General features: G+C 35.8%; 1 protein-coding gene and 2 long non-coding RNA genes across 4 annotated transcripts; 2 read left to right on the plus strand and 1 right to left on the minus strand.

The window, feature by feature from the left end:
- Window positions 1-76,982: 76,982 nt before the first annotated feature.
- Window positions 76,983-158,018, minus strand: SLC16A7 (solute carrier family 16 member 7). The gene is made up of 5 exons (XM_053977552.1): window positions 157,873-158,018; window positions 110,832-111,074; window positions 89,034-89,177; window positions 86,650-87,462; window positions 76,983-84,347 (listed from the first exon to the last, which is right to left on the minus strand). Exons 2-5 carry the CDS (start codon window positions 111,043-111,045, stop codon window positions 84,076-84,078), a joined length of 1,443 nt encoding a protein of 480 aa, XP_053833527.1. The 5' UTR covers window positions 111,046-111,074; window positions 157,873-158,018; the 3' UTR covers window positions 76,983-84,075.
- On the plus strand, window positions 157,438-166,615 carry LOC128807289 (uncharacterized). Of its 2 annotated transcripts, none has more exons than XR_008437100.1 (4): window positions 157,438-157,858; window positions 158,585-158,715; window positions 162,330-162,547; window positions 165,353-166,615. It is a non-coding gene; the product is annotated as an uncharacterized LOC128807289 (long non-coding RNA). The 2 variants fall into 2 exon arrangements; XR_008437101.1 differs by having other exon boundaries at window positions 157,439-157,858; window positions 158,585-158,698.
- Window positions 166,616-175,404: 8,789 nt separating this feature from the next.
- LOC128807290 (uncharacterized) lies at window positions 175,405-180,454 on the plus strand. Its single transcript, XR_008437102.1, has 3 exons — window positions 175,405-175,523; window positions 178,231-178,310; window positions 180,206-180,454. It is a non-coding gene; the product is annotated as an uncharacterized LOC128807290 (long non-coding RNA).
- The last annotated feature ends 107,904 nt before the right edge of the window (window positions 180,455-288,358 follow it).

Consider the following 288,358-nt stretch of genomic DNA (forward strand, 5'->3'; position numbering starts at 1 on the left):
GTTTCAGATACTGAAAATTTTATTTTACTTTATATACAAAATACATACAGAGAGGCACCCAAAACTACTCATCCTAGCGTTTGAACAAGTAGGTATGGAAATACACAGCACATCAGGAACAGGGAAGGAACAGAAAGAACAGCTGCACAAGCAAATGGGAACAGAATTTGATAGGCAATTGAATAAAGATGCTGAATTGCTAGCTTCACTCTCTATATTTTCAGATGTGGAACATTTTATTTGCAATGATTCCTTAAATTATTTATAGGATTAAATTAGCAACAGTTCTAAAACACATAAGAACATTTAATAACACTACAATAACTTCTAAAGTGACTATTACTGCAAAAACATGCCAAATTGCTGAATAATAGAATTTTCATACATTAAACACATGAAATATCGTGTTTAAAATATTAGCTTACATGGTTTTTGAATTGAAATAGCTGCCAGCTTCAATAATAAATGTCAAATTTGGACAAATACAAATTACATTGTAGATATAAATGCCAAGTAGATTTTACTAGGGAAATTTTAAGGGGCAAAAGCATAACAGAACATCTCTTTTGTCTAAGAAAAAGTGGTTTTCTCCAGTGACTAGATGCCATATCACCATTCACCAACATTATTCACTACCATACTCTGGGCCTGGCCATTCAGCCAGTTCTTAACCCTGCAAAGAATGGCCTTGTCCAAGTTGTGGGCTGCCAGGTTTTCTAAGAGTATGATGAAGGAGGCAGTGTCAAAGGCTTTGATGAAGTCGAAATAGGCAATATCCATAGCCTTTCCCTTGTCCACTAGGCTGGTCACCCGGTCATAAAAGGTGATCAAGCTGGTCAGTCAGGACCCAATGGCAGCAGCCAAGCCAGCTGGGTGTGATCCCGTGGTTGTCAACTGCACCACTCAGCTCAGTGTCATCTGCAAAGTTGCTGAGGGTGCACTCGATGCCCTTGTCTATGTCATTAACGAACATATTAAATAATACTGGTCCAGTATGGATCCCTGAGGGACACTTGTCACTGATGTCCATCGAGACTCTAAGACGTTGACCACTAGCCTCTGGATGCCACCATCTGATCACTTTCTTGTCTGTCTAAGAGTCCACCTGTTAATCCATCCCTCTCCAATCTAGGGAGTGGGATTTTGTAGGGGACCATATCAAAGGCTTAACAGAAGTCCAGATAAATGGAACTTTAACTTTCCCTTGTCCACTGAGGTAGTGACTCCATTCTAGAAAGTTGGTCAGACAGAATTTTACCTTGGTAAAGCTGTACTGGTTCTCCTGAACCACCTTCCTGCCCTCCATGTGCCTTAGCACAGTTCCTATGAGGAACTGTTCCATGATCTTCCTGGGGACAGAGGACTCCAATATTATGGAGAATTGTTTGGCTACCACATCAGCCTATTCCCTCAGGATTTGAGGATGCATCTCATGAAATCCCACAGACTTATGAACATTCAGATTCCTCAGGTGGTTATGAATCTGATCTTTACTTACAATGGGAAGCTCTTTGTTCCTCCAATCCCTATCCCGCTTGGCACCTATTTGAGAGGCATGTGAAGAGAGTCTGACATTGAAAACTGAGGCAAAAAATTTGTTGAGCACATCAGCCTTCTCCTCATCTGTTGTTGCCAGTTTTGCAGCATTGTTCATGAGGTAGTTACACGTTCTTTGTCTTTCCTTTTCTTGTTAACATACCATTATTATTTTTTGCGTCCCTTGCAAGGTTCAATTCCATCTTTGTTATGTTCTTCCTCATCCCGTCCCTACACAACTGTACTTCACCTCTACACTTGTCCCAGATCGCCATCCTAGGTTCAACTGTCTATATGTTTGCTTCTTCCCCTTTAGTTTGATCAGTGGATCCCTACTCAGACATGCCAGTGTCTTGCCTTCCTTACCTGATTTCTTGCTCCTGGGAATTTCTAGCTTTTGTTCTCTGTGGAAAAATAGGTACATAAAAAGCTTTTTATATATTTAGGATGTGTATTTGATTCTTAACTATTTACAATTCTTGAATAATATACATCCATATAAAAGATCAGAGTTGGTTTACTTGTTATTAAGTTTCTAGTAGTGACTTACCAGTCTTTTTATACAACATCTGATTCAGGCATCATTAAGACACGTATGAAAGCTTAATTAGTTTAATGGGACTTGGATGATCTCCCAGATGATAAGTAGCAGTGCTAACTTTTTTAAATCTTCTGGTACATTTCTCCAAGTAGAAGAGATGCCTGAATAAATTTCTGCCAGCAAAAGTGACAATTTCACTGTTCATTTCCTTGCTCTTGTCTGAAACCTTCCCTCCCTTGTGTTACATGGATTTGAGGATACCTTGCTGAGCCAATTCTATTTATCAGCCTAGTAAACTGCTGATAAGCTACAGTTGGTCTACAGTTTTGTAAGCATTTTTGCTGAGCTACTGAAATGAAGTTACTCACAAAAGCTTCAACAAAACATCAAGGTGAGCTGAGCAAGGACTGTAGAGACAGTACTGAGGGAAAGAAAAATGAGATGGAGAAGAACTCCCTCTTTTTGAATTTGCAATCTCCCAAGCTAATTCACTCCAGCTAGTGAAAGTATTTCTGTTGACATAAGTTCCTGTTACTTATGCAAGATATGGATGATGGTCTTCTCTCCATCCTGTCAGTGTAAATGGATTCAGAGACATGACCCCATTCTCTGAATTAGACTCTTGAAGAAAACATTGTAGTCCAGAAATGTTTAAATATGGCATGAAATTTTCAGCAAGATGAAATAATGGCAAATTAGTGAAGAGTTCATTTGATATAAACTAACTTTCCCAGTTCAGGATAATGACACAGAAGTCAGTGGGTATTACTACAAGAAGACATCACACCCAGCTTCCTGCAACCGTCAGTAAGTAACCAATGTATAAGGATAATCTCAGGTAAAAGTCTTTGCGATTTGTTAATTCAACACTCATACAATCGAAAATCTGCCTAAGCCTCCCAGATGATCTGAGAGTGTATAAACCTAACATGAACCACAGATTAACCATGATTAAAACATTTCTCTCAAAGTCATTGACTATGGCTCTCTGTCTCAGTACTCAGTGATTTAGCAAAGAGAAAGTACAATCTTGGAGAAGCTAAGAGTGAACAAAGAGGGAAAGATACTCACTGTTTGCATTAGGGTGGTGTACCATTACACTTTGGTGTAATGTAACTTTGAACATACATCATTTTCTAGTTCTACATTACCTTATGGACATCTCCATCTGCTTATCACTACCTCTGTCCATTTGACTCCTAGGCAGAATTTAGTATCACTCTTATATGCCAGCTTTGTTGCTGCCAAGACAGCTTCAGTGTTCTGTCTTAGGAAAAATCTTGTATTTAAACCCATTAACTTAACCTATCTCAATTTCACTGAATTTTGACATGAGCAGCTCTGATGAAAATTTCAGATAAGAGTAGTTCATAGTGAGGACATCTGGCAGTGTGGTAATAAGTAGCTGGAAAAATAACCCTTCCAAAAAAATACCATTGAAAAGTAAGAAAGAATCAGTAACTTAATTTTCTTTTCAAATTTTATTGTTGAAAGGGACCTCAGTAATTTATCTTGCCCACATTTTGCCCAAGAGTCACAGATCTTTCACATTTGTCTTCAATTCTTTCACAATTTGCTCTTCTAGAGTTCATTTGATGGAATTTCCTGAAAATATCCACAGTATTCTCCAGTTTGATAATATCTTACTGTTAGGAATAAGGTGGGATGAAGATGAGCTGGGGGAGGATCCCCAAATTTGTAACACCTAGTAAGCAAAAGTTCAACGCTTAAGGAAGAAAAAGAATTAATTACAACTCTAGTTTTGCATCTTCTCCTTTCCCATTTTGTGAAGATACTGAAGGCACTGGAAAGGAAGGGTTTTATTTCACTTACATTTCTAGTCATCCAATTACCATCACTAAAACTTTGAGATGAAACAGTTACACAGTGTGTTAGGCTGCATAGGAGAAGTTTCTGCCCTATTCAAAGGCAAAAATCAGCTTTTGAATTTTTTGTTTTCTATTTATGTATTCTGTAGAACTCCAATAAATCCTCCTTTTGTTCACTCAGAAATGAACATGACTGTGGCTGTGAGAGAGGGGTATTCTTCCATAGTATTCTGAGAGGAATTGATCTGTGTTCTCATAAGAGGAAGAATAGCACAACCACAATCTAAAAGAAAAAAAAAAAAAAAAAAAAAAAAAAAACCAAACACATCAGAGCATGTCTAATCAAATCAAAATTCCATTCTTTGAAAGATGTTATTGATTTTTAGAATTTTCAATTGAATTATAAGGAAGAGATTACCACGTTTTATTTGACAGAGGATCCAAGCATTCATCCTGTGTATTGAGCTACTCTGGTGTCACTTTTCCTGAGGTGAAGAATTTCTCATATCAGACCCTTCTGATCCAAGATCAGATACCTGAATTTGCATTTCCTCTCTCCTCAACCAGTGCATTAATCAAGAGATTGAAAAGATTGTGAATTTATTTCTCATCAGAGGTCATTACTGAACACCATATATAACACTTTTATATACTTTTTTTATTCTCTCCAAACTGAAGGCAGGTTTTTTTCCTGTTAAAAATATGCAAGAAATCTTTTATTTTGAATACTTTCCAAAAGATATTTTATTTGCTTTGATGAGAAAAAAAAATTTGAAGGGTTTTAAAGGGTAAGAAATCATCACAAAATAAGATTTCATTCTCTGCAGAATTGCTTTAAGAATATAAGCTTAAAAAATTACATTTAATAATTTTAGCTTGGATTTACATGGTGAATTTTTAAAATCAAATCATTTTGCACAAAACCAGAAATAACACCAAGTGTATGCAAGGAACAACAGCATGCAGTCATATTTTTTCAGTAAAACTCAATCAAGTGCTGCTGAGAAGGTGTGTTCTGCCCATGTTCCAAAGATAAAACAGAATTCTTGAGAAGAACTAGTGCATTTTGCAGGAAGAGGAAGGAAATTATTCACTGGGTGTTAAATATTTCAAGCTGGTTGAAGCTGGTGCTAGTAACACCAAAGTTGTGGGTTTGATCCCTATATGGGATTCCTTTAAGAGTTGGTCTCGATGATCCTTGTTAATGGATAATGATCCTTCTAACTCAGAATATTCTGTGATTCCCTGACAAAGCACTACAGTCATTAGCAAAAGCACTGTGTACTTCTCCAAACTCAGCTTGCATATGTTGAGTAGAGACTGACTTTTTGTCCCACTACTTCTCAGACAGTTTGATCCTAGCTAAACACACTTCATCCCCTCACAGCTCTTAGCACACCAAAATCACCAAACTGAGACTCCCAAAGCCTGTTATGCTTTTCGTGCATAAAAAGATGGTTTTCTAATCCTATGCTACACTAGAGAAGCTTTCTAATATTACTGCTCCACTTGTTCAGCTGAACAAGATGGAAGAAAAGGCTGCATTTGAGAAAAGATACCAATAAGAATAGGAAGAAGAGAGGCAAGGGGGAAACGATAAGGCAGCACATGGAAAATAGGAGCAACCAGATAGGAAAGATGCACACAGAGGGAATGGGAAGAAAAAGACCTTGTGATCTGGGGAATCACAATGAAGAGCTGTCATGGTTTGACACTGGCCCAATGCCAGGCACCCACCCAAAGGAGGGAATAGAAAAAAAAAGTTAACAAGGGCTTCATGAGTGAGATAAGAATTGGGATAAATATTTCAAGGGCAAAACAGGCTCAACTTTAGTTGCAAAGTGAAATTTATTACTAGCAGAATCAGAGGAGGATAATGAGAAGTAAAATAAGCCCTTAAAACACCTTTTCCTCCCCAGCCCCTCTCTCCTTCCCACTAACAGCGCAGGGAGACAGGACATGGAAGTTTTGGTCAGATCATCACTGACATTTTCTTCTGCTGCTCTAGGAGAGGACTCCTTCCCCTGTGAGGCTGTGGGGTCCCTCCCACAGGAGGCAGTTCTTCGTTAACTTCCCCAGCACGGGTCCAATCTCATAAGCAGCAGACAAACTGCACCTGCTGCAAACCTGAGTCCCTCCCACAGGTACCCAGTCCTCCCAAAACTGCTGCATGGGTGTCTCTTTCCACGGGGTGCAGTCCTCCAAGAACAGGCTGCTCCAGCATGGGAGCAAGGGCCCCCTCTCTCCACTGGGTGTTCCACTGGATCACAGCCTCCTCCAGGCATCCAGGCACTCCTGCATGGGCACCTCCCCCACAGGCTGCAGGTGGATCTCTGCATCCCCTGTGGATCCCCATGGGCTGCAGGGGCACAGCTGCTTCACCATGGTCTCGCCACAGCCTGCAGAGGAATCTCAGCTCCAGCACCTGGAGCACCTCCTCTCCCTCCTTCTCCACGTGGTGTGTCCATGTTGTTTCCCTCACACATTCTCATCCCCTCCTCTTCTCTGACTAGAAGCAAAACCCATGACTTTGTTTTGATTTTGTTCTATAATATGTCAACACAGAGGCATTATCAGCCTCTCTTATTGGCCCAGTTTTGGCAGCAGCATGTCCATTTTCAGAACCATCAGCCATTGGCTCTGCCAAACATGGTGGGAAGCTTCCATCAGCTTCTCACAGGAGACATCTTTGTAAAGAGGGAGCCTCTTTAAACAAGCCTCTTTTTGACAAGTGACAGGAATAGAGGCAATGAGCCTCACTTGGACCACAGAGGCATACACTGAACTTCAGGAAACACTTTTTTACTGAGGGTGACTGATCCCTGGAACAGATTGTCCAGAATGGTTCTGGGCAACCAGCTCTAGCTGTCCCTGCTTAAGCAAAGTGTTGAATCAGCTGGCCCCCCAGAAGGTGTCTTCCAACTTCAGCCTTTCTTTGATCCTGATTCTATAATTTCAGAGGATATCTTTGGCTTCAAGCTCAAGGTTGAACAATGAACCAGTGAAAGCATCTCAAAGTTGACATGTGTTAGACTAAATACTGAATTACTTTTGGACTTAAATAATCAATCTTGACTTTTGTATTATCCTGATAGAGGATAATACTACTATTAGGAGTGTAATTTTCAAATTTCTAATATTTAGTTTTAAAAGCAAAAAAAAAGTTATGCTTCAAACAATATATGACTGGAGTATTTAACTTACAAATAAAAATTTCTCTAATTACAAAATTCCTATATTACAGTTTGCAGTGCAATTTTAAGAGAGCTCCTTTATGATACCCTCTATTTGCATAATTTATGGAATGGCTCCTTTTTAAATAGAGTTCATAGCTTATAAAAGGTTCAGAAAAAGGACTGAAAATGAAAGAGAATTAAATCTCATGAACTGTGAGTAGTGAACTCATTGAGTCCAGTAGTATGTGAGTACTGCTATTATTAAAATACTATTCTTTTAATAATATTATCTTTTCTGAAGGTGCTTTATCCTATAGCTGAGCAAAACTTGCATTTCAGGATTAATAGAATAGGTTACTGTCCTCCTCCAAGACAGTACATGAAAATTACATTTGTGAAGTAGTTTTATTACTTGTAGTTATTAACATTTGAAATGTATAGAAAGCTGGGGAGATGAAATGAGAGTCCCAGGCAGTTGAATGTCCACCCATAATCATACTCTCTATAAGATTTCTAGTGTCTCTAAAAATGCCCTAAAGGCATACCAAGCCTATAATATAATCTGTAATAAGCATTTTGGTCATTCCTGATAATGGGAAACCTTACAAACCTCTTCTTGACTTACTCTGGTTGTCTACCAAAGGCATTCATGGATATATTTATTAATGAATTTGTGACAACCATTTCTGTGAGGAGGGCTCCTTCATTCACACTTGCAAACTGATTCTTCAGAGTAACTCAGCAGTGTCATGACCAGGTTGATCTCAGATAGGTCACAAGTTTTCCCTGTCAGGTGATCAAAGGACAGTACTTGATGGAGCTGAGGGGGAAGGAAGGTCATGTTTCCGTATGTAAGAGAAGATAAAGTTGCACCATAGTGTTGGGAAGGATGAAAGCTTGACAAGAAAGTCTCAGAGATATGTATGTTTGGCAGAAAGATTTTTGAATGCAGAATCTGAAAAAGGAATAGAATTGAAAGCAAATTTTGATATAGAAGAAAAGAGTTGCTGAGCCAGTCTTACTGGATAACTAAGAAGGCAAAGGGTATGTTAGTTAGAAGGGGGTTTTATGACTTAGAGCAAAGGATAAACCCACCTCAAACAAGATGTTTTTACCAAGCAGAAAGATACCACAGGCAAATAAGACTGCTGATGTTGCAAGTAGAAAAAAGGTCACAGAATTTTCCACTGCAAGAAAACTGAAGAAAACTTCTAGCTTACATTTGTATGTTACAGTTGTAACATACTAACTTTGTGATTGGAGAATAGTAACATGAATATGGTAATTATAGTAGTTATGATAGGCCATAGGTAAAAGTTAAAGTATAGATTGATTCTTCTGTATTAAGATGCTCAGCAAAGAAAAGTATATAGAGTATTGTGACCAAAATTAAAGGGTCTTCAGGCTTGTCTGCAGCTGGAGCTGGCAGCTGTACGCACAGGCTCTGTCGCCCATGACCCTGGACTGCTGTAACATCTTGGATACAATAAACTACACTTTGAAGAGCCGCCTGGAGTCTCACATCCCTCATTATGGCTCTGACACCATATCTTAGAATCCTGTTTGAACATCACTTTTTAAAGGTGAGAGGTAGTATGTATACAGTGCAGGAAGAGTATAAATGGACTTGGAATGGGCAAAAAAAAGATACCTACATATGACTCGATCTTTTTTTTTTTTTTTGCATTTAGAAAAAATTGGCAATTAAATGATACCCAGAGAGAAAGTTATCAGATTACATTAAATTGTAAGAATATTTATAAATTGTGTATATACTAAATGTGTTTGTGTTCACCCACATATACACCTCCAGAAGACAGTCTAGCAGTGAAAAAAAAATCTGTCATGTTCAAAGAGATTGAAATAGATGAGCCAAGATGTCTTTTCTAGTCATTTTAGCTGGTGATTAGAAATAAAAAAATAAATAGAAAGTGCATAGACTGTGAGTTCATGCAAAATCCAGGCTCAGAACTCATTAACATGCTTTCCATACTTTTTTTGAGCATACAGTAAGTTACATTTTCAGAAATAATTTACATAGATTGCAACAAAAAATGGCACAGGAAAAAAATGTTGTCAGCATCAAGTAAGAGAAACCTGTCCAAAACAAAAACAAAGTGATTGCAAGAGAGGAAGAATTCTCTTTTCCCTGAAGATTTCTTATAGTTGCCATGAGAAATTAAATGTGTAATTGAAACTGAGAGGAGGGAGGATGACTCTACATGAAGATGAATTATTTAAGTGTGACAAGAAAATATATAAATGAATTTCTTGTTTAATTTAGAAATAAGATCAGTATTGGAAGACTTAATAGTTTTTTCCAATTTAAATGTTTAAGATTTATAGATTTTCAAGCTTATAATCTTGACAAGTGCCATATATGCATACACGTCTTATTATTTTTAAACTATTTTTATTATTATCTGCACCCAAACTGAGTATTTAATATTTTGCAGAGATTGCAAGGATGAGCAAAGGCTGATAACAGAAGATTTTTTCCCATGCTGCATGAGGATAACATTGATAAACAGTTCCCTGTATGTGACAATGACAGTCGCCAAACATCTTCCTCTCTAAGATATTTTAGTGTGTTCAGGTTCAGGTTTCACAACAAACTGATGATCTCAGCAAATTGCAGCCCTTTCTGTATAAGTGAACCTTTTACCTGCCCAAAGAGGAATGCAGTAATAGAGAATAATTTAATAGCTTTTGCTAATTATATTGTTCTTGATCTGCATATTATATCACAATTGAAAAATTAAAATAAAAATCCTCAGAGTTTGGGGATTTCCTTTTTTTTTTCCTTCTTTTTTTCCCCTCTTATTAAGTCTGATCATGAGTAACTGATAGTCTGAGCAAGTTCTTTGACCTCTCATGAGCTCCAACTTACAGGTGGAAATTGCACATCTCACCTTTTGTTTAGAAAATTAGAGAAGCCTAGAGTAAAAAATTGAATTGAAAGACAAATTAAAAAATTAAACTCTTTAGTTACTAAACAGAAAATCAAAGCATCTCTTTTTCTTTTTTTTTCTGTCTTGATTTTTACCCAAAACAACATTATCCATATTTTTTTTTCTATAAGGCTTGTTTCAAAGATTAGTAACTTATTACTTCAGTTCTAAAGAGACCCAACCATATAATTTCTTTGCTTTAAATATAAAGGCAACATTGGCAAATCATGAATGCATTTTATCAAGTCTTGCTAAATTTCCATTAGTGCTCACAGCTATAGATTTCACTCAACTTGTAATGAAAAATCATGACCCTTTGAAATAAAAACATGTTATTGCTTAAATATGTAGTTAATATGATACAAAATTCCTTTAATCAATCAGCCAAAGGTGAGAGTGTTATTGAGGAGTGATCTGAAGGTATATTATACTGAGCTTTTGCAAGTAACAGTGTAGAACACATCCAAATGGTCTAAATAAAAAATTCAAACAGAAAAATACTGAGTTTATCCTTCTGTCACTTCTAACTATAAACACTTATGTAATATTTAGTTCTGATCTTGAACAGCAGCACAGTTGCTTATTGTGATTCTCAGGTAGATATATTTTAATTTTCTTTTGTTTCACAAAATACAAGTTCTTATCATTAAACTTCAATAACCCTGGATTTAGAAGGAAAAATGCCATCATTAGTGTGTGGAAGTGAAAAATCCAGATGATTAGTATCAACTATTTAAAAGTATCATTCAATGCTAGTGAACTGCATGTAGTACAAAGTAAATACTTATTAACTGACATATCATGATTATAATTAATTAACTGCCATGATTACTTATCTGCACGTAGATTTGGGGGTTTTATCTTTTGAAAATGGATTAAAGAGATGCTGTTCAATGAACTTCCAGTTTTGGACTTATGAGGCTATAGCAACTACAAATTGATGATTCAGAGTTGTTTCAAGGGCTGGGGAAACATGGGAGTCTATCTAAGTGCATAAATCTGAATATTTGCCAGTAAACAAATAAATTTTTATATCTCCAAGGATTTGAATGCAATCCTAGCTACAAAATTAAGATGTATTTTGCATAATGCAGGGTACTGCAGAGAGTTCTTTTGTGGAGATGTTCAAAAGTAATCTGTCAAATTGAAAGTAATTGTAAAAATCCGTTTGTTGTAATTGATTTCTAAAATGTGGTACCTACAAAAGGCAGTGTTTCTATAATGAACAATTAATCTTATAAGAACATGTTTTTAATAATCTAATAAAATTCAGATTATTTGAATGTTTTGAATAAAAATGCACAAAAATTTTGTATCACCAATAGACAAGAGAAATTAAAATAAAACTTATTTTAATTCTTTATTTGTGAGTTATTTGGGGTAGTTTTATATCAACATTTCATTGTGTTTTCATGTCTTACTTTTGCTTCTGGCATTGTGACCTCTCACTTTCTAGACTTTGAGCTCTAAGAAATCAAGGAGGCTGCTTGTGGAAATATTACTATTTGTTTCATACAGGGCTAGGTCTTAGAAATATGAGAAGCTCAGCTTTCAAGTAAAAAAAAATGTTCCTTAACTATTGACTGTAAAGAAAAGCTTTTGAAATGTTGGCAGAGCAAAACAAAGTTTCAAACTTCAAGAAGAAAACAAAAGAACAAAATGTGTTCCTTCTCAGATAAACTTAATTAGACCTTCATTATAATATAATTAAACAATTTATCTCCCTTCATCATAGTTGATTATATCTTTATTATAATCTTCCTCATCTGGAAAGGAGGAGAGCCTGCCAATGATTATGGAACATTTAAAACTGAAAAGGGTAGATTTAGATGAGCTATTAGGAAGATGTTCTTCACTATGGCATACTGGAACAGGTTGCCCAGAGAAGATGTCCATCTTCCATTCCTGGAAGTGCTCAAGGCCGGGTAGGGTGGGGCTTTAAGCAACCTGGTCAAGTGGAAGGTCTCCCTGTCCTAGTCCCTGCTATACCAGATTATGTCAGAAATTGTATTTTTCTGTTTTACTGAATACTAATCACTTGTACTAACCTATGTGTCTCTTGGTTACAGAAGATGAATAGAGAGGTCTCCCTCAGTAGGCTGATTTTGTAGTCAGTGAGAAGAAAAAATATCTCCAAAATACAGACCATTTGATCCAAGATACTCACAGAACATGAGTTCAATTGCTCTCAGGAATTCTGTATACCAACCTGCCTTTTACTGGCTGTGAAGGGAGTGAAAAGAAACTCTTCTGTTCACTGGTGGTAAGATGGTCCAGTCCCATTTAAATATAGGTATTTACTTATATTACGGTGTACCTAACATTTATAGATAGATCAAATATGAACACATACAAAATTACCAGTTGAGACAGGTTGCTGTAATTTTGAATTGAGCTTACTGAACCTGACCACTCCCTGGTTTTGAGCACTAGGCCCCTCTCTTTGCTTTATCTTTATAGTTATTTAGATGAAACTCCAATTGAGTCTTAAATATTTGAATTTATTTGGTCTTAATGATTTTAAAGGAGTATTTAGTAGATGTTCTGCAGGCACAGTAAACTTTTCAGTGTTATGTCCCATCAAAGAAAGACATTAGTATTTTCTTTCCTCAATACATAAAGGGAAACATAAGGGAATGACCTGCACTTTAACTTAGTACATAGCGACAGACAATCAGATTTCCAACAGATTTCTCCTGTCCAGCACAACCTCAAAGCAAACAAGCAAATGATCTATATATTATTCCAATTTAGTTAATGATGTGACTTTTCTACATAAGTATAAATGTATAAATAGAAGAAAGGTCTGTGAAACATATTAACTATTCTGTTCATTCCACCCATTAGCATCAGTACCTTAGCTGGAAGATCACATTTCAGGTTGTGCTTAGAGGGATATTTTCCATTTGGAGACAATCTACAGAAGAGTAACAGAGGTGATGATTAGAAATCGCTGGAAAAATTCTAGTTGCTTAGTCTAGGCAGAAAAAGACTAAGTGAGATATGATACGAGTCTTCTAATGTGTAAAGGGGAGCTGAAAGAGAATGGGAATAAAATGTTTTGTTTTTTTTTTTCCTGGGGACAGACTAAGAAGTAATGGACTTGGAGTTCATAAAAAATGATTGTGGGAGGCATTTAAAAAGAATGGCACCTTTGAAGACAGATCTGCAATTGAGTAGGTTGACTGGGAAGGTATGGACTCTCCATCACTGAAGATATTTTAGAACAGGTTAGATGAATATGTGTCTTGGGTAGGTTAGTTATGGTTGATTCTGCCTTGGATGTGCAGACTCAGCTACATGACCTTTCAAGCACTGATCTATGACTCCATAGAAACAATACTAACCTCCTTTGTAACACACTTTCATACCTACTGTTAAAGTGCTAAATGTTATCTTCAGATCCAGAGGTGAGATAGATTAAAATATAGTGAAAAAAAATTACTATATTTTTTACTTGAACATATTTTAAGCCATTAAATTTACTAGAAGAATTAACTGACAGATAGGTGAACATATATAGAGGGTACAACTGTATAATTAACTTCTCTAAAAAACAAGACTACTCTGAGTTACTTCTGAGGTTTGGGTGTCTCTGATGCCAATTTATAAATGAGATGGAAAGTTCAGGAATAAAATTTTCTTTCACTATTCTTAACTCTTCTTATAGTCACAAAGCTTCTTTTTGAGCTTCTTTCTTGATACCTTAGTAACATTGCCTCCATTTGCAGAAAATGTGTGTTTATGGGAGCTCAGCCTTCAATCTGACTGTTCTACAGGATCTTTTGTCTTGTCATTCCTAAAATGAAAACCACTTTATGCATGTTTTTTAAGTCAACTCTTAATGTAACTGTGAATACAACGAAACCAAAAACTACATAAAAATCATAGTTTTTATATTCCCTATAACAGTAGCCGATTATTTGTGAGTTAATGGGTCTTATGAGTAAAAACTGAGAATTATGCAACATAAAATTTATTTTCTATGTTTTGTTTGAGTATATCTGTGGGGTCATTTAGGGGGAGGGATTAGTGTTTATTTTTTATTATTTTTATTTACAAGATACTTACTAATTTAGGGGTCAGGTTTCAATAGATTTGTATTGAATGGTAGTCTGTGGTTTTGACTTTTAGAAGACTTCTTCTGCAGTAAAGAATCCTTTGGTGAAATTAGATCAGATTTTGATCAATGCTTTTTGCATTATTTATGTTTACTTTTGAAACATTTTTGCCATGATAATGAAGTCTCAGTGGTACGCAACTTTTCAAAGGGATGCTAATATTAGCTCTTTGTTTCTTAACAAAGATTGCCTATTTGGTGCAAATTATGGAGTCTGAGGCTTGAAAAGTGTGTTTAACTTGCACTAAATAAATCACCCTAGGGTGCTCTGAAGGTAGAAAATATAATTAATATCACAACTGTTATTGTTGGGGGAAGAATAAAGTAAACTGTGTACTCTTGAGGATATCCACTATTTAATCTGAGGTGTGAGTTTTCTTAGCATAATGGACTGAGTTTCTCAAGAGAATATTAAATATACTAGAAACAAGGAAAGAGTTAAACCTCTTTCCATGTTCTCCAGATAGACTATCCTTGCAGTAATATCAATGAAGAATTTATTCTGTAGAATTTAGCACCATAGGCTGGATTACCAAAAAGTTGTTGAAATTATAGCCACTGGTATTTCTGAGCATCTCAGACAGGCAGCCAGAAGAGATCAATGTGTCAGACACCAAAAGAGCTGAAAAGTAGGGTTTAGCCAGCTCAGTAATTTAGGTGTGGCTGGGGTGAAGCGTCTAGTTATGCAGTGTTGCTGCTTCATAAGTGTATTTCAGCAGTGGGTCTTTCTCAAAAAGTACAGTAAGAATATTTAACTCTAATCAGAATACCTCCAATGACATTGTTTTGATATCTGAGAGTGCTTGAAACAATATATTTTGACCAGTATTTCTGTCTTTCTGTGACTGATTCAGTAGCTGTTCTGAAGCAATACAACACAAATATATCCCATTCCACCTTTGTGCTCCTACCTGAAGTTAAACATTTTGCTCTAAATATTTACATTAAAGCTCTCACCAAGTTAGTAAGAGAAAGATGTCTGGATACACTGCATTTGTGGCAATGTTAGTTCCATCCTTGGAGATAGGCCCCCAGTTTAAAAAGAAGGACACAGTCCAGATGGATTTAATCCACTGTGCTGCATAATTGGTCCTTACAGGAGCAGCTTTCTTGAAAATGCAAATTTTTGCTTTGCTAGCATACTAGGACTCTCATCATAAGCATAGTGGATTTCGATGCACATGTACTTATTCACAATGCTCAAGGCCTTTCTTACTAATAAGTATCACATTTAGAGAGCATGGATATAAGTATTTGGAAACAGAGGTTTACTTCCCTGGGGACATATTACTGTCAAAATGCAAATGCCCACCAACTCTAAGTTCTGTGCAGCTTAATATCAACTGAACATTAGGAGTAAGAATCCTTTTGGCCTTTTAGGGGTAGCATTTTTTAAGATTTGGAAAGAAAACACATTACATAAATCATTCAGAATCCAGGTCTAAATATTTTCCTTAGAAGAATGACTAAATCCATAGATAAATACCAAGCAAATAAAAATAGTTATTAACCGACATTTGCAAATTCATCTCTCTGAAATATACTAAGGATAATGTTTATGTTTTTTTTATCTTAAAACCTCTGTTTTACCCAATGCTGTTTTTCATAGTTTGTTTGTAGTTTATTTTATCATTATAAGAATCCTACAGTGATTCTTCTTTTAGCTTCAGAGAATGGTTGCTTAAAATGAGCAATCAATTATCAAGTAGAGTTTTGCTCAGAAAGCTATTGACTACAAAGTTCACAGATGTCTGTGAGATGCCTTTTCAATTATTTGAAACTCTTATAAGCCAAATGCACATTAGATATCACTGATGAACCTTAGAAATACAAGATTCTCTCCTCATCTAGGTGAATTAAGGAAAGTAAAATAAAAATTGCTTAGAAAATAAGTAGGTTTTCCACATAATGTTTCATTTTTTCCTGGAAACATATCTTTTCAGCTTCACAGATGATTTGTCTCTTTCATTCTGACATATAAATAGATATTTCACAATCAACTATAAATGTAAGCTTTCTTTCCAAATCTCTAATGGAATTTTTATCTCCTGTACAGCTTTCTCTTCAGAGGAATTAACATCATTGCCATGAAATACATAGCTTTAATAAATGTAAGCCACTTCTTAGCATATAGTTCAATAGCATGCAACTTGTAAGTCAGTAGTCACAGTTCTTTCTCCTAGCACAGACATATTTTAGAATCTCTGAGAAACTTTGGTGAGACAATAAATGCATCACTGAAATAAATGTGCTGAAAATCAAAAATATGTGAAGAGTGAGTACCTCACTCACTCAAGAAAGGTGCCTTTCTTCTGTGTGTAGATTGTCATTTCAGTGAAATGCAATAAAGAGCTATTCTTAAAACAGAATAAGTTATTAATAAATAAGAATATCACTTAGAATTTGAACAAAGGTACACACAAAGTTTGTCTGACCTTTACCTAATATTAGACCCAAGAAGGTCAAAATTACAATTCGGTTTTAGCAAAGATGAACTTCATCTCATTGACATCTGTAGATCTATTTGATGTTTTGCAAATGGCTACACTTTAATTATCATACTATGTCCATTTTACTATAAATATCCATCTTATTATATAATTTAAGCTCTTCTAGATTGTAAGAAAACCTGAAGATGTAAAAAAACCTGAAGATGGACTAAATTTGATTTTCACAAATCGTAAACTGTGTATGAGTGAGGCAGACTTTAATGAACATGATATGCCCATTATTGATATTTTCCTGTGGAGTGGCATATCAGAAAATTCAAGATGGTATTTGGCAGAATAAGCAGCAGTATATTCTAAGAGAGGTAGCCTTTATTTTTGTGGTACATAGAACACAGTAGTGAGCATATCATCCAGCTTTAGTAGAAATACAGATAATTAAATTAACTGGATAAAAATAATGTAGTGTAAGAAGACTGAACAGAATATGCAATCTTCAGGTTTCTTTCAGAGGAGACAACTCTGACTTCTGTGTGTTTGTGAAACAGAGGTGAAATTTCCTCAAATCCCCATTGTGGCGTGGATTTTCGCTCTCCCTGGCTGCACACAGCTCTTGGGAGCCCAGCTGTGGCGTAGCTTCCACGTGCTGCTGGGGTTTTCTGCCGCGGGTTCCCGGACACGGCTCCGTGTCTCGGGCGCGTGGGCTGGCCAGCCTCTGTTACTGTGCGCAAGGGATCCGGTAAAGAGGAAGGAATTTGTCCATTTACTCCGTGCTTGGCAGGAACGGTTTATTGGTCACGTGGCGCGGTTCGATGGAAAGACGCAACCACTCCCGGCACTCGCATGGGAGAAAATGGTGCCTGGGTGCCGGCGGGGTAGGATTTTATGGAGGGGTGGGGCGAGAGGATCCACAGCCTGCCGGCCAATAGGGGCGGCTGCTGTGGTGGTGACGCCAGCAACAGCGACCAACCAGAGAACCCCGCAGGGGCGGGCACCGAGCCTCGGGCTGAGCGGGATCGTGTGGCTTGGGGTGGCAGGCACGGGGTTTCCCAGGGCCGGATGGGGGGGTGGTTACAGGAGCGGCAGAGGGGGAAGATCCGGCAGCAGGCAGCATGGGGCCAGAAACCGCAGGGGGGGAAAACGACATGGGGGAAGCGCGGGGGTACACAGGACTCGGCTAGCTAATACAAATAAGAACCCCTAAAACCCAATCCCAGGATGCAACACCCCCCAAAAAACAATTACTACAGCTTAACTAATTTTGCCAGCTGCCTTTGAGGAAAGTGAGATATGTTAATAATTCCTAACAGGAATTGGTAGATTTTCTTGACAGTTTCATTTTTTTAAATTGAAGGTTGAGTGGCTGAGCACTTGTCCACCACCAAGCCATGTTTTTTAAAGAATTGTGTTGTGGTGTGGCTTTTGCTTTAAATTTGTGTTTGCCCACTATTCTCCTCCTTAATCTCCTCCCCTCCCGAGCTGCCAATCTCTCCAAGCCCTTCCCTAACTTCCTGCCTTCCAAGCTGTCAATCCTCCCTATCCCTACCCCTTTTACCAGACTGTTTCTTGTCTATCTTGTAGTATTCGATACCCCATTTGTTACTTTGTATTATCCCCCTCCCCTGCTCTCCCTGGTAGGTTTATAGAATGTTAGTCCTACCCTAGATTCCTTGCCTGCCATACCCTCATTTGTTGGTTGCCCTATACTACTCCCCCTATAAGATCCTCTGCAGACCCCCTAAGTTTTGTCTTGGGGTCCCAGGTCTTGGACCTAATAAATCCACACAGTTCTACCCCAAGTCATGTGTCATCGTTATCTGTTCCTGCACCGGACCAAGCGATAGAACTGGAATTTTTATGTTTATCAGTCTTTTCTTCAATGTCTTGAGTTTGCATTTGCACTTTAATTAAGCCCACATGTTCAGCAAAATAAAAGAATATTTGTTGTATGCTAATAATACAGGTTTGAAATAGATCCTTTGAGTTTCATTTAGATTCACTGATTGAGAGTCAGAAAGAGTAACATGTTTTTGTTAGTGTTTGACTTGGGGAGTGATTACAGTGGAAGTATCACTGTTCAGCCTTTTAATTCTTTCACTTTCACCACTGGCATCTTGTATGTGTGCACATACAAGAGTTATGTCAGTGCAGAGCTAGAGTCTATTTGTAGGAATCCTTTAACCCAGGAACATAACATTATCATCACAGCTCTTCAACTCACTTTTCCCCATGGCTCTCTGAAATGGATTTCTGAACACAGGCAGTTTGGGATAGCTGAAATTTGGGATGCACCCAGAAAAAAACAGAAGAGAGGAAATGATCTAGAAGTAGAGCAGAAGAGTGATTTTCCACATTAACTCTTGTATATACATGCTTGATGTCCAGTTATCTTTCATGACAATTTGTATCCAGTGAAAGAACCTCAATGCATCTCAGAGTTACCATTTATATGTAGTTTCCATATCTACATCCTTATTTTAGATGAATGGTTTAAATTTAATTAGCAACAGGTTTTCTTTCCTCCTTTCCTCATTCTCTTCATCTTACCATCTCAATGGTAAGTATTTTGAAGTAGTGTCACACTTTCAAGACCCATCAGTAGAGCAATTAGCACAATCAGGATCTATTTTCCTCTGACAGCTCTGCACATTAATCACAATAGCATTTCTAAAATTGATTCAATTTCACAAGTAATTAAATAGGAAAAGCAGGCAGGACTAGTCCAATAGATCTTAGGTATACTAACTGCCTAGTTTTATCAAAAAATACCTTAGTTAGCATAGTATTTCACAATTACTATGAATGTGTCTCGTGTCACCCACTGGTAACTGCATGTAGTTTCTAGCATTGCAACCATAGATAAACTATGCCTCACGTGGAACCTATAGTCAAAGGATTAGCATCTTTTTAACTACAAAGTCCTCTTCAAAGAGGTTTATGTCACAGCGCTGGTTTTGTCAATTTCTATGCTGCAGGAAAAAAAGAAAATAAAATTTCTTTTTCTTTCCTATGAATATAAAACAATACATGAAGTACAGAACAGTCAACATTCTTTAGCCAAATGCTTATATTTCATAGTTTTACCCAATATTTTATAAGAAATAGTGCAAAAATTAGGTATTTTGCTTTCTGGGTAAATATGTAACCATCTTTCACTCAGTTACTGATCACCTGGGGAACAGAAGGTTCAAACCAGCCCTTCTGTGCATACTCATGTGTAACTAATAGCATAACTTCATGTCCATGCACCTGCAGGTAGCTTCATAAGCAGAAAATACCTTCCAATTCCATGGAAAATGTATGAACAAAAAGAGAGTCTGTATATTTATTCAAAGCTATTGTAGCTCTGCAAAGCTGTCACGAGTATCAAGCGAAGTTATACATACAGGTAAAAGGTTCCCTTCAAGTTTAACTTTATTGACTGCTAAAAGGCAAGTGGAAAACAACACAATGGTGGACTAATTTCCCTGTGATTGTATTTTTCATGTGTGATAGTGGCAAGATGGTAACTTTGTCTCTGGGAAAAAACTGCCCAGGTCTTGCATCAGATCATGTAGTGGGGAAATGTGGAATGAAGTCCTTATTTTCTTATCTCTTGTAATAAGCACACATGACTAAGATAGATCTGTGGAAAATATTTTTAGTTAGAATATAATTAAAGGGCAAGTCAGTCTTCCTACCATAATGTTTTAGTAGGACTACTCTCATGTGTTGTGTGATTTTTGTCCCATGTAAGTCACCAGTGTACTTCCAAGAAAGAGTGTTAAAGCATGATTTACAAATGGAAGGTTCAAAGCAGTGTAAACAAGACAATGAGGGTGACTGCCTTTAAAATCTTGGAAACTGAAAATTGGTTAAGAAAAGATGGATAGATGCCCACAGAAAGCCAAAAAGGATATGGTAAAACAGTACTTGTTAGCATACTGGATAAGGGGCTAAATCATATTAGAAACAACAAAACCAAGCATTAGCAAGTGTCACTGAGACCAAAATGTTTGTCACTGGAACAAAGTCATATCTCCCAAACTCTTCCCTAGTGGACTCCCAGTGTGCTGGCAGCAGGACCGGGACCTGGGGCTTTAAGTCTTTGGACCTCATAGTTTTTACAGGTAAGCCACTCCAAGAGTGGTAACACGAGAAGTGCTGGGTCCTCAGCCCTGAATCAGCCCTCAGGAGTCTCCCAAAGCCACAGACTACTGAAGAAAAAAATATGAATTTTTCTGAGCTGCAGCAACTGCACTTATGCAACACTTTATTTCTAGTTTTTTTCTAATAAGTTATCCATTTTGACTGAAGTTCAATGAAACTGGTGCTTGCATTCAGGAAATAGGAATCCTCACAAGAAAGACACCTAGTTTTTAAGACAATCTGCTATCCAAGTAAGAGTTGTCAAGAGTTTTGGCACTTGCTACCAAAGGCAGGCACTTGGTAGCTTTGAAGAAATTTTTAGAGAAGGAATGTAATAACTATGGAAGAAAGCAGGAAAAAAGTATTAGGAAATCCAGTAAGTAGTAAGAAAAACAGGTTTTGTGGCATCAGTTAGGGCTCAATCTTGGTAAATTGAATGAGAAAATAAAAGTAGATTTCCATGGAAATCACAGGCTACATTTGATAGTAGAATAATCCTTCTGATTTTAAATGTCTTTCATCTTCTTGGAGGATATTTTTCAAGGTGTCTTGATGTTAATCCTTCATTTAAATCTTAATAAGTGTGCCATTCCTAAAGGAGGTCCTGTGTAATGATTTCTGAAAATCGAAACCATTATCTATGTTTCAGAAAGGCTAAAAGTAAAAATAGTGGAAAAGATTGTAACCTGTGTGTTACATCCTTGAACTTCGACAGATGCAGCCATACCTATGTGTGCACTTACAGGCATGACAGAGGCATGCATCTGCAGACATGTTTTGAGGTTCAAGGCTCAGTAGAATTGAAAAGAAGTCATCCATCTCTGTCATGTAAAGAAATAATCATGAGGGGATGGCAGCAGGTACAGCAACAGAAAGCGAACATCTGCTAAGCAGTCTTCCTAACTTTTAATATATAGCATATAGTCAATGATTACATGTTAATGTAGAGGTAATATTTTGGCCTAGCTGAATATAGTTCATATCTTGCACATTTTATTAACACCCATAATATGGCATAGATCCTTCTGTCTGATTTCTGTCATGCACACCAATGATTTGATACATTCTTATTCATTAAATACATTAATTGCTGTGGGGAAAAACAGGCACAATATTTCAGATTAGTTTTAAATGCTCATTTGCCATTTCTTAATCAAAGACTATATTTAATCTTTGCAGTATATAGAAGAAGGGATAAAAAAATTCTTAAAAATTGCTCCTTCTTAAAGAAATTTCCCTTAAGATAAACATACAGCATAAAGGCATTACTGCAGATTTAAGATTATATTTATAAATGTATGCCAATATTTTTCTTGTCTCTGTTGTATTTTACATTTTTCACTATAATTCAAAAACTACCCTTGATCTTCATTTCTTGGTATAACCTGGTTAATTTCAATTCTGCTGCTGACTTCTCAGAACGTGAAAAAAAATGTTGTTATATATGTGATTAATTTCCTTATACTGTCTCTTCTATCTGTCTTTCTCTTCCAGGTAATGGGAAATAACATGCTTGGCTTGTTATTCAAAACAAATTTTGGACTCTACAATATTTTGAACAATTAGTAGTAGACAATGAAGAAGAGAACATAACTCAAGATCAGCCAAGGTATTTATAAGAGTGATCAACACACTGTACCTGTTTTAATTTGAATGTCTATGACTGTGGACAAGAAAAGGGATTACTTTTGTGTAAGCAGGAGGCAGAGAAGAGCAAAAAGAAAGCATGTTTATCACCTTGAAATAGAGGCAGAAGAGAGAAACTTTTAAAAGGGGAAGTTGTAATACTTGATAATGTGGGTTTAAAAAACCAGCAGTGAATGTGATTTTTTTTGAAAATGTACTAGGTTCTCTCCTCTCTTGCTTCAAAGGCAATGTTAATCCTAAAAGGTCAAAAGAATATGAATATGAAATACCATTGTGAAGGAAAATCTTTAAAATGCATGGGCCAGATCATGCTGTTTTCTCAGTAATACATGCACCTTCTCACTGGGTGAAACAAGTGTCTCAGTGGGGGGCAGATTCCTGCTGCTCATGTTGAACAGTACAAAGAATGGGCCTAACTGTGAACTATGAAATAAGAAGCTTCTCAGAAAGAGAAGTGGTATTGCATGAGGTAAATAAAACATGATGACACTTGTCTAGACAGCCACTGGTGCTGACTTAATTTTGAATGCCAATCTTGAAATGCGCTGTTGCATTATCCAAACAACATCTCACCATGCTTACCTTCCCAAGTGTTGCTTTTAGCAGCTGTGTGCCACATACAGTAACAGTGGTTTTCAGCTGTGGTATTTTAGTAGCATGAAGGCAGTGTTCTTTGTTCATTCTGACATCATATTCCCCTGGGGAATCCTGAAGTTCATTAGTAGTGTAAGAATGATCTCTTTATGAAGGGTTTTTTCATGTGTAGTCAGATTAGTGATTTTTTATCAGAAAATGCAGTTACAGGAAGCCAATGCAACATTCCTAGAAGTATATTTCTAAATGAAAAATGTTCCTGGAACCATGTAAAATTGGTTCTCTGACAATTGGTTTAGGAGGGATGGAATTAAACTGTTACAGAGGAGGAAAACAAAATATTTGTAAAAACTGTGAAGAAGGTCATATCACAAACACCATTGCTCCAACAATAATTTATAAGTTTGGATGACTACAGGTGGAAAAAGGATTTACACCACTAATATCCTGAACCAGTGATCCAGACTGACTTTTGAGTAAAAGGAAGCATCATACCTTTATCTTCCCCCTGCTTTTGTCAGATAAGGTAGGGGGAAATAACCATCTCACAAAGCAACATGTCTCCACTACAATATACCACCAACTTTCTGAGGCTTGGCTTGATTTCTACTTTCTTAAAACACCTTCTTATGTGTGGACTGGATAAGTAAACCACTACTTTACAGATATATTGCATGAGAAGCCTGAGATTCATAATGCAGCATTTCAACCAGAAATTAGATTTCTAAAACAAGGGTTTGTCTGGTTTGTTTCTTTCTTCTTCCTGTTTTAGTTCTTTGCTGTTGTCATGGTTTAACCCCATCCAGCAACAAAGTACCACTCAGCCACTTGCTTACTTAGTCCCAGAGGGATGGGTGAGAGAATAAGAAAAGTAAAAGGAAAAATAAATCATGGGGTTGAGATGGTTAATAGGTAAAACAAAAAACTTTGCACAAACAAAACAAAAGAAAGAATTCATTCAGTTTGCATGGGCATCAGGTGTTCAGCCACTTTCAGGAAATCCAGGCTGTATCACGCATAATGGTGACTTGGGAAGACAAATGCCATCTCTAAACATACACCACTTCCTTTTTCTTCTACATCTTGATATGCTGAACATGACATATGGTCTGAGACATCACTTACATCACTTGGGTCAACTTCTTGTGCACCGCCAACCTCCTTACTGGTGGAGTGGCATGAGAGGCAGAAAAGGCCTTGACTCAGGCCAAGCTCTGCTCAGCAGTAACAAAAACATTTCTGTACTAATACTATTTTCATCACAACCCCAAAATATATCCCCATACAAGCTTGTACGGAGAAAATTAAATCTATCCCAGCCCAAACCAGCCCATTCTTAACCCCTTATTCTACATAATTTACATCGTGCTTAGGCTCCATTCTGTCCAATTCTTCCTCATTAACCATCACCCCATCTTCACATCCTTTGATATGCAGATATACTTCCTTTAATCTATGCACCACCCTTGCAGAATGTCCAAAAATTCTCATTGAGTCCAAAATGTCCAAAAATTCCCATTGAGTTGCTAATTTACCCTATGACTTTGGGCTCCATTGCTGGTCACAGCTATTCTCACAATCAACCATCAGCGCCTAAACTATTGAATAAGGAAAGCTAATTGGCCATGTAATTTGGTAGACATATTGGGTGTCTGCTAGGCCTACATGAGATTTAAATGTGACTTCCTGGAAGTCTCATCTTTTTAGCATCTCTTTCTTCATTCAATGAGTACTATATTCATAGACAGACTTAACCTCCTGGGAATCAATAATTTAAATCATAAAGCAAAAATAACTTCTCTCAACCAGTGAATAACAGCTTTGTATGTTGGAGAAGAAAAGTATGGGATATAATCTTTTTACAAAAATAATTATTTGAACAGTGATAGAAAGCAAACATATTCCTAAAACTGTTGCTCACAGAAAAGTTAAACAAAAACATTTTCTGAAAAATATTCACTCAAATCCCTCTACATTGAGGTTCTTAATTTTTCCAGGATCTATGAAAAATGGCATTTAAGTCATGCCTGAATGCAACTGTAAAACCTCCAGCAATATACAGCTGAAGTGGGAAGATGTATAAATACTCACAAGCAGCTTCCATATCAAAAACGAATCATGATTCTCATTGAAGCAAGTTGAGGTCTTTAAAAGAATCTTAATCAGCACTCTTCAGACAGATCATCTCACTGGAGACAATGAACAACAAGTCCTCTACTGTTTAGACTCCCTGAACAGATAATTTTGAAAGGAATTATTTGAAGATTAAATTAAACATACATTACATTCGGATTTTTTCCTTAAGAAATGTTGTTGTTTTATTTTGTAAGTCAATAATGTTACGTGATACTTAGGTACTGACTCTAAGTTGTTGGAAAAAAAACACGCCAGCCAGAATTATTAAACAAAGTTTTCCCTAGAAATTAAGAGTAGCTGACCCCTTAACTGATGTAAACCCATCTGTGAAGGTTTCTCTGATATGCTCAATATCATCAGCTGCCCTAAGGGAGCTACAAAAAAAAAGCAGTAACCCATGTCCTTGGTCAAGCTATTGAACATAAAAGTACTAGTAAGGACTGCTTATGTTTTTTTAAACTTTCGAATATAAACATTTCCTATTAGATTACAGCTGAACTTTTAATGTCGTGCACATCTTGTGCATCCCCTTACATTCTCTTCCTTGGAGCCAGAGCTACAAAAGTTTGTAACCTTTCTTTAAAATCTTAATTTCTTATTTGAGTCAATTGAAATTTTCGTCTATTTATAGCAGTTAAGTATGTATATATTTTAATAGAGTTGGTCTTGAATTTAAATGCATAGGTGAACTTCCAATCCTTTTGGGTTTGTGCCTGAAAGTGCCTAGTGAGGGACAACTGGTTTACTGAAAAAATAGCACAGGCTTGACCATAAAAAAACTCCAGTACTAGTAGCAACTATTCTGTACATATTTGTCCTACTCTGGGTTAAAAAAGGGTTCTTCCTACTACCCTTGTATGCATTTTCCTTTGTTATTTTCAGCTGTGGCTGTTTTTGGTAAGACAGGCTCAATATCCATACCAGGTCCACTGGCAGAGGAAAACAATGAACTCCAAAATAAATTAGCCCGTAGAATGTTTGTGCTTGTATATAAAGAAAGCAAATAATCACAAAACATTCTTCATTAGAAGAGTTGGTGACATTCACTCTTCATTCCAGGATTTCTAATGGAGAAAAAATTAGAGCGATTTTTAAAAAGTGAAAGATTTTTGACTTCTAACAGTACATCTAATATATAAACAAAGGTTCTGTGACAAGTAGTGTTTTGTCTTCAATTGAAATAGTTTCTTAAATTAAAAAAAAATTTTAAAAAATCCTTAGCAGCAGAAATAAAAAACAAAAAAACAAAACCAGAACAAAAAACCCCACAACAAACCACCCCTCAAAAATCTGTAAAACTCATTCTCTAACGAAATGTAAAACAGTATTGGAAGAGAGTAAACAAATCAGAAAAAAACCAGTGCTTATCTGCTGATGCTTTTTATTCCATTTGGAAAAATAAGAGTATTTTTTCTGGAACTAAGATATTAACACAGGCATGTATGCAGTGTCCTTATGGAATATTAATAGGCAAGAATAGAATTTAGAGAATAATGTAAATTTCTTTCTAATATTTTAAGCATGGATGACCATTTCAAGATAAAAAATCTCAACCTAGACAAAAGCACATCTGCTCTGAAACATTCTCTCTTGAGAATGCATTTCCTGTTAGCAATTTTAAAAGGTCTGAGCTAAATTTACTTTGAATTCAAATGACCTATAAAAATCTTGAAAAGGACCTTCCAGCATACATTTTGAATGTTTTTATTTTGCTTGCACTACTTTCAATTCTAACTGGAAGTTATATAGAAGCATGAGGGTGCTTTAGGAAATATTTTCTCTATTATTTCCTGACATAGTTATAAGCACACATGTTTTAATTTACTCAGAAGAGCACATTATCTATTGGTGACAGACCCACAGTCCTTGACCAGCCCATTTTTTCAAGTATGGCTATTGGATTTTTTTAATGCTTATCTGCTTTCATACAACAGTGAGTACATACAAATAATATTTTGGATTGACTTGAACATTGCTGCAGTAGTGACCTTTACAGTATTTTCTGTAACTAGATCTGCAGCTCAATGTTTTGTGATCAAGCATATGAAACATGACAAAGGATATGTTCAGGTCACAGCATGAGGAGCTGTTGTGTTCCTCTCTATATGCCTGAATAAAACACCTGGTATTTTACTGGTCTAAACTGGATCTGGTATTGGACAAGGACTAATCTTAATTGTACTAAAGGTCTTTGAGGTGTGACCCAGTAACTGTCAGAATTAAAACAGAAAAATACTCACCTAAAACTAAAGAGCCATTTCTGCAGATTAAAATGCAAACACAAGCTTTCTCCTTTGTGAAATTGTGTGGAGGCAATTCTATTATTATATCTAATTATGATGGGCTGGCCTTGGTTTCAGAACTGGTGCCCACTAAGACATTCTATCACTCCCCTCCTCAGCAGGACAGGAAATGGGCAGAATTAGATGAAAAAATTTCATGGGTCAAGACAAAGACAGTTTAATAAAGCAATGCCAAAAGCTGTATATGGAAGCAAAGGAAAGCAAAGGTTTTGTTCTCTACTTAGCAGCAGCAGGTGATGTACAGCCACTTACCAGGAAGCGGGCTTTCAGTGCATGTAGTGGCTGCTCTGGATGACAAGTGTTACACCCCCAACCCAGCCCCTTGTTTCCCCCCATGTCTGTGACACACATTTTCTCTTTGTTTTTATAGCTGAAAACGGATCATATAGTGTGGAATATTCTTTTGGTCATTTTGGGTCAATTATCCTGACTGTGTTGTTTCCCAAGATCTTGCCCATCTCCAGTCTACTGGAGAGGGGGGAACAGTGGAGAGGCAGGGCTGCTGCTGTACCAGCACTGCTCAGCCAAAGCACTGGCTGTTATTAGCAGCACCTTGCTAGCCACCGATGCAAAGCACAGCACTGTCAGGGCTGCCATGGGGAAAAGTAACTCCATTCACAGCCACAATGTGGCTATTCAACAAGCTATTTCCGCATCTAGGCCTTCTTTGTAATGCTGTAATGCATTATTTCTAACTGAACAAGAGGAGAAATACTAGGAGAAGTAATCTCACCTTACTAACAAAAAAAAAGGTTGAGGAATTTTGCAGCTATTCGCATTACATGAAACACTACCTTAGTTTTGGTGACCTGATTTTAAATTTGCTGATTATCAAGCTGATTATTTTTTCTGACTTTAGCCCTGGATGCTTGGTGAAGTCAGCAATATGTATGTGTTGCTAAATGTTCTAAATCAAGGAAGACTCAATATAAAAAAATCCATTTATTTCAGCACCAATACAAAAAAAAGCCCTTTCAAAAATAAAACCTTGTAGAATTATGTTGAAATATTTTATTTAGATAACATAAATATTTAATTTCCTTCCTGGCTTTTCTGTAACTTTAAAAACTTAATATTTGCAAACAAATAAATTTGGTAATAGAGACATTTATTAGATGCATGAGTGACAAGGACTTCAAAATTAATATCATGGTTCTCTTCTCTTAAATAAAATTCCAACAAAGAGAAAACCTTTAAAACATTCAGAATATGGCATTTTTCAGTCATCTCTTCTAAAAAGTCCTATTTCCCTATAATTTAAAAAAGTTGTCAAATAGTAAAAAGTTCATTCTTTTTATTTTATTTTTCATAATTATTTATTCTACCATAAGAAGCCAAGCATTTATACTGGAAAAAGATAGATGTGGCATTACCATATAGAAACATATTATTTCTCCCAATTATTTCTGTTAAGTAGCAACACATGGAAAATATGCTTTCTTTTCCTGCAATTAGTCATTTCCAGATGCTTTTATTTGCTAGGAGTTGTATTCAGAACTCCAGACAATGTCCCAGTCCTTAGTCCCAGTAGGGTATAAATCTTTAAGTAAAAATATAAATAATACATAATAATATTAAAAACTATTTTCTCTCCCCCAGTCAAATATCAGAATGTTTCTTTGTTCTATTAAGATGTTCAAATTATTTTATTCTAACATTAAAAAGGTGGTCCCAGGAGTAATTTCTAACTTCCTGATGTTAAGTGCACCTTAGCTATATTTTGACCACATATTGTGGAGGAAACACTGGCATGCACAAGTACGGGTTTCTTTGGGAGCTGCAAGTGAGCAGTACAACTAAGAATGGCTTTCCACACACTCACTGATAAATAGTGCAGCCTCTGGAGCCCTACAAAAGTATTGTATTTTGTAGGCTTTTAACAAGGGAATATTTTTGGGAAGTGAGAGGGTTGAATCTTTACACAGAAAAGGGGCGAATGGACCCATACTTTCACTTTCAGGGTACTTTATCCACTGGAGAATTGTGAAATGGTATTTGGTGGCATTACTAAAATCATATATACCAAACAAGACATTTAAGACAAGTCCTTTTGCCGTTTAAATGCATAAAGATAAAACTAGGGTGGAAAGGAAACCTAAACCTGCAAAGGGATAGTATTCCTCTTTGATGTGGATTTTGTTGGTGGGGTTTGCTATAGCCTGCAAAAGAACGTAAGCAAGGGAGGGCAGAGTGACTGCTGATTTTGTCTTTTCCACCAGCAAAGATAAATACCCAACCCGAAATGCAGCAGCTTGTGATAAGCCACTGCCTGCTCAGTCTCTGTGGCACCACTGTAGCTGTCAGACTTATTTAAATTTCTCCATACCAACCCTTCTTTTAGCTTCAGTATTGCTACTGTTTACAAAACAATATATATGAGGCAGATGTGGTTTCAGGTTTTTAAATGACAACAATCTTAATCCTATTTTGCACTGAGGACATATAAATGGAGTTGCTGAGGGCTGTTTTATCCCCTGCTTGTCATGACAGCAGAGGAGCAATTCAGCATCTGCAGAAGCAAAATCACATATAGCTCAATGACTGTTAGTTTGACCTAGAAAATAGCAGACCATACATTTATTTAACATTTAGTTCTACTAAGCAAGATCTCAGTGTATGGTTACTGATATTCACCCATTCATCTGCAAAAGCTCATGCTTGAGAAAGGAGACTTATTAGCTTTAGTAATAACGCACAAAGTCAATTCATGGCCAGAGCTGAGCTGATGCTCTAATTCTACTCTCCTCCAGCTGAAACAATACTGAGACTTCAGCTTAAACTGACTGGCACTTGTCAACAAGAGGAGATCAATTTGCCTGTTACTATGATGTCTAATTAAAACACTGTGTGTGCTGAAGACTTGTCTCAGGTTGTTAAACAATTGAAGGAGTCGTTGGCATTAACACCATTTTACTGGAAAATCCTGCTTCAGTTGAAACACATTAAAATGTTTTTCACAAAAAAAGCCCCTATCAAAACTAAAGCTGGAAATCCTATTAACTTCTGTACCACTATGTTTTCTAAATTTAAATACACCTGTTAATATAACTCTTTACTGTCTGCAAAACACATTATAGCTTTCCTAATACAGTTAATTCATTTCATTTGATATATCTAATCTGAATGTGATCTTATTCCCCTGATAAGTTTTTAGCACAGGTTTTCAGATTCCTAATAATTTTAGTTTCCTATATAAGGAGCAATACAGCACTTGTGATTTCCCATGTGATAGTACCAGATGTACTCCAAACATATGGGTTTTTAAAATTTTCCCTAGATGTGGGAATACAACAGATTCCAATTGTTTGAACTAGTAGCCTGAGCTAGATAAACCTCTGGTAATTTGTCTTAACCTAAGGGCAAGGCCAAAGTTCAAAAGCAGCTTCAAAGACATTGAAAAAAGGCCATCCACAAACCTCCATAACAAAATCTTTCATCATAAGAAGTAACATATTTTATTTAGATTCTCAATCCCATACTGAAATTACCAGGTCATCACAATAGTTGGATCTGCCTATTACATTAATATGTATTGAATTCTCCAAAAACATCACTTTATTTGGCCAATTATTTTTAAAGCTACTTAGAATATAGAAAGTAATGAAAATAAATATGCTACAGACATGTTGTGGTGACAATTAACAGGTCCCTGTCCCACAGACCCATACCATTCAATATGATATACAGCTCAGAATAATAGAAGACAAAAATTGTCATTGCAAAACCTCAATGATTTTTGAGTGGTCTTGAGAACCCAGAGAGATCCCAGCTGACTGGAAGCTGGCAAATGTCCTGATTTTCAAGAAGTACAAGGAGGACCACATGAATTACAGGCCTGTTAGTCTCACTTCAGGCCCTGGTGAAGAGGATTGGAGAAGCTTATTCTGGGAGGTATTGAATAACATCTGAAAGACAATGCAGTCATTGGTCACAGCCAGCAGGGCTTTGTGAGAGGAAAGTCCTGGTTATCAATCAATCAATCAATCAATCAATCCTTTTATGACAAGGTAGCCCATCTACCTTATCAGAGGAAGCCTTGGATTTCAGTAAAGATTTTGATACCATCACTTACAGCAGCCTTCTGGACAAAAGTCCAACACACAGATGGATAAACACTTCATGTGATGTGTGAGCAACTGATTCATGGGTCAGGTACAAAAGGCTGTAGTGAATAGGGTGACATCAGACTGGTGGTGTGTCACTAGTGGGGCTCCACAGGGCTCTTCAACATCTTCATAGGTGACTTGGATGCAGGACTGGAAGGGATACTAAGAAAATACAAAACTGGGAGGAGCTGTTGACTGCCTTGAAGGCACGGAGGCCCTGCACAGAGACCCCAACAAATTGCTTGGACTGTTCAGTCTGGAAAAGAGGAGACTGAGGGGACACCTCATTGTGGTCTTCAACATCCTTACTAGGGGGAGAGGAGAGGCAAGACACTGGTCTCTGCTCTGGGGTGACCAGTGACAGGACAAGAGCCTGAAGTTGTATCAACAGAGGTCCAAGTGGAATATTAGAAAAAGGTTCTTTACCCAGAGGGTTTCTGGGCACTGGAACAGGCTCCCCAGAGAAGTGGCCACAGCACCAAAGCTGACACATTTCAAGAAATGTTTGGACAATGATCTTGGACACACGGTGTCATTCTTGGGGTGTCCTTTGCAGGGATCCTTGTGGGTCCCTTCCAACTCAGCATGTTCTGTGATTCTGTTTTCCTTTTACCTGAAACATATCTCCTCTGCTTTTACCTGAATTCTGAAAATGCTTGATGAGAATGCAATATGTCCCAAACAGCATCTCAGATACCTAAATGTAGTTCTCAGCATGGGTAGCAGATAAAATCATAAATATTGTGAAACTGTCTTTTAATCAATTTTCAGAACGTTACCAATACAACTTCTATGTTATGCTCCTTTATTGTTACTGCAAAATAAAATAAAAATAATGAATGCAAACAAAGTCTGTTCAAACAATCTTCAATAAAAGAATAAATGTCCTTTCATAAGTTTTATTGGAAAAAATGATGTATAACTAAACATTGAGCTCCATAGTTATTTTTCAAATGTCTCAGCTTCTAAATAATGTAACTCATCCACCTAATTCCATTAGAGAACTCATTTTGTTGCTGCTGTATGAACCATGAAACAGCATTTCCAAGGAGTCTTCATAGGTACTTTGGCATTGACAATTTTTTTTTCCTTTCTATTCAAGATAAGAGAATGAAGTAAATACTTGGTTTGGCAGCAGACAGTAGGTATCTCAGCAGCAAATAAATAAAATCCATTAGCAAGTGAGCATCTTGACAGAAAGGATTTTGCTGGACCTCTTTTATAATTAAATATGCAGATGTTTTCATTATAAGTTTCCAATTTAGTAAGTTAGATCACCTTTTATGACTATCTTATGTAGTGACAAATCTGAAGGGAAAATTTAATTTTTTTTAAAGTAGAAGTAATGGTACTTTCTATTGCCATATAACTAATTACATGAAATACAGCTGAAAATATGTTTATTAATTATGAAATATTTGCAGAAATGTTTTAGTAGGAAACAATACTAAGTAAAAGGTTATCCTCCCTAATTTTGTAGTTGATTACTATTGTTGAATATTTTTTGAAAGAAATGTTTCTTGATGGCAAGTTGTAGGGCCCTTGGCAATGCCTAAAATCAGAATAGGACATACCAGGTCAAGGCATGCCAGAGAAAGTTAGGCCATTTGGACTCAATTCTACAAAATGCTTTTAAAATATTATCTTTTTTTTAATTTAATTTACTGACATGTATTTTACTCAGTTACATTTGTGATTTAATTAACCTGTTTTTGTGCCATTTTCCAAATTGACACTAGTGAAAAATAAATAAAATAGAATAAATATGTGTACTGTCTCAGTAAATTGGTTCATGTAAACTAGTCGCCTTACTACAGGTAGCATTACACAGTTGAAATCAGTATTTCTTTTTTGGTGGCATACATATTCTTTTACCTCTATTTGTTATCATTTGATGAAATGAATACCTTATGCTAAAATTTAGCTTTACTCAGAATATGCTAATTTACAGGAGCAGCAGCATACAAGTTATAAGCTACAGATGTAAGTGTTATAGTACTTCAGAAAGGTTTAGAAATCTAAGTCTTAATTGAAGAATTTAATAAAGGACAATTCATAAATTCCTGGTTACATTATTTTAAGACCTATAAATCCTGTTCCTGGGACAGTCAGGTGATTCATACATAAATTATAATCGAAATATTTAGACTGTGGCGGTATGTCTAAGAGCCCCAGAAGTGGCAGGCATCTCTTTACTACACCCCAAAATTAGAGGAAGAGCAGCCACATAAACTGAATAATTCTGACTTGAAGATGGATTTGAAAGATTCACCATTTGTGCACCATGATGACTTCTCCACAGTTGTGGTGTCCCCTGAGAATTTTCCTGGAGCTGCCACCTTCATTGCCTGCCAAATCTGGTTCTATTTTATTAGCTTGACACATTGCATGATGACAGTCTCAAGCCTTGGGTGTCTGGATTCCATCTTTCAACATATTGCTTCAGGCCTGCTGTTCCTAACTTCTCGTCAGGTGCTGTCATTTTCCAGTAGTCAGCTGTGGAGAAGTACTCTTTGTGCTTACTTAGCACTCTATAGTTTCTGCTTACATTAAATATCTCCACCAGTTACACAATGATCTGCCCTTCTGGAAGAGTTTTGTATAAAGATGAACTGGATAAATAAAAGAACACTCTGGAATGAAGCCAAGAGATTACATTAGGTACTTCTCCCCAATAAATTTTATCAATTAGTTTATATGTGTGAGTTCTTACCAGAATATCTGGTTCACATCTTGACTAATTTTCTGTCACTAAACATGGATATTGCATTACAGTAGTATGCAGTGCAGCTTACTTAATTCCCTTATGAGAAAATGAATGACTTCAAGTTAAAAAATTGAGTGTATAAGCACTGAAAATCAAAAAAAAAAAAAAAATTGTCTCATTATATGTTCTGAAATAATTTCTTTTTGATGTGCTCATGGAATTTTAGTAATTTGTAATTTACTGGTATATGCAGACAAGAAGTGTTTGTAAGTATTGTAAATTCTGAGTAATGTGATTTCACTCCTATGAGATCTTCCATTTTTATAGAGTAATAATTTTGTTTTACAGCTATGCATTAGTTTTGGAAACCTCTTAGCTGCCATCTCCCTTAGTATGAGTTTTCAAAAGTTATAATTTCAGCTTTGAACTGAGAGATGATATCATGGCTAATATTTTTGCACTTGTCTAATTACTATTTATGTCTTGATGTTTTAGTGCTAAATGAACAGATGTATATAAAAGTACAAATTGATTAAAGAAGTGAGCAGAGATCTGCCTGTAGTGGCTATTAAATCAAATGTCCAGATGCATCCACCAGGTGAGATTTACCAAGAGATAAAATTCAATGCCTATCCTGCTCTGGAAGGGAAATATTTGGTGAGGTGATCCCTTCTTATAAAGATTTTCTTTATTCCTTATCCTGTTCAGTCAAGAAAATATGGATCATTTTTCACCTATCTGCTACCAGCCACAGGGGGAAGCTGCACAGCAGACTTGCTGGGGGTTTTGTCTGACTTCCTACTTCATTTTTCGCTTATCAGTTCTTCAACGTTCTCTCTAACAGGGTATAAAAGTCCAAGAAAATTTAAAAATATGTTTTTTATGCACGTGCTTAAATGACTTGGTTTATCTACCTTGGGCATTTTAAAGGATTAGTGAGACTGTGCATAAATAGCAACAACTAATCTGAAAACCCTTCACTGATGGGAGTGAAGGCCCAGAAGAAGGAGAAGGCCAAGAAGAAGGAGAAAACCGGTTCTTATTCTCCTGTGGACTTCAATTCTGAAGTAGCTCAGCTGTGCCCACATTCCCAGTGCTCTGACCTGCATGTCCTCTGGTGCGGCTTTGCATTTTTCTCCCCAGTCCGGGGCAGCTCGGGAGCCCAACTAAAGGTGCTGCTTCTCGGCTGGACTGGGGTGGCTGCGTGGTCCGGGTGCTCTGGCTTAGTGCACCAGCATGGGCTGGCCGCGCTCTGTAACCGCGCTGGGATGAGACGAAGACGTGAAGGAATGACCACCCTTTCTCACGGTTGGTGTAAGAGTCCGTCTGAAGCCCCTCATTTTCCATTCTGCCTTCCGATTGCCACGAGAAAGAATCCCTTCCCCCACTTCAGTTCCGGCTTAGAACGGGACACAGCACAGGTGGAACCACTGAACCGTCATGCTGGCTGTTCCGAACAAGGCCTGGCAAGAACTTGGCAAGGAGTTGGCAAGGACTTGGCAAAGACCTGACATGGACCCAGCACGGGACAGCCTGATGCGTGGCCTGCTTCTAATCTCCGTTCTTAAGCCAAATGAACTTTTGGGGTGACTCCTGTGGTCCTTCATTGAAGACCCCTCATCTGCCTCATTACCACTGTGACAAACAAAGAATGAGAACCCTCCTCCCAAGGACTGAGACCCCTGCTATAGGGAGGAGGGGAAATTGGTGGTCTGACCACAAATGACATGACCTGTTTCCTTTCAGTGATTCAAATGGACTTATTCTTCATTGTATTCGTCTTGCTTTGGTGGTTTCTGTGGACTCACCTGTTCCCTCGGGGCGATTACAATGGACTTTCATTGTTACACTTGTTCCCCCCTCTTTCCTCTGTGGACTATAATTGGACCCCCGAGTCGACCAGAACTTCGAAGACTTCCCCGACACGACAGACGGATCCCCATCGTCCGGACCACTGAGGATCTCGCCTGTGTTGGTAGCTATTCCCATACCCCTCTTCTCTCTCTCTCTATCCTTTATCTCCTTCCGATCCCCACCATCGCATTTGCTGTTTTGGCCCCTAATAAAGGTGCATTTGTTGTGATTAACTGATAGTCCCTTGTTGTTTGCCTTAGTTGCACTTTTGGGATCGGTGAAAAGAACCATCACGACACCCCGCAATAAGCGGATCGTGACAGTTGGCTGGAGAAGGCTTTATTGTTGCATGGTGGTTGTGGTGGAGGGCAGCGTCTCTTCCCGGCGCCCGCGTGGACAAGATGGCAACGAGACTGAGGGCGCATGGGATTTTATAGGGGGCAGGCAGACAAGGGTGGAAGCCCTCCTGTCCAATGGGGACAGAAAACGTGGCAGTGATGTGGACCACGGCGACCAACGAGAACGCAACAGGGGTGGATACACGGTTCCAGGACGAATGGGCATGCGAGGATGGGGTAACTGACACAGAAGTTTCAGGAATGAACAGGGGGTGGTTACAAGACTGATGTGGGGAAGCTCCAATGGCAGACAACCTGGAGCGAACTATCGCAGGGAGAACATGGGGGTACACAGATCCAACTAACTAACATTATAAAACCCCTAATCTGAATGCAATCCAGGATGCAACACTCTGGATTTTCCATAAGACTTCTGTGGCCCTAAAACATAATTATCAGCCACTTAGAATACTGAAGTTTGAAATTCCTGAAATGATGGGAGGATTGTGTTGCCATCCACGTGAATGCTGTTATAGTCACGGTATCACACCAGGCCTCAGCCATGGCATTACGGGGAGTGAAAGTTCTCAAAGGTCCTTTTGAATAATCCTAGAGGATGAGGAATGGCTAACTAGCTCCACCTTTCTCTATTTACACCATGCACAGCCTGTGGTCCCAGAAGCATGCTATGCCACAGATTGCATCTGGGCTTTGTCTCAAAGGGAAGCAGAAAATTAATTGCCAAAGAGAATTAAACTATATTTTGTGGCAAACACATTCGGCAATATATGAATTTGAAGGATGGGCATCCAAGGGTTTGAGAGCAAAACAATTGGCTAAATTATTTGGCAGAATGCATTTTTGATTATCTGATTCTCATTTAAAAATACATTGCTAATCATTTCTGAAAAGTCTTACTCTGTATTTTTCATTGCAGAAGGTTATTTTTAGCTGCTATCCACAAATTTTGTTGAAATCACAATTGGAGTGCTGATCCAGCTTTGAGGATTCAGCTTAAGGTGTCTATTGTTGTACTGAATGCAAACCCCATAATTCCTGCCTACCAATATTTTGTTTCCAGGTACACATTTTCCTTCTGCACTGAAATGAATAACGAGACCTTGCTCATCTGCCTTTTATTCATGCTTTATATCTATATATGTATGTATTATGAAGAAAGAATACCAGTGGAGCAATGAGAATTAGTGCACAATGCTTTTTGTCTGTAGGTTGCTGAGTCCTCAATAAACAGTGATAGGCAGCAAGACTGATTTAAATCAACATGCTCTCTACTGGGTTTTCTTTGGGTGCTGAAAATGAAATACACAGAATCAGTTAGACTGTTTCTTCTATCCCTTGATGTCCTTCTAACTACAAGTCTTTTTTAATAAAGAAAACCAAACCAAACCAAACTAATCCAACAAAAATCTCCAACAAAAACAAACCAAACAAGAAAAAAAAACAAACAAATAAACAAACAAAAACTACCCCCAAAAATCAAACAGAATAGCAGCACTACAAATAACATCTCCTAGTTCTGAAGGGCATTTCTCAAACAAATGAGGGTGGAATGCACTTCACACACATCAGAAAAGAGAACATCTAGCCTCTAATTGAGACATTAATGTCTCATTTAGGGATAAGCAAGGTAATTCCTAAATCAGATGTCTACCATTTTTAGCAGTCAGGGTTCAGATACTTCTGCCTTCAAAGTTTGTTTGTTTTGTATCTGAATACCTACAATTTAATAGCAAAGAGTAAATGGAAACATAACACTATTTAGAGTATGAATTATAATTTTCTGATGTCTAAAATAGAGGGTACTGAAATAAATAGGTCAAAAAAGAGACTATCAAGTTGCAATATTTATAAATAAATACATAGTTTTTAATAACATACATATAAATACATATAATAAATACATATTTCTATTTTATATAATTAAACTATTTTAATAAAATAATAATTTATTTTTATATACTTTTATAATATTTGAACAGGTATTTATAATTTTTATAGATATACTGTAATACCTGAGACCTAGATAAAGCTGATGTAGTTGTAAAACAGTTAAGTGAACACTTTGTGTTAGAAAAATAGTCGGGTATGCCAAAAGTACTTAAAAATTCTATTAATTATTTCACATTTTAAGGAGAAAAATTATTTCAATGCTATAGTATACTACAGAATATATTTTGTTATTCTTTAATGATTCATATTTTCCTTAATATATTGAACAAATTTTCAAAAATGCATCTTTTTATGTTACACATCTTTTTATGTTACACATCTTTTTATGTTACACATCTTTTTATCTTACACATTGAAGGTGTAACAAACACTTTCCTTTATAGAATAGAGTTCTTCACTGGCAGGATTACATAGAATGCCATGGTTTTACATTTCTCACAATTGCTCAGAACTTCAGAATGTCTGGCTCACTTTCTCATGCTATAGAAAGTTCTTAAGCCTAATCAGGAGTAGAGAATGAAACCATCCTTTCCAATCCTCAGTCAAAGCCATTCACCAATCATTTTGATTTTTTGGCTTGGAAATTAATCCCTAATACTCTTAAATAAACCACAAGTTGCTGGTTTTGTATTTGGTTTCGGTTTTTAATTTCTCTTACACAGAACCATCAAAGGTAACAGTGATTTCATAGGATCACATGCCTTATCAACAGAATTGCTATACTGAAGTTATTCTTACATGGGTCAGCTCCATGTACCCACACATTAACTTCCTAAAGCATTTAAGGTAGTACATTTATGGCTGAAAAGACTGGGAATCTAGTTTTCCTCTTTTATAGAGCTTCATGTGCTGCTGTCCTCTTTCTCAATTCCCACACTTAGAAGAGAGAAAAGACTGAATGCAATCATACAATAGCAGAGCTTGCATAAGGTAGTTGGGTTCACTTCATATTTAAGACAGGAACCATTTGTGAAGCCTGGTTCTTCTTAACAACCTTCCAAAGTCAAGATTTTTTTTTTTTTTTTTTGAGCTAGAATTGCCTGTAATTATGCAGCAAGCAGTTCCATAAGAAAACAAAACAAAACAAAACAAGACCACCACAAAAACAAGGAAACAAGAACCTCTTCATCTTTTGTTCTATTTATGAACAAAGTTGATGTACATGGTGGTAGGAGATTTACATGTATACACTGGACAGAATAAAACACCCAGAGTGGCTGAATTTGTTAGAGAAAATAGTTACCATTTTGAGCAGCAAAACAAAAGCTCTACAATACACAAAATAAAATCTGAAATGTAAAAAAATAAAGCAATCATGTAAAGCAATTTTTATTGTCTTGGAAGAGCCTTTAAAATGTTGAATGAAAGGAGAAAAACTATTAGTATTTTGTGAGGAAAAATACAAAATTATAAAATTCTAATATAATGATGCCTAAATCAATTAGCATTTTTTATTAGCAATACTTACACTTATATGCATATTTTGATTTATGTAAATTTACAAGAAAGACATCTAACAATTCTTTTCAGTAGACATTGCCCAATGGACTGTATTATCTGTGATCTTGCTAGCAGTTTATGCTTTATTATTTTTGTCCCAATGCTTAGTAATTCTCTTGAACTGGAGGCCATTACCTTCAAAACTGTCATAAAAGCAAGCCAATTTGTTCCTGCTATATCAGGAAACAGAAGAAGTTATCTAAAGAACTTAAGTTCAACAGCTACAGGCTGACTCATGTGTTCCTTTCTATTCATCCTAAAGTGTCTCCACACAAAGAATTCAGTTTCTGTTTCCAGGCCATCCGTTCATCTCATGCTGCTCTTGTGGGAGAATGTGAAAATGAAGCAGTGGGAGAATTGCTTGGGAAATTTTGCTGTGTGAGGAAACTCATCACTATGAAACTGATGGGGCAATGCCACTGTCTTTTAGCTGCTTTCTTCACCAGCCAAGGAACAGGCAGGAACTCTGCCAACCAGGTGAAGAGGAGCAGAATGCAAGCTGCACATTGAGGAAGGAGAATAGGAAGGTGGCATAGTAACACACATCTCTACTGAAACTGGTGAATGAATTTGTATCCCTTGGATTTTCAGTCCGAAAGTGTTAGCTAACCTTTCAGTTTTTTAGCTGCAAGGAGTGGGAGTTCAGGGTGAGGGTTTTTTTGATTGGTTGGTAGGGGTTATTTTTGGTTCATTTGTAGAGGTTTTTTTCACCATTTTGACATATTATCTTTCACCTTTGATCCCCACTAGCAGCTACAACAGTACAAGCAAAAATTGATTTATTAATGGAAGGAGCAAAAAAGGAGTGGCAAAAAGATTGCTGCTTAAATAACATTTTGCCAACAGAGAAATCATAATTCTGGATCACAGTGGAGTTTATTAAATAAAGTGGAAAAGAGAATTTTGTACTTGAAAGAATTAAGTGTTTTCTAGTAGTTTTTCCGATTAAATGATGTATTTCTATTAGGTTAAATAAACAGATCTTTAAAAAAAAAAAGGAGGGGGAAAACAGCTCATAGGCTTGTCTAGAAGATGCAGAACACCTCCTTAAGGAAAAAAAAAAACACCTTTAAGCAGTAGACTGCATCCTTAAATGCCTCTGCTCACCCCCAAATATTTAGGGGAAAAACAGAAGCCATTTTACTACCTCAAATATTTGTTTAGAGAGCATTATAACCACCAACCCATGTTCCAGGTGATGGAGGGAATGAGTAAGGTTCCATCTTGGTATATGGACAAAGAGGGAAGTAAATGTTTGGATTTGATTCTAATGAGGGTTCATTTGCTTCATTTTGTCTCATACTAATTACTATACCTTTGTTTCCTGTTCCTAGTTGTGGAAATAAAAAAGACAAAATGCTAGAGATTAATTCTTACCTTCCCTTGTCTTGTGTTATGGGTGGTTTGCAAGCTAAAACCAAGGTTCTCCATGCTTTTGAAACACCTTCAGTGAGGCAAGCGGGATATTCTGGCAGTTTGAAGTCTTTCCAGTTTATGACTTCAGAGAATCTCAGGGGTAATATTTTTCATCTCAGCAGTATTGCCCCAAAGCTAGCAAAATAGGAACATTTGGAGGATAAGAATTTTGCAATCATACTTGCAAAAGTGAAAAAAATCCTAGAAGAGAATAGGGCAGTGAAGAACAAACCTGCATCCTGGGGTTCCCAGGCAAGCTTGTGAGCCTTGTATTGACTTTTGCCCTTTCTATTGTCACTGAATTGAGGGACCACAGGGGTAAAATCCCTCTTATTATGGACTTTTTACCACTGTCATTAAAACTGATAAGATTTGACAGAAAATTTCAATAGACTGAGGGCAAGGCTGACATCTGTTAAAAAAGTCTTGTCAAACTTACTTGGAAAAGGACCAGAAGCTCTGCTCTTGTCAATTTTCTTTTCTTTCTCTTCCAGGAAAAAAAACAAAACAAAACAAAACAAAACAAAACAAAACAAAACAAAAAAAAAAACCAAACCAAACCAAACCAAACCAAACAAACAAACAAAACCCCCCCAAAAAAACCAACAAAAAAACAAAAAAACCCACCAAAACCAAACCAAACCAAACCCAAAAAAAACCCCTATGTCTGCCCCCACCAAAACCCCAAAACCACAACCAAACCCATAGAATTGTTCTCTAGCATACATACAAAATACTTGCAGTTTTTCATATCTGAAATCTTATTCCATAATTATGTTATCTAGTGTTACATGTGTGAAAAGACTTCCTATTTGATATGGTCCTGAAACCTAATATACCTTCTCAGAACTCAAGTATTAAATTCATAAGGCAGATCAGGAAAAAGAATAAGACGCATTTAAGAATCTTCATGGCATTAAAGAATGATGGGAAAGCCTCCACCAGAATTATTTTAATATTACAAAGTGGAGTGCTACCTGTTTGCTTAAGTCTGCCTTGTAAAAAATTAGTCTTCTCCTGAAATCACTGTAGTTTAAGATCCATTTTTCCCATGCTCACATGAGTAGGATTTTTGCCATCTGCAGGAACAAGAACGAAGTTGAATGTTAGCATGATCTAGATACCTCAGCAATGCCCATGTGCAAGATTTTGATATGCAAATATAGCTTCCTTCGGAGAAAATAGATCGTTAATTTTTAATATATATTTAAATCCCATAAATCAAAGATTACCTTCATGCAGTATTTATGGGTAAAAACACTCAACTGATGAATACACCATAACCTGAAGTTACAAAGTCAAGACTAGATTTCTGGAAGACCTCTTTTAAGTCAAAGATAACTTATAGGACTTATTAAAGGACAAAGTGCACTCTTTTCCAGTTCTGTCATACAAAGTGTCAGGCTAGGTGGTCTAATTGTTGATTCCAGGGTAAAATCTATGAATGTGTTAATGTTATTGTGATTTGTGACTAATTTAGGCATGTGCTTAAGTGGTTTTCTGTACCAGGTTGTAAGTTTAAAATTATTTTTGTTGCAAGTAGAAAATTCCAGAGAGAAGGGAACACTATCTTGTGAATAATAATTTAAAAAAAAAAATCCTTACCAACAATACATTTGGTTTTAATTGTAGGTACTAAACCTTTGTAGGTAGTAAATATCGCTTTTAGAACTTATTCTAAAGACTTTTAATTATGGAATCAGTAGTGAGATTCAAATATTTTTACTCAGATTACATAAAAATAAGCCTACAAACCTAGACATTCTGCAGAGAAGATAATTATACAACTGGAAATATGTCAGCAACTATATAGTGAATAAAATAAAGGACCTGAAAGTGAAAATATCTTTCCTTTATTTGAATTTTATAGGTTTAAAAAAAAAGTCATTAATCATTTTCTCTTGCCAGTGGGAACTGAGCTTCCTCCCCTGTAATTTATACCAAATTGTCCTCTGACATTTCATTTTGCTGTTTTAAATTGTTTCAACTTTGAATAAAACATTTTTTATGCTTTGTGTATTGTAAATTAATTGCTTCTGTCAGATTAATAGCTCTTCTTGGGAATATAGGAAATTATGGTACACTTGACAGTGGATTTTCAGTGCTCCCATGAAAACTGAAGGAAACTGATGCAAAATAAAAACCAAAAACAATACAAACCCTACTTCTCCCTGAACAAATGAAGTAATAAGCAAAGCTTATTTCATCTCAGAAAGCGCCTGCAAGCATTGTCTTATCAGATATTGGAGAGTAGAGTACATTCACCCTTCAAGGAAAGGCATTTTAAAATTCATTTCAGTCATTGCTTGTAATTGAGTTTAACAGCTGAAAATCCTTCAGTTGACCTCCTGTCTATCTTTGTTTCTTCTTCTAATACAGTTACTCACAGAACAAAATGTCAACCCAAACAATGTGGAATGACAACAGTAAATATATATATACACATAAACATATGTACCTGTATTTGTTGTATATGTACAAAATTTGTATATTGTATTATTTTCATATGCATATATAGGTACAATAATGTTTATACTGTTAAATGAAAATAAAAACAATTATATTTTTATATATTTAAATATATCAATCCTACCCCTACACTAAAAATATTAAAACTGTCAAAGCCATCCGGTTTTGGAATGTTAAAACTGATGCAGGCAAATGATTGTAATTGCTTAAATTGTTTGGGTTTTTTCCACACACAAAGAAAATTTCAGTGCCACATGGTACAAAAAGTTCACATATGGAAACTAATTAAAATCCTGTCAAAGCAAGCCTATCATCTGGACTGAAGTGAGTGAGCAAAAAAATGGAACAACTCTGCTATAAAATTTGGCACAGTAAATTGCTTTTATTTGAAAATACCTTGAAAGAATTTAGAAGCTGAAATATTCTCTTGAAAATACTATTTTAAAGCTGGTATTATTCTTACTTCCTAATATTCTTTCAGCACCTTGAAGTTTCTAGCTATAAAATACTACAGCCTGAATAGAATAGTATCCTAACATCACAGCTCAATCTGGTTCTGACAAAAACTTGTATTACCCTGTTCTACAGAAGAAAGATATGCAAGGAAGTAGGATATGGACAGCATGAACCAGATGAAATTGCCAGCAGCAATTCTGGATTTGCTGCCCTTTAAGGGAGGGCCTCCCAGAGGGTCAATCCCACTGCCCCATCAAACCTTTGGGAAAAGTACCAGGAACTATCAAATTGCCTAAATGGTTGGCAGCTCTACCTTTCTATGGTTTTCTTAATTTATTTTGGTACATTCCTTAATAGTATTGCTTTTGTACATAGCAAATAATTTCATTTCAGCTTTGTCCCTGTCCTATCAGTATTTCTTCTTGAGATATGACCTGTGTATTTGACTAAGTTAATAGCTAAACTATACACTTCTGAGGGAGGCACTTACACCTACACCACCTTTCAAATATAAAAGGTGAGGAAAAATCAGCTTTTAATAATTTTTTACAAATATATATTCTCAAACAAGGTGCAAATTACATTTTTGCTTATCCTTTTGCCTAATTTCTTTCCCAGGTAGAAGAACAGCCTAACTCTTACTTATAAGGAAAGACCAAATCTCTCTTAGAGAGACTGTGTCTACTGATGTTTTAATCATCTCTGATTACCTCACATCTGTCGAACTGGACAAAAAAAACCTCACCGAGGTTTTCTCTCTGTTCTACTCCAGTATTTCATCCAGCTTCGCTTCTCATACAACAACCCTCTCTCTAAATATATCTCCACCATAAAAGAATTTAATAACCTGAAGATTTTCTTTCACCAGTATGCCTCTCAGGGCCCTGAGCAGACTCACCTGGACCCCAATGGGGACAAATGACGGAGGAATGACATCAATCATAACAACCAATGGTAACATAACAGAGGTGGGTACAGTGTTCTGGGACAAATAGAAGGGAACTCTATTTAACCTCAGGCTGGGGCATACCAGAAATGTTGGAGGCTTCAGCTCAGTTATAAACTGGTTACAGACCTACTGATCCTGACCTACAGTCTGCTTTCCTAGCTCTGCCTTGTCACAACTTACCTGTTAGTAAATTGCTTGATCTCATCCTGACCTTGTCCTGACTCGACCTCAGTGGCATTGAATTACTAGAGCTTTATTTCGATTTATTATGACACATATATTTATTCGTAGACTGAAAATTATGCCTTGCATTTTTAATCATCATTCTTAGTGCCCAAATGTTCCCAATATGCTCTGTCTCCAGATTCCAAAACTGTATTAGTATTATAATTGTTTTATATGAGTAGGCCTGGAATACCCTAATTTCTGCATGGCTTTCTATTGACATCAACAATGCTCTTTTCACTTAATCTTTTATTGTTTCAATAGTGATGGTCCCCAGCACTTCATAGACAAACAAAGCTTGGAGCTGCTAATCTAAGAAATGCTTATGAGATATAGCTTTGGATAATGCAGAAAATCTGTTATAATAAATACTTTGAATCGAAGCAGCTGCAGTATTATAATTTTGAATTTCATTAAATTTCAAAGATACCTTCTAGAACTAAGCCAGAAAGAGGCAGAAAAGACGCAAAGGAAAACATACTCAAAATAAAAAAATAAAACAATAAAATGTGTAATAAAACAGTACTCAAGTGCCTAGAGACTGATTTTCTGATTAATATTATGATTTTTTTACTAGCTTACACTACTTTTTTTTAAATTAGAACATTAATATTCCTTTCCTCAATAATTTTCTATTTACCATCATACTGCATTATCAACTATGTGTTTCAGTTAAAAGGACAACACTTTTGATGGTGTATTCTTAGATAATTTGAAAATTGTTTTGTCACAATTTGAGAAAATAACAGACATATCAGGGTACAATAAAAAATCTTTAGGTACATTTATTTTACTTGCAAGATGGAGAAGTAGAAGACAAACCTGTGAGAAGAACCAAGTAAAAGAACACAGTGCCTCCTGTGATCATGTAGGAGAGAATGATGTAGTAGTGCTAACTTCAATTAAGTCAAGGTCCAATTTATTCTTAGGTAACTTTTGCAGGTTTCTGTTTCTTTCATGTCAATAATGAGCACAGAATGGAAAGTTTTGGTTACTAATCTTTTTTAATTGTGGATTCTATGTGGGTAACTTCTGCATCATGATTTGTTTGCTGACTGAGTAGCAGAGTTTGGAATTTGGCTTTAGCTCTTGTAGAATAGTTGCACATACACTGTTTATGTATAAGTACTTTGGACATGGTTTAGGATAGAAGAAAATATATTTTCTTAAATAGTATTGACTTATGAATGGTGGCTGGAAATTAAATCAATAAGTGCAAGTTTAGATTATTTCATATGTGAAGTCTGAATGGTGGGTATGTGTTTGCAAACTGGTTTCTTTGTTCCCATTTAGTTACTATTAAAAATATGGTAATATTTCATTTTTCTTTTTTGGTTGCAGGACTTCTGGACTCCCCATTAATGTTTTTAGCACTTTTTGTGCTTATAGTAGAAAGTTTACACAACAGCATGAAGGATATAGTCATTCCCCACTGCCAATGGATTTTTAATGTAATGCTTCAAAAGTTGTTTCTTGTTGGTAATATATAAAGCCTGACTATACCTAGGAACTCTGGTCTAGAACAAATATGATTAATTGATCTGTACAGCCTACACTGAGTTTGAATAGTCTACTAAGAAAACTGTGCATCGTCCTACCTTGTAAGATTTCTTGGATCCAGACTTTGTTCAGCAGTCTCATTGAAGCAGGACCAAAATAAATCATTGAAGAGTCTCTAAGCCAACAGATATCATTAGACTTGGAGTTACAAGCTTAGACAGATGTCCTGAGACTGCAGTATGCATTCATCTGTAGTCAGTGAGAATGAAGAAGAAAAATTTTACTTGTCCCTCTACAGTGAATACAATTGAATCCAAAAAGCCATGGCACTTGTCCGCCTCTTTTGATGAGCTCTGACATTGCTTTATGCGGGAGCCTCAACTATATTTGCATATTTACAAGTGGCATACAGACATTAATCCAGGAAGACCATTTAGAAAACTACATCTCACAGACAGCAGTCATTCAGTACCACCCTCATATTCAGAAAGTGGAAGAGGAAGGAGAGAAAGAAGATTTTATCCTTTCATTACTTTGTGGCTACAGAATATCAGCTGAAAGGTTTCAACAGCTGTCAGAGTTTTTCCTCCCTGAAAAATCTTACAAGAAATAAAAGCTCAAGTAACATTGGATTTCCAGTTCTACCAGTAATGGAAGCACTGGAAGACTTGCCAAGTCAGTATTTTCATGGCATTTTTATTTGGTTGCAGAACAAAGAAACGCAGAGTATAGATACACATATGAGATTAAATGTAGATTTTGTCCTTCAGATTACAATTTCAATGCCTTTGAATTTCACCCAATCAGTATTCCTGATTTTTAGAGCCTTTCATTATAACATTCTTGTGACAGTTTCCTGACACCTCTTGCTGTCTTCCATATTCAATCAAGATTCAGAGAGAGTGCTTATAATTTATATTTTAATTTGATTCTTTTGAAAAGTAACTCTGATTCTGTCTCTCAGAAGGCACATTAAGCAAAAAACAAACAAACAAACAATAATTGGAACAACTAGTGAATTTGAATTTCTGTCATTTTTATTTTGTTCTATTTGATTTTTTGCCCTCATTTACAGAGTCAGAAATACATCCATAAAATTTCACTCTCTACTCCTCATCAAAGTTATTCCATTCATATGTTAAAAAAGCTTCAGAAAGCTTTCATATCTTTATAGCACACTGGATAAATTAACTAACACATTACAGTGAATATATTTATAATGAACTCGTCTTGTTGCTATGAGTATATATATTATATGAGTATATATATTATGTCCAATAATTATGTTCTGCTCTTACTGGATTGGTTACAAAATCACAGAATCACAAAGATGGAAGAGACATTCAAGATTATCAAAACCAACCCATGCGCTAACACCTCAGCTAAACCATGGCACCAAGTGCCACATCCAATCTGTTTTTAAACACATCCAGGGATGGTGACTCCACCACCTCCCCAGGCAAACAATTCCAGTACTTTATCACCCTTTGCGTGAAAAACTTTTTCCTAATATCCAACCCATATTTCCCTTGATGCAGCTTGCAACTGTGACCTCTTGTTCTGTCAGTTGCCACCTGGAGAAAGAGACCAACCCCCACCTGACCACAGCCACCTTTCAGGGAGTTGTAGAGAGTGATAAGGTCACCCCTGAGTCTCCTTTTCTCCAGGCTAAACAACCCCAGCTCCCTCAGCCATTCCTCACAGGGTTTGTGTTCCCAGCCCCTCACCAGCCTCGTTGCCTCCTCTGGATGCGCTCAAGCGTCTCAACGTCCTTCCTAAACTGAGGGGACAGAACTGGACACAGCACTCAAGGTGTGGCCTCACCAGTGCCAGGTAGAGGGGAAGAATGACCTCCCTGCTCCTGCTGGCCACACTATTCCTGATGCAGGCCAGGATGCCATTGCCTTCTTGGCCACCAGGGCACACTGCTGGCTCATGTTCAGCCAGCTGTTGACCAGCATCCCTGGGTCCCTTTCTGCCTGGGCACTGTCCAGCCACACCGTCCCCAGCCTATAACATTGCAACCCACCCTTTTTTGTGAATGGGCGTCACACTGGCCAGCCTCCAGTCATCTGGAACTCCACCAGTGAGCCAAGACTGTTGGTAAATGATGGGAGAGTTAAAAGTAATTTAACTTTGATTTCCATTGCATTCATGCCAGTAAAGAGCATTTCTTTAATGTCTGTGGAAAATAAATATTAAAAACCTTGGAATTTGTCTAAATGATTAATTTATAATACCAAGGAATGTTCTTAAGAGATTTTGCATTGCTCACCGTACAGTTTTTAATATTAAGAACTGAGGTTGATCCTGGACATAACTTGATGCTATAGTGGGCAAGGAGACTGAGCTGGAAAGAAGTCATCGTATTGCATATTGTGGCCATACTTTTCAGCTTTCATTGCACAGTAACAATTTTTAATCATGCTGAATATTTAGAGCAAACAGACAACAGTTGCATAGATTTTTGGACTAATATAAACATATTACAGTACAGGAATGACATGAAACCCATTTCTAGTATTGAACACTGAATTTCTTTACTGTTGTATTTTAGGGTTTTTTTTTCCCTTCTAGTAAACTTTTTTTCAAATAAAATAAAATAAATTATGTTAGGTTATTGGAACTTCTTTCTGAAATGTCCTAGGCAGGTTATGTTTTATTTTGATAGTGTTAAACTAGAATTATCTTCTGTGATCTCATGTGAGAGAACATAGATTGTGTTGATTGAAACAGATATAGGCCTTATTTCTTATGTTTATTTTATTGCTACTTAATTGAAGGATGGAACATATGACACAGAAAGCATTAAATCAAATTTCTGATACAACCTTTTAGAATTGACACTCCAAGTTTACAAAAGAACTACCTTTAAGAAGGAAGGAACTGGATTAGGAATGAAATGGTTTCAATGGTTTTTAGACTGACTCATCAGTATGAATTCTTACTGTTGTTGCAAATCATTCTGTTCCAGAGACTTTAGGTCAATGGTTTGTCATTTCCCCATAAGCGCAGTAGAAGCATACTTTTACGTCTCATACAGTTTACCAGAATGCAATTCATCTTTTACTTCAAATTGCCTTGCTGGTTCTATTTATAGCATTAACAATTCCCAAGCAGACCACATAGGACTGTAGAAATTAAACATAGCTCTGAAAATACTCAGGTTTGTTTGTTTTTTAATTTCATTTATTTTCTCCCTGTATCTGAGAGATTAGACATTTGAATATATCATGGCACTGCAATAAAAGAGGAACAATTTCTGAAGAGAAGTTTTTAGCAGAGCTGATGATCAGCTGAGGCAGCTGTCAGTTCTTGGAACGGGGAGTAGAGAGAAGTACTGAGCAACTGCTGAGATGAATAGCAAGCAAAAAATGTTCACACATGTTAGAGTCAAGAAGAAAAGAGAAATATACTTTAAAAATTACAGTAGAAGAAAAAAAAAACCTACTGATTTACCCAATTTCATTCATGACATTCTAATTTCCTAGAAGGATAATTCCTGATTCTTATATTGCTACTCAGGATTACAGTGGTGTCCATATACCATTTGGTAGGAAGATATTTCTAAACACTGCTGTACTGAACTGGAAGGGTCACGACCTTTCAGTGACAATGTTGGCAGACCTGACTCACTGCAATTTCACACACATATTTACATATTCACACATATTTAGTAATTTATACAAGAATTCCCATACACTGCTATAACAGATTTCATATGCCAATCCATTCCTCTCATGAGAAAATTCATATTCTAGCTGAGTTTTTGACCTGATACATAACTTGAAAATAGATTAGGTATGGAGATCTGGTCAGAAACCTCATCAAGCAGTCACATTATTTGTCTAAACAATGCCATCTGACATTCAAAATAAACTGGTTTATCCTGGATTTTCTTCCCTTAATTTCCTTTTATTTTGCGTTAATTGTTTGCATGCATATACACACCCCACATGCACTTTTATGCATATCTAATGGGTTTTTTTTTGTTTCCAAGAACTTTGGTTTGAAGAAACCCTTGAATGACAGTTTGTGCTATTTTCATCACATTCCTTCTGAAATGTCTGTCAGGCTTCATTTTGATGACATCACCTCTTTTGTCCTGTGCACTTCAGGGAAAAATTTAAAACAAACCTGAAAAAATTTTGTCACCAAAGTCTAAGAATGAAGTAAGTAGTATGTAGCAAGACATCCAGTGTGGAAGTGGGAAATCAGACCTCCCTGATCAGGATCTTTACAAGTATAATGCTATCTTAGTTTTAATCCAGCCTTTTGTCTTGAAGCCTCAATACCTTTTTTAACTATCTGATGCTACTGAATTGACTTAATGACAGTTTTGTAATTTGCTTACTATTGTGAGTTTGCTCTCAACATGATTAGTAAGCAGTTACATGCAGTATTTTCTATTTTTTTTTTATTTTAAGAAAAAAACAGAATGTGCGTTACAGAACAATCAGATTTCTTGACTCTTTCATTAGTGAGAAAAGCTGTGCCTCAGATGTTGTATCACAGGGGCTTGAATTTATACTTAACCACTTCTGTATCATAGCATCACACCTGCTATTTTTGAGAAAACAGAAAGGAAAAAATAAAATAATTAAAAAGAATACAGTTCTATTCCTTCACTCTCCTGTAAAGAAAAATAAGAGCAAAAGATAAAAAAAAAATAGAGGAAAAATTCCTAAGCAAAATCCTGTAGTGTAAGTTGTGGTATGGTAGTTTAAGGAGCTGATGAGTGAAAGTTAGCTAGTTTTTCTTCAATTTAATCAAAATATACATAGTATGTTCTGATACAAATGCTTTGAGCTATTCTTGCAGCCTGACATATCCCAGCTTCCCCTGTACACCTCTTTGTCAGTGTAGCTCTTTCTTTTGCTTTGTGGCTTGCTCATATTTGGGGGAAAATAGGGAGTTTTCTCTACAATATGAAGATATTGTTCTTCCAGTCTTAAGTAGCCAATGATGTGATCTATTTTTTCTCTCTTACCTGAGGACTCTAAGCAAGTACAACCCTAGAATGTGTTAAGAGATTAAATTGTACTCTAGGTGACTGGTGAAATACCCTCATTTTAGTTATGACATATAATTATGGGTTGATTCTATCAAGGAAAGAGAATGTAAATAGATGTATATGCATTTGTGCACCTTACATGTATCTCAAGGAATTCTTTTTTAGATTACTGAGAAAAAGCAAAGCTTTACTGATGCTGCTAAATCAAAATTTGAAACAAAACATGAAACTTTGTTTTTTTCTCTTCTGACTCATAGAACCCTAGAACTGATAAATTCCAGTTGGGGAATATATTAGCATATGTAGTACCTGCCAAAATTGTTTCTGAGACTTCATAATAAACCAGTCTTTTAAAATAAATTCTTCGTGTTTCATATTGAATGGTTTTACAAAAAGAAAGGAAGATACACAAAAAGAAAGGAAAGTGGCACAATAATTTAAAAATGGTTGGGTTTTTTTAACCCTGAACATTTTTATCATCAGCCTGTCTCATCATCTCTCAAATTAAGCAGCAAGATTAACTACTTAATATCACAAATATATCTAAGAAAAAGACATAGTACACAAAATTTTCAAGAGGAATTCTTTTGTCTCAATGCTACTAAATATTCAGTTTTATAGGTATAGGAATAAAGCTGAAACAAAATATGTAGCAATGAAAAAGTAAATTCATTAATTTGAGACAAATTTGGTGTTTGATTTTAAAATGCAGAAGGAATTATGATATAGAGTTTTCATTGAAACTAATAACATTGCTCTCTTCCCAGAGATTTCCTTATCTCTTCAAAGTTTAATAAACAGAATTGATGAAACAGCTTCAGACAAGTTCATCTTCTTTTAAAATTTCTAGATAACAAAAAATCATTGAAATGTTGAAGTTTCCCGATGCTTGGTGGCTGAAATATTGGTATATTTTATATTAGTGAGATCAGAAGTTCATTTGTAAATTATGAGGTTGCTGTAAAAATATCTCTAGCACACATATTTTGGAGTTTTCCACATACCTTTCTGAACTATTTTCATAAGTTATAAAATTCCAGTCAATCCATATTTAAGAGTTTGTATATTTGAATTTTTTTTTAAATTTTACAAAAATCTCCTTTAATAATCTCCTCTAAAAGTTTGTATGTACAATTTTTTAGAACTATAGACTGCAATTAAGACCAGAAAATCTTATATTAAAAAAAGAAATTTTGTAACTTTGTAGATCTTGTTTTGCAGTATTCCCACGTTTATGCCTGTTCAATACTATTTTTTAGCACACATAGGCAGAATAAGATGTAACAGCCATGCATTATTTAAAAGCCATTCCTTGACAAGTGATGACAATTGAGCATGACAATTTTGGAGATTCTTATTTGTTAAGATTTCATCATAATCACTTCTGAGACTTTTTCCAAAATTCCTGTTGAATAATAGTTTGAAGCAGCTCAGCATTAGTACTTTATTCTGTTAAACTGAAAAATTCCTCCCCAAACCATCTGGGCTGGCAGGTGTTCATCACCAGATCTAGGTTGCTATGAGACAAGATTTGCTTATACTAATTAGTCACGTAGCATGAAACTCCAATTTTGCTCATTTGAAACAACTTATGTCTGCAAGGGCATATTACCAGTACCTGTAAAGCTCAAGGTGTAAGACCCAAGTTAATAATGTCAGAAAAAGAGAAGACAGGGACTATTCATACATTTAAAACCTTCCAGGTTTGCCCCTAGCTCTCTGACCCATGGAGAGTAGCTGATTATGAATGATGTGTTAGTGTTTGCCTCTGTGACACAGATGAAGTCACAAGGCCAGCTCAGTCATTCTGTTTAACTAACAGAAATTAGGGGTGTATCTCTGAGTTGGAGCCATTGCCATGTTGAATTTTTCGCCTGAGAACCTTCCTAGTACTTTTAAGCCTGGGAGAGGAGAAGACAGAAAATACTGTGCAGTTCAAATACGCAAGTTCTGATTTTTTTTATTATTTGTATTATAATGAAGCCCAGAAGATTAAGGTAAGGTTAATATAGAATTCAGTAGCCAACATTATAAATAGCCAATAGAGTTCCTACAAAGTTTTAATATTAGAGCTAAAATAACCAAAGGATAAAATTGAGACAATCCAAAATCAGCATAATTTGAGATAAAGTCAGGCAATATACTCTCCAGCCCTGGCAGCATTCAAAGTAAAAGACTATTCCAATTTTGAATCCAAAACTTCCCCATACACTTGCTCACAAATACTCCATATAACCATCTAGCCACTTAGTGACTGTAAACCACATCAAAATTCAAAGATAGATTGGAGGAGGTATGCAAACACTGATTATCTTTCCACCCAGCTGAAGACCCTGAAAAGGGATTGAGTTCATTCTAAAGAACATTTGTCCAGGATTTCAGAGTCATGGTAATTTCATTCAAGTCTGTGAGCACCAGAGGAGGCAGCATAATGAATAATGTAATTCAATGGTTTCACAAGCAACTTCTTATGCCTGTGTCCCAGGGCACATACACCTATTTTTCTTTAATACAGTAAGTGTAAAGGTTTCTAAGAGACTAGAATATAGGCCTGTATATAGAGACTCTCTAACAGACTACATCCTCAGGCCACTGGTATATATAGCTCGACACAGTCTTCCTTATCAGACTTTGTTGCCCCGTAAATCTTACAGGGCTTGCAGAAGTGCCTCTGAGAGGGAAAAGGCAGATTGTCACAGTCTTACCCATAACTGGACAATACTGTAAGTGAGGAATTGAGTCCCCATTGAGTCCATTGAGTCCCCATTACCCTTACCTAATACCAATTTGTCTGGGTATTTTCAAATACTCAAAACAAAGTTATTTTTCTCTTCAATGTTTGTATGCCTGTACTCACACCCTGCTAAGAGATTCCTAATGAGCAGCCTTTATTCAACTGCCAAGGCATCAGAGATGGCCTTAGACATGTTCTTTGCCTACCCTTTTTCATTGTCTTGTTGTAGCTGCTCTATGATAAACCTGCAAGAGCACTGAATCCCTCTTTAAGGATGCTGCTGGATGCTAGAGGACTGAGCCTCATGTTGCTGAAATTAAGTCAGATTCAATAGTAGCATCTATATCTCCTGAGGTCATATAGTCTAGGTATCTACTTAGTTCAAATATCATAACAAAATATTTGTTTTGAAGTTAAAGTTGTTTTTTCTCTTTCATTCATGTCCTGTTGATTGTTGGTGTACTCAACACGATTTGTTTGGACTGACTCCAGGTGTTGTAGAAGAAGGTGACTCCAGGGACTTGTAGCTTCCCCAGTGATTAATACTTGATTATATCTGTTCTAGAAAAAGCATCCATCTGGTTTAATTAGTATATAGGGGCTCAGATTATATTTTCCTTTCTCTTGATGGCACACAGCCACCTTGGCAATAAAGCAATTTAAAAAAATTACTGTGTTTAATGGGACAGACCAGCTTATGATGGGCACAAAAATCTATTAGACTTTTAATTCATAATGCTAGTAAGCAACAGACAGCTTTCCACAGGACTAGGGATTTTTAGTGTGTAGTTATGCAGTTTTTATCTTTTTTTCCCTGATTTGACTCTAGGCTGGTATTCATTCAAGATCCTACTGGGGACCATCTCCAACTCTGTCTAAATTGGCAAGTCATAAGTATAACAGAAATGGATCCTCAAGAATGAATGACATGATGCTAAAGACTTGAAATCCATATGTGTTTTGGAGGTTGAGATAGGGCTGTTAGAAATGGTACATTTTATTTCACAAAATTCTAATACTTAACTGAGGGTGTAATTTTGAATGTCAGTGCATTCATCAATTTTCATTGTCTCAAATACTAAAAGGCTCAAAACTCCAGTTAACAATGATCAGTGAAACTATTGGAATTCTTGCAGAGCCTCTCTATTTCAGATTGAAAAGAAATGGTCCCTTCTGTCTCCCAACCTTTAAAGTTTACAGGAAAAAAAATGTTGAAAAGAATTTTAAAAATAATTCCTACAGCAAAAACTGTTGTGGCAAGAGAAGAAGCCATGTAAAAGTGTCCCACTCCATTGTTGAATGAAATAATTTGCCTGGAATCATTAAATTCTTATTCATTCATGCGGCAAGCAAACTGAGAAACATACTGATTCAAGGGAAATTTGATTATTTCATAGGCATCCTTCTTCAGCCAAGTAAGGAGAACCAAAATCTGGTGCTGTCTTGATGTGGGAGACAGAAAAAAAACCAGGTATTTAATTTTCTGGTAGCACAAAATTATAAATTGAGAAGGAAAAAAATATAAAAATATAAACCAAATTTATCCTGACATTTTATGTTGAACCAAGTACTCAATGTTTTTCTTTGTAAGGTTAGTGAAATGTAAAAAGCTCTATGGATATTGTGAGAATTATGTAAATTATTAGCTTCTTATTTTAACTTTCCTGCAGTTGTGAGATTGATAGCTATCCCACTGCCATTGCAACATATGCTTTTTGTTCTTTATTTTTGTTCACAGGAAAAAAAAATTATCTGCAATTTGTACAGAGCATCATACAAACACTGGTTTTGTCCCTTTACACCTGCCTCGGGTGGTCTGAAATGCATGATTTATAACAAGACAAGGAAGTTAGTTTTCCAAGCCACTGAACAATCAATTAAAATGAGTAAGGAGGAGGAATATGAGTATCCTTTGCACACAAAGGTCTTTTGCTGGAGAGCATTTGTCATCAAACAAAGAGTTCACCATGTAGTTGGATAATAAGACAATTTGAAAGACTGGACATGGCTCAACATGAACTCCGTATAACTGCACTCATGCTGACACAAGGTAATGAGCTTCCTGACTAATCCAGCCAAAGAGCTGATGCAAAGAGAAATAGCACAAACAGCTCTTTTCTCAAGAAGCGCAAAACTAGGAAGAAAAGAAGAAAAGAAGCCACAGAAACAGAATAGCACTAGTTCTGACCTGTGCAATATCCTTCCAATATTATGAAGGCTGTTGAATACTTTATCACACTGCTTTCTGTCTTCATATTATCATCTCGTCTTCTGAAGTGCAGGTCACTTAATTCCCAAATAGTAATTTTAAAAACAATATTTGTAACTTTTAAACAAAGTTTTCAAGTTAGAGTGACCACCCTTACAATTTGTTTTCAGAGATATGAGTACCCATCACTGTAGGCACAAAAGGGCAAGGAAATACTGCCTTTTCTATTGTCCTCTTAGATGTCTTCAGGCAAACATCTTTTCTATCTGTTAAATCAAAGTTAGATGCAGCCATGAAGCTGAGATGCTCTGTATGCCCAGAAATAACTTGTCCAGACAGCTGTCAGAAAAGGAACTGAAAAGAAGAACTTTCTTTTCATTCTTTAGTAATGAATACTTAACCTGGGGCTTATCTTTACTATTACTAACATAGACAAAGACAGCATGTCTATGAAAATGCACATACATAACCACCCAAGGCAGGAAGAAAGAGCAGGTGCTGAAATAGTTACAACCACAGGAAGAATGAAGAAGATGATGTGGTGGGTGTCATAAAGCTTCCACTGGGCATAGAACACTGGTTTTGCATAACTAAAAGACTAAATGAGAAGAGGAGACTGGAAAAAAAAGTTCTGACCTAAATGAAGGAAAGAGAGAGAGAAAGAGAAAAAGAGAGAAAAAGAGAAAACAAAAAACTCTCAAAAATATCTAGAACATGAACCTGAAAAATATGCTAACAAAAAACATACCTAGGAATTTTGGATAATTTTATCAGAGAAAAAGAATTTAATGGTAAATTAATAGAGAAGGTCATAAAAATAAATTGCTTTTTATTTATAACCCTAATAGTACCTGGATACAATATGCTAAGCTCCCTCAGCCACCAATTTATTGTGGCAATATTTTTATTTAGCATTATGTTTATTTATGATGATTTATTTTATTTTTATGAAATGTTAAGGATGGGTACTCTTCTAATAACTGTCTCTTAAATATTAGTCAGGTTTGGAATTGTAAGCACTCAAAATTTAAGAAAAGAGGACAGTTGTTTTCAGATGTTTAAATGTATGAGATCAACTCAGAGGTTTTTCCCCCCTTGGTTTTAAATGGAAAAAATTGCCCTTATTTTGTCTAGAACTTTAACCTTAATTTTGCTATGAAATTCCAGAAGCTTTTGAGGAGGCAAGTAAAAAACATGAAAATATTAATACATTTTAATTACATGATATTAATACATTATAATTACATTTTAATTTCTGCCATGTGTTAAAAATGTGAGGGAATCCACAAACAAACAAAAAAACCAAAACCACAAACAACAAGATGATAAATACAACAGAGCTTTTTTTCTTCTTACTAACACAATTTGCAGGACAGCTGTCTCAGTAGTTGTATTAGTTCTGTCCCTGGGTAAGATTTTAAAGGAGAAACCAACTCCAGTACAGTATATTTCATGAACAGGACTTGTCATTCATAGCTCCAGAAAACACTCTTTTGTGTAGCAGATGTTCTCTAGATGCAAAGTCTCCAGAGAGATTAATTAGCAATTGAATTCATTAATGAATGAATTCCAGCTTTCATCTGCCTTTGTTCATGGACAGATATCAGTATTGCAACTTCCTATGGAAATTTACAAGGAAACTTTGGGACCCTGTCATCTGTTCTATTTTTGTTTCCCCTTTATATTTTCACCTGGAACTGCTAAGAAAAAAAATGACCATAACCACAGACACTCAGATATATAATTGGCTAATCTGGATGGAATGTTATTTTTTATATTCAGATTCAGCAAGCCTCTTACAAAGCTTAGCAAAATCATATATGAATTTATTACCTTGTAGTACAGAAACTTTTTAAATAAATAGAAAAAATAACAACATTTATTCTGCAAACATGTATCTCTTTTTTACAGAGAAACATTATCAAAATGTAAAAAACAAACATTACTCAAATGTAAATATGATGTATGCTTTCACAAATCATTTTCAGGAACAATGTGAGACATAAATATAACAATCAAATGTTAAATCTCTATGGACTTATAAAATATTTGATCTACATGGAAGAGAACTCCATAGCAAAATGGGTTCATTTCACCCCACTCTTAAATATGGTGTATTAAATTTAAAAAAACCCCACTAAATCTGTGGGAGAAAAATCTCTTAAAAAACATAATCATAGGGGTTTTTTTTTATTTTGTTAATATTTACCTGTTGGTTATACAATTGCATATAAATGTAATTTGATCAAAATCAAAATGTTTTCTGCAGTTGTGAAAGCCAGATTAATGTTTACAGAGGAAATTTTCTAATTTCCCAGCAAAGCTTCACAACAGATACTAGACTTTCATTGTATGTATTCAAGTATTTCCAATTGCTCCTAGAGAGGCACCTTCTTTCATTTTGAAAGTCATCAGAAGTGTCATCCCAAAGGCAGATGAAGATTGAGCAGGTTTCTTGATAGCAGCATGCAGAGCACATTGCTTTGCATTAAAAAAAATCACGAATGCTCCCTATTAGACCAAATACAATTTTCTTCTTCAACTCCTAGGAGGTTTTGAAGATGATTCCATTCCTGTAAATTTCAGAGACCTGTCAAAATATAATTTTCAATAAAATAACTTTGTTTATTCAAGTTCAGTACAGTGACTTTCAGGAACCTTTATCTTTGGCATAATCTGTATTTCTTAAAATTCTACAACAATTAATTAAGGCGCATTTAATCACATTTAACCACAAAATTGCTGGTTCTTAATGAAATGAGGTTGCTGGAAAAGTTGTACTATTTTACTATTATGACTTCTAATGTCAGTGGTTTTAAAATGGAATTAAAATTAAATTTCAACGAGTTTGACAATGCACATTGGCACACTGTAAGCATTGCTGCAGATAACCACAGAAGTCTGTTTTAGGAACCGGCATGTGATTAATCTTTGGGACATGCAGTAAAAGGCTAATATTCACAAATATTTTCTCCGACTCTTTTGATATGGCTGTGGGAAATGATTAAGTTAAAAACACTTATCTCTCTCATTTTCCATTGATAACAAAGACAGCATGTAAACAAAGGCTTTCAGAGATTGAGATGTATCGACTAATATTGTCATTAGTCCCTCACATTCCACACGCCTTGACTTGAAGAATATATTTCTGATTATAAATACGCAGTCTCTTAGAGTAAAAATAAGTAAAGAGAGTTTACTCAACAGATTAACTCAATAGAGTTAGAGAACCGTTGAATCACTGAGCAGTTGGCAAATTGACTCAAAAAAGTTTGACTTTCACAACTCTCTGTGACAATGGGAATTTCTATGGGATTTTTCCCATCACATATTTGTGACAATATTATTACACGCAATTCTGTGCTGAGAAGCATGTTCATCTAACTCTAATTCATTCTAATTGTGAAATGTCCTATTAGGTAACATGACAAAAGATGGCCCCCCACACAAGAGAAACTTAACAGTTTGTGATGTTCAATTAAACTAATGGAGAAATGCAGGCTAAATTTCATATAAACATTTAGCAATAAAGACAAAACTTTTTTATGTTATTCATAGTAATTTTTGATATACAAACACTAGTAAGGTAATATTGACCACAATTTTCTGCATTACAGAAAACCATACTTACTAAGATAAAAAATCCAGAATTTGTTTTGTATTGCTTTCAGCTTTAAAGAGCAACTTTCAAGAAGGTGAATTGGAATTCTTGCATCCAATACCAGGTCATTTTCTTAAAACAAACAAACAAACAAACAAACAAACAAAAAGAAAACAGAAAGGGTGATCCTCTGGTTATATAATTTTGTCTGCTGGACATGTACACAATATTAATCATTATAGAAAAGGAAAAAAAAAATAATTAGGTGACTTACAAAGGTCCAAAATTACCACTGAATTTAAACTCTATCCAGCAGCTGCTTACCTGACAAGGTTTTTTGCAGATGCTTTTTGATATGAGAGTTCCTCTGATTTCTGCACACCTGGTTCTGGTACATGCACCTGGACATGTGAAATTGACTTTTGCCTAAGCATCAGTGAATTCTAAAGACTATAGGAATAATCTAAAGGTCACTTGAGTTGTACACTGACACCTTTTCCTCATGTCTAATCATTCATGAATGGAAGACACGGGTTCTTGATGGTATGCAGTCTACACATCATAGTAATTAGACTCTCACAGTATTGAGTATATATTTATTTCTCTGCCTTGAAGGGAAATGGAAAGTTCTAAAATTATATTTCTGTAATTTCTGTATTTCTTACAGAAAAAGGTTTAGTAGGCTGGATAGCCTCCTCCTTAGGAAATAGTATGAAAAAATGCAATTTAATTGTTAGACTACTGACTGTCTTCAGTGTTACTAAGCACAAGTCCTCAAGCCCTTCTTCACTTTGCTTTATACTGCTATTGAATGAACCAGCAATAACAACAGCAACAACAACAGCAATAACAACAGCAACAACAATAAAATACTGGTAGACCAAAATCTAAGAGTCCCTTTGGCAGAGAAGGTTTAATATAAAATGATATAATTTTTTTCTCACCTATTGCCTGCAGAACAAGGATCCAGCATCTCAGCAATTACACAGGAGAGAGATAAAACACTCTTAGTCACTAGATAGTCTTTCTGCTGGACGTTAAGGAGCTTTCTTAGCATGCAGAACTTTGAATCCTAGTTTCCCCTGGAATGCTGAACCAGAGTATCTCATTAACAACCATTTAGATAATATGAAAAATACAAGCAAACCCCAAACTTCTTTTACCATTTCCATAAAAAAAAAAACAAACAAAAAACCCAAAAATCAAAAAAAAGAAAACACCAACACTAAGTAAACCCCCAAACCCAAAACCCCAAAAAACCACCACAACAACAACAACAACAAAAAACCAAACAATCAAAAATGAAAAAAAACCCCAACAGATACATTCCAAGTAGCAATACTCTGAATTTCAGGCACTGGTTTCTAAGCAGTAGTTTTAATACTTGAGGTACAGTACAGAGTAGTGCTCATTAGTCTGATGAGTAGCTCAGAGTCTGATCATAACTTTGGAAAGGAAGAAGAATTTAAAGGCACAGTAACTGCCTGTTTAACTTGAAAGTACCTAAACATTTAATTGGATCTTGTATAATAATATATTTGCGGGACAATTTTCTAACATGCAACCATCTCTACTTACATGTAAGGGACAAACACAGCAGAACAAAAAAATTGGTACTGCCTTAACTGATAGGTTGCTCAAGTTACTATACTATTTTAAGAAAATTATTTTTCTTTTCCATTTCATTCAGCACCAAGTGGAGATTATTTTATGCTTTGACTCTGAGAAAAAGTGTTATTTAATGACTGCCAGTACTAATTCCTGGATCATGCATATTTTCCTTGATAGTCTCCAGACTGAATGCCTTCACCTTTCCATTCATCCACACATTAGTTATAAGATCTGACAGGATCACAATACACAGTCATACAGCTGCAGGGCACATACATTAATATATAACACCTATGAAAGGAATTTATTTTTCATTGTAACACTAAATTTTACAAATGCAAGTCAGAGGTCCTACTCATGTGATAGAACTTGTTAATATTCTCTCAAACTGGAAAAATAATCCTGAGGCCAGGGCAAGAGTTCCTGCCTCTGGCTGGGGCATTGGCATCCTGGCATTTTTGTGCTATTTCTTTGTCAACAAATGGGTCATTCAGCACCCCGTGAGGTTAACATAAGCAGGGGTTGCAAAAGTTCTTGAAGAATGGTGGCACGAAACCTCCATTTTTCTTCCACTCCTCCAAACTGAGGGAGATACAATTACAGGTGAATCTGTAAAGGTTTAGGACTCCCTTTTTTCACAGATTTGAGATCTCCTTATCATTCCACAAATCAATTTGGCTAAGAAGTACAAATATATCTGTGCCTTACCCTTTACACACAGTCTTAGATTAGTTAAAAGAAGAAATACAGTTTGTAAATGTAATATTCTTTTCCTGTCTTCAAAGTAATTTTTTCAATCCCATCAAACACAACTAGTGAGACTGCGTTTCTGAAAGTAAATAAAGATTTTATATTTTAGAGTGCATGCAGAACCCTGCTGGGACAGAAAAGAGTGCTCCTAGAAATACTAACATTATTTTTTGCCTCTATTTTACATTAGCCCATTCCTTGAAGTGTCAGATAAGAACAGATATTTACAGATTTTTAACTAGAACTCTTTTTTTAAAATAAACTTTTCAATTCTGGCATATACATACTTTACCTGTATGCTATGATGTATTCTTAAAGTGTTTTATGTTCTTACTAACACTTAAAAGCAAAAGCATTCAGATTCCATTAAATATGTATATGTCATTACATTGATCACAAGTTTCAGGGTCTCATTAGAGTCAACAATAATAATTAAGAAGTGAAAAAGAACAGTTAAAAATTCCATAAAAGTAAAAAGAAAAATAATCTTGAAATATAATTATAGATTTAAGATTGAGCAAATAGGTGAGAGAAGATGAGGCATAAAGCAACAGCCATTTTTGTGTAACTCTAGTTCACTAAAATTAAAGCAATAATCTGATCTCTTATTAATTAATTTGCTGACAAAAACCACTTTATACTAAAAGTATTTTTGTGTAGGAGATGTTGCTTAGGATTTTTTTGAGAACAACATCCAAGATAATGTTCCATTATTCATACTAATCATAAACAAAGGTCATCTCTAAATGGGTTATTTAGAAATACTTGTTTCTTTTTAAATAAACAGTATAGTTCATTTTGTAATAATTATTATTTTGTAATAATTACACATTTAATTCTTTCTGATTATTACAAAGGGAAAGCAAATTATACTTTGTAAGCACATATTCCCTTAAGACATAGAACGATTCATTTATTACTTATATTTTTTGTTTTGTATTGTATAAATTATGAGGGGTGATGCAAAGACCAGTGATTGGAAACACTTTTCAACTGTTAATGTAGAGATTCGAGTACAGTACATGGATGGCAGTTACCCTTGTTCTATTTTCTCCAACCCTTCAACCCTTGCCCACACTGCAGTCATTTATATGTGCCAGTGACAAGTGAGAAAGAATTAGGAACAAGTGAAAACAAAAGGTTTTTTATTCCTTTTGAATTTGTAAAAGTGGCTGAAGTGAATTCTGTGATTTGTCTTTTATGATGCCCCATTCAAAAAGAAAAGAAGAAAACACAAACAATGAATAACCACAATATCTCCATACCCTACAAAGCATCACTTACTGCTGAGAAGATAATTTCAGTGGGACAGAGGATCTAGAAAGAATTTTGTAGAGGAAGATGCATAAGAATAAACTGGGAAGAAAATTAGTGACTAGAAAAAAACCTTGCAACTAAAAGATTAAAGATCTTGAGTCCAATTTGAAGACGTATATGAGTCAATTTCTGTACTGTTTTAGATTTATTTGATTATTCTCTATACTTAGTTCAGCAGAATCTGATTCTTAACAATGACCAGGAGGAAACAACAATTACCATTACTTCTCTTTCACGTCTGAGATACTGTAGAAAAAATCAGCACATACTTGTGGAGTTTTAAAAATGAAGTTCAAAAATACAGAAAAAAAGAAGTGACAGGAAAGCATACCAACATGACTTGGAGAGGAGGAAGAATATTTGCTGGAAAAGATTGAAAAATTCACACAGATTCTGGTCATTTCTTTAGCGACAGAGACTAGATAGGGTGGCAAGCCATTTTGGTTTTCTTTCTGTTCCTCATCAAGGCTGACCCAATCCCACACTTAGTAATTAGTAATCTCTTTTATCAGAAAACAAAAGTGCATCTTTGAAGTGAGACTCCAGGAGCCAATTAGGCAGATTAGTTTCAAAGCACGCAGGATGCAGCAGTTCTCATTTATTGACTCTTGGATAGCTGTGCTAATGGTTTTTCTCTAAATCATCAATGTATTAGTTCACTTGCAGATACTCTAAGTTTTTAAAAATGTTAGGAACTTGATTAGCTACCCCAGACTAACTGGAATATGTGGGCTGACTATCGAGCTGTATCATCTGTTGCTCAGTTTAAAAAAAAGAGGACAAAGTCAGTGAAGTGGAGTGTCAGCTCAAAGTCCAGGTCTAAATGTTCCTAACTGTGATTGCTTTAATTGGCTTTATCAACAGAAATTTTCTCTGTAAACAACATATTGTTTATCTAAGATAGAGCCAGCAACACCGTTAGTAAAGGTACATATTTTTCTCTTACTGCGTGGAAGTGATGAATGAATTCTAGCTTGATTTTATTTTTTTCAAAGCTTTTCAATTCTGTATTTTAAATTTCCATATCATGTTATTTGTAAAAAGATAAGAAATCTACAGCCACCCCTTTCCCTGTTAGTTATGGACAATAGTAAGCTTGCTAACAAATAGTAGAATTTCAGTTTAATATTTCAAAAGGAATAAGTAAGTATATCAACATATCACACCTTATCAGATCATATCATGTATCAAATATCATATTTTCCTCTTGCCCTGTTGAATATTAGTATTGAATCCAGTTAAGGTCAAGCAAAAACTAAGAACTGAAACATGATGATCTTCAATAAATGCAGAGCAATATGAAAGTTACTACATAATTTCCATTGTTGCTAACATTATAGGGAAAAATATTACTAGACCCAATTTCTGGTATCACATTTGTGCTGGTGATCAATGTACTATGAAATCCATTAGGCAGATCCTGAAAGGAGAAAAAAACGTTTGTTCTTTGCAAAACATCATCAGGGTCAGGGTTCTGTGAAATATAAATTTATGAACAGCAGTCTGACCAAGCCCTACCCCAGGGGTAAACTGGGTTTGTAATACTGAATTCTACTGCTTGATAAATAAATAGGTCTTAACAGATTTTTTATTTTGATAACTTTGTTGATTTTTTTTTATTAATGACTCACAAAACCAATTTTTTTAATTTTTAATGAAATCTGAACACTCTGAAGAAAAACTATATTTTGCAGAAAGAAAATTAGTTAGGGTGAAGGAAAGGGAGAGGGAGAAGGACAGGGACACGGAGAGGGATAGGGACAGGGATAGATATTCCACAGTCACAATGTGCAGGAGGAGACAGACATCTTGAAAAGTAAATTACGTAGAGCTCTGAGGACAGCAGAAATCCTCTTCTAGAATTTATGACAACAAAGAGAAAGTGGTTTGACATGTTAAATGGCTGACGTATCAAATACTAGCAGTATACTAGTAGAGAGATATTTCCAAATAGTGTAAATCTAGTTCAGTTACAGAATACATCCATAAATATCCATTAGGTTTATTGTTAATAGAGTTACAATATCAGCTCTATCATGTAGCCACTGCATTTCTAGTGAAAATGTTCAGTTTAGTTACAGAGCTCACAGGGATTAGGAGGTCCATTTATTTTCCTGAAATGCTTTCCACTATGACTTCTTCAAACTTCATAAAACCTGTGCTGTAAACTTTCCTGTCTTTCTTGCTAGCTGGATGTAATTATTATGTAGAAGAAAAAAAAAAAAAATAAATAGATTGTGCTTCTGCTGTGCAGAATTGTAGTAATAGTGCTGATTTACATCAGGCAAATATCTGAGTTCTCAAATGCCATTACTTAATCAAGCTATGAATACAGTTTTACTTGGGTCTATTTTTACTTAAAACATGTGTTGATCTTTTCTGTATATATTCAATCACTTTCACAGTTTAGCATGTGACACATCAAATCCTCTCATTTTTTCTCAAATTATTTATGACAAATTGACAGCCCTTAGCACCAGGCTTGTAGTGCTTTATATGATGTATGACTTAAACAGTGAGTTCCTCAAATGGTCAAATATCAGTTGATATAGCTCTTTTATACAGCAGTCAAATCTCATTTAATTCTTGGAGGGTAATCTTAACAATTTCTTGCATTATGTCAGCATTTTTTTTCTTCTCATAGTGTTGCATACAAATACCTATGTTGAGTACAAATATCGTTCAAATATAAGCCAAGAAACTTCATGGAAACTGTTTTGCCTCTGAAGTGGAAAGAAACTCTTACTAAATGAGAGTCATGACTATGACATTTTCCATAATGCTGTAAAAAAAACCAGAATGATTACTTCCTTTGCATAGGTATTTACTGCAATACAATGGGCAGCACACCAGAAGACCAGGTTAACAGAGAGTGTCAGAAAGTTATAGATCGCCATAAAATTGAAAATTCTCAGATCCTTACATAAAGAGTTGCTTCAGCACATTAGCCTGGTCTTTGATGAGCCTTTTTTTTTTTTTTTCTTTTTTAATGCATACAATTTTCTGTACTTTAGTACACCTCTTGAAACTACTTTAAAAGATGTAGAGAGTCCCAGCTGGACTTCTTACAAGAAGACTTGCATCACTCTTTAAAGATTTAAAACTAAATTTCTATTCTCCTGAACCCAATTCTAAGCTGCAGTTTTGAAGTTTGAGAAGGCCAAAGATGCCTTTCATTTCTTTTGTAAAAGTATGGATTTCATGAACAGAGCAGCAAGTATGCTTTTTTGACTTTACACAACTTTGATTGCCAGAACATTTCAGGGCATTTCTTTAATCTTCTGAGAAGATTCTCTTGATGACTCAGATTATAAAGATAGACCTCACTTACTGATCCGTGCAAGCAGATGAAGTTTCTGACACTTTCATATATAATCTTCCTAACAGAAGAACTTAAGTAGATGAAATATAAAATAGACAGTTAATTATGAATATAGAAAAACTGCCTGAATTAAATGAGGATTGTTCCCTATGAGCAGAAAAGCTTTAGAAGTTGAAGTATGAAACTTTTTTAATGATTAATATTTTAAATTGAAGGGAATCAAATGGAAATTCAGCTGAAAGTTACCTGGAGAGCTCCATAGAAAGCATATATTTAGTATAGCAGATTCTTATGGAACTTTGTGCATATATGCTACGGAAAATGAAAGTTAAGAGATAAAAGCTGTATTCAGAATGGAGATTTTAAGGTATCTGATTGGGAAGAGAATTTTTTTGTGTTAGTGATGAGTGAACTTGACAGACTTTTTACAACCCTATTTTATTTAAATGTAAAGAGATCGGGAAAATAGCTCTGTAAAGTATTTGCTTACTGAAGTAAATTAATTATTTTTGTGTTTGTATTTATTATATATATATAAATATTCCTGGGGATTAATTTAAAAATTGCAATTCTTGGCAGTCACAATCAGTTTCCAGAACTGCTACCTGCATAACAGCTGATAGATTTCAATGGTAAGATTTACCCAAAGATTTACCCAAAGATTTTAATCTCAAAGCTACTCCTGACATCTCCAGCTGAGAGCCACCAACTCATTTAAATCAAGTTGCAATCAAGAAAAAAAACCTGTTGAACAACTCTGAAACTTCCAGAGCTCCATGGAGACTCTCGGTTTTCATATATATTCAGAAATTCAGTAAATCCAGTGCTTTGGATGAACATCACAATATGCATGTTCATTCTTGCTCTGTATTACAAGCTTAACTGTAGAAGGCCATAAACTGTCTTTTTAAAGGTCTATTTGTTTCAACCCTTCTATAATGTAATTGAAATTATATTGTAAATAAAAAGTGACATTGAGAATTGCACCACAGCAGGCATAAACTCTGCATTTAACCTGTAAGTCTCTGTCATGTATTGCAACTGAAGGCAGGAGGCTAATTGTGATCTCCATTAGTTCATAAAATGTTTCAGAAACACTATTGTTAACTAAATCAGAGATTGTAACACTTTACACTTCATAAATCAGACATTAACTAAGAAACAGAGCTGACTGTGTCCTCTGTGGATTGCACTCGTTTCCTTTCTCCCTTCTTCCTTTTATTTGTGCTTTTGAAATCAAGGCTTTGGAGAACAACAGACTTGCTAATCCTGAGAGGATACTGTCATTTTCAATGTAGTGTTCCAACAGGCAACTCATTTATGATTGTCTCATAGGCACACATGGGTTGGAAAAGCTGAAGCAACCACAGCATGTGGCTCTAGAAGACCTCCCCATTCTCTCTGCTCACCTAACAGTCTTACTAACAAAGCTAATTTGGAGTGCTGCTCATCAGTACATACTCCTCTCACACACACCCTGTTCTGAGCTGCTTTCAGGAAGATGCAAGTAGCAAAAATACTGTGGTTTAGAGAGCTATTTGCTTGTTGATGTGGATCAGACAGGCTTAAGGATAGCAGAACGGAGATGGTGGGGCTTATACTTAAACAGAGATAATCTGTTTCTCTATTTTAGGTAATCTGTTTCTCTCTCTCTCTCTCTCTCTCTCTCTCTCTCTCCAAGTGGCTATTGTGACATAAATATTTCACTGAGTGACTACAATGTAATACGTAACAATCTGTCATGCAGTAGCAAAGCCATATTGCAGTAAGAAAACTACTCAGCAGTAATCATATATATTTTCAGTTAGAGACCATTTTGAGAGACACAACAGTGCATTTAGAAAGTCCTTGTGAAAGAAAAATGTGAGAGAATAGCTAGCCAGGTAAAGACCAGCTCCTAGACTGCACTTACCTGCTTTTAGCTTAGATATTACTTGCATATTCATGGGAAAGCAGAGATTTTCGGCTTTTATGCATTTCGTCTTGCGACTAGGAACTATGAAAGAGTAATATAGTAATAAACCCCACTTAAAAAAAAAAAAAGCTAATGAGTAGAGAAATATTTTAAAATTATCTGATTTTTTTCTGAACCATGAAGTTCTTTTCAGGCCAGAGGTGTTAGAAAGTGAGTAGCTGTGTTGTATATTTTCTTCAGGGATACTAGCAGTTTCATGCTGAGAACTTATTGCCTGCAATTCTATAACAGGAGAAGTGGTTCTTCAGCTGCTAAAAGGTCACATGGAAAACAGTATGTGTTCTGAGAACATAAAAATATTAGTGATTACTGATATTATCCCTTGAATTCATGGGTTTCACCTTTCTTTACTGAGGTCTCTAGCCACGACTTCTTGTATACTTAGAAAGGTAGGAAAATAGGCCTAGAAAGTTGCTTGTACTTCCTGTAATAATTCATAGTAAAGACATAAAACAAATTAAATTTATCTTGCATTTTAATTTATTTTTATTTATATTGTAATTCTATTCAAAAAGGCCAATTTTCTAAAGGTATAAGCTATCTTGTAAAGTATGTATAAAAACCCCCATTTTTTCAGGAGTGGAAGAGAGAGCTATGGAGGTGTTGTTCTGTAATTTTGTTACAGTTGAAACTTGTTTTTTGTTCCTTCCACCCAGCCTAAGGTACCTCCAGCATGAGATTGCTAAGAATTTTCCCAGTCACTTGGTCAGTTGGTCAAAAAATTTTTGTCCAAGAATGTATTTCTCCATAAAGTGACCAAATATTTCTTAGCAGAGAAACCCTCCTAGGACACCCTTATGTGCAAGAATCTATTCACAAAGACCTTTGATTGATTCATATGAGTTTTTTCATGCTTCTGGTAAAATATATCAGAAAGAGAACTCCCTAAATTAAAAACCCTACCTTTTCCCTGTCTGTTATGTTCATCCACACTTAAGTTTTCAAATGCAAAAGAAAGAACTGCACAAACTATTTAGCTTAAAAGGTTTGTGATCATCCCTTGGCAGGGTTTGGGGCAGAGTGAGGAAGAGTCTGGACTGTATTTAAAACAGATGCTTCTTAATGTAACCCAGTGAGACAAGCCCCTGACCTGAGCACCTTGCAGCACTGAAGCAAGGCATTGCTTAGCGGTGTATTGTAGATGCTTAGCTGTATTCCGGAGGATGTGCAAAAAGTATGAGGCCAGCAATTTCCACTTTAGGCTCTACAGTCAGATCTCTTGTCAGCACTCTGGGGAAGGTGAGAGAAAGGTTGTGCTGGAAGCCTCACAGTGACTGTTGCTTCAATAAACAGAAAACACATTGCTGAGTCTGAGGACACAAGTGTGGGAATAAGTTATTTACAGATACTCAAACAGGGGTTGTAAATGACTTCAGGGTGATTCATGCTTGTTGTTGATGCCCTACAGCAACTGAAGTACTTAAAACAGTTCTCTGGTTGTAAACTCCTGTTAGTGTCATTCTCAAGGACAATGAAGTATGTCACACTTTCAATACCTAGGACTACATACTTCTGCTAAGAGCCCGCTTACAATCCTTTGCCAGATGCACTGAACTTCCAGGTTGCTGCTGCTGCTGCTGTTACAAAGACAGAACTTAAAAATGAGATTTTAGTATGTTTCCCTTGATTAATTTTAGGACAAAAATCTTGCTTTAGTAAACTTGAGTGAGATGCTGTTGAGCAGGACGGGAACAGAGAACTCCAGATAGAAGGCAAAGAAAATGAACTCCAATTTATTTCAAATGCACTGCTCTATATATAGAGAACATCATGAGGATTAATTTTATTGGTCTTAGAGTAAAAACATCTCACACCATTGGTTGCAGTGAATGATGCACAGTAGTGGAACATATCTATAAACAATGTGAATAACAAGATAGATTAGAGAATTATTTACATTCTTTCCCAACTGATTCCCAGGTTCTCGCCTGGTTAGAAAACCTTTCTCTTTCTCTCTGACTGAGCTGAGAATATCCACAGAGTGGAACCCAGAATTAAGACCATTTAATGACACTGTTGCTTGTGGGAATAACATTGCCAGAAAGATTAACTCCCCTAGAAAATAATTGCTACTTTGAGGAAATTTCTCATTTTCAGTAACCTTTTGTATCCATATGAAACTTTTATGCCTCTGGGTTTGTGGATGGGAAGAAAAATACCTAGTTCTGTGAAGCAGTCATTTTCAATTAGCAGTGTGGCCTGGCAGCCAGGAGGGCCAAATGTATCCTGGAGTGCATCAGGCACAGCATCCCCATCTGAGCAAGTTCTGCTTTGCTTTGCACTGCTGTGGCCTCACCTTGAATATGGTGTGCAGTTGTGGGCGCTAAGGATGTAAAGCTATTGGATAGTGCCCAAAGAAGGGCAACAAAAATGGTGAAGTATCTGGGCAGGAAGCCTTGAGTAGAGGCTGAAGTCACTTGGTCTGTTCAGCCTAGAGAACAGGAGTCTGAAGGGAGAGCTCATTGCCATCCGCAACTTCCTCATGAGGGGAAGAAGAGATTCAGGCACTGACCTCTGCTCTGTGGTGACCAGTGACAGGACGTAGGGACATGACCTGAAGTTGTCAGGGGATGTTTAGGTTGGGTATTAAAAAAAGATTCTTTACCCAAATGGTGGCTGGGCACTGGAACAGGCTCCTCAGGGGAAGTGGTCACAGCACCAGCCTGAGAGAGTTCAAAAATCATTTGGACAACACTCTCAGGCACATGGTGTGGGATGTCTTTTCCAGGGCTGGAACTCAATGAGTTGAACTTGATGATCCTTGTGGGTCCCCTTGTGAAATTGTACCTCAAACAAATACAATAAATCCAATGTCAAAGTAAACACACAAAAAACCCCAAATCTATGGATTTTATTAAGTCCCAATAACAAGGCCTTTTATTATTTGCAGTGGATATCAGCTGAGTAAAAAGAAATAGATTATCAATGCCAATCTACTTTTTTTTCAGTCTTTTAAAAACTGTGGGTATTGTGACTTTTCAAACCAATGTATTTGCTGTGAGACACTTGGGCAACCATGAATCCACAGAGGATTTTTGCAAAAGCAATTTTTTTGTGTACTAGTAATTATTTTTACTGGTGTTCCTTCACTTTGCATAAAATATTTGATGTTGGAAGACATATAGTCCAGATAATAAAGTGTCACTGTGCAAACTGAAATGAAAGATGGCTCACTTCTGCGGCAGTAAAAAGTATGAGCAGGAGAGAAACTCAGTCCTGAATCCCCAGCAGCTTTAGAAGAGGGAATCATGGGGTCGTTCATGTCAGGCAGAACTGAATCTGTCTTTCAATATGTCTGATGAATAATGTGATCATTGCTAAACACTGTTGTTTCATAAATGGAATCCAATTTTCCTTTTATTTCCATTTAGAAGGTTGAAAATGGAATTGAAAAGCTTTGTTTTGTAATTAAGGCAAATAAGCACTTTTTCTGTGAGGGAAAAAAAAACCCTCTTCATTTAATCCTCAACCATTTTCCCCCAGTTATTCAATTCAGTGATTGAACTGAAAAATTATGATGCCTAAATGCTATTCATTTATCACTCAGGCCAAATTGGAATTGCAGTTATTAATCAAAATATATTATGATGTTTGGCAAAATGAATCACTGTTTCTCTAAAATAAACTCTTTGTAAGTGAAAAATGATACATGTATGATATATCAAAAAGTGTTGCCATTTCTTTCGGTACCTAGCCACAGCTTTAAGGTTCTACAAGACCATTTCTGAAAATATTTTGTGGAAAATACAAACACAAACAAGTTAGTGATATCTGAACTAGATTATGATTATAAGACTATAAGATAAATGTTTTCTTTTAGTATTCTGTTAAAACATTTCAAAAGAAAGCTTTGCAAGTTTTATTATGTTTTCATAATATATTTTCCTAAATATTTCATATAAATTTTGTGTGGAGAATTTAGTGCCATATACAAGTTTAATTAAATGCTTGAGTAGTTTGTAGATCTTCATGAACATTCATGAGGATGATAAAACAGAAACAGATTGTGCTGATGAACTTCTGCTTGTCTTAAATTAAGAAACAAACAAAGAAAGCATTAGCAAATTTTCCATTCCAATTTCATAAACATTAAAGTGTTAAAATAGACTGTGCACATTTCCAGCTTATGAAAAATGATATGAAAGGGAAGTAGGAACAGCCATAAGAATTGACTTGAACTCTGTATATAGTTGATATACAAGGCATGAAAATTATTCTGCTGTCACAGTTTTTATACATATATAAACATATATTGCTTGATTAACTATGTTTACACAATTTCTAGGGGTAAAAAAAATTATAATTAAATTCTGAAAAAAATAAACACATAAAAGAAAGAAAATTCATAGGTGTTTTTAACGAAACAAAATAAATCCTTGCATAGATATTACTGTTAAAAGCACTCAAATTAAAACTGATAATTTCCAGGCAATAAATTCTAATTTTATCTTAAATTGAAACAATATTTGCAGGATTTTAGGATTATATCTGCAAATGCTAAGCAGTATCTCCTCTAGACATGCATTTTGATTAATTTTTTCTTTATGGCGATGTCACAATTTCCAAGAAATTTCTCAGAGGTCCTTTGTATCATATAAGGTCCAAACAGTTGAAAAAGAATAAGTTTTTTTAGTGGTTTGTTGGGTTTTTTTTGTTTGGTTGTTCATTTGTTTGGTTTTTTTTGGGGGGGGGGTTGTTTGTTTTTTTTGTTTTTCTTACTGCTGCTGTTGTTGGGAGATTTTACAACTGAGATAGTTTGTATATGGGTGTTCACTCCTTCTGTCACACCCCCAAAAGCTCTCCGCCTCTCCCTGAGCAGCAGGGTGAGTGTGTACACACCTGGCCTCAGCAGATGAGCCTGTAGGCTGTGGCCTCCCCCACCATGAAGCCAGCCAGAGATGATTTCCAGCACAGCTGCTGAGTTTGGCTTCCCTTGTGGATTCATTCTTCTCCCTCATCCTTGTTTACTTCTCCTTAGACCTGAGATATTTGGACAAAAGTATCACCTTTATCTTATCTCAAGTTCCCATCAGAGTCCAAATTCCTGTCTGGAGGCATATTCCGGGTGCAGTGGCCTTCAGTGGTCAAGTGGTCAGTAGTCACCAACGTGGACAAAGGTGCTTGATTATCTTAACAATGTTGAAACCATTAATCATTGTTTCAGTCTCTCACATTTGTATGATCAGTACCAGTGACAAAGTTAGGAGGAGAACATATGAAAGAAGAGAAGTAACAATTACCTTCCAGGCCCATTTACTCTAAATTTTGGCTAAATCCCAGAAAAGAAAATGATCTAAGATGAATATTAGTTTTGCCAAATTACTTTAAATTCTCATATATTAATGTGAAATATTGATTTGAGGTAATTTTCAGATAATACATTAAATCTGTGATTATAAAATTTTAAACTGAATTCAAGCCAGTACAGTCCCAGATGTTTTAAGATCCATTTGCGCTAATTGATAAAAAGTGGGTAAAATGTCCCAAAAATATAAATCTGACTCAGTGTTTCTGGATTTTGTCCAGGTGTATCATCTTTATTTTATATCTTGTGAAAAAAAAAAAGTGAAAGTTTGGATTAGGTCAGGAGTTCCTTTGTACAGAAAAACCAGCAAGACTGAGTTCTCATACTAGTCAAAAAAAAAAAGAGCAGAATCATATTCTCACATATAAGTTTTGAGGTGAGAACATAATTATGTTATACAATAGGATGCTGTAAGAAGTTTCCATGACAAAAACAGGTATTCAGTGAATGGATATATTTTAACCAAGACAGACTTACAGTTTGATGTCACCAGGCATGGGTAATTAGAAGTCACCTAATGAAATGGAACTACTTATTCAACCAGTGAATCACAATCACCAATTATGTGTCTCTTGTTAATGCACTATATATATCACCTAATTTTCTTTGACTTATGATTCAGACTTTATATTTAAAAAACAATGCTGGTACCTCTAATCTCTATCTGTAATGTAAGAAGATGAAGCAAGAACTTAATGTGCTATGGCAAATGCAGATGCTTGCCAGCTTCCAGTCACCTGGGTCCTCTTCAAGCCTGTTGAAAAACAATTAATAGAGGTCTTTCAATGGCATCAGCCAGCACTTTGAGTATTCTCAGATAAATCCCATCAGGTCCCACAGACTTTTAGGGAACCAGCTGGCACAGCAGATCCCGCACAAGTTCAGGGTTGACTGCACGTTATAGATTAGGAACTTCAATGAATGAAAATATTTTTAAAGTCCTGATCAGAAGAATAAAACTGTGGAAGCTATTAATGTTGAGTTGCAATGGCAAATGCAATCTATTTACTTGACTTGGAAGAATCAGCAGAGTTAAAAGGGCTCATTACTAGAATAAAATAACATTTGTTGGAAAACAGTAACAGCTGATATTAGAGACGACCTACAGACTGAGGTCTACATTTATCTTGCCACTACACTATCAAAATACAAAACTTCAGTAATAGAAATGATTTTTCTGAAATCAGTATCTATTTCTCAGCAATGTATTTTAGTCATGCATTTAGACTTAGTGAGGCAACATATTCTTAGGCATGAAAGTGATATCAACTGTGTCTCTGAGCAGGGTTAAATATTGTATCTTCTTAATTGTTTCAAAGGGATAATTTTACTACTAGATATTTTAAACTTCTTTTTTTTAAATTTTTTTTGTTTGGTCAATGTCTGAAAATAGATTTTTATGATTATTAAAACAGTTAGATATGCAACTATGACAAGGGTCCATAATCTAAACAAAATCTAAACATATTTCGGTAGCTGAATCAAAATTTCTGTAACATGAAGATTATATGTATAATTCTTTGAAAATAGATTTTACCATTATTAGAAATATAACAACCATTTACTTTGATACAGTTATTTATTTCTTATTCAATAGTTCATCTTTTATATCTTTGTTTTCTAGTAGCCTACTGTGCATCTGTCTAAATGGTGTGTAGATAGTATGCAAAGGTGCATCTGAATACTGTCTCTAACACCCCCCATAATATCTTAATTTTAATTATTCAATCACATTCTGTAAATAACAATTTAACTGAGGCAAGCAATCATAGACTGAAATAAATTAAAAAAAACCATAGGAACAGATAACATTCAGAGGATATAAAGTGAAACTTATCTACATACACTGTTTCAAGACGTGGATAAATTCCTCTTCTGTAGGAAAATGAGTATTGGTGACTAAGGAATAATGTTCCATGTACATGGAATATAGGAACACATCCAAGTCCAAGTAATGGGGAAAAGAATCCCTGGTTTCCAGATGGTATTTGAGTTTTGTATGAGAGTAAGTCCTAATTATGGTGAAATTAGGAATAGTAAGGGGTTGGTACAATGTTCTGCTACTAGTAGTAGCTTTTCTCCACAGGAAATCTTGAAGTTCTGTTTCTGTATGCAACAAGAAGTGATTTTGAGATCTTTGCTACAACTGAATAGTAAGTGAATCTAAATATCTATGAATATTTGCACACTCTGAAGGTGTAAATAATATACTATTAAGGAGCCTAAGAAAATAGAATTTACATCCTTTCAGAAAAACTTTACATGGAAATTTTATTTTAATTTTTCTGTTTTTCTCCCAATTGCTTATTATATACAATTTTCATTGTAATTTCCCATAAATATATATGGATAAACTTGACATGTTACACAGTAGTACAAGCCTGGAATAGAAGTTAATGAACAAAAATGCATTTAAATACAATTTAATGCAATGCATAAGCATTTTACAGGGTTAATATACATTATGAACAATGAATTTTGTCAGGTCAAAAAAAGGATTTGGCATCTAAAAAGAGAAAGTTATCATTCACTCATATCTCTTTGGAACATAAATAGCACCTCTAGCTAATAAATGATTGTCAAAACAAAATCTAGCCAATATATTCAAGTAAAAACCATACAGTATTGCAAAATACAGAAAGGAAGAAACAACTTTATTAGTCAACAAAAATGGTTACTGCATGTTTAATTATTGCATAGCAATACCAGGTTCTGTTGATAAGCTGCAGATGCGGTGAACTTTCCAAGGAGGCTATAAGTGGAAAATGCAGCTGTATAACTCTTTGAGGAAGGGAATTTATGTAAATGACTTATGTACCACTCTGAAAAATCTCCCAGTAATTTTAAGATATAACTTTTATGAAGAGTGAGAGCCAAATGTAGACTTTTCATGGGCCTACTTGCAGACAAATTAAAACCAGCAAAACTTGTAAAAGGTATGATACATTGTCAGCATTTTTAGTGACTAATGTTTTGGAGAATTTCACATATTAATCTAACAGGAATATTGTTTGCAGGGGTTTGAGTATTCTCACTTTCCATACTTGTCCACCATGTCCACCAATACTTTGTATGAGCTGGTCATACAGATCACATTAGAAAAAAACTCAGTACATTGGTTGCAGTCTGTTCAGAGACCATTTAGTTAATATTTCCATAGCAACGACACCCCACCAACAAGTTCACCTACAATGTAGGTTTTGCCATCTACCTCAATGAACATTCTCAGTGATCTCAGGCTGTTTTGAACTGAGTCATGGTTAGAAACCAGTGTTATGTAATACTGCAGCTTTTTGAATTAATTTCTACCATAAATAAATCTAGCAGAAACTGAAAAATAACATATGGTCTTACAGAAAAGCTTCAAATTTTCCTGTCATTTGTGGAAGCTTTTATTTGCTTACAATTAAGTTTCATTTATCAGGCACAATATGCAACTTACTCTAAAACATTATATATATTTTATATATACATAAATATATATAATATATATAAATTAGAGTTTTATATATAGGGGAATACATATATACACACATAACACATCTGCATATATATTCCCTTATATATGTCCATATATACATTCACAGACGACATAAACCATTTTCTCTGGAAATAAGAAAAATGAAGGTTATAAACTGCTCAAGGAAGGCTTGAAAGGAAATAGATAATTTCCTTTGGGGTTGACAGACTTGTTTGGATATTTATTCAAATATATCTTCTGTATTTTATAATCTACATTCGGAGTGTATGGTGGGATTTTTTTTTAATTTATTTACATAGACTATTAAAATAATACATATTGTGTGTTAATTTAGGGACTGATTCATTAGGAATATTATGCAGGCATAGAAAATTTGCCAGCTGTAACAAATCCTGTGTTTGCTGTGTTATATCTGATAGTCCTGAGATTTGGAATGGAGAAAATAAGGCTGAAACTTCCACTGAAGCCACATCACCTCCAATGTCTGGTAAAGCTCTTTGATTGGTATTTTTATGTTGGCTTTAGTGGACTATATACTAGGTCCTAGAAGGCAAGAATGGTTTGAAAAAATATCTTTGAAGGAACAATCATCTCTGCTTTTGTAAAGAGCATATGAAGAATAATCATCATTCCTTGACCCCAATCTAATATTTTGTGACTACTTCCTTCAACTGCCCCATAAAAGGAAAAGCAAGCTAAAATTTGCGATTGTTTCTAACCCAAAAACACTTTTTTTTTTTTTCAGGGATGCAAAATGTTCTGTAATAATTTTATAAACTGGTTAGATATATTAACTTTGTTAATTTCCCTAACTCAGAAATTGTAAGAAAACAAAAAAGAATAGTGGGCCAGCATCTCACAGAATGATCATTAGACTTTGGATAGCTAAATGACACACTGAGTTTTCAAACCAGATCAGTGATGCAAAAACTTCACAGGTATGGGTTAAGATTAAAGATATGTGAACTGATACAAAGATGTGGTCACAGATATACACTGTTTTCAAAACAGAAATGTAAGCAGCTTTAAATATTTGGGAGACTTTCTAATAGTCTGGACTTTTATTACCATTTTGCAATTTATTACCATTTTGCATTTTGCTAACTCTATTCTTCCAGGGTTGTGCAAGTCTCCAAACTTCAACTGAGAGGTAGATGATGAGAAAAATTTGAACAGCAAAACTACAACATGCAAATTATGTTGAAATTACACAGCAATGCTTATGCAAATTCTGATCAAAAATGTGATAGTACATGCAAGCACTTTCATTATATATATATTTGCACAAATATCAGAAGTGCACCCACCCCCAAAAAAATCCAAACAGCCTTGTTAAAACTGGTAAGCCATCTCTGAAAATAATTATTTTAAAATTCTCTTTATATTCCTCTCTGTGAGTAGAAAAATAGTCATCTATAGAGAAGCTAACAAAAATTGCCTGATTCAATTATGTTATAGGCAAAATTGTCAGTGTCATTTATAGCACGTTCATCTATGAAAGCGGTAACTGGCTTTGTTTAGTAAAATCTTGATAGCAGTCCAAAATCTGGCTGTATGTGGTATCTTTAACTTATGTATCCCAGTAACATCTCTCCACTAATATTCACAACCAGACATGAAAGAAGGAAGTGAAAAATGTTGCATTTGGCAAGATGGAAATGTGTCATTTCAGGAAAAACAACAAGAAATAATTAAAGATAAGTCACTACATACCCAGTCCAAATTTTTTGTTAAAATGAAGTATGGGCTGGTGGAGGTGGGGAATGTTTAAAAAGAATGAGAATTCTCTGGGAGGAACAATCATGTTCACATTGCCAAATGTTTTCTAAGCACAGTGGATGCTGATATGCAACACGACTATTAAAATTCATGTGAATTTTGAATAAATGTCAGTGAAATTGCTGCCATTCATTTCAGCAGTAAGTAAAGCTATATCTCCTCTCAATAAGGACAGCATCAGTTAAAAAAAATCTTTTTGAAGTAAGATTTTCCCTAGCTCTGTCAAAACAGTTCACAAAACAAACTCCTGAAATAAAAGCACTGTAGCCTTTAATATAAAAAGATGCTTTTCTGAACTTCATGGAAATACAGAATTAACAAAAATTGCAACCACGCTTCAATGGGGAGAGAAGGGAGGGGTGAAATTTTTATACATTCCTGAAATAGTACTGAGAATTATTAGTGAGGAGTCTTTCTCTTGAGTTGGAAAGAGCAATACAGGAGAATTCTCCAGCTAATAGAATATATGACATAAAAAAACCCAAAAGAGTGAGAAATATCTGGATGTGCACTTTAAAACAACTTGAAATTAAACCCTGATATGAAATTGGGGAAAATACTATTGATGCTATCCACCTTCCTACTAGTTTTAAAATGTTTGCATTATTTTTTCTAGAAGAGAAAAAGGGCAATCAGGCTTAGCAATACTGTAGCAGAGAAATTAAAAGAATGAAGTATACATGAGCATAAATGAGAACAAGACCAATTAAGGATTTCCTTGCACTGACTGAGACTACAGATTCTTAAGAGTGCATAAGAGATGCATGTGCTAGAAATTTTGAGTACATTTCTTCATCACTGATCAGGGGAATGTCTTAGTCCTGACCCTTCACTGGTTCAAACTGAGGGTGAGGTAATTAAGAGAAACCGGAGCAACTCAGAGAAATTATGTATATACCCAGGTCTAATCTCAAAAGCAGAAATGTAGTGATGAAATGATTTACAGTACAAATTAGAGGTCAGTGCAAGAAGGAGTGATATTCAGGAGTTTGAAGCCAAGTTATACTCATTTTGCTACTTTGATGTTCAGAATAAAGTTGATTCAAGGCAATTTATTATTATCATTACTTTTAGAAATAAGAGCTACCTATACTAGGCAATTGCCCCTTTAGGACCTGTAATTTGGAAGACACAGGTTTTTAATTCAAGGCAGTTTTTGCATAGATACAGTTCCAATTTTCTCCACTCATCTCTGGGTTTTAACTTCTTTAATATTCAGTAGTATCAAGAGTATGCTGATGAGTTTTATTTTGTTGCTATTATTTAGAGAAAGAGTAATGAAAGAAGTGTAAGGAAATGTTTAACTTGGCTCTTCCTACTTTATATTACTCTAGTTGCCTGCCACATCATTTTGCCTTATGGGATTAAAAACTGCATATTGGTGAGTGGTGGTAAAGCAGCTCTTGCACTCCTATTGCCTTTTAACATAATGGACCAGAGATGAAAGAGTAGCATCTCTGTAGAGTGTTTATAGAAATTTTTATTTCCTCTGAGATAGTGAGATAATTTTTGCTACTAGTGGTCAGGTGTGTCTATGGCTCGAGGAACTTTATTTTTCCCTTATTTCCTATGCCATTTTGTTTTGTATTCTGAGATCCTGCATAGAACAGGCAAGTTGCCTGCATATTTCCTGAGAGACTTCTTTTTATCACCATTTTATAACAATAAGCACCTACAATTTTACCTCAGACATTTTGGTTCAGTTCCTGTATTAATCTCTTTTCAAATAATCTCTGCATTTCTATCAGTGGCTATCAAGAGCAGAATGATATTCCTGATGACCACTCTTCAGCTAAAATTTCAGTTCATCTTTCATAATCCAGTATTTATAACTGATAATCCTCACTGTATGAAAGCTTAGTGTCTATAAAACTCATGACTTTCTGGCTATGGGCACACAAGGCCTTCACGGTTCCTGGAATTCACTCAGTATGTTTGTACAGCCAAAAAGAGAGCAATGCTTCATGTCATGGGGTGCTGGCAAGGCTAAGGTTCAGAGGGAGGTGCAATGTACTTACTTCCTCTCTGAAGCTGGGGCTTGGGAGAGGAACTATAATTTTTCTGGGACTGAGTCATTCCCCTTTACACAATACACGGCTCAAGTCTGAACATGCAACACATATTTTCTCCCAAAACTCTGAAATGCATATATTTTGTTTCTGATGCTCCTAAAAATTGACAGGATTTGTTGGAGAAGTTTGGTTTTCCTGAATATAACTAGGTAAAAAGCAGGTATTAAATTCTGTACCATGCTGAGAGTAGATTCATGTTTCTCCCTGAAACAGTGATGAGAAAATTTAAAAAATCAGCATTACTGTGGAACTTTATAAAATGAAAAACCAGTAAAACAAAAGCAAACACTATCAACATTTTTAGAAGAAAAATTAAAATAATATTGAACATATCAATATTAAGAAATAACTTTCTTAAAAGCCCTCCCATACCTACTAGATTTTGCTACTGAGTTTTTAATTTTTTTATTGGCACTTCAAAGTGTGTTTATCACAGTTAGCTCTATGTCCAATATATTTCCAACTTTTTGAAATTTAGAAGAGGACTAATGAATAATTTTCTTTTCCTGGAATTGAGTGTAGGTGTTTCCTGCATAAACAGTGCATAAATGTTTTATGAATCAGACCCTTAATTTTCACAAATTTTGAGGCATTTATAAGCATCCCTCCAAAATGAATAGCACCTTTCCTTACCTAGAAATAGAACAGAAATAATTTCACATGTTATCTTCAGAAGCTTGCACTTTTAACTTTCAAATGCAGTACTAAATTATTTGTGTAAAGTAAAATTGTAGGTTTATGCCTTGTTTTGTCTAAAGGAAGAGGAACAATTGTATACATTTTAATTTATATGATGGTGTGCGTGAAATTGTAGACACAAGACTAAACATCCTGCATAAAACTGATGTGTCAATACAAAGCTTCCAGACTGGCATTGTCAAGGTGCCTTGCAGCATTTTTGCTCAAAGCAGCACTACAAAAAAAGAAGTAGCTTTTCACTAAATTCATGGGAAAGGGAAGTGGGAACTGGGAAGCTACCCATCTGCAAAGATCTGAAGTTAGATCTTAAATCTCCTCTCAAAAAACCATCAAACAACTAACGACTTGTCAATAAAGCCAAGCATCTACTTTGAAGTCATTGTCATGAAACTCATTAAGGCCACAAAAGCCAAGGGTTAGTATCCTTTTAACATCAGCTGATTATGAATCTAGTCCCTTTAGGAAAATGGCTTCACAGTCTGATCCAGATCCTTCAGGTACACAGGAATACATAGTCAAACAAACTGATTGCCACTCTTGTTAGAAATGTAAATCTTGGGTTTAAACCTTTTATGTACAGTCAGATTTCAGCTAGTTTGAATTAGCAAAGTGTGACCAGACTTGGAATTCAAATATATCTATGTTGAAATACTATGTAATCAGCTGTCCCTGGAGGAAACTACTTCTGGAATATATTATAAATCAGCTTTTTATTGCATTTTAGAGGTGCATTCACCAATTATTTGTCTCCTACACTTAACTTTTATATCCATAATTGCTTATGTAGCCATATTTTTTATCTAGCGGGTGTACAAAAGAGAAGAATGCTTCAGTATGCTACTGTTAGGCATTATGTCTCTTTTGAAACACATCTTTGACTTTATGTTCTCTTTAATATTAATGGTAAGTAGAATTTGGGCAGATTATTTCAACAGACTTTAACCACATCATAAAGATGAATGCAAGTATCTTCCCAAATAAGCGTAGGAGATACTTTTGCACTAGATACACTTAAATAAAACTGTCATTGGAAGGCTTTATAGCCTGGTTTATTTGACTCTTGATTGTCCAGAGTCAAAATTTAATGGACTCATTTGCACTGAGTCACTACCTCTCTAATTGTAATTTTGTATCACTGAAACAAATAAAATGTAGATAGTAATTTAGCTTTGAGTCTTGCCATAGGGCAAAAATCTGTTCCCATCCAATATTGTGACTGATCATTATTACCACAAAACTTGGCCTGTGTCTTGAAGACATATTCCTAATAGAGGTCAGAAATGTTGCCTTCTGAGCTATATTTCAGATTAAATATTGGTTTCTCTTTCTGATGGATCTTCAAGAGCTTTATCAGCTCTGCTGGAAGCATCTTCATTCTCATTGTTTGTTAATGGTTCTGCTTCCTTTGGGTCAGCGTTCTTCTGTGCTTTCTGTTTCTCATCTTCTAACTTCTTTTCTTTTTCCAAAAGCCTGTAGTTGATGGCATTCCCAATGAACAACCAGATACTGGCCACAGTCACAATCACTCCGCAGACAAAATACATGTACTGATATTCACCAGTAACATCTACTAACCAACCTGAAATACAAAGATAAGAGGAGAGAAAAAGAGTATTTAGACTAGGATACCAAATAAAATCCACATCTTTCCCTTGGTGAAAAATATCTGTATATTTTCTGGTTTTGAAGTTGGAGCAGAAATGCATTTTCAACATGCTAAAGTTGTCTAACATAGACAGTGGAACTCTTAAAAAAACCCTGTTTTAATCAAGATAGCAATTGCCATTGAAGACACTGACAATAATAAAATATTGAAGTAAGTAAAGCTTAATGACTAATGACAGTTTTTCAGCTCTTTTATTCTTTCATTATTATTCTTTCATTACCTTATTATTTTATTTACCTCTTAATTGTGTTTTCCTATTGTTTGGAGTGACAGTCTGACACTCACTGAGGCTGCATAAAGACAAGAAGATGAAGAGGTATGTGCCTTTTTAGACAGCTGTCTCTGTGCATCAGCTGCCTGCTTTTCACATTTACGTTCCTCTGACTGGTGAAAGAGATAGAAATGCTTCTCCCTGCAGCCATCACACTCAACTGCTGAGTTTTAAACTCTGAGCCCTGTACCTAAAACTTACATTCAGACCTCTGAGATTAAATTTCATGACAAGGAGAGAAAAATATAAAAGTTCTTCCAATTTATGAGATATTCCTTCTAAATTTTCCCCATTCCCAAATTAACATTTGTATGTATCCAAGTATTTAGCTCTGCATTTTCCTACACTATAATTGAAACCCACAGACTAAGCCGCACACTTCAATTTAGTATGCATTTAGATGTTTTTACTGGGCTGAAAACATAAAGCCAGCCTATTCACCTGATACACATTTACAAGCCATTGTAATTATCTGAAATTATTCCAGACTTTTTTTTTTCCCACAAACCTAGTAGTAGGACAAACTCAAATAGCACTGCAAGTGTACAATTCACTTATTAGTGTAAATAGTGCAATTTGCTGATTTTTATCAATGAGCAGTCTCATAAAAATATATTTAAAAACAAAATTCTGAATTAGCAATGCTTCAGCACACTATTTTAAAACATATGAACTAGTCAAAACTGGAACTTAGCTTTTCCATGTGTTCACCCCCTTTGTTGCCTCTGTTTAACAAGTTAAATCAATTATTCATAGTGTTATAGCACAAAAAAATGTTTTCCAAAACTCCTGAAAAGCTAATATACTGAAAAACAAAACAAAACAAAACAAAAAAACTGTGGAAGCTACTGCTCCATAAATACTGGATTTAATATCTTTTGAGTTGATACTGATTTCAGAATCTGACTGAAAAGACTGGACTCCTGTGGTTACAGGTTCAGACCCCCCACTAGGTGGCATAGAAAGAGTCTGTGTGAGGATATATTTTGCTCTACCTTTGCCAAAGTGGATTTGTACATTAAATGATGAGAAAAATACGGAATGCCTTTAGAAGTATTAAAAATTTACTTGTACAAATATTATTTTACTGAAGTGAGTGGAAATGTTTTGGCATATTCAGAATTGCACACAACAATGCTATTTTCATAGAAATACTGACAGTAATCTGAAGTATTTTGGTATATATAAATGCTTTTTGGTACACATAATCTTGCTGACTTCTGAGGCAGTGCTAATGTGGGTACAGTATATGTTCATTAGGCTGGCAATCTCACTATCTTTATATTCTTATATTGTTGGGCTTATACTGCAACACACACACCAAGATACACACCAATGCTTCTCAATAAAAATTCTCAATGAAAAAGAGCATCTATTTTTTTAATCTCTTATATCATCAGAAATCTCAATAATATAAAGCTTACTATCAGCATTACTGAATACTGAGAAAAAGGATAGCAAACAGAAGATACTTTCTGAAAAAACTTTCTGAAAAAACTGTTCATTTTTGCTGCTAGAAGCAAGTGCTATGAATATATAAGTGACACATCCAGGCTTCCTTTAAGCTCACCGTACACTTGAAAAGAGAAGTTGGCGACGCTAACATCTTTCAGTCAGTTCACCCTCCGCATTGCCTTGCCCACATCTATTGGCTACAGAAACAGGCTAAAGGACTGGCTGTGAGCAGAGCTGGGGTGTGAAATCATGCCAGGGCACAATGCCCCACAGCACCCTGATGGAATTCCACTATGTGTGCACCCTGCCTAAAATGCTGCCTTTAGACTGGACAAAAGTAACTGATGCAGTTATTTTTTACTATCAGGCTGTAATGGCACATTTCTAGTCACAGTGCAAACATGAAGAACAATGTTTATATTAATTCAATGTTACATTGCAAGATTATGCTGTAATGTCTGAAAAAAAAGGAAAGAAATAGATTCTTACCTCCTAGAGGAGGGCCTATGAGCACAGGGCAACATTCCACAATGGTGACAAGTCCCACCGCACTGGAAAATCTTGCAGCTCCAACAAGGTCCATCAATGTCTCAAAAAGAACGCTGCTAACCATTCCAAATGCAAACCCAAAAAATACAGCATATATCACCAAGCCAGTGTAATTTTTTGCCAGAGGGCACAAGATATGGCAGACGCCATTGTACAAGACAGCAAAACTAAAAAAATACTGAATCTTTGGCCGGATAAACCTGGAGTTTGCTACAAGTCCCATGGAAGGCCTAGCAAACATGTCTACAAAGGCTAAGATAGAGAGCAAAAAAGCAGCAGAATATTCATCAATTCCTTTGTGCTTGGCATAAGGAGCCAAGAATACTATCGGAGCAAAGAAACCAATAAACATAATGACATTTCCTGACAAATATATCAGAAACCCTCTGTGTTTGAAGAGGGACAGATCTAGATATTTATTCATAGTTTGCCAACAAGACTTCTTGTTGTTTTTGTGCAAGGCAGAATCTCCTGTGCCTTTTTCAACATCTTTTTTCACAGGAGGGACTTTCTTTGGTCCAACAGGTCTCATAAGTGACCCAGCAACACAGCAGTTCAAAAGAAGTCCTCCCAGAATAAGAAAGCTTCCTTTCCAGCCAAAAGCATTAAAGAGGAATTGATTGAGAGGTGCCAATGTGCTCAGAAACACTGGACTTCCAGCCATTGCCAATCCATTAGCAATGGGACGCTTCTTATAGAAATACTTGCCAATCATGGTCAAGGCAGGCTGTAAGTTGAATGCTAAACCCAGACCTAAACAACACATAAAACACAGTATTATTGCAGGTCATGCAGTGAAAAATACATCCCAGCTCTTTCAAGTTATTTTTAAAATGACCAGTATCCAATCCAGTGATTCTCAATATTGAAACCTACTAGCATCAGAGAATGAAATACAGCCTCACTGATGTCTGTAAGTGTTCATACCAAGAGTGTGTCATGGTGGCATTTGGTCATTGTCCCCTGTAGTGCTGCATTGAAAGCCAAAACTCCTTTTTGTGTTTCAGCAATGATAGAGACAGAGGAATAACATACAGAAGAATGATGGTATCTGTGCCTTGACTCACCATTTTTATATTTGCTAAACTATAATACAATTCTCTCCTAGCTTATTTAACAAAAGTTATTAAATGTCACCTCATCTAGAATGAATGTAGGGTTTATTTAAATGCATAAATCTCCTAATTTCTTGTTTCCAACCCTAATTAAGATCCAACTTGTCTGTAAAACTGGAGCATAAAACACCAAATTATTTTCCAGCACATTCAGCTCTCCCTCCTTCCCCAGGTCACTACTAAGAAGTTGTAAAGGACACACACGAGAGCAGACCACCCACTCAGATCAGTCAAGTGTGTAAGTGTATAAACTGAACCCAAAGTTGAACCTCTAGGCCTTCTCTCGGTATTAAGACATCTAAGCCATAAACTCTAATATGCATCTGCTTGATGGTACAAGAGAGAAACTCTCTTCATTGATAGGCCCATTCCCAGACTCTGGTGTTTCTCTTTCAGTAGGCATCAAGTTTAGGACATCAAAAATAAGACTTTTAAGGATTAATCACTGAATAAAAATGGACTCCTTTTGTCCCAACATAAAGGAAGATAAGCCTGAATATACAGGTATTATCGCATTCATTTATTATCTGCCAGTATTTCACCTCTCCTTCCTTATTCTGAGAAGGGAGTTTAAAAAAAACCCACAACTTTTAATAAGGAGATTCTTTAATTTACTGGCATTACAATAACTTTAAGTCATTGCTTTAGGTGATATCTAGGCCTGTGATAGATGATTATGAATACTTTTATTTGATGATTGACCCTGGGGGATTTTAAACAGGAAACTACTGAACTGAAAGTTGTTATACTTTTCTGTGAGAGTATGTGTATGTAAAAAAACCTACAGCTGGTACAAGCTTTCACAATTCTACTAGAATCTGGCTAGCCTCTGCTACAGTGTTTGCAGTGCAACATCATTGAAAGCTAAAACTACGAAGGTGAAATTGTACACAAATGACTGTAATAAGTGCTGTCATGAGCCAATCAACTTTTATACCATAATTATAGTGCAATGTGGAAAAGTACATACATACAGCATTTATTGAATAAATTAATCTGTTGCTTCTGAATTGTCCTAAGAAATACTTTATCATCATACCAGTTAATTTAAAGGATTAGATAGTTCAGGTAGATTAAATTAACTGATCTTATTACCTTCTTGGATTGCATCTGTACACAGAGAATTCTTGATCAGTGAGGCTCATTTGTTGAACAATATTAGAAATAGTTTGATATAACATAATATAGCCTTTTAAACAGGACTCTTACCTCCAACCACACCGATACATATATACAGCTCAAGGACACTATTGCAGAAAGAGGATGCAATCATTCCAAAAGAACACAGGATACCCCCTGCTATCATCACAGGCCGGCTGCCATACTTATTCACCAAAATGCTGCTTATGGGACCTGTTGGTAGAAAGAAAATGCAATTTCACATAAGAGGTAACTCTGTATTTACAACATATTGGAATGCTTTCCTCTTCCATCCCAGAAAATGTTAAACTGTTTCTATATCAATCTGTCTTACAAACACTCTCTGAGTTTGCAGACACAAGACTGGATGTGGATATATTGCCTCCATGACAATATAAATACTGATTAGTTATGGAGATGAATAAAAAGATTAAAGACATAAGACAAGCAAGAGGGATTGCTACAGTTCACGAACAATCAATACCAAGATGGGTCAATGAAAATTTTGAAAGTGCAAGGACTGAAGAATTTCAAGTATGAGATAGGTATCAAAACTCCACAGAGCAGGAGGAACCTCCAGGCAAGCAGACTAAAATTACTTAATACTGCAGCATGTCCTGCACCCCTACTTAGAACCACACATAGGCTTAAAAATGTTGTCAAATCAGAACATAAATCTCTGGCCCCTGAAGCTTTCTTTCCCTTACGCCTTCAACAGGGGAGGGTTAATGCACAGTAAGATAACTATAGACTGTCTGGGAAAATCTAAAATGTGGTTTAGCATAAAAAAATCCTGTAAAATCTAAAAATATTGCTCTAAGTCCATTTTTCAGTTTCAACTGCAATTCAGTTTATGGTATAATTACATCCATACTAACCAAACAGCTAGTGTGCAATTTAGCATGACATACATTATATGTTTTTGAACAACCATGGCTAAAATAGATGGTGTGCTACATATCAAGATAAAGAGGTTGTCAAAGCTCTTTAGGTAAACCTGCATAGCATCTGATTGCACTATATTTGGTCCAAACCATTACAAATAGTCTTACTTTTGCAATAACGGAAGTTATCCAGTACAAACATTTAAAAAAATAAAGCAAAGAACCCAAAAACCCCAACATCATAGAAAGCAATGCATTTCAAACTTAAGACAGAGCAGGTACTCAGAACAAAGTGGAATGTCTTGATTTGCATCTGAGTTCACTGCAAGTTATTCACTATACTGGTAACAGTTTTAAGTCTCTGTTTTATGAATATCTAAAGGAATAAATGCCAGAAACGCCATGCAGTGAAAAGCCAAATCCAATGAAATTTAAAAGTGTGCTTTCATAGGCAAAGTTATATTTTAGACTCCAATCTTTGAATTATCTTAAATGTATTAGAGTATTATTATTGATAGGCTGAAAATGGTAATTACTATTTGTATATACACAACTGAAGTCTTAAAAATATGCCAAATGATCAATTTTTACCCTACTTCGTTATGGAAATAAGCTTCTACAATAGAGTTGCCCTGTGCCTGCCTGTCTTTTCTAATAGCTCATTAATACAGAGATCAAAATTGAAATTAACTTGACTGGAAAGCAAAGATTTGAGTGATGTTTGGATCTTAGTTTGTGTATTCATTAAATAGCTTGAGTCCCAAGGAGTCTTAAGCATAAGTGTATATTGAAGCCAATAGACTTCAATGTATACATCCACAGCATGGAATGGACACCCAAACAGAGAACAGCCCAGGGATTTATTAAAAGACTTTAGAACACTTATGAAGCACTAAAACATTTAACTGACAGCTTATATGATGACATAACTAACATTTCTTTATTTCCATTTGAGGGGAATCACTAAGCAGAACTGTGACAAGCAAGGCTTTCCCCTTTGAGACCATATGAAGAAAGCAGTGAAACATAGAAGAACACTTTTTTTTTATTTATAGAGCTGTGTTTGGAAAATTAGTAGTTGCCTCGTGACTGAGTTAGAAAACAAGCCCTTTTGAAATATGTAAACAGTAGAAATAATTTCTCTGAGTAAAAAAAAAAAAAAAGACCCTTTTAACTGGAAATCTCTTTTTAACTCAAAGCAAAAAGTTTCATCCCAGTATCAAATAATAGCTATAAGTTTGAAAATAAATAAATCTAAGGGAAGTAAAAAAATCTAGTTGTTGTTCTCGCTAAACACAGCAACAATATTCACTTAAGACATATCAAAACAATTATTTTTAATTTTTTTTAATAATTTCCCAGTTCTTCCTGTGATGAGATGGAAGTATTTACAAAATTGAAAATGAAAAATTTGTTTAGTATTTGCTAAAAGACAGTTCCTTACTAGGAAAACTGCATCTCTGAAGATTTTCACTGCAGCAGTTAGGGTGGGACTTTAAGTTACAGCTTTCCAGATCAAAGCCCATAATGTTAGCTTCACCTAAAAGACCTAATAGCTGAGCTCAAATATAGATGTATTAATTTAGATAGGTTGTCTGAGCCTGACTCTATACTTTCAAATGACATAAATTTCGAGTGTATCATGAATTTAAAAATCCTTTAAATATAATACTCCCTTTGAGCTGTTTTCTTTAAGTTAATGATGTGTACTTAGCACCACAGCTCCACTTAATTTGAGGTTTTCTTTATGTATATTCCAATATTTTAATTTAAAATTTGTGTATGTGGGAAATATTAATTGTTGTACAAGCCACAAAGTTAGTTTAAGCTCTCTAAACTATCGAGGACACTCTTCCAATGTGATAAGTAGGTTAAACATTTTATTCTGACATCTGTGCATACACTTTGTTATGGAATCTCATAAAATAATGCATTTTCATACTTTAATATAGATGTTCCTACATAAATTCCAGCTGTTTGCCTGCCATCATATGTTTTATAACCTTGTACAAATTTCATGTCACATCTAACATCTTCTACAATTATTTAAGCAATGCTCACATGCCAGCATAGGTCTATATTCCTTGTGTATTGTTTCTTTTCAGACAAAGGAAGATGAAGCTGTTTAAATACTATTACAGTGACAAAACCTTGCTATACATTAATATATGTTAATGCACTAAAGGACTGCTGAATCTCTGAATCTACTTTCCCACAGCCTGAAGTAACTGCATAACAGATGTTAAGTCAGGAGACCCACAAGAATATTTGCTCTGGTCTCTCCCTTAACACCCACAAACCATCAGCCACAAAATATTATAGACTCCCTAAACCAAATTTAAGACCATTATTGTAATATACTAACACTCTCACAGCTGTATTTTTGTTTTATATCTTTGCGTTTCAGTCAAAGGACCAGGCTGTGAGACAGCAACTGTAACCAGTGCCACTGAAAAACAGTTTCAGGAAGGGCTGTGCTTTATAAGACAAGAAAAAATAGCCACTTTTCACATTGTTTGTCATTTTGCCAAAGGAAAAGTGGCAAAAGTCTTCTCAGTTGTGTGAGCAGAGATAGGATAATGCATTTTGGAGCCGTTTGTGATGTTTCATACAAAGTCTATAACACTGTGACACCTATGTTCTGTTTCACTGGCTCAAAAGAACACTTGCACTTGTGCACAGAGAAGTTGTGGATGCTAAGAGTACATTTATATTAGATGTCATGAAGAAAATCTTCCCTGTGACGCTGGTGAGGTGCTGGTAAGGGTTGCCTAGAGAAACTGTGGTTGTCCCACCCCCATAAGTGTTCTAGGTCAGGTTGGATGTGGCTCTGAAAAATCTGGTCTACTGGCAGGTGTTCTGTCCATGGCAGGGGGGTTGGAACTAAATCATACCAACAGTCATAAGATTGGCCTGGGTTGGAAGGGACTTTAAGGTCATCTAGTTTCAAACCCTTTAAGGTCATTTGCAAAAAGTCTGTCTCCATCCTTCTTGGGGGCTCTGTTCAGGTAGTGGAAGGCCACAGCCCTCTCTTTTCCCAGCTGAACAATCCCAATTCTTTCAATCTTTCCTCACAGGAGAGATGCTCCATCCCTCTAAACATCTTGGTGGTCTCTGGACTTGACCTAACAAGTCAATGTTGTTCCTGTGCTGGTGGTCTCACAGAGGGATGCACCACTGCAGCTTGCAGAATATAAGGGCAGTATAGAGCAGAGCAGAGAGGAACCCCCCCCGGCCCTGCTGCCCACGCTGCTTTGGATGCAGCCCAGGACACGTTTGGCTCTCTGTGCTGTGAGTGCCCATGGCTGGGTCATGTCCAGCCTCTCCTCCCCCAGCACCCCTGAGTCCTTCTCAGCAGGGCTGCCCTCAATCTGTTCATCCCCAGCCTGTGCTGATACCAGGGTTTGCCCCAGCCCAGGTGCAGCACCTCGCACTTGGTCTTGTCAAACCCCATGAGATTCCCATGGGCCCACAGCTCAGGCCTGTCCAGGTCCCTCTGGATGGCATCCTGTGCTTCAGGTGTGTCAACTGCACCGCTCAGCTCAGTGTCATCTGCAAACGTGCTGAGGAAGCACTTGATCCCTTCATCCCTGTCATTAAGTAAAATATTAAATATTATAATTTATTATAATAATAAATAAAGTGCTAGTGCAGACCCCTGAGAGACAACATGTGTCACAGATGTCCATCAGGACTCTGAGACATTGAACACTACCCTCTGGATGTGGCTGTCCGACCAATTTGGACTCTTTTCCAGCTAAGAGTCCACTCATCAAATCCATCTCTCCAATTTAGAGACAAGGATGTGGGGGATTAGGTCAAAGGATTTACAGAAATCCAGAAAGATGACATCTGTAAACCTTCCCCTGACCACTGATAAGAGTTACTCCATCATAGAAGGTTGGTCAGGCAGGGCCTGCCATTCGTGCAGCTGTGCTGGCTGTCCCAAATCACCTCCCTGTTCTCCAAGTGCCTTAGCATAGCTTCTAGGAGGAGCTCTTCCATTGGTCCTAGCTTGATTTCTCACTGTTGTAATACAGTGAAATAATTAGAGATCACCCTGTAATTTCTCTTGCATACTGTCAGTGCATTCATGCTTTTTATTTTGCTACCTCCATATATTTTAGTATGGAACTAGAGATAAACTTTCCTGATAAAAAGGTAATTTTTTAAACATATACTGACAATGTCATTACAGTGTTCATTGTGCCATCAACCCAAAGCAACATGAAATGACTCAGTCTGAATAATATGATATTTATTTAAATGAAGTGAATTTCTGAAAGAAGTTGAAAATAAATGTAGTAATATTTCAAATTGCACTAATGCTACATTGTAGATTGCGTCCTGTCAAGTGGTTTAAACACATTTTCAGCCATCTGCTCTGCAGAGTCAATGCAGATGTCTTTCCAGTCAAGGTTTATCATTTATTTCTGTTTCCTACAAGGCTGGAAAAGTCCAAGGAGCTCCAAAATTTAATATTAGTATAAACTATTTGCTAAGATCAGTCCAACTTTTTCTAAAAAAAAATATGGTATATGAAATATTAAATAATAATAAATATGAAATATTAAATAATATTTTATGAACTATTATAATATTTAATATGAAATATCAAATAATATAAGTTTTCTTTCTACTAAAGAAAACTCATTCAATCACAAAGGCTTTAAGCAAGTTCATAGTAATGCTAATGGAATTCTATTTCTGGTATTCAGAGGAAAAGCAACTCAAAATGCTTAAAACTTGTTCATTAACTTGGAAAATACATTCAAAATATGCTGTTTTTCTCAAGTAGGACTAAGACAAAATATTATGCATTCTGTGACAGTTTAATCTCTCATTCAAAAGCCTTTGGCTAAATTCTTTTAGTACTCTTGGACAGGCTTTAGAAAGAAAAAATAAAAATATTTAAAAGTCGTGCAACTATTTTCCCAGTATTTTTTATATTTGTATTCTTTATCATGTTTCTGGGAATGGTAACCTGCATTTCTGACATATCCCATGTGTTTGTGTAACAGCAGTCAAGTAAATTAGCTCAAGAATCCTTGGAAAGTTTTCTCTGTAGTTCCTCTGTACATTTGGTAGCATTTTTTTTCCATTTCATATAACATTTACAACTGGCTGCACTGATTCCATAAACCTAGATAACACAGTAACCTTGCCAGAAAGCAATGAGAAAAAATGCTCTTGCAATAAATACCACCAAACAGAAATGTGTAACATCAAGTTAGGGTTGTTAGACTATGAGTTAGGGGAGCTCAGCACCTAAAAGCTCAACCTGCCAGGGAGGACGCAGTCAGATGCTCAACCATCCATCACAGTTTGCTCTCCACTTCCCCTGCTCTTAACTACATTTCCTCAGTGTCATTACTCTGAATGCTCACATTCTTACTGGTGTCCTGAAGGAGCCTTATATTCTATCAAACTTTTATCTTTCAATCTCTAATGAACATTAATTTGACCTTCATCTATTCTTTGGAGGTTTATAAGGAATGCAGTAATTCTGTGTGTGGTAACATGCAGGAGCCTATTGATGGAAGAGTGCTCAGCTCTGGCTTCTTCCTCATGGTTCCTCCTCCCAGAAAGGTTACACCTGCAAGTTTTGAAGTGAAGTGCTGAATTCAGAAAAACATATGTCTGTTTGCAAATATAAGCTGCCTTTTCCTGAAATGTTCAGGAGAAACAAAACAAGTGATCAGTGGTGCTGGAACTTGCTCTAAATGTATTGCTTTTATGGAGGAATCACTTGATCTGCTTTGGTATTTGTGCTTTTCTAGTGATACATCAGAGACATGAATCAAGGGCTTTACATATTTTGATTAAAGCTCTTGTTTGGCTTGCATGTTTTTTCTTGTTTGTTAGGGCACAAATGTGTATGGAGGTATGGACCATGTAATTTAGAAAATGTCTTCAAGTTAGCAAATTGCTCTATATCTATGAATTTTAAAAAGCTGGAATAATGCCCAGTTTTTAATCAAGGAGTAGCCATGCTGATTATTATTTACATGGATACGTATCAATGCTTTATATTAATTATGTTTTGCATGCTCCGCTGCAGAATTTTTTTCATGAAAGGCTAAAACACTTGATCACAATGCAGAAGACTTTAAGATAAATTATTTCTTTTGAAAAGACATTTCTTTTGAAACAAGCAATTTGAAACTTCATAATATTTAATAGGAAATTAGTGCAATTCTATGAGGTACTGAACACTCAGCAGATTTCAGAAACGTATATGATCACTGGCTAAAAAAGCTCTGGCCCAAAATTAACTGCCCAAATTTCACATTGACATCTTTATTATGAAAAGAAATAAGATGCATAAAAATATTTCAACATTTTCTAAAAGTTTCCTTATATTTGGTTTGCTGTTATGTTCAGTATCACTGAGTAGAGTGAAGCCCATGCATAGATATTTTCAAAAACTAGTTTTTAAACTTAAAAAAAGCTAAAAAATAATAAAGAAGAAAGGCGGGAACAAACTAATGATGAGATTGAACACAAGCACCTATAAGAGTTGTATTTAAACAGAGCCCCTGTAACACCTGTAACACCTGTAAAGCACATATTTTTCCAACAACAGTCTGCATGCCTCTGTAAAGGGAAATAGCATCGGTGCATGATATGTGCATTGCAATGAATCTTCTCAGAAAAATGCTAATTTCTTCAGGGAAAACCAAAGCAACCAGCTTGTAACTTGAGCATGCAGTGTATCAACATGAACATTAGAAAATTCACTCACAAATAATGAGGTACTGGGTAAAAGTAATGAAAGTTTTCTGCAGAAGAAAAGACAATGAATTTTAAAGCTAAGTATTTAACAGCAATTAAGTCTTCAGGATGTCACAGGCTTGCATGAATCTAAATTTAAAACAGCTTTTCTGATTCAAAAAATATGTTGGGAATTTCACATAAATAGTATTACTGTTAAATGCACAATGAACCTGTGTCATTAAAAGCTATTTGTTCTTTAAATGAAAAACCAAACAAGGACTTATTCACTATTCCTCCCTGGAAATACAGTAAAAATAATAATACTAATATAAAAATATCAGTAAATGTATAGTATATGTAATGTATGTAAATAGTATACACTATACAATGTAATAATAAAATTAAATTTCCATTTCTTTCAGGGATTCATTCGGAATTTCATGAGAGACAACTCAAACGTTCTCATGACAATGTGTAGTGGGTTTTTTTAAAAAGGCATCATCTTTGGAGTGTTATCCTTCTGTCTCTGTAGTTGGCTGAAATGTCAGGCTAAGTTCTATTTAGTAATACCTGTGTTTGAGCACATAAACTTAAAGTACCTGAATATTTAAAATAAATCCCAATAGGTCTACTTTGAGGGAACAAAGGGAAATTAGTACTACTTAGAAACTAGAGGTTTATTTATGGCTAACCAGTATTTCTATCTAATAGTTTTTCAGTCTCAAAAACAAACTTACTAAAAAACTGCTATTCACAGACATAGAGACTACATACTCACAGAAACACAAAACAAAAAATAACCTAATGCTTTCTCTCATCTGATTGATGAATTCAATGATAAAAATGAGTTGTTTTTTCCAGGGATTCTAGAAGGTACTTTTCCTATTTATAAGTATTTTTCACCTGAAACATTCTGAACTCACTCTTTCACTTTCAAAGAACTCAAAAATTTCTAATTGAAGACTCAGTGTTTAGTACTTTGTGCCTTTCCAAAGCAGGTTATAATTTTTAGCTATCAAACTTGTTTTTATAGCTTGCTAACTGTGAACCAGATTGCCAAACAAGTTCTGTGTATTCTGCTGTTACAAAAGGGGGGGGGGGTGATTTTCTGCAGATACAAAACTAAAAAAAAAAAAAAAAGACAGAGGTTACACTATACCACTGTAAAAATTAGAGTTATCGCAACTTGAAAATAAGAGATATGTAGGTAATCTAAGAGGTAACTGTTGGGAACTAAAAATGAGCCAAACCCTCCCACCCCCGAAAAAGAAAAAAATTACCAAACTGAAGAGTTCATGCAAATATTTATTTTATTTCTTCATAGACATTTTTCCTAGACCATATTATTGGATAGTTACAAAGGTTTTCCTTTTTTATTTTCTTTCTTCCATCCTCTTTGAGGAATGGCTGCCTTTTCTAAAAACCTGTGTGTATGCACATGTGAACACAATAATTGTAAATACTCATTACTCTCCACTTTCTATTTATTATTCCCTATCATCATTCATTAATTTTATAACCCTTTAAAAATCCCTGGTTACTTTTCCTAGAAGGAGAATAATACTTTGTCAATTCTGCCTAGCAGAATTTTAGAGAGCAAAAATTATAACAAATACAATAGCCCAGGCTATTGAGTAGTTCTTAGGAATGTATTCTCTCCAACTCAAACCAATAAATTTTTTAGATAATGCATTTACACGGAAAAATCCAGCCAACTTCAGTTAAGATTAATATTGTCATTTAGATTTCTCTGTCTTCTACAAATTGCCCATCATATTAAAGTTTATACAATATCCCATTTCCATCCTGAACCCCATCCTACATTTTATTTGTTTTCTTCCAGAATAATATTATAACTAACTCAAGTTAGAAATTATTCCTTATATACTGTTGCAGGCAATAATATGTAATTTCAGAGAAAGCACAAGACACTAGCTTCCTCTCAGTTGCTCCTTCATCATATTCTTTTCTGCTCTCAGTTTTGCACTGTATAATTAAACTTCAAATTGAAAATACTGCATCTATTACCTATGATGTTTCTGTGGACCTCTTACTGTGAATTATGGATCATGAGTGGATCATTAAATCGCATCTACATACTTAGAATAAATGTGATGAGAAGTATAAATCTGGATGTACATATTTATAACTTGGAAGTGTCCAGAGAAGTCATTGTATTTAGGTCTTTGTCAAGAACATTGTAAGATTATTTCCAAATGCACTTAACACATTAGTATCATCAGGCTTAAACTCTATTTTATAGAAAAAAAAACCCCAAAGCATTATTTTATCATTTTAATTACAATTTTTTTTTTACTAATATCCAGTAAAATGCATATGGTGTCTTTCAGTGCTAACATTTAGAAGCCTAAGTGTATCAATTTCCCAAACTCTTTTACAAACCTTAAATTAGATAATTTCTAAATAATTTGATACTAAAATAAAATATTCTATTTAGTAATACTATAAATATTTAATAATATGTAGTTCCCAATGTGCTGAGGGAATGGAAAGAGGGAGGGAAAGGGGAAAAGGGAAGAGTGTGGGGAAGAGAAAGGACAAAAGAAACAGAAGAAGCATCTTTAAAACAGATGTGTTTTAAAGATACCATATAAAATGGGAGCTAAGCATTCTCATTAGTTTTTGACACCTATTGAGAGTGTAAGTGCAGACAGCAGTAGTGTATTAATGGGATCATACTAGACACAGAATTTGCATTTTCCCCACTATTTTTCAAAACATTCAGTTGCCAATTAAAGCTGAGACTCTTTGTGGAGCTTCATTTGCATTGTTTTTTTCCCTATTTTCAGACAAGTGAAAAAATAGCACATGCTTATATTGAGAAAAATCTGTTAAATTATAGAATGATATGTGAAGTAAAAAAACACTGACTATTTGTCACCCTGGTCAAAAAGACTAAAAGCAATATAAATTGTTAAATGCCATGTTAAACATAAATAAAAAATCAAATTAGAATAATGAACAACCAAAAGTTATCAAAATAACTCTTGATCAAAAACAGTAACAAAGTTTATGTGATGTTTTTCATTTTTTCCATGCATTTTCATTTCAACTGTGCTCAGATTAGTAGCCTTTATTAAACACTAAAAGAAGTGGAAATTTTGAGGACAACTCAGTCAACATATACAAAATTCTGAAAGTGTCCCAACTCAACCATTCTATGAGCCTATGATTCCCAATTTGCTTAAATTTAAGGCAACCCATATTTAACTGCTTTCTAAAAATAATATTCAGTAAAATATTTACTGAATAATCAATAATTTAAGAGTGGTTTCTAATATCTTCTCTCGTCATTTTATTTTCCTTGTATCTCTCTTGTCTTTTACGGACAAATGCTTGTCTCAGAATAAATCTAGCCAATGAAATTGACAGAGAAATCAGATCCATTTTTTAAATCTTTACATCTGAGTAGATGTCGGTTTATCTTTGCATATTCCCATACCCACTTCACATATGTTTTCTCATCAGACCTGAATTTGCCATTGAGCTGTCAATTTTAGATTTCCATCTGCTTTAGAAAAAGCTTTACTTGATGCAGTTTCAAATTTTTAATTGTTCTCTGTATAGAGTCACATGCCATTTATTTTATGGACTCAATCAAAATTAGCATAAATGATGACCAAGTTAGGAGCGAAAGAGTCGTGAAAAATTAATAGAAAAAGCCTGGAACTTGGACAGTGGAAAAGAAATATATTATGAGGGAGTTGGACAAAGGCCGTTATGGCATTTGCATTTTGGCTGGACTAGAGAGGAAACAACATTCATAACATTCTCTAGACAGTCTACATAGTCCTTTCCTTTGTAGCAGCAGAGGATGCACCTCCATAGACAAGATTTTCTGAGAAAGTGTGCGGGTAGGAAAGTCTAGATTGGGTCTGCTTACATGAACAAGGACTATTTGAGCTCTACTTCAAAAAGCAACATGAAGGGGCTTGGTGATCTGGTCTCATCTTGCTCTTGAAGATAGTATTTGTGTGGCTTTTGAACAAGGTGGGTTTTTTTTTACCTGCTGTGAAGAAATAAAACAACCTGCCACAGGCAGAAATCCTATTCTCCATCTAGTAACATCTAGTGAAACAGCTTCCTTCTAATGACTGCGATGCATCATAAATTCAAAATAAATTAGTACCCATTAAAACACATTTCATTATTCGTATTACAGATACTGCCTAAGCATCATGCATTTCTGGAGCCACCTTTCCACTAAAGAATTATATTGACATTCTTCAGCAAGAACACATTAAAATAATCCAATGAAATATATCTACTTCTGCAAAGATATACCATGTGTGCCAGTGAGGAGAATATTACTGAGGTTTACTGAGCAAAGTAATATTTTCTTCCTACAGGAGGAACTATGTGTCTTTTAGTAAGTTTTAATACATCTTACTGGAAAGCATTTGGTCAGAACTTTGACTGATCTAGGAAATGTGTGTATGTGAACACCTTGTCAGGTAATTTTTTTATAACATCAGGTGAAATAATCTGGAAGAAATTCCATAATACAAATTTGTTCTTGTCTTAACCCCATTTGCCACTTCAGTTCTGGTTCTCTGAGCATAGGGTCAAGTGCTTTGCACTCAGCTTACTGTTTACATTTGAGTAAGTAAATATTAAGAGCTTCTAAATCACAATGGCAAATGTAACCTTGCACACTCTTTCCACAGGTATAAACTATGGTGCTGTGTAAAAGACAAGAGAATCACTCCCACATATATTATGTGGTGTGCTAGTTGATTTTTAAGGAACAATTATAACAAAAAATTAAAACAAGCATTGCATGAACCAACTTTATGCTTTAACTTCAATTTTATTCCCAAGCTGAAATAAAAATTTCAAACCTCAAAATTTTCAGTTAAATTAAAACTCTTCAAAAAACTCACTCTGAAATATCTCTAGTTTGTTCTGCCATATAAATAAACAAATTAAAAATATAACTGTGTAGCAATACCAGGAACTAATTCTTCCTCTTAGCTCAAAATAATTACAAACATTTTTTCCAGGGTTATTAGGTATTATATTGCATATCATTACCAAACAGTCTTAGGAAACTCGCAACTCTACAGTTTTTTATTTTAGTATATGCCCAAAGTGGTGTTTATTACTGCATATGCAGTCACCACACACACACTGAACCTCTCTCTGAGATGAACTGCCACATCTCATTCTGTGAGGTGTAGTGCTCTGAGTGATTGTTCATGTAAGGGGCATGAGCCCCTTAGAATCATCTCCAGTGCTGACTACGTTCTTTTCCCATGTGAGAATCATACAATTTCAGGTCACTACCTGGAAGTGTTTTGTTACAGGATCTGTTGCTTCAATGAATAATTCTTACAGTCACAGTGCCTGATTCTTGACTTCTCAGAGAACTTTGCAGCACTGGAGCTCTATGGAATGCAATAGATTAAAACTGAAGTTAGGAGATTCATAATTAAGGTCAAATTGTACTGTGTCCTTAGATTTTTGTTTTCTGTTTATGAAGCAGAGATAAGGTTACTAACAAATAAGCCAGGAGTTTTATCCAATGATTACTTCAATAAAGTGAATACCACCAGCTTTGCTCAAATCCTGTAAATCTTCAAAGCCAGTATTCTACGTTTTATTTATATTTTATTTGGGCAAAAATATATGAATCATTTATGGATCATGTCATTTTAAGGTGAATATAAATAAAAATGAGATTTTAATGAATGCTTCTGAAATCACGTAAGTCACTGAAGATACACTGTCAAGAAATCTTGATGTTGCAAATACACCTAAGGATGAACATATTTGCATAAATATATAAACATGTTTATATGTTTACTTTAGGTAGGTGAAAAAAAATTAATTTAACTTTGAACTTTATGAGATCACTAAGGTATTTAAAATGAAGCATTTCTTGCAGGAAAAGCACCAATGCCCATACATGGAATGGAGTCTCAGGCAGTTATTTTAAATGTCTCTGATCAATGAAGATGTTCCTTCTCTCCAGCTTTGAACCCTTACTTTCCTTAATCAAATGTTTCATGGTAACCGTTCTGGAATCTTGGTTTCTTATGGATTGTATAGTTCCTCTAAAGACAGTCTTTAAGTTAAATATTGAGAAGTAAAACCTCCTGCACTTTATTTACTTGCTGCTCTGAAATGACAACTATTCTGAGGAGGCAAGTAATAGCAGACTCATACACTTTATTACGTACACTTAAAGCTTAGCAATGCCACAATATGAAGAGATTAATATTGCAAGTTGGGTTCATGACAATAATTCAAATAATTTAGACCAGCACTGCTCTAGAAGCTTTTCTGAGTGAAATTTTACTTCCAAGGACATAAGATTACTACACCTTTTAGGGAAGGCCAAATAGGACATCTGCTGCCTTCTCTTGTGCCAGTCCAATCTTGAAAGCTGGTGCAGAGTTCTTGGGAAATCCTGCAAATCTGGAAGCAATATATGTGGGACAGAGAAGCTCATCCTTTTAAAAGAACTGAAAATTTCAGTCAGGTGAATTCTGTTCCAGGAAGAGCAAATGATTCCTCCATAGGAGAGCAGTATGAGTAAGGTTTGCAGCATGAAAAAGTTGGTGCTGCCAGCTGATACTGATAAGACAAGTGTTTGGGGATCTTGTTACAAAGAGACTGAACTGTATTTAACTTTTAAATCATTCACAGAACATAAGAAAATATAACAGATCCACAGATTTCTATCAGCTTATAATCAGCTACAGAAGAATGTAAACCTAGCCAGTTATTAGACATTATTATTAGTGCTTTTTTCTTATCTGGTTATGGAAGAAAGGGAATTACAGGTATGAGGAAAGTCATTGCAAAGTAAGAGAAGATTTACAAACTCAAAGGTACTGTTAAAATTATCAGGTATTTTTAATAGCATTAAAACTAATGCAACTGAGCCAGTGTCACTGGAACTTAGGAGAATTATAACCCATTCAATATACAAGATGATTAAAGAAGAAAGTCAAACCTTAACCACAACAAGCTTAAAACCCCTAACAATGGGTGTGTATCTCTAATAATAATGTTCTTAGATTTCAAGATCTCTAGGTAGCAAAATATAATATATTATATAAAATATAATGCAAAATATAATGTAGGGCAATAATCATGTAGAGTGGCATCAACTCAGATTTGTGCAAAATTTGAACTTTACCTCTAGATTCTTTTAGCACTCAAAAGCCAAAGAAGTCTTTATATTTGATGTGTTTCAGATATTTAGCTTCAGAAGGAATGAATTAGAAATTCCCACCTTTATTGACTGACAACAGAAGATGTTTAGACAACTGGTCAGATGTAGGTGCCTATGCTGAGGAAGAGTAAACACATGAACCTGCTCATATTATCTCCAGCTACTATTGCTAAAAAGCTGTAGGAATACCATTACTTTCTTCAAAGTTTTCTATAAGTTAAACCTCTTAATGGTACATGTTTCAAAGCATTACACATAGAAAACCAAATGGGCACACATTCCCATCATCAGTGAGAAACTGTTAAAAGACATGTTTGAACTATATGAGGAAATCAACATCTTTTTTCACAATAGAGTTACTGTTTTAATCCATTCTTTCATTTGGATGTCATGTCAATATCTACTGATATTCCCCAAACAAAAATCAGGTAGAACTGCAATGCAAATACTTAATAGTTTCTTGACAATGAAAAAATACCTGCCAAAATTTGTGGAAAAGAAAGCTAAGATTTTCTTTGGCTTGTATGCACCAACAAAACTTGTATTACCTACTAAAGCTGCATTTGTTTGTATTCTTGGATGTACAGAATCTCAATAGAATTTCACTATTAGATGAAAAGTTTCTGATTCCTAAAAATCTTCATATGGTTTATACATTTAAACACATGTACCATGTGGTCTTTGCAAAACCCTTCAAAATTAGTAAATCAATTTAAAGAGTATCTAATATAATAATAAAAAACATTCTAAGCCATCACTTTTTTATTTCTGCTGTTCCTCTGGCATCACCATAAACTTGTCACTAAGTCTCTGGCACACTCACCTCTGCTAATGACTGCAGAACTACATATCTTTATGAATCACAGTACGTCTCAGCTGTTGCCATTTGATACTGGCTTAGAATATCTTCTAAACATATCAGTACAACTCTGTTTTCCTTGAACATACTCTCCAAAATAAACAAGGGAATAGTTCTTAGACATTCCAAAACAATGGACCAGTAGAATTCTATAATAAGTTCTTTTTAAAGTGCTGGGTTTATTCTTTCATTTGAACTGCTGGGTGACTACAATGGTATACACAGACTTTTCCTTCCCCACAGTTCTTCTCTGGTATCTGCATAAATGTCTCATGATTCCCAGTTGCTCTAGACCATTGTTTCCTTAACTTTGAATTACCCAACAGTCATCACGAACACAGCCATTGTATGCTGCACTGAAAAACCATATGGGAACTAATCCAACATTTGCAGTACTCACAAAATAAGCACTCTTTCCCCAAAGTTTTACAAGCTCAATGAACACATCAAAGACCTCAGTTTGTCCCTTGATACCTTTCTTAAACAAACCCAAAGTTTAAGCCCCTTAGAAAATTATGCATGTTATTTATTATTGTTAGACTTTGACCTATTAATTGCAACTAGTGGAAATCAAAAAAGCATAATTTTTGCAGATAAAAAAGCTGTCAATATTGATTTACTTATTGAAATCCCTGTCTATAAAAGCAATTAAGATCAAGACAAATACAAAGTCTTACAAAGGGAAAGAGTTATTAATTAATGTTCATTATGTAATCCACATTGCCTACTTGTATGTAAATGAGACCCGTTTTAGTAAAAGGCTCAAGTTAATTAAATTTAAGTTACCACAAATATTTCTATAGAATCATGGAATTATTAAGTTTGGAAAAGACCTCTAAGACCATCAAGCATAATCATTAACCCAGCAATGCTCACCTCTAAAGCATGGCCCAGGCGATCGTATGTATGAAACCATGACCAAAACCCTATGGCTGGAACATCAAAAGAGGTTCATAGAAACACAGTGGGAACTCTCTATCATGCAATGTCTTTCTGACAATTACTCGAAATTAACACAAGCATACAATAAATGACAAAATACTCCCTATTTCTCTCAGTGGAAGCATGTCCTTAGCTTTGAGTCTGGCTTCTTAAGTGTATCCAGATCTTAGCAAAACCCTTTTTTTCATGAAATCTTGACAAAATTCGATCCCCAAAAGGCACTGAATATTTAGCAACTAGATCTTATCTGTTCAACAAAATGTAACAAGTTGCAAAGCAAAAAACCATCTTGTTCCTGTACCTAAGGCAACAAACCTGTTTGAAAAGAAAATGTATAAAACCATTACGGTTTTGGGTTTTTTCACCTTTCTTCCCTTGACCATTTTAGAGTGTTTTCTAAACCTTTAGGAAGGCATCTCTGTTTAAAACATGCATTGCTTCTGCAGAACACTATCCTACAACATCCAGTTTTACTAAAACTCAAAGCCTTCCAAAGAATACAAGACTTGGCTGTATTACCCTTCACAGGCTTTAGCATTCAGGTCTTGTTTTTTAAGAACTGAACTAATGTATATTTATAATATTTTGTTACTCTTATCTCCATTTGCTAGTAAGAGTCAAAATGCTCTGCTCTTGTGAAACCTCATTATGGCTCCTTTTCCTTTATCTGTGAGTCTCAAATTAATTTGACATAAATGTTTTTCATATATCTCAGGCTAAATGTGATATATTCCCTTATGCCCATGAGGAACTCAGAAAGTTAGTAAGTTCTGCTTTCAAGGGCACTCTAAATGAGGTTATTAAAATGCAACACTTTGCATATTCTGATGGGGAAAAACACTTGCCCCTGACAACAAAGGAGATAGGTCAATTCAAGAAAGCTTCTCAATCTCCATATAGATGGCCACTGAATTCCTTGTGCCAGTATTTGTAAAACCAAAATTAAAAAATGTTATCAGGGAGGAAGAAAAGTGTAGGAACTCAGGTCCTGCCCAAAAGTAAAAATCCATAACCATCTGTTGTTTGTGTTACATGGATTTCACAACTGTCATCTCCACTGTGCATGCCATTTCATCTTCACAGCAATATCACCAAAACACCCACTGAGATAAAATCACAAATATTTTGAACATACCATATGATACGTTATTTTCCAAATTAATATTAGACAAAGTCAAAATGAGGACTTGTCTGTGGGTTAATTTTGTGCTGTCACATGAAAAATCCTTCAAGGGTTTGCTACTGTTTGGAAACACGTAACTTCAGACTTGAATAACTTACGCAATACTGAAGAGAAAGGAAGATATTAAGTGCTACATTTTTTAAGAATAAGTGTGTTTTGAAAAATTATAATGGCCACTCCATACACTTATATAGCATCTTTCTTCAAAAGCAGTCTAAAGATGCATTTTCAACTATTTACTCAGAAACATTATCCAGAATTTAAATGAAACTTTTATGTCTTCTGAACTTCAGACCAGCAAGACTGCCCCACATTTCACAGCTGGGTATGGCTTGAAGGATTTATCAGCTCTCAAGCCAATCTTCATAACCCAATGTTACACCCAAAAAGTTCTTTTAGAGAAAAAAACAAAAAAAAACAAAAGAAAGAAAAAACGCAAACTGAAACTGTACTTGGAAAAATGACAGAAAAACAGTTAAGGACCAGCGAGTGAACAAACTGCTTTTTCCCTGAGGAAATCTAAAACTCAAGGTCAGCTCTGTCTAAAATCACCAGACCTGTCACATGGCTTTCATAGCTGCCACTATGGCTCCTATCAAACCCACACTGAAACCAATGAAAACATTTTTACTGGAAACAGATTGAGCTCTGATAAGAAGTTCCTTAATCACCTTTGGCTGATAACATTGCACAAAGTGAAAGGTAAAGTTCTGAAAAAGAAGAATGAACTAAAAGAACTTGAGGTGAAAAGTATTTGACCTTTTTCTTTAATTCCTTAATTTCTCTGCATGTTGGAGCAGAAATATGACTCTGTAAGTCTATGGATACATACATATTTAATACACATAAGAATACATACATGCACATGCATTTTATATACATATCTGTTCATACACATACAGGAACGCAGATTGTGCTGTCAGGATAACTCAACTAATTCCGTTTTATACCAGCTTCTGTCCTCCAGTAACAAAAGTCTGGTGGTCCCAATCTCAGTCCCTTGGGTGTAGGAATCCATCACAAACCCATCACTCTTAATTTAATGCAATTGACAGTCTCTGTTCACGAGAGGCAGAAGAAGGAGTTACCATGGAGACTGAAGGACTGCTCTTCTCCAGAGGATGCTTTTATCAAGCATGGCCTAAACAGTAGAGGCTGTGCAATACTTGTAATCCTAATCACATCACTGGATCTTGCTTTTTGGCATGCCTTTTTAGTAAACTCTAACAAACACCAAAAGGTTGGGGGGTGGGGGAAGAAGGAAGAGAGAACTTAAGAAAACAAACAAACCAACCCCCTAAAACATAACAGAAAACAGTATGAAACTGCATATTGTGCCAGATTGAGAGAGAATACTAGTTTCATATTGATTTGATTTATCAGACTTGTCACCTCTGCCTGGTGCTTTTCTAACAGGGTGAATGCTGTGCTTGACCTATTTGCTGGAATTAACCAGGACTGCAAGAGACCATATGGATTGCCAGATGGTCCGCTATAATTTAATGCCATTTATTCTAAGTATGAAGTAAGTGATAAATATAATTAACATTCTTTTAGCTCCTTACTGGAGCTTTTTTCTGAGGCATTGAAAGGTAAGTTAATACCTTGTTGCTGAAACACAGATGCCAGCTAATTACTGCAAGAGGCTGCAGCCTCCAAAGCAAAAAGTGTCTGCACAGAGTCTAACTTATTCACTGTCCCCACTGAGATGATTAATAAGTTGAATGCTAAGCTGTAATGAGGATGACAGATCTTAGATGTTTTCGATTTACCTTCATTAGTAGCATGATGAACAGTGTTCATCGCAGGTGCACGTATCACACTTCATAGTAAACAAACACACCTTGTACTTGTGGCCTGAACATGTATTTCACGTTACAGCACATCAAATGTGAAGGAAGAATCAAACCACCTTCAGACAGTAAAAACAATGAAGTGATTTCCTTCAGAAATGTTTTTCCGGATTGCTATTTCATATTCTGCCAGTGATTGTCTAAATGGCCTAGTTTTTCGGAAGTGGTCCTAGAGAAGCTTTGGCTTCAAAGAGTGTTTATATCAGGCAGGGTCGTCATTCTCAGCATTTTAAAACCACGAGCCTGTAATAAGATATCCAAACAATGCTGCTTACTGTTCCTGTGCTGATAATCTTTGTAGAAAATGGGGTAGGTATTAGCAGAATGAATAGCAAACAATTTTGTAGTTTTTAATGTCAATATACAAGTGCAGTTAGTAACTGGTAATCAGAACAGTCACAGAAGTATTAGAGAAAAGGCAGAAATACGGAATCTTTTGTATTTAATAGGAAAAGTTGTGCACATTGAACCTCACAGATAAAAATGACCACAGCGAAATGCCCTGAGATTTACATGTGCACTGTTAATAAAACCTGGGTGAACTTTGACCTGACAGAAATGTCATAAATGAAATGCTATGCAGACAACACAACATAGCAACACCTGCACTACAGAGCAAACACAGTTACAGAGGCTTCCACAGTTACACAGGTACACTCCACAGTACAAGTGCTGATGCACCCTTAAGAAAGTGCTACTTTAGGGAAGAAATTGAATGTGATGAAACATACCCTCTTTCACTCCACTCTTGATTACTTCAAGTTATTTCTTCACCTGGTGAATTTTGGTGAATTCACTTGACTATTGTTGCCAGTCCTATAAAATCCTTTACATTTCTCCACCAGCATGTGAGTAACTTACAATTTTCTATTAGTATATGAATAAAAATAGTATCAAAAAATCTGAATAGCCTACTTCCATTGATATTGATACCATTTGTCAAGACATCTTCATAAGGTCTCTGTGATTGACAGAATTTGAAAAAAGATCCATTTTTCCATCCCATCAACTGAGGTGCAAAAGCTAATACTATATGATTGTACTCAGATGGGGAAAAAGAGGTAGTTGGAGAAAGCAATCCAGATAGCCTGATCCTCTTTGTAGGCATGCTCCTTACTTCCCTGACTGCTACGTAAGGTAGGGCCATTCATGTGTCAGAGCTTAGGGGACTGTAATAAGAGATAAAAAACCTACCATGCTGGAAATGAGACTTCATTCACACTTCAATAGATCATTTGTTGGATCTGACAAAACTGTACCTTACTATTACATAGATACTACTTCTGAAAAATACTGGAGTGACACTCTTCAGTGATTAAAGAGTTTCAGTATCAGTATGCTATCAGCACAATGTCTTCAGTCTCTATACATTCACACATATGTACATATACATAAACAGACATTTGTAAATGTATGCATTTAATTGCTCCATCAGTGCAAATAGTCAGTTGCTCCAGGTGGTGACCTCTTAACATTAAAAGAAAGGGTAATACCAGATATGTTGCCTGAATTCACACCTTTGAACTGTCTAAGTGTTTTGCCTAAGCAGCAGCTAGCTCTCACTAACAGTTAAAGGAGAAAAAAATTCTGAAGAAATGAAGAAACCATGCAGAATTTAACAAGTTAGTCTTTGGGGTTGATAGACACAAAGCCTGTCAAAGCAGATTTGACACTTAGCTCTTAAACATAGCTTTATACTTTAAAATCCTTTTACAACTGTCTTGTTTTTATTTGCTTGCTTACAAGAAAAAAGGTATCAGAGAATTTATGTTCACTCTTCAGTCTCAAGAATAAGATTGTCTGCATCTTAGCTGTCATACAGATGGCATGTTTGAAACATCACTTTTAGGACAAATAAGGACCAGATATAAACCCCCTGTCTACAGAGGAATACCTGTGTCTCATGAATGAACCCTCACTGCTGTAATAATTTTCTGTGATTAAGCTTCATCATTCGATGTACTGAGAAATCTCACCAAGGCAATGGAAACTGACCAAATTTACCCCTAGACCCAGCAGAAATTATTTGGGCATTGATTTGTTAGGAAATTATACTCTCAAAAAATTGTGAATTTAGGGAAAGATTGCAAAATCTTTTTTTATCGAAATCACCTAAATGTTAGGTAGAGGAACAAAGAAAAGGCCCTAAGGGGAATAAATGCTTTAAGACCATATGAAAAAAAACAACCAAGCAAAGCTATTTACTGATTTCAGGAATGTCTTACCTCCTGCATACATGACAGCCAACATTATCGATGATATCCAAGCTATCTCACTATATGATGTGTGGAAGATCTCTTGTATTTCTTTGAAGAACACTGTGATGGCTTTGGGGAAGGCATAGGAAAATCCAATGGAGATAAAAGCCCCGAAGACCACAACCCATCCCCAGCCTCCATCAGGAGGTGGGTAATCTGGTGCTCCTGTTGCAGGTGGCATTTTTGGTCTCTGTCTCTTCTCCAACTAGACTGAAACACAAGGAAAGAAACAGATTGTCAATTTTCTTGTTCCTTTCTTCCATATCAAACTCCATTATTCAATAGTCATCTGCAAGGAACATAAAAAACACTTGGAGGAAAGATCAATCTCCAGCCTTCATGGGACCACAGAACTGTGGTTTTTAGAAGCAAAAGCTGTTCTGCAAAAACACTTGTGGCAAGAATGTTTCCAATAGCCTAGTAAATATGTGGCAAATGTTAAAAATCACTCATCTCAGTCACTGAAGTTGCATTTGCAATTAGTTACTTACTGCAAAGTGACTAGTTTATGTGGATTAAATTATGCAGCTCTACCATCTACAATATGGAGAAGAAACAATGAGAAAAAGTTACACCTAAATTATACCTAAACACTATAAAGAAGTGTTAATGAGATTTATTGGTACTGCAGCAAAATTATCATCAACAACAGAGAGGAACAAATTGCGAACATCTGAAAAGCAGAGATCTAAGCAGGGATTTAAAATTCCCTGTGTATCCATAAAATAAATACACAATATCAAAATTCCATATTTTACTCTTAGATTTTGATATTTTGATGCTGATATTACTTGCAGGAACAAGGTGGAACTTGATGGTACTAATTTTGCTGTTTCCACATATTAGAAGACAACAGGAAGCTTTCCATAGCTCTTCTATAATTTAGAATTGATCATAAGAGCTGCCACCACAACAATACCTTACAGAGGTTCTAAGAGGTATAGCCAACACATCGGGCAGCTCAAATCCACACAAAACTTCTAAGGACTGAGATAAATTCCATATTGCTAGTATCTTCCTGATATCTAAAACCTTACTTTTTTTACATTCTGCATTACCTTTTTTAGAAATTATGTAGCAGTGAAAATCCATTTTGTATTTCTGAGATTTTTTCCACTAACAAATCTCTTTATTATTAAACACTGAACTGGAGTCCACTGTGGTTTTTTCTGTGAAATCCAGCCTACACATACAGTATGAACTGCAAATTCTTCTTTCCTCCCTGTTTCTTTCTTGGGTATTTAGGCAACTTATAACTCTTGATTGGTCTCCTGCCATACTAGTTTTGAAAACTGTGGATGATAACAGTGAGTAGGTTGCTGTTATGCTTATTACCAGCAAGCCTCTACACGATTTCTTCTGTGCCACTTACAGCACATTCCAATTTCTCACAGTAAACTGCATTAGCAGTGGGAGTGAGATGATTACCTTAACAAAAACTAAAAAAAACCAACTGTGTCAGCTTATACTTACCTCTTGGGATAGTGCCTGGAGTACTTTTAGGGTAAATGCCATGTAGCAGTGCATGCAATATATGGCACAAAACAAGCAAAATATTGTTTTTAAGATTACCTATTACTAGGCTAGCCCTGTGACTGAAACCCAGCATACTTTTGATTGTCCAGTTCACTGAACTGACTGTAGACATCAGCTGCCATCTCATGTAGCTGCCACACCTCTGGGGGAAGCTAAATCAATGACTAAAACATCTGGCTTTTAGGTAAAATTTTAAAAGCCCAGGTAGTTTGGCTTCTCTACCATATAGCTGAGATTTCCTACTGGCAGCAATAGGTATCTATTGCTCTGTACACAGAGCATATATATCTTTTTCTATGCATGTCCAGAAAGAACCTCTGGTATGTACTTTGTTTCTGCTTATCCCAGTCTCAGTTTAATGTTAGTTCACTGAGAAAACTCAGAGAGAAAAACCTGGGCCTGCCACTAGAACAAGTTGGACAAACAGAAACAATTCTGGTTGCTGAGACTTAACTTTCTCAACACTGTTAAGTACTACTTTCTTTTTGCTAATAAAGATCCATTAGAAGGAAAAGTATCTCAGTAAGCCCACTATAACTTAGAGCACAAAAAAAAAAAAAATATCAACTGCAGGTTCAAGAGCATAAAATCTCAAATTTGCCATAAAAAGCAGAATTGTATTTCTGTGAGTTAAGTGGAAGTAAAGAATGAGAGTTTGCTGTCTATCCCAGAAAAGCTGTTGTTCTGCTCATCTGAGAAAACTTTTGGTTGTTTCATGAAAAAAGGTTAACTATTGTTTTCTTACACTTCAAAGGCTTGAACATATTTGTTTTCATATTTAATATTCACATGACAACACTTCTATCGCTATTATAAATTTTTGTAATGGCAAAAAACATCAACACATTGCTCTTCATAAAAATGGAAGGGGCTTATCAATTTAGTGAGGAAGCACTCCTTTTCCTAAAAATAATATAAAAGCACTTTGAAAAATCACAGCCACCACATTGGTTAAAAAAATGCTGAAGGTTCCTGAATGTCACTAATAGTTTGGAGAGATCCCACTATATCCACCCTTTTAGGGTAGAAGAACAGGCTCTGAGGGTTTAGTGCTTTCCTCCCTTTAAAAGCTTCACAGTAAATTACAGGAGCATTAAGGAGTCAAGCAAAGGGGCATTGGCTGCTCCTGTGCCTTAGCCTAGAGGCAAATTGGTGCAAAGGCCACTGCATGGTCCTGTCTGCCAACCTGCAGTGGGCATAATGTAATGCTGTCACAAAGAAGAGCCTGGATCACAGTATCTCACACCTCCAGTTTACTCCATGAAGTAGAGCTAAGAATAGCTTCCCTGATATTCCTGTATGATCATCATGGCCAATATTAGCTCCAGTCAATAAAAGGTGAAGAGGAAAAAAATAACAAATATATGCTTGTGAAAATAAGTGCTCATTTTCTCACAAACATTAAATCCAACATCTCAAATATTCCATACATGCTCAGGACCTAAAGCAGTATTCTCCTGTAAAATCTGCACTTAATGTCCTGCCGCAATCCCTGAAACTGAATCCCTCCTAAAGAAATCTAACCCATTAATATACCCAGCTCTAACCTAAGCCTAACTGGTAAGATTTGAGTAATATAGGTAGTATTATGACAAGTGCAAAATCCATCAGCAACCAAAAACCCCCAGGATTTTACATTAGTAGACACAAATGTTGATAAAGGAAGAAGCAAAAGATGAAGGAATGAAGCAGTAATAATCAAAATGTCTTTTCAGAACTCTTATAGGTTATGGGCTGTGAAAAATAAAAAGAAATATGGTAGAAATCATAAAAACAAGTATGTGTGATGATGTTCACATGAAGGACACAGTACCAGAACAAAATAAGAAAAAAAGAAACAGCACTTGAGTAAATAAAGAGCACCACCAGTGTTTTTAGTCAGTCATATGAATTCCATCATGTGCTTAAGGCTAGCAAGAAAGCACTGCCCGTACCTATGCCTTTATAGGCAAGCAGTGGGCGAGGAACACTGCCTGAAGCAGGAGGGGAATAGTGACTGGAGTGGGTCCTGAGTGAAGCCATCAATCTCACTTCTCACTGTCAAACACACAGAGATTCCTCAGCCTTTACATACCCTGAGTCAGATGTGCACAAGGATTTTCTCCTAAATTCTTTCTACTTCCCCTATATAAATCCCATTTATGTAAGCAGTGAACAAGAACACAGTTTACTGTAATAGGAGCTCCATGTATCTGCTACCAAATAATAGGAAAGAAACAAGAGGAGGACACTTTTATAACATCTAATATGCAACATTTTTATTGCAGTTTTCATCACATTTGAACTTAACTAGGCATATGAGAACTAGTGAATAAAAGAGAGAAAGAAAAAAAAGGAAGGGGGAGGAAGAGAAAAAGGATAGATGTGAAAGGAAAGAAAAAAGGGAGAAAGAAAAAAGGAGAACAAGTAGCAAGCAAGCAAAAAGTCAAACTAAGAGCAAATGCTACAAACAAATAATGTATGTTGATACCATGCATTGTAGACTTCAGTCAGTTATAATCAACCTGTTCAAAGTGCTCATATGCCCACCAATGCTTCATTAATACTCTGCAGTTGCCAGCTGCCAGAAAGCTATCAATACAACAGCTTGTCAAAGACCCTTCTGAGAAGGGTTTATATTGTTCTCTTGTTTACTAGGACTCTGATTTTACTGGGAGTTTTAGTTTTGTCTTTCTGCAAAGTTAGAGTAACTGTTTGTTTTCCTGCTTGCATTTTGTCTGCCCTGTCCTCAATGTGCCCCATCACCACTTGACTCAGCAGTCACATGTCCCAGAGTATAAGAACTGGCATGTGAAAAATCTGTCCCCAGCTGCTGTTAGGATAGTAGAAATACTTCGCACTTGTGTACTGCCCTCCAGTTCCAGACAGTAAGCCAAGAATTGTGAAAAACTTTGCAAACTTGAGCAAAATCAGTCTTATAACATCCCTGAGAGGTGACTGAGAAATACAATCCACTTTTAGACATGGGAAACAAATGTGATAACAGACTGAGTGACCTAAGTCTCTTGTCCTAAGATCAGTGTCAGAGCTGGCATACAGACCAATGTCCAAATAAAACATGAGTTATGATTGAGATTTTTAAATATGTGTGTATTTTAGAATCTCATTAAGTAGCCAATGCAGATTATTTGTACTGCTTAATACTAGAGCTAGGAACTCAGGTGGGGTACAATGTTTGTTTTATAGGTTTGAATAGTCTGCTGCTCTAACTTACTCATAACACGTGTTAATGACACTGCTGTATTTGAAGTAAATTACTTTGTAGTAGCATTAGAACATAATCAGTTAAATAAGAATTATACCCTTATCAAAGATCCTTGCTTAAATGCTGTAAGTTTTTCAATTTTCATTTACCCCTCTTTAATGAGTTCTAAGCAGGATGGCAGAATAGCAGGTACCATCTCATCAAATGGTATTGCCTCACCAACTTCTATAAGTTATTGTCATAATCCTGGGAATAATTTTGAGCCTTTGAAGAAAAACATATCTTGTTAGTTTTGTGAGAAGGCTTTTCTCCTACTTGCTATTTTTTTTTTTTTTTTTTTTTTTTTTTTTTTTTTTTTTTTTTTTTTTTTTTCTCGAGAAAGGGAACATGTGCAAAGACTGCAAGGTAGCAACAGAGTCTGTTCTCTGCTTTTAGTTCTAACTACTCAGATCTGGATGCAAAGTAGCTCCTAAGGAGCTCTGGTTCCCAGCTTTAAAGAACAGGCTAATTATTCTGTAATGGGAAATCAGTCTCCATTTTGTCTGTGTTCAGAGACTAAGTGATAAATAAAACCCAGATAGATGAAAGATGCACTCAGAGTCGGAATTCACTGCCTTTTTTCCACTAGGGTTTAATCTTTAGGACAAATACGCCCTGTGTGAGACCAAGACTACTAAAAATGTGCCCAGGCTAGAAAGCATTTCAGAAAGATGTTGGGTTTTGTAAAGTTTCTCCTACAGACTTGAATCTAAGGGTCATGTCTGTAAATGCTTTCCAGACTTCTATGTGACAATAAAATAACTTACATATAATATATTACATTAAATTGTATTTATAGGGCTAACATTAGAGTTTGCTACTCTTGCTAAAAGTCTAAGCAAAAATAATCCCAAAATCACCATTGTTACTTAAATACTATTTCACTTCTTTCTTAAAAATACATCCACAGGTATTTTAAGTCTAAATCACTAGCTTATTGAGAAACAAAACATTTTGTTTTTTCTTGAAGAGCAGATGAAGGAACTAGTCATAAGTATTTGTATCTATGAAACAAATACGTAATAATTTGCAGTACAGAATCAGTATTGTGGCGTACTTGTCATCCCATTGAAGCAGTAACAAAACAAGTGCTTGAAGCAGTGTGGGAATATGAGAGCCCCTCCCACATCCAAGGCAGACATATGCAAATAATTGTTCCAGCTGTCTAGGAGGTTGGCAGAGTCAGGCTCCATGGAGGGAAGCAGAAAAGAGGGAAAAGGCTCATGCTGTAAGATAAAATTAAATGAGAAATCCCCATAACTTTCTTTCTTCTTAGGGTCTAGTATTTCAATGGACTGATTCTTAGAACAGCCTCAACTGGGCAGATAACTGGATGTTACAGCAAAAACTCTTTGCTAAGCTATACTATGATAATTGCAGATCTGAACTCCTGATGGCTGTGGGAATATTCACAGAATCAGAGAATGGGCTGAGTTGGAAAGGACCCACAAAGATCATCAAGTCCAACTCTTACCTCTGCACAGGACACCCCAAGAGTCACACCATGCACCTGAGATTTTTGTGCAAATACTTCTTGAACTCTGCCATGTTGGTGCTGTGACTACTTCCCCGGGGAGCCTGTTCCAGTGCCCAACCACCCTCTGGGTGAAGAACCATTTTCTAATATTCAACCTAAAGTTCCCCTGACACAACTTCAGGGCCTTCCCCCTGTCTGTCACTGGTCGCCACAGAGAAGAGATCAGTGTCTGCCCCTCCTTTTCCTCAAGAGGAAGTTGTAGAGCACAAAGGTCTCCCCTCAGCCTTGTCTTCTCCAGGCTGAATAGACCAGGTGACCTCAGCCACTCCTCATACATCATCCCCTCAAGGCCCTTCACCATCTTTGTTACCCTCCTCTGGATACGCTCTAATAGTTTAATGTCTTTTTTATATTGTGGTGACCAAAGCTGCACACAATAATCAAGCTGAGGCCACACCAGTGCAGAGTGCATTTGAAGGTCAAATTCAGTTTGACCAAGAATAAAGGCACACCATGGAATTCCTTTCTCCCTCTTAGAAGACTCAAAATAGGATTACTGACACAGAAGTGAGTCCTGAAAGATACTGCCCTATAAAAAGCAAACACATATAAATTATGCTGTTAGTGTAATTAAATTCCATTTGCACTATGGCCAAAAGTTATTACTAGGTCAGTAACAAAAGTGAGGTTTTTACAGTGCTGGAGCCTCCATCTGAGAAAATCATATCGTAAATATATTGAAGTTATTAAATCATTGAAATCAGATTGGGAGCATTGCTAAGTCAGTAGTAAGATGACTAACATAATCTGTCAAAACTAATAGTAATGCAGTACTTATAATTCATTTGATTTTTGTTGCTGGGTTTTGTTTTTTATTTGTTTTTTATTTTAAACTTCATATGTTGTACTACCACATTCTCCTGGGAATCCATTATCTGTATTCACAGTCATAGTCATGAGTAGGATTTCCATTCATCATGTCTTCTGTTCTTACCTTTTTTTACTGTTTTTAAGGGAAACCTATATGACTGGCTTACTCTAGATGACTAAACACCTACATGAATAGAGTTAGGTGAAATGAATTCCAACCAAAGTGATTGCAATTCTGTTTTAATTACTTAGAAAAGACAGTCAATAGAATATCTAACCTAAAGAGGTTGTCACTCTGCCCAAATTGAAGTGCACTGAAATGAACTGTTGATGACTAAATTGAAAATGCCAGTGATTCAGTCTGAAGAATTAATCAGATTTAACAATAATTTGACTGAAGTTGATGAAAAATTCTGCAGACCTGAAAAAAACCCACCAAATGAATAAACTTTTCAAAAAAACCCAACCCAAAACTTTCTTCTGCCATTAAAGAACTAGTTTTATTTAATAAGCTCAGCTAAACCCTTTAAAAGTCAGTCCTAGCTCCCTACACTGCAAGACTATTGATAAACTTAATAATTAATTTCTAACTCACATCATCTCCTAAATTCTAACACTACTCCCTCATATTTAAGTATGGTGGTTACCAGCTTGACAGCTTACAAATGCTTGATATTTTAACTCTTTTTAGACCAATATTGAACAATATTGGTAACATTAGCCTTTCAGCTACATCAGCACACTCATCTTCTCTAAAACTCACATTGAATAAATGTTTTAAAAAGAAGACTTGCCAGAATAACAGAAGTCATGTAAATCTGGAGCTGTTTGTTTGATATGTATTTGAAGAATTCTGATGTTTGGAAGTGGGGAACTATAGATTCATGCAATTGTAGTATCTTATAAATGGAAGAACTAAGGTTTTAAGTCAGTGTTAATGGAGTTATCTGCACAGCTGTTGAACATTGCTTGAAAAATAAATAGAATAATCTTTTGAAAGCAGCAGATTTTCCATTATCAATAATAACAGATATTCAATTTAATACCATTCTTTCAATACTAAACTGTAGGAAAAAATATGCAGGAAATATTACGGGAAAAGCTAGCCTATTCTTAGGCTGCACCACTAATTAATATTTTCAAAATCTAAATTTGTATCTTTTTACATAAACATTATTTGGAAGTGGCAATATTTAATTCATTTATTGCTGAAGATAATATTCACATACATCTATGAGCTGAAGATCTGACATTAGGAAGATGCAATAGATTCCAATTGAAATTCTGCTGATATTAATTTTTGTAAACTTTATGAAAGTTACTGTTGGCTCTTGAGATCAGAATCCAACTGTCTTGGCTATCTTCTCTGCTCCAGTATTATGGCCCAGTGTATTTTTTGTATATGTCCTACCACTCATTTAAATCCCAGCCCAAAAGAATCATCTCTCACATACTGGGAAAATATTTTTCTTCTATCCTTGTGCAACACATGACTCTCATGGGTGGAAATAGTTACTAATGTTTAAGTCTCAGTGACAAGTACTCAGATTATGTAATAGGAAGTAAACTGATCTGGATTCTGTTCCTAAGAGCATATGACAGGGAATATATAGCAGGCCAAGGCTGGAAAACAACTCCAGAACTCCAGACTGCAGAAGTTTATACAGGGTTCACATTTCATTTATTCCTGCCAATGTGGAAATTGTTACTAGTTTAAGATTTTTTTCTCTATTACTAATAAAATGGACAAACTTTGGAATGCTTCTGATGACATAGTCTTTTAGAAGTGTGAACTGGGAAAGCTAATGAATTATAAACCACCTTTTAGCAAAGCTACAGTTATACTACATACTTTATAGAGAAAGAAGTAAATAAGGCAGGAAGGAAAAGGGCAGAACTACCAAATGAGGAAAAGACATTTAAAAGAAATTACTTGGGGTCCACTGCATGTTGAAAAAAACAGGAAAACTTAGGCAATTCTGCATATCCAGTATGAAAACCTCCCTAGAACTTAGGTAGTACATAAGAAGCCATTTAATTAATATAGATTTTAAAAGTTATAGAGAGTAGAGAAGTAAGACTGTGAGAGAGTAGAGGAAGTAAGCCACCTATTTGTCTGAAATAAAACGAAAGAGAGAAAGAGAGAAAGAGAGAGAGAAAGGGAGAGAGAAAGGGAGAGAGAAAGGGAGAGAGAAAGGGAGAAAGAAAGGGAGAAAGAAAGGGAGAAAGAAAGGGAGAAAGAAAGGGAGAAAGAGAGAGAGAAAGAGAGAGAGAGAGAGAGAGAGAGAGAGAGAAAGAAAGAAAGAAAGAAAGAAAGAAAGAAAGAAAGAAAGAAAGAAAGAAAGAAAGAAAGAAAGAAAGAAAGAAAGAAAGAAAGAAAGAAAGAAAGAAAGAAAGAAAGAAAGAAAGAAAGAAAGAAAGAAAGAAAGAAAGAAAGAAAGAAAGAAAGAAAGAAAGAAAGAAAGAAAGAAAGAAAGAAAGAAAGAAAGAAAGAAAGAAAGAAAGAAAGAAAGAAAGAAAGAAAGAAAGAAAGATTTTTTCCCACTTATGGAATTTAGAAGAGATGATTTTTTAATGCATTAAAAAAAAAAAAAAAGCAGTTTTAGAACTAAATCAATGTGACTTTGCAAAACAAAGTGGAAGAATTACAGAATGTCAACATTATTCTCACAGAGACATCTAACCAAAGTTTTTTTTCAAATCAGAGGCACTAATTTTCGTTAATTTTCATCTCATGACCAGTGGTAGCCATGGCTCTGAAAAAGCAAAATGTGACATCAAGTTCTGCTCCCCTCTCCAACAGTTTCCAGTTCTTGGCAAACACATAATCACACAGTATAATGTCAGGTATACTAACATGGTGCTTATGCTTGGGACCAACCAGGGACCATCCCTGCAGATGCACTTGCCATTTATTAAGTGCAGAAATCAGATGCTAATTGCACCTTGAGGACTGCACAGGGGAATTTAACTTCTCTAACCACCTATCATTAAAGTAAACAGCTATGTCCAGCCCACTCAACTTTCTGTCTTTCTTATGCTGATATTTATGCTGATAAGAGATCATAAAAGAAAGTCGTCTATTCCTATTTAATAACCCACAACTTTGAGCAAACAGCTAAACAAATGGAGAGGCATACATTCATATGGAATAGTGTTGTACTTACTACACACTTGTTATCTCTTGATGACTAAACATGGCTAGTAGAAATAGAAGAGCTGTGTTAGCTCAGTATCCCATTGAGGGAACTTAGCTCTGTTTAAGTATCATGGCATGGTGCTACATAAAATAAGTACATGTATGATGTTTATTTGTCCAGTCTGGAACAAAATGATAAAAAATTCATTTGAAGTATGCACCAAAACTAACATAATTTAGGCAGTGGCAATGGTCTAACATAAACAAATACAGGGAAGGAAGAATTTGTGATTGTATTTGATTTCCGTGGGAAGGAAGAGGATGTTTAATTACAAACTTACTGTGTACTTTGTCCAAGTGTTAATGAGATGACCTGCTGGTATATATACAAAACAACTTTAAAGACCAAGATGGTTTAATCAAATTCTGACACGTACTCCTCCACCCATTGTAAGAAACTGAGCATGGGGAGATCAAAAAACCTCTCTTGATTATTACAGAGGACACTTTTTCCTAACACAGAAAGTATACAACATCCAAAGAGTACAACATATTGCTGTACCTCTTAGAGAACAGTTCTACAATGCGACAGCAAGAACAATCTTCAGCCGATTTTCAGCAAGCTTTACAATTTATGAAGGGTTTTATGTAAATCATATTGTTTATACATGTATCATTTGTAACTTTTTTACTCTGACACTTACTAACTCCTCATAAAATACCCAGAATATACGCATGAAGCCCATGGTTCTCCTCTGGCACAGTGGCACTGAGAAGTTGTTTGGTGCTTTGTCAATACACTCAAGGAGATGACCAACCACTGAAGGATTTGTGAGAAGTGTTAGATCTTTCTGAAAACCCTCCCTTCTCATGCTGACATCAAGAATTTCTGAAGAATCTAGAAATCAATTTTTTCCCAATTTTTGGTCATATTTTCCATATTTGAATCTCCTATTATAGATTTTCCATTTTATCCCAGCACTATGGACTTAAGATAATATTTCCATTTCATTTACAATGAGAAACAAAAGCTTTCTAGAATTATAAGCGTTTTGACCAGAACTTACTAGCTATCTCAGCCTGGTATGAAAGTGCTCCTTTCAAATGTTAAGGCAAGAAGAACTCTTTTTCTTACTATGGGCAATCCATAGGTCACTGCCTGGGTTGCAGACACAAAAGGTAGACCTGAAAGCAAAAGCCCTGAGGTGCAACAGCCTGTTAGTTACGGATATGAACTTGCTCATGCATTAGCTGTGTTTTTGCTGGCAAATGTCTCATGTTGCTTGACAGAGAATATGGGGTAGCACTGCTTCATTGCTCAAAAGCAACCTGATAAATCCACTACAAGATTCATTTTTGTTGAGTTCTGCTGGACTCTTAAATGTGAAACTTTTCCTACATACCGAAGTGCTCTACTCTACATAACTCCTCTTTGCCAATGCCATACCTATGTAAACAAACTCATGAGCATCAGCTTTTAAATTTCTGCATCAACACAAAGCTTTACACTTCAGATTATTTTTCTGCAAACTGAGATAACATAATACTCCTTATTCTCATTTTTGAGAATCTAGAACAATAGAATTTAGATACTCAAAATTTAACTATAATAGCTACATAGAAACAGTAGTAGAGTTTACAAAAATATGTAGCAAATGAGACAAGAAATATAAAGATCTCTGTGGTATTTGCATCCTTGCAATTAGCAAAAGGGCATATGAAAAATATTCACAGAAGGGACTAGTTAAGTCATATTTACCCGGAAGCTTATTAAATCAAGAGTAAACCATATCCAGTGTAGGGCAACAAGCACATCAATCTAAGAAATGAGTCTGTTGTCCCCTTCAGGACATAAGTTTTATCAGTTTGGACACAAAACACTGAGCTGTGTTTTTCCTTGTAAAAAGTAGATATATATACACATTTGGTTGTTCATGAACTCTGCTGTAGGCCCATATACTCATAAGAGTTTAGACAAACTTTCTATATGCAAAATTGTTTGTAACACATAGGAACATGTACAGCACACTCCACACACATATTCATTTTGTCTTGATAACAAGACAAAGAAGTGGTAGTGGAGTTGTGTAAATCTCGAGGTTTTTCCTTGAAAAACAATACAATGCTGGGATTCAGAGCCTGAGCATTATAGTCTCCTGAAGACCACTTGCAGTCTTCAAGACTGTAATATTCTTCTTTTTGTACAAAACAGCTCTGGAGTTTGTGTGTTTTTCTAAAGACTTCAAAGATGCCTCTTGTAATTATTTTCACTGAAGTCTTAAACTATTATCTACTTATGCATAGGTATGCATAGACTATGCATACACTTCCTATACATAACCTTTCACATACAGCCTGACTGAGTTCAAAGGGGAGTAAATGGATTTGAACTCCATTCAAGCTTTATTTAGCTAGATCCTTTCTCAGTCAATAGCTGCAGATGAAACAGCAATCACGTCCTGGGATGACTGGGTTCAATTACGATTTTGTTTCTCTGCAGATTCTTCTCCAAACACACTTTTCAATATTTCTCTTACTTCTCAAAATATTACTAGATACACTGTAAGGTGTTCCTGAGGGGAAGTTGTTCTTGTAATCTGATTCAAGCATAAAATCTATTTTCTATTCAATCCTAGCATTATTATTTAATTTTCATTATATTTTGCAATTTGAATATTAAACATGGAATTTGGGTTTGTCCTTTTTCTTTTCTTCCCTTGAAGCTAAGCATTGTGAGATTCATCAGTCAACAAAATGTTAATATTAAAAAAAAAAAATTGGTTAAAACAAACTCTGCCCTAATGAGCTCCAAATAAATCTTTATGGCTTTTATGTATAGAAAAAGCATTGGTTGTTTCTTTCCTTTTTCCCTAGTATAACTTACTGAATCAAAAACCATGTCTGTAAAATGTCACGTGCATTTATTGCACCCTTTACATGATGAAAGAAGCATATGATGGAAAAACATATTTAAGTTGGATGTTTGTGCCTGTGTATATCAGGAAATGGTACAAAGTATGTAGATGATAGTACCTATAGAATGACATTTCAATGCACAGAGTTTTTTTATTTGTCTTTTGTAGGAAAAAGTGTGATTGGCCCCTGCATAATAAACATGACTGTTAAAGATGCAGCACTGATAAATTGTGAATTTTTAGAAGATAAAAAGGACAATAATAGAATGTACCTGTTCAGATTTCCAGAGCAAGTATCAGAGAGCAAAAAGATGAAGTAAAGAGTGTTGTTTTCATCTTCAAAATGTGAGTAAAGCTATAACTCCTCTGCAAAACAAAACAGGATTTTGAGGTGGGAGCACATGAGACATTATCTGGCTCTGGCTATTTGAGTCTTTCAATTGGCTTTGGCTTCTATCTGTTGTGCATCAGACCCAAACCTGCTGTGTAGGGTTAGCTGAAGTCTTGAATACATATACATAAAAAAATAGCTATTATTATTACCCATGACAGCTGAGAATATTTTAAATGGTGCATTAACACAAAGTACTATTTAATTTCCACCAATCAAAACAAAAGCATAACCTTTTTCTAGCACCAGGCCTAAATAAGACTATCTTTTTCATATGCCAGGTCACAAATTTTTTTACAACCATTAAAAGGAAAAAAAATAGAAATGAAAAAATTATGTACATACAAATTCTGAATGTAAGTGAATAAAATGTTTTCTAATACAGACTTCTTCATTCATATTTCTAGAAAAGACAGAATGGGGATTCCATCCCTTACACATCAGTAAAATAACAGAGCAGAAAAGCAGTAACATGTAACGCAAAAAATTGATTTTGAATGATGGCAAACTTTTAAGTACTTTTGATACTTTTCACACCCCACATTTGAACATGCAGGTAAGTGGTGGTTTCTAGCAAGTTCATGTTTATGTATCTACCTCCTGCAAAATAAAGTATGAGTGCTCACTGAATTTTAAAAACAAAAAGCTCCCTCGAACTTCATTTGGATTTGACAATTAATTTTGATCTGGAAGGCTGTCCCACATAAACAAAGATAAAACCTTTTTTAAAACAGAACAGGTACTCTAATAATTGAATTGTTCTTAGATATAAAATTAATAGATTGAAACTTTGCACATAGGATATTTATACTGTTATACTGAATTTGTACTATTAGAAAAGCCAAACCCAGAGCTCCAATATAGCTCTTAATAAGACTACTTGACCAAAACTGTGACTAGCAGCACTGTAAGAAAACATAAATACAAAACCAAACAAATGAGCACTTGTGTCATATAAAATTGCATGCCTTCTGTGATTCAGGAAAAAATACATAAAACAAAGCACCTCCTTTAAGGCATGTCGGACAAAAAGCACATGTAAAGCTAAAGCAAGACTTCAGTAGATTCAAGGTTAAGACTGAGTGATTACTCATTACTTAGTGCTAAGCAGATGTATTTCAGACCAGTGGCAGAATCACCCAATATATTTTTCTCTTTTATGAATGCTCCAGTTCATCCTGATTTCTTAAAATATCAAAAAAAAAAAAAAATCTTCAGGAAGAATATACTACATCTATCTCCATTTTTCATTGCTATGTGTTGCTTCTAAGTAAGTTTTGGAAAAGTCCACTTTCTGAGCCTTGAGTCACTCATGTTCACCCTCTGCAACACTTTTATAGCATTCACTGAAATTCACTGTATTTTGGCTTCTGCATGAGGAATGCTTCCAGAGTTCATTGGAAAATATGTTAATGCAGATACTGTGAAATTATTTAGTGTCTTTTTTATTTGGTGATTATAATAAAAACATATTTACATGTTAACACAGTTTGAAAGAAAATCTTTACAAAGAGTATCTTTCTCTATAAACCTAAGACAGCAAAACAGGACAATAGCTTGTGTCAATAATGATTATATAATATCAAAAATCACTCAAAATTAAGAAAATTACTTAGCAATAGTAATGATGCTGACATAAGCTAAACAAAAAGGTTGTACTTAGGCCTCCCTCATAATCACATAAGAAAAAATAACTTACCATTATATAGTTCACATTCCCAATATATGTAAAAGTCTTTGTGATTAACCTATGCACACCTACACCTTACTTCAATAATTTTTTTTGTCTGTTAACAGAGCAAAGTGATGGTTTATTAACTTTAATATATCCTACATACCTGCCCTGATGTGAAATAACGCACTATCACCCTGCCATGTGCTGCCAAATAACTACAAAATCATAGGCAATTGCCAATAAAGCACTTGAAATAAAGTGCTTATTTAAGCACAGCAAAGATGGCTCTAGGGCATATTTGCATCATGGGACTGACATAAAATGGCTCCCTAACAATTTGAGATGGAGTCTTTATCCCTATCAATCACAAAGAAAAGATGTATTTTATTAACAGAGCATTTCCAAAATAGAATTATTATCTCCATTCCAGAATATTACACTTCACAGAAGTATGTGCATATAGGTAAATTTAAATATAATAATTAGTTACAGATTTTTGTTTTATCTGGATATCCATGCTGAAGAGCTGGAAGTGGAAAATATGTCACCTTTCTGAATTACAACGTTTATTTTATAAATAGCCTAATGTACTTAGCACAGGAAACAAAGAGCAGAGAGATGTACTAAGTCTTTGAAATTATATATCAGCTCTTTCTTTTTGTAACATATTTCCACTCCAGTATGAGTTGATTGGTTTGTATAAAGTTGATTGACACATTTGATTCCTTCTTTTTTGAAAATGTTTGCTTTCTCATAGATTCCACTCTATTTATTCTTTTATCTTAATGAGGAATTTTTCATTATCTGTACTTGTGAGTACCAGTAATATTAAGTACACACCTGAAAACTTTTAATTATATGCCTGACATATAAGCACAGTCTTCCAATCAAGGCAATGACTTGGGTTTCTGGTGACCTGGACCCATTCTGTCATTCTGCATCCATCTTTTCTAGTATTTTTAGGCAAGACTTTCATCTCTCAGTTCCACAAAGAGCTTCATAATGTGCATATATCCATTTGTATTTCAAACAAAACATTTAGTCTCAAGACCTTTGCAAACTGGTTGTTGATAACGGTTGTCTAATGCCTGTGGAGGAAAGACAGTCACTTCAGGATAACTTAAAGTCTACATATCCACCTCCAAAGTGGCAATTTCTCCTGCTCAGAGTACATTTTGTTAGTACTTGTATTTTTAGCAGCCAAGGAACATGAGAGCATTTTCTTCAAAATAGAACAATTTTATCAAGATCAACTGACAATATCCTCCTGAATAGTCTCAGAATTAAAATTCTCTCCTGAAAGGGAAAAAGATGTTGGCTAGAATTTTCTTACATAGAAAGAGAACTTAAACATTAAGAAATATCCTAATTATTGTCCAAGTGCCTAAAAAAGGAACTACCTGTGTCACTTAACAAAACCAACAGTTTGGCACACTATTTAACACATAATCTCTAAAATCTAGAACAGTTCAGACCTAAAAAATTACCTCGTGTTTTTTACTTAATATACCAAATGGGAGAAAAACATCCAGCATAATAAAAGCTGGGGCATTTCTGACCAAGCTAGACATAGGATGATGATGATCTGGTCAAACATGTCTCCAATGCAAACAGCAAACCAGCCCATTTCCTCCATCTATGAAAACCTCACACCTTAAGTCCCTCTCTCTCTCTATATATATGTGTGTGTGTGTGTGTGTATATAAATATATATATATATATATATTATTGGTGTTGTTATCTTTGTTCTGCCATTAATATATTGTCTATCAGCTTCTTCTTTGCTCATTCAGTTTTAAGTGGGAGCCTATGTATTCTACTCAACGAAAGGTCTCTAACACTGAATTACTTTTGCCCTTTGAAGCTGCCTTTTGCACAGATCACTGTCACAACTTACTTAACCTATCTGCATTTTTAAAGCATTTATCACTGTGGCATTGCCACCAGAGTGGTGTCAACAATTAAAAAACAGTAGGCAGGCTGTCTGCAGGTAGGAAGGGGAATCTATGTGTTCAGAATACTGTGAGACCATGAAGTTTCTCTTGAACAATCAAGAGCAACATAAAAAAAAAAAATGGATTCTGCAGAAAACTTTCCAAGATGAGGGTGTTAGTGGGGAATCCCAAATTTCACATTTTTTGTAATGTATTTATTTTCCCTTGTTCATGAAAAACCATCAGTGCTTTGTTTATACAAATAACCTTACCTCAATGGGGAAAAGATTATTTCAGAAACTTTTCTCTTTTGCAAAATGAAATTAGATAAAATGAAAATGAAAATAAAATCTACAAAAAATATGCAAACTTCCTCCCCCCACCAAAAAAAAAATTCATAAATCTCCCATTTTTTTAATGCAACTTTGTCTTTTGGTTTAGTACACTCATTCAAGATTTATAGATGCATTTACTTTGCAGGGTGAACAAGTCTGGTTTTAGCTGAAAAAGAGACAAAAAATCATTAAAGCCAACATTTCAGATAAGAAGTTTTACTGATATGTGAAACCATTGCAGATTAAAGCTAATACTCCAGTTTTTGAAAAAATATTCCCCTTTGTCTTCAGTACAATTTTGGCAATTTCAATGCCAATCATATTTTTAATTGCAAGTAAATGAAGCCTAGTAGCAGTGTTAATTTGTTGACTGTATGCTAGCAACAGTCCCTCTGCAGTTCATCCCCCATTATTTTTCCTAGGCAAAGAAATATATACTCTTGATTATTCTGAATACAACAGATTCGATCTTCAGTGGGCCAAGTGGAAATCCAATATTCATGTCATTCTACTGGAAAAATCTTGATTTTGAAAATCTGGAATAAAAATGTAGGAAGAATCTTTTCTTTTTATTTATTGCAAATGAAAGAAGCAATCTATAAAAAAAATCCAGTATTCATCCTGAAATCCACTGATTTACTGGAAAAGTTGAAAACAAAGTGATGTGTAGCTTTGGTGCTACACATCACTTAGCTGAAACTATACATGCAAAGTCCACATATTCAGCACTAATCAAGCTATTGCCTGTTTGCATCTTGCAGCACGAGCAAGTCCTTCCTTAAAAGACACACATAGAAAAGGAGGAGCAGATTAGCATTCTTCTGTACCAAAGTAGAATTTACCCATAAAAGAGAAAAAAATTTGCCATGAACAAAACAGGAAAGAATTCTGAGGGATTAGCATTGCATACATAACATTTTTTGAAGGCTTAATTTCTTCATCACACTGATCTTATTTAAACAGTCTCTTATTTCTCCAATATTTTAGTATTTGTGCTCGCAACTCAAGGATCTCTCAGGAGGCCTCAGCTGAGATTTGGCATCACAGCATACAAGGTCACCTTTTAGTCTCATGACCAGAGCTTTTGGTTCACCCACATTGACCCTGCCTGTACTATACTCTGAGTTAAGTCATGCAAGGAGGTGGAAAGGATTATGCAGGAAAATGTGGGCAGGCTCAGTAACATGTATAACCTTATGCACTTAGAAAAGAAGCACTCGACTCTCCCCTCTCAGCATGGTTTGCATATCTCTGTGGAGTTCAGTTGTCATTTTCTTTCTGTCCTTTTCTAGTCAAGCCAGATACAAATCCTGTGCTTTCACACAAAATTAAAGGCATCTTTCTTTTCTACTCTATGGCACAGTCGCAGGTATTTTAGAGAACTATTTGTGGCTTGCTGACACCCTGAAGCACTTTTTCCAATACCATTCTCACCTCAGCTGACCAGCACAGAACAACATGCCATTTCTGGAGAACAACTGCCACGCCAGAAAGCTTTCAACTGTGAAATCATTCAACAGATATAGGAAACAATATAGCCAACTGGGCAAAACTTCTGGGTTTTATTTGAAAAAAAAAAATTATGAACAAAGAATTTGAGGAATATTTGATAGTTGATACTTTCTTCATCAAGTGGTGTGAATAAACCCTAGATTTAGGTAATTTTTATTCTTTGTAACAGTTTTCTTACTCTTTGTTTCCTGGCATCCAGCATATACCCAGATCCTTCTTTACAGTTATCAGATTCGTTGTTTCCTGCTAGAAATACAGATACATGGGCCTCTCCAAAACACTGCTGGCCAGCAGAGTAGTATGAGCACAGTCACAGCTATAATGAAGAAAGCAAAGCAGCAAAGTTTTTTTTTACCGTGAACAATCAGATCCTGAACCAAATTAGGGAGGAATATCAAAAGGAATTAATAACTAGGGCCAGAGGAGAGAAATATCTACCATAAACCTTTTTTCCTTCCCTCAGTTTCAGAAGTCTTAAACATAGGGCAGGGGGACAAAGAGGGTAGCAAATCAACCAAACAAAATTATGTAAAACATTTCACAGATTCTTTTAATAGAAGTTTCCAGCAATTAAACCTGTATGTAACTTGGGCTGTGGATTTATCTTTTCGCCAACATATCTGAGACAAAAGTTATATGAAACATTAATGTTGATGCCAAAGTAGTTGAAAATAAAAATTGAATGAAACAGGTAAACAAACATATCAATATAATTTTAAAACCTGTTGAATGAATTCTCCAGTTTCATTCTCTATTTGATGCATGTCTGTCTCATCTGTGCATGCAAATGTTAAAAGAAGCTTCTCTAGAAAAAAAAAAAAGAGCTTACAACTGCTTAGGTTTCAATGAGGACTCAGAAATTATTTTTTTAAATCAATCAGTTATTTAATGAATCCCAATTTCTCAGTGTTCAACTCATGTCATGCCAAAGAAAAGACTTATTTTCAGAAACTGAAGAAAACACATTCTGCAAAGTAACATGGTATAATTAGGATGTAAGGCAATAAAAACATGATTCCATGTATGCAAGACACTGACCAAGTATTTCATAATTATCTCTTAAATCAGAAATCATTAAGTAGCAATGATGCTCATTTCACTTTCCAATTTCAAAACTGAAATTTTCATTTTAAGAATATATATGAAACTTCATGATAATGCAAATGGAGATCAGAGTATTTACTATCCAACACATTGTTTTATATGTACCAAAACCAATTTAAGCACATCATACACAGTACGTAGTATTTTTTGAAACATGAGCAACAAGGAAAATAAAGCACAGTGAGAATCATTGAAAATTATGTTAAAATGTATAAAAGCAAATCAAAACCAGACTTATTTTAGTTCTGTTCCACATAAGCCCAGCAATAACTCTACAACCTACAAAACCTGTTGCAGGATTTTAAGTACAAAACTGTTTACTGCTTATTTTTATTCTGACAAGAATAATTAATGATCTATCAAAAACGGCGTGGAAGTAAATTTTATACTAACAGGAAACACGCTGAACCACCCTCAGTTGCCTGAATCCAGACAAATGAACCAAGGCATGCTGTACTACAGCATGGCTTAAGTACAATTTTCCTACTTGCATGGTATGCCTGTGAAAAATACAGCCTGAGGTTTCCAACAACAGACATGTTGTTATTATGGCAACTGCACAGGGTAATAAAAGAAACCTTGTGAAAACCACATGTGACAAAAGTTGAAAGGAAAGTCACAGTAAATAATTGTTTCCCTGAATCTGGGCCTACTGCTATTCTTTTAATTACTTTAATGACTGCTTGTTATTCTGTAGATTACAATAATTCTACAATGAAATTATTTATATTGACAGGTATGCACATCATGTTAAATGCTGAAATGAGAAATTTGTAAAGTAAGCTTGAGGCTCAAAGAATGTAGTGACATTTGATTATTATATCATTCTAGCATCAGTCCACTATCCTTAATGGATTTCATCCTCACTTACAGGGCATAGATAAGAAAAAATATTGGTTCTTTATTCATAAATATGCTGGGATGATAAAAAACTCAAAAAAGTTATATATATATGCCTTTGAGACTTCCAAGAGAAATTTTATTCTAATACCTGTTTAAACAGGTAAGGCATTTCTGATTTTTCATACAGAGATGTGGAAATTTGATGCAAGAGAAATCAAGGTGAAAATAAATCAACAAAGAATAGGAGATAAAAAGATTAAAATAAGTACAAAAAAAATTTTGAGGAAATGTGCTGATGTAACAACAGCTAGCTTTGTGGCAATATTAATGTAATGCAAATAACTTTTATAACTTGCAATGCTTTCAATACTTCTTCCTGACATCTCCTCCCAAAAATACTGTCTATAGAAATCTAGCATTTGTAATGCTGGATATTCCTTTTCAGTTCTGAGCAGGCAGAATCACGTTTGAACTGCTCATACTGTACAACAAAAGAAAAGATTAACAAGTGGCTAAATGCCAGTACCTAGGCTTTTCTAAATCAGGCTACAGGTTAAGAAAAATCCTCTTTCCAGTTCATTAGAGAGTCAAACATATTTCAGAGATAATAGTACTCACCATTAAAAACTCAGCAAGCAGTGCTTTCAAAGCAAGTTCAGACACTGTCCTCGTAAGAAATGAGGAAATAGTGGAAGTAAGCCTCCATGTGAAAGAACACCTCTCTCTTGCCTGCCATTTTGAGACACCACAATGAGGTATCTCACAAACCAAGATCTAGCTCACTAGTTTAAAATTACCCTCAGATTCATCAGCAATGTTTTTTTGTCTGATGCCCCATTACATGTGGTCATCAGGATACAGACATAAGAACAGTAATTTACACGGAAAAGAATTTTCAACTTCTGAAATACTATGTGTAGCAGGGAAAGAAGTATGAGGACTTTATATGTAGCTAAAAAACTACATTTCCCATGCAACATAATGAAATTAATTCATACCTACTTTTCTGTGAACTTAAGTCTGAATTGCCCTTCAGCAACCTGCTAGAAATTAAATGTTCCCCAAGAATAGATATCAACTGTTACCCTAGATTCTAGAAGTGTTTTGGTGCCTCATCAGATATAGATGCAATAACTAGTGAAGCTGCCTTCCTGTCACTGTTCTGTTTCACTGTGGTATGTATAATGCTTCCATTTGGGAAGGACTTGTAATTTCTCTTCAAATCTTTCATTTCAATCCGACAATACCTGCCAAACATGAGCCTTACAGCATTATTTGATTGCACACAGGGTTAGCAGCACTATTTTCCTCCATTTGCATCAACTGCTTAAATTATGGTAACTTTTATTTTGGAACTAATGGTATTCTCTCATATAAAAAATGTTTCTGCTTTGTCAGTCTGTTTAATCAGCATTACACAAGAATGAGCCTAGGCACTTGAGCCTAAAATTATGTATATCTGCATGCCATTTTCCTCTCTTACTGCTATCACACAACTCATTCAGCTGCACTATGTGGCCAGATGTTAGTACGCACTGTTGATCTATATCATTCTTGCTAACTAAAAAATTAATATAATGGGGCCATTGTGAACAAATAAAATACTTACCAAGGGACAGAAAACAACGTGTTTTATGTGAAGTTTGCAATGCAACCCACAACACTTTTTTGATAGACTGTAATTCACTTTAATATTTTCATACATTATGGAAAGTTTTCCTCATAAGTCAAAGATGAAATATTAAACAAAGATTTCAAGCCACTTAACTTACAAAAGTAGACACCCAAAAGACCAGACAGCCCAAAATAGTTGTTTTACTATATCCCTATTTTAGTACAGTAATGGTCTACTTGTGATTAGTGATTTAAAGTGTCTGCAATGCCATGTTTCGTTAAAATACTCCTTAAAGATTCCCAGTTTCATCAGATGGGACTTCTTCTCTCTTTTCCATTTTTCTTAAATATTTCTCTACTCTATGTCTTAAACTGCCTCTTTGGTGGGCATGAAGGTGCATGAAATGAAAAATTGCTTCTTCCTCATACTATGTTTATTCTTCTGATTTGCACAAGGTGCAATTTTGTCTTGAAAAAATAAAATTTTGACTTTTAGCCTTAGGATGAGTGATTTTAGTAACAGGGAGAAGGGTGATGGCTTTCCCTCTTGCAGCTTAAGGATTTCTGCATAGAAATAGCTAGCTGATTTTATATGTTGTAGTTCCATCCCTTTGTCCTAATCCAGAAAACACCAATAGGGAGGGATTTTTGGGTGCTTCTCATGGAACCTTCTTCATGGTATATATATCACATAATTCATATCAGCTACCTCCTCAGTTCTTTTGCCTTTCAACTGCATGTTTCAACATTCCACCTGACTTCACATCTGCCATCACTCCCTTTAAGCAAAAGAGCCAATCCTAAGGGGCTCAAAAATACTTTCTTACCCAGATCAGCTGTCCTAGTTTTGCTTTTCTACCTCCTTCTCTTGACCTAATGCACTCTCAGCACATACTGCTTGCGTTGCACACCACCATCAGGCACTCAGCTGAAGTTACAATGACTTCAGGCTGAAGTTATATGAACCTGCCATTTTCAGTTTAGATTAAGTTTCTCTTTTTCTGGTGCCCAAATTCAGATGCTTTCATTCAAGGGCTAGCCAGCAGCAGAGATGTGAGCTACCTCCTAAGTTCTGGAAGTGCTGGCTGCAGTGCACAGCCTGCCAGGGGCTTCCCTTCTACCACAAACCCAGGCACCCAGGCTGTACCAGCAGGTCTCCACCTCTGCCTTCCCAAGGAAGTGCAAACTGCGAAGCAAACACACAAGCCAAACCCCCTATGTTATCTAATGAGTATTGGGTTTTTTTGCAATATCACATATTGCAATCACATTTCTATCACACTCTTCTTTCACAAATACCTGGCATTTACTGTCAACTGGGGAAAGCACTTCAGCTTTAATGAATCTGACAGAAGTGAGGGAAGGTGAAAAAATGAATTTACACTTGATACAGCCACCACAAATAGATGCCCAGAATAAAGCAAAATACATGAAAAGGCTCCCCTCAGTCAATCTAAAGATGATGTAATGACATAAATCACATACTCTTGCTGCTCCATGTCTGTGACATAGTAAAAACACAATGATGTAGAGAAGGATAGTAGGTGACAACTATGTGCTATTTCTCACAATACAAGGATGATGAGCTACTCAAATAAATGATAAGGCAAATTCTTTAGTGATTCATGTTTTTAGGCAAAACTACGAAGATTGAATTATATTTCATTATACTTCCCTAAATAAACCTTGAACCTTGCCTAAAACCTAATGTGGGGGTGGGGGGAGAACCAAACAAAAAATCACTACCTTTTCCTTAGAAATCCAACTCCTCAAATAATCCTAACAGCCACATCAACATTCCTTTCTCTCAAAACAAACATGAAAGGGGTGTTTTCATGGTATTTTATCCTTCTCTCACAGGTCTAAATTTCAGAAGTCACTGTGAATTTCCCTTTTGCAGCCACTGTCAGAGCATTTCCTCATTATATTGCAAAATTAACCATTTTGAAAAAGGTAATTATTATTTGCAAATGTGGGAGTAAGTCTTTAGAGACAGTGATGTCTCTTGACACAAGGCAATAGTATATTTGATGAAATATAAAACAGTTGGTTAACTATCAAGCATTGCAAATGAGTGGTTGCCAAGAAAGCACTTCCACAATTTCTTTCTACACACAAATTTCTTCCAACAATATTGTCGATAACAAACCTCAAAAACAATCTAATTATGAAGTCCTAAAAAGGCCTTTGTTCTTCTCTCTAGGAAAACACTCCTCAATGATTCAGTGACACAAACACACACTAAATATTTTTCTGGGTCAAAGCTAGAAAGCCCAACATGCCCAAGGACTGAATTTTAGACAGGAAAGTGACTGTGAAGTGCACCTACCCCTTGTGATTCATGTTTGCAGCTCAGCTGCATGATGGCTCAAGAGCGTAACTACTGCTGTCAGGCCGATCTCATGAAAAGCAGGGGTATGTACAGGACAGCTGGCCAGCAACAGATGGGAATATGCTGTTCCATCTCACAGGTTGGTAGACTTCCTGTGGCAGCACATGCTGTCCAGAAGGAATTCTAATTCTAATGCAGCACTGATCTTCCAAAGGAAGCCTGGCTTTAAGCCACAGTCAAGTCCTAGAATTCAAAGAACTTCTTAAATTGTCTATCAACTCCTTAAACAGTTTGGTCATTTATAGTTCAGATCTTTTGTTTGTGTTGAGAATTAATTAGTCAGTTCTTTTAATTCTGTTTGTTTGTTTGTTTGTTTGTTTTAAGATGAAAGGTTTTATGAGTAGAACTTGATATAACTGTTGATAGCTTAAAATTTTTTGCCCTTAAAGAAGAAAATTATTTAATTTTCTAATAACATGATAGATGCAAAAAGGTCATCATCAGTTGCAGTCACTACAAGGATTATTGCTTTTGCTCATTCTGCTTTATGGTAACATTAGTTTTGACCACCAATTGACTTCTAAAACAGTTAAGCTGCATTAAAATCAGACTGTTGTTATTGCAATTTACAAGGTAATTAATTTATCTTTTATTCATTCTCTTAACACCAAGATTTTTTTTTTGGTTTTTGATGTTTCAAATTAAATATTACTTGAAAACAAAAAAGCAAAACTCATTTGAAAACTTAGAGAAACAGAAAATAAAAAACCAATTCATTCTGACCTTCTGAGTGGAAAGAAATGACTAAATGAAACATTCATGCCACTTCTCATTATCAAGGTGTCTGGAAACAACTGTAGGGAGCTCATTCCATTATGCCAACTCACCCTGACCCATCTAGTCATTGTGTGTTAATGTAAAAAATTATCATATTATGTGGTAAGCACATTTCTCTCTCTCTCAGGATTTTTCATAAAGGTGTACAGAGAGAAATGAAAGAGAAAACAATTTTTATTTTTGCTCCTTGTTTTTCTCTTGTGGAATGTGTTTGGAGAATTGTTTACTTGGAGTGATCACTTGGTTAGATCATGGTGGATTGTTTGGGCCTGATGGCCAATCAGATCCACCTGTGTCTGGACTTTCGCGAGAAGGTTAAGAGTTATGTGTTAGTTAGAGATGATAGTTAAAACAAGTAGGTTTTGTAGTTTTAGTATCTTCTTTTATATAGTATATTAATGTATTTTAACATAGTTATAATAAAGAAATCATTCAGCCTTCTGAATTGTCAGACATCCTCATTTCTTCTCACTGAGTTCACCAACATCTACAACAATATTATCTCCTAAAAATAGAGCTATTGTTGTAAGGTTATCTATACCATAAAAGACAGTATTCATTTGTAGTCCTGGATTCAAACCATGGGTTAAATTACGAAACACTAATATAAATTAATGGAAAAGCAGGTTAAAGGGGATTGCAAAATAGGATTTGGTTGAGAAATATTGCTTTTTTGCATTATCACCTATGGCACTGTGTACAAAGAGTGATACAACTTCACAGGGTACAACAATACACCTTGAGTTCATATTTCACAGATGATTAGAATTTCTATGCAAATAATGCCTGTACAATTCCATGCATATATGTAAGTGTATATGGATAATTTTTTTCCTTTTCTCTTTTCAAAAGGCTTTCAAGTAAAAATTATAACATATGAACAGTGATGTATAAATGCAACTATGTAGCAAATGCTTTTTAACTTTTTAACACAAACTGCAAATTAGAAAAGTGGGTATTGTCTAATATTCAATAAATACAATTTCTGTATTAGGTATTTATCTTCTTTTAAACTAAAAGATCAGTTCACAGAAATACATATTCAGTCTGACATTTTGAAATGCCTCCTGACTTCAAAGAATATCTGCCTAAGAACAATCATCAGCGTTTTACAGTTTCTTCTTCCTCATTATCAACAAATATTTCAGTATTCAAACTAAGGGAGCAATTCTTGCGAGTACTTATACACAGCATTTTAGTACTTCAACATAATCTTACTAAAGCCCACAGCAATATATTTCACTCTACTGAGCTTTAAAGAGAGTTTTGATGAAAAAGACCCATAACTTTGCATAATATGGTCTACAAAAAAAAGGACCTGGATACTCTGAGTACTCACATAAATAAAATTAATATTCAGTCTAATTGTTTGCAAATATGAACCTTAAACAAATGCAGAAAGCTAGAATTGAGTTTAACTCACTCTTTAAGCCACTGATTCGTCCTCACCACAAACCAGAACATTAATATGATACAGTTCTACTCAGAAAAATAAGTTGAACTTGCTGAATGAAAACCTGCTAGTTTAATGTTTTCTCTTTTTCTGCAACCTCAGACCCAACCCTTTTCTTTTTTTTCTCCACTCTTAAATTTGAGATCTACAGAGCACCAACAGCTTATCAACTGTCAAATATTTTTACATTATTATTAAGAGTTAGAATTTTCTAACCTATTATTTTCTCTAATTTCTTCATACATCAGATATTATTATTGTTTTACACCCATGAGCTAAAATATTAATGCAAATGACAAATCATGTATCAGAGTTCAAAATCTATTGGAAAAGGACAAATATAAATATACATGCATAATTTCCATAATTCATATAACTGGTGCATATATTATATATAGATTTTGTATCAGCAGACATCATATACACTGACATTTTTGTGATTACTATAATGCATTAGTTAGGATCTGCTGATGCTAAACATATAATATTAATTTGCTGCAGCATAATGAAAGAATAAAAATTTAAATGGATATCTGAAGATGAAGATAGTGGAGTGTTTTGTGACTTTTAAGGATCTTTAGAACCAAATATCACAGATGGCAATTTTATCTGCAGTTGATAACCACTTCCATTTGTCATCTCCTAGAAATTGATTCCATCAGTTTAGTTTTGTTGTGAATCACCAGATGGCACTTCTCCCTACTCTTAAGAGTTACCTTCTGAGCATGTAGGAGTTAGATCTGGGACAAACATTTCCTGCTGAACTGAGATGCTGTATAGATTTTGAGATCCTTACCAGAAAAGAAGCACTTGTCTTGTTTCAATCCCTCCCTTTAGCTGAAAATATTCTTTCTCAAATTAGTTGCTGTAGACAAGCTATGTCTACAGAAGTGGAAAAAAAAAGTATTAAACCCCCTCCACACTTTTGTCAACACATATGCATTGCCCTGTCCAGAGACATTTTTAAAAGAATTCTTTTAAAGACTATATTTAAAGCTGCACTTCTAGCTTGAATAAAATAATATTGACAAAACAAAATAAAATTATGTTGAAAAGTATGTCCATTTCTAAGCAGCATTGTAATTTCACAGCTTCTATTCTGGTTATGTTCTTCAAATAATTTCTCTCCCTTGTTTCCATGTGCATTCCACAGGAAGAAAAAAAAAATCAGAAAAGCATGCAGTGATGGCAAGAGCTCCGTGATTCATTATCATCACATATTAATGGGATATCTCGGTGGAAACACCATAAAGCAATGTCTAAAAATCAGGGGCAGTGATTGTTTTATATTGTCTGTAACTACACTGCACACACATCTTTCCTGCTTTCCCCTGTTACATGGGTCAAGCACAGTGCTTCCTTTTCTCTCAGACTCTGGGGAGAAGAGAAAGGCTGATTTGGATTTTCCCCCCACACACAATTTATCTCCATCTTGTAGCTGTTTAAGGGGATAGGGAGTTGTAAATAAATTTTGTGTGAAAATCTGAAAAAAGCCACAGGTTTTTAGGAGGTAAGTTAAAGCAAAAGGAATTTTCTTCATATTGAAACTTCACTAAGGTTGCATGCAGTATCATGAAAAATCATTTGTTCAAGCATGACTCCTTTATGTAAGGACTTGGGGACCTCTCTGCTATTACCCTGTAGGAATACCTTTCTGCTATATCCTGATTTTGTTAACAGTCAAGGCAGTATTTTTAGTGCTGGAGAGCTACAGTACATCAGTTCTAAATGGGAGTGGGACTTTGAGAATATACATTGAAGTTTCAACCACTGGTAAAAACCAAAATATTACTTCTGTTTTGATCTCCTAAATAAGTTTTAGAAACATTTTATGAATAATATTTCATGTAGATTTATTGAGAATTATAAGCAAACACAAATGAAAAAATATAAAGAAAGGTATAAAATATGCATTGGAAATGTCTGAGGACTCCATTAAGGCATTTTGTCTTTTTTCTTTTTTAGAATTTGACCCACTTAAGTCCATAGCTTTAGTGTGGGATAAGCCCCTACAATACTTCTGACATCAGAGGAATTGTGAAGATGACAGCCAAAACTCTAGCCTCTAAGTCACCAGCCTACTCTGGTGAAATCAAAGACAGCTTTAAACTAAGTTTTGAGCACAGTAAACAAAGATTTAGACCTTTAAGCTTTGGTAACAGGGATCACAAAAACAGCCCCAAAAATCACCAGGTTATCTCCATGAAATAAACTCAGCAAATTTTTCTTCAAAATTATGTATGATCACCCATTCTAAAGCTTGTGGACTATTTGCAAAACTGTTTAGGTTGGGTGGAAATTTTAGAGGGGTTGTTATAACAAAAAAAAAAAAAACTAATTGGAAATTACGTTGCACTTGATTCTAAGGAATCTAATAATTTTTAAGCACCTATATCTGAAATGAGGCATAGGACACTGAGTTCTGACATTGCAAAAGACTGAAACAGAGATTTTTGTGTCAGTAAAATACACCTCCATATTGTTTGTTTTAAAGCAACCCCTCAGCCTTTATTATAAAAATCTCTGGTGTTGCAGAAGAATGGTCTGTGGAAATGCTCAGTGAAGATGAATAATCTTCATTCCAATACTTGGTTTCATGCAGGGGGATTATGTTATTGCTTCCCTCCCAAATCCTTATGAAAATAAGATGCCATGAAGACTTGTCTTGCAAGTAAAATTGATGTTGCATTGATAAATTAGGTGTTTCTACAAAACACATGGCATTAATTCTTCCTATCTGACCTAAGATACACTGATGTTTCCCCTTCTTTCAAGTTTCTCTTTAGAAACTCATCTTTGAAGTCTTTATTTTCTCTGAAATTTTGGCAACAAATATGAACAATATATGAACAAATATGTTCATCAAATCCATAGAGTTTGGTTAGTCTGGGAATTGTCACCATTCAGTCATTAATCCTTGTTTTAACCTTTCAGGACTAGACAGAATATAAGATTATTTCTTCTTTGAAGTGCTTCACACTGTTTCATCAATACATGTTAGATAATGATTAAAAAGCCAACAGCAAATACTGTGCAACATGTGCCTGTGCACTGACTTGTCTTGCATTTAATTAGTCAATTTGTTTTGCATGGATTACCAGAGTAATCTGAAACTACCTCTTACTACTAAATAAAGCTAAAAGGAAATAGAAAAGCAGCACATTACCTGGCAGAGAGCTGCTGTCCAAGACAATAATCGGAACTTGAGAGACACAGAGCCTTTGTTCAGTTTGAACATTTAAAGACTCTTTGGAGACCTGATTGGCTGATTATCACACATGATGTTTGGACAGTTTATTTTGTGTGACCAATTGTCAAACCAACAAGCATCTCAAATTAGTGAGGCGCAAGAGGTGATGGTGAAGCTCAGCATTTGGAACACAATCCCATAGAAGGATATCCTTGGTTTATTAACATTCCATCACCTGTTTAGGGTTTCTTTCACAGCATCTTTGTCTGACATGAAGGATTTTTCCTTAACAATCTCTGTTCAGTTTCCAAATTCTATTTAGCCTTTAAAATTCTATATAGCCTTTAAAATGAGTACTAATGTCTGGGAAAACCAGAACTTAGTTTGTGTCTAATGCTCTAGGAGTCCAGCTGCCTGGGAGGCTGGTTGGGAAACTGCCTTTTATAACATACACTAAGATCAACATTAATATTATTTTGTTTAATGAATAAAAAGTGTAATAAAAATGCTCTAAAGATCATCAGTAAAAGCTTAAAAGGAAAATTAGAGGCACTTAATGGGCAACTATCATGTTGCAAAAATCCAATTTTTTCTCATTTGGACAAAATCGTCCAGCAATTAACAGTAAGTGTGCAATTAACTTAGATGTTTTTAGACTGCTCAATTAACAATGAAAGCATAAAATACTGCATAAGGCTTTACACAGTAATTAGAAACTTTGTATAAATAAGCAGTGTTAGCCATGACAATATTTTAAAAGCTGTGTTTTGCTGGAGATAATGCAGAATTTGCTGTAGAGCTCCAACAATTATTTTCCATTATTTCTTAAATTTAAAAAAAACTCACTATTTTTATATAGGAAAAAAAATTGAATCATCTGCAGAACTGATGGTAAATATATTACAAGGTAGGTTGTACCTAAGACCAGATCCTACCTTCTATCAAAAACTCTGAGCAAAATGCTTTTTAAAGTTCACCTCAAAAGCCTTTTCTTTTTAAATGCAAAAATGTTCTGAACTAGTTTGCTGGAAAACCAGGCAACAAGGTGTGCATGTCCTCACAACTGTTATTTTTTATCAGTCTTACACACCATACTTGCCTTGACCCAAAAACTGCTGGAAAGGTTGAAACTGCCTGGCCAAAAGAAACAGAAAAACAATGTGATGACTCAGGCTGGAAAAAAAATTAAAACTTTCTCTTGTCCTAGATATTCACTGAGCAACTGATATTAAAGCCTCAAAGCTCTTAGAAGTGCTTTGTTTGGGAATTTCTGGACACCTCTGGGACAGATTTTATGGGCAAACTGTTGTTACTTGCACTGCCCACCACTTCGAATGTTCATAGGCAAGAAAGCAATTCTCAGAATAAATTTCATAATTTATCTGAAAATAATGATGCTAATGATGATCTGCATTTCTAGGACAAGTGGCAATCTCACATGAAAAGTGAAACACGGTCTAGAATTACTGAAAGCTAACCCAATAGGAGACTTGCTTAAAGAAAAAGACCAGCCTAATCATGAGAAAGTGTTATCATTTAATTGATCTCTGTACTGTCTAAAACTTTAATTTGAATCTAAAACAGTTCTTTTGGGAAGAATGAAACATACTGGTGATAATACATGGCAGTGATAGGTGAGCCTCTAATGCCAAACTGTGAGGAGGATACTGGCAAGAGTTGTTCATCTCATCACTGAGGACAACAGCAGGAAGGGAACATGTTTGCTGACATAAGCACACAAGAAGAGAACAACAAAGGAAGTAAACATGGGTTGCTGATCTCTGACAAAGACCCTGCAGTGACAACAATCCCACATTTTCTATAATTGGAGTGAAGTAGGAAGGGAGGCATTGTTAATGCTGGACACCTTCTGTTACATTTTGACAGCTTGTGTTTAGTCCCGGGTACAGCTTCTCACTTGTGTCAGCAAAGCTGCTCTCCCCCACTGTGCCCTTTGGTGGCAGGCCCTTCCTTCCACAGGATCCTCATCCCTCCCCAGGCAGGGGAAGAGAAAATCACCATTGGCCTCAAGATTTCTGTACCCATGAGAAACAGCCACAGAAAGATGGATTAACAGCAGGTACCACTGCAATGTCTCTAGGGTTGCTGACCACAAAGGCCACATGAACAATCACAGCACAGCACCAACTTGGCATCACAGTGGGGGACCACAGCTGCCTTTTGTCCATTGACTTAAGAGAGCAATGAGGACTAAAATCTGTGCCAATCCTGTGGCTGACCTTTTTAAATTCAGGGAGCTGAGCATGAGGCAGAAGGTCAGAACTACCACTAAAGCGTACTTCTAAGTGACAGAACTAATTGGTATGGACATGCCAGTGGCAGACAGCTGACCTGCAAGCCCACTGTCAGCTTGAACTTGACAAAAACAAAAATTAATACAGTCTTAGACCGTTGTCTATATAAAAATATATCAATACCAAGAGGGCTATTACTAACTCACCATATGAGATTGTATCCAGCAGTGTATTTTGTGAATAGTAATGGCAGTGGAGTTTTACATATAGTACAAATCCAGCTACTCAAGAGCTCCTCTGAGAAGGGTGCCTCGAGCTGGCTCAGTTATTGCACCTTGCTGCCCCTTCACACATAGGCACATATTAAATGTAACTATTCCTCCCTGGAAGAGACACAAGACACCAAAAGGAGAATTTCCTTTGGGATCTTCAAATTAAACTGCTAAAATTAAAGTAAACTCATAATAACCATTTAGTCTGGCTGCTGATGTCAACTTCAGCTCAGGTATTCTACACACTAACATCTGCTTCACTACTTCTTTTTAGGAATAGACACTTGAAAAGAAATAATCTTTGCTGCATATGGTCAAGTGCTACCATTTATACTGCAGCACAATTTTCCCTTCTGTCTCAATCCAAGCCTTCTTGAAAGAATGCCCTACATTATCAGTGGAATAAAACCTAAAGCTATATAGCAGCTTGTTCTAATAATGGATGTTTGGTCACAAATTGTTTTCATTTGATGTGAATTTTTACTTTTTTTTTTTTTTTTTTACAACTCCCTGCAAGACATAAGGTGCTGTGTGATGATCTTCTTTTCTCTTACTAGTATGTATTCAAGGTTTACATATTTTAGAGAAGATTTAAGCTTGTGATACAGATCTGCAAGATATTCTTTGACTTACACATAATTTGACATTTTCTCATTTAAGGGAGCAATCCATCACAACTATATTTTGACATTAAGAATGCTGACACCTGCATGTGATCTGGATATGTAGGTTTCACTTAAAATTAGTGGGCAGAACAAAGTTCTGGGATATCTCTACCTGACCTGTTTTAGACATGTAAGTTATAACGAAATGATATGCTGTCTACAAGTGCCTATATCTCTCCATTATTTAAAGTACATTTGGAAAAGTTGTTCAATCATAGATGCATATGCTATTGAAGTCTGTGCTTGGATGAATCGAGTCCTGTATATAAAGCTATATTACAATTTTTTGGTATTGCAGTGGACTGAAATTAATGACCCAGGCTCTTCTTCCAGTTCAGTATTTTTAAATCTCAAGTGTGTTGGGGGTGGTAGGACAAGGGTTATCCTGTTGGCTTATTTAGGTCTTACAAAATAAGAAAGTGAAAAATGTATGCTCTAGATTCTAAAAATGTTCTTTCCATCTTATTTGAAACTGATCCACAGCTTAACAGCATGATGGTGAAACCTGAAATTCTGCAATCTTTTCTGTACTGTTGAGAAAATTATGTCCAGTTTAGCTAAGTATTGCGTCTCTGAAAAGCACGTGCTGCAAGACCCTTATTTTGCCTCTGTGTTTGTAAAATGTGCAACTCAGGACTGTTGCATCACAAATATTTTTGTGGTTGTCATGGCTTCACAGAAGACAGTTTATGGAAGGTGCAGACAAACTATCTTGTGCTTTGCATACCATAGACAGCTATCTTTTTTTGAAAGTAAATCTTCAAGTCAAGTCTTATGCAAAAAAGCATTAGAAAGATAATTACTGCCATGTTAAGCAAAATAGTGACAAATTTCATATGGGCAATTTTAATTGACAATTTACTCGATTAAGTCACTGGATAAAGCACTCAATTAAAACTTGAAACAATGTTCAATGCCTTACAGAACAATACAGCGGACAGCTTACCTCATGTAAAGGCTGGACACTTGCCCAGATCCACAGAATTGGAGGCATCATTTTTAGAGCAAATTTGTGACTGCAGTGATTAAATTGCTAGCAAGACATCAATTTTTATAATGCATACATACTTTGTCTTATATTTTTGTGAAATTTTATGAGATTGTATTTCGTATCTGAATATGTGGCATTCTACAGTTCTATAAAAGTACCTGGTATTAAATACAATTTCTTCCAAATGTGAAATAGAGGCAATAGAATAGATTTGATTCAGGCATAGTTAGGGCTGTCTCTGATGATGTAGATACCAAATATGCATCAGAGACTGCTCAAAACTTAGCAAAAAAACCTGTTTGCCCAAGATACTGCCAAATTTTTTTGAATAAGTCCAAGAATTCCATAGCAGAAACTCTTTGCAGAACAAAAAAAAAAAAAAAACCAAAAAAAAACCAAAAAAAAACCAAAAACAAACAAAAAAAAAAAACAAACAAAAAAAAAAACCAAAAAAAAAACCAAAAAAAAAAACCAACAACAAAAAAGGCAATACTAATTTAAAAACTACTCTCTGTGAATTATTTAAAAAGCATTATAATGCAGCCTGAAGTTTTGTTGGTTTGCAAAACTGCAGATACACAAGAGCTTGAGTAATTAAACATGCCATAGGGTGTGCCAGTACACCAGTTTGAGTGTGTTAGGTATGAAGGAAATACAAATCTGTAAGGTATGTTGCACATCACATTGCCCAACATCCCAGCTTTTGGGTTGCTTCATAGCCAGACACACTGATGGGTTAAAAACCACCTGTGTACAAGTCACAAACACAGAGGTTAAAGAGAAATATCGGTGGTTTCCTTCTCACCCACCAGTACATTAATGCTTACTGCAATGGTACTGTAATGAAAACACACTCCCCCACCAGCCACTTAGCCTGCAAGCCCTCTCCAGTCTGCCAGCCCTCTCCACCTGCAGACACTGCTGAGACTGCTCCACAGATTGCCCACTGCCCTCCCTCCACTCTTCCTCCCTAATCCCCCAGCTTCACGCAGCTGTCTCACCCCTCCTTGCTCTAACAGCTCTAGTAACTCAAAAACATGCCAGCATACAAAGTCCAAGGTAAGGAAAAACTACTCCACAAATGACTAACAGCTTCTTCATCATAACACTGGTACTTTAGGTTTCCCCTGGTTCCTTGATTTCCCTTCAGTTGTACTCACTGTCTTGTATTTAAATGTATCTGTATGAATGCATAGATAATCATACACAAAATAAAAGAATGCAATACCTTAGAAGTAATTTTTAAGGCTACTCTGTCAGAGCAGAAGTTTGCTGTGATTATTTGAATATCACTTTCTGCCTTAAATGAAGAAGTATAAACTTAGCCACTAACATTCTTACTTTTTTTAAATGCTGCAGTAGCTCATGAAGACCAAATATGTTCAACTTATTAATATATTATGGTAATTTTCCTCTTTTGCTCAGATCACTTTAGATGCTTATACGAAATCCATTTCTTTGTCTTTTACAAATTATTTGTGGGAGAGTGTATTTTTTAGAGTATAAAATCTTTTTTCTAGTCAGATCAGATAATGTATATGAGCCTAATTCAGTGGAACTGAGTGTGTACATGAGACTGCATATTAGAAACTAAAGGGTGTTTTTCAGAGGGGAGAGGATGCTGTGAGGACATTGCAAAATACACGTGAAAAGGATAATGAACTTGAATGCAATAGTACATTGCCTTTACTAGCATCTTAATTTTTAATGGTATGCATATTTTGAAAGCCTGTACCTCTTACTTTTAACTTAGCAAACTTTTTCATTGCACAATTATAATGTTAAGCAAAAAATATTTGTTTCTCACCTGTAAGAAAATGCAAGATGTTCTCCAGCTTGAAAGTTTATGATTTACGTACAGATATGTAAGTTGCTAAATACGTAGTATATTTGTTGGAGGTTCACTCAAATTTTCATCTGGATTTGGACCATGATTAAGGGAGGCATTTAAAACAAGTAAGCAGTAAGTGTAGGTATATGCTATAGGGGGAAAATGGCAGTTGTACTTAGGTATGTATTACTAAAACAGACAAGCATAGTGATAAAAATATTCAGCAATTGACAAAGTAGTTTTGTGTAAAGACAAGAAGGAGATACAACCCAAACTGATTAAAGGGTGTAATATAATGTATTTCTACTTTGCCTTAAAGGGCAGCTAAGTTTTCACTCCTGCAGGACCAGCTCTTGACTGTAGCATCTACAAAACTAAAGCAGGTTTTTTTTATAGGTAAAAATCCACACAAATCCTGCCAACTGAGGGTACTCAGAAGACAGAAACATTTTTCCCAGCAGGCCTGAACAGCGTAACAACAGAGCACCTTTCCCTTACAGCAAACTTTTCTTTTTGCACTCCGGACTAATTATTTTCTTCCAAGCCACCCTGAGTAGGTCTATTTGAGATAAATACAACATTTTCAAAACTGCCACAGGTGAAAGATGCAGATCACTGTATAGTTTCACTGTAGCTCTACAGCAACAGGTTATTTTAGAGATGGTGTCCTGGTAACCTTAGCAGTAACAAAAACCACCTCACAAAGGCCAGCCCGATGTCCACAGCAGAACTGCTCCATCTATTCTACTTATGCTGCAGCATTTTAGGATTGAAATTAAAGGCAGTGCTTTGACAGCCTCCACTTTGAAGCACAGTGGGCTTTTTAGGTAGCTCATGCTGCCATGGCTTTCCTCAAAAGCAGAACATTGCATTGCTGGACTGCCTGAGAATTAAAGCCCAGTAACCTGATAGTTTATATCATGTACCCTTCCCTCCTTCTTCCTCTACCTAGTGTCTTTTCACTGCTGTGAAAAGCCTTCCTCCTCCTGCTTAAGGAATCACTGCAACTCCCTCTGGATATTATCAGCTCTCTGAAAGATAAAAAAAATAATTAGAAACCATCTTAAATATGCTTTTTTCTCTCTTTAGGACAGGAGTCTCTCTTGGTTCCGGTTTGCAGCTGAAAGCAGGCAGCCCATTTCTATCCTCAGCAGGGCCCAGATAAGCAGCTCTACCAAATGAAGAAACAAAAAGGGATTCCCTCTGTCAAAATCACAGAAGCACAATAAAATGCTCCTGGGAGCATGAGTTCAACCAAATATAAAAGGTCCTGTGCTCAGTGGGGCTTGGTTAAATAAATCAGGTCCAAACTTTTAAGAACACAAATACAAACCATTCCCTTCTCAATGGGGTAACAGGAACAAACATACCAAGTTAATAAACGCAGCAGGGATTTGACCAAACAGTTCAAACTCCCCTTTGGAACAGTGTTAACATCTATGAAGCAAGCAGCCTTAGCCTCTTGGCGCAGGAAAACAGAACCTGCTCTGCTTTGGTTGGATGACTAAAAACTTCCTTGATTACAGAAGTCCTCCATTCTAAAATGAGGAGTTAAATTTACTATTAAATGCCAACTAAAGATTCATCCATTCAGCTCTGACACTTCACATGGCAAGTCAAAGTATTGGCACTGAAATGTCTCCTCCAAGCATTTGATTTTGTTGTTTTCGTAGCTGGTCCAAATTCTGCATCTCCTCACACTCCTATACTGCCAACATCACACACCAATACCCACTACTCCTTCTATGCACCTGGTCATAGAAATGTTCCAAAGAGGTCAAAAGGATCATGTGGAAAATACATATACATGTATATATGGTATTTTTGGCTGCTTACTACAGGCTGTGAATGCTATACTGCAACACTAGAACTTCCCAAAACATCAAAGCAATATAATTGCACCCTTCCAGGGCTTTCTTCATTTCCCCACTTCACCTCCTAGTATGCAACATGTTGCATAGTTCTTCCTATTTTCATATCACCTTGTGTATTTCTATACATACATACAATTATTACTACTTGAAAAACATCTACTCACTCATGTATATTCAGCCGCCATATTGAGAAGTAAATGCTTCCTTCAGACTACACCAGAATGCAAGATTCTCTGCATATAAAACAACTATAACTGCTGTTCAAAGTACTTATAGAACAGGGTTCTCAACATACAGTTATAACTTCTGTTTTCATCCAGTACATGTTCATTAGTAAAGGGAATTTATTTAAAAGTAGGATTTAAACTTCGGTTATTAAGAGATAACAACCTACTTACCCAGGATTCACTAAAACAGAAATTAGAGAGCCTAATTTAGGTGGCTAATTTAAGTATCACAACAGTATAGTCCTGCATTAAAAAATTGTTGTATTTATACATCTGGGATAAAACTGGTAAATGGGGGACAAGAAAAAAAAATAAGGAAGAAATTTGCAACTACCTTATTCACGTTAAAAACATATCCTGGATATTTAATAAGACATATAATTCAGTGCAATTAAACTATCAATTTAAGTATATTAATTCCAAAGTAAGCTTGGATATAACTACTATAGATTTCCTAATTTTTCAGGAAATTCATACAAGAAAAAAAAAATTGTGGCCTCATAGCTAAAGTACATTTTCATTGAGAACAATACAATTTAAGTCACCATTTTACGTATACAATATTTCAGCAATGCTGAAGTGTATCCAGAACTGCAAGCTCATTACTCAATTAAGCAACAACATTTCATTAACACCTGTCCATCCTATTACACTCAAAAGAAGAATCCAGTTTAATTGTGGAAAGGACAGTCTTCTGTACCCTATTATGATACTATCCATCAACAAGAAAAACCTTCCTATGGCTTACAATTAGAATAAAGAAATCATAAAAGCAAAGGGCAATATACTCTCTATTCCATTCTCAAAAAAAAAAAAAATTAAAAATTAGAATACAACTAAAACCTGCTCTGACTGAAAACATGACATGTCATTCCATTTCTGCTAGGTTGAAGATATCTACCTCTGTGAAACTCCTCAAAACACTATTTCCTCAGGTTAATGTGTTCTCCCATTCACTCTATTTTCACCCTCTAATGTGTCATTCTTCCAAAGCTACATTTTTTCTGTACCCTAACAATGACACTTGAAAGGCAGAATTAAAAGCCATAAGGATAAAGAATGCAAACATATGTAACTCTAAATATAAAAATAGCATGGCAAAACATCAGTACTGGTAACTATGGAGGAGTATCATCTGTATTCTATGAAAGGTGTCCTACAAGTGACAACTGCCACTGGCAGTTTTAGTATAGAAAAACCAATATGCAGTAGGATGAACAGAGTAGAACACTAATTTGCTACTGTATCTTGGTTTTCATTCTAATAAATGGGGAGAAGGACAAAGTTCTGACCAAAATAAAAACAGGAATGGCAGAGAAGATGGACAGACTAAAGAACTTATTTGAAATAGAGACATCATTTTGGTAATCATTATGAGAAATAATTTCCATTTAACCTAAACAGGCAAGTCAAAGCAAGCGATCAAAAAGACTAAATAATGGAGTCTTAAGAAGCAGTAAAAGAGTCTCTTCAGCCATTACAGGGTGTAAATCATGAGTAATTCCTCATAACCCAGGAACACCATGGGAAGGGAGCTCAAGCATGGACCTGGAGTCACAGAAAGAAAGGAAATGTCAATCAAGCAACACTAACATATTAATTGACTGAGAGCAATCACAACAGTGCTTTTAGGTGTCACTTAAAAATTCCCTTCCTGGATTTCTCTATCTCATGTGATCTTGGCCCTTATATTCATTAGATTAAAAATCACTTTTCATTATTTTCATGAAGCTAAAACTGAAACAGATCACAGGCCATGCAAGGCACTCATAATGTTCTAGTGTTATTTTGTATGAATGAGGAAATGAACTAAATTGAAATAATGCACCCCTATTTCCAGTGTAACTACAACAAAACATCTCTTTTTGAATAAGAACTTGAGAAAAACATGAGAAAAAACTCTACCTTATCCCTCTAGCCAACATAATTGTATCTGCACAAGAAAAAGAAAACAGGTTCACTTTTTTCCTATTCTTCACAAATATAAAGCATACTTCATGCTCTGTAAATACAGGCTATTATGGCATATTCTTTTCTACCTGTATTTTTTATATATACAACCTAGAGGTCAAAAAATACAAAAGTTTTTTCATTCCTTGCTATAATATGTTGTTGTGGTTTCTAATCATGTGCTATTGAGTCCCCTGATCCACCTTTTGCAGTGTTGGTGAGAAGAAGGGAAAAGAGGCTGCCTAATGGAAGGTAAGGAGTTAGGATCCCTATGTGATAAAATGAGTAGAGCTCTTACAAATTCCTTAGGGCAGAAAGGAATCCTTTAGTTTGGTACTATGAACAAATTATTTTAAAGATGTACATTCTAAAAAGGGGCTGGTAATAGGATGATAGGCCCATTGCCATCTTCAGCTTCCAGCAGTGATTTCCTTCCATAGTCTATTCAGCTCTCTCTACCTGCTCTCAGATGCAACCCCCTTGCTCAGCCTCCTTGAATCTTTGTCCTAGGCAAACTTTCTTCTGCCTTTGAAACCAGTCTTCAGTTCTGGTTTGCAGTATGTATCTCAACAACTTTCATTTCTACCAGCAGCAGGAGGCACTGCTGATAACACAGAGTCCACAATCCAGATTCAGACCCAAATCCATCCCCAGCAGAGCATGGAAAAGCAATTAAATTCTAGAAAAGATCTGTTGAGTGGAAAGTATACTCAGCAAAGGCTGAATTATCAAGGAATTTAGCACATAAAACTCCAATTGTTAAGAAATCAGACACTTACATTACCAACGGGAGTTGATTTGCATCATTAAGTTGTTCTTTTCTTGGCTTTTTTTGTGAACCTGCCCTGAGGGCCATATCAAAAATGCAAACCATAGGAGCTCAGTCTAGTAATGACAACTCCGATGACATTTTAATTCAATAGCACAGGTTACTGTTGAAATACCCCACATTTTTATCCAATTTCTATCTCTCAATTAGGTCAGCAAAGAAAATCAGGTATGTCTCTCAGAAGCCAAATTGTTAAAGCTGGTAGTTTGAACACAGTCTTGTATCACTTCAAAACTTCTCATCTTCACCACCAACTATTTATACTGCTATTCCAGAGATTTGAAAAGAATACCACACAGAACCTAATGTCTAATATTAAAAAAAAACCACTCTAATACACTTAATTACAAAAGCATATGCTGGAAGTAAGCATATGCTCATTTCTCTGTATGAAATACTAATCAAATACATTGCAGTAGGAACTAGCTATGTTTAAAAAACATCAAATACGCATTGTGCATATATGCTTTCGCCATTTTTGTCAGCAAAAAAATGGGGATTTCTTTTTGGTTTCTTTCTTCACATGTTTTTAGTACTGTAAAAAAAAAATACTTGTTTTCAGTATTTCTTGATTTCAGAACACACAAATTGAAAAGTAAAGCTCCGAAGGTGACACTATGAAGTTAAAACTCACACAGCAGATAAATTGAGATGTCATCTTTTTTTGTCTCTTTTTTGCTTGTAGCATAGACTCCAAGAGTGCTGAAGTGCTGAGTGGCAAGCATGAATGTTAAAACTTTAAGTAACCTATTTTTATGGGGGGAAAAAAATAATTTCTATCTTTTGGGATGATGTACTGCTGTTTTGTGACTGATTTTACTAATTTTGATTAAAACTGTAGACCATATGGAAGAGGCAATGTACCTCATTGCACTGCCATTGCCACCACTTCAGTGACAGAAATGCTGAAGTTCTTTGATGCCAAGCACATCTTGAACACTATTACAACTCTTTGTTTTATGTGCTATCCCTGGCTGCCGAACTTGGGAATGCTGCCAACGGTTTGCTAATCCTGAGGCCACATGATGGAAGGACACTACACAATGGTGCCTAAAGCTGCAGCAGGAGTCTGCCTGAAGGTATGGGAAGATGAGCTACTCTGAAGGACCAGAATTTTAAAAATATATAAATAAGAAAAGCTATGAAATACAGTCATTCTGAGTTGTCTTCTATACAACATGCTTTCTGAAGATCATTACCTACACAAGTCTTCCACTAGAAAATCTTAAAGAAAGATAAAAGTGAAATAACTACCAAGCTTGAGGTCAAAACAACTGAAAAGTGTTTGAGGGATACAAATATTCATGCTAAAAGAAAACAAACACTTTTTAAACAATCTTGCATGCTTGGGCAACTCCAGTCTGCACAGTTCTATGCTTTGACTGTTTTTTGCAGAGTTTTATACTGTCTTTATCTTTCATATGAAAGATATGAAAATAATGTCAAATCCACCTATTCTCAAATATTCCAAATTCTACAATATTTGGGTGTCCTGTGGTTTTGTTGCCAAGTGACTTAAAAGTACAAGTTTCCTACAGTACAAAGTTCATAGCAAATTTTATATGATTTACACTATTATTCAAAGCACTGCTTTTTTGTTGGGTGGAAATGAAATATATACAATAGCTAACATTCAATAATCATGACACCAAGATGAAAGAAAATACATCAGCACTATATAAAAAAAAAAAAACAAAACCTGGCTTAAGTTTGTTCTCTAATGCACCCTGCCTTTATGAATTAAAATTAATTCAATTTCTTCAGATCTTAAGTCTTACAATTACAAAGGAAAAGAGTATATTGTGATAAGGCTCAATTCTTTTCCATTATTTTCCTCCTTCACTTTTGGAAACCTTTTAAAGTGTCCTAGTCATGTTCATATCCTTTTGGAAATGCTTTTTCATTTTTATCAGCTCTTCATGGAAAACTCTTCATTTATATCAAGCTCTTATAAGTCGTTAAGATAGAAGAGCACTATGTCCCAAGAAAAAAAAAAAAAAAAAATAGCATGGAACTGGAAGCTTGACCTTGAAAACATACAAATAAAGGAATTACTTAAAGACAATACATAAACCAAATCTAAGATCTACAAAAGGTGCTAATGATGATCAATCTGCCTCCTCACCTCCAACCCCCACCCCCCCAAAAAATACTATGAATTAAAAATCTTAAGATTGCAAAGATAAAAACAGAGCAATAAAGATTGTGACTCTTTCTAGTTCATCAGCCACTGTGACCTAGTTAGATAACCCTTTGCTCTTCAATAAGAATTTAACAAGATTTTGATTGTTTGACCATAAGACCAAGAAATATAAGAAAATGTTGGATAGATTGTAAAGCCAAATAGAGCTGTGCAGTCAGTTTGTCCAACATCTTCTACTCCTTAAGTCACAGAATATGGTCTCCTTACTCCTGTAGGGAAGTTACTTTTGTTTGAATACTGCAAACTTTTCTTCAAATGTTCCAAGATTCACAATAAAATTAGACAAGTTGGCCCAACAGATTACAAATACATGCAAGTCAAGGAATGCAGGTCTGGACTGAGATGCGTATGTGGGACTCAGCCAGTTCCTCGTGTTCATTTGACACATAAAACAGTTGGTTAATGACATCATATTTTCCTACCAAACCTCCTCCTTGGTGCTGTGCAAACATTATGCCATATATATATATTACACAAACAGACACAGAAACTGGTAACATTCTCTATTAATGATTTATAGCTATGGCCGAACCATTTTAATAAAACTCAAAAGACAGTTACATTTTTGCAATTATACCAACCTTGAAACATAAAATTAATCTAACAACACAGATTATTAGCATGGCCCAAGAACCTTTTTGATTCTCGCACAAGAAAATTGACAGCTTAAATTCTGGCAAATGGTTTTAAGGGATAGAATTTAATTGAGAATTATATTCAGGCACTATCCTTGCAAAAGCAAACTTTTCCTCAAGAAAAATGCAACTCTTCAAAAGCATCATGTGATTCTGCAATGGGAAGTAAAAGCAGGTAAGTCATAGCTTCTTTTCTTGAAATAAAATGGGTCCAATAACAACCATATTTACTGGTAATAAAGCCACCTCCTCATTGCAAAAAGAGGACAAGATAATTTACTTAAGAAACAAAGGATACCAGAGAGGACTTTTTTCTAAAATGAAGAAGAAAGAAAAGCACTGAGTGCCAGGAAAAAAAAATTCAAGAAATAGAAGTATGATGTAGTGAACCACATCCAAGAAAGAAGAGTAATGAAACAAAAAAAAAATTTTAAAGAATTCCAGCTCGTGATTCAATAAATGTTTTTTTTCTCTCCCTTAACTTGCCTGTCCATAAATTTAGGCTGCCCAAAGATCTCCTGCCCCGACAAAACTTGGATTCTAGAATAAGAATTCTGCCATAGCAAGAGCTGAGTGAGTTAAATACAATACAGAGAAATAACAGATGAAATTAGGTTAAAGAGCTGGAAGGAAGCTTTTTAAATATACTATAACAATGCATTTATTTACAATGAAAATTGCTGGAAAATAATTCCTTCACTTCTTACTGCAGCTGCAGAGACACAATATTTAACTACACTCTGGTTTCTTTTTGATATTGCCTTTTGTAATATTTCAAAGTCTCCCCCTTTACATGTTAAATACCTGTTCAGGTCAGTGTATCATGACACAATCCAGAGTTTTCCTATCTATAAAATGCATGAATTTGGTTTTCCACCATGCATAAAGACGTTCCATGAAGACCACAGTTCGTATTTAGGCTATTCTACATCTCCATCATATAAACAAAATCAGGTTTTCTTTGTTACCAAAATAATTTAAAGCTGCAATGAAATTAAAACAATAACCTTCAGCCACCCCTCTGCCTATTCAAAATGATCAGCTGTTTTGCTTTGAAGCCACTTACATTGTAAACACTATGCTGCAAACTAAGCTAGCTGGGCCCCTACACATACATGGAGTTACAGTTCTGTAATGAATTGCCCAAATAATAGAAACATCTTGAGTATAATCTCCTTTCTAAATGTATTCCATCATGTAGAAGGAGTGGAGCACTCAGGCTCAAGTACACTATTCCAAGTTAGCAGACAATAATGCAAGGAGAGAGGAGAGCGCCAATTTAAAATAAAAAGGGAATCACTTATGCATTATTCTCATATTTAATAATGTACATAAAAGTATACATAAAAGTATATCTCACTTTTATTGAATTATTTGTCCGTTTCCTCCTTCTTTTAAATATAAGTGTACATCCCTCTGTCTCAATGACTAACTTTTCTGTCATGATTCATCTAGACAGAGCTAAGGCTCTTGAGTTGTTAGCTCAGTTGGTGTGTGATTAAGTTTATGGCCCCATTCCTGCAATAGCAGCTGCAAACACCTTTTCATTACTATTTGATCAGTAACTTGAGAGCCACAGATGGGAACCACTATGGAAACATGAGCGATTATTATGGAGACCAACAAAACAAGAATGGACACCTTCATGCTATACCAGCTTTCTTTAGTTCCTTCTTTTTCTCAAAACAACTTTCAACAACAATTTCAGTAAGACTCCTTTACTGAAAGCTCAGGCTGACGCTGGAAAATCCTGGTATCTGGTATCTGCAAACATTTTTTTGCTTTGTTTTGTTTTCCTATCGACCTCGCTGGAAAAGCAGTGGAGAGCTTGTGTCAGTTCTGTGACCCTTCAGAACTGAAAAGTAATGCGCAGGGACACTTTGGTCTCTGAAACGTGAACAGGGCAACTTCTCAGACTCTCCTAAGACTTACTGCCTTTTTGGGGCCACTTCAACAACGATGAACCCTGAACGATTGCTCCCTGCCAGGGAAACTCTTCAGACCATTCCCTTCAAGGACTGTGTGCTAGCAGAGGTCAAGTAAAGAGAATGATGGAGGACTATTTTCGTGGCTCTGGTACTACTTATACCAGGACCTCTGTACACAACCATTAACTAAAGCCAACAGCGTTTCGAGATAATAACGCAAGAGCCGTGGAACTCGGAGCAGCCCAGAGCACGGAACTGCACCTGGCACGGAACAACAGTGGCTCCATCCAGATCCACCTTCTCCAAGGTCACCTCGCTCACAGCTTCTTGCAGGCCCGTGTCTGATGACGGCAAGCGCGGCGGCACGGTTTGTGCTCCGCTGCTCTCCGCCCACATTTCCCGGCGGAGCTCGCCGGGGCGGGGGCCGCGGACCGCGGCTCCGCTCGGGCTGGGCGCGCTGGCAGGCTCGCCGCCCCGCGGGGATGCGCGCAGTGGTCCGGGGGCGGGATCGCGCCTCGCTCCCCCCAGAGCTGCGGCCTCAGCCCGGCCCCGCCGCCCGCCTCCCTCCCTGCCCCACTGTCAGAGCCGCCCGCCCGCGTGGCAGCGGGCACAGCGGGGCGTGTGGCGTTTCCCTGCGGTGGCTGCTTTGGTACTGGGGGACGACAGCTGTGTCCCACGCGGTGTCCGTCCGTCCGTCCATCCATCCATCCATCCATCCATCCATCCATCCATCCCTGAGTGGGCGGCGGCTCGTGTGTGTGTGTGACTGACAGTGAGGCGCGCACAGCGCGGGGGCAGCCGCTCGCACGCAGCCCGCCGGGGCCACGCCGGCGCGCCCCGGCTGCGGCAGCCACTTCTCCGTCCCCTGGAGCCCTCCCCGGTGGGGACAACCTCAGCGGCCTCGCTGCTCGTCCTCCTCCTCCCTCCTGGCGGGTAGGTTACATTACCTGGTCTCTAGCTCGGACTGGATCTAATCCCGCGGCCGCCGCCGGCTCCTTTCCCGGCCGCGGGGATGAGTGGGGGGATTAATTTATTTATTTTCCATGAGGTGTCCTCTGCAACGGAGTAGCGGCGGGAGAGCCCGGGCCGGGCGGCAGGGAGGGAGGCCCGGGCGCTGCTGTCCCGGGGGTGCTGCCGGGGAGCGGCCGAGGCGCTTCAGCACCGGCGCGGGGGGGCGGGGGCTGCAGAGGAGACGCCTCCCGGGCTGCCCAACCCGGCTCCGCGGGGCTGGCGGGGGCGCGGCGCCCGGCCCGGGGAGAAGGGGATGGAGCCAGCGCCAGCGCGGGAGGTGGGACAGGACGGGATGTACTGGGCTGGGGCGGGCGGGCAGCGCCGGGCCCTGTGCCCCTGGGGCCAGCCGTGAGCGCTCCCAGCCCGCCGCCTCCCCGCCCACCTGCCCGCCCCGCCGCACCCGGAGCCCCCTCGCGCGGAATTGCGGCCGGGGGACAGGAGGGCACCTCACTTGTGGCAGCGCGAAACGTGTCCGTACCCCGTCCCACCCCGATCTCCTCTTCAGCACTGAGGGTGCCAAGTATTTCACATTAAAGGCAGTTTGCGCTCTCTGGTCCACCAAAAGTCTAAAAAACGGTGTATCGGTTTCCTCGTGTTAGGGGAAAAATAAAAAGTAAATTAACCGAATTCGTTTTGTGCTCAATGCAGGACCTTCGCCTTCTGAAACGGGAACTGAAATTTGGCTCGTCAGCATCGAGTTGCTGATGAAAATCTTGATCACCTCAGCATTTGTCATCTTTTTGTCTCCTTAAGAAAAAAAAAGTTAGGAGAAGTGTTTTGTATGTATGATAAACATATTTATGAAAGCGACTGCTAAATTATCCAGAAATCCTGTCCTTAAGGTTAAAATCCTGTAAGGAAATAGATAAACGTAATCATATAATTGCATAATTAAAGCCTTTACCATAATACCTATTCTCATCTAAAGGCTGCACATTAAGTGCAGTACTTAAGTACTGTGAGGAGTCTAGAGTAATTACAGTTGTTGACATTGTGTTGTGAAATGTACAAAATGAAATGTTAATATTATATTAAAAAAAATACTTGATTTCAAGCACTTTGTTAGAACTTTATGATCAGGATCATTACGGGCATGTTAGGAGCTGAGATTGCCTGTGTATGGGTAGGAGGAGAACTTGGGCTGTAGTTGGGAGTATTCTAGTTTCCTCAGCTGCTAGTCAAGGAAGGAAAGACTTGAACTTGTGCAGTTTATTTTTGTCTGTTTACTTTCCATTAATAACACTTGAATCCCTTAGTTAGAATCAGCCACAATGAACAAAAAGTTTTGAAAAATAATCTGAAAAGGAGCATATTACCCTTCAAAAAAAAAAAAAAAAAAAAAAAACAGCAGCATGAATAGCAATACTTATTACATCAAAGAATCCATCCAGAGATGACTGCTGTCTGAAACACAGATTAATAGAAATCATGTTTCTTTGTCTCCTTTTCTTATTAATTGATTTGCTTTTATGTGAGAAGTGATAGGAACTTTTCTATGTTTTAAACTGTAACCATTAAATCAGAAGACACAGATCTGGAAATATCAGTAATGTAACACTTAAGCATTCCTTCATTCTTTAGGATGTTATTGTTATTATTTATGTATCATCCATTTCCAGGCCAAGTCTTTCAGGAGGGAATACTTTGTCACATGTCTGTAAGGCAGCCAGCTTTACAGAATCTGCCCAGAGATTCTGGCACTGTACTCATAAGGAACAGTAAGTAGTTAACTGGTAGAGAGAGCAAACACTGTTCTTCCTGAAACAAACTGAGCAGTGTGGAGTCATTTTTGTGACATTGCATAAGCTAAGTAGTACTTGAGTTATATATCTGAGTCCAGGGGCATTTTTAGGAGCAAACATGGTGACTGCCAGGGCAGCTAGTGGAAGTCACAGTTGCATTAATTTAGGTAGCAATATCAGTCATGTCTTTGTGCAAGTCTGTCAAAGGAGCCTGTGCCCAGCACCCTCACAGTCGCAGTGTTTGTCCTGGCAGCAAGTTGCACTACAGGCTTTGGAAGACCAAGGACCCATGAGGGGCCCACTAAGCCTGTTGGAGGGGAGAACAGACACTAAGTCATGACTCTTGGGCATGCAAGCAAAGAAAGCTTGGGTACTGTTGCCCATTATCAAACTCTTCCAGGCAGGCCCACAATTACAGGGTAAAAAATGTTGAATTTAGGATGAAATTGGATGTAAAATCTTTTTTTAAAAAAGCTTCCAGTGCTGAAATCAAAGTTGTATACTTGGCATTACAGCAGTCTAAAGCTGTCTTCCATATTCAAACATTTTTTATGCCCTGAAGAAAACTGTAGGCCATATAGGACCTCAGACAGTTCCTGTAAAATGCAAAGCATCTTTACAATGCCCTTTACAGTGAAATAGTAAAGTTTACATGCTGTTTTATACAATTTTCAGAAAGTAATTTTCAAAGAGAGCTGAAAAATAAATACATGAAGATAGAAATGATACCTGGTTTTCATTGCATACTTCTATTTCCTCCATGGATATGGCCTAACTAAAATAAATATATATTTATTTATAAATGTATACTATATATTGCACACAATAAATTCTACACAATGTAAAATTTATAATTTTATATGTGGTAAGGTATATCACTTATACATATATATATATACACACAACTTATATGTGGTAAGGCATATCACACAGACAGTATTTGCTGTACTACACAGTACATGCTGCATGCTGTATGTAACACAGTGTTACATACAGCACAAGTTGATGTATTCTGTGCTTCTAAATAAATTTGTATTTATATTATACTGCATATATTAACAGCTATATAGATATAGCAGATTGTATTATCATACATTAACAATTACAGGCATAAACATCTTCTGTATATACCTATGTGCCTCATGCAGCTTCTTTCAATGCCTCTTTTCAGACCACTCTCTGTAGGAAAGGTGATCTTAATTGACTCACTGTTGCTGTGTGCTTCATTGCATTTGGTGTTTTCTAGAGGAAGGCAGATTTAGTACATAAGCTAGCTGCAGGTATAACAGTGTGGGATTCTGGCCCACAGTTGGCACAAATTCAAATATAGTATGTTAAGTGCCTCCAGCCTGCTTAAAGTCACAAAAATTACCATAAGCCCTCAAACTAGAAATTGATATATGAATTAATTTTTTTACTTGGACTTTGATTGCAGTGATATCATGTTTTTAAGTCAATACAGTGAGTGTCTGTAGAGTAAAGGTGCTGAAGTGATTTGGTTCTCAGTTGCAGATTGAAAAACCCTGTTGGCATTCTGCATTTTTCCTATCTTGGTGCACCTTTGCTGTAGGAAGCCCATTATTCAAATTAAAAATATTTAATGAGAGATAGCAATTAATAATTTCTGAGTGAATTTTAAGAAGCTACTAAAGGTTCAGAGGTCTGTGTGCATGGGTGTGTGTCTGTGTATGGGAGTGTGGCATTCTGTATTTTGCAATGAACTAATTGTTAAGAAGAAATTAAATCAACTGTTAAGAAGAAATTAAATCAACTAATATGTGTATGAAAAGAGCCACCTCTCTGGTTGTTAATTTTGTGTCCAGTTGATAGATTTCTGTGAGGTTGTATGTTAAACACTATCATGTTTGGTTGTAATGGCTTGAGACTTTTTTTGTGATATTAACATAAAAGACTTCTAAATATTATTTTTTCACTAGAGAAAAAGAAAATGCCACAAATGTTGACTACCTGATGGTACTTTTTGTATGTCTCTCCATTAACAGTTTGGGTAAGTCCCCTGCTGGAATAGTCCCTTTTCACCACATGCACTTGTCACGCAGTTTTAGCTGAATCCAGAATTTTACAGGTCCTTTTCTAAGCTTAGAACTTCTCTGTCACATTACAGGTTGTATCTTTTTGTCACAGAGTCTGAATCTAAAGGGTACATGTTTATGATCATGTGTTGTTCTGGCCTACGTCAGATTACATTCTGATTACGTTCTATTTTTTCTGCACTGATTTCAGTTCCATAAATACACATCTCAAACTTCTCTCATGTCCATAAGCAGGCTGCTGTGGTGTGTATTCTTGTCATCTCCAAGTGATATAAAGGATAATAACATGAGTATTATATTGGCAAATCATCTTGACCACCTTCTGTAAGCTTTATATCAACAGCTAGTAACTGTTAGTCTGTGTCTCACTCCACCTTCATTCATGCACACAGATAGCTCTGTCACTAGCATAACATTTAATCCTAGTCCTGTTAGTGAAAGAGATACATATACTTCAAGTTTTGTGATAAAATTCATATAAATATAACTAGAACGTAGACTTCTATTACAATATATAGCCAAAGCATGTCTTTCCATTGAGGTTCATTTTCTCTGTAACCATCAACCATGGCCCAATCAAATTGTTTTCTTTTGCAGCTCACAGTGACACAGAACACAGCACATTGTAACTACAGGAACAGACTCGACTGTGAAAGATCTCTATCAGGCATCACAGAGAATTTGAGGCAGCTGGCAGTTATCAGCTGAAGCAGTAAGCCAGTAGAACTGTACAAGCTAAATAGATAATTGAAAAGCAATCTGGAAACCTGGGAGAGATAATAAGCCTCTCTTCTAGAAGGGAGGTAACAACTCAGGTAGGTCACAAACGAACACAACTCCCAGATCAGTGCTTTGCCTAATAACACTGAAAATACAGCAGCAGTTCATGCCTGTCAGTTCTGAAGTAGTATTGAAATTGTTGTTGGAAAAGCACTTTGGCATATTCAGTTATACAAATCATTATTGCAATAGAGTGAAGAAGATTTGTACTGCTGAAATACAGATGACCAAAATCCCAGGAGCAGCAAGGCCCTTTGTTAAATTACAGTTGCCAAAATAGAAAACTAGTTGCTCACGCTTTTTACCATCCATGCTACTTTGTTTATACTGCTGTGCAACCCCTAGTATTCCTGCCGCACTGACCATGGTTGTCTGTGGGGCAGTGACTTCTTTTTTTGTGTAATTTATATTTATATTAAGATAATGTAACTATTTTTGTTTTATTTACCACGAGCACAGAGAAGGGAGGGGAAAGGCCAATGTCGGTAAGTAAAAGAATGTGTTGATCTTAGTAGCTGCATTTTAAAAGAATCCTAAAGAGTCTGACTTTCAGTTCAAGTTACTCTTATGATTCTCAAATTTCTGACTACAGAAAGTGTGAAATCTTGCATGAACATGCAAGAAAACTGATACCATTTGGTAAATCCCCTTGCTAGGTTCTGGTCTCTTGTAGCAACGGAAAGAGTATGAGATATTTTTGTGAGAGTGGGCACAGAAAATAAGCTTTTGGCCTTTTTCAAAAAAGAAAGTAGCATATTTCCATCAGAGAAGTGCTTGAATTGATGCACTGACATCTGTTTATTTTGTTAAACCACTCAGGTAGATCACAGGAAATAACTGATGCCAGTGTAATATTAATTCTTGTGGAGCTGAACAAAACAAACAAACAAACAAAAAACCACCAAACAACCAACACAACAAAACAAAAAAACAAAACAAAACCAAAAAAAAGGAAGACTCTTGCTGCTCAATTTATTTTGAAAGATGCTTTTAAAAATCTGTCTCCAAAAAATCTGTGTAAAAAATTCTGTCCATTTACACTGAAAGAACATAGAGCAAAACACATAAATCAAAGTTTTTTATTATATTATTTGCTGCAATTACAGTGGCAGTTACAGTATTAGTTGCTACAGTACAGTAGCTAGGAAAGCAGCATAGTAAATTCACAAAATCCATTAACAAATATTTGCATGTGTCCATGCAAACATCTTGTTGCAGAAATAATGTGATTCATTTGAACAGTCTGTGTAAATCTTAAAAAGTAACTGCTGTTTTTATGTTTTAGGTATTGTTCTAATATCTGTTTTACAATGGTACTAGGATGAATTAGTTGTGCGCATATGTAAATTCTGCTTCTATGTATTGACTGTTGAGGATGTTTTCCTTTCATATCTCATTCTATGACTGCTAAAACAAAAAAAAAAAGGCAAAGTTTTAAAGTTTACAAAGGCATGAAAAGTTTTAAATTACCATTTGCTGTTTTGAGGCCTGATTCATCTTTCCATTATAATCCTAGTGATAGACTTTGGTCAGTCTAGAGCCATTTTTTATACCAGTTTTTCAGTTTAGATCCAAGTGTACAATTGTAAATTACCATTGTGTTGTAAGATATGCCTAACTTCATTAGATTACAAAACTTCTTATGTAGCAGGAGAATTTCTCTTTCTGACTTACTTATTTTTATTTTCTTTTAAAAGAAGATGAAATAGCCAAAAATTGCTTTTTAGATAAAATCCCAGAATCTGCCTAAATATTTATTATATAAGAATCCAATATAGTAATAATTATAATCTAAAAAGATATTGGCATCATGCTGTAGTAAACAGTGCAAATAATACTTAGAATAATATGCAGAGTCAGAAGTAAGAAAGCACCACTCAGAGGGAAGCATCCTTATAATTAGGATAGAAACTGATCTATTTTACTTTTTACTCTCTCTTATGAAGCCTTTGAGTATTTCAGTCTTTTTCTGTGCTGTGATCCAGATTCAACAGGAAAAGTGAAGAATAAATAGTTCAGCTCAGGCTCACACTGTGTAGCTGAGATTTAGGCTCTACTGTAGTAGGTCTGAACAGAGGAAGATCTTAGAAACTCTTTATGGTCAAGTTCGCTAATTCTGCATGAAGGGAGAGATCCTTCATTATCTGGTTGTGCTCAAATATTAAGTCAGTGCTCTACATCTCAGGGGATGAAGGTGTCTGTTCTATATAGGCACATGACTTAAATTAACTGTTCAGACAAGCATCATGTCTGAGTGTTTCCAAAGCTCTTTGCTCTACCACCAGGAAAAAGGAAAAGGCTTCCCCCTAAAGGGTTCTGAATTTCATCATGGAGGCACTTAAACCCCTGCTTGTTTGAGAGCTGGCTGCCTAAGGAGCTACATGTGAACCCTCCTGCAGCTATAATATTCTGAATAAGGCCCTTGAGCATAGATAGGTTTGCAGAAATGTTAAGCAACAATGAGCATACTCTGATGGGATCATATTCTGCACTCAAGGTAACATGACAATCCAGCTTCTGAACAGGTTCACAGAACATAGTGAATTTTTTGAATACCATAAGTACATTGAACTAATCTTCAGTACTTTGCTTGTTATTCATTGTGATGAAAGCACTGGAGTATATGATCAAAATCATCCATTAAGAACTTTCACTTCATGTCATTATGTTTTCTTATTATAATCCTGGTTTACTTTGCAACTCACTTCTGGGATAATCACATTTTTACAGAGTGGGTAAAGCCTTAGAAATAGAAGTATGATTGGAATACTAGTGCTTGGCATGCTTCAAAACTGTAAAAATCATCAGTATATAATGTATTTACTTTTTTTATTGATTAGGTCAAAAATGCGTGTCTACATTTTGGAGGACAGATATCAAACAAGTTCTTCTCCTAACACACAAATCAACAGCAGGAGACTTTTGAAGAAGAAAACACACAATATTTACATGTGTGGTTCTAAAGTCTACTATAAGGAAGCAGAAGTCAACTTTCCATTTGGGGAAGGTCATAGATTGCTAATCCAAACCCTGTTTTCCCAACAAATGGCAATTTGTTTGTAGGTATTCACATATGTCCTCTTACTTTTTGGTGACTTTCTTGCTCTTTAACAATAAGGCCTGATGTAACTTATGATGGTGCCCCAGGATCACACTGTTTTGTTTTGTTTATTCCACAAAATCAGTAATAATAGTTTCTTTTTTCCCATTTACATTTTTTTTGTCAGTTATTGTCTCATTGTCAGTAATGTCGTTGAATGCACAAGTCTGATACTGAATTGGTATTCAAATACCTACTTCTTATCAAATAGCTTGAATTCTGCAACAATTTATTGTGGTCTATGGTGAGACTTAGGTGCAGATTGAGACATCTTAGGCATCTATATGGAAGAGCTCAGGTGTAAACTATATGTGTAAACTCTTGCTCTAGACAAGAGTCAATGCAATCTGTGGACCCCTCTTGGTGCCTTGTCTGCTGATGAACTGCTTTGCAGATGTTTCAGAGGGAACTGAGTTGTTCTCTGAGCTCCATCTGAACACAGACAAAAATTATAGCATCATGTGAAATGTACTGTCAGTTTCTGTCTTGCAGCTCTCTACAGGATGAGATTCCCAGAAACTGGAAAAATACATTTAAAAATATATTTTAATCACTAAGTTCCTGACAAAAATAGTGAAAAGAACTTTCTCCCAAAGACAAATCAGGATTCCCTAAAAGTGTTGGATCTTTGCTTGTCATTTACTGTGACTCATGCACATCATACAGCAGTACCCAAAGCTATTGGCCAGGTAAAGCAATCTGGATATCTTTGTATGCTTTTGTTCTGAAAATGTGTATCGATGTACATCTTGGATCTCTCAGGCTTCTTCAATACATTTAAGATATTAACAGGATTATTTGAGTTGGTAACCTGAAATAATCTGACACTGCATTTATTGATGCAGAAGATTATTCTGAAATTTGTGTCCAAATGTCTTACTTACTTTACAGTTCCATATGAATAAAATATTTTGCTTTGAACATAGTTTTTCATTTCCTTTGTAGTGATTCTGTCTACTGGGGAGTCATTCATCCCTTATCCTAGAGATTTTTGCTTCTCAGCACTGACACCAGAGGGTTTTTTAGAGCATTGGGTTAATCTGAAGATCTCCAGCTAATATACTATGGAGCAGGTTGGAAGCAACCATAAAATAAGATCAGAAAGCAATAGCAGAGAACACAGTTCAGGTTATGGTCAAACTAAGGTTACACAGTGTAGCTACTGCCCCAGCTACAGAGACAGAACCTAGACAGCTGCAGAGCAGTGGCAGCCAGCCAGCAAGCCTGAATAGATGAAGATAAGGCCAAGAGGAGGAGGACTTAAATCTCAGATATTAGCTGCTCTAATATAGAATGAACCAGCTATATAATAACCTTACATACCCAGAAAAGAACTAGAACAGCTAGTTGGAAACAAAGTCCTTGAAGTTCCTTGTGCAACTTTTCAAATAGAAATGATCATAGCCAAATTACTTAAAAATATTAGCTTTTAAGATGTACTTAGTCGTAAAAAATTACATATACTAGGTACATCATAAACAGTCTTCGCCCTCAAATACATCTTATACTCAGTAATTTTATTTTTTTTTTAATGTGAGGCCATTAAGTTGAGGCTGTGACTTCACAGGCACATTACAGTTTATGCAAAGGTAATCTTGGTTTTCCTTCTTTGGCTGGGAATTAGAATCTGTTATCCCAGCTATACTGGTTTTAGTATCCTAAGTAACCCACTCTTTGTGTGGGCACTCTGCTGTGCCTTGTGTACTTTAATTGTTCTTTCAACAAACAAAAATTATTTATAAAAACTCCATTTCTCTCTGAAAAGTACATTTTTCAGATGTAATGTGTAAGCTGTCTGCTGTCTGAAAAGATTATTTTTCCCATTCTATTTATAAAGGATATTATTGCTTCACAGGATAGTTGCAGACCCTGACACAAAGATATGGCAATTGAAAACCAGGCAATTAAATAGCTCAAAAAGGAAGAAAAGAAATGCAATTCAAAAAGATCTATGCAGAGAGCCCATAGCTGTCTGCAACCCTCCCCATTACTCTGTGTAGGTAGTACTCAGGATTAGCAAAGAGAAACAAATGATGTCAGAACCAGTCCTCTAAACCTTTTCAATTTTCCAGTATGAAAATATCCTGTAGAACTGTGGTGTAGTATTGGATATGAAACAAATTGTTTGGGATTCTTTTTAATGTCAATAGATTTTTTTTCATTAAATTTTAATTCATCTGTGCTGTATACTGTGCATATTTTTTTCCTATTAAATAAAAAATCTTTCCTGATAAGGACATCTTTTCTGAAAGCACTTCTTAAAATAGACTAGCTTGATGCTGTGGATAGTGCTTTGACATTGAAGAAAACCAGTGAGATGCAAACAAATTCTTGCAAGGCTGGAATTGATGCCTGTATACTTTAGAAATGGTTTGACTCATTAATAGATTAATAGGCTGCACAGCGAGCTGGATCTTTGAAAGAAGTCAGTGAATTAAGGGCAGACTATTACCCTGTAGCTCCCATTAGCCTGCACATTAACCATCTAGATCTACAGATATTTCTGTCCCATACAAATCACTGGAATAATGAGTATAGGTTTTATATAAAACCATCATGGAATAAAATTGAATGTAGGAACATTTTACGACTACTGCAGTTAGAATGGCCAAAAATAACCATACATTTGAATACAGCTTTGTCAGGATTTTTATTCTCAAGAGCACACCTATTCACAAATCTGAGGTAGCTGAATATCAGAGAGTTAGGTTTCCTGGTATGGTTTGGTTTTTTTTCTGTAATAATCCATAAAATCATTTAACTACTTTCATAGAAAAGTACAATTTGACAGATCTGATAGAAAATGTACCTGCTCTTGGCTGAGGGCAAAGGAATGGCTAAGAGGACTTGCCATCTCTGATTGCAAGCTACTCTTGCTATCCTTTCTCTTTCAAACAGTGATGAGTTGTGGTGACAGACACAGTGAAATATAGCAGCCCCTTTCAAAGGGCTTATAGTGTTCTGTGTGTGCAGCAAGGTCATAGGAAAGGTCAGCAAGGTCACAAACATTCCACATTGAAGAGTTTCATCATGGGGAAGAGCCTTTGCCCATGGCATTTTGAATTTCATTTACTCTACATGAGATTCATAAAACCAAATGAAACTTGCAAAGTAGTGGCTACTTTGGAGCTAAGCATCTTGGCTTATTCTTAATGATTAGAAATAGGTATCTGAAGGACACAGTTAATTTCATCAAAAAGGTCTAAAATGGGTCGATGGAATTGTGTTCTGGAGCTACCCATTTGTCTCTATTGACTACAAAGACAAGCCAGTGTGTTGGTACAAGTATAAACAGCGTCAGTTTAAAAATCTTAAGGTAAATGAAATTTCTTTATTTCTGACTTTTCCCTCATTTGCATATTGCCATCCTTTTTCATGTGAAGAGGAATCAGTGGACTCCAAACAGATTTATCATAATGCCTTTAGCTGATTTTTGACTGCTCAATAGCTAATTATATCCACTTTATGTCCTATAGTACAATAACTTGTCACAGACTTCAAATTTTGGGTGATAATTCTGCATTAGATAAGCACATTGTTCATTAAACTGAAGAAAATAAAACCAAAAAGCCATGTTATGCATGCTAACTTATGAATTTCCAGGGTAACAGACATTCTTCTACAGTCTTCAACATTGAACAGTGACAAAAATGGAAAAGATGAAGATTGCAATATCTTCTCTGATTTTATTTTAGATGCAATGAGAGAAATTTCAGCCTGGTCCTGCCTGCCCATCAATGTATGCACCTAAACATAAAGACAAAACTTTGTTGGTCACTTCACTTAACTGCAGTTTGCTAAAGTACTCCAAAGTTGCTAACATGGTCCATTTGAAAAGCGTGCTTTGAAAGGATCCTGTAGTGTGGATGTAATATGCAGTGGAAGCTAAAAAATAGCACAATTTTGCTGTACTTGTATTGTATTTGTACATCGTCTTACAGATGTTGTGAACCCCCATAAAGCTTTGCAGGAACAGGAGTGTTTTATTCATTGGCAAGCCCAAAGCTATGGCTAATGAACCCAGGCCAGCAATGCAGCTGCCCTCAGCTGAGCTGGGATATTCATGGAGAAGATATTTTTTGATGTGTGCAACATCTCTTTGCTGAGTGTGTTCAGAATTGGCACAGGTAGAAATAGCCAATGTTCAGCTATTTTCTGCTTTGATAGGAAATACTTGTGTTCAGTGAGTTTTTTTCTCTCACATATGACATCTATATTCTCAGTTTCTTACAGACTTCTTAAAAATTAGCTAACCAGAGTTACAAAAATACAGTAAAAGAAGTAATATTCATTTAAAAACCCTGCCTACCAGTCATCTTGTAGTGATATGGATAATTTAGAATTGTCAGATTAAATAAGGCAATGACACTCAAAGGATGTATAAGGTAAATTGGATGTATATATAATGAATTCCATTTCCATTCATTTCTCAGTGAGAATTTTTAAAGGAGAGAAAGTTATAATTATAGTCATGTTTTGAGTAAACACAATGAGACTGATTTCTTATTTATAAACCAACACTCATGTTTTGTTGTGCACATATGACTATACTGTTAATTTTTTGTCTCAGAGAAGTGTGTTATAGTACTTTTATCATACATTTCTGTCATTATCCTGAACAAAAGCATTGAAGATATTGTGGCTTCAAAACATTTTAAAAAGGCCACCCAAACAAGCAGCACACCCTTAAAAAAAAAAAAAAATCCAAGAATTCTGATGTAAGAAATCTCTTTCTGTATTGGAGTAATATTTGGGGTAATTTATTGGTGTTTTTTTCTGAATATTTCATTTTGCTACGGGTATGGTAATTATTTTTATTGTGAATGAACTCAGAATTGTTCAGATTGGCAAATGAGTGCTGTTCTAAATCTTAATAATGAAAGATCAATAAGTGATTCTAAAATTACTTGTGACAGATCTCAGCAATAACAGAGGAATATAGTTTTCAATTAATTTGTGTATTTCAGTGCTTTTATGTCAATGAGACTGATTATATGTTATGGCTGTGCAAAGAATTGATTTTTAATTTAGCTTCCAAATTAAGCAATATAAATAATTTTTTTTTTCTGAAAAACAAGTGTTTTGCGGTTGGAGTTTTATTTTTCCACTTTAGATCCGAGAATAATGAAAAAAAATCACTTAGTTTGAGACTAAGGTGTCTTGTGGCCACAAGTCACAAAATCACTTATTGATCTTTCATTATTAAGATTTAGAACAGCACTCATTTGCCAATCTGAACAATTCTGAGTTCATTCACAATAAAAATTATTACCATACCCATAGCAAAATGAAATATTCAGAAAAAAACCACCAATAAATTACCCCAAATATTACTCCAATACAGAAAGAGATTTCTTACATCAGAATTCTTGGATTTTTTTTTGTATAAACAGTTTTCTTGAAACACAGGTAAGAAAAAACAAAGAAGATGGACCAGATTCAGAAAAATCTGCTGGAGAAAGACAAATATTTCTTTCTGAGTGTTATAACATCTATTTGTACTGTGCACCTTAGATTTAGTTTTCAGTTCAGCTTACAGGAATTTAATCTTAAACTTCTCTGATCCTAAATGCCAAGTTGTGAATGGTTTTGAAAAGAGGACAATTATACCATAATTAAGAAAACCCCCATCTCATCTCTTCTCTTCTCTTCTCTGCATTATTGTCAGAATATCTATAGCCCCAGGAGAAATTAATAATTTAAACTATGAAATAAACTGGTTTCACATTCCTACCCTCAATCAGAAAGAGAACAAACCTGAGTTCAGGCAAGAACCATAACAGGTGGGATGTGGAGCGTGTGAAGGCTGGGAAATTTATGGATAGGATATCCACATATTGGGGATACTCCATTTTATATGAGACATCACTGAGTCAGAGGGAGCAATAGCTTGATAATATGGGGTTCAGAAAACCTTTCCAGAACCACTGGATTTAGAAGCACAAATAAAATACAACAGAGTTAAAGCTAAAAATGCTCTCCCCATCTCTGCATTGTACCCTGAAGTTAAGATGCTAACCCAGGATCTGTGAGAAAGCTGGGAATTGACTTGTGTACTGCCATATTTTGTATGAATGTCAGGAACAATAGATTAAACAGGCATAATAATAGTCCTTCATTTGTGTGTATGTAATGAAATTTTGAAAATTCTGGTAATGAGCACATTTGGCTTGCGTTCACATCATCTTGAAGGGACTGAAAATACATTTTGTGGAAGAATTTATACTTTGTCAAATTATCATCATCATCACCATCATCTCTACATGTCTTCTCATCTGACATCAGCCTTAGCTGCAGTCCTTCAATGGATGAAGACGGAGCAGAAATAAAAGATACCATTGGCCACACTTAGCACAATAAGGGTGTTTGATATGGAGTATGTTTCATTTTGCATCATGTTACTTAATTACTGCAGTTACAGGAAAGGGGGGAAGAAATATTTCTAGTTTGTCAAATGCACCAAGTGTTGGACTTACAAAAGAAATACATTTGACTTTAAGAATTGAACAGCTTAAATGCAGATTCAGGGGAAATAAAAAAAAGAAAAAGAAGATACCGATGCATTGCAAATTTGGAACATGACTGTATGAAAAAGGGCAATTTGCAAATACAGCAGCGGTTCCCTGTATTCCTATGCTTATGGGCTGTAGTGACTTCCTTAACTTTCTTTGGACAGATTTTGTCTTCTTTGTCATGTACCTCAGTGTTTTGTAGACTGAAGAAAGGGGCATCAATCAGAATTACATCAGATCTTATTTCCTGCCATGTTATTACTTTACCTTCTCAATATAAAAGTCTTCTTTCTCTCTGTCCCACCTTCACATGTACAGTTACGCATAGAAAATTAAGAATAAATGAGTTTTCATAATCTGATGGTTTCAGTTTGTGGATGAGATTAGAACCTAAACTAAATCCAAATTAATAAGAGGAAACAAGAGGCCATTTTAACCCATTAGTGTCACATAAACTTTTTTTGAAAGAAGGAACATGAATGATGTGAATTATATTTGTTTAAACTAAAGTAACTCTTGATTATGCAGTTTTGAAATTTCTAGGGAAGTCATGAAAGTGTCTTACTGAGACCCTAAAATTTCTTGGAGAGGAAGTGTGCATGTGCAGTACTATCAGAGGTTTCTTTCTGTAAGTCTCAGAAAGAGGATTTCAAAGGACATTTTTCACAATCAAGTATAATTATCTGCTATTTCTGACTACATTGTTTCAATAATTTTTACGATTTGGACATCAACATTTAAATGAACTTTTCTTCCCAGAGTTCCTCAATATTTTCTTCCCAAAGATCCTCACGCCAAATGGATGCATTTTAGAGCTTCTCTTAGCTGTTAAGTGTTATGATCTCTTTCTACTGAAATGGGATACAGTATTAGCCACATCCAAGTTTTTTGTCTACTCTCCTTACATATTAATCTTTATGTTATTTTGACATTGCTTTAAAATTAAGCTCTGAATTAACTTTTTGAATATATGTTTTCATTTTTGTATTCAAGCTTCAAGTTGCTTCCTGTAGTTATTGACCTATTAGCTATGTATTGACTCAAGAAAGGATAAAACTTATCCATTCAAAGACCTCATGATGTAAATTTGAGTGAAATATTTTCTTTCACTCCACTATGTAGTTAGATAAAGCTGTCCATTAAGAAATGTATTAACACAAGTATTTTCATCAATCTTTTCATCAAAAGTTTACCCTGGTTCTTAACTGAGGCCATTCACCACAGCAGGCAACCATTGATTTAGCAATTATCTTGGGATGTCTCATGCAGAGAACAATTTTTGAAACATGCCATAAGAATTTTGCCAAAAGACAAGTAGTTATCCTCTCCAAAGCTGATCATTTTTTGTTCCATTTGCAGAGCCCAGGTAGATTCTCTCCCTGCTTTTTTCCCCTTCAACTTCCTATGCAAAAAAAAATACAATTCTTAACTCCTTCAGCACTGAGTTTCCTACTCCCTACAGCTATTCTAATTCAGATAGTAGCCTTTATATTATTTTTATGGAGCAATGTCTTTTGCTAAGACCTTTAAAAGTGATTTTCTGTGATGCATGTAGATTGAATTTTCTGTCCTATATTTCCATACCTGAAACTGATCAAAATGTTTCAGAAGACACATACTCTTCTGCTATTTTGAATCTGGAGATGTCTGTATGTAATGAGCCCCTCTTTTTCTGTCTAGAGCTTTGTAGTAATGTCTATGATTGCAGACTTATTTTGTCTTGAAAAGCACTGCCTTTTCTACATTTGAACTCCATTATGTTTTAGAAACCTAAAGATTGTTCCTCAAAAGATCCAATCCAGAAACTGCTTGTTGGACAGTCTCATGAACTGGCGAGAGAGTTCAACCTATGACAAGACACAACTGCTTCCTTCAGAAACCGTTGCCTGGAAAAAATGTGATTACTGGGGTGCATTCACTTGTCACACTGCTTAGAGGTTGGAGCTTCCTGGTGGAAGGCAATATACATAGGTTTAATCTCTCCCTAGATAATTTATGCACATCACATTTAGCGTAGGATTAAAACAAAATAATAATGCCAACAACATTATTCACCCACTATGAAACCTATCCAAAGCTAACATTTTTAGCTGGGTGCGTTGGATATCACTGTTAGCCCCAGCTAAGCTATTGTTTCATTAGGAGGCAGTTTACTTGAGATATGAAAGCTGTTGATTTAAGCTTGTTGGAGTTGAAGGGAAAGACATAATTCTCTGCAACATATTTGTATAGTGAGCTACATTCAAAGGGTAGCATTAGATGTGCTTTAAAAAAGTTGAGAGCCCTTCTTCATTATTTATGGGTTTAGCCTAAGGAAAGAATTTAGCACCTGAATCCAAAATGCTTAGTGAAGTCTCTTTAGATTAAAAAAAAAAAAAAAAAAAAAAAAGGAAAACTGATTGGTCAAACCCTTCATGTAAACTCTATTTCCCTCCAGGCCTTCATCCTAAGAATGTGTGACCCATAAATAGTTAAGCCTTGACAAGTTTAGTGACTTTCTGTACCAGCAGTAACGTTGACCTGCATCTTCACCCCTGCAACAGCTGGTGACACCTCCTACTTGTAACAGCCAGGGAACAGCTCTTCAGCTCTAAGGACCACTGATATAGACGGGCCACAGCCATGGAATATTCTTAGCCTTGGGCCTGTGCCTGGGACAGTATCCTTGGATCCCAAGATATAGTAATGAGTTTCGATTTTCTTTATATTTCAGTTAATATGTTTGAACTAATGAAAGAATGTTGAAGCCCATTATGTTGTTTTCAGAGCTTGTTACTGAGGCCATCTGTTAAAGGTTCTGAGGTGTCATAGACAGGACTTTTAGGTGTATTCAAGGTGGAAGACTTGCTGGATTAGTGCTGGAGGAGGTAGAAGGTTTGCAGGGTGGAGAGAACTCTGGGTGGGAAATGGCCCTTGGTTCTTGCAATGCCAAGCATTTTCCAGAACAATAAGGGGGCACATGTGAAAACCATGCCATAGAGTATGTCAATTATTAAGCAGAATGAATGGTTGAGTTCAGGGTTTGAGCTTGCTTTCTAGTCCTACTTTATTCAGCAGTGTAGACATAGACAAATGAGATAAGGTTTTACTACTGGGTCATTTTCCCCTAATCCAAAAAGTGTTCAAACATGAATAGGTAAGGAGATAGAAGCAGATAACATCAGGCTGGTTTCAATAACAAGGACTGGGCAAAGGTAGCACAAAAGGCTTGGTTTCCCCATTCACAGCTGAAGTAAACTATTCTTTTACCCTCTACTACACATACATGTTTAGCAGATTTTTTTTAGAAAGGGAATGCTGTAGGGACACCAGAGCAGAAATGGAAATTAGAAGAGGAAACCAGATCACAGAGGTGCAAAGAGAGAACTATGAATGTGTTATAAACCCAGAACAACAGAAGTAAGTAAACAGAAGATTTAAACAGGACTTTCATAAATACAACAGATTGCAATGACACCTTCATCCTAGGCCCACAGTAGATCTTTGGAAGGTCTATTGACGTCAATCCTATGGTATCACATTTTTTTCGGTATTTGTTTTAAATAGCAGTTCCAAGGAATAAATTAGTCTAGAGATACGTCAGTAAAACAGAACAGCTTCTACACAGATACATTCAAAATATAAGCATGGAAATATTGCCATTTAGTTCATTCTTTATAGATTTTTTATATTATCACTTAATTCTAAGTCATAATTTTGTATCTTTCAAATTTACAATTCCTACCATTAGTATCATTTGTGAGTCTTTGACTGAAAATTACTGTAGTCAATTTTTTAAGGGCAACAGAACAACAAGAGATTTTGCAGTTGGCAGGTTTCTGAAACAAATAATATGATACATAAAAAAAAATCTAATTATATTAATTTCAATTAATTGTAACTATATTACAATTTAGTTGTAATAGTGTTTTTAAAATACAGAACACTGTTGTTACTTCTTGAAAAAATCTCTTTTGTTGTAATTTTCCTCACAACACTCCATGTTGATGGTTTGTGATGCATTTATTTAAAGGAATGTTAAATCACTTTTTAAAACATTATAGGTGATCATCACGTTACACACTTATACTATTTATTTCAATTAGACAAAGTTAATGCTGTGACTACATCCTCAGCCAAGTGCATTGACTGCAGTAGAAATGTGTATCTGTAAAGGGCTGAACTGGTAGGTCATTTTCCATGCCGTGCTTTTACCTTTCAGTTCCAGTATGATTTTTGAGACTTAGAATGAGAGGTACTTCACAGAATAATGGCCTAAAGTGAAGAAGAGCTGATCAAGCCTTTTGTCATTGAAAAGTAAATCATTGGCCTGCTGGTTTTAGAATCTCATGGATATGGCTTTATAGTGTCTCTCTGAGAAATGTTATTTCTAATTTTTCAAGAGGATAAGCAAATCTGTAAGAAATGTTTGCAGAGAAATCAAAATCCCAGGCTAGGAAGGAGGGATAAGATATAACTGTAACACACTTGATTCCTTTGATGATCCCCCACTATAACTCTCTCTTACTTCTGGCAAGAGCACTGACCTATTATTTTTTAGTGAATTGACAGCCATATAAAGCTGCAAAGGTACTGAATCAAGTACATTATTTACTAGCAAAGATGACAGTGGAAAAAGCTTGAATGACAGCTCTAGAATGACAGCTCTAGGCTCTGCATTACCATCTAAAGATGAAAATCTGAGGACAAATCTATGATAAGGGCTTTGTACCTTAAGGACTTCTCTTTCAGAACAAAGCCCAAAGGGCTGCAATCATGTACTGATGAGCCTGAGAAATCCACATCTCCTTCGTGACTAGGAGAAAAGATGCTGTGCTGCATCTTCCAATGGCCAGTTACAAGCACAAATCCCAATAAACTTGACTTAAGTAGACTGTGTGTATACTGTAATAAAAGGTTTTTAAAATGTCTTGCTTAAAAAGATCTCTGATTTGCATAGATGAGGTGATGATGATCAGCCTTAGCCACACAGTCCAGTAATTTATTAAGAGTATGGATTTTGTCCAGATTCTGCTTGCTACTATTTTGTGAGTTGCTGTCCTGGAGACTCTAAATCCTGAGGAAACTAAATTAATTTCCTCAACTGTCTACAGTTCTCTACCTCATTCAACAGTGACAAATATTGATCCTATGCACTATAAAACCACGTTTTTTTGGTTTTGTTTTTTTTTTATATGAAAGAACTCCATCCTGGAACTAAACAGCTTGCTGCTAGAGTTGTTTGGGTGTTTTGGTGGGTTTTTTTGTTTGTTTGGTTTTTTTTTTGGTTTTTTTTTTGGTTTTTTGTTTTTTTTTTTTTTGTTTTTTTTTTTGTTTTTTTTTTGTTGGGCTTATGTGATATTTTGAGATAGCAAGAGAAACTGCCTTGTACTGTAATCAGGCACTTTCTACAGGTGGTATTATTTGACAGTGAAACTTGGAAAACCTTTCTCTGTCCTTGCATCTTAAAAGGCAGGGAACATGTTCAGATGAAGTATACAAATATGATTGTGGATGAAGCGAGAAGGGCAAAATGCGCTGACAAGGACTGGATGGGGTTGCTCTAAGTTTTGGTGATGACATTTGCTTTGCATTAATCCTTTTCACCAAGGACAGAACATACTTCATACAACAGATTGATTCAGGGTGTTTGGGAGACTGTGAATCCCTCGTCAAGACAAGTGTGAATCATTTTTGTGAGAGGAATAAATAGGAAAGGGACAGCTGAGCATCAGAGAAATGTTTCTCTGAGAGGCAGAGAGCCACATTCAACGTTGTCCTCCTCTGTGTTATTTAGAGCAGAAATTAAAATGTTGGTCTCATTCTGGATTTAAGAGCAGAAATACCATTTTGAGAAACAACAATGAAGTTAAATTGGTATTATGTATAATTGTGTAAATAAGCCTGGTTATGCAGTAGCTGTAGTTTAAGTAACTGCCATATTTCCAAGTTACTAGGAATGAATATCTGAATGTAGATATTTTCCATGATGACGTAAATGTTTCATGCCTAATTTTCAAGTAGTTGTGGTAAAATGACTGACATTTTTCCTGTTGATGTGACTGGATTCTTGTAGCATTCTTTTGTTAGCTGGTAAATCAGCTGAACAATCCATCATGCATCACAGGTTTTTGGTCATACCCAAAGAAAGCATTTCAATGGATGTCTCTCAGTAAAAAAAGGAATGGCCATCTTGACTTCAGAAATGTAAGGCAAAGCTTTTGTTTGTTTCTTCAGTAAGATAAGTACATTCTACAAATAGTCTTGATTTTTGCCTCAAAGATAATAAATTTACCATTATCTTCTAGAAGTTTCTTATTTTGTAATTTAAATTTGAATTTCATTTTTAAGGAAAAAGTGTAGGGGATCACTAACAGATGAACCCATATTTATTGAAGAAAATTTTGAAAACTATAAAAACAATAATTTATATCCAAATAGTGCCTGATTTTTCTGCTTAACAAGTATCAAGATCGATTCCCAAAGTTGTAATTTCTATCACTATAAACTATATTAATGAAATAATTATATATTATAAAATTGGTGAATGTAAATCTTCATGTTTACCTCTATTATTTTATGGTATAACTTTTTATAAGTATATTTTCTAATATGGTAATGGAGCTTGGTAATCATCAAAATAGCACTATGCCAGATGGGTAATTAATGAAACAAACAAAACCAAACAAAAACAAAAAACCAAACCAAACCAAAGAACCAAACAAAAATCAAACTAAGGGACAGGTGCTTGGATAGAAACATCTATGAAATAAATGTTTACATAGTACTGAATTTGAAAAACAATTCAAAACCATTTAAAAATTTTTGTTTATGAAGTATTTCCACACAATAAAAGCTCACACTTGTAGGTGAATGAATGTTGAAAAACTGCAGATGAAATTCAAGACTGATAATAGCATAGAAATGCACATAGAAAGAAAAACCAATCTTAGCTATGGATACAATCACATGCATCAGTGTAACTGTTTCCACATGAAAAGAGATCTGGGAGGTTTCTGTGGTCAGTTCCTGATAATCTGAGCTTGGTATAGAGCAAAGCAGGGAACATAAATATACTAATGTGTAAAAGTGAAGTGTAAAAGTGGTATATGCAGATTGCAATTATTTTGTTAATTTCTGAAAATACAAACACGTAAATACAATACAAACACATAAAACTGCCAAAACTGTAAAGAGCATGGAGAAGGGTGTATGGCATCATGAGGTAAAAAATGCTTAGGACAATGGAAAATTAAATTAAGATTTTTTTTGTATTTCAAATTCTGATTGCTTTCCCTTCAGATATGTTATTTCCAGAGCATGTGCTTGGCATATTTTTATCAAAAGGACAAATAATTTAGTATATTCCAGGGTGAGCTTCAGGATTGTATATATTTTTTCTAAAAAAATGTTTGAAAACTAGACACTAAATTTAGTCTTAACTATCCACCTTAGCTATGCCATCTAGTCAACTGGGAAAAATAGACGCTACAGAAAAGGTTGAGCTCACCTTAATATAGTAATCCAAAATTGCTCCAGTGAGTTGTCCTTGAGGTGTCTAGTTTCATCCATCAATTCTAAAGATGGCTTAGAGTGTCTAACTCAGCTACAGTAATGTACTACTGGTATTTCTGCCATACCTGTTTCTGCCACCTCTTTGGCCTACAGCACTGTCCTGAAGAAATCTTCTATAATGATGGAAAGTTGATCAGCTTTCACGTCACTTCTGAGATAGCTAACTTGACTGTTGGCCATTATTTTATCCTATAAGCCTTTAACTGAGGAGCAATCAACTTGTTAGCAGTTTATAAAAGAAAAGCCTGGAAAAGCCCCAAAACAATCAGTTAGGGCTACTGATTGAACAAACTTCTAGCCCAAGCACTAGCAACGAGGGAGGAGAGTTTGCATACTGTATCACTGCCTACCTCTCTGCAATGTACACTTATTGCAAAGCTTCTGCTGTTCCAAGAGTAGTTAGTAATTACAGAAGAAAACAAATTTTCGGTGGAATGTGATGATTTGAATGGAATGGGAACACGTGAAATGCTAATAATATCTAAGAGGTCATGAGTTAGTGAAATTAAGTTTCTGTTTCCTTGCAGATCATGCTGATTTCCTACCCTTGAAAAAATCAGAATGCTTAAATCTGACAGCAACGAATTGTTTGTAAAGATGCAATTAAGGTTCAAAGCCAGCTGTAGCCAAAATACTGCAGTGTATATGTTTATAGGAATTTTCTGCATGATTTTATCAGTTGAGCCTGTAGTATTTCCAGTTTTATTGTTACCTGAGAAATCCATTTCCAGTATAGTTTGCTCATGACAGTGCTCACCCATTGTAAGCACATAAGATTTGTCCTTCAGACACTGCATAACCTTCCTGTCAGTTTTTGGGATGATTTAATAAAATCATTGTTGACTTTAGCATGCTTAATGGTCTGGAAAATTTTTGTATTAACAATTTGCATATTCCTAATGAAAGCACTGTGAGGTATTTTACTGTCAGCTGTTTGCCAGTCAGAAATATCACCTTGCAACATTTGCACAGAAAAGTTTGGGTTTTTTTCCATGTGCCCTGATTATATGTTTTTTCTTCTTGCTATTTTTTGCTTAGCATTGAGGCTGATGGGAAATGATGTGCATAAATAAGCCTTTTCTTTTATATTTTTGCATAAGACAGTAAGGTGGCAAACTTGAACCTTCTATGTTTAATAGCACAAGTCCAACTTAAAAATACAGGAATTTGATGTGGTTCAGTGAAAGCATACTCATATATTAAAGGAGAAAAATAAAGGTATCAGGACTAAGTGCAGATTTAGATACAGAAGACTATTCAGTAGAGTTAATGAACATTACCCTTTTATTCTTAAGCGCTGAATGTAAGAGTTATTTTATTCCAGGCCATTATTATTGTCTGTATCCAGCATAAACTGTGGAAAATATACAGTGATTTGCATTTTATAAAAGAAAAGTTATGTTTGTGTTAGAATTAGAAATATGAAATATCTAGTAATTTCACTCTTGGAGTGAAGTTGGTATGGCAACTATTATATTTGGTTTTTATTAAGTAGGAAAGATTATCTTTCATCTTAACAAATCTCTTGCACTTTACTTTCTAATGAGACAAAATTCCTTCCACAGCAAATTTGGTTGTAAGTTTTGTCAGTAGAAGCCTGCCCTATTTAACATTGTTCTTTCTGGACCTTCTCTGTCTTGAGGTTATTACAGAATGCTATAGTTTTGTTTTGTTTTTTGGGGTTTTTTTTTGTCACATTATTAGTACTGTATCAGTACATATGACATTAACACTGGAGTTAGAGAAAGCAAAAAAAGAAAATAATTTTTTTTTTCTTCCAAGAAGCTAGTGCACCATCCTGAATTCAGAACTAAAATCTGGGCACTCAGCAGAACAGAAGAGGATCATTCTGAGGAACCAGATTATTGCCAAGTTCAAATCAATCAAAATAATTTGAAATAACATACATGCCAGATTTTTCCTTATGGAAATGTTTTTCTTTTCCAAGGTGAGACCTGTTCATGCTCTACTTACTAATATTTTTTTAATCTTTTTGCCTCTTCTCTCAAATTAATACCCAAAACATGAGACAATTGTACAAGCAGAAAAGGTCTGTCTTCACATCTCCTGTTGCAATTAATTTTCCACATATGTATAGATAATAACTGAAGAAGAGAATTCACCTTTACTGTGGTTCTTCACAGGGGTGAATTTTAGTTGCAGAACACTTAGTTTCCTTCTCTATAGCAAGAATTTATGTTATTTATATGAAGAGAAGAAACTGCATGCAGATATTAATGTTTTAGGCAATAACCTGGCATGTACAAAGGACAAGTGAGTTCAGAAAAGTCTCCACATTTTCAGTAAATACCAGACAGGTTCTTGAATCTAAGGATCCCTTTTCAGGCTGATTATCCACAGCCTCCCAATGTTCAGTACTTTGTCAATAGTCCATCACATGGCTGGGTGGCATAGCTCATGCTGAGTTTCTTCATCTTCTAAGATCAGGATAGTTAAACCTTTCCCGGGATCTTTATTTTCTTAATTTTTTTAGGAGTTTTCTCTGAACACCAGACATTCCCACTTCTTTTTCAGGCTTCTTTTTTTTCATACCCATATAACTGATGTATGGCCACCAATCTTCAACTTCCTATCATGCAAATAAAATATCCATTGAAAAAACAGACTGATCCAAATCTGTTTTCTCTCAGGTCCTGTGTTAAACAGACAACTACCCTTAGTTGAATTAAGTTACCCTTAATTTAATTCTAATAATTTCTTTCTGTCCTTGACAGACTGCTCCATCTGTACAACATACTGAAATACATGTGCTTCACAAGCATGGCCATGAAGAAAAGGTGGTTGACAAGTGTTTTCTTCTCCTTCCAAGGAAAAGCATAGTCAAGGGAGGAGCATAATTTGCCATGCCTCTCTTCAGAAGGAAGTTTACAGCTTTAGTTTTGAGTTAAAGAGCCAGTTAAACAGCTGAAAGACATGGAGTCCATAGCTCTGCCTGTTGTCTTGGGATGTGTGTATGTGTGTGTGTGTGTGTGTGTGTGTGTGTGTGTGTACCTGTTACAAAAGAACAGTGCTTGTTTTAAAAGCCTTTGGTTCTGTCACATATTTCCTAAACTGGACACACAGGTAGTTTCAATAAGAAATAATAGCTGTCTTCAAAATATTCAGTTGCTTAGCTTTTGATGAACTACAACATCAATTTTTCTTCTGTTTTTCTGAAAATTATTATTAGCAAAACTGAAAGCGAAAAATGAGACTGTGACAAATAAGGTCAGACTTGCTCCTAAATATAATTTGCTCTTAGCATGCTGGTATTACTGTTATGACTATTATGACGTTTCTATGAATAAATAGTTCATATTATAAGAAGATCTATTTCCATTCCAAGTGATACTTTTTCATTTTTTCCCTAGAAATATTCAGCCAGAACATGATTTACAAGTACTACTTAGTTTTTATGTTGCAGGGTCTTTTTTTCTGTTATATATTTACATGCACACATTCATACATGTATAAGCATACATATATTCATGTATAATTTTCTACAGTTTGAATTGGCAAATTTGAATTATGAAATCATATAACTACTGCAAATAGAGCAAGCAATTCTTTTTGCATCAAGAAAGACTCAATATACAAATTTATGATGATTATAAGAACATTCCTTTACAGTGAAAATATTATTATTTCAAATATTAAGTAACAGTGACAAGGTCCCCTTTGCAATGTAGCTTTTTATACTTCTTCAATCTTTCATAATCTCACCATTTTATGAAAATGCTGTCAAAGAAATGAATGCAGTAAGCTTTTAGGTAACCCTGGAATCACTATGTGTAGAGGTCAGAAGCAGACCAAAGGAGAGATATAGAAGTAAAAGAGAAAGGAAATCCTTATGTTCTTTCCACATATGAGGCTGTAGGAAGTATATGCTTGAATGAGTAAGAAAAATCAAGCTGCAGTGATTAGACATCAAAGGTATTTTAGAGCAGCTACTACAGATGGACGGAATTTCTGTAAACCAACAAAAGACAGGCAACCACTTCAAGCAGGCAGGTATAATCGCAGAGGAAAAACTGTGCCTCATAGAATATTTAGCCTTTTGCCATCATGAAAGTCATTCTTCTGTTTTCCAGTTCTGGATGGTGAATGCCATATTTTTATAGAGATTACATGGAACTGCAAATTTTCTAAGCAATTGGCTTTTGTGTCTACCTGCTCTTATACAGAAATACATCCATTCTTCCAAAAAGGTTTGGTGGCTTTTTCTTTCATAGGAAAACATTTCATTTAACAGGACAAACATTATATGTTTAAACAGGTGAATAAATATTTTACAGGGGAAATATGAAATAAGTTTTCCATTGGGATGGTCTGGAATAGTTGGAAGACCTTTATATTTACATTTACATAGCATCCTCTCTCTTAGTGAGTGGAGGGATTTTAATAGTCTCAGTTTACTGGTGATAAAGCTGTATTCTTTGAGAGAACTCCATATGCTCTATTAAGAGCATAAGTACAGAGAAAGAAAGTAACTCCAGATAAACAGGCTTTAGCATACAAAGTTTTCTCTTGTGTGTGGCTGTTTTGTTTTGTTTTCTGGTTTTTTTTGGTGGGTTGTTTGTTTGTTTGTTTGTTTGTGGGTTTTTGATGTGGGTTTTTTTTTAGTGGGTTGTTTGTTGGAGGTTTTTCCCTCACAGAAATTCCTTAGCAATAGAAGGGGTAACTCTGATGCTAATGAGGATTTCTATACTGGCAACAGGAAATATAGTGGTGTCAGAGTGCCTGTTTCCATAATGAGTTTTCTAGGGGACCAGTATGAAATTAAACTAGTTAGCAGTCACAGCCAGTGCATAGCAGGCTCCCCTAAGATTCCCTTTTCAATAAAAGCGGCCTGATCTCTTGGCAGTATCACTGGGTTCCATAGGAGATATGAAAGCCAAATCCATTGGGGAGTTTGTTGTTGAAATAATTTTTATCAAAACATTGTTACTGTTGTTATTATTGTCTCTCATAAGTGAGGACTAGGCCATCTTTCAAGTAGCAAAATATTCTGCACCATCTCACATTCTATGCATTTTCATGGTATAATTTAAAATTAAGAGTTATATCAAGAGTTTGACATAGAATACATTTTTTAATTCCTTTTTTTGTTCTTAATTTCTGTCCTCAGGCAAAAGTAAACAATACAGTTCAACACTGAATTTCCCACTGGATTATTGCAGTAACCTTTTAAAGTATAAGAAATATGTTAGAGCTCAGAAAGGCACCACAAAACTTTTCTACGTAGATATCATAGCGTAACATATTTTGATATATCATCTTATTTAAATTCCTATTTGGGTAACCAGATTCAGAATAACAAATTTCTTTGTGTTTTGACTGAGAATTTCAAGGCTGTCTGTGAGGTGAAGTGTGGGTGTCCTGCTGACAGTACTGGAGACTGCAGGGGCTTCATTAGATACAGTATCTGTAGAAAAACAGGCACGTTTATAGATGGTATCTAGAGGAATGGCTCAACAGGGAAAGATTTGAGTTACACAATGATCAAGGCCGTCAGGATTAGCAGAATAAAAGGGTGCAAACAGAAATGTGGTTTGCTGGGTTTTTTGAATTGAAGAACTCTTTCAAGAATCTCAGAGTATTGCAATAAGTCATTCATGAATCAACGTTTACAATCAACAATCTAATCTGAGGCAAAGGAGCAAATCAGAAAACAAGGCTGTCCAAAATGTGGGTATCATAGTAATTGAAGGCTGTGACAATGGTTTTGATTTTTTGAACATCATACTTTCAACTGAAATATGTTCCTTGATCCTGGGTAGTAGAACTTGGATTAATAGTAGTCAAATATTGATGGTATCTCTGCCATTATAATCCAGCTTTATAAATTGAGGGGAAGTGTCATTAAAGTTTATGACTTGTCAGTTTCTAATTCATAGTTGAATGTTCTGCTTAAAAAAAAAATCTGGGGAATAAAAAACCTAAACTTGCAAGCTTTTGAAATGCATCTAAAAATCATGTAGCCTGGGGCTTCCATATAGAGATTTCTGTGTTAAACAGGGAAAAGTGTGATTCATTTCCAGAAACAGTATGAAAGTTGTTGCAATGGTCAGTTTGTGTGAGCACAGTTTGCATCATTTACAAACTATGACTTGGTCCAAGGTGGATTTCATCATTATGAATGTTGGATAAATTTTGGTTCAAGGTTTTGAAAACTGATCTCTTTTTTACTTGATAACACAGTTGTTTTTAAAAAGATTAAAAGCATCCTCAACATAGTATAAGAGGCTAAGCTGCCAAGATAGGAATGAAAGAGAGACTGGTCAAAGGTTGCATGTGGATTTGAGTGACAAGAGTAATAGAAGTTTCAGGGTTTTGTCAGGTCAGAACCTTTGGCAGCATGAAAGTTACTTATCCATTCAATCTTGCACTACCTGCAGTTTCTTAATCAGCTACAGTTCCTGTACATCAGGAACTTTTCATACATCTCTCTGAAAAAAACAAAAAACATGGTGGATAAATAGAAGCATTATGAATAAAGCAGGGATACTTGCCAAGCATATTTTTATATTTTTCCCTGGGTCCTTTGCACAGTTTAATGATTAGAGGCTTATTTCATCTGATATTTTATGAGAAATTTAGTATAATGCTTCACTATTTTTTTTCTCTGTTTACATCTAAATGTGGTTACACATGACTGACAACCCATTTTCTAGGACCACTGGAAATATGCCACAGAGCATCCATAAAGAGGCTTTCTCCTCTGAAGCTATTTTAATAGATTTATGTGCATGATGCAATATCATGTAGGAATAACCAAATGTGTTTTGAGAGACCTAGTTTGGTTACTTCCTTATCTGAGCATTGTTTAACCCACACTAACATATCTTGTTACTTAGAGCCTTGGACTTTCTCCTGCTTTGCATGTCAAAGTACAAGGTTTCACATGTTACATTCAGTTGTATTTTGACCAAAAAATTCAGGTGGGGACATATTAGCATTGTTTAGGAAAATATTGTTTTACAAGGGTCTCAGGTAGTATTTTTCTGAGTATTTTTGCAGGTTTTGGCTTATGCAAAAAAAATGTGCTTGCAATACCTTAAAAATTAAAAGCTGACCCCTGAAATAAACTGATAAGAGCTGATTGTGAGACAGATGATTTAGACAAGACTGTAAAATACTTCCAAGGGTTCTGGTATAATGTCTGTATCAGAGACCTCTTGACTTCAAGAAAAAAGAACATTCCACAAATGGGACCTCTTTTGGGCAAAATGTGAAATCTCATGGCTTTTCCATCTGATATTCTTAGTACAAAAGACAGGTTACTACTATCTGGGAATTTGGATAGAGTTTATATATTGGAAGTTAATCCTTGTCCATATTTTCCCTGAAACTGTTAATTAAGGTCTATATAATCTATGACACAGGAATAAAGTTGATTTCTGTGACACATCCCTTCTGGTACTATCCAAATTTCCCATTACTGTACATCTGGATCTTTTAAGCATGCAGACAAAATAATAAGATGAGCATAAATCATTATGAAATTTATCAATACTAGTATTGGATAATGACTGAAATCTACTCACAGTTCTGCTCATAGGTAAATTTGTGGTGAGAGTTCCCAATGGAAAGATTTTTCTGAATGGTGGAAAGAATGGCAGCAGTTACCGAACCACATTTCTGTTGCAGATGGATTTACAGGCAGGTGCAACTACAATTTTTTATTAAGCAGGTGCCCTGTTTGTCTTTTAAAAGGACGCTCAATTCAATGCAGACATTCTCTTACAAAAGAAAGTTTTTCATTAAATTTGAGTTAAGGTTGCGAAAATTCCGAATCACAGGACATGGAGTTATTAGTCTGCCATCTTTGAGCAATGCCTTTAGAAATCCACAGTTATATGGACTCACACCTAGTCTTGGCCAGCAAGGTTGATTTGAAAACAAACAGAATGATATCTAACAATTTTTTTTACCTTTTCACTGGTAAAAGTGTTGCTAAATAAACCACAGTTGGTTAAAGGTATCCCTAACAGATGTAACAGGGGGTTACAACTAGGAAGTACCCCAAATAGGCAGTGCTTTACAATCCCTTTATACATTTCCATAAATTAAGTTGACTTTTCTGCTGGATTTTTTACTTTCATGGCACTGAAAGATCTATGTCAAGAGATGGCTTGATTTTTTTTGCACTGATACTGGATTAAGACACACATACATATCTTTTTCCTTGAATAAAGCCAGTACAGGCTCAGACCCAGATCTCCTTACACTGCCAAGCTTCTCCAGCTAATCCCTTCACTATTCAATATCCCTGCACTGAGCACAGTGAATCCAGTTGAAATTCATGTGGATTTTTGCCAGCAAGGGAGGAAGAATACAGTCAATATTTCACTCATATTTTAGCATTCGCTTTCTATATATTCACCAATTTAAGTTACATATGCATCAACTCCTTGTTTCCTGGCTTTCAGATATCTGAAAGTCACGGATTAAACATTCTGGGAAGGAACACGACTGTACTGATATTTTAGATCCTGGTAAAAGACATTTTTGTCAGACATTTGTTATGTACCACCCGCTTCAGATCCAAACACGATTTTACTGCATGCCAAGGTAAGTTGCCAAGAAATGTTTTACACAGAGTGTGGAAAAACCGGGAGGGGGCATTATGTAGCTGTTAGGAGCTGCTGTAAATTCTTGAGGTCATTAAAAAAGTTGGTGGAATACAGCAAAGTAAAAAGAATGCATGGGATTCAGTGAGAAAAATAAGGTAAGGTCAGAAGATATTTTCTTGATTTAAAGCCCTGGAGTTGGGATCTGAAGTAGATAACAGACAAAAAGGGTTTCTCTGTAGTGTTTGCTTCTGGCAGTGATTATTAGTGTCCTGGGACTAAGCAGTAGGAAACAGAGACATTGTGAATACCAGAGGGAGCAGGATCAAGAACAGAATCTGCAAGAATTTCAGCAGACAGTTTAGCCCAAAAGTGAAATATAGTTTAATGGATTTCTTTTGAAATGGGGGACGTCTGTGGCATTGTTTTGTATAGGAAAAATGAACACTTTTGTTCTCTGTTTGTCCTAGAAATCTGGGACTTGGGAGAGAAAAATACTGCCAAACCACCAGTCACCCAGCAAAATATGAAAAGAGACTATGATACTATGATAACTCATCGAGGATCCAGTAGGGCCCATGGAAGCAAAACCAGAAAAAATGTTAGAGAAAATGCATCATTCATCTCTGGAGCAGCTACACTCATGCAATGACATTGTACAAGAGATGATTACTGATGAGGTGATAAAAGGCAGTAGGAAGCCATGAATAAATATACCCAAGGAAAGTTACAAACACATGATTCATCAAAAAGGAGTATCTTTAGAAACATTTCACTGTTCAAACTGTTATGCAAGGTTTCCTTTAGGAAAAAATTTCTAAGCATGAAATCAAATCAGTTCCTTGTTCCTTTCTATTAACAAAATAATGCTCTAATTTTTACCTTGGAAAGAGACTCCATAGTAAAAAAAAAAAAAACAAAAACCCAAAACCAAGCTGTTTAAAAAAAAAATTCCAACTATGAATTTGCTGAAGTTTTCAAACTTTATAACATTATGAAAATGAAAGAGCAGATTGCCACATAGCTTGGATAATAAGATACAAGGTATTTTCATGCTGCAGGATAATTACAAATAAATCTTCAGTTTTTATCTACAGAGACAGCTACTGAAATTGCAAAACTACAATTAACAATAACTAATAAATTATAAAGAGAAATAGTTGAGAATGGCTCTAGCTGATAAAATTTTTGGCTGTAAGAAAGAGAGAGAATGGGAAAATAAAAAGAGAAAACAAAACCTACAGATGTTTAAACATTAATTTGACTTCAGACAAAATCTTCAGAGTTCTAGATCTCACCTAATAACCCTCTAAATAACATTTTGTCTCAACAGGGTTTTAGAAGTGCATGGTAGCTAATACTGTGAATCTGAAAAAGTAATAAAATCCACCAATATCAGATGTTTTAATACTGGCTTTTTTACTGTAACACAGAGACTGCATGTGAATACAATATTTCTACATCTGTAGTTAGGGAGCTGACTGTAGAGCTAGATTGGTGTTGTGGGTGCTTAACTGTGTGATTGGAATAGTGGTGCTACACAGAAAAACTATTACCAACTTCTGGTGACTGGGGGTACTGAGGATTTCTGGATTGTGACCTAATTTCTGATCTGGATAACACTGCATACCATGAAGACTGCTGTCTCAGATGAACTCATGAAGTTTGCATCCTCAACAACTTATGTCTTCAAAATAAAGTTTGCATTACAGAATCTATGTGTTTATCCTTTCTCATGTAAACTATCCTTCCCATACTATAATTCATTTTTTGTAGGCCATTATCATCAGTATTTAAATGACACCTTCCTCACTCACAAAAGGAGATCTTTTTTGTCTTAAAGAATGGCTACTCATCAAATGTACTTTACCCAAAATATAAAAAAAAAAAAATTATATTTTTCTATTTTTCTTGTTTGTAACATTATCTTTAATTTAAATTCTGAATAAAGCAAAAACACACTCAGAAGAATATGCACCCTCTAAAAGCTCCTGGCTTTACAGTATCCATTGCTAATGTGGATGGATATTTTGTGCTTATACTTTGTGTTTCAAGTCGAGCTTGAAGTTTTATTTGTTCTTTAGCTTCTTTAAATCTGAGATAATTCCTTAATGTCATTTTCAGTGTTGACAATAAAGAAAAATCTGTTCTATTTATTTTTAGATAATGTGGACACATTCTAAGTTTCCTATCAGAATAAATAATCTTTGAATTCATATTGCTTCTATTATCTTTAGTTATTTTTCCATTTAGAAAATTTAGCCAGTGCTTAAGCTTCATTAAAGAATACAACAGATATGACTTACTATAAAGTCATTAATAAATAATTTTCCTAACCATTAGCAAGTATGAGCAGAAGGAAGTGGGTTTTGGCATCATACATTTTATGAAACATTTCTGTTGTAGGTTCTAAATTATGTAAACAGCCGCTTAAAAATATGCACTTCTTTTCCATTAAGATCTTTGTTTATATTGTATGTGTATTACAATAGCACCTAAGAAATAAGAACATAATATTAAAACTAGAGAGTATCCTTATATTCTGAAATAGTACATTTGATTACTTAAAACAAAACCAAAACCAAAACCAAAAGAAAATTCTGCACAATTAAACATTTATTGGTTGGAATTTAAAAATCTTTTAATGATAACAAGTACAATTTATTATTCATGTCAAAGAAAGTATCCTAAAGGTCTTAAATCATGGAAGAAAAAGCAGAAACTAAAACCCAGGCACCTACTGATCTTAGATTACTTTTCACAATTACCCACAGACTAGCAGTTTTCAGAATTGAGTGTATCTTCATGGACAATAGGGTGATAACAGCTGCTGAAATAAAATGGATTATGGTTGTATAGGGATTTGTAAATAATCAACAGTACTATAAAGAGTTAGTCTCAGCAAACTGAAACTCATTGCTGGCACCTCCAGGGAAAGCGTGAATGCCAAGAGAATGTGCAAGTTGCTCCTTTAAATTAGCTTTTCCTTGTGTAGTGTGGGAGTTATATCTAGAGGTTATCAAAGATTAGGTGATCCATTTGGTCTGGTTGTGCATCGTGTGTGATCAGAATCAAATAACCAAAATAAAATGGAACCAGCAGTGCATTAAAGAGGGGAATAGAAAGCCCAGCTTATGTAGTGAATCTCATTTATCTGTTTTGGACAATGAAGGATTTCTTCTGAAAAGCCCTTTCTGGAAATGAAGGACTTGACAAAGTCAGGGATCTATGTTTTAGCACTTATTTCCATTAGAGCAAACTCTTAATCAAGATGTGCTACACCATTATGAAACTGAGCTGGCATACACTGTAGACTGTAGTTCAGTCAGCCCCTTCATATTGAGGAACTCAGCCTGTTCCAGCAACAGATGTTTAAAAGGCAAAAGTCTTTTGGGAATATCATCTTGTCACTAATCACTCATTTTCAGATTAACTATAATGAATATGAACTGGCCACACCCCTTTTCAAAGCAATACATAGGTTTTGAAATTTAATACATCTCAAGATCCCCCACTCTTACCCACTCTTTTCTCATATATGACAGCAACTATTTCTCCTTTGGGTAAGCAGCTGTGAGGAGAGAGAAACATGGGCTCTACTGACTTTTCTCGCACACTGCTTTTTGCGCCCTGAAGGAAAAATACCCCAATATGTTCCAGGTTCTAATTCCTTATCTACATAACAGCTTGTGCATGTATACTAATTTAAGCAAATTTTCTAGCTGTTTCCAGCTATTCTAGCCCAGTGAGGGGTGCTATGGTTAAGTCATTTATAGAATCATGGAATATCCATGGAAGATCCACTAGTATCATTAAATTTGAACTCCTGGCCCTGCACAGGACCACTCTAAGATTCACACCATGTTCCTGAGAGTGTTGTCCATATGTTTCTTGAACTCTGGCAGCCTTAGTGCTGGGGAGCCTGTTTGAGAGCCCAACCACGCTATGGGCAAAGAGCCTTTTTCTAATGTCTGATCTAACTGCCCCTCCCATCCCCACCCCTCTACCCAATGCAGCTTCAAACCATTCCCTTGGGTCCTATCCTGATCAGTAGAGAGAAGATTAGCAGTGTCTAATGCATTAGCAGTGCCTAATCCTCCTTGAGAGGGGTGTTCATGACTACAATGTAAATTAATCTCCAGGGGTCTGCTGAAGCAAATGTGGAATGCCAGAAGTGGAGATGCAAGACAAGATGTCAGAAACAGAAGTGGTAGTGGAACAAAAAACAATACTTTGTCATGAAAATGAAAATAATTAGCTAAATAGGTTTTATCCAAAATTAACAATTAACACATAAAGCTTTTAGATTCAATATCTCTGTCCACTCAGTGCAGCTTACTGTGCTTTTTTAATCTGCAGTGCTCTTTAAGGTAACTTTACTTGTATTTTAAATAAATCAAATAAGTAACAGGCATCTTAAACATCTAAGACAGCCCACTATAATTTTATTTATCTTATAGTGTTTTAAATAAGTTTTTTTTTCAAAATTCCTTTAAAGATTCCAGGCATATCTACTCATTTATTACCGACTGACAATTACTGAAGAGAAAGTTTTAAAGATTGTAAAACTGGCCATTCAAAAATTTGATGAATGTCATTTCTGTTTATCTGTTTAACCTTATTTAGATTATATGTGGATTTTGAGATAGTATTTATGATAAAATTACTATCCAGTTTTCTGCCTTCCCAATGAAAACAGCACGCTGTGCAAAGGCTCCAGTACATACTGATAAAGCAACAATAGTGATAAAGTGATAAATAGTGATAAAGCAATAATTTAAATTCCATATTAAGTAAAGGGAAGGAGAAATATGCAGAAAAGGTCTAGTTTACTGAGGGTGGGGTCTGATATTGTAGATAAGCTTATCTAATTCCTGTTTCCTTATCTTAGACTGTATGTCCCATCTACACCATTGGCTTTTTGTTTGTTTTATTGTTTTTTAACCCCAACTGTTCATGGAATTAATGTGTGAGAAAGATTTTTACAGTTATATGAGTTAGACTGCTTTTTTCCTGCCATTTTTGTCATTGAATAGGGCCTCAAAAACTGCAGACTTAGCAGAAGACCTGCAGCAGAACTGGGAGTTGCACATTGGAAGTTATGAAATCAGTTTTCCTTCAGACACACTTTGAATTTTCTTTTCTTCTTTTGTTTTTTTCCTCTCTCAAACACAGAACATTTAGCCTTTGCAGAGAAGGCTCCAGTCTTAAACTAGGTATCTACATCCTGTTTTCAAGAGTTAAAGAAAAATAGGAAATAGGAGTAGGAAATAATAGGAAGTGTCCAATGTTTCGATTGTCTTGCTATTTAGTCCATTTAAGGAAATAACTGTTGATTCTCATATGAGATGAAGCACAGGATTCATGACCTCCATAACAGATTCTAAGATTTCCTGGGTCAATAGGATCTTCAACCCCTTTCTTAAAATTGAACCATTCTCATTATTTCTGTGGACATAAAATAGAAAATAGAAGAGTAAGTCAGACTGAAGTGTTTTATTTGGATACTCAGCTGGGAGTGACATGATTCTAATTCTGCCTATTAAGCATGATAGGCTACTGGAGTGCCAGCTGAGATGTACTTAAGTTCTCATAAAATATGAGAATAAACTGAGTTGGAAGGGACCAACAAGGATCATCAAGTCCACCTCCTGGCCCTGCACAGCACCATCCCCAAGAGTTTAGTGGAACCCACCACTTATCTGCAAGGTAGTGAAATGCTCCTCTTCTGCATGAAAGGAGAAGCAGCAGGAGAAAACAACAATTTTACAGGCAGAGACTACTCAAGAAAAATACATTTCCAAAATTGAACATTAAATCTAGCATACATAGATACTGGAAAGCAACCTGTGCTCTGTCTGAAGACACAGTAAGTAATGTGAAGAATAACCCTGGTCTTGATAACATGCAAAGGTTCAGACTGGGAACCTAGAGAATTGTTCCTACTTCAGGTGATTTTAGCTAGATGTGAAGATAAATCAGATATTGGATAAATCAGATATTGATAAGATAGATCTCATAATTGTTTGGGAACATGAAATACTGATGCCAGTGGATCAGACACATGCATTTTGGTTGTGGTTTTGGGTGATTTTGGATTTTGTGTTTCTTTTAAAAAGCTGCTATACTGTAGAACAAAAGTCCTTAGAGAGACAAAAATATGTTTCCAAGACACCATTAATAGAAGAGGTAATGTATCAGCAGATTATGAAACAGAGAAAGAATGTAATTTTCCTGGAATACATGTAATAAAAATAGTGCCATGCTCAAAAGAATTCTCTCAATGATAATTTAGGTAGATCTGTGGCATCTAGTATTCTAGGAAGTGCAGTAGCTATATTTCACTGCAAGGAGATGGTTACAAAGAATTTGTCCAACTATGGTAAAAAAATATCACCCCCTAGGTACTGAAGAAGAGATTTTGTGGCAAAAAAATATATGTGCAATATTCTGTATTGATTGAGATTTTTTTTCTTTGAAAAGAAATTTGTTTTGCTTGGAGATCTGTGGCTTTGCTAGCTTACATTTGGACTTAGCTTTGTACCTGAAGTACAGTCCCAAATAATATAGTTGAAGCTGTTCAGATTATTAAGGTATAACACAGAAGATAGTATAAAATAATGTGAAACAATATGGGAATATAACTAAACACTCTGGTAAATTCTGAAATTAGTTTATGTAGCAGATTTAAAACACAACAACAAAGACTAAATAAAGCACATAATTAGGAAGAAGTGTCTGGTGGGATCTGTCAATAGAGTAGAATTGATTCCTTCTATAGAAAGAAAATTATATCTAAAAATTTGTTTTTTTAGAAAGATAAGTTTTGGGAAAAGCTTTTACCTATTCAGTTGCTTTATTAAGGGCCTTTCTTAATAAGTAAAATTTCAGAACAGGGAAGAAATTTCATCAAAACAAGAAGCTTGACATTCTTACACAATTCCAGCAGAAGACAATGGTCCTGACATTCAGGAACAGTAAGTGTCAGACAAGACTGTCACCTGATGCTTGTAAGCAGGGCCTCAGGGCAACTTGCACAAAGGCAGAAGGATCACTTGAGACTTGAGCATGTTTCCAAACCATGGACTGACTGAGCAGTGGTGTGCAAAAACAGAAAAAGGATCTCTAGTTTTCTGCATGCAAGAAAGGATATATGTTGCTTCTTTTTCCTGAGGGAGACCAGATTTAATAGAAAAGGTTAATGAGTTTTGAAAGATGACTGCAAAGAAGAAGTTAAAAATGGCTTCTGAATTTTAGAAACTTTCAGTTTCAGTGGTGTGATTTACAAGCAGAGATGGAAGAGGAAAATATTTTGTGGGAACAGGAAGCTTGTTTTAAGCATGGGATAGAAATGAGGTAGGAAGACATGAAGGTGTGATACTGGAGCTGGGTAAGCCTGTTCAGAAAAAAAGTTCTCTCTCAGAGGATATGGTTTGTCACTGCAGAAGCCACAACATAAAATCAAACTGCCAAAGATAGTGGTGGTTATTAGTATTTTGCCCTTATAACAACTTTGAAGCAGATGTTTCTAACATAGATTATACTGTGTTTAAGAACAACAGACTTTATTCTGTGTTGATTTCTGGTTGTAATTTTCTACATTCTGTAGTGCCAGAAACACAAATGTTAAACACAGACTTGGGTCAGCTAAGTTTGTGGTTAAATTACAGAGTAGTATCCTTCAATCTGATCCTTTCACCTGTTCCAGTGTTCAAGTGAACTCAGAAATCAGACCCTTAAACTCTTTAGCCAAAAGTAACACTACTGTATGGTGTTGTAAATACTATAGAAGATTGGGTGGGGAATGCTGTATAGATATATAAGCATATATAAGGAAGGGGGATAAAGATAGGCAGAGAAAGGCCCAATATATAAATTCTGTTAACACCATAGAACTGGGTTTATGTGCATGTTACTGAAATTCAAATAAAGCATAAGAACAGGGGCAAAAAAAATAGGAAGCTTTGAGGAATTTTGCCTTATTCTGGGGAGGTGGTAGATAAGCAAAAGCAACTGTATAAAGAATGGAAAATATTTTCAGAGTCTTAATCAAGAGAAGACAGGAAAGAGGTGGACCCTGTATGCCTGTCTTCTAAAAAAGAAAAAGCCAGAGAGTGAAAAGGATCAAAGGAGGTGCCAAGGTACAAGACACAGAGCAAATACGTAGTAGGGTGCATTGTCTCTTTGTAAAGGGTTGTTGAAGGGCAAGTAATGTGTAACTTAATGTTGCAAGGCAACACCTCTGGAACATTCTTGCAAAACTGGTTTGGCGTCTGTACACAAAGAGATTCAATTTGGATACAAGGACAGCTGCAGACCTTTCCTTTTCCTTCTCAGATCTTAGAAAAATATTTGTAGCTTGCTTGATAAATAACAGAGATTTGCCTTAGAAATGAGTCCAGAAATTTTGCTACTTACAGAAAGCTGCACGTTCAGGGCTGGTTCCTGTATCTGTGAAGGCCACGGGAAGCTGTTGCGTCCACTGCAGCTCCTGCCCTGCTGAGATGGCTGGCTTTTCTGTCAGGGGAACCAAGATGTGTCTGGTGTGTGACGAGGTCTTGGATATGTACTGGGGAAAATGAGAACTTGGAGTGAGCAATGGGGCACACCATCCCTTCAGGGCCAGTGCTTAGTCAGAGACATTAGCAGAGTTAGAGACATTAACACTTAACAACATTACTTTCCCCTGGAGGCTGCCCAGTTTCTAACTGCTTAGTCTAATGCTTAATTTTTGGTCCAGTTCTAAGGAACCTAATCTGACAGCACCTGTATTATTTCTTCTGTTTCATTACCAAATGTACTCTTCTCTGCTCAGCAGCTCTGTTCCCCGAAGCCTTGCTAACTGCCAGTTATTTTCTCTTTGTTTTCTTTATTTCACTTGGGATATTTTTCAGTCTCTAAAAGATCTGCTCTATCCATTTATTTGTTCCCATTTTGCCTCGATGAGCCTAGGATTTGGATCTTGTCTCCTCTTTTAGGTCAATGCTTAGATGTCCTCCTCAATATTTCTTGCAGGCTGGAGAAGCAGGGTGTACCACAGCCTGTGAAGAGACAGATTACCTTTTATTTTTTCTAGTTCTAGCATCTGTGCAATCCCACTCCTACTTTCCTGATGGTGAAAATTGCTAAATGGAAAATCTGACTTTTCATTTAGTGACTCCATAATTTTAGTTTACATTTAGGTTATATGAGCCCATTGCTGAGCCCATGACTCACTGCAGAAGCTATGAAAGAACATATGGTCTAGAAGCTCTCTGAAGGTATAAGGGGACTAAGCACAGTAAGCTGCCCCACAGATCTGGTGTCTTCACTGGCTGGTCTGAAGCTGTGATAAATTCAAAAGTGCTAGGAATCTTTGTTTCCTCTGGAAAGTTATTATTAACCTGCACTGCATTCTGTAGGTGCTGCCAGGCCCCTGAGAGCACTAAGATGCCCTACCCACCCTCAGCTAGGGCCCTTCCCCCACACCCTGCCCAGGACTCCCATTTCAGCTCAGGCTGGCCATCCTGACTTAAGGTATGACATAGCTGTGACTGTGTTACAGCCTTCTGGCTTTGTCTGCTGGCTGGATTCCCTATACAGACTCCAGCCCTAGAGTTTCCTAGCTCATCACTTGCTTTGCCTGTGACTGCCTGAAGGCTCTATTAGCAACTTTAACACAGAGCCGAGCAACCACTGGGAGCAATGTCACTCGTGGCTTCTCAGCCCTGAGGGAGCAGCCATCCCTTGCTGAGCCCTGACACCCATTTGGCCAGTCTGAAGGTCAAAAGGAAAAGACATCTACCAAATGCTGATGTTAAAACAGAGCAATGATACTAAACTTGTACAGAATCACCTCAAGTTATCCTTTCTTCCGGCAGAGCTTCTCAGTGTGCAGCTCCATGGCAGCTTTAACATCGTGAGGAAGTTATTTATGGAAGGCACTGTAGGTGGGAAAAAGAAAATTCCATCCATTTGAAAAGCTTGCTGTTTATGCAGCTCCTCTGTGTGCTAGATATCTCTGGTAGGTGTTTGTCTTCATGGCAGATTTCTGTTTAATGTACTACTTCCGGCAGTGCACTGACTTTTCAGTCCTGGACCTTACTTTATTGACCTTGATTATGCACCCTTTTTGTGGTTAATAAGTACAGGCTTCAAAAAACCCCACATCATTGTAATTCTTAATTCCCTAGCCAGTTCAAGATCCTTTCCCTCACAGAAAGTGTTTGAGATTAGTGTGAGACTTGGGTTTGCCTGAAAAACTATTGAAACATTTGTACCTTTGCCTTGTGAGCCTTTTATTTAGTTTCAATCCTCTCTCACAGCTTGGATCATGGCGCTGCAGCCAAGGGAGAAATGGGCATGCCTTCAAATTGTAATTTGCCTTCAGCTGTAGCTTTTCCCAGCTCATGAATGCAGTCCCTGAGTGTCACTGCTGAAGTGCTCCCATTCATGCTGTGTCTAGCAGCACTTATGGCATACTGGTGTAGGCACCTCTCTCTGACTAGGAATGTGTACACTATAGTTTTGTACAAAAGCTTTTACACTGGGTAACTATGGATTGTCTGAGGGGCTGGATGATGTCATATCTAAGGACACTTTTCTTCCTTCCAGTTGCAAAACTTTCATTCAGCACACTTCTTACTGTTTCTGATTCTTATCATCTTCCTCTCTTCCTTCATCATTGTTTTGCCTGCTCATTATGAGTTGGAGGCTATAAATTCATTACTTATAAATGATGAATTTTCAAATAGATTTTTTGGATTTTTTTCTTCCATTTCTGCTATGGTTTACCTCATTTGCTATTTGTATCATCTAATCTTTCCGATCATATGATTCTCCTGCATGTCTGATCATATGACTGGATTAGTTTACAAAACTGTGATCCTTTTCTCCTTGAATACAAGAATGGTAATGTGCAACATTTAGTTGTCAAAATAAGACTTTTACTTAAAAACGGTTTAATTTTTATCCCTTTGCCTTGCATTTTCCCCCCAAGCTTTCAAACAGAAATAGCATCAGCTGTTGAAGCATAACTTCTCTTTCCACATTTTTTTTCTTTATAATTAAAGTTGGTTTGAACATTCAGTATTTATACCTGAATTTCGCTTTCTAATGTGGGATTGCATCTCATTTGGAATGATCTCAGGTGAAAGATTTCACCAATGGAGGTCTCACCCAGTATAAAACATACCTGATATATATTAGGAGGGAGTGGTATTAGCAGATGTCTGTGAAATACTTTCAGACAGTAAGATACATTTTTGTAATGACTGCTTATGAATGATTACACTGGATTCCAGGGCAGCAGAAGGCTTATCAGTTTGGGGAGGGGGAGCTACAGATGTTGTTGAATGTCTTTGTTTTATTTTGCATTTTATTTTACTTACAATCAGTTTTACTTACAAGAATGACAGAAGAGCCATTAAGCCATTACAATTACAAATTCCACTGTTTCACAAAGGATTCTTCCCATGTGACTGAATGTCGAGGAGTCCTACTCAACATTTTTGCTGTCCATAAATTCAGAGTACCTAATTTTTGGGATAGGGATATTGAATACATCTGAACACAATGATAGTTACATGAATCTTTGCAATCTGTTGGGTATGAAACTAAAATGTGCTTTCATCATGGCTTATTACAGCATCTTTAGTATGGCAGGTACCGTGGTGTAAAACATGTTATTCACCCTTCTTCCCTGTTAATTCCATTCAGTCCACTGCAACAGACCACACAGCCTAGGAAATTATGTGCTAGTGGTGCCTCAAAGAAGAATCTCAGCAGATCCTAGGGATGGTAGCTTTTAGAGAGATTGGCAACTTCAAACTTCACTAGATTACTGGGATAAAGCCAGTTACTAACATTGACATTTGACCTGCTAAAAACGTGTCTATCTCAAAACATTTTTCATCATTTCTCATAGTTACTTTATGAATCATTTGGTTTTTCACAGTGCATTTACAACAGCACCTGTATCGAGTAACTGGGAAGGTTTAACCTATGCACATTAGAGATGGGTGACTCCAGGCTTTTATATTTGCAGAGGAGAAAGGATTTAAAGTCAGTTGCCTGCATCCAGTTTTCTAGTTGTTTTTCCAATATTTATTCTCATAGCATTGCCTCCTGCTATTTCAATTTACACTGCCAGTTCTGGCAATTTCTGTTTCTCAGTAAAACTCCTGTAAAGCCCATTTCTTTGCCACGTAAATAGAGCATTTACAAAGCTGAATGTCTACTGCAGTAGTAGCTGTTCATATTTGATTTTGTCTGAATAACAGAATCATACTGAGAAAGGTGGGAGGGTGAATCTACCCTGTGTATTTGTAATGGTTTGCAAATACAGTCATATTCTCTTTCATTTACTGAGGTGGCTTTTTTTTTTTTATGGGATGCAGAAAAGATGCTGTTCCCATAATACTGTGTAAGAGCAATATAAACTCAAGGAACTGACTTATGCCCTATTTCCACTAAGTCATGCAAATTGGAAAGCTTCAAAAGCCTTAGCAGTCTGATGCAAATGGTAAGATTATTATTGGAAGCTGAATTCCATGTGTGTATGTTGTATGCATGCCTTCAGACAATGTACAGATCTCTACAAGCATAAAGAAGTTGCACACATTTACTAATGACTAAGGACAGCCTTGCCTTCAAAGGGAAAGTAAAGAAATAATTTTGCCACAAACAGGCAAGAGTGGAGGTAAAAAGAAGAAAATACTAATTTATCATTTACTGTATCATGTATTCATGGATTTTCATAAAAAAAAAATCAAAAGAACATATCTAACAAACCCTAAATACAAAATAGGATTCATACTGACTGTTGTGATTTAACCCCAGTCAGGGACTAAGCATTGACAGCTGCTCAGAAGGGGGAGAGAACTAGAGCAGTAAAAGTGAGAAACTCGTGGGTTGAGATAAAGACAGTTTAATAGGTAAAGTAAAAGACATGAACACAAGCAGAGCAAAACAAGGAATTTTTCCACCACTTCCCATGAGCAGGCAGGTGTTCATCGGGAAAGTAGGGGTCCACCATACATAACAGTTAGTTGGAAAAACAAATGCCATCACTCTGAACATTGCCCCCTTCCTCCTTCTTTCCCCAGATTCATATACTGAGCATGAAACTACATGCTGTGGGATATCCCTGGGGTCAATAGGCATCAGCTGTCCTGTCTGTGTCCCAGCTTCTTGTGGACTCCCAGCCCACTCTGTGGTGGAGTGGAGCGAGAAGCAGGAAAGGCCTTGACTCTGCCTAAGCGCTGTTCAGCAATACAAAGGCATCTGTGCTATCCACGTTTTCCAACACAAATCCAAGACAGCCCCATACCAGCTACTGTGAAAAAACAAAAAAGTAGTTCTAACAGAGCTAAAACCAGCACAATGGCCTACAAATTAATGTTCAAAATACATTTTATGTTGCTGAGGGAACTGGTGTTCTTTATTCTGGAGAAGGCTCAGAGCAGATCTTTTTGCTCTCTACTGGTGAGTGATGCTGTCAGTGCAGGTACCTTGGGGTGCAGCTGCATTGTGAGCTGCAGGTTGAGCTCTGGGGGCCTGGGACAAGAGGCCATGAACACCTGAGCCTCTGCATAAAAAAGGGACCTGTGGCCTGTGGCCTGACCAGGTGAACAGGCAACAGCAGGAGCTGTATAAAAACCCAGAGATTCCTTTGTTTGATTGATCCTGATCTTGTTTCTTGCTCTAACAGACCCCATACTGTTATTCTTTTCCCTGGCTGATGTAATGTTTTACCTATAACTGTTTTAAACTCCAGCTATCCACATACACTACATACAGTGCAATCCTTACTTTGTTGTAAGAATATTGTAAAATTAGCATAAAAGCATAACTGCATTGCATCACTACTCATACTACAACTACATTTTTATTCTGGGTTTATAGTAAAGATTAAAATGCACCTAGAAAAAATATTGATTTCTTACAAGGGCCATCTGTAGAATGATGGAAAAAGGAAAGGAGAAGCATGTTTTTGGAAAACTGATTCACAAAGAAAAGGGATAAGCCCTTCCGAGGGACATGCAGATGCAAATCAGAAAAGGTAAGTAGTCAAGACTTCAAGAGGAAGTCTTCACTGTGCTTAGAGGCTTTGCTCACACTTCTAAATAAAACAGAATTACCTTGTGGAATCAAGCACGAGGGTGTGACTGCATGTATAATTTCTTTGTTAGCACAATGACTAGCTGGCAAAATTTTGAATGAAATAGAAATATTTCAGAAATTTGGTAGCTTTGTTTCTCTCCCTTTTGAAAGGAGAGTGTTTAAGCAGATGAATATGAACTAGAGCATAGTGGCACATGTGACTTCAGGGTTAGAAATTTGCCTCATGCTCTTTTAGTTTCTTTTGTATAGGTAATCACAGGCCTCAGAGAGGGAACAGAGCATGGATAATCCCATGACAGCATTGTTGTATTGAGAAATGGATAGTAAAAAGTGTAATCATTCACAGTAAAGTGTTGATTAAAGATCTGATTCCAAGCTTTTTCTGCATTTTTGGCAGTCCTATGATATTCCATGGGGGCTTTAGAGGTGCCTTCTCTGCAGTACCTAAGGGGAACAAACAGCTGCTTTCCCTTATAGAGCATCACTCCTAAAGACTAGTGGGATTTGCTAACAGGAGAAAAATAATTTGCACCTGTCTATGTCATCTTCAGAGCATCTGGTCAATTTAAACCAATTTACATCAATATTCAACGAGTGTGAATATTGATGTATTACACTTTGAAATTGGTCTATCCATTATTTATAATGGATGTTGTTATGTGTCAGTGTCTTTATGGATTGGCTAGAAGAGGTTACTCGTTTCTATGGACCAACAGTAGTGTGAGAATTCTGGATTCTGCTACAAATGTGCATGAAGAACACAATTTCCCACTGTAAAAAAAGCTGCTGATAAATGAATGAAATGCAAATTCTGTTTCTAAATTATTTTTGTGCATACAATTTTTAATTGGGACACAAAATAGTCTTGAAATATTTTAAGTTAAGTTGCACAAACATTTCAATAGTTTGTCTTCAATTTCTCACAGCTTTGCCAGTTTCTAAGTATTTGGAATGAAACCTTTCATCTGAGAGTCTTGTCTTAGCCTAAATTTCACTGGAAATCATCAGTAAACAGCACATGGTCATTTTCTCATACAAGGCTGAAGAAAAATGCATTTTCCTTTCAAGTTAAAAACAAGTAAAAGAATTGCAGTGGTGTTGCTGTCAAGCTTTAGTAACTCAATATGGAAAAAGTGACTTGACATTTGGCACCAGAGCAGGGCTGCATTTTGAGTGTGCCATTTACCAGCAAGTATCTGTGAAACCTACTGGCATAAATTGAATCTGTAGAGCAGATCAATATGCTGGATGAAAAGTCAGTGATATGTTCTATGAAGTGTGTATTAAGTCCAAGAGCAGAGGCTGTGTGGATGAAGAAATGTTGCCAATCATTTCTTCAGTGCTCTTGAACATCAGGAGTATGTCTAATAATTCTTTGATTTTTGTTTGGTTTACTTTTTTAAATCAGAAGACACATCCATCATGAGATAGCAAAGTCAAGTGTAGAAAAATTAGGAAATAATAGGGTTTATGTTTATTTACAGCCTTAATGAAATACGTATATATTAGGAGTATATTTTGTTTTGTGTGCTTACAGTGTTTTGTTTTTGTGGGATATTTCTTTCACTGTTCCTGGTAAGCCTGGTGAATCATCAGAATGATTCAGAACCCTAACTAACAGAATCACTACTAAACTTAGAAGATATGTAGTGGCAAGACAGGGCACAGGAAAAGTATTTAATGGTGATTGCCTTAGAACTATAGTGTGATTTTAGGCAAGTCAATGAAACCATGTTTTTTTAGTTGTGATCCTTGCAAGTATCTAGACTTAAACAAGAACAAGTCTGGGCTCGCACTGAGGCTTATGGAGATCCATGAGATCCTCTTCAAAGCACCCTTCTGACTTCCTGAAAATTTCACAGACAAAACTGCAAACAATGAACTTGAGATTGTCTTGACTTACTCATTAGCTGGTTGCCTAGTTGCTTGTCCACTTTGAGCCAAGAGTAGGAAACAATACACTGAAAGATGGAATCCCTCAGAGGTATCTTGTCTTGAGCAGTATCATTAGATGGATAAATGTATTGAAATGCACTTCCAGTAGGAGACTGACTCTGGAATTTCCCAACTCACCAGGCCTTAATTTTACAACTCTTGAATTTTATGAGCATTGTGAAACTCAGAAATAGCTTAGATCTTTATATTGCAGAGGTAAAATATACTCAAGTGAATAATTTTATAATAGATTACATTTTATAGAACAACACCATTTTCCTAGGTTTTTTTTGCAGGTTTGTTGGGGTTTCTTTCCAAAAGTAGGAGAGTTATTACCTTTTTTTTTCACCCTTTACTTGTTTTCTCATGAAGTCTGGACATCATATGGGGTCTCCTTTTTTCATTTGTTTGGTGCCATTCACAGTTGGTTGTTCTGATCCTTTCTCCTTCCAGAAACTTTCAACTACATAACAGTTGCAGTATTAGAATTGGAAAATCACGGGATTTTCCGATTGCGATGTCACAGCTTCTGATCTGCAGTGTTAAACAATGTCATTGCAGAAGAGTGTCAAGAGAAGGCCAGTGAAGCGAAGGTGAAAATAGTGGAGACAGGAAGATGAGGCAGCTGGTGTCTACCACAGACCGGGGCCTTCTCAATGTGCCTGAAACCTAATGGAACAGTGACAGGCAGTGAAGAACTGCAGTCTTGTGCAGTCCCCCCATTTCCCTAAAGATTGTTGATTCTGTAAAAATAAAGACAGCTTAAGGTGCACTGGCCTTCCTACCTGCTGTCATTGTCTCCCTTTGTGTGAACAACTGATTTGTTACTTGTTATTTATCTGCATTTCAACTGATTCTCAACTTGCTTTGAATTTTTCCATTACTAGTTAGAAAGTGTACGCACTGAAGCATAAGGTGAAATCTCATCTTTGGCAATTACTTGGACACTTTTAATAATTCTCCTTAGTTGTTCACTATATAAGCATGATCATCCCATTATGAAGGGCCCTGGCAGGTTACAATAGCTACTGTCTCTGATTCATGCCTGCCAAGCCTGTTCACTCAGCAGCAGGTGACATTTCAAAGAGAATCTGAACAAGTCTCAGCATTAGGCAGCATCTTGCTAGTTCTCTCATTATAGCAATGAGAGGCCTGATTTCCTTCATTCAAATATGCAAGTACTGGCAATAACTTCAGACTTTCTAAACTGGCTTTCAAGCCCAGTTGGAATTGGTTAGATTGCTTACTGGAAGAAAAAAAAAAAAAAGAATAATTTTTTTTAATCCCCAAACAAACAAAAATATATGAGACAAACAAACAAAAAAACCAACCAAACAAAACCACAACAAAATCCCCCATCCAAACAAAAAATCTCCCTTCAACTAATTAAAATATAGGACTTGCTTTTTCATTTGTGGGTTTTCATGGAGGGCTCAGGACTTTGGATACTCTTGTGAACACACTCCTGTGAAGTACTGTACCCCATTTTTTTCACAGTCTTGAGACTGACTGTGTGGCATTAGCCTTTTCTCACTTTTTAATATTCTATTCAAATTGTACTCAAATATCTATTTTCAAATAGCTAGATGCTAAAGTAACTGGAAATACATAAGCTTCTTATCATATTCAATCTACAAACTTTTTGCAAAGAATAAAGAAACCAGTACCAGACCATTTATCTGAAAGCTGTCCAAAATTTTTAATTTATTTTGTAGATTTTTTGCATGGTATTTTAAAGACATTCAATTTTTAAACTTTTTTTTTTTTTGTGACCTGGCTATGGTTATGCAGATATTCATAAATGTGTATGGCAATAAAATTCAATGTTTTTCTTTCCCAGAATATTTAAGTATTCATTCATTCTTACTTCTCCCTTTGCTTACACCATAATGGTCCTCTGTTTACTATTAGGTCATAGAAATTGTTTAAAAGGAATTAACTGGCCAAGATATCTACAGTCAGAATATTGGTCTTTCTTTTTGTCATACCCACTCATATTCCCAGTAACTTGAGAAGGATGACATTTTCAGTTGTATTGCTAATAAAGGCTACATCTTTGCTTGGTCTTCTTTGATTTATGTAGCTCCTTGCTTTGCTTCCTGAAGAGAGAAAAGAATACCTAACTTTATATGAATGGTTTGAGTTTTAATTTGAATTACTTTCTGATATGATACATTAATTCTCATCACCAACTGCAGCATCATAAGTCTTCAGAACCGATTCAGGTGAAGTTAGAGTCTTACACCTTGCTGAGGTCTGGTGCTGTAGCATTAAATTATTGTTTTCTATTGCTTTGCAACTGAAGATACTTTTATTTTCCTGCTGGCAAAAAATGATGAAGGCAGGAATGCACTCAAAGCTTTTAGTTCTTTGTAATTAAGATGCATTGATACTGCTGAGCAAATCCGTTTCTCTCTATACACTATCTGGTTTTGGACCTATTTCTATTACACTGCTATTCACTTGTCCCCTGTAACGCTGTGATTAATGACAGTACAATGAGTCCTTGCACATTTTTATTTGGTATAGCTGAAACCTATGTGGCCTACATTTGCACTTCAGACAGATTTCTATACAAAGGTGGTAGAGAAGTAGTCTGAAAATGAAATAGTTAGGTTCTGTATTGTATCACACACAATATTATATTTTTCAGAGCAAGTCACTCCTACTTCACCATCTTGGCAAAACTTACAGTAAAAACCTTGGAGGAACTGTAATGTGCAGGTGTGAAACAATGCATGGAACTCAATTACACTCAGTATAAACCAAAACGCTGATATTTAACATCTTCTGAATCACATTTGCTCAAAAAAATATATTAAAATGAGCAAAAACTTAACATGGCAAGGTTATTTCTTTATCAATATCTTATGGCACTCAGAAATCTGATCTAAAATTTCTCATTATCTCTATTCACAGAATAGTTTATGAACTTGTTTACCACAGAGAATGAAGAGGTTTCTTGTAAAATTTGTGCTAATTTAAATGAATGTTAGTGATGAAAAATTAAATTATTTTTACTACAAAACCCTCCTTCTTTTGTCACAGGTTTACAAAAATGAAAGCAGCAGTGAAAAGAAAATAAATTAACACACAGCATGCAAAAAACTGCAATATAAACCAGTTTCTGGAACACTACAGTTTTCCCAGATATTTACAGTTTAAACTTCATTGTAAGATACTCCCTGGAATGTCAATGGTCCAACAATCTCAAAAGGAGCTCCTGCTTTAGATTGGGTTTTGACAAGGATAGAAGTACTATGATGCACTTGTTCATGTTTCCAGGGAATTGTTTAAATTCTCAGCAGTCCTCCAACTATTTAAAAGTACTTAATATCTTCAATAAGAAAATTCAGTATGTGACTCAGCTTTTAATTTGTGAGCATAACATGCCATTTACTTGAAGGAAATTTGAAATTTCCTAAAAGAAAATAGAAGATTTAGATAAATACTTTCAGTGCCACCTATTGGCTGATAATTTTTTTCAAATGAACATCAGCTTCATAATTGTGGACAAAGTGAGTTAGGGCTACTTATAGCAATATTTATAATTTGTACTGAAGGTAAAACCAGCATCAGAATCTATATTCATATTTGAAGACATTATTTAATCTCATAGAATTTAGTCTTACCACTTTTTTTCTTTTTAGAAAACAAATCTTGTGGGATGTTTCAGACATTATGGTGGTATCAAACTTCTAAAGCACTTAGAGAATAAGTGGTAGTAGACATAAGAAGAGGTCAGGATTAGATTAAAACTTGCATTTTTAGCCTGAAAATTGAGTTTTATTTGTCTGAACATATCATCTAATCAGTATAGCCACAATTAACTTGTCTGTAAAAATTTAAGCCAAAGATACTCTTCACTGCATCTCAGATTCCATTTCAAGAATATGCTGAATTCTGCAGCATCTCTCAGCATTTAGGCAAGTCCTTAACTTGTCACATTCGTAATTTTATCAGGAACATGAGAAATGCTATTCAACTGGAATTACACATATGGTTAAAAGTAATCTCATTAGTGCTTTCTACAGCAAAGTTTGCCATATTGCATGACTGAGGCTTACATATTTAATAATTTTTAAAGTGTGTATGTTTCTTAACTCTCCTAATGAGTTGAGTTTAGGATTTCAGGTAAGCTATCCAGAGGCTGTGTTTATACAAGGTAGGCTTATTTGTTTCATACATAGTTATGAAAAAAATGATAATTGAAGAATGTAATTACTTCTCAGTTCTAGGAATTCCACATTTAAGTATGAGTGATACTTTTTTCCTCAGTATTCTGGTGGTTTTTGTTTGCCTCTTGAATAAATTATGTCACATTATGGATCACAATTTCAAAGAACTGAACTGCTTTGAAAATTGGTCTTGATCATAGTGCCCTGTGTCAGACTTAGTATCCTATACAGCTCTTTGTTCATATTTGCTGACACTTTTTTAAAGAGAGTCAGTTTATCTCTTTGGTAAACTAGATATTTTAGATCAGCTGCTTGGGGAAAGAGCAAGCTACACCTATGGCCAGAGAGTCCAACCACTGCAAATGGACAATGGCCAGTTCTGACCTGGGAGAAGGAATTTATCTAACTACCTTAGAGTGTGCAGTCTACTTAAGGTGAGCCTTTAAGTTCCTTCTGTAGTCTAAGACAACCTCTCCAGGTTGTCAACCTGGAGAGAAATCCTTGTTATAGGACAATGAACCAGAACAGTAAAGTATTTTTACAAGGTGCCTGTCCCATATCAGGGGCTATAAAGGGAATGTAGGTGACCTTAAATTTAACACTAAAACTTTTTAGGAGACTGACATTTTGAAATTAATCTTACCCTTATTGTCAAACCTTTTAACTTTGAACAGGTCCTTTGCAAGCATTTGCAATTGTCTCAGTTTCTTAAAAAAAAAAAAAAAATGTCAGGTCTATGTTATAAAAATAATCTTGGGACAATGTCTCCAGCTGAGGGCAGGCAGGGCAGGACCTTTCTGGTTGAGGTCCCAGAGATCATGGAACTGGCCCTGGCTGTTGAGGTTCACCCTTTCTGGCCCATGGGCAATCTCCACCATTCCTGTCCTCGTAAGTGCACTGACACTGTCAACATTTTGGCACTAATTTAATCTGTCCTTTCATGTCTTTTTTACTCCTGGCATTAATTTTTGCTTCTCCTTTCCCCTTATGCCCTCTCTGAATCACACTGCCCTTTTTTGTCCCTGAAATGCAGCTAAGCAGCCTGAAGGCTATGAACTTTTGGCCACAGACTCAGAAGTCATGACAGAGGCTGAGTCAACAAAATGACTCAAGGCCTGAAACACATTTGAAAAAAAAAAAAAAAATCTGTCCCATAGGATTTGAAATAAATTAGGTTTTAACGAATGACAACAAATCCTCAGTCAAAGCAGAAAACCCCCAGAATGGAAGCAGTGGGTTTTTTCAAGCTAATATGGTGAAAATAACACGAACTTCAGTGCTGAACTATATCCATTGGTGAGGGAAGAATAGAAAAGTGCAATAATTATTTAATGACAGAAGAAAATGTCTGACTCAGTGTTCTTCTGAATCTCAGCTTACTACACTGGTACTTTAATTACATTTCCAAACCTGATAATATATAGGCTGAACCAGGAATGACCCTTAGCTGTAGAAGATTATTTCCTGGATAGGGACAAAACCATGTGAGACCATCTAATCTTGCTGAATGTGAGGACTAGAAAAACAAGTATGGAAGCTCATTTGCAATACTTCTGATGTTTGAAGCTTTGCATGTGTCACAAGATTTTGGTGCTGTCCTATCCAACCAAAATTTGCATTTTAACTAGTCCTCTGGATAAAACCAAAAGTGCACTTGGAATGCTATTTTTTAACAGAAAAAAGCCACTCAACTTACATAGCTTTTATTGATGAATGTTTTGATTATTAATATATTAATTCATTTAACTTAATTGGTCTCTAATTTCCAAAAGAGGACAATTTTTCATATTAAATTTTAGAGCACATATATATCTGTAAATAAATTTTTTTTGGAGAGTTGCCTATAGCATCATCCTCACTTTGGTACCTCCCTTTTCCAAACAAATAAAAATCATGTAAGACTTACCTTTCAGGTGGGTTCTTTATAATTTTTGAATATTTATATCGTTTGACTTAGAAAGTCATTCCTCCTGTCCCATTTTCAAATAATTTTTAATAATTTTCTAAGTGAAAAACATGTCATTACTAAGATTAATCTCAACTGTTGACAATACACTGCACAATTAAATTGTCACTCTAAAAAAAAACCCCTTTATTTTAACAGGGTTTCTTGGGTCATGATACTTGTTCAAGTATTATGGAGTTCATAATAAATTATCTCCATATGTTATTAACTTGGTTCATGTCAAAGACAGAGGTCTCAACTGTGTTGATTTAAAATTTCTACAAAGAATGTTTAGTAGAGTCAGCCTCTTGAGAACACAGTAGCAGTATAACTTCAGCACTAATTTGCTGTCACCAAGACTGTCTAAACAAAGTGGTTCTGGGTTTTGTCTCACTACAAAGTATTTAGGCGCAGTTCACTCTTTGTTAAAGATCTCTCAAACAACCAGTGTGCTGCTTGGATATAAAGTAATAAAAATTGAGTAAGACTCTTTTATACACACCAAACTGTTAATTCTTTGTTCTCTCTGCAGTTATTCACAAAGATTATTGCTACAAAAATCAGGCTCAACTGCAGTGGAATGTCAGGAGGGAAAAAAAAAGAAAAGTGTGGGTTTATATTGTTGAAGATTCGTATCTATGGAATAACCTTGTATGAATCCTATGATTCCATGTGTTTTAGGTTCCAGTTGTGGCTCCTTTACAAAACCTATGATTCTCAGTCACAGCCTGGTATTTATTCTGTATCCAGAACATAGAATCATAGAATCACTAAATGGCCTGGGTTGGAAAGGACTTTAAAGATTATCCAGTTCCAACCCCCTTGCCATGGACTGCCTATCACTGTTTATTAATTAGAGAAAACTATTTTTATATTTATTCCTGAATGTTTTATAAGAGATTAGTTAGAATTTCAAGTCTCCAGAAACTGGAAAGTACATAAAGAGTGGACTAGACTTATCTTGAGAGGGTTATTTTAGTTTTTTTCATTTTTAAAAGTAACTAGACTATGGGGTTTAGGTGAAAATGTTAAAACTTTATCTCTGTTTTAAGCCAGCTGAAAGCAAACTCTTTGTTGACAAGGCAATTAATTTATTTGTTCTAGCTTAAGACATGGTAGTCCAGAATTACGTTCCCTGGATACCCTTAATGAGATGTTGTTGGTTTGTTAAGTGCATCCTGAAAAGAGATGAGAAAAAGAAGAATCTTAGTTATCTCTCATAAAACAGCTATTAACAAAGTTTCATGGTATCTAAAACATGTTTACTACAATTTTAAAATATTATGTTGGGAAAAAATTCAAATGCACAAGTGTTTCTGGACAGCTTGATTTTTATGTCCCACAGCTGTGTCGCTTATATTTTTGTGTACAGATTTATGCTGTAGAATTTCAAAATACACAAGATTCCAGGATGAGTGGATCCAATCTGATGATGCATTCTGAAAGTGGTACAGTTCCTTTAATTCTTGTTTAAAAAGCCTTCTCAGTCGTCTTCTGAATACCAAGAAAGTGACTAGACTTCTTGTTATTGCTGAACTGTCAGGTTGCTTAGTATTTGTACCTCATGGTGTCACTAGGATAATGTACCATTTGATGTGGCCACGAGTCTTTAAAGTAGGAATTATTTGTTTATTTAAATAGTAGAGTGTTCTTCTGTGGAAGATTAATAATAATTATTGTTCTCAATTAAAAAAAGAAAAATCCCTAAACTCTTAGAACGGCTTAGACTGGCAACTGGTTTAGTCAATTAACTTCCAGGGTAATTTTCACTGTGATGGTGTTCTTATGGGACTTGACTTTCTTTTTGGCCTGATTCTGGACAGAAGAAGGATAATGTTTATTTTATTAATTTGACGCAGATTACCCATGAAAATTCTTACAAGCAATGCCTTGTTGATGGAAATATATTCTTTTTGGGTCTTTTTTGAAATATATCTCGATGTATTGATTTAGCAGCTGAAAAGGATGTGAAAATCAGTGAAAGGAAAAGAAATAGATATGTACTAAGCACAAATATAGTTTCTACCTGAATACATGCATCATGTTTTCAATATTTTTCAGTGTTTTCCATATAACACTCTAATGTTGTCTTGTCATTAATTAAAAGAATCCCTGAGCAAACAGCTTCAAGACAAATAGCAGTATCATTGCATAAGACTAACCACATATATATAAATTTTAGCTCCCTTAAAGTCAAATATCTCATCTAAACTTCTCAGTGGCTCTTGCCATTATGTGCTCATGTAGAGAGCAGTTCAGCCAGGGTTTGAGTGAACTGGCATCTGGAAGTACCTGTCTGTGTGACTCTATTTGTGTTTGCCTATCAGTTGATGTTAGGTGAGATGAGGTGCCTTTCCCTCTATGACCTTCTCTACAGTCATTTCAAGTTTATTTGAATGAAGTGAGCATAGGAGAAATGTATGTGCTCACCTTTTTTAATCACATAATTTATGAGTAAACATTTCACAGTTCTATCTTTTTCTGATATTAGTTATTATTTCCATTTTGTCATTACTGTTCTTAAAATAACTAATATTTTCAATATTTTCAATTGAAATAAAAACCTTTCTAATATTGTAAATCAGAACCTTATTTCACTGTAAAGGAGAAAGAAATGCACAAAAGTGCTACGTGTTCACATTTTTATCAAATAATTGAAAATAAAATATCTTTTCTTAATATAATTATAGCAGAAGGATAATTAGTGTTCTTTTTTAGTTGACAATTCAATCCCTTGTAGACTAATTCCTCTCCCTAAATAGATCCACAATGACATGTTTTGGAATCAGTCTTTTATCCTGGAGCCAGCGATGGAACTTTCACTGTGGAAGCTGTGATGATTAGTGAAGTACAGCTTGACACTTTCCAGATTTTGTGATGTCTTGTAAAATAAAGATTTATTTTATATTTACACATGTGCTTTGTAATTATTTAATCAACCAAGCCAAAATTTCACAAATAAAAAACATTTGTTATTTCATTATGCATTGTTTGAGGCTGAAAAGGCATTTGATTATCATAATTGTGTAATAGGTATCAGCTACAGTGATAATCAAAATGAACACAGAGCAGTAATACAGCATCTTTTCATAGTCCTTTCCCAAATTATATAATCCATGTACAAGCTGCACATTAATAATATGCTAAGGTTAAACAAACAACCCTTTAATGATCAGCAACGGTGAAGTCAAGAGGTTTCTTCCAGACAGATGTCTCAAAGAGGATTGGACCACTTTAACTTGAAGGCTAAAGATTAGGTTAAGTCAATATTAAATGTTTCTTGTCTCAGTTCTCTGCAGTCCCTATTTTTTTTTTTTTTTTAATGTTTAAAAGCTTAACTTGTCCACTCCCATTCCACATGGTGTTCTACAGAATTGTTTCACATACTCATGAGATGCTTTCCAGAGGTAAGGGTGTGATTAGTGTTGAAGTCTGCCTGGCCTTGTACACAAACATGAAAGATACAGTTATACCAGTCTGCAACTTTGCATTAGAAAAAGATTACTGCCGTTTGTTGCACTAGTTTCAGATGGCCTGTTTTTTTCTCTTTTTATTTCTGATTAAATTGCAATATCAAAATGCCCCATTAAGGAATTCCACTGAAATTATCAAATATAAATTTTTCTTTTTCCAAAACATTTTGTAAGAAGCTTGTATATTTCATGCATTTTTAAATAATGAGTAAAAGTGTAGCAATGACATAAACAATTTTGTTATTAAGAAACACATTTTCTGATATTCTGTAAATGCTCTGTCCCTTCCAGTATAGTTTGAAACAGATAAAATGTTTCTTCCATTATAGATGAGTTCATGAATCCACTGCAGAAAGTGGGAATGCTGTGACCTTCACTTGGGCATGCATTTCAAAAGGAGGTTGCAGACATCAGATACCAAGTAACTATGCTATAGAAGTAAAATTATATGCAGGTTGAACCTTAATTGAGCAAGCTCAGTAAGGTTTAATTCCAGAAATCTGGAGAATGCATACGGAATAATTTGAATATTCAAAGTTCCAAGTACCAATAATTTGAATATTTGTGGTATTTGAAGGATACAATGAAACTGTACTCCTATTGTTTGTTTTATACCACATGGTTATGACTATGGAGAAATACTTTTCATTTAGTTTTGTTTTCATGTAAGCAGTATCTCTTCCCTTATTAAGTTTAGTGAAGACATATAACATGCGTAACCATTTTTCATATAAAAAGCTGGAACACTCATTTCTATAAGAGAAACTGTATTATATAGTCTGTGGTACATATAAGCCTCATTAGAGCAGTCCAGGTAATTGTAGTCATTTGTTAAATTTATGCAAACACCCTACACAGAATGAGAAGAGAGACTTTTCAAGAAAGACATTCTTGTCTCCAATACTTCTTTTGACCCTTTTTCACTTCAGAAGTGGCATAATCTTGGACTTAATCTCATTGACCAAGGCATTTAAATCCAGTGGACTTTAGGGCTGACAAAAATCATAGGGAGAGGCAGTATCTTTATCTTCAATATACCAATATAAAATAAAGAACGAGATTTCAGGTTTTTTTCACTGTGAAACTGAATCAGCCATTAAACAAAAATAATAGGTCTATGTCTATTGAGCTAGGTCCATTCAAATATTGCTATTTTCACTAGTTTTTGGGAACTAGGTAAAATGGTAAATGTCAATTTATTTCCCCCAAATTATTTAAGGAATTGCCTACTTGTTTTCCTCCAGACAATAGATAGTAACACATTATTGATACTTGGTAAATTCCAAAACACCTTAAAATGCATCAACCATTTCAATTTGTGAAAACATTTTCTGCCTGTTTGGCCACCTCTGTGTAAACTTAATAGTGAAAACCATTCATTCCTATACGAGGTTGCTCTTAATGTGTATTTTCACTTTAATCTCAGAAAGGCAGAAAAAAAAAAGAAGGCTTTAGTTTTTTTAAAGAACTTAGAGGAGTGGCAGGTAATCTGTAATTTAAAAGAAGAATTGGATGGAAAAAAGTGGTAAAGTGTTGCCCTTACTTTTCTGATTCCAGTTTGGGATTGGGGATCTTTTTGTGACATTCAAAATGAAAATATGCACTTTCTTGCAGTATGGTATACTGTACTCCTTGTAAATGTGTAATTAAGGAGAAAATTGAAGAAGAAGAACCTTCTCAAGATGATTTTCAATGCTAATAATGGAGGAAGATAATGGAAAGGTTTCCAATAGTATAGGTATAGCTTTGTGCTTTCAATAATTCTAGGTGCACTTGGTTGTATTGGTGTATTTGAGGAAATAGTTGTCAGGAGTCACACTATGCTAGATTTAACATTAGGACATTTTGGAGGTTTTTGGCTGAATCTTAAAAAAGTTTAAAAAATAAAATGTCTTGTTCATTTTGAGGAATGTAGCTCCATAATTGATAGATCTTTCCATCATCCCGACTGCTTAATGAAATATTTTTCTCAAATTCCCAAAGTAAATAAGGAATCTTTTGATGCACATGCACACCTGAACTTTTGTGGTGGATATTAGATAGTAATACAGAATTTATGGTTTATCTGTCACAGTCCTTTCAATACACCACTTCTTCCATGAAGGAACTATTAATCAGACCAATTCAGCTCTGCCCATGCCTGCTCTCCAAAACATTATAACTCCCCTTGACAGAGGTGTGTGTTATAATGCCAAAACCTGGTCATCTTCCTTTTCTCTTAAGTAATTGAAACCTGACACACTTTACATGCCTTCAATACCATTAACTGTTGCTTTAATTCTACGTAATGACTGGGTCATTCAAGACATATCTTTTTGCAAGGCTGATTATTTTAAAATAAATTTAAATATCTTACAGTACACAGTATCTTTCCAAAACACTTGAGGTTAATGAAGGACCTTAGCCTAGCTGACACTTCTGGTTATTTGATCTGGCTGTCAGAAATTTCTGTGTCAGCATCCTGAGTGCACCAAGGTACTGACAGTACCCTGGCAAGTCTCCCTTGAGGCTTTTACCCATTCAGCCTCTGCTCTCCGACTTGAGGGCTTCATTAGTCTCAGGCTCTCACCCTTCTGGGTCCTTCCTGAGTTATGTGGTAACTTTGAGATTTGTCAGTGCATCTCTTCTGTGCTGAATGGTAGCTCTGACCTCTGAGGTACTGGAATGAGACTTTCCTTTCCATCCAAAGAAGGATGGACATATGCACTGAAGAGGGCTTACAATTCAGAGCCCTGTAAGGGGGATCCAATTCTGAGGGGTAGTTATTAAGACTCAAATCTCTTCTGAAGTTGTTTTATTTTTTTTAGTCTTGTATATTTTGTGACTGTTCAGCAACTAATATTTTAGCTTGTTCTCTTTCCCTAGAAGTCTCTTTCTGAACCATTCAGTATTCAGCATACTCTTCCAATGAGTAAGGGGTGGAAATTGATTTCCATCCTGACTAAGAGTATTTCATCTCCTCACCTCTACGTGCCCTAAAAGCTGCCAGCAGAAGTGGCTGGAGAGGTATCTTTTTCTTGTGTAGCATTGAACAAAACAGGAAAAAATATAACCTGTTTCTTATACATATCATTTCATATACATATTCACATACAATAATTTTATGTGGTAAATTAACCTGAATATTAAATACTCTACTACACAGTTTTCCATTGAGAAAGTCTGTGAATCAGTTGTATAATTTCCAAGCTTAAGCTCTTCTCATTGTCCTTCAGCTTCTCTTTTCTTTACAATATTATTTCACACTAAGCCATGAAAATGTTAAGAATCGTGCATTGTTCTTACAGAAATTTTTCCCAAAGCCTCACAGTACTAGAGGAAGATGAGAACTGTACATGCCTATTTCATGCCTATAAAGATGAAATAATCGGGGCCATTATTCAGGTTTATCTTTTCCTTCTGAACACTGGTCATTTGGCAGTGTCTACACACATCACAACTTGTGTGCCAAGTAAGATCTGTAGCTGTCACTGAATTCAACTGCTTTCACTCTGCTTCTACTTACAATGGATCACATTCAGAAAAGTAGAGACAATGAGGTATGCTATTCATAGAGGGATTTAAAATACAAATATATTTGGCTACTTGCTGACCCTCCTAAGGACACTGTAATGGTGAAGAAGAATTAACAGAGAGAAACATCCCTCAGCAAAGTGAAAGATAGAAATGAGTGCTTTTCTATCACCAAAAGCCATGCTATTGTCCAGGAAGTTAGCTTATATAATGGTTCCTTGAAGAAAATAAGTACTTTCATCACCAATAATGCCTATGGATTTTTTTTTCACTGTCTTCTTAGTCATAAGGGAAAATCCTACATCAGTATTTGCTACCCACGTTTGTCTTAGTGTGAAATAACTTCATACTGCAGGTCTAATAGCAGGCGCCCAAAGAAAACTTGTTTTCAAGATGCTACATACGTTTTCAAAGATATCTTTGTTCTTGTGGCCACAAAGATGAAAGTTAACCATGACCAGGCTACAAAATATTTAAGAATTTGTAGACCTGGAACTGAATGTCAGGAGAATACTATGAATTCAAATATAGGTATCATTAATTTAATTTCTATAATGCTGCTATCTTTAGCCTTAAAGAACAAAGAACAGTTGTTTGTATATTTACAGTATTTTGATCCTGGATTACAGTGGGGGGAAAAAAGAAAGAAACAATTGTTTTCCAATATAAGACTATCATAAAGTCTCTTTTAAAATAAGTTCTAGTTCTTAGTACCCTGGAATAGGCATCACTGTCTTATGCAAAGTTAGCATTAGTCCTAAAGTTTGTTTTTTAAATGTGTCTATAAAATCAGCTAAAAATTTGATAGCTGTATGCATGCAAAATTATGTGAAATTCAATTATATAGGGAAATTGCTTCAAGCATGCTTTGGCATATTTTTTTCTATGCCAAGCAGCATGTCATCAAAATTATATGTTATGATATAATTGTATCTATTTATGTTATGTACCTATGAAATTTTCCTATTGTAGAAGATTTTTTTAGTAGATACAATCAAAGTAAGTCAAGAAATAGTTATTTCCCAAGAAATGGAAAAGGGGTCCTGGGGATTCAGAACTGTCTGAATTTTGGAAAGTTATTATTAGTATAGCCTTTTCTCTAAAGTGGAACATCATTCATACAAATAACTTAGGCATGTTCATCTGAATGTGCCTTACTAAGAAGAAATAATGGCTTATTATCATGTCTTCTGGTCTTCAGCAATATGTGAGATCATACAACCAGTATGAGATCATACAACCAGAAAGGATCACACAAGTTTCTTAATTTTCTTCTTTCTCTTAAAAGACACAGAGTAAAATAAGTTCTTATGTGAGATAGAATAAATTTTGTTATATGTGTCGCATTGTGTGGATGACCGCTTACAGATGACTGCAGAGTACATCTGTATCCATTAGCAAAGTGCTGTGAAAAAATACTTATTTAGGGACAGTATAACACTTATAGGAAGCCATATTGGTTTAATGTGATATATTGCAGTTATATACTGTTTACTTCAAGACACAAGCAAGGACTACATTGCTCCTTGGTGTCACAGGGAGCACACATTTAGGCAGGACTTGTGGCAATCTTCTACAGTAATCTGTTCCCAAGAAGGATTTTATGTGGCTATGTTGACGCAGCCCCAGTTTGAACATGGCTGGAACATTTCCCAGATGAGAGGAAAAGAATGTCATAGCCAGAATTACGATCTGCCTAGCAGACACAAAAATAATTGTACACAAGTGTATACATGTGAGGCCTTTACTAGGTCCAGATTTTGTCTCACTTATTTATATAAATGCCAGATCTATGGCCAGGCAGTGTTGGTGTCTGCTGGGTATTCCCCCCATCCCACTTAAAGTGCCATCTGCTGTTTCAAATATCTGCCAAGTATATGGATTAAGTCTGCTGTTTCCCATTTATGTCACGTTATTAATAATGGTAATGGATGTTTGCTAAATGATAGTTGCACAGATTGTAGTTGTAAAATTCATGGTCACACATTCTTGTCCTTTCCTTATTTGTCTTATGAGTGCCAGAACTCTGGACATACTTTTCAATTCTCAAATATTTATTTCTCCTAATGATCCCTTCTAATGTCCCAACATATCATAGTGCTTTACAAAATGTTACTCCCTGACTCTATGAACTGACTGCATGTACATACCCATGCAGGGTATTTTCAACTTATGAAGGCAATGAGTACAGAAATATAACAAGCTTTAAATGCAGAAAGGAATAATCCTGTAGGGTTCCCTTGTTCCACATACAATTTGAAGAAGCCTGTCTTTTCACAATCCCAGCAGTAAAGATAGTCAGAAAAGAGACCTTCTCCATACCTATCCTGATATCAAATTTATTAACCCATTGTGATAAAGAGTGTGCAGCATGTTTTGATATTTTAAAACATGATAATTTTTAAAAGCCTCACACAAAGATAGTTTTCCCCCTTTCAGTAGTCCTTCCTTTTAAATTCCTGAGCTCTGAAGATTCTTACATCTATGACATAAATGAAGGAAGTTTCAAAGGGACATTCCATGTGTAAATTTTTTGATATGTAATTCAGTTTCATTGTAACTTTGGATACTTATGACGGTTGCATGATATACACTTCACATATTTATGGTGATTAAATTTCCACTGAAATCTGGTACCAGACTTCTGTAATGGGACAGTGCGGAGTAATCAGAAGCAATCATGTCTTTCCTATCAGAACTGTCTCTCCCAGTGTTCCCAAGTGTGTATAAAGAGACACTTAATCACTAACTCTAATATGTTTGTTGGCAATTTCATATTTTGTTTCACCTTGAGAACTATGGTGAGGTCAACCTGCTTGAGCACAGCTTTATACTTTGCTATAATAACTTGAATATTTTTAAACCTACATACATATGAGGTCAGTGCAAACTGTAAATATGTCTGTCGTTGGACCAATACTCTTGATTTTGTCCTTGTTTTCTGACAGTTCTAGTAGCTTGTAATAAACTTTTGGATAGGATTTAGTAGCTAAAGCAGACTTAACTAAGACCAGGTCCCTAAAATAAAAAACACAGGAATGAAAAATGGTGGTCAACTTCTGCTTAGCCTTGGAGGTGTCACAGGTCCATGAAAGATTTTCTTTCCATATGCAGGACTTTGAAGTATTCAGGAAATTACCAGCAAGATATCCAGCCATTTAGGGTTCTCTGCAGTTTTGCCTAATGAGCTTTAATCTAGTAGCTCTTCCCAGGGCATGTCCTATGCACTTCAAGGTAGAATCATAGAATCATCTGAGTTGGAAAGGAACTTAAATATCATCCTCAACTTCTGTGTATAACCTCTTCACAATCCCAGCAGTAAAGATAATCAGAAAAGAGACAACCTCACAGTAAAGACTTTTTCCTAATATTATATCTAAATCTCTCCTCCTTTCGCTTAAAATTATTTCCTCTTTTCCTATCGCAATCTGCCCTTGTAAAATGGCATGAGAGGACACTGCACAGATGGAGGGTTATGCATTTGGCCAGACTATCTGAATTCACATTTTTTGACCTCATTGTGAATTGCCCTGTTAGGCTGGAAGCTACCTGTGAAAGAGGGGCTTTTGTTGAAAGCAAAGAGAAAATGCTGGTCAGCATGGTGTCAGAGCTACATGTACCAAAAAATACTGAAAAATATCACCATATCCCAAAAGAGGAAACACGAGGCTAAAAATCATGATCTTCCTCCTTCTGCTCTTTTCCCTATGTTCCTGTCTTTCCAAGGCAGCACACCATGGCAGCAGGTGGAGAAGGGAATGAACACTACAAAGCAACCATGAGACAACAAGCGTTGGTGTAAAAGCCACAGAAAGCAGAAGTCTAACTCTCACCATCTAAAAACCAGGCTGCAAATGTGAGACCCCCACTGCCCTTGAGGAGAGACTATGCTTTTACCCTCAGGAAAATGAGAACTTTTTCCACGTATTCGAGGGAGAGAATGAGGGTCAATGACTTGTCTTTGACTCTCTTGTTGAGCAGTGCTCAGTGACAGCTGCTGATGATTGCATGCTGCTAGGTCCCCTCTCGCTGTATTTCTGTTTTAAACCTTTTCCTAAGGCACCAGAAGTCCCTTTAGGATCTGCTGGGGAGAATAAATACCTAATGTGGGACTCCAAATCACATCTTCAATCTGGCATTTTTCCTTTGAGGATTTTTTCTCATAAGGGATGTTTATAAATTGACACAATGCCCTGACTTTCCTTTTCTCTTTTTTTTTTTTTTTTTTTAACTAATAGAAACAATGGATGTGACTTGTTAAAATTACAAGAAAGCAAAATAATTAAGGTGGTCTAGCTTTTATCTGTCTGTTTCTCTACACACAAATATTTTTAGGTGTTGTTTTTCAGTGTTTGACTTCTTTCAGACAGCTAAAGAATAACATAAAATAACTTAGTGTCCAAAGGAAAAAAAAAATACATACATTGAACTTAATTCTGAACCTTTAAGACAGCTAAAAATATATATAAAATTGATTGGTGTCCAAATAAAAAATTATACATTTATCATACTTAATTTTAAGTCTTTTAAATGCATTAAAAATTCAGATTTGGAATATGGGTCTTGTGTTCTAATTTTGGATGATGAAAATGCTAGCCTTCTAAATGTGGTTCTCTGTGTAATATATGTATATATACCTATGTCAAGTTACAGGATGTTGATTTCTGAAGTAAATAGCAACACATTCTACTTTTTGTTGCTCTCCACTTGAAAACTGTATTGACTTGCTAGCTGTCTTCTGTGTAAGAATTTATAATTGGAAGTGAGCTCCAACATTTGAAACTGCTCAGACTTGGATCTTAACTCAGGTGTATTTCATATAGTTTATTTCACTGGAAATTAATACTTTGTTACAAATATGTTTTTCACATCCCAGTGTTCATACTCTCAATTATTCCAACTGTTCAAATTATTTATTATTAGAATGTCTACAGTGAGTACATTGAATAGAGCATAAAGCCATTTTTACTTTTGTATGTGAATATAGTTCTTGTTTCTATTATAGTATAATTCTACATATTATACTTAATTTATATAGTAGGAAGCATAACTTGGTTGGCTCATTTGTCACTATTATAGTCATCCTAAGCAATAGTTAATTTATTCTAAGTATTTCTTGCATTAAAAAGAGATAAACTATGAAAGATGACTGTATAATCATATTCTAAAATATTGGTAATATAAATACTTCAGAATGAAAGCCTTAATTAGCTTTCAAACAGGCACACAAAGAGAGGATGATGGTGAAGACAGTTGTAACCTGTTGGCAAATAGAGAAAACAAAAAGAGAAAACCATCTTATTTAGTCTGAAAAGGAAACAGAATTTTTTAATCGTATCATTGTGTCCTCAGAGAGCTATTTCACAGCATAGTTACAGAATTATATCCACTCAGACTTTTTAGATCCATCAAAGCCTGTGTTCCTTTATTCATTTTGATAGCTAGGGTCTGACAGGAATATTCTCCATATTGACAGAGAGCCTTCCTTTGACTGCAGCTTTTCTTGATCTCCTTGTATGATCTTTGATGTAGTCTCAATGCATGCAAAAATGTAATCCATGTTTTTAAGTTCTCCTTACAAAATTAGTACTTCAAAACCAACTAATTCTATTTAATAGATTCTGAGAAATATAAACTTTATTTTTACAAAGGCATCATCATCCTTCAAATTAATTTGTAGGAGCATTTCTCATAGAGAAAGAAGGTGACAGATGAGGCAGGTGAAGCAAAAGTTATAGGCTTTCCTGCTGTCTTCATCTGGTCAGTTTTAAAATGGCAAATACTATCAAATGTGTTTTCCATCAAACTTTAGCAGCTGTGCGACAATGAATACATAAAGGCACACCTGCCATGTTTTTCATCACCTGACTTGGCTCTTGGCTCCCACCTGGAAATATGGCACAAATTCTTGCTCTTGAAAACAAGTCATGTTTAGTGCTATTGCAGGCCCTATCCACCAGACAAGTCCATCCATGCATATGGCCCTAACAAGTTGGTGTCTAAAAACAGCAGCCCAGAAAGAAAAGCACAGGTCATTTAACTCATCAGATATAACTCTCACTGTGTCTTGTATTAAGGTAGAATATTCCCACAAATTATTTCAGTGTCTCTACCAGTGTGCCTCTTCTGCTTGCCTTTCTCTTTTAGTTTCCTCTTCTCAGCATCAGTTTGACAAATGTTTGGTAGGTCCCTTCTGTGCCAATGAGTCATTCACTGCAGAATTACTCTGCTTCTGTTTGCTTTCAACTGGGCTCCACTCCAGATACATGGAAATATGTTCCTTTGATGCAATTATAATTTGTTTTTCTGGATACCTTATTTGAACTATTAGCCATTTGTTTTCTCCTGATTTCTGGATAAATCCACCTCATAGTTAAGTTAACCAACAAGAATTTATCAAACCTAATGGTGAGACAATAAGGTTCAGCATAATAAAACAGAAGCAGATGCTACTTCTGCAATGCTCATGCTTTGCTGGCACACTGGCTGATTATGATCTGACTCTGTCCTGTTCCAGCTTCCTGCTGCCAGCCCAGAAAGTACCAAGTATGTTTCACCTCCTTATCAGTTGCAGAATAGATGAAATACAGTCTGTATACCTAGTTTTATGAATTAATCTATTCCATGGGTTCTGGGCTAAAGTTCACAGAAGACCTTTAAAAGTTTTAGGGTAAGCCGTATTACCAGTCACTGTAAACCCTTCTTTGATGAATTCTCCTTAATGTGGAAAATTTATACTAGGGTTCATAATTTATTGCACAGAAAATTATTTTTAAAAATTACTGTGGTTTTTGAAAGGTTTCAAAGAGGCCACAAAGATCCATTTTATTTATTAGTAATGGTCATTGTTTTAAAGTCTTAGTTTCCTTTTTCTTGGCCTTTTCCAGTCTTCAGAATTCTGAAATTAAATGTTCCTAATTAGTTTAAAGCTTGTCTTGTTGCCTTACCCTGAAAAATGATAATTTTAATTTCTTTTTTATGACTAAGCTTTAATTGTTAGCACAACATAGAGTATGTAGCACTTGCTTTTGGAAAGGTGGTGACAGGAGTCCATTGTTAGATCTCCAGTAAAATTTTATTTCAGAATACCAGTGCACCTTTCAAATTAATCTCCAAATTCTGTATTTATCTATTTATCATGTGTTGCTTTAATTTCCAAGCTGGTTTTAGTTAGAAAAACCTAGATTTTTTTTTTTTCTGGAGAAAATCAAGCTAGAATATATTCTCACATTGTAATTTACTATCTTTCTTTTTTTTTCTTGCATAATACATTTGAATGATGTAAACAACTCAAGGAAATAAATAAGAAGCCCAAGAGTGTGATTTATGCTGACAATTTTCTTCCTGAAAAAGACAGAAGAAAGGACCATGCTAAGCAACCTGTTTCAGTCTCCTCTTCAATTCTTTTGTTTTTTCACTGTACCATCCTCTGGCTCTCCCTCAACAGCTCCAGCTCTCAGGCGACCTTTGCAGCTGCAGATAGCTCTGGCGTTTGTGTAGTTCCTCCTATATGCATAACAGATGGAGAAACATAAAATGCAGCAGCTTTTCCCTCTGTTCTATCATGATACAAAGCTAACTGAATCACAGCAAATGGTGCTGGGTTTATAAAATCAGAAATATATTTTCTGCATTAATTCATGCAAATGAATCATGACAGAAAGTGAAACGAAGTAGTTTGACTTTCCCTTCTCAGAATGTTTGTTTTTGTTTTCCCTTTGTATAAAACACTTTAGCATCTTTTACCTGAATTTTAGATCTAGCAATATCTTACAGTCAGATGTAGGAATATACCTAAACTGTGGCTCCAGGACTGAACATGACCTTCACAACTGCTCCCCACTCTTGCCTTTCTTCCTCACTCTCTGCTTGGGAAGGAATTCTAGATAGATGGGCTGGAAGACAGTTTCTGTGCCTGCCAAAATGTTCCCTGACCAGAGTGATCAGAAGACCGGGACGGCAACATACTGTGAGGCACTGCTGTCTGCGCAAGTGCTGCCACCACCTTTCATTGATCAGATGCATTCAATACAGCCTTTGCTCCTGCCCACTGTCTGTTCTCCATACTGTACACACATTGTGATTTCTTTCCTGTGGGGTAGAACCCATGTGAAAATAGGCATGAAAATCATCATGACATCCATGCCTTCATCGGCCTAATAACAATTTGGCTGATTGGGTTGTTGTACCTGGACCAGATCATTATTGAGTTTGAAGAATATGGAAATAGAATGCTCTTGAACTTTTCTCTCAAGTTAGCATTTTTTAAAGCAAGGACTTATTTGGTCTTTTATTCTGTGATCATCCTGTGGTATATTGCCTGATTGTTCAATTCATGCAGTGTTTGATTCATTGACTCTCAATCTATGCAAGAAAAGTTTGTGAATTCAATGAATTAAGTGCAATAATTTTTAGTCAGCTATATTCAGTGAAACTTTAAAAATTAATATATTGGGCAAATCTACTATTACACTTTAAATATTTTTTTTAGTAAAACTCCATGATTTACTAAAACTTCACGATTTAGTAAAACTCACATGATCCCCTTCTATAAGAGGATTATGATTGTGTGTTGTGTCACAGTTGTTTTATGTAAACTGTAACATTCATTTAAACAACAGTAAAAGGTAATCACTAATAAGTGATATGCCTTGAACACTTGTTTGGAAATAATTTTCGAATAAAATACACATCAATTGTTTGCCTTAATAAGATTTTTCTCACTGTAAAAGATGATCCTTAAAATTCTATATCTGAAAAGTGTATAGAAATGGCTTTTTATTTTTTTGCTCTGCTGCATACCATAGTGAAATTAGAAAAAAGAGTGAAAAAACACCCAGCCAGTTTATTTTTTCATAAAGCTGATGAGAGATGCTGACATCCAAAGGATGTGTTCCAGGAGTTATGCCGGGGAAGCAGCTAGCTGATGTGAGTGATGATGATAAAAAGACATGGAAGGAAGAACAGATCATGGAAAAAAATAAAAACAATCAAGGGAAGGAATTAGATTATGGCACTGCTTGTGTCAGTTGTACAAAAGGAAATAACTGGTCTAAGAAGAAACACTTATGAGATGAAATGAGATGTGGATTGGAAGGCTGAGATACTCTGTTTATAAGTCGTTTTACTGTTTCAAAGTGACTGCAGCTGTTCAAAGTTAGCAGCATTTGTTACTACAGAGCAACAGTATTGTTGTTTTACAGCTTCTGGTTCCCTTCAATACAGACCATTTTCCTAGCTGTGTAAATATTCATTAGCAAAACTCAGCCCTCTCCATTTTCCTTCTTGTCCTAAAAAGACTCAAAAGGAAACCAAAGACTATAACTAGTTTAGCCCTTAGGATGAAAATTAGTTTGGTTTTTTCATTCAATTAAGCAATTTAAATGATAGTTGCTAATAACAATTCTCTTCTTCAGCAACAAACCACAGCACATAAACAAACAATGCATTTACTGCAGACAGATGAAAGGTCACAACACTTTTTAAACAGAAGTACTGGGTACAAATTGTGCAGTCAATTAATGGGATGATTTTCTCTTAAAATTAACAGTTGTTCATAGTAGAAACTGAGTTGACAGAAATAATAATCAGAATAAACATGTCAATAACATTGTGGCAAATGCAACCCCTACAAGAAAAAAAATCTATAAATATTTTCTACTTAACATTCTTGAAGTATTTAATATCTGCTTATGAAGAAACGTGTGTCTTACAGAATTAAGATACTCCAGGGAAACATTTTTCACCAGTAAAGAATCAATGCTATCCCTCATTACTGTACAGTAAAATCAGCTCACAGCATCACTCTACAGTAAGAAAGTACTGTTGTCTTGTTTTAGAGGGAAAGAAAAATTAAACTATTTGGCCAAGATCACACAGACAGTCTGCAGCAGTACCGAGGATTCTTGGATAGTGATGTAATAATATGCTGTTCTGACTTTTCCGAAGTCAAAAAAGAAAAACCCAAAAATTGAAACAATACCAAAGAATCCTAAAGCTTATGCAGTGGGGGTAGGACCACTAGTAGCTAGTTGATTTTTCAATTCCATTTGAATCAAGATTACACATAAATCTGCCTCTAAAAATCTATAAACAACTTAAAGGCTGGTTTATAGTTTCTCTTTTGCCATTCTGTTGTATATCAAGGGACATTACAGATACTTATTGCCTGCACATTTTAACTATTTAGTAAGTTTTTCTGTACGCAATTTAATTCTGCATGCAATTTTAAGAGTTAGCAGCCTAAAGACTCATGAAACTCCTGACCATATGTTCCCTCGCTCTTCAACTTTTAGTATAAAATTCAAAGTATGCATTTTAAAAATATCTATAGACTCCTAAACAAATGTTGTTGCTAAGTTATGAATAGCCCAAGAAAACATTGTTAAAACTATCTAACATTTTCATTGCAATAGAGAAAGAGCAGTGATATAGCAGAAGTGAAGAAAAGAGAAATCTACTTTCCTTCACTTATGCACCACTTATTCTCCCTGTTTTCATACCATTATGCACTAGGATTATATAATATTTCATAAAATAAATAGCCTAAAACTTAATCAGGTCTTCAAAGGGAATCAACTACTAAAATCTGAAAGCAGTAAAAGGTTTGATAATAATTGAAGCTTTCTTATTTTTCTTCTTTATTGATCCATTCTCTGGTACAATGTTCTATGCCACTGACATGTTCATTTCATAAATTCAATGTCCAAAGCACTTAAAGCTTTGAAATATAATGTAGTTTTATCTCTATATATAATGAAAGAATTGTTCAGAACACATTCTAGCTTACATCATCTGTATTTTCTGAGATTCTCTTTATTTTCTATGTATATTTTTCTCAAAGTAACCCATGTAGTAACAACGTATGGTGTTGGAAAGGTCTTTCATACTAAGTTGATTGAGACAACACCCATCCCCTTCTCTCTGTGCCTCTGGAATGAAGGAGGTACAGCCTGGGAAGGAGGGAGGGGTGGGAGAAGATGTTTTGAAGAATTATTCAATACTTGCAAGATAAATTACAGCAAACTGGATGATCCCAGACAGGAGTGTAATGATAAAGTAGAAGGAAGAAAAGGAAATATTTTCAACAAATAAAAACACCTCCTTTTCACGATTCTTCTTTCACTGTCTCACTGTTCTGTTTTTTCTCAATAATCTTAGGTTTCCATGGTGCTTCTAAGCATTCATATGCAAAGGTAATGTGGTTTTAAAAAACCCTAATTTATAACTGTGTCCTGATTTAGGGAAAATTTTGGGAGAAAACCTCCAAAGGGGTCTCTCTAGAAAGCAAATTTCAGCATAAAGTGATAAAGTTTTAATATTAGACTTCTATCAGCAGGACTTTTTTTTAACTGTAATCCATACTACTCTGTTAATTTTGCCTGTTTTCAGTGGCTGAATCTTTTCTAGAAATTATAACTTTTGTAGGAAAAGGTGTTCTATAGAAACAAAAGATCAACTCAGAAAATAAAGTCTGCTAAAAATGAACTCTCTCCAAAAATAAACAAATAAAGAATATTTACTTAGAAAAACTAATTAGAAACTTTTGATATTTAGGTATTCACAGTATGTGTTTGAAATTAACTACAGAATGACAACATTGCCAATGATTTCCTTAAACATAAGCATGGCTAAAATGAGTTCCAATATATTTTTTATTGCAGAATGATAAATTTATATTTCTGTGATACCTTTGCTTTTCTGAGCTAAACAGGATAAAATCTGCTCAGCTCCACTGAATAATGCACATTTTATCTTCGTTGAAGGTATTTCAAATATGTATTGATGATCACCAAAAACCACCTAAATATTCACTGTGTTGAATAATCAGTATGAAATATAGAGGTTCTTGAAATCTCCTGATGTGTTCTCAAACCCTTTTCCTTCATGCATATCTTCTGGCTGCCAGCTGCTACCACTATCAATCAAAAACCTCGGAGCAGCACCTACACAAGTGTAGTCCATGGGAGAGACAACAAAGGCAAACTTTACATTCTGTTTGCTTTTTGTTGTCTCTTTCCCAATGACAATTTCTAAGAGGATTCATGCCAGACTAGTTTTTAGGCTCATCTATAAGTAACCCAGCCACATGAAAAATTTTGTGTCTTCTTTTTGGAGCAAAAGGCACTATTTTTCCATATTCCATTGAAATTATAAGTAACTTGACTAAGACCAGATAATTAAGCACCCCATTTCCTGTCTGTTGGTTTTTTTTTTTTTTTTTTTTTTTTTTTTTTTTTTTTAGTAGATGATGCAAAAAATATGTGGTTGGTCTTTTTATTTTTTCCCTTTGCTCTTTAATAACCAGTTGGGGTATTCATCACAATTTTCCAGTTACTGTGCTAATTAATGGGAAAAACTATGACAAGTCTGTGTGAAAGACTGACCTCAATTGAAACTGTACTGCAGTTTATTTTTGTCATAAAAATTAGAGGAGGACAAGTTATGTTTTTTCTTCTTTTAGAGCAGAAATCTATTTGAACATCACTTAAAATTACATTTAATCATGGCTGTATAAAGGTTCATAAGCTTTTCAACCATCTCAGAGAGTGCAATAGAAACCAAACATAGTAGAAATGTCTGTGAAAAAATAACAATTTTGTTGTGAATATACTTCTTTTATTTAAGAAGCAAGAAAGTGTGACTGCATTTGTGCCCCCCCATATAGTTGCCAGAGGCTAATTAATGCCTGGTGAGAGAGCTTAATGAAATGTAGCCACAAGACTGTTTCTCCTCAGAAGTGCATTTTTCTTTTGATAACCACATTAAATATAATCATATTCACTACAAACACAGGTCTGTCCCTTTTTTTAAAGTTATGACTCCCTTATGATCCCAGAAGAAAATACCTAATGATAACCTAATAAAAAGACAAGAAGGTAAAAAAAAATTAGACTATTTTAGATTTTTTTTTTTTGCGTTCTTGAAGTTATCCTTGTAGCTGCAAGTAGCAAGGCTATTTATTGTAATGGTGCTTGTTATAACAGAGACAGCAAAGATGCTTTGAGTGACTGTTTCATGTAGCACTGGGGGAAATATGAAAGCAGTCAAGGAGCGAATTCTCAACTTCAAAATTCTCTTGTACAATTCTTTTGCTGGGTGACAGAATTGAACTAGAATATTAGAAGATGTTTTCAGGGACACACAACTTAACTTCAGGATAATGCAGCTTTGTGGTTACCTTTGACACTTGGTATGGTGCATTTTCTCTGTTCTCTGAGATGTGAAATATGTATTTTGTAAAATCTAAGCTCTGGTCACCGTTCATGGCTTGCTGTTCACTAGTTTCTTCAGACTACTTTATAGTCTGAGCCTAACTTTACTACTGTTTCATTTCTAGCATTGTCAGGAAATTTTGATTATGGTTGAATTCTGTCAATGAGAAAGATTATTTTCAGCAAACTTCAGACTTTATAGCCATCCAAATAGCCAAATTTACACCAAATTTACACCAAAAGAGACCACTCCTTGGAGACTGAATGCAACACTGAAAATGCCTAGCATGGTGATCACCTCCTACTTTGAGTTACCCTACTCTAAGGACCTCCTGGAAAAGGTTTTTGAACAATCACCTAAATGTTGAGAATGTGACTATCACTGCACAAAGAACATCAGTCCTTATATCACCTTTATTATGAATAATTAAACCCTCAAGTCAAGTTTATTGCAGAATTATATGGTTTGTCTCCTGGAAGATACTATGCCACTTCCGTTATGGGGAACTTATTGTTTTAGTCATGAAGAATTTTCAGTAGCCTTCATGAGATGGATTAGTTCCTCCAGATCTCGTCATGAGGTTCAGCATGTCTGCACTGACCAGAAGGGGAAATGCCACAAGGATAATTCACACTGTGAGGCTCTGGCGACCTCCATAAGGAGCCAAGCATCAAGGTAGTAACTGCAAACAGACACAATCAGCTCTGTCACTGGCTGCTGACCTCTGTGTTCAACAGTGCAGACATGATGCAGTGCCTGGAAAGAGGTGTTCCCAGGCCACATTAAGATTTGGGAATCAGCTGGCAGCATCTGTTCAAACACAGCCCCTCAGACTGCTTTGGTTTTGCAGTGTCTCTTACTGAATTCTCTTTCCCTGAGCCTATTGCAGCTCCTGGATGTTATAACTGGAAATAAGCCACTTCAATTATTTCCCTGTCCTTAGAAGAGAAAACCATGGGGGCAATTTTGATTAAGATAATACTTCTGGAGGGGCACACATGTCAATTTATATTTTTTATTCAAGATTACAGTTGAAGTTAAGACCTCTAAGTAAATCCAATATTTTGGATTTCTGTAATATTTTTTAATGACTTATACATAGCCCAGTATCAGTCTCAGAGAAGGACAGATTTTTTTTTACTTTTTGAAGTCTGCATGAACCCAAAGCTTGTGAGAGAACAAGAGGGGAAAAACTTCATCACACTTGTCAGATGGTAGACTGTCCATTTGGCATTTTGCCTGGAAACTTGCAAACTCAATTAAATGCACATATGGTCCATAGCAGGTAAAACCAGTCTTTGCCAACACACATTCCACTTACAGGACTTCCAAACTGCACCCATGCTAGACAGCTTTTTCCACATAGATGATTTTTTCCACTTCTCCAGCAGCATCAGCTCAGCATATTGTCTTCTCTGCCCTGGAAGGATACAGGGAAGAATGCCAAGATGAACATCAGTTTGAACTCCACAGGGGTGATTTTTCTATTGAGGAGTTTTGTTGAGGAAGACAGGTATGTAGATACCTAGATTTAATGAGCAGTGCCAGTAGAATTAATAAATCTTCTCAATACTCCCTGAAGCAGCTGCTCTATTTTGAAATAATGAGCATATGGTTTCATTATATTTCATTGATTCGATCCCCTTCAGCTAAAGAAATATTCCAGGGGAATGCAAACAACTTACAGAATTTCTGCATATTTCTCACTCTTCTTATTTTTCCTGGCTAAACGGAAAGCTGACTAGCATGTAAAAGGAAGACCCAGAGGCAGCATTCAAATTCCTTAATAGGGGTTGTGTGAGAGGTGATGGGGCCTCCAAGAATAACGAGAACTTGTGTATGCCTTGAAGCTGAAGTGCTGGGAGATTTCCTTAGAGTTTTTGTTTCTGTGAAAGAAACTGTCTGAAAGAAACAAGCTCAAGCTGGACTAACAGACTTATAAGCTCTATTCTGTATTTAAAATTTCTCTTTAGAGGCAGAGAATGGGCAAGGAAGAGGCCGAGAAAACATGAAAGCAGCTTGTTGATCTAAAATATTCAAAGACTATAGAAAGAAAGGAAGTTATGAGTTAATTTTCAATTGTTTACCAGAACAAACCTTTCAAAGCACAGTAAAATATGTTTTACTTTCTTAGTTGCTAGAGCCATTTCCTTGCCCAGCTGTTTAGAGTGGAAACTGTATTCAATATTTTGTCCACTGTGCATCCTGCTGCTGACATTAGAAAACCAGAATCTGAAGTGACAGTCATCTGCAATTTTTTTAAGATCCTCCTAGAAACTGATTTTGAACAGTTACGAGGTCATAGACTACCTTTTTAAAGGAGTCAGAATAAATCAGGAAAACTTACATATGTTTTCCTTAGATAACCAGATTGTCTTGTCACCTCTGGTGCCTGGAGGGTAGGAGCCATTCCTGGAAAGCTAGGTGTCTGAGAGGGAGGTACCCTGTTCTTTAGGTCAGCTGTGGGAAGATGTACATTCTGCTTCTCATTTCTTGACTCTCTTCCTTATTAATTTCCATTATATTATTCTGCAATAAACATATAGTATGTTCTACTATTTAGCCTGTCTTTAAAATATGTATATATATATGCCATATCTATGCATAGTTATACTGTATACATTACAGTTTTTGTGAACAGCGAATCAGGTAGTAACAGTCAATGAGATTCAGTTCCTCTACCTGAAATAGTGATACAATATTTCTGAAAGTACTTCATTTTTCCTTTTTTATTAAAATAAAATCTGGTTTTAAGAATCCCTTTGAGACTTAAATGCATTTTCTCATGTTGGAATTTTATAAGAAAAAAAATCCTTCTGTTTTTAATGCACAGGAGCTTTCTCACCTATTTTAAAACAATAAAATACCTACTGTTTTATTGGGTAATTATTGAAATTATGAAACCAAAGCAAAAGGATTCACTTCCAGATCTTTGCCACATTTGAAGCAATTATGTCCAATTGTAGATTCAGACCTAGAAACTACAAGACCAAAAGGAAACCTATGATGGTATTTTTCATATACAAGAATTCTATGCTTCTTAGGAAAATAAGGAATATATTTCAATTTATTTCTAGCAGAAATAAAAGTGGTCTATGTTTTGATGGATTGCAAATTGATACTAGGATCAGTCAAAGCCATCTTTTGCTCTATTAGAACCGGCAAAATAAGCTTGAACATCACAAAAAGTGAAACAAACCGTCTTTAGAAACCAAATTAATCTTCCCTGACCTTAAAATGTATGAGAAATATTACATTTGCTACCAAACTCAATTGAAAAATTTATTTCAGCCTCTGTGGTCCTGCAGAAATTGTGGTAGGTCACGTCTGCTCTTTATGTCTGACATGCAAGTGGCAGGGAGACAGATGAATGCAGCACCTCTCTTTTTGTGACATAATCCATACACTATTAATTTTTTGTTGTTGCTGCTCCAAAGCTGTGAAACAGATGCTATTTTGAACTGAAAATCACCATTCTGATATGAGCAGACGCAACCCCTGAACTACCCAGTCAACTAATTAATGCAGCATAATTTAATAAAGGATGGTAATTATTCAGTTTTCCCCAACTTGCTACCCTCCCTGCTAATGACAACATTATCAAACTTAGACAGGGGTTTGTGAGAGTGTGTGTGTGTGGAGGGAGATAATTTACAACGGAAGAAGATGAGTAAGTAGATGAAGCAGCAAATGTTTCAATCCAGGAACAGCCTTCTAAAATCTAATTTCCTATACTGGGGGAACTGCAAATTGCCAGTGTTAAGCAGAATAATAGTGACAACACAGTTGTTAAAAGAGGTAGAGGGAAAGCAGATAAAAAAAGATTAATCTTCATGCATTATTTTATCAGATTTCATTTTTATGGAAATTTTGGTTAGCAGGAAAATATATTTGTGGACAGAAATGGAAAAGCCTCCTCCACAGGCTTTTGTCTTTCTCCCTTGTTACATCTGAATGGGCAACAGTGTCCCATCTTAATCAGCAAGATCAGTCTGGGAAGCAGAAATAGTTCCTTTAGGCATTCTTCAATAATCCCACCATATGGTGCAAGATTTTCCTAATTCAAAGGAAGGTGCCAAAAGGTGTTGCAAGCATCAATACACTAATCCAAAGTTCTGAAATTTCATCCTGGCACATTAACACTCTTTTGCATCTTTTAAAACATCTCAGAGGACTCCAAGCACACCTGTATTTCCTCTGTCCAAATAAGAAAATATTTAAGTCATTGTAATCTAGTCTCATTTTCAGTCTTTTCATTCGATCTAAGATTAAAAAAAAAGCATATGTATTCTCTTAAAGTAAAAAGATGCTGAGCAACAGCAAGTTATGTAGTAACTGCACTGCTAGAAAAATTTGGTAAGAAGAAAAATAATTAAGAGATTTTTTTGAGTTTATAAGCTTCACCATAAAAAATCCAAAAATCCATTTAAAATCCATATTCATAGGGTTATTTTCCTAGAGTTTGGATTGAATTAGATTAGATTAGATTAACTCTTTCTATAATTGTTGCACTGTTGTTTCTACTCTGAATTTTTAGCTTGATTTGGAGCCTAAATGTCTCATTGAGGGAAGGCTTTGAAATAAGAAAAATTAATTGAATTAATTTATTACTAATTTGTATAATTTTTCAAATAATACTTTCTATTGATAAACATGATAGAGCACTGCTTAAATGGTAAATTTAAATTTAAGAAATTATGTGCAAAAGTTCATGTTTTCTTAAGATATTTACAGGTATAAAAGAAATATTTTCAGACTGCTTAATATATGTAAGCTGCTTTGAATTGGGAACCTATAAACTCTTATAGACTAACCTCTCACATTCAACCTGATTCTGAAGGCACTTAACTGCCTACTCAAGGAGGAACAAGGACACTATAAAGGGTAGGTCAGTGGGCAAGAACAGTGGGCAAACACTGTATTTATTTGAGGCTTTTTCTCCCCAATATCTTATTTGTATTCCTCTTGAGCCTCCTCTTCCCTTTATGCATTAGATTGTCATAAAAGGACTGTTTTAAAAATGAAAATTCTTTCCTATTTTTATTTATCTGTGTATACTTGCCAGACTGATCTGAGGTAAAGTCTGTAAAGCCTCCTTTTTTGTTTTTTTATCTCCTTAATTTCAGAAGACAGTGATGGTCATGCTGCAGCAAATCCAGATTGGCTGCTATGTATGCTAGGCATGACCTGACATAAAAGAGAGAAAAGACACATTCCCCATCATGGGTTTGTGGGAGTGAATCCAGAGTAGAGCCACAAAGATGATCAGAGGGCTGGAGCACCTCTCAATGAAGACAGGCTGAGAGAGTTTGGGTTGCTCAGCCTGGAGAAGAGGAGGTTTCAGGGAGAATTTACAGCACCTTCCAATATCTAAAGGGGGCTGACAGGTGGAACAGTTTGACCAGAAATGTTGTGTATGCCCCATCCCTGGAAGGGTTGAAGGCCATATTGTGTGGCATTTTGAGCAACCTGGACTAGTGGAAGGTGTACCTGCCCATGGAACTAGAGGAGAATCAGAGTCCTTATCTCAGTCTGTGGCAAAGTGACTGGGGACCCTGTGGACAAGTAATTGGGGATACAATTAGAGAAGACTGAAGAGTTATATTAGCATTTTAACAGGAGTTATAACAGTACAGAAATTATTGGGTAAATCACATTTGCTGCCCCCTGGATGGAATGCTGTTGGCATGACTTGAAACCTAGTCCATGATGGTGCTCCACAAACACACACACCTGCCAAGGGGGATGGAATGGAGGGTGGAGCAGTGGGGAGACACTGCAGACAGGGTCTGTGGAAATCCTTGAAGGGAAGGGAACTCGGTACTTTGCAGCTGATAAACACATACCAGGAAGATAAAGGAATATGTCCTACTGCTGAGCCAGCAACTGTGGTGAAATCCCTCTTAGATTAACTTGCTTCATTTAACCTAATAATAATAATATGAATGCATACCTCCATCCCAAAGTTACCCACCTCCATCCCAAAGTTACCACCAAGGTACGACCACCCCTTACTAGACACGTGCTCTACATTCCTTTTGACTTTAAAAGTGAAGTGAGAGAGTTTTACACACATCAGTAACAAAGTTATCATGATTAGAGTCACTCAAGCTCCTAAACACAAAGAAATAGCATAAAATAAACGAAGAATGGTCAAAAGTTGGGGAAGACTCCATTGTAACTGCTGGGATCAGTTGATAGGCTGAGCCTGTCTTCTCCTCCATAGGGTCGGCTATTGGCTAACAATCATACTCTATGCATTCAGAATATTTTCCTGAGGATTACAGCTTGTTTGTGTATTCCTTCAAGTATATTTTTGCAGTCAGGCACTATCACTGACAACCTTTGAACCTTAATCTGTCACGAATTTATATTAATAGGAGTTTTATTCCTTAACTTGTTAGTGTGATTTCTTTGCAGACACTGGCAGTCTCTAGCAGCAGGTAACGCACTAATAAAGAGGAGGACCTGCTGAGGGGTCTCCTTTACACTGGTGGTGTGTTTCCCTGAGTCCGTGGAACCACCCTCCTACCCAGCAGGACTTCTTAGTGAAAGAGCCCCCTAACAGTCTAGTTGGGCACAAAGGTCTTGACTTTCCTGGGACACCTACAGACAAACTAAACACTAGGAGCTGAGTAAAACTCCCCACATTAAGGGTTGAGGAAGCCTCCTCTTTCCATGTGACAGAGTCATTTTGGATGTGATGGTAAAGCAAAAAAGCACTGGACTAAACAAAGAGATATTCATGCATTTCATTTCTCAGGCATGAACATGAGAAATAAAGATGTAAATCACCTCACAATTCAGCAAGAACCGGGGAAGAGAGCAGATTAAAGCTTCAGATAGCAGAATTAGGACTGTTTAATCCAAAATGCAAAGATCTTAAAAGCACTTCAGTTTCACCAGAAGGTTTAATTTTCCTTGTCAATGGGTACTCATTAGAAACAGGACAGCAGAAGTGTGCTCACCATAGTGATCTCAAGCAAAGGGAAGTCTGAAAGAAGAGATACACTGTGAAGTTTGAAACCAACCAAATAATCCTGGCTGTAGATGATGAATAGCTCTTTAAAAATGAATAATGCCAATTTCCAATGACTTGGCTAATGGGAACTGAGTATACTCACAAAGGAAAATGTGACAATTCCCTTAAATCTTAGTAGGAATTAAATTCATGGAGTGTTGAGTTGCCTCTCCTGTCAGCAAGTGGGAAAACACATGTCTAGGCTTGGGCTGTGGTTTTCTTTTCATTGCAAGGGACACTCCGGCCTGTCTAGCAGCACATATATTCTGAATTATGAACACCTGCTTCGTAACACTCAAGTATGCTCAAGCAGAGACTCTCGACAGAGAAGCCTGTCTGAGATCCTTTACAACTAAAACCTAACTGAAAGTACAGTAGTCCCACATCACAATCACATAACTTTAGGAAAAAATATTTAAATTAATATATCCCTTTTTTTTTTCTGTAACCTTGTCATGACTATACTAGCACAGAGTCTGATTCTATTAGCTGCAAGCAGAGCAGGCTTGAGCCTCTAATATTCCATCTTGTGACAGAACCATTCTGGTAGATATTAAATATTATGTGCATCTGTCATACGGTATATAGACAAAACCAGGAAGAAAAAGTTGCATTTCAGAAAGTCATTCTCATTTTGTATGAGATCTAATGATGTGTGTGTGTATGTGTGTGTGCAGCACATGTAGAAAATCAAAAATATTTTTGTAAAAATATTTGTAAATTTTTGTAAAAAATATTTTTATTATTTAAGTATTTTGTAAAAAATATTTTTAGATATTTTGGATTCTCTGAAACAGTGAAACAAATAATTTTTTTATAATTTTAAAATAAAAATAAATATTTTTAAATAAAATAATTTAAATAAATTTAAAATAAAATTAAAAAATAAAAAAATTAAATTTTTATAATGAAAATGTGAAAATGGAAGGTTTTGAAAGCATCAGAATTTTCCCCTTCTTGTTTCCTTTTAGGAAAGAATGTATCAGGGAAGTAGAAATATTGACATCACAATTTACTATCTAAATGTTTGACACAATGTATTATGAAGATTTATTTGGTTTGGTTTGTCTGCCAATACCAAATGAAAAATAGAGAAATGCAGCTGCAGTATTTAACTATATTAATTAACTTAGACTTCTCATCTTTAAAGTCTATAGGTGCATCTCTGTGGTAGGGATCCATGTTTATATACAGACCCAGTGCCTTCAACAGATTTCGTTTTTCTAAATTTCCAGCAATGTCAATTGTGCATTGTATGGTCACAGGGTTCCTTCCTCTCAGGTTCACTGACCTAAGCCCTTACTGAAAAAAAGCTATTTGTCACTGCTACCATGTGTTAGTAATTAATGTACGTTTCTTAATTTCTTCCTTAGTGTTTTTTGCACTCTCCTGCTCTCATTAAGTAAATTGGTACTTTAAAGTAATAAATGCAAATTTTAAACAAGACTAATCTGCAAGAGCAATACAAAATAAAGCAATAAAACAGCACCAATAACAAGAAAAATTAGAGATAACATTCATGCAATCAGAATCTTTTAGGGTATAGAATTGCTATAATGACTCAAACTCACTACCAGAGTTGTGTTATACTTCTAAAGTAGTGTCTCTTGGGTAAGACGCTTATTAATAGAAATAAATAACAATATTGTGACCCAAGAAGCTTTAAAGGCAGATGAAATATCTGTAGACTGAAGCAGAGCTTTCATAAACTCTGAATTCTTGAGCCAGAATTACACTTCATTTTATTGCAGTGAATCTGGGATGTTACCTTATAAAATTGCAGACATAAAATACAATAAAAGTTGTTTCATGTGTACCAATTAATATGTACTATGCTGATACTTATTTGGTAGCTCTGAATGAGCAATAAAAAATCTTTCAATGAAACAAAGCATCACTATTTCATAAAATGATTCTGAATAGTGAAAAGCTTCTCATTACAAGGCAAAAAATGTATTAAAGTAATAAACAGAGGGTCATCTCTCATATATTTATTAATTAAGTCCTGGGAATCTTAACTCCATTCAGTCCACAGCAACCAGCCTTACATGGCTAAATCTTTTCATGGCTTGGAAGGTGGCATATGTTTTGCAGGAAATGTGTTGCATTTGGTTCGTAGCACTTTGTAGCTCATTTTTTATAGGAAAATGTTACAGAAGAAAATAATTCACTCTAATACTAAGAGTGGCTTTGATAGCACATAATGGTTATGAATGTTACTGCTTATGGATAACACAGCAGGAAAATACATGGAATCTGGTCATAAAAGCTAGCAGAAGGTGACAGACTTCCTAGTTGTGCTGTTTGGTTTGTCTCTTCATATAAATTACCATTATAATTCTTATCCATCTATCCTCCTATGTTCTGATTTACACCCAACTGCTAAATATGGTCTCTACTGTACTTGTGAATTACCAGTTAGCCTTATTTTGACACAAAGCTACTTAATATGGATTTTATGGCAATATTATAATATGAGGGGTTGTATTAAAAATAAATAAAACCAAAAATATATTGCACCACTGAGAGCCCAGGTGCTGTGTGATATCACTAAGCAGATGATTTCAAAAAATGGCACTACGCATATTTCTGCTGTGCTTTTAGAAGACTTTTACTGTGATCTTTGCATTCCATACTGCTTTATTGTGCTTAATTATCTTCTGTGTCTTCTACCCTTAGAGGTAGATGAGTGGCAGTTGTTCAGTTCTTGAAATGGAGGATGTCATGTGCATTTCATCTCATTTACTCAAAACATAGAAGAAGGAAAAAAACTTGCTATGGACTTCAAACACCTGCCAGTGACAAATTACTTCAGATCCCCTTTGGAGTTATTAATAACCATGGCTGTAATTTCAGCTCTTCCCAAGTGAGGGGAAGCATTTTAAATGAACTAGTGCAGTGGGTGGGGAGAAACTCCTTGACGTACCTCATGCATTTTTCATCATTATTTTATGCAATTATTTGCTAAGAAAGAGTGCATCAGCAAAGACTCCACTTCCTTCAACTCCACCTGACTCCACTTTAATTTCCTAATCTGTTATTCTAGGTTACATATATATATATATATATATATATATAACAGTATATATAAACTGTTGTCAGACAGAAGCCAAGTTTCAGACTAATGCATGAAAATGTTTCACGGAACTCAAGGAGTCTGGACAATCTTCTTAATTTTATCTAGCATTTTGTTCTTTTCAAAGTTCAGTTTGCACTTGAGGCTACAGAGAAAACTGCCAAAGAAGCCAAAGTGATTGCTGGCAAACAAAAGTGAGTTTAGGACTGAGTCTCTCTGCCAGTCAACGGATATTGTTTAGATGGTCTCTGTAGGTTTACTGCTGCTAGTTTGTTTATTAAAAATAGTAATACTTTTTAGTTTGGTCCATACAGCTTATGAACAGTTATTAAGTGCCTTACTTAAAATAAATAATAGTGTCAGCAAGAGTCATATAAACAGACATAACTTCTGAAAACAGAATGATCATTCCCTTGATTAAAACCTTACCAGTTAACTTTATGATGCAGCTGCCATCACTGTGGTACTTCAGAGCTCTTCCTGAGGTGAAAACTGCTGCAAGTGCAATGGTAATTTTATCTAGTTATGGAAAGAATTGGAAAATGTGCAGCTGCAGCCCACAAAAATTTCAGTTTAATGCTGAGAAAGCATCCAGCTGTCTTATTGGGATGTTCAGAAAGATTATGGAAAGTCACTTCCAGAGGTGGTGTTTTTGTGAGGAGAACTAACTCCTAGAAAGAAGCAGAAGTGATTAGTCCTGGGAGTTGTGTTATATGTGAATGTTTCATTTTTATAGAATTTGTGTGTTCATTTCAGGAGTAGAATCACTGAGGCTGATATCACGATAGAAACAAGCCATCTTGAAACAAGGCTACACTTTGTAAAGCCTTAATGGAATATCACATCTATCAGTGAACATCCATGACCGAAACTATCATCCAAATCAACTATCATAGAGCTGAGGTGCTTTATGGAGGATAAAATGACGAGAACAACCTGTGCTAAAGTCAAAGATCCCACCCAATGTGCTTCGCTGCTTAACTGTGAAAGTTTCTTGATCTCTGAGCAATGATTGTGCCACATCCAGGATTTCTCAGTGCTTGGTGGTGCACTTTCTAGTCCCACCTATGCTCAGTTAGAATTCAGAAGAGATGCTTCTCCCCAGAAGCTTCATAACTGCACATTTTAATATGAACATATTAATTTTTAGTGGTCTGCAATTGAATTTCCTTGTGGGTGCAAGAACTAAGTTAATTTTCTCACTTAGCCTGCAAAAACTTCTGTCTATTTTTTTCCAAGTGCTAGATAAGACTGAGAAAGATAAGTCAAGCAGCAGGTTTAGCTTTGCAGGTCCTAGCTTAGAAAGTCTGGATTTTTTCCTTGCAACAAAGCAAAGTCACCATACTTGAGATCCTTCAGTCAATCAACCCCAACTCCTCGCCTTCAGCTGCTGAGTGTCTATACCCAGTAACTTTTCTGCACACTTAGAAAACACGCACAGTTTGATATAATTTATGTTTGCATCATTGAAACGTTCTTTAAATTGTAGTAAAGAATCTGAGACACAGTTAAGGAACATACTATGCTTCAAATTTCTTGGTGTAGTTGCAACTTTTTTCAGGATGGAAAATGGATGGGAACAAATAAGGCAAACAGCAAATTAAAAAAAAAAAAGTCCTTCAGCTGCTCATGGGAAATCCATAGGCTGTGTCCCTGCAGAAGAAACAACCATTTTTCTTCAGAAGTGAATGATGGAAAGTACTGAGGCTTTGGGCTGTGGTAGTTCTTGAAGCTTCCTTAAACACTAACCTTCACATTCAGACTCAATCAAAAGTTTATCTCACAGTAACAGCACAATTACCTAAGTTTTTGTGGGCTAGAAAGAAATATTTTGTTTATTTAGTTTCTTTTCTTATTTATGTCCTCTGCCTTCTTAGCAGCTGAATATTCTGGCACACACATTTTCATTTTGTGTTATAATCTGAACAGGAACATTATTGAATTATGAGTTACCTATAAATTATCAACCAGCATCAAAAAACTTTCATTTACCTTATTGAGCATTTAATGTTACAGAACTTAATCTAAGGAGTTTAAGTACTTTCAAGAGCATAAAGGGGATCTACAGTGTTTATTCATGAAACAGAATCATTCATTTTCATTGCACAACTAATTATCTTAAAACTGGAGTTTACCTTTGTGTATCATTGAAATAAGGCAGCCACAGCATGGTGTGAGATGTCTCTGTTGAATCAAAAGTTTCAGGCCCAAAGAACAAAAAATAGCAGGGAACTGTGGGATAATATTTCCTTGGAAATTTGACTGTAAGAATCAAGGCCTCCCTAAAAAATACAAAGGTGAGAGAGAATCAGTAGGAAATTATGTGGAAATTATTATGATACTGGAGTTACATACTAAGTTTCAAGAACAGAAGTGAAAGATCCAAGAAGCTATAGAAGTCATAGTAGAAGTTATATTACAATAAAAATACCTGCATAAATGTAATACATTTAAGGAGTATACCAGTCTGCTTCAATCATTGGTGGAGGTACTTCTTTTGAATATTGTAGAATCAATCTCAGAGCTGGGAAAAAAGGCAATAGAGGAACAAAGACATTGAAGAGCAAAAATATGGTGGTATCTTTATATCTGATAAAGACAGATATACTCAACTAAAGAGTGATTCAATCCACTCATCTTAAATGCTTGTATGAGGGATTCAGTCACTGTTGCATCTGCCCATCACTATAGACCAAAGACCCTAGATGAAGGAGTTGAAAAAATACATAATTTTTAGATGACAAAATGTCAAATAGTAAAGAAAAACCCCAAACCTCAAAAAAGGGGCTATGCACTACACCCTCTGCATATGCAGTCAGTTAGTTTTTTGAAGATGGGTAGTTGTAGTTTTTCATTAGGATAAGATCATGCATTGCTTGGAAGGTTAAATGCAACCAGACTCCTCATGCATGGCTAGAGACTATCTACTAGCAGCAGGAAAGTAAGATGAAAGAACTGGGATGAAAGACTGCACATAGAGAAAAAGGAAATTATTTTTAAAAATATAAATTAATTTTAAAAGATTCCTGAGTTAAAGCATGATATATTTTTTTTCCCATGAGACACCTATAACATAATACCTAGTGTTTCCTTATGCATTTATTTCCATTTATTCTTTGATTGTAAATATTCACCTGCCAGCAGGTGCTCACTTAAAAGTGCAAAGAAGTAGGATTTTGTAGTGGCTGATATATTTTGCACTGATGTACATGAAGTAGGAAAAATCAATGAAAAATAATATCAAAATCTAGTTTAGAATATAAAAAATGCTGTATCAGTTGTCTAACCTAATTTAGATTCTTTTTAGTGTCTGAATTTCCAGATGGAAGCATGAATATTGAGATACAGTAATATTGTTCCTTTCAGTAAAGTATCTGAAAGACAGAAATACATAAAAGTAACATTTAATCATTGAACAACAGTGCAGTGTGACAGATTTTTTTTTACCATGCCTTTACTACTGAGTAATAGACATAAGACAATTTCCAAAATGCTTGCAAGGAAAACAAAAAATAGAGATGCTGAAAGTTCTGCAAGATTCAGCCTTCTGCATGTTGTGTGTATGACCTCATGTGTCTTGCAAAACTGAAACAATAACAAAATACACAATGTTTTTTCAATCCATAGAACACTAAGAGGTGAAATAAGACTTCAGAATGCAAAAGGTTGTTTCAAAAAGAAAATTAATAATCAAAAGTCATTATGGGTTAGATTTGTGTTGGATATTAGGAAAAGAATAGTCTATGCTATGACAACAATTAAAAACTGGAATAGGGTGCTCAGGGAGGAGCATAGTAAATATCCATGGGGAGCACATATCTGTGGAGGGTTTTCTCATCTTGTTTTCTAGAAATAGGTTATGCAAGGTTCTTTCAAGAGTGATTTGAACACAGTTGCTCCTTCCATTGGCAAGCAGTTGAACTAGATTGACCTCAAGGTCTTGCTGTGAGTTCTATGTTAAACAGTTATAAGAAATACAGATTACTTGTTAGCACAGAACCGAAAAATGGTGCTAAACAAGGTGGCAGTTAACACTCACATAGTTATTTCCATGTTGATGTTGAATAAATTAAGTCATTTAATGTGAGCTCAGAGATATAAATATATACCTGACTACAGAGAAAATAGAAACTCCTACTATTTGTGAGAAAATATTACAATAAACATTATTTATCAGAAAAATATCAAAATACTCTGTGCATTCTGATTTTAAAAGATACATTTGGTGCAGCAGACTTTTATTGTTGGTCATTTACTTTTCACCTACCTGAAAGAATGTCTTCATTCATGCACCAGAGAAAACCAGAGAGAAATGTTGGCTAAGAAGCAAACTCAGAATTACATAGTCGTAGAGCTGGCTGACAACCAGGCAAAAAGATGCCATGTGGATCTTGAGTTTGACGGAAGCCTTCCTCGGCTACTGTGGTGTTGCAGGTTCACTTATAAGCTATTGCATTACAGAGCCTGGACATTTAATCTATGTGTTTTCACATAGGTGAGAAGACAAAGATAAATTAAATGTTCTTGTGTACATGGTGGCCTGGTTTCAGCTGGGGTATAGTTAGTTTTCTTCTCAGTAGCTGCTATAGTGCCATGTTTTGGATTTAGGGTGAGACTAATATTGATAACACTCCAACGCTTTAGATGTTACTGAGTAGTTTTTACACTAAATGAGGGGACTTTTCAGCATCTCATGCTACCCTGCCAGAGAGTAGACCAGGGAGCACAAGAAGCTGGGAGGGGCCACTGCTGGGACAGCTGACCCCAAATGACCAAAGGGATATTCATATAGAGCATCATGCTGAAAAGTAAAACTGGATGGAGTTGACTGGTGGTAGTGTAGGGCTGTGGGATGGGCATCTCACTGCTTTGTGACTGACTCAACCTACAAGTTTTATCTTTTTACTGATTCTTTCCCCCAGACCAATGAGTGAGCAGCTGCATGGTATTTAGCTATATGCTATGACACAAGAAGACCAAGAAAATGTCATTTACAGACGGATTTACTTTCCACCTTGCCAGGATTTTACCGCATAGATGTCCAGCTTCATCTAGTGTATGAAGTCTAACATAAAATTATAGTAATATATTTTTAATTAGCAGAGGAAAATGAGAGAAAGTGGAATTTATATGAAGTTAGCTTGGAAATAATGATGAAAACTGTTTCTTCCAAAATAGCATGTATAACAGAATTCATTATTGATTTAATGAAAATTAAATTGTATTTATTACATTGCTGATTTTTTTTATTATTGTAGTGTATAACAACTTTGTTTCCTTATGTCTGTCAAGAATTGCATGTAGAACTGAAAGCAAAAGCTAGTTTATATGCCTTCTAATCTGAGACACAATGTCATTTATTTTAGTTTACCAGAGTTGTTTCTATCACTTGCCAGTGAGTCTGTAGCTTTATTAGGCTTGTTCCTCAGCAAGGCCCCATAAGCACTCACAGCATGATTATACATGGATATCTTCTCAGGATCCAGCTTCAGTTCAGAAAGCATTAAGACAGCACTGTGAGTGAGATTCCTGAAAGTGTTCCTCACACCAATATAACTTGTAATTTCTCACAGTATGAGTAATTGTACTTCATCAGCTATTGCCTTATTGCACACACCAAAATGCCAAGGCTTTCAGTTCTTTCCCTCTCACAAGAGTCAACAGCAAGTGTCAAGAAAAGAAAATAGAGTGTCAGCAAGGGGATGCTGGCAATACAAAAAGGTACTATTAGCAAATGTGCAAACGTGCAGCTGTTAGAGGTGCAATGAAGCCCAAAGACTGACTAGATTGCTGTGTTCTGCAGCAGAGAAGTGAAGAGGTGACTCATCAGGCATGAGCAGCCCTGCTCTGTAACAGAGGAGTCCTTACATTTTCAGATAACAACTAAGTTTCCTATTCATATTCCTAAGAATATGCCACTGGGAGGAATTTTCATTTCATTTTTGAAGTCCTCATTTAGTATGCACTATAACTGGAAGATAGACCCAAGAAGGTCTTTGTTGAATTATGAGTACAGATACAGATATTCCAAGAAATTTTCTCAGATTCAGTCAATGCTGGAAATATTTTGATGTTGTCTCCTTTCAATTTTTTATAAATAATGATTACACCAAGTTCTTCATGAGATGGTCACCTACTGTATGCTTTGTGAGAGTATTTTTGTAACCTGATGATATGGTTCAATCACTTGAACATCTCAGAAACATTTCAGATATCATTCTGTGTAATTCTATCTGATTTTTAATACCTTCCAGGATTTATTGGACTGTGAAAAAGCACAGAAATAACCACTCTTGTGCATTGTTTCTTCTTCTCATGTGCTAAAGAGACGAAGTACAGCAAACTGAAGACATTAATCATCTGGAAAGGTAAGAAACAGATTTTAGCCCAGCACTGGAAATTATGAGATCTGAGTTATATAAACCTTGACAAATTGTGTTTCTGTTGACAAAACAGAGACTTAACTGTTTTTTTCAGGGTGGTAAAACAGAAACAAGAGCATACAGCTAATCTATCACCTGCTTATTTTCACAAATGATAATCAGCCAAAAGGATTTGAGTTTACTTTCTGAAAAATTAAGGCACTTCCCCTCAAGATAATACATAAAATTTCAAGGTATTTGGTAATGGAAATCATACTGGAAGTGAACAGAAAAGGCTGGGGCAGGATTAGCAATAGGGACTCAGCTGCAATTCCGAGTACTCCCTCTTCTCAGAAGTCAAATTTTACCCAGGAATCTTGCAGACACCCAGCTGACATCCAGTCTTGACAGAATGGACGTGAGCAGGGAAGCATTGGACTGAAGCACTGGAACAAGATGTAGGGCATGGCCATGGCACAGAGGTGTTGTCTGCATATAAATGAAACCAAAGAAATGCAATGGAGGTAAAAGACATGTATGCATCTCAGTGTCACCCTAAGAGTGAGGAATGAAACATTATGCTTCAAACCAAGCAAGTTTAGGTGTTATTTTGCTTTGGTAATTTGATTGATTGGTTGTTTTTTGTTTTTTTTTTTACTGCTCCACAGTAAATTGTGATGATGACTCAAAATTGGAAACCTTCATAGAAGTCCAAATAAATAATCTGCTTATTCAAAAAATGAAAATTATTATGATACTCTATGACCTCAGTAATAATTTGGTCTTGTTTAGAAGTAAAGACTTGGGAAAAAGCACTAAATTGCCAAAATAATTCCCATATCCATTTCAGAATATAAACAAAACATGTTTCTATACTGACAATGGTGTAGGCAGACAATCAACAGGGTTGGCACCTTTTAAATAGAATCACTAATGCTTTTTGTGTGGCAGTGATGTTGCAGCCTTATTGGAATTGCAAAGAAGATGAAGAAGGGCAGGAGAGGTGAACAAAGTGATAAAGGATTTTAAATGATCCCTTTGTGCAATATGCAAACTCCTCTTTGCTGTATTCGTTAGGTCTGGCTGAATTACTTGCGGTGAATAATTTATGTCACTACTTTTGGATTTTTTCTATCAAATTGATTATTCCAAGGTCTCTACATGAAGTGGAATCATGCCTGATTACTACTTTGGTAACCTTATTTCATATTTACAAATTATTTCAAGTAACACCAAATTATTTGCAACCATATCTTCATGTGAGTTTGACCAACCAACAGTAGAGAGTGTTTTCAAAATAATAAAAACTCTTAATGTATAAATGAAAAAAATCCCTTTTTAAAATATACTTTTAATTTTAAGAAGAACCTATAAATGAATCAGTAATAAGATTTTTTTTTAATTGCCCTTCAGGGAATGCAGGAGACGTGGTAAATATAGTGCAGGTTTCTTTGGAACTCCCTGTTTTCACAGTTAATTTGGGGTTCAAAAAGAATGTTTTCTTCTGATTGTACAGATTGCATAGAGAAGAACATACAGGCAGAATTTACAGCTGCATTTCAAATGGTCCACATGACAGACAATTTCTGGGGCTTTGAAACTGGTATGATTACACTGAAGTCATTGCTAGAGGAGCAAGTATTATTCCTTCATGGGTGATTTGAATCCAGAAAGCAAGATAGAAACAAAGCACTTGTACCCAGGTGTCCCTTATCTTCTTCCTTCAAACATAAGAGCTGTAGCCATTACACTCCTGCTACAATTTGTCTTCTGCTGGAACCACACAAGATTTGCATTCTGTTTAACATCACCTTCTCTGGGGTATCCTGAAAGAGGGGAATGGGAATCCACAAAGGTCCAAAATGTAGAGACCTTTTGACTTAACAGGCACTTTATTTCACTTATGTGCAGGCAAAGCTCCCCCCTCTCCCCCCGCAGCCTATAGAAGCTAAAATAAAGTGTCCTAGCTCTAGTTGTTCACTCTGCAACTTTGTATCTGCGAGTGGATATGAATTCAGAACCCTTTATAGTGCTATATGGATAACTAAAGATCTGTATCAGCTCTTATTTTATGGAAATATCAGTATCTTAAGAAATAATTTACTGATCACAGGAACTGAAAAAATTTGCTCTTCAGCAATGATGTTGACTATGAAGTGACATGAATTGCAAAAGTAGGTATTCTAAAAGTAGAAAAAGAGGTCTTTGACTAAATCCAGAAAGCTTATTTTTTAAGTGGAATGGCAGCATTTTATAAAATTACTCTTTATTATTATGATTCCTCTCTGAAATATTTGGAACTGTTGAGTTGTTTTGATTCTTTTACTGAAAAGATGATTAGAATTCTAGATTTGACAGAAGAATCCTAATAATTCAGAACTGTCAGAACTTGTATTTATTACTAGTATTTTTTAATTTGTATTTAGTTTTCCTGTGTTAATTGTACCTAGCGGATGATTACTATATTTTAATGTAGTTTTTAAGAGAAAGGTAATAAAAACTGCTCAGAGGTAGCAGTTTGCTAAAATGTCTCATAATTCTGTGCATCCTTTATTGAAGTGATTTGACCCTATCTCCCTATTTCAAATAATGTTCTTCATCAGAGATAGAGTTTAAAAAAAATCTACTAGTTGTATTTCTTTGGGCAAAAGTAAATTTCAATTGGATATTTCACAACTAACTCAATTAGCTTCAGAGAACAATGCTTTTGAAAGCTTTGTCTGAGGCTTTGCCAGAGGACGCTACCTAAAGGAAGAACTATATTCTGTTATTAAATGGTTGTGTTGTTAGCATTTTTAAATGAAGGCTGCCCTCATTTTGTTTTGTTCTTCATTTAGATAGTTCACTATATAAGAATGTACTACATGCAGAGAGAAGCAGGAAACATATTCTTTAAACAATTTCAAGAAATTGTGTCCTGGCTTGCTTGGTATTGTTTTGCTGGAAAGAAACCCCAGACCATAAGTCCAAAATAAATCACTGTTTATCATAGTGCTTCAAAGGACAATAAATTTCTATTATTATTGTAGTAAAAACAAGCTACCATATTTAGTGGTTTTATCATTAAAGAGAGCAGGACTAAGAATGCAATATTTGTATTTCATTTTTGTCTTTAGGGCAAACAAGGCTTTCTGCAACTAGGTGTGGTGTGTGATGGAGATGATAATACATTAAGCCTAGATTTTGTAAATAAGTGAAGGTAGTTTGGCTGCACACAGATGGTCAGTCTGTGTGTGACCTGCTGTATGACTGGATCTTACTTTTTATGTCTTATGATAAGATTTCATATATCTACTCATCATAACATTTGTGTGCCTTTCTTGTTTTTGTACTCACAGAATCACAATATCACAGAATCATCAAGATTGGAAGAGACCTTCAGTCACTTAGTCCAATCATCAACCCAGTGCCACCATAATCACCCCTAAACCATATTCACCTCCAGACGCCTCCTGAACATTGCCAGAGATGGTGACTCCACCACCTCCCTGGGTAATTTATTCCAATGCCTAAACTCTCAGCGAAAATTTTTCTACTATCTAATCTGAACGTCCCCTGGTGTAACTTAAGGCCATTTCCTCTCATCCTTTCACTTCACACCATCAATGATAGGATCATGACCAGTTGTTTATGGCCAACTACCTTGGTCCCAAGTAGACATACACCAGTGCAGTCTTACTATTAGATAAATTAGATAAAAATCTCATTATGTTTTCTACTTTTTCTCTTTGGGTACTTTTGGTTGCTCTTACATACTCATACATACTGGCATCAATGTTCAAGTTTATATTGGCCTTAATTTTTTTAGATACTGCTTTGCAGTACTTTGCTCATGAGTGGATTTGAGGATGCTTTGGAAAGGCCACCAGTTTTAACATCATGGAGATTTGCTGAGTGACGTAGAATGCTTTTCTCAAGAATAAGGACAAGATTAAATTTTGTCTCTTTGATTTGGATGCACACAGAAATTGCAAAGTTGAGTTCCCATAACTGTTGTGTTCCTTACCGGCTTTGAATTATGACATTACATACTACATGTGTCTTTCTGACTGTAAGGCTTCTTTCTCTCTCTCCCCAGTCCTCTTTAGTCAGACTGCAGCTCTTACCACTCTTGGATATCACATGAGAGCATCCAGCAGAGGGTGCTTGGGAACAGAACAAGAGTAGGAAAAATTCACTTGTCCCTGCACATTCAGTGATAATTTGAGTGTTAGGTGGTGATAAGGGCTACAGTCATCTTCAGGAGTACTGTAAGTACTTGCAGCCTAATAATTTTTAATGCATTTCACTTTTAAAGAGCCTTTTACAATTGGGCATCACCATATCATGTGAATTAAATAATACTGAATTTAATACTGAGATTTTCTCAGTTCTTCCTCTCTTGGAAAGACATTAATGATATTTTATATCTTTTTCATAACACTCCTGTTCTCCAGCCCATAAGTCCTAATCTATTCAGTTATTGTACAGAAGCAGTTTCATACCTCCAGTCATCCTTTTCTTCCTTCTCTGTGTTGTTCTTTGTTCTGCTACCTTTCCTTGACACAGACATGATCAAAATAATTCCCATAGAAGTCAAGATGTGGACTTTCTCAAAATTGGATTGTAATTTTTGTCTAATTTTCTATATCTCTCAACACCATTTCAGCACCAGATACATGTTTGTAAACTCTGTTGAACAATTAGAAGATGAACAATCCACAATGATTCCAAAATCTCTTCCCTAAACAACAGGAACAAGTTTGATGCCCCTCAGAGTATATGAGCTGGCAGGATAGTTTTCCTACATAAGTTTTTTGTATTTCTTCACATTTCCATCAGAGAAATTAAATGGCAGGGTAGTAAGTTCTTCTGTTAATATCATTACTTTATTCATTGTATACCTCCCACATGTATTTCCCCTGTATTCCTGACCAGCAGATTCACTGGCTTTGATTGCAACTCTGTTGTAAGATGCGATAAATTTACTTGTCTGATTACCTTCATTCTGAAATCTACTGGGTTTTTCATTTGTTCCCCATCACTGACAAAGCTTAAACTTCTCTTTTTTTTTTATCAGTGTATATCCCTGCAGCACCTTTCTCCCTCTGAGCTGAAATAGTTTATTGCTTGTAGCTTCGCATCTTGCTTGCTGCTTTGTCAATTTGCCTGGGGCTTCTCAAACTTATTACAGCATTTTAATAAATGCCATCTGCTTTTCTGTATTATATGATGAAAGATATGGGTCTTCCCAGTGCATCTGCTGTAAGTTCTGACTTTCAAAGATGATACTTTCTCTTAAGAATGTAGAGTTATATTTTCACTGGTATTTCTTGCAGTGACTTGAATCTAGATTTATCTCATTTATCTTCAGGGACCTACCTGAGGTGTCTGTAGTAAGAACACAGTTGTCTTTGGTTCATTGTGGAATCAATGCGGTGCAAGTACGCATAAGATGATTCACTCCATGTAAGGGTTGGCTCAGAAATCTCAGAAATACCTGTCTTTCCCTAGCTGAGACTAATATGCAGAACCTCAAAGACTTGTGCTGGTAATTTAGATACTCCAATGCATGCTGTTATTAGATGAATTAATCCCAGGCTGTGGTATTTTAAAATGTGAATTCTTCAGAGCCACACACTATTGAAAATAGTAGTCTTTAATAAAGAAATATAACAAAAATGAAGGGGGAAAAAAGTAAAGAAAAATAAATAAAGGAGAAAAAAAGATTATTAAATGTCCTACTTTATCAAATCAGAAAAAGTATAAAATATTTTTAGAATTATCTTGACAAAGATCAGTCATTGTTTTTGTGAGCAGCTTCTGCAAAAGTTGTTATTGTTGGTACTTCCAAACATAACAAATACATGTGAGTATAAATATAGTTCACATGGATAAAAGACTATTAAAAAAAAAGATCATGGGCTACTTAAATGATCTTTAAAAAAAGGAGGAATAATTACTTTGCCATATTCTTCCTCTACTAGAAGTCACCAATCTCACCTGGCCTTGACTTCAGAAGAGAAAAATAAAGGGCAATTGGGAGAGAACAAGTTTTCTATAACAATTCCTTCAACAAACAGAAAATTAAGTATTTCTGCTGGATAGAATAATAGGGATTTTTCTATTTGTAGCACAGATGAATGCCCTGTAAGGTGTTTGTTGATGCAAGACTGTACTTAAGAAATTATTGAAAAGACTGCCATGACCTGTCACAGGGCTGTATACACTATGATATAAAATGAAGAACATTCCCAGCCACATACTGTCTAGCTCAGAAAGGTCTGAGCCTGTGCCAGGATAACCTTTTTAGCTTAGCTGAGGAACGCCTACAGTATGTAGAGTAGAGTATGGCCCTTAAGGGCTGACTGTTGCAGTCTGGAACAAAATAGTCTGGAAATATCATAAATGGAACCTAATTATCTGTAAAATATTTTTTCTCTGTTTTGAGTTCTCTGTGCACACTTGAGATTAAAGGGGATAATAAATAGGCTGCTTCTCACATTAAAGCAAAAGGGGATTTCATTAAATAAGTTTTCCTACCTATTATGCAAAACACTTTTGCTGACCTACTACAGAATTCAGTAATTATTGACCAAAAGGAGCCTGGCCCCTCATTACAGAAGATAACCTGATACCTCTGCTGTTGTTAACATTCTCTGATGAGGGCAAGGTCTGCACAGAGCCCCTGAAACCATCTCTACCTCAATTCTGAAACATGAGATATCTAACCTAGAAGAGCAAGTCCTCTAGACCTCTTCTTCATTCAGCAGCTGCTCTCTGGAGTTGCCAACCTTCATTCCTTCACCAGGTTAGAGGTGGTTATAGTCAGAAGACTACTTAGATTAAGTTTATGGAGCGAACATGCAGTTTCCTTTTGAAATGAAATGTATCTGGAAATGCTTTGCTTCTATCATATTCATGTAAGTAATCACAAGGTTTGAAGTAGAGATTTGTCCCACCTAATTCTTACCTAAGTGCACAAAGGGGCAGAAGGCCAATGAAGTTGGTAAGTGTTCTATGTCTGTTCTCTGTGGTGGTTAATATAACAAGGATATAAATGTGAATACAGAAAATGCATTGATAACTGAAAATATATAGGATCTTCTATTACTTTTAGATTAGAGAAGTCATAAGCTGGAGAAACATACAGAAACTCAAGAAATAGCTGTCCACTCACCCCAGTATTAAAAGCGTGGGGGAACAGAGACAAAAGAGGATAAAGCAGAGATAAAGAGCTTACTGTTGAATATAATTGTGTGTTTAAAATTCTGAAAAGAGCTATTCTCTTTTAAAAATCTTTTCTGAATGTACCAAAAAATAAGCTAGCCAGATGCTAGCTTCACTGTACAACAGCCTTTTTATACTGGCAACACTAGAAATAATTGGTATCTTCATTGCAGCAGGCAAATTGGCTCCATTGAATAGTCAGATATGAAAATATGTGGGAATCTGTTGTCAGGGAGAGTCTTCAACCATTGTGCTTTATAATAGCAAAGAACCGGATGGTGCAAAATGATTCTTGCCCAGATTTGAGTGATTTGGCATGGATGAGACTAGGCAGAAGGGAAGGAGGTAAATTTCTTTCTCATTTCTGAGAGCATCTCTCAGATATTAAGGAGGGAGGCAGAATCTTTGAGCTCCACATACTTTATGACCATGCAGGAGTATATTCAGCAGAGAATTCAGAGGCTGTTTCAGCAATACATGTGCACATAAACTCAAACTGTTGTAAGTTGTAAGAGAACTGGATGCAGGTGAGACAATACAATTAGAAACATATGCTTGGTTTTAAACACTGCAGGCACATTTTGTAGCTGGGAACAGCTGTTATTATGACTTTTTTAAATATCTAAGCACAGGAAAGGACAAGAGACTTCCATAATATATGTGACAATAATAAAACTGCAGTCTTAATGGATTTTTCTTCATTTTATTTTATTTAATGAAGGGTGTGGGATTAAGAACAAAAGCCATTTCAAAATTTATTGCCTAGAATATGCTTTATATGTTTTCTCCTGGTCATTGCTCACAAAGAAATTTTAATATAGATGCTTAATTTTATAAAGCCTTAGAGTTCAATCCTAATCATGTCAGCTGTCCAAAAACATCTCATAGGAGTAGTCTTATGGTAGGATTTTAAAGGCTCACCTTCTCTTCTCTAGAACTACTTAGAGGTCAGACTAAATACTCAGAAAAATTACACTGGACAGCAGGAAACTAAACCTAGGCATTACTTTACGGGTGACACTGTCCAGTGTAGGAGTCACAGGACACCTGCAGCCACATATTGAAAATGTTTCTGTTGCCTAGGGAGAGCCATATAAAGCTTAGTCACATGTACATGCAGACACCACATATATTTAATAGGGAGATAAATCCCAGCCTCAGGGCCTGATTCAGCTGGTAATACAGACTCCCAGCATCATATGAAATGTCCTGGGCTCTCCTGCCTAGCATTTGCTGCTTTTTTATATGGACTTGGGTCTCCTGTGTCACAACTGTCAGCTGTACATGAACATGTCTGATAGTTTACATCTTGATGACACTAGATGCTCATATCTCAAAACTCACTGTATCTGAATCAAGCACAATTACCTGTCCAGTGATTCCAGACTCATTCAGAATTCACCAGTTAGTAACTAGAGGTAGAAATGTCCACTTGCCTTTAACACAGCAGATATTTTGAGGGAAAAAAAAAAGTTTGCTTTGTTGTTAAGCTGCTGTTCTATGTGTTAATAAGGGTATAAGCTTTTGAAATTATTGTTAAAAACTCAGGACACTTCTCAGTTTATCCAAAACCAGAAAATAAGCAAAGACTTATGCACATCATAAGTCACTAGCATTTAGTATTCTCAGGCAATAGCAAACCAGCTGATACTTCATTGATGAATTCTCATGGGAAAGGTCCCAATTGTAACAAGTAACACAATTATATCCTACTGGAAATTACAGTTTCATCACACTTGGATAGCCTGTATGAATGTAATAAGATAATATTTCTTAGGGGGAAAAGAAATTAACTGATTACCTCAACTTTCCTATAGTGGAAATGTTTTAAAAATACATTGCTATCACTAGATAGCAATGTAAACTGCCTTGTTTACATTCAGGCAGTTCTGAATTTTATTTTATATTTAAATTACTTTATTTCATAGTATATAAATGAAATAATATTTCCTTTACATGACACTTACCATTAGAAAATTGTTTTTGTCAACATGCAAGGTTTTCAGAAGTCCAAGTTCAGTCTTCTGGGGGACTGAAGTATGTGCTCTTTTAACTGATAATTTCAAAAATCTTGCTTTTGTGGTAATTTGTAAGGAAAAACAATCTAAAATGCTACACTTCCCGTCAGAACATGAGATTTGATTGAAATGTGAAACTATGGTCTCCAGTCTGCTATATAACCATGAATGCTGTGTCCTTACTACTGCAAGTAAAACAATGAGGAAGTGAGAGGAGCCCTGTCACTGTTATGCTCTCTACTAATTGTCAGTCCCAGCTCTGAATCCAAACCAAATTCTCTGCCACAGTTTTGAAGAGAGGAGGGGAATGCTGAACAGCTTGAAGTTTAGTAAAAAATAATGAAAAGCCATCCTCACACATACTCATAACTCTATTGTTCATTCTACTCATACCTTTTTATTGAAAACATATACACCAGAAATGAATCTCATTTCTCATTCCTTTTCTTTCTAAGAGTAGCATTCAGAAGTGCAGACCATTTTAATTAGCAGCTTCTAATACATCTAAGGTCTATTATGTCAGGCTTGAAAGAAATTGATCCTTTCACAGTGATAGCATTATAGAGAATTCCAAAATCCTTTTTCAAGTCCATGTGATCTGCTGAGATGTATTCACTGGGAAATACGTTTCATCACACCACAGGGAATTTCATGCTAGTATATTAACGTTAAGAATACATTTTTGTAATTTTTTCCACAAAGCTTTTGGTAAGAATTTATATGCACTGTCACATACTAGGGTGTCTGTGTGTATGTTCCATGGCATGTAGAATAATGATAGCATAAACCTGAAGTACAGCATAAATGTCAGCACACTCCCTCAACTATCTCAAGGAACTACTTCAGCTTCTTAAAGTGTCAACTTAAAAGCAGCTGCCTTACATCTACTGTATTCACCTACAATAGAGAGGCATCCACCTCTGTATTGCTGCTATTTTAGAAAACAGCTTACACTGACAACAATTCTGTTTTCCTTTAGAAAACAGTTGAAACAAAATGGTCATATCTGTTGCTTTCTTCTCTAAAATAAATATCTGTCTTTTATACTACACCAGACCCTTAGAGAGTGCTTTTCAAAAGGTGATAACTATTTTTTGCAGCACTCAGTGCATTAGGATTTGCTCATTTGTCAGCTGGGTAACTGAAGATGTAAGGAGGATAACGGACTTAGTCAAGGCTGCACATGAAGTTCATGACAGCAATAGGTATAAGTTTCAAATTTTCTCTTTTCACTGCTCCATTGAATGCTTTTCCACTTCGTGAATAAAAGACCATTTGCTCCATTTTTTCTCAGAACTGAGGAAATTGTTCATCAGTGAGAAGAAATAAGCAGGGTTTTTTTTTTTCTTTTATCTACAGAAACTGCCTCAAATTTTTAAAATTATTGTCCAATTGGACAGCAGTCAAAGCTGTTTTGCTATTGCTTTAGGGATGATTTTTCACTTACTGAAGATTAGGTGACAAACTCCAGTAATTTGTCTAAAGAAGGAGTTTCTGAGGTTTAGGAAGGGAAATCAGATTTTCCAACGATAAAAACTCTCCTTGACAATACACAATGGCTTGCTTCAATCAGGAAATATATATATTTTTTTACACAATCCATAAAAAGACTGGGATTTTATTGTATTCATTTCATACTCCCCTCTGTAAAACACAACTGAGGACTTTATTTTCAATAAAGATGCATAACTGCATGAACAGTGACTCATCTGGTCAAATGTAGTCATCTGGGTAATAGCTTACAATGCTCATACATTAGAACTGACCAGTTCAGGTATCACAGTCCAGACTGAGACTTCTTATGTTTACTGAAGTGAGTGTTGCCAATGTTGCGTTCTGTTCCATCCAGAAATTTAGGACCATTTATTCTTCTCAGCATAGCTGAACCATACAGATAATAAAGAAGATATTTCCTTTCCTTCTTATGGGCATCAAATAAAATATACTGAATTCCAGTGGCAGAGATTACAGGGGAAAAGAATGGAAAAAAGGCATACTTTTTTCCTCAGTCTTTTGACTCTAACTGAAGCCAGAAATTAGACTAAAACCAGGAGAATGGTGCTATGTCCATGAGGTATTCTAAGGCTGATGGGAAGTAAACTCTATTTGCAGAGTTCACTTATTTCTTAGTATTAAGTAATTGATAAATTGTTATTATTAAATTAATAATGAAGTCAGAGGGGCATCTATGATCAGATCACATTACTTGCATTTCATTTACCTGTCCTACTGGGAGAAGAAGGTATCATTAGAAACAATCTTAAGAACCGCCACTGGCACATTTTCCCCCAAATGTATTGACTATTGTCTGGAAAAATATGAGGAAGCAAGGGTAAAACAATGCCTGTGAGCTTCCTTACAATTAATACCACAGAATGTTTCCTGTCACCAAACCCAACTATGCCTTGGTCTTGTTTGGTTTAATAGGGCAGACTTAGCTTAAAATTCTAAACTCACCTTTCTTAAGTGATATAAGTCAACACCCATGGTTTTGGCCCAATATGATTTGTTGGCTGCTTTGGTTCAGAGTATTTACTTATAGAAATTTTTTTATTTTTCATTTCCATATAATACCCATGGCAGAAAAAAATTTCTATACAACAGTACTGACAAGGTTGATCCTTGTCTTTAGATTATAAGATCGCATTAATTCTGAAAGACAGCACAATTTGATCTTATTTTTCTGCCTCAAATGAAGTTTCTTCCTTTCTTCTCACCTGTGTCAACATATCCTTTGTTTTCTTATGCCATCCACATCTGTGTAAATTTACAGTTCCATAAATCAGGATGCAAACGTAGGCTGAACAGCCCTACTGTGTACGTGTGAATAGGTCACTGTGGCCACAATTAGCAATACACCTGTTGATGTTGATGGCTATTAACTGTACCATTATTATATTGTGTCAGAAGACTCCAAAGATCAGTTTGTTATCTAGAATTCCTGACGAAATTTGGCAAAGAGTAGTGGAAAAGCCAAACTTATATGAGTTTTATCTCGCACAACAATTACTATTTTTTAAAGGGCAGTGAAATGCACTAAGAAAATTTTAAAGATATATTTTACATTTGTGTTCATTACTCAAAAATGTTATCTGATAGAAAAATCCATTTACACTATTTCAATGAGCAAACATTTCCTAGTCCTCATATACAATTACATTAAGGTAAAAATTTTTTTAAGAAATGACATTTTTTCCAAAACAACTCTGGTATGTGCATTTTCTAGTGAATATTTTTCTAAGTACTAACTCTGGGTATTGCAGGCAGTAAATGTCACAAATTTTATATATATATACTAATGCAGTCTGTTATGCAGAAGAAAGTTAACTATGCACTGAACTGCACTAGACACAGCCTGTCAACATGTCAATCAAAATGATTATTCCCCTCGGTTCAGCACTTGTGATATCACATCTATTCTGCATCCCATTTTGGAATCACTTGTGCAAAGACTGAAAACTGGACTAAGTCCAGAAAAGGACCCTTAGGGACAGTTTAGAGGACTGAAGAACTTGAAAACCAAAGAGACCCTGAGAAAAATGACTTTATTCATTCTGACGACAAGAAGGTTTATAGGACTGAAAAACTGTTTTCACCTATCTAATGCAGGACTGTGGAGAAGGAGGAGTTAGACTCAGAGGTGCACAGCAAATGCACAAAAGCAGAGATGCAAGTAGCAGAAAGGGAAATTCACACTGGATTTAAAGAAAAAAAAAATCACAGTGATGGTGGTAAAAACATGGAACGAGGGCCCAAAGAGGGTCCCCATCCACAGAGATACTGAAAACTTGATTGCACAAGTTTGATTGACCTGGAAGTCATAGTCTCTGAGAGTTCTGAGGAACGATCTGCCTCATAATATATGCAAACTGGATCTGATTATTTGAGGCAAACCCCAAACTGCTCAGCATTGCTACAGCCTCTTGCTTTCCAAATTGCAGTGCCTTACTTGCTGCCAAAGACAACTTCATATTCTCCTGAGGTAAAACAGATGTGTCTGTACTTTGCATTCTAAATTTCTGATGGAGGCTGCTGTTAGAACTGATGCAGTCTCAGTGACAGATTTGCTTTACTATGCAACTGCAAAGAAAGGGGCATGTACATTGACACAAGGGATTTCCTGTGACATGTCAAAGGCATTTTCATGTACCTGCAGAAGACAGCAAGTGGCAGTGTATGAGGATTAATATATATTTCAGGATGGTACATTTCCTCTTTCCTGTGTTTTGACCAAATGTTGCCTTTAAGCATCATGGAATGGAATCCCTGGGGACAACAATGTAATAAATAAGGGATTACACAGAGGTATTGAGAAGCCTAAATAGTGCTGCAAGTACCTGATCTTTTGTTAGCAATACTAATGTTTTTGTTTACTCGTTGTGTCTGCATACCTTATGAACTGTTATTTGTAAGAGTTCTAGAATACAATTTTCTCTTAAGTAGCTTATTCAGTACTTATATAAAATCCCTATTGCTGACCACTGATAAATCTCAAGAAAGTCATCAGAGAAGTCCCTAGACAAGTCACCATTTGGTAATATTCTGTGGGGCTTTTTTAGTTCTCAGGCCTCAAGGGATGATGGCTCATCCCCATTCTTTACTTGGTAGACTCAGGATGCTAAGACAGCATCAATCAGTCTGACTGAGTCAGGATGCACTTTTGTTTTATGTAAAAAAGAGTCAGGATAAATAAAAGGAAACAGAAAAGATAAACACAGTACAAAGGGACAAAAAGTGGAAGATGTATAGAGGAGGTTTTCTAGAAGAGCTTTCTAGAGAATACAAGCAGTAGAAAAACAAAAAGACTGAGAGGAAAATGAGTGAAGAAATTATGTTCTGCACTTGGGAATCAATGTACTTACTACTTTGCAGCTTGAGAAGCTGGAAGGCAGAGTCTTCTGTGCTTTACATGCCAACCTGAAGATATATTTTTCTATTCTCCCATGCAATGTCAAATGTCTCTTGGAAACCTAAATAGATTACGTCTACCACTTCAGCCCTATCTGCTCCCTGCATTCTCCTTTTGATAAGACAGAGATTTATATTCTTATTCTTCTCTGATAGGTGCATCAATCTCTGCTGTCAGGTTGTCTGTCCAAATAACAAACCTGCATATCACACAACTGTTTTAAATGTAATGTTGATAGATGATGTTTATGTGCACTTGGCATCAACTTACAGTCACTTCCCTGCATATTGCAACCTTCTCAAGAAACCCATATTTTCTATCTTTCAATGTTCTCACTATTAAGAATTAATTATGACCATAGAGTCATTACTTGGGACATTTCTAGGAATTCTGTGCTTCTATGTCACTAGACTGATACCCTAAGTTGCTAGGAGTGCCCAATGCTTCACAAAAATGGTTTTCATTTTGGGGACAGAAGAGTTGCCAGCACTGAGCAAAGCTGAATATTTCTTGTGAAATCTCTGGTCTGATAAAGCATTGCAAAATGTTCTGCCTCTGTGACTTCTGCGGCTTTCCAGCGCTCACCCACAAGGTCTGATAACCTTTCAGAGACCTTGTGCTGTCTCAGCTCAAGGCAACAGCTCCCTGCTCCTCCCTCCAGCACGCAGATACTTCCACCTTTAATCTACTCCCAGGTAGATTATTTGTCCAAATACCATCTCTTTCTTCCAATTCATACCCTCTTCTTCCCTCCCCCTCCCCCCGCACAACAGAAGCAGTGAACAACAACTAGACCTTGACCGAGTAGCTGGTCTTAGCTGGTTCAGCCAATGACAAAATCCTGAGTCCTTCCAATATATTCATTCAGTTCCTGCTCTCATGGTCCTACAGCAAGGAAATTGCCCAGAATGACAAAAGCCAAGTTATAATCTCTCGAGTGTTGCTACACTGCTCCTTATATAGGGCATAAAGAAATAGGTTTATAAACAGCATATAGAAATAAAGTCAGAACATTTTTCTATGCAACTAATGAATTATTTACAGGCTAACATTGGACCATTATTAAAACTCTTGGATTTTTTTTTTTTTTTTTGAAAATGTTATTCTCCTACATGTTTTGCATTCCTAATTCACCTCCCTCATAACTCAGAGGGAAATGATTTCACACACTGCTCAGCACACTGCATAGGAACTGTTAATTTCTTGTGTAAGCCACAGACATCTTCAACTGTTTTTCAGTTTCAGGTCTCTTGAAATGCTCCATTTGCAAAGCTGGTATTTTACTAGTAATCTGTCATTATAAAGTCACAGAAAGTCTGCTGTAATGCACTGTTTATGATTTCACCCTTTTTCTCCATACCCTCATATATCTATACAACATCTATAGGTACTCAGTGTATATCACAAACAACAGTATATTCTACATGTTATTCATGGCATTTTAAATTCCTTTTGCCTCAAGTATTCCAGAATTCTCAGATTAAAGATCACAGCCCTGGGGGAATCAATATTTTTATGTGATTACAAGTCCATATAACTTTTTTAAAAACTATTTGAACAATGTTTCTGAATGTTATATCTTATTGACATCTAATAAATATGTAATATTTTTCCCTACTGATATCCCAGGGAAGTCAATAGAAAACTTATAACAGGTCACAGTGGATCTTTAGACTAAACTTAAAAAGCTATAGCATTATCATTAAAATTGTTTAACAGTGCCAATGACAGAAGGAGGATTGCTTCAATGCTAGTGTAAACAGAATCAAGCAAAGGAAGTACTACACATGTCTCTTGTATGAAATCTTGCTTATTTTTTCAGGAATGTCTGTATACCAGTTTCTAGGAGAATGAAGTTAAATTTTTGCTAAAGGAATCTGATGAAAGAATTCTGCCTATTGCAGTAATGCAACCATTAGAAGGTTTTCTTGTCAGTCTGAAAAATGAACTCATAAACATTACAGTAGTGAACATGACTGGAAAATTTTCAACTAAAAATATTAATTAAGGTCATATGGCACATGCCATATGGCATCTGGCATATGCCAGAATTGAGACAGCCACAATACACAAAGTACCATCATACAAATTCAGAAAGCTTCAACCCATACAGAGTAACACCACACCTCTTCAGAAGTTACAAGAGTCTGCCCTTCTTGTTCTTTAGCCCACCCTCTTATACCCCTGCAGGTATAAGGCACAGGGCATTGCGCCTGTGTGCCCTCTGGTCCCTTTGGTGATGGGTCAGTGCACCTGGGCACTCCATGGCTCATTACCTCCAATGCTGCTCACCTGCCCAGCTGTAGCCCATGGGGGATGAGGCTTGGCCACAGCCCCACTTCCAATTACCACAAACTTTATGCCTACAAATTTATTCAAGACAACAAGACCATCAAGAGAATTGTTTCGAACTCTAGTCAATGACACTTTACTTTTCCCAGGTTTGGGTGCAAAATTAAAATGCTAAATCATTCATGTAAAATGGAATCTTGGAAAATGTCCATTTTAAATTAAAAATTCAGACTTGAAACTTTATTATCTGTTTCATTCTGTCTCATTCTATTTCATTAATTTAAATATCAAATTAACTAACTCAAGCATTATGAAAAAATCCAGTTGATCAAAACTAGCCCTTTTCTGAATATAGTTTCAATTCACAATATTCTTTCCAGCTATACATTTCAAATGAAGCAATCAGATATTTTTTATTGCATACAGAATATGTCATTTTTGAGGACATGATGTTTACATGAATATGCCACTTTTCCTTAAGGTTAAAAAAATCAGCAGTCCTGTTAATTTTTTTAATTTGAAGGTTAAATATGACCACATTTTTGAGAAAGAAAATCCTTAATTTCTGAAATAAAGCGTTTTTTAAAGAAAATTTTAAAATACGTAATATGTTTTAAGATATACAATCACAATGAATTTCAGGATACTTGACATTTTTTTTTGTAAGTTAGATAAGAATTTAGCAACATAACAGTAGTGTATCGATAACACAGAATTGTGTTTTGGTACTCTGTTACAGATTGCTATATTGTATTATCGTACTTCGGAAAGACTCTAGTTTCTTTTCAATTCTTTAGCCAATACTGAACATTTTTCTTCCTCTTCCTTGATGCATTTATGATTACAAAATCTAGTCAGAGAATTAAAGAGTTGATTCTAAAGGTTAAACACATTATTATTTAAACAATGACCACGAGGTCTAATAAAAGAAGGAGATCGATCCAGCAAATAGTTTGGCAAAGTAACAAATATTCTCAATCCAAGAATAACAAAACAAAATAAGAAAGCAACCCAAAAACAACCTATCCAACAAACAGAAGCAGCATACAAGTCTAAATGTTGCTATAAGTTTAACCAGTATCTGGAAAGGATAATGGAAAGAAGCAATTTCATTGAAAACTTGAGTCAAACAACTCAAGAAAAAGTCTTATGCCAAGTCCTCATCTAGTGGATGTTATGGTTGTGTTTCCTTTATGAAAATTTAGGAAGGATTTTCATATGGGTATCACAGTAAGTCACTGAGTGAGGATCTGTCTACTGAGCAGGGCAAATACATGTATTTTGAGAAAATACATTGACTTGGTTGATTTGATCAGTCTTATTCCAGGACTTGTAGTTTTATGTCTCTTTGTTTCAGCTGTAAAGTGAAGGCTCATGCAATGTGAACTACCTGTTATCAATCAAGGAGTTCACTTCTTCAGTGACTGCGCTTCTTTGAAGTGCTGGGAGAAACAGAAATATTTATCATGTTCTCAAGGTGGTTTCTGAACCTTTCAATCTTAAATCTAGATTACAGCCAATATCCCTTTCGTCAGCCCTTTCATAGATTGTGAAATCAGCAGTTTAAAAAGACATTCTCAGCACAGGAAGCACAGAGGAAGCAGGACACATAATCAATCTTCAGACTCCCATGGAACCTGCTAACAGGTTGTTATTTCTGTAGTCATCCAAAGGATTAGACTGCTTGATAAAACATCTTCACCATCTCTCTCTCTGTCTTTCATTCTGTGTGCTTTAGCCCTTTCCCTCTCTCATATATTGCTACATGTTGCCTATATTTTATTTTTAATTATCTTTGTAAAATATCTATTGCTTTTTCACTCAGCCAAGCACATTCTGCAATGAGATCACAACTGCTTATAACACTTGAAAGATATATTCAGCTTGGTTTCTTTGGAGAAAAACAAAACCAAAATGTAATAATTTTTTTTTTTTTTTCCTGTTTTGGAAATTCAACCAGAAATAAAATAACAACAACATGGCTGTTATACCTATTATTAAGCATATGTGGAAGGCAAGGATCATGCTATCATAGAACTAAGTTAATATTATCTCCTCATGCTAGTGATACCTTGTTCATTGATAAGTAGAAACTAATATTTACTGTGCAGTGTTTCAATTCCACCAGCATCTTACCCATTCCTGAATGCATGATTTGATTTACAAGTATTGTTCTACTTTCTTATGCTGCGCTCTCTCTTTGCTTTTTGTTGCTTTCAGCCATTTCCCACAGCTCCTGTAATAACCTTGATCTCTTCCAGTCACTTCGTTAGGCTGCTGTGGTAGCCATCCTCATAGTGAGCTCTTGACAACACTCATCAATTCTGGATGTTTCAATTAATTGAGCCAGCACCAATCTCCTGGCTGCCTCTGTTAGCTCCTTCTGCCAATACTTCAAAACCTCCAGCAAAGCAATACTCTAGGATGGCAATGGCTCAGTGACCTCAACACAGTGAGACTAGGTTGATAGCTTAAGCAGAAATTTTAGTCAGAAATATCCTGTCATGTACCCCTGCTCCAAATTAAATTTTCAGCTCTGTTTCTAGGGATGTATAATAACATGGAAATCTCAAAAGATTGGTGAATTAGTCATTTTTTGATTTTTTCCCCCCTTATTGTTAGTAGGGGTATGTGGTTTCCTAGACTGATGAGCTCATAAGGTACTGGATTCAGAGGCCTTAAAACCAACGGGAACTCCTTTCTAGTTGTCTTCTATTCATGCATTGGGTATCTACGTGTGTGTGTGTGTGTGTGTGTGTGCATGTGCGTGCATCTCTGGTGTGAGCTGAAACATCTAAGCACACAAAGTGAATTGTTCCAGCCAATTATTTAATTGTGAATTATTATCTATGTAACAATCAAGAGTAATATTTGCATGTTTTTATAAAAATTCAAGTGAAATAAAAAGGAAGAAACACTCTTTGCTGTAAGCTTCTCCACTGGAGTATGTATTTGCTAGTAAGTGCTTTAAAATTATTACTTGAATTCTTCCACTTTAATTTAGTATTTTTACATTTTTAACCATATCAAATAATTTGTGCTGTGCAAACACAAATTAAATCTACTCTTCTTCTGCAGCTGTTCAGTAAGATGTCACCAAGGTTTAATTCAAGGCAGTTACCTCTAATTAGGAAAAAACCTAAACCTTAAGGTAATTGAACATCGAACACAGTTATTGGGAGGCTAATTGCATAGTGCACAAGCCTGCTTCTACAGAAGAGAAAGATATTAAGATATTGAAGTGAATACAGATAAATACTTTTTTACAGAAAGGAAAAGCATTCTTATCTAAAGTATTCTGTTACAGTCTTTGGTGCTATCACAGAATTGGCTCACCTTGAATCCACACACACATTTATAATTACATTAAGCATCATAACCAAATGTTTCTTTCTACCTATCTAGTTTGTAAAACTGAATGTGGTGGAAATATTCATCCTCAAATTCAAAGATCAGAGATGCAAGATCTGATCTCATCTTTGTATATTGTCAAGGCATTTTTATGGATGTCATTCTCATTATGCTGAGAATAAAGTAATTTGTATATTTGGGCTTAATTCTAACCAATCTATCTAGGATATTTCACTTTCAATAGAGCCAATGGGAGTGGTGTAAGTTCATCTAAAAGAAGAATTAGAGTTTTAATGAATAAACTGGATCACAAAGATTTCTATATCTTTTATTTCCTTTTTCTTTTTTCTTTCTTCTTACTGGCAAGGAGAATTGTTGTGTAAGGTAGTAGGGTGCAACTGAGTGCATTTTCCATTTGAATAAGGAACTGCATTTTTGCTGTATGTGATGGTTGTCTTACTGTACAATGTGCTGTTTCCCTAGAGGAATCTGGATCTCACAAACAATGCAGTTGAGTGCCTTTTATGTAGTTTATAACTTATTGTTAGTGAAGGAATGATCCAATTAGTAAGTGATTAATCACAGGTTCCTTCAGGTCTCAAACTGTGTATTGAAAGTTTATGGAATAAAAGAATATTTCATGCACATGTCTGCACCTAATGAGTAATAACCACCTGGGAATGAGAACTACATTTAAAAAAAAGAACAGGAGCAGCAGCACAAAGTACTAATCACTTGACTAATTTCCATTGTCACTGGGAAACATACCTTTGCCAGACAATCATAATTATAATGACAATAAAATTAATTAATATTTTATTGTCAAAAAACAGCAAAGAAAATATTCAGTATTTCTATCCTAACCAGTTTTTTGGCATTTCAGCAGCATACAGAAGTAAAGTTTGCTATACAGAATTTCATTCTGAGATATGAGACATAAGAAAATATGTGTAATTTCAAACAATGACTTAAAATGTTAAAATGCTAATTTTTAGAGAAACCTAATTAGCATGCAAAGTGAAATATTTTATTTTGTAAAAAACCCATTGTGAATATTAAACACAAAATCCTTTGAATAAAATACAAAATTTTCTTATTTTTATTTTGTGGATGTACAAATGCTTGTAGCACGTACATTTCACCATGATTTATCAAACTATTTTCTATAGGCCTGTTATTATATATGTTCAATTTTTCAATTTTTCGCTCACTAAATTTCAGATAAGGAGTAACATTATGATGCTTAATTTTGACAGTAAGGTGGAATACAACAATGGAATGTTGATGAAGTAAATGATGAAATATGATAGAAAAACATAGACTTTTCAGTGCTGAACCATAACACCCAAATCTCCTCAGTTTTGCAATAAAATATCAATGGATATCCAATACAGAAAAAATGGAAGTGTGAAAAATTGCTAAAATTAAAGTTTCAGATATCAGTTTTCAGGTGAACAAGCAGAATAAATCTCCATCATCTTTAGGTGGTTTGCAGCTTAAATTAGTAGAACAGTACCTTTGAGTACCATAGTGAGACTAATAAGGAACAATTTAAGAAAAGTGTGGAACCTTCATGTGTGCTTCTTAAAATCATATTTCATATGTTGCTTGTTTAAACAATGAACCCTTGATCTTGGTGTACTGTTTGTAGTTTAGATGCACCCTGGGTTCATCATTTAGATGCACCCTAGGCATCCTGGGTTCCCTTCGTAGACAATAGAGCAAACTGGGTTTGCATCAACATGATTTTTTTCACCCCTAAGCAGACAGCTAAAATATGTGGACCAAAAGCAGACATTTATCATGTTCAGTATAGCATTGTAGATCCTCAGATAAATGCTTGTTCTGGCACGATTTGCCTTCAGTAAACCAATGAAAATAAAGTATTCCTTAGTTTGGAAGAGTGTCTTTGTGGTCCTGTCAGTAATTATCTTTCACAGGTGCTATACGGCAGAAAAGATTATGAGCTAATGGACCTGAAGATTTCTCAAATCATGTAATTACTGAAAAGCTGATTGCTCTGTCTTTATTTATATTTCTTCTCTAGCTGATTTTAAAACAATAAAAATCACTAGACTGATTTATCTGTGTTCTGTACTCACAGTTAAACAATATAGACAGATGTTTTACCAAAAAAACTCTACCACAGAGACCCCTACTGTCCTTCATGGTACCAAACTTTTGTTGTGCTTGACCTTCAGATGGTAACCTCCAACGGATTTCTAAAAGTGTTTCTCTAAAAGAATTAGATGATGAATAAAAGGCAGCTCTGCACTTGCTTGCTGAATAACAGCAGAAATAATAGTTTTGCTGAATTCATTCAGACAGTCTGGATAATGGTGTCATAAACAGGGAAACTTCTCAGCCAGAGCAAAAAACCTGACTTTTGATGTTGATGGTATATGGACCTCTTTTCATTTTTCATCCATCTCTTATTTTAAGAGGGACAGCAGATAAGAGCATCAAGGAAATTCTTCTAGACTTCTCAAAATTTATTCAAATCTAATAAAATGATTTCTTAATATTTTCACTGATTGGTAAACTGGTAGAGAAACATATTGGATAGCTAGTAGTGATGTCAGAACACAAGCCATTCTTTAAGTGTGGGTCTGTGAGATTCTCTTTGTTCCAGAGATCTAGGTACATTTTTTATTTGGTGCAGAGAGACCTCATTACTTTTATTGAGTTTTATTTCAGTTACTGTTGAAAAAAAATTACTTCTTTGTCAGTCCTGATTTGTTCCAATTTGATTCACCACCACCTCTAACTTAAATGAAACTGAGAAGGTGCATCAAGAGAAAGCAAAAGTGCTGGAGGACTTATATAGCATTTGAATGAGTTCTGTGAAAGTCACTCTAGACAAGACAGAGGTAACACCCTTTTTCTGATGACTGGGGGGAAATTATTTCTCCTATTTCTTCTGAGAAACATGTGTACAGCTGAGGAGTGTATTAATAGCTATTTAGATGAGGAACAAGTTATGCCAGCATTTCTGTTGCATGGGCTGATCTGAATTAACCAGGACATAAAGGATAAGCATTCCTCCTTTACATTGTGAACCAGAATGCTGACTCTTTTGAATATCAGCTTTAGTTTATTGATATATAATTTTTATTAACCAATACCTGAAAATCAAGAGGAAAATACAGCTGATCAAAAATGCATATTGTTGCTTCATTTACAGAATGCACTAAACCCATATTGCGCAGACTAGACTGGTTTTCAGTTGTTTTCTGGGAACACATATACTCTGCAAGGGTGTTTTCATTCACAGTATGGCAGAACATGACCTTGTAGACAATTAGGGCTTGTTAAAAACTCTTTTTGCTACAAAACTTTCTTGCTTAAAACTTTTTTTCTTTTTTTTTTTTTTTTTTGTCTGAGAAAGTTTTAAAGACTTCAGATGAGAAAATTTTCATTGGGTCAATGACACAGTCCTGGTCATACTGAGACATTGAAAGAGGAGAATAATTGTATTTTGGGATAAATCATTGAATATAATTATTAGCTATGTTATTAATTTTTGTAAGGTGTTTTGAACTTTGGTAAGAATTTAATATCATGGGTTGGAGTGCAGGAATGTTTTCTTAATATGTTGAATTAAATAGACTTAGCCTCTTTCTTCCTGCTTTACTGCTCCTGCCTTCACACAGATTAAGTACCTTTCACAAAACTTTAACATGAAACTATCTTGCTGTGATCTGATTCTGATGTGAGTCCCATGTGGTACAGATAACACAGGCAGTGAATGGACACTGGGTTTGTGTTTCTCACGCATTTTCACATCGTTTTATGTCTGTGGTCATTTACGTAGAATTAATATCTAACTACATGATTTACTTAGATCATGTTATCATGTAATTTATCTTTCAATTTATTCAAGGGTAAAAAGTTGAAATCATACAAGCAGGCCCTCCACGCAGTCCAAGGTTCCTTTAAAGAAGTTAATATGGCTGAATCACTTGAAATAGTTTTTCAACATTTTGTTGTCTTAACTTTCAGAAAGACAGCAAGACAGAGAATGGAAGAAAGGGGAAACTCTGTGACTTGAACCTCAAAGTAATGTCACTTAAAAGCTTCTGTTTTCATGAGCTGTATGAAATGAAAAAGCATTCCAGAATGTGGATGGTACCTCAGAAAGTTATTTGAAGATCTTCTCTTGACTGTCAGGGAAAGTAGAAGCAGAGAGAAACAGAGTATAATTTTAGTCCCTAAAGAAAACATCTAATTCCCTCTTTGTTATTGAATATTAAAATTGCACAAACTGATTCAGATAATTTTAATTAATATCCTCCAGGAAGGATTTTGGATGGTGACTCCAAACTTAACTGAAATTAAAAGAGGAATTTGCCAGTGAAATGAAGTCTAAGTGTGCAAGCTACAGCAGCCTTGAGACAGAAGTGAATTCCCCACTAGTAAATAATGTAAGTTTATAAACCTGTTTATTCTGGCTTAGTGGAAAAGTTAATTGATATTTCCCTTGATAAATATTTGAGGCACTCATTATCTTTTAAAAGCATCTTATCTAAAAGCAGAAAAAGAAAAATAATATAATTTGTACTCACTTTCTCTTCTGCATTTTTGAAAAGGGTAATATTTTTATGCAGCAGAAGGCTATAGCACCCTGGGTGTGGAACTCTGTCATTGTCTAAAGCAGGCTGAAGATCTGCAGAACAGACTCTGTAGCGTGAGCTTCCACAATCAGCACAGGTAGGCAGTAAACATAGGGCTACTTCTCTGTTTTCTCTTCAGATCTGAATTATTTTCTTTGTGTTTAAGTTACCAAGATAACTTATGTAAATTTTGTACTCTATGTGGAAATTCATCTTTTTCCTTTCCCTTTTTTTTCCCCAGTTATTCCTCATATGATTATGTGGTTTATGAAAGAAAATACCTCTGTACAGAAATAGATTGCTGTATTTTCATCTCTAGTGTAGGAGACAGTTTGTGCTTAAGGAAATTTGAAAATATTGCCCTTAAAGGATTACAGAACAGCATCATTCAGGCTCATGTAACATAGTGCATATTAATAAATATGCAAATTGAGTTCTACTTCATGTTTAGTGATCATATGCTTGTGTTAACAACAAAAAAAAAGTGTTTTTTAAAATATTTTCAAATATGGCTCTTCTGACCTATAAACTATAGATAGTTAGAAAGGTGGCCTGCATTCTTCATTCAAACTTCAAAGCAATGGTATTCAGGACTCCAACTAATGCCAATAAAGAACAAAAAACTCATACTCATTCATCCAAAGAGCACTTAATTTAGAAATAAAAAGGAAAACAATCCTATAATAACAATAACAACAACCACTAAAATAGCAATAATAACAGTAATAGTAATTATCCTACCTAAACCCTGGCAAAATACACTGTGAAAATCCAGCAATGCAAATAGCACCCTTTTACATTGTGGTAAATAAGCACAGGTTAATTCTTTGTGAAGGTGCAACATTATCAGTTGTACTAAAGTACATATAGTATGCAGGTATAAAAATCTGCTCCTGTCTCACCAATCTGAAGCAATCTCTTTTTCCTAAAATAGAAATCGATCAAACAATCAATAAATCAATCAACATCATCACCTAAAAGCAAAACCCTGGAATAACAAAAGAATTTTTGCATGTAACCAACACCAAATGTTGACAAACCAAGAGGAAAGGTTAGTTCAGACTGAAAATTTTACCTTCGGTCAGTGCCCTTCATTTAATCCAGACCTTCTCCGGCAATTAGGTCTCTTCTGTTACCTGTCTTTAACAGAGAAATTAGGTCTAAAAAAGCAAAATTCAAACTCTTTTGGAAAAGATCTGAACCAAATCTATTAAGCTACCCTTGAAACTGACTGCTAAATGTTGTGGATAAAATAACAGGGTTACAAAGTACATATTTTAGAAGAAAGCATCACTCAGGTAGATGTAATTTTTGAGTGGTTTTGAGGTACACAACCTGATGAAGGGTCAGAAGTTTGAATGATGGAGTCAAGAGTAAGCGGTTGAAACCTTGGCAAGCTGGGTGGTAAATGTTTTGGAGTTCTGGACAACAAACAACCAGACTATACTGCATCAGCTAGTCTGGAAAAAACCTACAGATCACCCCAGACAAGGAAGCTATAATAGCTTCTGCTATTTCTTCTTTTTTGTTTCCCTTATTTCTGCAAATCAGTTTTCAAATGTACTGAATCTTCACTCCCTACTTTTATATTAATACATGAAACGTCTAGGAATAATCTGGGCACAAAAAGCAGCTGGCATAATACAAGCTATGTTTATGCAAACCAGAGTTTTCAAAGTGGGGGTGGCAAAACTTCCTTTTGAGAATGTTACCTGAGACCTCACAAGTGCTGAATCATGCCCAGTTTTGTCTGGGAGAGTGTTAGTTTGCCTTAGTCCAAGGCAAGTCAGGGACCAATCTCACAGTCAGTTGAATAGACTTTCAGGTCCTGGTGGCTGGTAAAGTCCCTGCATGCTCTTCAGTTTGCTTGGCTGTCACATGCAGGACTTCATACTGAACGCAATTTTCCTCCCTAAGCTAGTGCTGGAAAAAAACAATTTTTACACACTTATACAGCCACTTGAAGCTTGCCATGCTAGGTTAAAATATTGGAGCTCCTGCATGCCAACATTTTTTCTGTAAGAGGCTTCAATCTCATCCTGAATATGAGGCACCATTTTTGTGTCTGCATTGCAATATTACCCAGTTCAATAAAAATTTTAAGTGAAAAAAGTTCCAGTTGTTTAATATTGGGGTGTAGTTATCTGAATAAATGTTCACCCTGAGTTCTCATGCTATCATCAAATAAAGATACATATGTAGAAGTGTAAAGGTACTTGTATGCAGTTATCAGCAAGTATAGGTTTGTGTATGCAAAAGTAAAGGCCCTAAATGATGTGATTAATTATCTCTTAGTCACAGCACAAGCTTGTGCTGACCTGAGATATTGCCTCTGCTTAATAAGACACATTCAAACCTGTCCCTTTTCACCTAAATTCATATTCATGCTGTGTCCATTCAAACAGCCTGATTTTGTTTCACTGCTTCTGTCCTAACTGCCTGAATCTGCAGCCAAATGGAGTTTAATGCTGTGCCACTGTCCTAAATAATATATATCAGGAAAGTAGTTCACAGGCACAAACAGCAAAGAGGCAAGAAACTAACATCACTAACTGCAGCTTTTAAAAACAACAGTAGCACATTTGCTAGTAAGATCTGCATTTCTCTCGGCCAGTATGCCAAGCAGCTTCAACTTTTAGACCTAATTGGACTAAGCAACAAATCATACAATATTTAATTACTCATTCAATGAATATCTTATTTTCCTGATTATACACATAGATATGAAGGAGGAAAAATCCAAGTGAACATATTTTCATCATGAACAGAATTGTTTTCAAAGAGAATGATTTCCTTGAGTCATCAGTAGAACTTTAGGTTTTTATGCCAGAATTACTCAGCCTGAGACTGACTGCTTAAGAAGCTAATTTTTTTGCCATTAATAGGCAGATGCAAAATGTTTTTAAAACAATCACTTTGGACTAATTAAATGGAATATTGGACTCACTTCATATCACTCTGCAAGTTTTCTTTAGTAGAACTTCCTCTCCTGTTCCAAAATGGCCAATTAGATAAGAGTGACAGCTGTTGGGGTGGCAGAAGCCAGTAGCAAACCGATGATAAAAATAATTACTTTTCTTCTTTAAAAAGACAAATTTTCACATACTATGGTGGAAAAGATGCAACAAATCAACTTGTAGTGGGAGACTGGAATTTCTTAGCCGTTTCAAACACTTGCTTTAGTTTTGCTGATTGCATCTAGGGATCCAGAAAAGGTAGACACAGAAAAAAATGGACATACCTGACAGTATAGTTCTCAATCTAATTTTCAACCTATTCATAGACTAAGAGGGGAAGGGAAGGGAAGGGAAGGGAAGGGAAGGGAAGGGAAGGGAAGGGAAGGGAAGGGAAGGGAAGGGAAGGGAAGGGAAGGGAAGGGAAGGGAAGGGAAGGGAAGGGAAGGGAAGGGAAGGGAAGGGAAGGGAAGGGAAGGGAAGGGAAGGGAAGGGAAGGGAAGGGAAGGGAAGGGAAGGGAAGGGAAGGGAAGGGAAGGGAAGGGAAGGGAAGGGAAGGGAAGGGAAGGGAAGGGAAGGGAAGGGAAGGGAAGGGAAGGGAAGGGAAGGGAAGGGAAGGGAAGGGAAGGGAAGGGAAGGGAAGGGAAGGGAAGGGAAGGGAAGGGAAGGGAAGGGAAGGGAAGGGAAGGGAAGGGAAGGGAAGGGAAGGGAAGGGAAGGGAAGGGAAGGGAAGGGAAGGGGCTGCCAGTGCTGGCTCACATTCAGCCTGATGCCAGCCAGCACCCCCAGATCTATTTGTGCAGGGCTGAAAAAGGACTGAAAAACAGTGGAGAAAAGGAATGTTTTGGTCTTGACATACATATAAAATACATAAGATATATTTCAGTGATTAGTAATCCCATGTAATAGTTTCAAAGAAAGTTGTGTGTCTGACCATGTTGTTCAGTCTTCCTATGGGCAGTGGTGACCATGCCTGTGCTTCTCTCATGATGCAGTCCCACTGCTCACCCTACTTTGGAGCTGAGTCTCACTTCATCATTTTCTGGTTCTTCTGCCAAGTCCTTGGAAGACTGAGCTAGGTTTTCACCTTGCTAAAGACATTCCTGATAGTGCCTAGTTTGAAATTTCTTTACATTTCATGAACTTTTTTTTCACAGTTTGACATTTTTGTTTCAGCCAAAAAATAGCTATTAATTCCTTGTTTGCCTTGAAGATGCATTTTTCAATGACTATATCTAATTCTTTCCAACTGTATCCATTATTTGACATTTTTGCCCCCATGTTTTGAGGTATTAATACTGTTTTGAATGCCTGAATAATGAAATTTCTATGTGTGACTGAAACAGATAGACTGCTGATACAAGTCAGAAATAAAACCATTACATTATGGCATTGGCATTGGCTTATATTTAAACAAAATCTTCACTTTAAATTTGTCCTCTTCCGCATTATCATAGTACTTCACTGGTATTCCAGGAGATTGAGGAAATCAGGAGGTGACATTTTAAACATCATTTTAACATACATACATTTATCACTTAACATACACATATCTATGTAAAGCAAAGAAGGATACTAGAAACAGTAGAGTAAGACAATCATCTCACAGGTGACTGTCCACATAACTAGCTGAACAGCTCATACTCTGACAATTTAGAAACACATTTATTTATTTATTATGAACAGGTGTGATTTGGAGGAAAAAAATGCCTCATGATCAAAGGAAAAATTGTGGCGAGTATGTGGATTGCCTTTTGGCTTGTTTATAAATGTTGGGCTACTGAACAACTTAATTAATAAAGTATAAAGCAAGCTCTGTCATGATAGTTTAAAGAACCTATTTTACAGTTTTGTTAGATTTTCAGAATATGTTAATGCCTGGCTTCACTGTTTTAAGGATTAAGGATTGATCCCATTTTTTCTCTTTTTTTATGCAAATAGCTCTTTTGTAATTATAGTCTTTTAGCCATTCTGGCCTTCATCATATTTTAACTTATATTACTCCTTTGCTTTAGAAAACAACTAAATTTTACATTTGGAAACTGAACAAAGGGGAAATTATCTAAGTGCTCCTTTAGCAATATTACACTCTAATTTTTCTTCAGCTTTACAATTTATTGGATGGTTATAGCCATGAGCAATGAGTCTTAATATTATCTTGACAAGCTTATTTTTTACATTTGTCAAAGTCCAAGGGAGTAGAGAAGCTCACCATGGCAGGTGTTCTACCTTGGACCTTTTAAATAGACAAAGACACAAAAAGGAGAACTCACATCCGTCCAAAATTTATGTTAGTGTCACATTGTTCTACTTTCAAAGAAGGAAACTTTCAAAGGTCTTTTTATTGTTTCAAGCTAGTGGCAGCTTAAACCCAAATAAAGTTTTCATGGCATCAGTATGTGCCTGTTGGCTAAATGCATCTTTTTTTAATCTGAATAGAGACATTTCTTCCCTCTTTCAGATCAATGGGGAAATTTCAGCATTTCCAGTCAGTGCATTAGACATTATGCAACATTTATGCCTTCATGTGCCTTTCTCTAGGAATTGTTATATATGTTGTTCAGATTAAGAACAATGAGCCAACAGATCAGTCATCTAAAACAAAGTCAAAAGACCAGCAAAAATCTGACAAATTTGCTGATAAGAGAAATATCTTGTGCATGAATAAACTCCAGCATTGAAGACAGGTGTTTGAAGAACACTGACATCTGCCACTGAAGTCTAAGAAAGGTGAAAGAAAAACTAGGGTTTGGGTCTTCAAAAATCCATTGTTGGCTGCATATCCACTCTTCCAGTATTTCTAAAAAGCCTTGTATTACCTTAAATGCAACTTAAAACATTTCTCAATGATTTAGAATTCTTCAGCTTTGGAAACTGTTGCTGGGTCTCTAAAAGCACCGTCTAACTTTTCCCATCCTTTGGTCCCAGGAGAGATGTTTACATCATTACCATGTGCTGCAATAGTTAGAAAATGGGATTGTTTTTACCATCATCATGAATACTCCACATAATTGGGGCTTAATCAGAAAGGTCCCAAGGGTAGCATAATGGTACTTAATTAGGATAGTAGTGTCATCAGGCAAAGGTTGCTCTGTAATTAAAGCACAGAAGTATGCAAATCACTTCATCTCTCTCTTCCTCTCTTTTTAAGAAGCAAAGGGTACTTTTTATATGGGCAGATAGTGACAGCACAAAGGGCAAATGGTTTTAAAGTGAAACAAGGTAGGTTTAGATTAGATGCTTAGGAAGGAAACTTTTACTCAGAGGGTGATGAAGCAGTGGAACAGGCTGCCTAGGGAAGCTGTGGATGGCTCATGTTAAATGGGGCCCTGAGTCACCTGACCTAGGGAATGATATCCCTATCCACAGCAGGATTGGAATGTGATTTTTAAGGTTGATTTTTAAGGTTTCCTCCAACGCAAGCCATTCCATGATTCTGTGAGTCTATGATTATAACAAGGAAAGGATCAGCCATCCATTCCTGTCTTTGGCTTCAGAAGTAACTCCTTATGTTAGTAACAGAAGGAAGGAAAGATGAAGTTTTAACAGTCTTCCTGTGTAGTATACCCAGGGCTAGTAGGTTCTGTATTCATTTAACAGTTATGTTCCAGTTACAACCCATCAATTTTTAGATTAATTTTGATCTCTGGGGTCTCTGCATAGTCAGTGTCCTATTTATCCTTGATGGTGGGACATGCAAGTACCCTTTTTAAGAGGGTTTAAGAAGTAAGATTGTCTCTGCTGCACCATATATCTCAAAGTAAAACCTTGAGAGTTGAGGTTCAAACTCCTGTTCCAGTTAACATCCCTCAGAAATGTCCTTTTAATGAAGAGTTTGGGGAGGAAAAGAGAGAAGAATTATAGTATATATTTTTCCAAGAACAATGAATGCAAGACTGTGTGAGGGGGTGTTTATGATTTACATACTCTTGGTAGAGTGCCTGTGTAAGTATAAACAGTGCAAAGAGAAGGAATAGACTCTCAACGTGTTGTGAACAGTTGTCCCCTCTAAACTAAAAGAGTTTATACTTAGCTTCTGGGAAAGGCGAGATCCCCTATAGTTTCTTCTGCTGAATATTTTCTTAATAGGAACAATGATACCTTGCTACTCAATAAAAGAACTTTTCTCCTGATAAGAACACCTGATAATAACAAGTGCCATGCACACACTTTCTTGATATTAAACTCTGTACACTTCTTTTTTTTTTTTTAATCTGAATTAAAATTTATGGTTAACATATTTTATAAAACCCAAAACACTTGTCAGTATGTGTTGCTCGTTACAGACTCATTCTCCTAATACCGCTGACTGCCTGAGGATGGCAATGCATAACCTCTCATAATTATCTGTTTATAGCTGGGCTGAAAATCTTTTTCTCATGGTGTAATCTATGGAGAGTGGCAGCCTCCCATCTTCCCTGCTTTGAGCAACAGTGCCAACAGCAATCTTTACACAACAATCCTTGTGGCTGGAATGTGCTTGTATGGAGAACATCACAGGAACAATGCTTCATTGCCAAAAATTCATCATGTAGCTTCAACAGATTCTATCCTGGGAAGAAATCAGTCCCCAAGCTATATTAGCCAATAGAGACAAGAAGAAAGTCCTGAAAGATGTGTGTGGTTGTTTAAATAATTCCCTATATCCAGAGAAGCAAGTGATGCAACTTGGCACCCAGAAAAAGATGAATTTTTTTTTTTTTTTTTTTTTTTGCTGGAGAGTTTATTTCAATCCATAAGATGTGGGTAGGGAAATTTGTGTACATAGACATAAATATTTCTCATATCTATTTCCAGTACAGTCCAGTGAGTCTGCTGTTGGAAAAATGGTTGAAAGTCTCTTAAATGTAAATCTTCCTAAGAAACTTTTTATATGAGGAATCTCCCCATAGAAAAGTATTTTATATTAATATTATCTGAGCTCTAGGTGAGTCTGCCCAATAGATTCTGTAGACATGCTTTAGTTCAGGAATCACTGTGCTGACAACTTCACCTTTCTTCCAGTTCTTCCCTAAGCCAAACAGCAGAACTTCAATGGTTTTTAAAGTTCTTTCAGTGCAATTTTTAGTTTATGATGTGATATCCAGCTTTGATATAAGTTACTGAATTTCTGAAAGTACAAAAGTAGTAATTCATAATGAATATTAATTGCAAACAAGAGTAAACTGCACAAAAACATTGCTCTTATAATTTCATTATAATATGTTACAAAATAATTTTGTGCTCTAAGGCCTCTGATTTAGAATTTGGATGAAATGGCTTACATAATCTGCAAACTCTCACAGCTATAAGCAATATGTAAAGACATTTTCCATGGTATTAATTGTGATTATTTTAAAAGAACTTTTTAATGTCAATCTTTTGTACAAATACTTATTAATTTGACATGATAGGAAAAAAGTTGGCTTTTGCCAATTTTTAGATTTATTCCTGGGAGGGCATACTCTCTTGACTGTAGGCTGTCATGAATGCGACTGTTGGATGTCCATAAAAATAAATACCATATGAATTAGTATCCATATAAATCAATGTCCATACGCACACACCAAAAAGTCCATCCTCACTAGGAAACAGAGAAGCTGGAAAGCCTGGCTATGTTACCAGGAATTCCTGTACAGGGAGATGTCTTGGAGTGAAAAGCATCTCCAACATTGTAAATATCTCTGATAAGTTTAGGGAGGTGAATGTGCTTTTACATTTCAAGTTATTTTCGGAAAGGGGAGGGAGAGATGAATGAAAGGCCCATGATTGCACACAAAAGAAAGGTACTTTATAAATGATCAGGTACTTAATAAATGATCTCTGCATGCTGATCTTGGATGTCTCACATCCTTATGCAATTTTTAATGCCAGAACAGTTAGTACTATATATTTCATTGCCTCAGATCTAAAGATTTTGGAATATTTTAATTTTCACCCAGAAAGTTATTTTTGTGTAATTTTAAAATGCATAAATAATTCATTGTAGATATGACATAATGAGGGTATCATTGATGACATGAAGATTCTGCATAAATATGATTAAAGGTTTATTAAACTATAGAAGTGTCAGCTGTACTTGGTAGAAATGCTAGACAGCTCATGACAAGCCTTTAAAAAATAGGTTTCTTTTTCCATCGATTTTTCACAACTAAATAGAAAAACTGTGTCAGAAACAGGTGCTGTTTGGTATGAGGTGCACCAGGGGAGAAAATGTGAATTAACAAATAACCAATTTAATTTCTATTTTAATTCATAATAAATAACACCAACATCCCATGATTACTGTTTTTTTGCTAATATTTATTCATCTGAATGGCATTTGTAAACATCAACAATGAAAGAACAACGAAATCTAAAAGCATACAAGAATAAATTAAGGTATTTTTATGAATGAAAACTCACTTAGAAAATTGTTTAATTTCTTTTGTTTCTAGAGAATTTCTCCTTCCTGCTTTAAACTGTTTTGGGAGCCTGTGGACACTTACTAGGAAGTTGGAATGTCAACTGCCTCCGGTCATCTGTCTTGGGGGTACAGTTTTTGGCATGCCTGGTTCTGATGGTGCCAAACTTAAAATTGTACAGTTTAATCTAAATATGGCATTCCCTATTAAATGCCAAAGTGTTTCTGTGCTCCTGCAAGAAAACCATTGGAATGGACTGCTCAGAGAGGTGATGGAGCCAAAGGTCCACAAGGTGTTCAAGAAACAGCTGGATGTGACACTTAGTGCTATGGTTTAATTGACAAGGGGGTAATCAGTCAAAGGTAAAACTCAATGACTAAAAAGGTCTTTTCCAACCTAAAAGATTCTGTGATTTTTCCTAAGATCTGTGACTGCTAAAATACAGAGCTGAGACCATAATATTTCAAATGAAAGTCACCACATCTTTCATCTTAAAATAAGGATAATGGAATTGAAATTAAAGTGCTCACATTTAAGTTGTAAACATGCAACCAGATTCAAATGAAACAAAATATAACGTGTATTGGAGATAATGGGATGATGTACCTAATGATTACTTAATTGTTATGCAAGCATGACTAATTAAGTCCACACATAGCTCAATTAACACAGAAAAAATATCTGTGAATAACATTTACTGTCACTTGTCTATCTCCTCCTTCTAGAGAAAATTTTATTAATGCCAATAACTACAGGAAAATAATGGCTCATTATTCTTCTGCAAATACTGATTCAGGGATTCCTGTGAAACAAAGGGCTCATTTGCCTGTATCTTATCCAGGTTAGGTTTTCTCTTAGAATGCTTTTTTTTTGTTTAGTCTTCCCTGATGAAATGTCCAAATGTTTTCACTTCAAAAAGTGATTTTTGTTGGTTAGTTGGCGAGATCTCTTGCTAAGGAGAGTTCTGCTGGAGAAGATTCTCCAGGTCAACACTTTTCCTGGAACTTTAGACTGAAAATTAAGAAAATTAATTTCAGGACAGTTATACTTACATTTTCCTTGATATTAAATACAGACTGGTGCTATTTTATAATATTATATACAAAACTTTATTTCATTAAAATTATAAAATAAGTTGTCTATGCTGCTTTGAGGAGAGCTATCTGGAGAAAGGAGAAAAAAATCACATTGCAGCCAAGGACAAGTCTTGTTACTATGGCTGGCAGCTATGTTATTTCTGAAACAGCAGGATAGGACTCACTGATGTATACAGTTCAAATATATATATTTTAGTCAATACAGTAAACCACAACTTTTTTCTCTGGTAACCATATAAGTCTCTTTAGCTTACTGTTACTTTTGTGATATCCAAGTGAAATAGCATCAGGGTGAAAGCTGAGATAAAAATCCATCTGGATTCAGTCATTTATAAATCCAGGAAGCAGGAACAGCTTTGATAAAAAGAGCCACATTCCTACTGTCAACATTTTGTATTCTTCTACCTTGAGCAAAGCTGAAGCTTATGAAATTTCTTTCTGTTTGTAATGCAGTCTCTAAAGGGGAAAAAGAAAAGAAAAGAAAAAAGAGTTCACAAATTATTTTGTTTGATATGTTCTTCTAAAAATAATTTTTCTGCCCTAAGATAGATTGGCAAGGGATAATACAAGACAAAGATTGTTTCTATTTCTTTGCTTTAATATTGTACTCGGTCTCCAGAAACAGTGGGGCCTGTGGATGTAGCTAAATATTTGCAGGCAGTGCAGCACCAAAACCAGACTCCCTCTCAGTCAGCAGAGATCTCTTCAACGTCACCAACAGGAAATTAATCAGATGCCATGTGCACTGCAGTGAAAGACAAGTAAAAGGGACCATTAAAAAACTGCTGCTTCTTGAATCTATACTACCAGCTAGACATGGTCTCACTTGGAGGTAAATTTTTAAAAAATTAAAATAATTTAAAAAAAATTTTAGAAAGTTAAATGTATTAATAATATTAATAACCTCTAAGTAGGCTGAAGGAAACTGCTGGGAATCCAGTTATACCACATGTAGATGGAAGGCTTGAACTTCTCTTGTAGATGCTGATATGGGTTAGATAAATGGACAGTGCGGTGGATTGGACACACCTGAACAGCTGGTCCCAAACAAACTGATCAGCAACACTAAGTCCAGCTGCAGACAGGCACTAGTGGGGTATCCTAGAGGCTGCTATAGTGGCCAGAATTATAGCCTGTTCATTAACTATGTGGATGGTGGGACAGTGTGGACCTTCAGAAAGTTTGCAGATTATAAAAAATTCAAAAGAAAGATTGGGTGCACTGTCATTCAGAGGGACCTGGACAAGTTGGAGAATTGGGTAGTCAGGAATTTTATGAAGTTCAACAAGAGAAACAATCAAGTCCTGAACCTGGGAAAAATAGCTCCAGGCATAGTACAGGCCAGGGACAAACAGCTGGAAAACAGCTTGGAAATGTCACTCTTGCCTTGCTCCCAACATTCATTGTTTTGTCCTCTTTTAGCCAGCTTAGACCTCTGAAAAATAAGCTGATATATTGATCCATCTGAAAATAAAATGTGTTTTTTAGAGTTAATTTTAATCTAGATACAACTCCTTCCTTAGCCAGCACAAAACCTACAAGGGAAATTACATCAACAAGCAAAAGGAATAAAGAGGGAACAAGTGGGATCAGAAATTTGTGTGGCATCTAAGTGACCATGTAATTATAGACTGAATGTGTGTGCCATCTGTCAGAGAAACATTTTGCACATCATCTGCAAAAAAAGTATTATTTTTTCACACAAATTATAATATCATGAGATTGTCTTTTCCACAGCATTCTTGACAGTGCTTCTTAGTCAGATAGTTCTTCAGTGATAAGTTTTTCACTAAAGGGTGATTTGAAATAGCTTATAGTTTTTCTAAGACAGAATGTCCTATGTCCTGGATTTATTTCAAGGCACATAAATAAAATGGGGTCATAATATTAAAATACATGCATTTTCAGCTTGTCTTGTTTCCAGAGCCAGCAAGTCAAAGTCCTAATCAGAGCGTGCAACGGTGTTGGGTTTTCACTGGTGGTAAAATACTATCTGAATTTGTGCAAAAAGAAACACAAATAAAACATTATCCCAAGAGATGTGGGCATTCCAGTAGGATAAAAAAAGATACATATATAGTAAGAAGAAATAGCCTGTTTAGAAGTTAAAATGTATTATAAAAATATGTTGGATCAAATAATGCAGTATATGTACCCTAACTTAAGGAATCAAAATTATATATTTAAGTTTAATTTAGTCATTGTGCTTTCCTGTCCCATCCCATGAAGAGGAGTAAGATTATAGAGAGGGCAATTAATCTCAATCCATGATGATTGCCTAAAGAGTCAGGCAATTTATGCTCTGGAAGTACCTATTTGCCATGTAACATGCCATGTAACAGTTTTTTTAATGTCTCATTGTCATTCACTGATTCCAAGTTTATTTTCACAAGGAACAGCTAAACCACCCGTAGAGTGTCTCTGCACATACAAGGGCAGCAGGAGGGAAATGCAAAACAAAAGGCAAATTTAGACAGTAGATGTCTCTTCCACTGCAGCTCCTGGCACATGGAGGAGTTTAGTACCGCAGTTTTGCAGTTAATTTCAAAAGTAAAAAGAAAACCAAACCAGTAGAGTCCATTGTTATTAACACACAGCAGTTCTGAAGGCAATGATCACTGAAATGCATTCAGTAAGGTTTTCTGTTTCTTTTATGGATCTCCCAAGAGGAAACCATATCTATGCTGAAAGGTTTTTCTGAAATCTAGACATCAATCAACACAAGCCAGTACAATGACACTCCATGTCATCAAACAGGCAATGAAAGTTTTTTACAATACTGAGTTCAGCAAGTAAATCAAGCCTTACCCAGTGCAATCCATAAAATTAATCAGGCATAACCTACACTATACAGCTTTGAACAATCTTCATTGCAAAGGTTTTTCAAAATAAACACTTTTGACCTATCAAATATGTAACTATATGCCTGTATCAGTTTAATAGTTTAATTAGCATAGTTTTAAATGAAGTTTTAAACTCTTCATACAGTTTCATTTTCTCAAACATCTGAATGAAAAAACCTTGTTGAAGAAGTGAGGAAAAATGACCATCCACCATGTAAAATTCCACTTTACCTTTTACCTCTCCTTAGGTTATGTATTAAAATCAGCTTTTGAAGGATTGCTGTGAAGTAGCTCTCTGATTACTTCTGAAAATGGCTCAGATTTATCATCTCTAGAAATATTGAAAAAAATCTTGATTTGAAGATCAGATCCCAAGAAAATGGACACAATTTGTTCAAATAGCAAAGCTCGACAATGCCATCTTCATTAGCACGAACAATCCAAAAAGAGATGTTCCTCTTCCTTACAGTTCCCAGTGGCTGCTGCAGACTAACGCCCTGCATCTGGAGGTGGTTACTATTCTGTCCCACCTTCCTAGCTTCTACACTTCCAACGCTGCAACAAAAGTATGCTGCCTGCCACTGCAATTGTGGCTGCCCTGTCATTGTGTAAATTTCAAAATAGATGAAGTTTTGAATGGCTGGATGTTTGTTAATCACTCATCCAGTGTTGCAGATAAAAGGATGGAGTGGAGATAGTCAGTGGAGGGGAAGGAGAAGTGTTGTGACTGCTGAGAAAGTCAAGTATGTGTCTGTCTGTCCTTCACAGCTGTTGGTAATGCTGGGCCACTTTGTCCCTATGCTGCCACCTATATTCATGGGAGCTAATTATTCATTGGCTATTTGTTTTCACTATCATCTGTAAGGTTACACAACCAATAGACAATAGCATCATGTAATCAAGTAATAATCAGTCCCCCAGGTAAAATTATCATTGTATGAAATTATCCTGCCATTACTTTTTAATAGGCTGCCTAATTAAGGCAATATATCCTAATATATTGAATCCTTGTTGAGTCACAGAATAATATCTCTCTAGGAAAAATGTAGAGGTTGCTAAGGATTTTTTTGAGGCTGGTGAAGCTGTTTCTGACAGCTCCCAAATGAGCTCTAATATATTGCATAGCCATTATTAAATTGGCATCATATGCCTTGAGATTCCTATTTGCTAATAATTTCTACATGCTTGCCTTTTTACAACAGTGGTTCTTAATAGATAATGAAAGTTAGAGAGAGGCAATAGAACATATTGCAGAGCTTAGAGAAACTTAAACTTCTCTCAACAAAACAGTAGCTGTGAGAGCACATAATGGAAAACAACAGGACATGGGGATCTGACTGATAAGTCACTTTTAGCAGTTAGAAAGTTTCAGATGCATATTACTTTGTCAATAGGCCAAGTTTTATATAGACTTAGCTGAAAGTCAGAAGTGTTTATGACATGTTATAACAGCACTTTAATGCCAAAGTCTCCCTTCTCCGAATTAAACAATTTGAAAAAATGGATTCCAGTACAAAAAAAAAAAAACAACTTTGGATTGTAGTCACACAGTTGTGTACCCTGGCTGACTGAGAATCTTCTGTGTACATTTATATCATTCCAGTAGTGCTTCTGAAGAAATGTCACAAATTCTACCCAATTATGAGAGGAAAACACAAAAATGTTATATTCTGTACCAAAAATATAAGAAATGAGAACGATGAAATAAAATTGATCCAAACAAACATAAGAATTTTGAAATTAAGCTCAATTACTTTAGTACATATTTATAATTAGGTAGGCAAAATTCCTGTGTCGTTATTGATTCCATGCACTTCTAATTTATTTCTTGTGTGTAATTTCCCTGCACTCCGGTAAGTAATATAATACAGCACCTGGAATGGGTGAGTTTTCCCTTTTCCAGAGAGTACATTCCCCAGGTGAATCGATCCCTGAAGGGAAGTTGTACCAAAGCCTTCCTCAGCATCTTCTAGAAATGAGTATGTAGAGGCAGCATTTAACTTTGGAGCCAGTATAGTAAAGCAAACAAACAATGAACCCAACCAAAAAAAAAAAAAAAAAAAAAAAAGAAAGTGAAATTTAGATTACCCTTGTGAACATAGTCCAATTTAGAAAATCACGGTTCATTCTCTGAATTTGGCAACATTCATAGCATACCATAAATTTGGTTTTCTTGGTCAGATTTTGCAGGGGACATCACATGCTATTAAACAAGAAGTCCTTGCAAGTAAGTGAAATACTACAACTTGCAACAAGCAGACATCTCCTGCAGCTTTACACAATTTTCAAGTCAGTCTAGGTCTGGTCCAAGGTAAGTTCAGATGCATTTAACCTATCATAAGGTAAATGGAAACAGCAGGAGGAGTGTAAAAAAGTTGATCCTTATATTAGATAAGCATAGCAACAGTACAAATAGGGATCTGGATTGCAGCAACAGTCCTGTAAGAGCTATTTGAAACCTACATGGCAGTCAGGCAGTGGGATTAAAACTGTAATCAGTCACACAGGAGAGGAAGTAAAAGAGAGCAGATATTTTCCTCAGTATATTTTTCTTGGTGATTCTTATTTGGTGATAGGATTTTAAGGCTACTCTGTGAACTTTCCTTTTCTAGTTACTGAAGGCTACCAAAAAGCAATGGAAAAATTTTTTCTCTTGGCCTAAAAAATGAATTACTTATTTTTAGAGTCTCTATACTGAATGAAAATTGAGCAGTGATTCTTTGAAGCCCATGACTTAATTCTTTTAGATCTCTTTCACTTTGAAAAAGATTTAAAGTGAAAATAATTTAATCCAGTGATTAATTGATTTTAAAAGGAAAAAAAAAATCAAGATTATACTTAAAATCATCTTGCCAAATATATACACTTAATAATCAACATCATCTGTTCAGCAATTCAGTTCTGACTGGGATTTCAGGTGTCTGCTAGTGGACAGCACTAAGCTGAAAGTGATAGCTGACCTGCAAAATTTAAAAAGCCAGGAATGGAGTATTAAAAATATACTTATTTTACATATGAATTTTTCATATTTATCAATATTATTGCTGTAAGATTAGTAAAAGTTTACAGTTTGTAGGAAAGGAAAAGTAAGAGTGCAGTCTTTGAAGGAAATGTTTTTACTGCAGATCCATTAAATGAGGTGGAGAGGATGAAGGGAGGAAAGGTGGGATGATCTGTAGCTGAAAAATATATCCTCTTCTGATGGTTATTAAAGATATTGTATGAGGAATTCACTTAGGATAGGTAAGGATAGAGATTATAGCTACACATTTGTTTAGAAATATCTTGAAAAGTACAAAATCTGCTATTTACTACACACATGAAAAAACTCAGGTGCATTTAGGAAAACATTACCTACGTGCCTTTTGAGGTGTCAGCATGCAGGAGGGAGGGTTTGCCTAAAAGATAATCTCAGTCCAAGTGACTGTCTATTGCCTGAGAGCTGCCTGCTTATTTTCAAGGTGTAAATAGGCATCTTTACATGCTGGTGGTGGCTGTAGGTAGTACAAGGTGCCTCAACACCACTGAGAGCCCTACATTATTTATTTCTGGTTTCCCATTCCCAATGTGTTCATTGTGGTTTGCTTGGAGAATTGTCTCTTTTGTTCCCTAAATTT

This window comes from Vidua macroura, chromosome 5 (genome assembly GCF_024509145.1).
Source record: "Vidua macroura isolate BioBank_ID:100142 chromosome 5, ASM2450914v1, whole genome shotgun sequence".
Classification (NCBI taxonomy): Eukaryota; Metazoa; Chordata; class Aves; order Passeriformes; family Viduidae; genus Vidua; species Vidua macroura.

Excerpts from the sequence above, each read along its gene's own strand:
- SLC16A7 (XM_053977552.1), bottom strand. The coding sequence starts at position 111,045 with ATGCCACCTGCAACAGGAGCACCAGATTACCCACCTCCTGATGGAGGC. Across the intron at positions 89,178-110,831 it reads GGCTGTCATGTATGCAGGAG|GTCCCATAAGCAGCATTTTG; the intron begins GTAAGACATTCC and ends TTCTACCAACAG. Across the intron at positions 84,348-86,649 it reads CATAGGCCCTCCTCTAGGAG|GTTGGTTAGTAGATGTTACT; the intron begins GTAAGAATCTAT and ends TTTGTATTTCAG.